We start from the raw sequence: 288358 nt of genomic DNA, 5'->3' as shown, positions 1-288358 counted from the left end.
AAAGTAACAAAATAAATTGTAGTATCTTAACATGGAGGATATAAAGCAGGGAGTTATCGATGATTATTTTTCTTCCTGCTATAATTGAGGGACAGACTAGTTTTCTAGGGATCTATATAGCAAAACTCTTATGTTCTCATCTACTAGATTTATGTGAATTATATTTCAGTGTACCTTCTTTGAAATCAGCAATACTATCTGAGCTCACTTTAATCTCTTCTTTCTACTTTTAGAGGAGGAGAAGCAGAATAACACTTCTATTGAATTTTAAGTCAGAAACATCTAAACTTAAATCCTGAATATTACCTACTTCAAAAAACTTATTTTAATCATATAAATTCATGGGTATTTGTGATAATTTGATACATGTATATAATGCACAGTGACCAAATCGGGATAGTTAACATTTCCATCTTCTTAAAGATGTACTAAATTTTTATTAATGGATAATAATTTTATATAATCAGGAGATACCCTGTCGTATGTATATATTATTACATGATGTTATAAATATATGTATGTAGTATGTACTAGTCAAATCAAGGTAATTAACATTTCCATCACTTTATCATTACTTTGTGCTTGGTATCTTTAATCTCCTCTGTTGTCTAGTTGCTATGTCAGTGGTTCTCAAAATAGAAGGGCAACTATAAGGCAGGATGGGAATGTTAATTTGCTTGATGACAGTTAACTATACCTAAGTATATGAAGTCATCAGTTGTACATTTTTAAATATGCACAATAAAATATTTTATCATGCATCTGAATTTCCTATAGGAAAGCACATATTACTAAGGCTCAACACAAAGAAATTTTACTCAAGCAGGTCTTGGATGCAGGGCAAGAACTTCCATTTCTTACAAGTGTCCAGTGATGTCAAGTTTGATACCTCCAAACAAATTACTCCTCCTTTGAATCTCAGATTTTATGGCTGAACTATTTGGGAAGTTTTTACCTATACCATAAATATTTTTAAATAATGCCTTTTCCACAATTATGGGGCCCAAAAAATTTTAAAATAGAACTTTGATTTTCTCTATCAAATTCTATGTGAGATAATGAATATGTTAATTTGTTCCACTATAGCTAAGCATATGTATCTTACGTTGTACACCTTAAATACATGCAACTAAAATCTATTAAAAATAATAGTAAGGAGGAATGGGGATACAGATCAGTGGTAGAGCACTTGTCTTTCCTATGCAAGATCCTGAGTTCCATCTCCCGCACCACAAATAAAATAATAACTAATAATAATAATAATAATAATAATAATAATAATGGGCTATAAGTAGCCCCTCCAAAATAAACCCAATCAAATTCATTTGGCAATAAATTTTTGTATTTAGTCTTAGTTTATTATACTATATAGTTTTATAGATATATATAGATAGATAGATAGATAGATAAATAGCCAGTTGTATCTACAGTTTAGTTATTGAGTTCTGTGACCCTAGCACAGTGAAGCTTTTTAATTTTGCAAAGCCTGTAAGACTTATCACCAGTCAAAAATGAGGAAAAAGTTTTTTGTACTGAATATTTTTAATAGGGAACTTGGGATCTGTCTTTAGCATTTCAAAATATTTTTTATATTTTTTATTGTTTTTCTGTATGTAAACTTGTCAACTTGATTATAAACCTTGCAAGCACAGAATCACTTCATAACATGGCAACTATGTACTACACATGAAGTATATGCTGAATTAATAACCATAGAATTGGATGTATTGACCCTAATAATATTGAGTAAAAGATTGACATGATTCCATAGTATGAGATTTAAGAAGGAAAAATGAATCAGAAACATTCCAAAGCTCTCAAAATTGCAATTTTGACTATAATCCCCATAATTCCAATTGATTCTGGTAAGAAGAAAATGACAATTACCTGCCTCCTCTCCTTTACACTTGTTACATACATACTAAAATATTGAAACTGGACCTCCTTTTTTCTCACCTTCTCATAGACCTGTGCTTCTCTTATTTCTATGCTGTTGACCTAACCTATTCAATAACTCATTTCCCTGAGCCTTTATATATGCTTACATTTCATGAGTTATAAAAAATTGACAGACTTTCCATAAATTGTCCTACAGCAATTATTCATAGACCAATTTTTTTTAACTTGACCTAAAATCTAACACTTTTTACATAGATTTAACTGTAAAACAAAAAACTCTAAAACTTTTAGAAAGTAATTTCAATAAAATTTTTGGTACTCAGAGCTAATTGAAGAGTTCTTAGAGTTGATGCCCACAGCATGATCTGTGAAAGGAGAAATTAATAAACTGTTTAAAACTCATCAAAATTAAAAAAAAAAACTTTTGCTCCATAAAAGACTCTAAAAGACCAGCTGCATACGGAAGCAAAAAGGAAAAAAAAGTGGTTTTTTTCATCTATCGAGGAAACAACCCTCAAGACCCAACAGAAGAAAAACAAAAGATCCTGTTAGAAAATGGGCAAAACTTATGACCAGATATTTCACTGAAGATAGCAAATAAATAATTATATACAAAGATGTTCAGCACAATTAGTTTTTAGGAAATTAAAAACACAGTGAGATATCATTACACTCAATTATCAGAATGACCAAAATAAAACCAAACCAAGTGCTGGGGAAGAGAGAGAAAAATGAAGCACTTTTTAATTTCTGGTGGTAATGGAAAATGGTTTACATCTTCTGGAAAGCAGTTTGGCATCTTCTTACAAAACTAAACTGACAAATACTGTATGCCTGAGCAATTTCAGCCTTGAACATTTATCCCTTAGAAACAATAATCTGTGCTGTCATAAAAACTTGTGCACTAATGTTCATAGCAACTTTATGTATAATGACTCCAAACTGGAAATAACTTAGAGATCCTTACAGTTGTATTATGAATAAATACAACAACTTGGATGAATCTCTAAGAAATTTTGCATTTTAATGATTTTAATTTGAATGATAGAACTATAGAAATGCAAACAGATTAGAAGTGGCTAGAGATTAAAATTAAGGTGATAGAATTGAAGGAGGTAGAAATGCTTATAAAGGCAAGGTGAGAGATTCTTATGCATGATGAACCTTTCTGGCCTTGAATACAGTGATGGATACATATACTTACATATATAATAAAACTACATATAACTGAACCCAACCAAAACTGAAGAAATCTGAATAAGACTGGTAGATTGTATCAATTGTACTCATTGTAGTATAAATGTAATATTATATTATGGTTTTCCAAAAGTTTACCATCAGGGAACTGTGTAAAAAGTACCCTTGATCTCTCTGTATTGTTCTTTTATAACAAAAGAACAATAAATCTACATTTATCAAATTATTTTTAGCATGTAAATCTACAATTGTCAAGTTATTTTTAGACTTCCAGGAGAACATAGCAGATAGATAACAGCAGCTATGGAGGCTCTCTGAGACAGCCAGCTTAGAATCCAGGAAAGGTATGATGTGAGGAGTCCTAAGCAAGGGGTGATATACCCTGCTGACCCAGAAAAGAACTAAGCTGAGATAAAACAACTAGAAATGCAAACCCAATGCTATAAACCAAAACAGATAAAATCTCAGTGGGGAAGCTGGAACCCATGCCTCTGGAAACCGCAATTTGAATTTCCTGCAGCTGCTGTGTCTGAATCAGCACGTCAGGCACAGAACGCAAACGTGGAATCCAGGAATGGAGTTGAGAGCGGGACTGGCGGAGAGCCCTGCATCGACATGAGGTGAGTGAGAGGACCGGGGACCCTTCCATAGACTAGGAGGCTCCAACAGAGGACATTCTGGGACCAGGCAGACTAGCCAGAACAGGATGCTGCAGTGACTTTAGTCGAATATTCCCCTCTCAAGCGGGATTGGTGGGGAGTGCTTGGCCTGGGTGACGCCGCGGACTAAGACCCAGTAGGCTAGCCCAAACCAGGTCCCAGCACCTGGCGGTGTACCCTAGCAGTGAAGCCTTTAGTAGGTTGACCTGGAGGGGCAGGCCCAGCAGAGGCTGCCCAGGTCTGTGTCTCCCTAGTACACTGCAGTGTGCTGGAACACCTAGCTGGCGAATTCAAACAAACTGTAACGGACAGAGAAAGAAACTGGGCCTCCTATATACACTTGTATGGAAGGAACAAAAAGTATGGGAAGAGGGAGCAACAAGTAAGGGTCCTCAGTCCCCAATCCTGAGAACACTGATCCAGGAAAGGTAACTGCAAAGGAGAATGAGGGCAGAAAACATGCAATATCAGGCATAGCACCAATAGACATAAAGCGATATCTCTGGGACCTCATAGACAAGTTCAAAAGTGAAGTATTTAACAAAGTAAAGCAAGATATAAGTAGAATAGTTAGAGAAATGCTAAGCACCACCCAAGAAAAACAGATGGTGGAATGGAAGAACAAAAAAAAAAGGATGGATAAAATAGATGGATGTTTGATGGATAAAATAGAGAAAACATAGAATAAATGAAGCAGATTCAAAGAGATTACCAGGAAACTAAAAACTCCATTGAAAGCTGGCATAACAGCTTGAAAGAAACTAAGGATAGATTATCTGAACTGAAGGACAGATTTGTAATGTGGGAGCATGAAATGAAAAACTTCTTAGAAATAACAAGAAAACAAACAGCAATAATACAAAGGCTAGAAAATAATAAGAGGATCTATAACTTAAGAATTAAGAACAGAAAAGAAGAAGTAGGGACACAAACAAATGAACTACAAAGGCTATTCACAGAAATAATCCAGGAGAATATCCCTAATTTAGCAAAAGATGCATGAGGCATATAGGACCCCAGTCACCTACAACCCAAACAGAGCTACACCCAGGCATATAATAATCAAAATTCCAAAAAACCAATATAAGAACAGAACATTAAAAGCCACCAGAGACAAGAAACAGATCACTTACAAGGGAACACCCATCAGAATTACAGCAGACTTCTTGGCACAAACCATCAAATCATGAAGAGCGTGGGGGGAAATAATTCAAGCTTTGAAATATAACAACCTCCAGCCAAGATTGACATATCCTGCACAACTGTCCCTAGAAATTGATGGAAAAACAAGGTGCTTCCAGGATAAAGAGGAACTAGGGGAATTTGCAACCACCAATTCGACTCTACAGAGAATACTGCAGGACATTCTAAAAAATAAAAATTCCAAGATTCCAGAAACAGTGGCAGAGAGGCCACAATGAATGGATCAGAAAGCAAAATGAAGACGACAAACTGACAACTAATGACAGAAAAAGAGCTCAACAGAAATGAGGCAGAGAAGGTTGGATGGTAGGAACAGCTATTTTAGAGAAAATAAGACATCATAATAGCTAGTGCTGATTTAATATCATCTTGTTTTGAAGTCCCATCAAGCCTTTGTTCTTCTGTCTCCATCGGTCTTAACAGGTTGTATCTTATTGGATTTTATTATATGTGATAATATAAACAAGAACTTTTATAGACAAGGAGATTATACAGAAATCATTGTTCATTTTCTGTTAGTTGATTCTAAATACCCTGTAATATTGTCATTCTCTTGAATGGTTTTACATTGTCTTGATATGTTTGATGCTACAGTATATGAAGTTATAGTCAAATATTTTAAGGAAAGAGACACTACAGTAACTACTTTTATGTCGAGATATCTTGTGGCGAAATACTATTTTGCTTAAATGGGTATGCTTTGACATGTGCTGTTTTGTTGTTATGCCCTCTTTTATCTCAATCTCCTTTTTTATTATTTACTTTTTTATTTTTATCTTTTTAATTAAGGAAAAAATAAATAAATAATAGAGGATATATTATAATAACCCACTTTGATTTTCTATTAACTTGATTGGAAACCCTGCATTGCTCTCAACATCTTGTTTTGACTGATTTTCCCCTATTCTGCTTTGCTTGATAGTACCAAGTTCGAAAGTATAGGCAACAACTGTGAAAACAATAAGATTCATTATGACGCCCATTCTGGTTGACTATTATCTTCTTTTGAAGTCCTGTAATGTCTCCAATGTTTTGGTTTTATTCTTTACTGTTTTGTTCAATTTTATTATAACTGATGATATAGGCAATTCTCTTTAAAATAGCAAGAGGCATTATGGTAACCATTGTTGATCACCTTGTATTTTGTTTTTACATTATGTGTTATGTCCATCCTTTTGATTTGACTGACTCTGTCCTGTTATGTCACGTTTGGTTTTACTCTCTTCAAAAAAAAAAAAAGTAATAATAACAATGGGAGTAATAAAACCCAAAATGTATAATTGTCATTGTACAAAAGAGAGGAAAAGAAAATGCTCTAAAGGACATAACTTCATGTATATTTAAGTGTATAAGATAGATAACCATATTACTGAGTTTTGTTGGGTCATTGAACAGAACTGTTTGCAGTCTCACTGCTTGAATGTCCACTTTATATGCTTTAATTTTGTAACTTGAACAACTATTTCTAAGGTGACAATATGTAATCTATTAACTAGTGATTTCCTACTGTTTATTTTTCTGAAATTCTGTATAACTTGTACCCTTTTTCTTTTTTTTTCTTTTTCTCCTTAAATAAAATTTAAAAAACAGAAAAAAATTATTTTTAAAAATTGAAAATAAACTTCCTCTCAACCCCATTTTGGCTATCTACCTCCCTTCTGTCTCTTTCCTTTCTCAGCAACACTTTAAGTGTTTCTGTTCTCTGCCTTTGCTTTTTGACTTCCTAGTCATCACTTGATCAACTTTAGTGGGGTTCCCAACCCTAATGCTCAACTGAAACAGCTATTGTGCAAGTAACTGAGAACAATTTTCTGGTCACTAATTTCAGTGGATATTCTTTAGTTTTTATCTTAATTGACTTTGAGACTCTGCTACTTCTAAGTATTTTGTGTCAATCTCCATGACACTAGACTCTTCTGCTTTTCTTCCATATCTTTCGGATAACTTGTAAGTTCCTCAACTCTAAACTCTTCTTCTTTCTTACATGTTGATAGACCTCAAGTTCTTTCTTCCTGTTAATCGTTCTCCTGGTACTTGTCTGTATGTCAGCGACACTAACGTCTGAATCTCCAGACAAGTACTTTGAAGCTCCAACTATTACACCCTCTCCATATTTGTCCAAAATTTCATTTTGATCACTGTTTCCCTCAGCACTGAAATCTGCTCTACTCCCTATATTCCATTATAGGGTTACTAAAGCTCAAATTCTACAAATCACTCTTGACTAACTGAGTAGTCTCCATTCATGGGAAATTTTGACAGTGTTTCAAGACATTTTGTTTGTCACACTCGGGAAAAAAGATGCTATTTAAATTAGTGAGTGGAGGCTAAGGGTACTGTTAAACATCCTACAATACACAGGACATTCATGCACACTAAGAATTATTCAGTCCCAAACATCAATTGTGCTGCAACCAAGAAACCCTAGACTAGTTCCTCATTCTGCCTGCCTATGTTCTGAAAATTATCCATTATTTCACCTCCTAAATATCCTCTGAATCATCTACTTTTCTTTGCTTCCATGACCATTACTCTAGGGAAAGTCACCATCATCCCTTATCCAGATTTATAGTGAGAGTTTCCTACCTCAGTTCCCTGTTTGTAGTTATATCCATTCTTCTATTATCAGGAAGAGCCTTTGAAAATATGTCACATTTTGTTCTTCCTCCAGTTAAAAATATTCAGCTTGTTCTCAATACCATCAGAATAAAGTCCAGATATAGACATAGACAATTCACAAAGGAAATACTAATAGTGAGTAACTATATGAAAGCATTCAGTTCTGGAAATCAAAAGTGTAATTTTAAATAAGATATTTCTCCCAATTTAAATTCAAATTGGGGAAGATACAGAAAAAATGGGTATCTCTTAATACTGCTGTTGAAAAAAAAATGACCTGATACACATTTACTAGGATGCAATTTGGAAATACATGTTGTGTTAGCATCATTACTATAATAAAACGACTAAGATAATCAAACTTAAATAATGGAAAGGTTTGTTTTGGCTCACAGCTTGAATGTCTTGGTCTATTATCAGTTGGCGCTATGGCTTTTAGGCCAGTGTTACGGCAGTGCATCATGGCAAAAGAGCAAGTTCTTTACTTCATGACAGCTGGGAAGCAAAGAGAAAGAATAGAAGAGGCTGAAGTCCCACAACTCTTTCAAGAGTAAATCTTCAGTGACCTAAAATCTCTCATTAGACCCTACCCAATACTGACATACCTAAGGGCCAATCCTTTAACACATAAGGTTTCAAGGCACATTTAAAGTCTAAGTTATAGCATTTGTCAAGTGCTTTGACAAATGTCATACCTTCTGACTCAATAGTAAAAAATGCCATGAATTTTTTTCTAACAAAATAATAAGTATAATAAAAATGATGTGTAGAAAAAAGATCAGTACTGCAACATTTATAATTTGCAAACTATTAGTAAGTAACACAAGATACCTTAATAGTACAAGAATAGATAAGCCATATACATATATATAATATACAAATATACATATATGTAATATACACATATTTTAAGATGCTTTCATATAATATTAAATGATGATAAAATGCTCTAAAGTGCTTTTATTTATTTAGTATAAAAGTACTTTATTATTTTATTTAGTATTATTTAGTATTTAGTATTATTTAGTATTTAGTATTAGGATTGAACCCAGAATCTTTGCTCCATGCATCTCCAGCCCCTTTATTTATTTATTTTTTTTTTTGACATAAGTTTTTGCCACTTTTCCCAGTAGGACCTGAAATTGTGATTCCCCTGTTAGCTTCTAAAAATGCTTGGATGTAAGAGGCACACTACTTCACCTGGCTATGAATGACTTTAAGTGAATAGATATTGAACTGTGGTATATACAGTATGACCCCAATGCAACAAATACACATTAAAATATTATAAGAACATGAACCAAAATGTTAATAGTGCTTACTTTAAAGTGGTAATGATTGCTATTTTCTTCTCTCTGCTTTCTTATGTTGTCCAAACTATGACAAAGGGAAGATATAATATTTGAGATATAAAGTACTAAAATTATTGCTATATGAACCATGTTCATATGTACACATTCATGTATGCAAGCAAAAATAATATGAAAAGAGAAAAATCAAGAATGTTACGCACAGAAGAACGAAGGTGTTGTGACTTACAGACTAATACCCAGATGGTGACCCCTTCTCCATTTGGGATCCAGGAAGTGGAAGCAGAGTAGGAAGCAAAGTAAGGGTAGCCAACAAGGTCTACTTACAGAAGCTCAGAAACACGGGGTGAATAAGGGCCTTCTCTCTAACCCAGAAGGCAAGCTTCAGTGGGAAACTGGATACCAGGCTCCCAGGTCACCAGTGGGGCAAAACAGCAGGGCTTGCTCATCCAGGTTTGGTTTATTGATCAGTATACATGTAAAGATTTGATTGAACCCTCCTTCCCCCCAGTGGGTTAAGGTTCCTGCATTACTGACAATCCTTTAATACTTCTAATACTATGTATTCAACTGAGGGAAATTTCTTTTGCATCTGAGTGTCTATGTAAAGAACAAAAGCAATGCTAAGCAAATGCAAGAGTGGTACACAATTGGCATTCTCAGAATTGTTCATTAGATAGAATCAGCAATTTCACGTGTCATTGGTTATATTGGACGACAGCCCCCCTTCTCCAGATACATACAGTACATCAGTTGGTTTTCAAATTAACAGTTATTAAAATTTGAAACACTCTTGATTTTCTTAATTTTTCCCAGTAACATCTGTTGACCTTTACAGCTAGTATTCTAGGTAGTACATATGTGCTTGGAAGAGCAAGAAAATAGAGAACAGAATCATGAGGGAGGAGACAGAGCGAGAGGGAAGGAGAAAGAGCAAGAAAGGGTCAGGGGCAATAAGGAATTATAGGAAAGAATAGGATTAGCTATGTGGACTTGTCAATATTTTATGATTTTTAATGTGCTAAATGGCAATTTTTGTATACTGCAACCCAAACATAAATATCACCCACATTTTATAAGAAAAAGCAAGAAGGCTGAAAGGAAGGAAGAGAAGAGAAGGCAACGAAAGAAAAAGGGAAGAGAGTAGGAAAGGGTATAGAACGGGAAAAGGAAGCCAAAATGTAAGGGAAAGGAGTGGAAGTGAAATAAAGACAGCCAATATACCCAAGGAAGAGTTAGATATATGAGGGCTCCATGTCTTCAAAATGTTCTCTGATCGTCTAAATTGACCATCAAAAATAAGTGGCCATTATGTGCCACATCACAATTTAGAGACTCAAGAGAATGGGGAAAAAAAGGCCTTAAAATAACCACATCAAAATAAATGGCTAAGAGGTCAAATGTAAGATCATATCTTCTGACTTGCATTTCTCCTTTTCCGGTTTTAACTCAGTGGATTGTTGACTTCCTTCTTTACCAAGATTGTTCTAACCCATCACTATGACACTGAGTGAAACCTCCAATATCCCCCATGGTATCAGTCAGGGTTTCCAAGTGTCCACAGAATGATAAAGCCCATGTTGCCTTTTCTATTCAATTCTTCCTTTCATGAGTGAGTCTAAGCTGCTTCCAATTTTGTCATTTGACAGTCTAGTTTTGAGTCAGAGTCGGTGTCTCTCACCTCAGGGGGAAGGAAAAAAGGAAGGGAAATGGCAATAACTTATTTTCTATCTGAAAATGTATTTTTGTGACAATCTACTTTCAGGTAGTTGAAAAGTGGATCCTTGCCAGGATCTCAGAAGGAAGAACTTGTTGTCATCACCAGGGAGACTAAATTGAGCAGTATTTCTCATCTCTGACTGATTAGCACACTTACCCAGAGGGAGCCATTTTAAAGCATATATTTCCAGGCCGATCGCAAGCCTACAGACTCATAACCACTGAGAGCCTGTCTTTTTGGCTTAACTTGGTGGTTCCCAACAGGGAATGCTGACCCCCAGATGACAGCAGACAACGCCAAAGACAATTTTAGTTGTCATACCTGAATGGAGAGTGATAGAAATTCCTATTGGGTAGAGGCTAAAGACGCTATGAAATATCTCACAATGTATAGGACAACCCCTACAACAAAGAATAATATGTCCCTGAATTTCAGATATGTTTTTATGTATTATAAACAATTGTTCTCTAGTTTGTGTGCAGGGGAAAGTGGCATTATTGAAAACAGGGTATGTATATATGGCATGTAACATATTGTTAAGAAAATAATGGAGGTTTAGAACACCTACATTTGTTTTATTTGTGGCCCAGTTATCCTGGTTTTGTTATGACTACAAGTGTTGATCCAGAAGGCAGACAAAATCTTTCTGCCACACTTACCTGATACTACATTTTCTACTAATGAAAATGAAAGGCTTTTATCACTTATTTTTCACTAGCAGTTGCTAGTGAAGACAAACCAGTCTTGGAAGTATGTTGGAGGTCTAGATTTTTCCAGATTCCTATAGCTCATGACTTCTCTGCTTATATGCACACTTACTTGAGGGGAAATTCATACACAAAAATGATATGTGTCCCTTCGACATCCAGTCATTCACATATTTAGTATTGCTTGGGAATCTACAGTATACGAATCTACACTTTATCGAGCACTGTCAAAGGTGCTAAAGCTCCAGAAATAAACACAAGATCCTGCGATTCCAACAACTGAAGCGTATCCATGGTTAGCCTTCCTCTTGGAGATTAAAATAAATTATGGCTTTTCCATGCAGAGGGGTAATACAAGAAATGGAGCCATGCATATCTAACAGAAGTTGACTGGGAAGAACCAGGTCATCAGAAGACAAGGCAGAGTGCGATCTGGAGAAGGAAGTAGAAAAATGCCTAAACCAGAGTTTCTCAAACTCGGCACTACTGATATTTTGCCTCTGATAAACTTTTATTGTGGGAGACAGTCCTGCTCACTTGCAGAATGTTTAACAATGGCCCTCATCTCAACCCAGCAGATGCTCTTCTGCTCCCAGACCCCAGTTGCGACAATGGAAGATGTCCCAAGAGATTGCCATATGTCCTATTGGCAGCAAAATTGTTTCTGTTTAAGAACTATTAGTTTAAATCAAGTAGAATGATTCTTCCAGCTAACCCTCTTAATAATTATCCCTGACACTGAAATAAATATATGCAATTTCTACTATTATGCCCATGAAACTATTTTTGCTTGGGTATTTCACATGTTAGGAATGTAAATTAAAAGTTCAAGATTATTTCTCCACAATTCCAGCCTCAAGCAAATTAAGAAATATGTGAATGAAGGGAAATTGACAAAGGGGGAGGAGATAAAACTGATCAAAGGCATAGAACTAGAGAACAAGAAAATGCAGAAAACAGAACAAACCCTGAGATCAATGAGAATCTGTGTGGATAGGAAGAATGAGACTTTCAGGGTGAGGGGAAAACGTGAGGGGAGGAAAAAAAGAATTTGGAATCTACAAAATAAGGACATATGTCTTGTACACACACTAAGTGGATTTCTCAGAGTGGAGGCAAAGAAATATTTTGTGTAGCACAGAGGCTGATGGAAAGAACCAATGTCTGAACACAGGAATGCAGATGAAGCGAGGATGGAACCAGAGGAAGTAGAAGCACATGCTGAAGTGATACTTGAGCACATAGCATCAAAAAATAAGACAACAGCAATGCTTTCTATGGAAATAGAATAACACAGCTTCCACAATCAGCCCAGATGACCAACCAGCCATCTGGTACCCATCAAGTATATGCTATGTGTCTGCTAAGAGCCAGACACTGTGTTATCTTCTGGAGGTATAAAGATAAAAATCCGTAGCCTTGCCCTCAAGAAGATTAAGTCTATCTGGTCAAGTTCATGAAGAGTAAAACAGTTCATGATTGCAGCCCTGGGAGGAAATGCATTGAGATTCTCAGCTCATGTTGCTTAGACGATGAAACAGCATAATGAGGGAAGAAAACAGCTCCCAGCATGCTCCCTACCATCTTCAGTTAGCTTTAAAATACCATTTGGGTAAGTCTTATATAAGGTTATATAACGAGGTTCCAGAAAACCTCTAGCTACTGTTCCCCCAAAGAACGAAGCCCTAATTTATAGCACTGATTTTCAAGGAGACCCTCTTACTGTCCAGTCAGCTGAATTTCTGTAAATTTTAGATGACCAAGGGCTGGGTTGCTGTTTTGAATTAGTTCCTCTTGCCAAGGGATATAAGAAAAGGCTCCCGAAGGAAGCCTGCAAAAACAGCTCATTACTGTGCAATCCATTCCCCCGCCACCTCGCAGAAGATTCAGGCAGAAAAGCTTTGTTGCCACCGTCTGATAACAGAGGTGATGGCCTGAATACTAACCAGAAAGCCACAGAGAAGGAAATGTTTTCTGAGAAAATGTGTCTCTTCTGCAGGTAGAAAAACAGCAAGACAAAAAACACAGATCTCCGTTCACAAATCTCAAGTGGGTAAAGCTGAAAGTGTCTTGAGAAAGACGGGGAAGGTTAGGTCTGGGGGTCTGGTTTTGTGTAAGCTGTTTTCAATGCCTCCCTTTTTGAGAGCTCACACAGTGCAGTCAGTTTGCTCAAATGAGCTCAAACAAAGGAATGAATTTGTTTGAAAGGGCAGGCTTCATTATACTCTAATTAATGTAAATCTCACCCACAGAGAGGAACCAAAATAAATAGCTACAGTAATTAAAGTTTAGAGGTGTTTTGTTTTGTTTTGTTTTGTTTGTTAGGGGGTCAATTCAGGAGTACCTAAAAATGATTCAGATTTGATGGGGTTTCAGGAATGAATTTTTCTGTAATAATTTTTCAGAGCAAACTACCTAAAACAATCAAGTGGTTGTCCCTAATCCAGGTCAGCAAAATCCTTCCTTTTTCGGAAAAGAATGCACCATGTTCCCACAAAACAGTTTGGGAAACCAAAGAGACGAAGTACCAAAATTCCTTTAAAAGTTTGTAAGCCTAAAACAATAAAGGGGAAGAAAATGAAATCATTAAGGCACTGTCATATTGAAATAACCAGACAAACAGAGCTGCAAAATCAAAGCTGAGTTTATTGCTCGCCAGGCAAAGGAAAATTGTGTCATGCCAAAACGAGTTCACTGAGCCTTCTCAAGGTTCCCCAGGCAGAAGGCCTGGAGAGGGTCAAAAAAGGAATTGTTGTCAAATAAGGCAGGATTCTGAAAGGCATTATTTGATTGGTTACAGATGGAATTATTAAGTCTCTTTAGGGATTGGTCATTGGTTGATTTGCATCACAAAGACACAAAGTACTCAAAGTGGCCCAAGATGTGCTGCATTGAGACTGCCAGGTCACATAGAATAATAAATTCCTGGTGAGAAATAGCAATTTCCAACTTGTGTTTTTCAAGTTCTGTGTTAGACGACCTAACACAGAATATCAGTAAGGCAAATTAGAAGAGCACAAACATTCATAAGACTGGCAAGCCAGCGAATCCCATGCTTGCTTCCATCAGTGACATAACTGCACTGCCCGGTGAGGGAGCCAAACACGCAAAGATCAGCAAGCACAAAGACCAATGAGCTAAAATGAGCCTGATAAGCAGCAAATGAGCCAGTGTATCTGGAGTTAAAGAGGGAGGAGAAGAATGATTAAGAGATTAGGTGATGTGTTAGGGTTCTCCATAGAAACAGAACCAAGAGATCAATGGCTAGATCTCTATCTATAAGGATACTCAGTCAAATTGATACACAAAATGAAACATAATAGGTAGGGTCCAGATAAGTTCAAAACATGGGAGGACATGAAATTTTGTTCTAAATGTGATAGAAATCTTCTGAAGAATTTCAAGTGGGGAAGTGATAAAGTCTGATTGGTAATTTTCAAAATCTCTCTCTGTGTGGAGAAGATTCTCTAAGTGAGTAAAAGTGAAAGTAGAAAAATTAGTTAGGAGGCTTATTATGGCAGCCCAGGAAATGACAAGGACTGAGACTAGGGGGTACAGTGGCTAAAGGTCAGATTTCTAATCTGATTTGAAGATAGAGCTGCTAAGACTTAATAACAGATGTAGAATGGGAAGAAAAAAATCAGCATGACTACAAGATTTTTTAGCCTGAATCCATTGTTAAAGTTAAAGCAAAGGTGAACACCAGAAAAGTAAAGGCTTTCAGAGGATGTTTGGACTAGGACATGTCAGGTTGAAGATGTTGAAACATCTAATATATGGCAGGTGGGTATACGAATTTGGAACTCAAATGAAAGATCAATGTAAAGATTGCAAGCACTAGCATTCAGAAGTTATAAAAATCATAAGACTGATTCAGCTCACTTAAAGAGTAAATATTAACAAAAAAGGAGAGAAAAGAAGGGGAGAGGAAAAGAGAAAAGAGGAAACAATGTAAGACAAAGAGATGGTAACAGGCAAAGATGATATTACGGTTTTTCAGATGAAACATATAGCATGTTTGCATATTGATGAGAGTGAAGGAAGAATGGGGGGTTCACAAGCAAAAGGAATAAGTGAAGAATTAAAGCTTTTGGGTTACTGAAAAGGGATGGAGCAGGAAAATGGATGAAACTGTAGACCATGATGCTAAGTGAAATAATTTGAGACTCAGAAAGGTAAACACTGTGTGGTTTCACTTGTATGAGAAATCAATCAACCCATCAGTCTCTGACAGGATGACAGGAAACTAGAGGACTTCAGAGAAGAGAAAGGGATTGGAAGAAAGGGAAAAGAGGATAATGGGATTGAAAAAGGATCAAGATATGTTAAGCGCATACAGTTTCCCACGATAAGCCTTGCCTTTGTGTGTTCCTAATATGCTGTCATAAAAAAGAAAAATAGAGAGAGATAGAGGACATGCATGTGGGTACAGGCTGACCTTAGAGGGGAGTGCTACGATAGGAAGGGAAGAGAAAATGCAAGGGTACAGCTGCCTGCAAAATAAGTGAGTAGAACTAATGGTTGGAGGCAGTCCTTTTCTAATTTTACTTTTTAAATGAATTAAGAAGTAAAGCCATTAAGAAAGTGATCAGGGAAAGGCAGTGCTGAAGTTTTTGAGGGAAAAGGAAGTACAAAATAGTCTGAAGGCCTGGGAGAGCAAACTAGTGAAGGAAGTACAGTAATGGTAAAGTATTGCAAAATTGAGAGTCATCAGTCTGAAGTGAGACCAGAAGCAGGCAGTACATTTTTACTCAGATGTAAACTAGGCAAAGACTTGGGGTTAACATGGCTAAGTTCGATCAGACAACTTAAAGGCCAGAGGTTTAAGCAGAAGATTCTCTTGGATGTGAGTGTTGCAGGAGAGCAGGCCTCACAGTAGGTGTACAAAAGTAGGAAAATAGGAAACAGCAAAGCCTTAAGGTTTCCTCAAAATCAAGAGGTGATATAGCAGTCAGTAGATACAGAGAAACATCACTAGTGGAAACAGGCTCAGAAGTAAGATGGGTCAGGGAGGAGAAATAATAGGAGAAGAGTTAGACCACTGGTTTGCTCAGCCCCGAGGGATCTTTGGCAAGGTCGGGAGACAGTTTTGATTGGCACAGCTCTGTGCAGACACTAGTGATTTTTAGAGAGTAGAGGCCAGTGGTATTGCTAAACACCCCACAAAGCACATAACATCCCACTACACAATGATGTAGCCTAAATGTCAACGCTGCTGAAGCTCAGAAGCTCCAAGTTACATCAAGAAGGTAAATGGATAAAGAGGCTCATCCAGCAAACCTCCCACCAGGCAAAGGGGGAGGGGTTGAATAGTAAAGGTATGGGAAGCTGACTCAAAACTGGAGACAAACAACTCCTTAAAGGGAAATGGATCTGAACAGTAAGAAGGAACTTGGAATATTAGCTATTTGGGGGTGACTGAGAGATGTCAGATATTATGGGTTTAATGCTGAGGAAAGAAATGGAAGAGAAGTTTTGTTTATAGTTTTCTTCTTTGGATTAGTCTCCTTGGTGAGCTATGGAGGTCAAGGTGAGCAGGATGAAGGAGAAAGAAAGCATGTGTACACGCACAAGTGCAAACATACAGTGTACTTACCAAGAAGGGAGTACCAAATGGTACTCTCTTCTAGGATATAAAAGAGATAGAATTTTGTATATTATCAAGATAGATGACCATAAATGGGGAAAAGCTCAAAGTCATAAAATTCTATATTAAAATGTCACATTTTAAAAATGATGGAAGCTGAATATGTGCAATGGGAGAAAAAAAATTGTAGTTTTACTGTGCCGGGTGAATGTACCTTACATGTGTCATCTACATCCTGACAGTTTCAAATGCTTCCTTTTGATTCCTTCTGTGCCAGAACACTGCAAATTCAGGAAAATCTGGAGTTCTTGGTGTTAAGACTTTTACTGTTTGTTTCCATGGGCAGAGTTATCAAGTTGAGAAAGAAGCTACACACTTCTTAGAAATATTTTCCCAAAGTAAACCAGCAATTTCACTGATTTTTAAAAAAAAAAATAATGGACTGTATTTTTTAAAGCAGTTTAAGTTTACAGAAAAATTGAGTGTTGTGGACAGTTACAATATAACCCCCCATTTTCAATATCCTGTATGCTACATTTGTTATAATTGATGAGCCAACATCAATACAATGTCAGTCCACAGGGTTTTTTTCTTTTCCAGTAACACTAAAGTGAGGCTTTGTTTTAATAGGGCCTGCACTGTAGCACAGGGGCTTAGAACCCAGGAGGGAGCTCTCCTAGAGCAGAACTGGGGAGTGCTGCTTGTGTAGTAGCTTCAATTCTCCTTCAGTGAGGGTCAGGGTTGAATCTTGCTAAGAAAGTTGGGTGTGCAAATGCTGAGCTCAGCTATCTCCCTTCTTGATCGTAGCTACTCCAGGGGGCCCTTCCACTGCTGCTTCTTCTCCTCCTCCTCCTCCTCCTCCTCCTCCTCCTCCTCCTCCTCCTCCTCCTCCTCCTCCTTCTCCTCCTCCTCCTCCTCCTTCTTTTTCTTCTTCTCCTTCTTCTTAACAAAAAGCCCAATGATAGCCTCTGAATTAGTGGGAGTGGGGGAAGGTGGCCTGTTGGGTTGTACTTATGTTGGAGTGGAATTTGATAGCCAAAGCAGTCATTGCTAGAAAGCCAGGGAAGACACTGAAGCAGACAGTCTCAGTCCATTGTGAGAAAGGAGGCTAGGGAAAAGGATACACTGCCACAGGCCAAGCTTCATCCCTGCCCCTCCTAGCCTGCACAGGGAAAAATGAGAGTCTAGTGCTGTCTCATCTTCTAACTCCATCAAGAGATTTCATCACCCTTAATCTTCAGGGGAGATAAACGTCAAAGGCCCATCTTCTGTAATTGCTTCAAAGCTGACCTGGAGCAGCAGACTCTGCCTACCCAAGGAATAGAGCTCTATTGCTGACTACACTAGTGATGTGTGGGATCCTGTCTCCTCCTCTGGAGACGCTGGTAGAAAGTCCTGCATCATCATCAACTTGAAGTGGAATTTCTTTTTTCTAGAAAATACAAACTTTACAGCAGTTTAAAGACACAAATAGAGTAATTACTCCTAAAGGATAGATAATGTAGCCATTCCATCCAAACCTCCCTTCTGAAACAGCAAATATCTCTTTGTCCAAGTGCTTCTGTTTTAGAAACTGCCTCCAAGACAGTTTCTGGCCTTCTTCAGAAGGACAAGCTATTGGTTATACCTCCCACACATTGAGATGCTCCACTACCAGGCTCTCCAGATCGGTCATATTTTGCTGGACTAGAAACTCATCCTCCATGTTAATGTTTTTGTAAGTGGTCATTTTAGCTTCTTTGTCTAGCAGCTTGTCTCAAAGGAGTCCTTGGTTTCAAGGGAATCTGGGTAACACCTTGTGGACTGATGAACACAAATTCAACAATACTGCCAGGAAAATACGCTAACACTGATGATGAGTGCAAGACAAATAGTTGCAATATTGCTTTGAAATATTGTTTAAGGGTCAGTAAGGTCTTTTTCTTTCTGTGAATGATAATGAGTCTTTTAAAAAACTGCTTCTGAATAACTTATTGAACTTGTAAATATGTGTATAGGTGACTTCTTGCTAAGACTACCAAGAGAATTATTTATGATTAGTAAAGGTATAGCCAGCTCTAGCACTTTCATCCCAATAGGCAACTCAATACAAAAAAGAGTGAGATGGGTGACTTAAAAAGAAAAAAAAAAAAGGCTTTTATTTATTTACAGAGGGGAAAAAAAGATGTGGGCAGGAATGAGAGAAAGTGCTCTATCCTTTTAAATATCTCATTTGAGATATTTTTCCTCTTCTTTTTAGTTTTCTGCCTAGTGGTAAAATAAACAAGGAAGGAAGAAAGAGAGGAGGAAGGGGGGAGAGGGAGAGGGAAAAATAGATGCAAGGAAAGGAAGCAGAGAGGAGATGCTGTGTCATTCCTTCCCCTGCCAGTCCCATAGGACTCTGCCTCTGGCAGCTGATGGAGGCAGAGACTGAGAGAAGCAACAATCCTGTTGTGAATGAACAAGCTAAAGGACTCTACATCAAAGCAAAATCACAGAGCAGTAAAACCAGGAGGAGCTAGCTCGGGGAGTTCAGCACCACAGCAAGCAGATGAAAAAAAACAGCCAAAGATTTCCCTCTCAAAAGGTACAAAAGTTAACAGGCGACCAGCATTGCCATAGTTATTAAATGGGGGAAAAGAAAAAAAATTTATTTTAGGCTAGTTTAGTTCACAAGTTAAATTTAAGTAGCTTTTTAAATACCTGTTTTATCATGCAAGTTTAAAGAGATTTACATTTGATAATATTAGCATAGAAAATGCAGCTATTCATCTTTGGAAGGAAATTTAGGCAGAAAATAATAAGCTCCAGAAAAACTACTGGCCAAGCCAAAGTGAAGCATGACCAATGGATTGGCACTAAATTGGCATTCAGTAAGTATTTGATGCAAAACAAGTCAATACACAAATGATTGTCTGCATAAGCTAATGAATGAATGCAAGCAAGCTAGACACACAACCCTTAAATATGCAGGAAAACTGTGTTAAGGTTGAAAAAACAAACTCCAGAAGTTGAAAACCCAAGTTATAAATAGAAAATGCTGCCTCTTCCAGCAGTCTTGAGAATAACTCTTTTAAATGATACAATATATGCATATTGACATTAAACTAAGTACATGGACTTGACAGAATAATTTATAGTATTTTCTCCTTACCGTTTTCTTTCTTGTGAAATCCCCTAAACAAGAACTAAATGCCCAAATGCATGCACTGTGGCATTTCTGATATTGAATGGCAAAGAACAACCTCTGTGGCATAGTGTGACAAGCATTTTCTCCCAAGAAACCTTTCCAGTATGTAAAACTTGCATCCCAATCATGTTTCTTGAGACAGAGTGATTTGCCCTCCCTTAAACATGCTTTGCAGTTAATTCTCTCAAAAATGTGTTCATAAGCCAACCAAAGAGCTCTGTGCATTAAGGGATTTGGTCAATGACCATGTTTTAATGACCATCAGATCACCAAGCAGTGGAGTTCTTTTACCTGAAATCTCCCTCCTGACAGGAACTGCTTTAAATATGCAGGCACTGGGAGACAAGCTAGAAAGTGAAGCCAAGAGGAGAGGGTGTGAATTATCAGCACATCAGAGCCTTGCAAACTAACTGGCATGCCTCCTTCCTAGGCAGAAATGTCTCTTTGCAGAGGCAGTCTCTCTCCCATTACATTTTGAGTCTTTTATCTGTTTTTTAAATTACAAAATATGGTAAAGTAGGAACTTGTCACCCAAAGGACACATCCTCAAGTATAAATAGTGACTCCACCTAAACGCCCTGGAAACCAAATAAGGCTGGCTTTGCCATGCCCCTCCAGCCTGACAGACAGCATTTCCCTCACCACCACACATGTCCTCACAGCAATGGTATTTCTAATCTTATCTTTGTCTCCTCTGGAGATTAATTTGGTAACTTTTACACAGATCAGTCAAAGAACTTGAATCAGATAGTTGTCTTTCAGATTTGAACTCAACACCTTTACTTTTTGGCTAACTCATCTTGAAAAAAATTAACCACTCTGGGATGCAATTTTGTCACTTGAAAATGAAATAGGGCTGATACTTCTGTTATGAGGTGTTTGTGAGAAATGGGTTAATGCAAGTGAAATGTTTAACAGACTGGCATTACAGGACACGTTCACTGAAAGTTCACCAGTAATAGTAACAGCTGTTTATTATAATTAGCATTGTCCGTTGGGTTTATCAAATCTTAAATGTATTAGAGGCTTTACAGCATATTAAAAATAGGGTCCTTCATTAAAATGTGCTTATATCATTCTAGCAATTTTACAGTCTCAGTGATTGTGACTAAATCTATCTGAGTGGAACTTGGTTGTTGAGATGTTGTTAATCTCTCCAGGTAATTCTAATGAGTATCCAGTGCTGAAAACTTCAACTCACTCATTTTACAGATGGGGGACTGAGTTTTTCTGAGCTGAATTGACTTCCTGAAACTCATGTGCTTATTTGGTACGTTTAAGACTCAACCTCAGCATCAATATTTGGAATGTGTATAACTCACCTCCAAACCCTATAGAGCACTTTTATCCTTGGCTTATAATCCTGAGGCATATCCTCAGGTGAGTTCTAACTGATGAGACACTTTTTTTTTGCCTTCCAAAGTATATATTTTTACCTGTAATGAGATTTAGGAAAAGAAGATTTCCTTGGGTGTCCCTAACAGGCATCATGATCTTCACTGCGAAGAAACCAAGAGATAGGGATATAGGGCCTAAGATGATTTCTGAGTCTGAGACAGTGAAGACTTATGGACAGTGAAACAGTGCAGTGGCTCTGAGGCTTTATGGGAATAAGCATTATTGTTATTAAATGGCTCCAATATTGTCACCAGAGGCATGTGTGACTGAAGGCTGTCACGGTATAGGCTTCCCTGGCTAGTGATCAGCATACTAGCAGTTAAAAAATGAACAATGAAATCATAGACATTAGCACCTATTCAGTGCCCAAACCAAGTCTTTGTTTACTGCTATTTCTCTTTCTTTTGGATTTTGGATTTCTAGATATGAAATCTAAAATCCCAAATAGCATAGATATGGCTATCCAGCAGCATTACTCCACTCCAGGCCCATTCCTGCGTTGGAGTCTGAATCTGATTATGCTGCCCCTTACTTCAGGAGTGACCTTCCTGCTCCTATTATCCTGCTGTGCAGTTTTCTGATTCATTAAGGTCCACCTTTGTCTTAACTATCTCTACCCCGAAAAATTCCTCTTGCCTGTCATTGAGTCAGTATCAGAGAGTTCAATGTGTAATTCAGTTTAGAAACTCAATTATGAGCTCCCCAGAGGAAGAACTTGCAGGAACATTTCTTGAATACCACACTACACTGTGGCTGAGCATATCAAATTCTTGATAAACAACTCTAGTTGCTGTATTCTTTTCTCTCTCCTTAAAACAGCAGTAATGAGTGGGAGAGTGAAGAAAAATATTATGGATAAGGTAGGAATAAAAAAGGTTATTTGGCAGGTAAACATTGATAAGAATAGATTGCAAAGGACTTAATCTGATGAGAATACATGAGTCAGTGTGCACAGGAACAGGACCTCTGCTCTAGGGTATAAACATGGGTCTGCTGGATATCCATGCGGAATAGAAGATGGTTCCATAAAACACCTAGCTCTCAATTCACAGACAAAATTTACAAGGACGATGGAGTGATTTCTTCCTTTTTAAATCCAGAGGATAGTTGCTGTAACTTCTGTGAAAATTCAAATTATTGTTCAAATATCCGTTCTCCCCTCCCCACATTTACACTGTGGGTACAGTTTACTTACCTCCTGATATTGAACATCACTATGTGACTTGCTTTGAACAATGGCACATTAAAATATACAATGCAAAAGGTCTGAAAATGTGCTTGTGAAATTAAACTTGGCTCTTTCCTGCCCAGAGTTTATGCATGCGAAAAGTATGTCCCACCAGTCCCTGCTTCTTCATCTGAGACCCTTAATAAAATATGTTAAGCACATCTGTATCCAGCCCTCAATTTGAAGCCACATCCAGCCAATCTGAGGCTTGAGGGACAGTCACCCAGCCTTACCCAACTGAACTGCAATCAATTTACAGACCTGTGAGCAGGCTAGATGGTTGCTGTTGTAAGCCACTGTATTTAGGGGTTGTTTATTATGCAGTATTATTGTGGTAACAGCTGATTAATACACCTTATGTAGCCTGAAGGAGTACACTGAGTTGAATGTTTTGAAAAGTAATCACCTAGATAAATTCATTATCTGAGTCTAACACACCTGGGCTTATAGCTTCTGTGAGTCATTGCCCTCTAAATGAGAGCCAACTAGAAACAAAAGGTCTGTAAGAGAAAAATATCACACTGCCCGTGGGAGCATTTACTTCAGCGGTAGCTCCAGACTCCAGACCTTCTACATGAAAGGAATTCTGAGTACATATTAAACAGGGGTGAGTGTGAGCTGCAGAGAGCATTAAACTTAAGTAAAAACATCAGCTCTCCTCCACATCAACCATGAGATATAGACAATGAAAATTTTTCTAAAAACAAAATTTTCACGTTACCCTTTGGTGTCACATTTTCTTTTCATATCTATGATCTCATGGAAGTAAGGAAAGTAAACATTTGTAGGTTTAAACAACTAATCTAACCATAGAACAAGATAATACAATGACAATATTCCAGCTAAGCATGGTGGCCCACTCCCGTAATCCCAGTACCCTGGGGACTGAGGCGAGAAGAACAGACGTTTGAGTCCAGTTAGGGCAACTTACTGTCTTTTCTTATTTTTTTAAATAAAAGGCTGGGTACGTAGCTCAGTGTGGAGGTCCTGAATTCAGTCCACACTGCTTCTACTTCTACTACTAATACTACTACTACTACTATATCACACAAAAAAACACTATTTGGGGGCTTAAAAATAACTAAAACTCCTAGAGTCATCAACTAGCATCAAAGCAAAAGAGAAAGTTAAATAAAAAACTTGGAGTCATCTCTGCTCAATAATATATCACTGTGCCTTTAAATTGGGAATTTGCACATTTACACACATATGCAGATACAAATATACTTACTTTGCACAAGGTAATGCATTTGACTAAGGTGGGATCAATTCAAAGTATGCAAAGCTGATTCAACATTTGAAAATTAATGCTATCAATCCATCATACCCACAGATTTAAAAAATAAAAATCCCATGATTGCATCAATACAGCCAGAAAACACTTTGACAAAAATCCAATACCAATGCATGATTAAAACTCTCAGGAAACCAATAGAAGGGAACATCTTCAATTGGATAAAGAACATCTATGCAAACCCTATGGTTAACATCATATTATTAATGATGAGAAACTAGAGGCTCTCTTAATACATCATGGTTGATGTGGAGGGGAGTTGGTGGCTCTTAATTAAGATCAGGAATGAGGCAGGATGTCACTTCTCACTATTAATTTTTTTTTGTCTTTTTAAGACAAGGTTTCATTTGCAGTTCAAGCTGGCTTGAGTTCACTTTGTAGCCCAGGATGGTCTTGAACTTGCAACGATCCTGCTGTTTCAGCCTCCCAAGTGCTGGGATTACAGGCATGTGCCATCACACCCACTATTCCTATTAAACATTTTACTGGAAATCCTAGCTAGCTCACTAAGACTCCCTCCCCCTAAAAAGAAAAAAATGTTATACAGATGGGGCACAAAGAAATGAAAAATTCTGTATAAAGTTCAAAAGTTTTCACAAAATTTCTCCCTAAACCAAGGGACAATTATTGTATAACAATACTGCATGACATAAGGTTGACATAAACATCAATCACTTTCCTATATAGCAGCAATGAACAATACAATTTGAAATTTAAAATATAATATTATTTATATCAGCAAAAAGGAAATATGAGATAGGATTGAAAAATATGATGAATGTTTAGATTTTAAAATTTATTACAGTAAAAGACACATTGCCATTAATCCCCCTGCAAATACTCCCCGCTACTTCAAACTCACTTTGCCCTTTAATTTTGCCAGCTTCTTAAGTGGTTTTGGAAATCCTCTTTCCTGAGTGTCTATGAGGTCTGATTCAAAATACAGTGACTATTGTTGCTAATTGCCATTCCACAGGTAGGCAGGCTCATAAAAATATTATGTTGTGCCCTCATTTACCTTATTCACCAGATCTGGTACCGTGCAACTTCTTGCTCTTCTCCAAAGTCAAAATGAACATGAAGAGTGAACGGTTTTATTCAATACAGGACATGGAGATGCCATGACAGTGCAACTAAAAAGAGCTCCCAGAACTGTTTCAGAAAGTGGCAAGAATGATGGAATAAGTACGTTCAAAGTGAGGAGGAGTGTCAAGAGTATGGCAATGTGCCCTGTAGTGTACTAATTTTTCTTTATTTAAGCACATTGTATTCTTGATCATTTTTCCACTTAGGTATAAATCTATCAAAATATGTATAATATCTATATGAGAAAACTGATAAAAACAAAAACCAAATAAATGAAGAGATAGTTCATATTTGTTGTCAAAATGTCAGTTCTTTCCAACTCGATCTGTAGATTCAGTGTAACCCCAATCAAAATCCATGTAAGTTGTTTTGTAGAAATCAGTAAACTGAGTCTAAATTCTATATAGAGTGGCAAAAAAAAAAAACCAGAATAGACAGCATAATAGTTAAGAAAAACAAAATTGGAGAAATGGCATTACCTGGCTTGAAGGCATACTAAAATCTACAATAATTGACAGTGCGATGTTGGTGAAAGGCTAGACAGATACATCAATGGAATGGAAGAGAACCAGAAATAGATCCACATAAATATAGTCAATTGATCTTTGACAAAGGAGCAAAAGTGATACACTGGAGCAAAGATCATCTTTTCAAAAGATGAGGTAAAAAAATGATCTAGGCAGATTTTATACTTTTCATAAAATTAATGCAAAATAGATCATAGACCTGAATATAAAATGCAAAATTATAAAACTCCAAGAAGAGGAGAAAACTTAGATAACCTTGGGCATGTCAGTGACTTAAGATATAACACCAAAGTCACAATTCATGAAAGAAATAATTTAAAAGCTGTATTTCATTAAACTTGTAAACTTCTTCTCTGTGAAAGATAGTTTCAAAAGAATGAGAAGATTAGCCACAGATTTGGAAAAAAATATTTTCCAAAGATATAGCTAATAAACGACTGCTGTTCAAAATATATGAAAATATGTCAAACTCATTGAAAATGACAGTCTCATTAAAAATATAACCAAGTACTTAGCAGATATCTCACCAAAGATATGCAAGTGGCAAAAAATGCACATAAGGAGATGCATTGCATCAAATATCACCCAGAAAATTCAAAGTAAAACAATAAGATATCACTATGTACTCATCAGAATGACAGCAGCTAATGCGGGCAAAGATGCAAAGTTACAAAAATTCTATTCATTCCTGGCTGAAATACAAAATGGTACAGAAACTTTGGAAGATAGTTTGATGGTTTCTTTTAAAAATATATAAACTTTCATCATAAAATCCAGCAATTTCACTCTTCAGTGTTTGCCCAAGTAAATTCAAGATGCATGTCCACATAGATATTTGTATTAGCTTTATTTACAAATGCCCAAACTTGGAAGCAACCGAGAAGTCCTTCTATAGGTAAATGGATAAATAAACTGTGATATCTCCAGACTATGGAATATTATTCAGTGCTAGAAAAGAGCTACAAGGCCATGAAAAGAAACGGGAAAAAATTAAATGCATAGTAGTAAGGGTCCTAGTTGCTTTCTTGTTTCTGGGACAAAATAAATGACACCCACAAGCTAAAGGAGGAAAGGTTCACTTTGGCTCACAGTTTGTAGGGGTGCAGCAGGCTTCAAGGCAGGATGGCATGGTGGAGCAGAAACAGTTCATTGCATGGCAGGAAGCAACAGCCATCAAAGGAGGAGAAAGGGTGTACATATGCACCATTCCAGGCCACGCCCACAGTGGCGCACCTGTCCCTACCAGCCTTCATCTCCCATCACTGGGCTATTTCAATATCATACAGCTGTGATCCAGTCACATGAGGCTTTGGGGGAATATCTAGATAGAAACCATAATATTAAGTGTAACCAATTTGAGAAGGTTACTTACTCTATGATCCCTACTGTACGTTCTAAAAAAAACCAAAACTATTGGAGGCAGTATTAAAAGATCAGCTGTTGCCTGCTGTTGTGGTGGGGTAGGAAGAAATGCGCTGTCAGTGCACAGAGAGGATTTTTAAGAGTGGTGAAAATACACCACGTGATGTATTATGATAGGTAAATGTCATTATACATCTGTCCAAATGCATAGAATGTGAATCATTGAGTGGGCCCTAATGTAAGCTACTGATTTTATGTCATTTAAAAAGAGATAATGCAGTCACACATGTATATATTTTCTCTCCATGTGCACTTCACGTGTATGAGCTTTATCTCTTTCTTCACATATATGTATGTGTATGAAGTAGAATGTCTCTCTCCCACACTCTCTCATATCAGCTTAGTTCCCGCTCCTTAAAACTTACAAGTAACTGCTTTCCTTACATTTCCTGAATGTAATTTCAGAATCTGGGAAGAAAGAACCGAACTATGGCTGTATATTTTCTCATTTTTACACAAAAGATAGCGTATATCCATTGTTCTGTACTTTTTAAAACAGAAACTGCACAATTTATCCTAGAGAGTTTTCCATGTGAGGAAAGCAAATATTTTCATGTTTTTAACTACCAGCATAATATTCCTTTCTGTGATTGTCATTATGGCCTTTTAAACTTCCCATAAAAGTGTATTATTGCTTGAATTGTTTCAAGTTTTATATTTCTGACATACAAATGGTTTATCACCACATGTATTATAAATGGGAAAATAATGATTCAAAGTGGAAATGCAGTAATTACAGGATAAGTTTTATGGTGTCTGAAAACAATTTCAGAGATGCCAGAGACCTTAATGTAATAATTTCAAGAATCCTGAAGTCTTCTTGGGAGAAAATATAAATTCAAAATTGAGAAACTATAGGGGAAACCATACTACAAAACAGGAGGAGAATGGGCCTATAGTAATGAAATGCCCGTGAAACATAAACAGTAATGTCTTGTCTTTATGTCTTCAAACATTTATTTACTTACTCATTTTCTTAACATACTTATTTTTGTAGTATTGAAGATTGAATCCAGGTCCTTTGCAATGAACTACATCTCAGGTCCTTTTATTTTTTAATGAGACAGCATCTCATTAAGTTGGTCAAACCGCACTCAAAGTTATGATCTTGCTGTCTCAGCCTCCTAGAGTGCTTGGGATTGCTGTTCTGTGTCATCATGCTCAACTATTTCCAAGATTTAAGTGTTTTCTAGGGAGCAAATTAAATTGGGCAAAGCACAGTCCTACCTGTTTACTGTTAGAATTCCAGGGATATGGCTTGTGTTTCTACAGGTCGTAGGAATCGTGCTTTCTTTTGTTTCTGTTCCTTCCCAGAGCACATCTTGACTGAATTCATCAGTGTTCAAATTGTCACTTTCATAAAATCAAGTTCTTCTTCAAATTCGTTATTTTTTTAGTGCATGGCCAACAGAAGGAGGATAATATGGCAGAGACAAAGAAGTTGTAACCATTAATGTAGATGACCTCAATTCAGCAATAAAAAAAAACACAGAGTGGATCAAGAAACAAGATCCATCAATATACTGTATACAAGAAACACATTTAACTGGAAAGGAAAGTCATAGACTGAGAATCAAAGAAGAGAAAACAATTTCTCCATGCAACAGGAGACCATAAAAAAGGGAAGAGAGGGGCTGGGGATTTAGCTCAGCGGCATAAATGCCTGCCTTGCAAGCAGACAGTCGTGAGTTCGATCCCTGGTACCGGTAAAAACGAAAAAGACAAAAAAAAGGGAAGAGTAACTTGCACATCAACCACTAAATGGCTTAGAAAGATAAGAGTATTTTCGTACAATGGAAAGCTACTCAGCTATAAAGTAGAATAATCTCTAGGCTCTTTTAGGTAAATGGATACAATTGGAGATCATGCTCATGGGCAAAACAGTTTGAACTTATACGGTTGCACCCTAGCATAAAAAGCAGAAGGAATTAATGGGGTTCAAAAAGCACAACGGATATTATAAAAGTGACAGAGGAAGAAACACCTAGGAGGGAAAGGTGGCAACCACTTTTAATGTCTTATTATCCTGTCTTGAACTCTTGCATTGTTCTCACAATTTTGTTAGGTTTGGTTTTGTTCTGTCTTGTTAGATTTTACTGTGTCTGATGATATGAGCAGCTGCTTTTAACATAATGGGATTTATTATGGTTATCATGTTTGGTTTCCTATTATTTTGTTATGAAGTCCTATAATGCTTTCATTTGTTTGTTTAATTCATTTTATTCTGTTTTGTTTTGTTTGATTTTATTATGTGTTATGGTATGGCCAGCTATTTTGAAGAAAAAAAAAGACATTATGGTAGACAGTGCTGACTTCCTATCAACTTTTTAAGTCCTATAATGCTTTTATTCTTTTGTTTTGATTGGTTTTATTCTGTTGTGTTTTATTTGGTTTTATTATGTGTGACACTGTTTTGAAGAGAAAAGAGACACAGTGACCATCGTTCATTTGCTGTTATCTGGTTTTGAATTCCTGTAATGCTTTCATTCTTTTGACTGGTTTTATACTATTGTTTTGTTTGATATTATTGTGTGTGAAGATATGGACAACTATTTGAAGAAAATGAGAGACATTATGGTAGCAACTGTTGATTTCCTGTTGTCTTGTTTTGAAGTCCTGTGTTACTTGCATTGTTCTCTTTTGATTAGCTTTGTTCTGTTTTGTTCTTTTTAAAATAATATATATATATATAACAAATTCATTATTAAAAACATTAGCAAATAAAACTGTTCTGCCTTTTGTTGATTAAATCCTATTTTTAGTGCATTCTTAGGTAAATTATAGGTATTATTAAGGGTTGTGTCAATTGCTATGTAGTGCATTTAAAATATAGCAGTTCAAATATTTTATTTCTTCAGTTTTATGGGTCAAGAATTCAGAGAAGGCTCAGAAGAGGAGTTTTACCTGTGATCCAGAGCATCTCACCAAAAGAGAGGGCTTGGGAGTATAGCTCAGTGATATAACACACGCTGCCCACATGTGTAGTCCTAGATTCAATCTGCAGCACTGAAAATAACAAAGAGAAATACTAGTAGGTGGGCTATTTTTTTCTTATGTCACTGGGGATTGAATCTAGGGTCTCATCCATGCTAGGCAAGCTCTCCTCTGCTGAGATACATCCCTAGCCAATGGGCTTTTAAGAAAACTTGATTGCTCACATGTCTGCAGCTATATGGTCTCTGTCTCTCTGGCAATTTCTCTTTCTTTCTCTCTATACAGCAGATTATTTTCCAAGGTTTCCCATGTTGCTTATGCTTATCCCCAGGATAGAGGCTAAGGGTGACCAGACCTCTTATGTGACAACTTAAGGCACTTAGAATGAATGCCACAAGGGAAAGAATGTGGAACTTGCTAGACTCTTCTATCCCAATCCCCCCAAAATGTCACAGTGGCATTTCCACCATATTCTTTTGGTATTGGGTTGTTGAACATTATTGGAGGGTGTTATTTTGAGACATTGAAGCAGAACATACTGACACGTTTATTACACCTCCACAAAACTATGCAGGTTTGTGTTTTGTAGTACATACAGACACAAATTAATAAGACTGTCTCCCAATACAAATAAATACAAAAGTTTCTAATTTCTGTGTTTTAACTTAAAGGAGAAATCTTACAACAGAAGAACTTTGGCACTATGTAAATCTCTCACCAAGTAGGTTCACAATTTCAAAAGTTTTCTCCTTTACCCTTGTAGCCAATCCAGCAGAAGGGCTGGTATATTCCATCCTCTGATTTTAGTTCCCTCAGAAAGCAGAGCTTGAGACAATGGCCTTATGACGTGGTATACACACAAGGCAGCCTACTTTGGAAAGTGACCTCAATAAATAGAAATGGAAGTGCTAAGAAAAGTGAAAGAAAGAGTTTAAAAATTTAAAGGCACACTAGTAAGCTGCCACTTCTGTAGGCAACTGAGACTCAGCTTGCTGGAAATCCTCCAAGGGAACTTGTAAATATGCCTCAGAATTATCTGCCGCAGGGACCAATATGTATCTACAGATTGTCATTCCCCAGTGGTCAAGGTTTTTTCCCTTGGGAGTTACTCTCTTCAGGTTTGTGCCCATCCTCAGAACACAGAAGCTGCAGAGAAGCCTTGCATCTGACAGTTAGTGTTGCTAAGGTAAGATGGTACTTGTTTCTATCTACACATAACTGGTTTCCACCCATAGAAAGATAGGTGAGCCAAGAGACCATGACATGGGACCCAAGGATATAGTCAATATGCTCAGTATAGCTATTTATTTCATAGTAAGGGTCCCTACAAGAAACTATTCTTACTATTCACTATTCAGATTAGCACATAGAGATGAATAATAAAGCTTTTGGCAATTTACCTACCAGGAGTGATATACTGGGCTACAGGGAGGCTGATTACTTCTCCTGCTAATGTTCTGTTCTATTCGTACTGAATTTTTTCCAAACAACACTTAGGTGATATTTAGAATGACATAGCTTCCCAGACTTCATACTAGAGTAAAACCTTCCTCTCTACCCTCTATTCTTGGAGCTCAGGGAATTCAAGTCCTTGAGGATGAAGGACCTGATTTCTCCAGTATTAGTAATCTGATGGACAATGAAGCTACTGAGGGACCTGGAAATTCCTAGGTTGAGGGGCTTGGATGTTCTTCCAGTGGCTGTGGTAGACAACATCATCATGGTTATCTAGTTATTTCTTCTTATCCCAAATAACCCTGCTGGCCAGCCCTGCACTTTACACATTCAATCTTAGAAAAAATATGAGTGAAAGTGGCCACAAACACACTGAAATACACCAAATTGTCTAGACTTTGGTCCCATCTGTTTGCAGGAATTACTCAAGGCTACCAACTGGCTAGGATCTTGAGGTCCAAGGGAAGCTGAGCTTGGGTACCTCACTGCCACTGGAGGAAACAGCATTGACTAAGCTAAGTCAGTTATTATACTTAGTAAGACGATAGTCTATCAAAAGTTTTCCCATTTTCTTTCAATTTTGGGGAAATACAAAGATTTATTATGTTACACAGCCTGTCTCCATATTTATGTAAACCATACTGCTGAGAGAGAAGTAAGTTACTTTTTATTTAGTTGTCATTAATTTACCTTCATTATTTGGGGTAGCTAATTTGCTTTTTAGTAAGTGAGGTGATATGATTGGACTTAATGACTCCACAAATAACTTCATGAGCAAGAAAAAAGAATGGATTATACAGTAAAGATTGTGTATTCAGATACTCCTACTGAGAAAAAGCAGATGCCCTAGTCCAGCCGGTTCAATGACCAAGTCACCCAGAATGAGCCTGCCGAGTCACTGTTGTATAGACCGGTTCCTTGTATCACAGAACCATTTTAAAATACAAAGTTTTATCAGTGTCTTGGTGGACAATTTCAGCAAGCAGTTGGGATTTTACTGCTAGAAATACATGCACGCTAATGTGCACCACTCACGTCTCCTTATATTTTCTTTGCTCTGTGACATATACCAGCTAAAACCCTTAGCTAACTGCATTGATTACAGAAAGAAACGTAACTCTTAAGTGGACAGATTTCCTTGGCACCTAGCCATATGACCAACCCCATAAAAATCATTAAACATCAAAATCAATAAATAAGAGAGATTTATCCTATTATTGCATTAATATTCCAATGAGGTAAATGTCCTCGATTACTAAAATACAACCTAGAAGAATTGAAAAGGGTTAATGTTGACCTTGGATTCTGAGCTAGGAAACAAGACTGACAAGAAAACATTTCCTCTGTCCAGATCCTCCGACCACTACTGCATCCATTAATTTTCTGCCCAGATGACAGCATGCCTCCTAATGTTTGCCTTGCCATTTCTATTTTTCCCAATCAGTATCAGTCATCCCCTTGCAAAGGGAACTAAAAAACAAGTGCCTGGCCAGAAAAACACAAACAAAGCTTCATTGGTCTAGATAGACATGTGCCATCATCAGCTCTGACAGCAGCTTTACACAAGGAGCAACTGAAAAGCTTTGAGAGAGAGGGAGAGAGAGAGAGAGAGAGAGAGAGAGAGAGAGAGAGAGAATAAAATGATGCTGCATACTGAGGAGATTTCCTCAAATGAAAGAATGAAGGAGGCAGTAAAAAAATATTACTATTGTGTTTGAATACAATTGATTTCCAGCATGTTCATTGCACACACAAAATAAACACGAAGAACCGCAGGTAAACAACACTGCAGATGTAATTTAGTCCGGTGGATGCTGCACCAAACAGCACAAGGAGAGAATCAGTAATCACATTTTCTTTCAGTCTGTGGTTAACAAATCAGATAGACACACAGGGCTCTCTAGGTATAATGGTGTGCTAAAAATAACCTCCTCGCCTCCTTATGTAAGCCAGAGGCAATCTCATTCACTTTCTAAATTTAGAGCCTGCAGCAAAGGCCAGTCTGGTGGGGAGGAGGTTGGTGATGCCAGTTAGCAGAATGACTCATAGAACTCAGCTAATAAAAATTAAATTTATCTCTCTCTGGAATAATATATGAAGGGATACAGGTATGGGAAACATTTTTAAGAGCCCCAAATAAGATAAAGCAAGCTTTGTTACTGCAATCAGGGCAGGAGAGGATGAAAGGGGGCCATTAGACTCAAATTATCTTGTAACAGAAACAAAAATTATCTTATGTTTATCTAGTAATCTTATGAAGAGGAATTCTAAATGCATCAACAAAGCCAGAGCTTGAAGGCTGTTTATATGTGTGGGTCAGTAACTCAATATGAGGTGACAATTTCTGAAGCAAAACCAAGATTTACTGACTTTGAAGTTTCCATTAAACAGACACGTGCTTTTCCTGTCTGATCCATTCTACTGTTCATCTCTTGTATAAGTTCTAATGGTGAATTTAGGAACGGATCTTAACACACACACACGCACACACAAACACACATATGCGCAGTTATTACCCCCTCATAATTTACTAGAACACTTAAATATAAAATCAGCTGTGTTTCTAATCTCTGATCACAAATTATAATTTATCCTGGTAACATTTCCATTTATCCATCATGTATGCTATCAGAAAATTGTAATTGCCAGAACTGTTGCTCAATAATTTTGCATGATGGTAAGTTGTCACACTAGTGTTTGAAATCACTTCCTGAATTATCTTTAAATTGTAATAGAAAAATTCTTGCCTTTCATAAAATATATTACGATTTTTTGAAAACTGTTCATCTGTAGATGGATGGCAGAAAGATTTCATGGGCTTCAGGAACCATAAACTTGGGTCTGAGTCCAAATTGGATAACTCATTTCAATATTCTGAGCCTCAAAATCCTCACCTGTGAAATGGGGCTAATAACAATATCTTAGCAAAGTGCCAAAAGTTTCAAAAGAAATAATATATGTAAGAGTAGTACTTTGCAAATTATAAGCTCTTTAAAATTGTTGTTTTGATTTTTTATTATATAAAATCTTTGTAGAATATAAAAATCTATCAACATAACTTTCTTTTTTTGAGCGATGACATATATTTAGCATAAATGTATTGTAACAAAGACCCTGGGTAGTCCTGCATTTTAAGAAACACCATGTTTGTTTCTAAATGAGAATGTTCTGGTATCATTTGCACATATATAATCTAGTATGGGTTTAACATAGAGAAACTCCAGACTAGATAGCTGCATTTTATCTTTGTAATATTATTTCCTATAGAACATTGTACTTGTACCTCATATGAATTGACTTGTACCTCATATGAATATGTATAACAACCATATGTTTTTACTTTCTGGGGATGTGAAGTCCCATTTTCAAATAGTCTGACTTATTTCCACAAAAATTTAGTTCAGATAATTTTTATTTTAAAAGCCAAATTGACCAATGCTGACATTGTGCAGATATTCGATGAGTAGTCCATTCAAACATACTTTCACAAAAGAGAACATATTCTTAGATGATGTGCATTAAAATATAGATTTGCAATCAGACTGCACTGCTTTTCTGTATTGTTCATTCATCCAAAGTCTATCAAGGAGATCCTAACAATATCTCTTCTCTTTACTACTCACTTCTTACCCTGGTAAGAGCACTTAATATACAACCTACCTTTTTAAATTCTTAAGGGCACAAAATAACAGAGTTAACTATAGGCACTATACTGTGCAGCAGATCTCTAGAACTTACTTACCTAGCATAATTGAAATTTTATATCCATTAAACAGCAATTCCCAATTTCCCTTTCCTCTAGTCCCCTGGTAGCCATCATTCTATTCTCTGTTTCTGTGAATTGAACTACTTTCAATATCACATACAATGGAATAGAGGAACATAAGTTTATTATATTTCATTTATGTACTGGTACAGAAAGTAAACTGGAACTATATCCACCATGGAAGAAAACACTAATCAAGTTCATAACCTGAACTTTTATTTCCACGTCCATGCCCAAAGCTAATTATTTATTCTAATATGAGCACCTTCTGTAGGTAGGGCCCATAGGGAAATGAAATACAGGAAAAGAAGAAAGCACAAAGCAACAGCTAACACTTATATTGCCCTTTTTTATGCTAAGTGTCATCCTGCACTGTTCTAAGTACTTTACAAATAACAATGCATTTAATCCTCCTAACAGCCCTCTGAGTAAGCACTAGTACTATTACCATTTTATAGGTAGGAAAACTGAGCTGCTGAATGGTTAAAAATGACTTTCCTGAGGTGTCTTCATATCCAAGTAGCAGAGGAGATGGTCAGATTTACAGCATTCAGCCCAATGAATCTATGTCCTTAACCATCATGCTAGGTGGCCTGTTCTCTGATTTTTTTTCTAGAGTGATATGTTGCCTGTTGACCCTGAATTTGATTCAAGATAATTGTTTCCTATCAAAGGTGCACATGGCCTGTGGGAATTCTCCTTGTATGGTCACATTAGTCAATTACAAAATACTCAGCTGCAATACAAAATTAAGCTGCTCCAGGAAGGCAAAAACAATCCTTCTTTCAGGATCACAAGTACCAATGAAAATACTAGATTCTCTGCATCTGCTTTTCTATCTGTATTGAGGAGATTCAGCTTGTGAGTGAACACAGGGGGCTATGTGTGCCATGCCATAGGTTCACCTCCACTGATATAGAAGTTAAGACTTCTGGATCGTTTAACTTCATCATCACTACCTGCAAATCACACTCACTAGGGAAGAATGCAAAGCCCTTTACGTAAAATTCCACAGTTCTAAAGATACAAACTTGTCTAAAACAAACAAACTTAAGTGTAGAAATACATAAAAGCAAGTATGAAGTTTTTATTTTGTTCTATTCAGTAAAGGCATAGGTCTAATCATCACCTGAAGACTTTCTGAAAGTCTTAGGCCGGAGGCACATGGTGATCTAGATGTCAAGCATAAAATCCATTGCAATTTTCTCTAACGTTTTAAGTTGGTCTGCCCATGCAACAAAGAACTTCTACAAGTATCTGCCTGACCTGTTATACAATCATCTCTCAGCTATATTGAGTGGTAAACACAGAAGCCCGCCAGTTAGTTAGCCACAGTTGGCGGGCCCAATGAATATCAATGCTTCAGAGAGTAAGGAGTGAGTAGAGATCCAACTATAGAAGCACCAGAAAGAAATGACACTACAGTGTCTAAATTCCAAGTAAATAATCTATGAAGAAAGTCTGAGGGGAAAAAACACACAAAGAATACTATCACAGTGTTCTGATGTGTAATTACTTATCTAGCTAATTCAACTACAGAGAAATTTTTTATGCCAATACAGTGATAAAAAGAAAAAAAAAAAACCTCTGGTAAATAGATAATGTCAAATCCATACACAACGTAAGTACCCTTTATTTATAGGAAGGGGACTAAGGTTCTTATTCAGACTTTGTATGTTCTCACTTAACCTGCTGTTCCTACAAGTTTGGTTATTTGGTTGCCACACTGAGAAAAAGAAGAGCAAAAATTAAGGGCTGTAAATTCTAAGTGGGTTAGGAGAGGAAATAACTGGCAGAAACAGCCTGTATTGACTGGGGTCAGAGACAAGGAGAGAAACACAGAAACTTTAAAAGGGAAACTCAAGTAGTATATACAAGATAAGTAATGGCAAGGCATTAAAGAAATCAAAGGCCCTTGATTACAATAGAATGTGAAAATTTAGCATGACCATTGTTGTTCATGGTGATGCTAAATCACACAAAACACTTAGATCTCATTCAGCATTCAGAATTGAAGGAATCCAAGAGGAAAACAATATATTATTAAAAATTCCCATCAAATAAAGCAAATGTTGACATGCATACAGTTTTTCTCTAAATAGAAAATTTCTATAACTGATTAAATCATGTCTTTATAATTCAAGCAAGCATATTTGTTGGTCATTATCCTGAAGAATCCTTGCTATATATCACACTAAAAATGGGCAGTGATGACTTGCAAATTAAGACATTTGGAGAAAATGCAAAAAATGTTTTAGGTTTGGCTCTCTAGGTTGCGAGTGATGAGACAGTTGGGGGAAGGACATTATTTACATATGGAAAGACACTATCATTTAAAATACAAGTAACAAAAGTGATGATAACATTATCTAAGCTCAAAAATTCTTATCAAAGCCCTTATCATCTGTGTAGAGATGCTATCTCTGAAATTTAAATCCCCAGATTTCTTAACTCATGATTTCTTGAGGCTGCAGCATCAACATTTACATTTTTGATGGATGTCTAAAAGTCTCTGGCAGAGAGAGCAGTCTTCCACAAACTTCGGTTGCAGCATGTATTTCTGCGAAGGAATCCCACGTGGGGTGCATGCTGTTGTACAAGCACCTTTAAAGGTAGGTGAGCAAGTGGCACAGCTGGAAGATTTTGTGGGTATGGAACCTAGCTGAACAAATCTTACTTCACGCTTCAAGCTAGCTGTGAAGCACTAAGCAATGCAGTGCTCGTTTTGTGCCACCAGGGCCAGGAACCTCAACAAATCCTAATACATGTACACATTTAGCTGAATCCACAGCAAAAATGCTCTTTACTTCCTCCTATAGGTGTGGAATTTTGATTCAACTGCTATCCTTGGGCAGGGAGTTAGAATTAAGATTTTTGTCTATTTGTCTTAGTATAGAAATCCTTTTCATCCAATAGAGCATTGGAAGAATGGCATAAATGAACAAGCACAGGTGTATATGTGTGTCTCCCTCCCTTCCTCTCTCCTTTGCTCTTTCTTTTTTTCTGTCTTTCTTTATTACTGCCTTCCTCTCTCCCTCCCTTCCTTCCTCTGTCCTTTATCTCCCTTCTCAGACACGGTATTGTTTTCCCTGCATATGTGTGTATATCCTGCATAGCTTTCCTCTCAACCATACTGAACTAGAAGTTGGAATAAGGCAATGGAAAATCCCCTTACAGAAATCCCTACTGTCAAACAGCGTCTCTTACTGAGTCATTTGCTCCTCTAACTGCCTAGAAAATGGCCTCTTCTAGTGCACTAAGTGGCATCTCAAGTTGCTTGAGAAATCTAATGCACCTCCTTCTACCAGGCAATCTGTTCTCTTTTCATGTGTAGCATTAAGCTTTATTATCCTTAATTCCACACCCACACATGCTGTTACCTAGGCAACACATCCCCAGATCACACATTGGTCAAACCAAAATTTTCATCCATCTTTGTGAGTCAAATGGGTGGCTAATATAATCAAATGTACCACAAATGATTTTCAAAACAGTTATAAAAGAAAATTTGTAAAAATATCTAGAACTTCAAGGGTCAAAAGGGTGGTTGGTGCATGCAGGGACGTGTGTAGTCAGTTGTCAAAGCATGAGGATAAGATCTCTACAGACCAGTTTGGTCCCTCCAATTCACAGAGCAACTTAGAAGAATTTGGTGGATGTTTGGTAGTTTTTTTTTTTTTTTTTCTGTTCCATAGAGGAAAAATTTAAAATGTACAATATTGCATTCATTTGGGATCTCCCAGAAGCAGTATTTAGTCAAGGACTTTGGTACAAATCATTTCTTTAGGCAGTGATGTCAAACAGCTTTCTAAAATGGGAAAGTGGAATGAGACCCAAAAAAGTGAAGAAAAAGGCTAACAATGCATTAATGAGCTTATTACTACTGTGGTCAAATGACACAAAACTCTACTGGAGATCCTCTGAAAACAGTGTGGAACACATATCAAAATTGCCTGATGATGATGCAGGGACATTTATTCTCTTAGTTCCAGGGGAGTTTATTCTCTTAGTTCCGTGTCTGATAGGTTGAAGGTTGCTCCATGCATTAAACCCCAGGCATTTGCAGCCTTCTCAGAACAGAAGCTGAACAAGCAGCTGCAGCCAGAGTGCCTCCGGCAAAGAGAGGCACAAAAACCTGAGAGTGAGCAGTGGAACCATCAGCAGTGACCTCCACAGCCTGTACCGCAGTACTGAGAGGAACTGGAAATAATGCAATTCCAAACCAGTTTCAAAAGTTGATCAGTAAAATTTTGGGGAGCTTTAACCATGCAGAGAAAACTCTGTGATTTGAAATGAAGCAAAAAAAAGTAAATTAAAAAAAAAAAGCTGTGGGTTTTAAGCAGGGACAGTACTAATTATATTGTCATTATATTTCTTACATATTCATTATTTTTCTGATCAATCACACAATTTAGAAAGAAGCTGGACCTAGAATGTGACATCAACAGAATTGTGTACACACATTCGAGGTCCTTTATATGGCACAAAAAGGAGCTGGTGTGTTAAAGAGAAGTAAAAGCCACCCCAAAGACAAAGTTCAAAGGAGAGTTTTCTCTTGTCCGATTCCTACACCAAAAAGCAAGAAACTTCTGTTTTGCCCCTTGGGGCCAGCTCTGAAAACTAGATGCTTGATTGTGCCTGAAAAATCAAGAAGTCAACATGTCATAGGTTGGAAAGTCATGTCTGAGGCATTGCAAACTGTGCCTCAAAACATGGGATATCATGGCAGCAAGCATCTCAGAGCATAATAAGAGTTCAGCAGCACTGTCTGATCTACCAGGTCAGTTAATAACTCTCCTCTCTCCCTCTTTACCCACTCACATGATTGGCTCACATTCGAGAGACCCTGGACAGTGGAGTGAATAGAAAGGAGGATTGTCCTATATTCTAGTGATAGAGACCACAAGAGGAACACACAAAACACATGCATCTGGGGTTGACAAAGTAGAGGCCAGAATGAGAAAATGGCAGTGTAGAGTGATTGAGAGCACAGACTTTGAAGTGACAAAATCTTGCTTTTAGCAAGTGTTCTAAATTTTTTTCTGCATCTGTAAAATGTAGATAACACTAATACTTACCTGGAATTCCTCTGAGTTAAATAAGATAATCTTTGTAACATTTTTAAGTAATACTATAATGTTTACTATTATATTTTGGGAGGATTGGCTGAACTTGAGTGGGTCCATAGACAGAGGCTGTGGAGAGTTAAGAGAGTTGAAACATTTAAAGATAAAGATGAAAAACACTCTAGAGAAAGAAGAAGGAGGAACAAGACAGACTCAAGACTCAAAAGAATTGCTAGGGAATTCTGTGCAAAACTTTCTAATAATCATGCAACCCAGTGTATTATAATTAAAGGTTCTGGGTGCTTTCATTACTTTCTTGTTGCTGAGACAAAATACCCAACACCCAAAGTTAAAGGAAGAAAGATTTATTTTGGCTTACAATTCTAGAGGTTTCAGCCCATAGTTCTAAAGCAGGGTGTCATGGCAGAGGAGCCTCACAGAGGAGAAACAGTTCATGGTGTGCAGAAGTCAGGAAAGGAATGAAGTATGGAAGCAGCAGCCATCCTGCCTTTTTCTGTCCTTTTATATCCATCCAAGCTACCTACTGACACCCACAGTGGGCCTTTCAATTGTCCACAACAAGAGCAATGCCAAACCAGTCAGTGGACTAATCTAATAATCACATAACCTTAATTCCAGCATCAAACATCTTAGATCCAGCCATCTCTACAAAGCTCCACCTATGACTACATGAAGCTTTGGGGGGACATCAAGACATAAGCCATAGCAATAGGTCTAAATTCCTTGGTCATCTCTGAACTCCTTCATGAACCTATGGGTCAGGCTCTGAGCCAGGCACTGAAGTACTGAACTTAGTATCTTTTTTTTTCCTCAGTACCGGGGATCAAACTCATGACCTTGCACTTGCCAGGCTGGCACTTATGCTGCTGAGCTAAATCCACAGCCCTAAATTAGTGATCTTAGTAAAATGGCTTGTCTCCACAAGGTTTACATTGGGCGAAAAGGAGCCAGGCAAAAAGTTACAAACATATATCACAGGAAAAGTACTCATGAGAGCTATGAGAAATCATTAAGCTTAAAAAAAAGAGGATCTGTGGTGCTCCTCTGCCATGCCACCCTGCATGGAGAATGAGAATAAGCTGAGGTCTGCAGATAAAGTGATAATTTGGACACAGCCCCCATGAAAGTGGGGGAAGGGGCCATATGGTTATCCTGAAAGGAGTATTCCTCATATTCATCACTGATGAATATGAGGAAGAGCACGGTGGCCAGGGTGGTTGGAGAGCCAGGAGATGACAGGGGAGGGGAAGTGATATAAAAAAATTCTGGTGCAAAACAGAATCACCTGGGAAGCTTTGAAAAACCTGAATTCCAGGCTGGAACATGAGCAAATCTAAGCACTATCTGAGAGTAGGATTCAGGCATGGAAATTTTTAACAGATTCCCTAGGTGATATGATCAATGTGCAGCAAAATATGAAAACCACGACACAGGTCTTTGAAGGCCATTTTAAGAACTTGGCTCTTACTAGTAGACAGGAAGCCACTGAGGATTTTCAGCAGAGAACGAGCATGATTTGTATTTTCAAAGACTCACTCTGGCTGAATGGACTAGAGGGGAGAGCGGAGTGACACAGCAAGATTGCTTAGGAGGCAAAACACTGTCATTGATTTTCTGTATCCTCAGTGCCTAGCACTTTGCAGACATAAAATTAATATCCCAATGACATTCCCTCAGTCTGAAACCTGCAGATCTATGAATGGCTTATCACCACAGTTCCTTCTGAGAGTTGCCAGGAAAAATGCAGGATGGCTAGTCAAATTCAAAGTGCAGATTTAAAAACTGAATAACTTTTTAGTATTGCATGAAACGTATGTGTACTAAACAGTATTGGTTGCTTGTCTGACATTCAAATTGATCTAGACTTTTTATTGTTATTTTTTTTAAATTTAACTAGATCCTGTTGCATTATTTGCTAAAACTTGCAGCTCTGCTTTCAAAGCTACTTGGTGGCTTTCCCTGACTATCAAACAGAGTTGAAATGCTCACCCTTGGATTTCTCTGTCACCTCTATGTTATATCATTTATTTTCAGAGCTCTGATCTTCAACTGCCACAATCTACATTGACTTACTTTTCAGTCATCTCCTTGACTAGCTGACCAACAGGAGGACGTAAATTCTATTATATTTACCGTGGCATCTGCAGAACGAGAACAGGGCCTGGCATACATGAGATACTTGACATATCTATGGCAGAAAGAGAAGGAAAATGAAAAGGAGCAAACATGAGCCAGAGAGCGAAAATAATATATATTGTATAGAAGAAAAGAAGATGTTTTCTGGAAGAGAAAACAGCATTTACAAAGCGTGATTTTGACTTTCTTCCCTCAGGGCACAGGAGTTGAGGTTATCTGCTATGACTGTGGGAAGCAGAACCAGGCAGAAAATTCAAAGAAAGGAAAAAATCTTTAGAGGGGCCACTGTTGTATGAAAATAGTGAAGTGAATAAACAGTGGAAAATAAAGAATTGTCAGAATAAAGTGGCCTTACAGAGGATTGATAAGCATGATTTATAAGAAAGCTGGCTTTGGTATCTTTGAAATTATCTCCAAGGGTCTCAGGACCAGGAGAAAATGCACATAAAGTTAGTTCGGGGAAATAGCTGAGGTCTGGAAGGGCTCGATGATCATGGAATCCAGAAAATTAATTCCTAATTTAAGATAACCGAAAATTTAGGCTAGGTTACGAGACAAGAGGATATTGGAGGAAATTACTAAATTTACACATGAAGAAAGGCCAGAAAACTGACTGTGGGTAAAAAAAGAGTATAGAATTAGTACACTGTATTTAGAAAGAATTTCCCAGTATTAATCAGTGGGAGGGCTGAGGCAATTTCACAGCAGTTAAGTGCTCAGCCTCTGAGAGTTTGAATCTGCCAAACCAGCAGAGTTTGAATCCCTAACCTGCCACTGCAACTTTGGATAAGTTATGTAATATTTCTGTTCTTCAGCTGCCCATCTGTAAAAAAAAATGGATTAATAATCACACTTACCTCATAAGTTGTGCTATGGTGATTACGTGAGTTAATGTATGCAAAGTACTTAGACTATTTCATAGCATGGCAGAATAGCATTAGCTATTATAACACAGGCTGTGATTTATCATTTAAGAGAAATGAAATTGATTATAATACAGGAGATGCACAGTAAGTCTTTTTTTTTTTTTAAATCAAATGTGCCAGATAAGTTTCATCATAAGAAAATAACAACAATACCTTCAAGGAAAACTAAAGCAAAGAAAATTTCAAAATGAAGCAGACATATAGAAAAGAAACCTAAAAACATGTTAATAACAGAACCAATTGATTCAAGATAGTTTTTGGGAAATTAGCAACTCTTATTTTTAAAGAAAAATTTAAAATAATTCAGACCATACAGCACCAGATACTTATATTTTAATCATTATAATCACAGATGCAATATGTATCATTGTATTGATTGTATATTTTGATAATATCTCATCAAATATTTCTTGGAGTAATGAATAAAAATAAATAAAACTTTTGTCCAAAAAATATTAGGTAGTTGGAGAAAGAAGACGGAGAGAGAGAGAGAGAGAGAGAGACAGAGACAGAGAGACAGAGAGACAGAGAGACAGAGAGAGAGAAGGAGCAGAAAAAAGCAAAATAGAGCAGAGGAGAGAGAAGGGACAGGCAGACAGGCAGGCAATAAAGGAGGAAGTAAGGTCTATTTGAAAGCATCAGAGCAGCTAAGACAAGCCAAATACTGAAGGAAGAAACTGTGGGGGAGTGGGATGGCATTGCACATCTGTTATTTCCTGAAGGCAGCTGGCAAGTCTAGCCAGATGGCAATAGGCTGAGAATATCAGCTTCACCCAGTGAGAAGCATGCCAATAAGAGGCCGGGAAACACTGAGAGATTTGGAGATGTAAGAACCCAATAAGAAGGGACAAAGATAGGAGGAGTCTTGTACTTGACCAGTTTTTCCTTCAAATCATTTGCTGAATTTTATAGCTGTACAAGACAAGAAAATAAGAAAATAACAATAGAGCGTATAAGAGGCAGAGGGCTGTACTTGGTAAACTTTCCATGTCAAAACTCTAAAAGTTTGGGATTGACCACTGAGACATAAAGCTGGTAATATCAAGCAAACAACAGAGAGATACATAGGAAAGCACAGCCTAAATTTAAAACATTTATCTCCCTTCACCTCCCCAGTAGAGGGAAAAGCAAAACGCTGGGAAAAATGGTATCATCCAGACTTCTTATCTATCTATCTAAAATTTAATCAAATACTACCAGACGTTCAAAGAGTTCCAAACCAAAATTTAGCAAGTGAAACTTTAAAATACCTAAGAATAATATGTTCAAGACAAATAGATTATTTTCAAGACAAATAGCATTAGCATAAGATTAATATGTTCACGACAAACATAAACACAAGAGAACAATTTAAGATGGAAAATATCAGAAATAGTATCATTAAAAAGGAAGGAAATGGGAACCCTACAACTGAAAATTATAATATTGGAAGTTAAAAACTAAATACATATACCTAATAAGCATTAAGACAGAAAGAAGATTCGTGAATTGGAAGACAAGCTAATGGGAAATACACACACTGAAACACTTGAGACAACAAGGATGGAAATACTAAAAGAAAAATAAAAGTCATGTAGGAAGTGAGTAAAATAATAACATACATGTACTTGGGGTCAGAGAATAAAGGAAAGATGGAATAATAGGGTGGAAGCCATATTTAAACAGATAAAGTCTAAGAATTTTCCCTATAAATGAAAAGCAACAACCTCTGAATTCAAGGGCCTTATTATAGTACAAGAAAGCTAAAGATGAACAAAATCAAAGATAGGCATATAATACTATAATTTATTAAACCAAAGAGAAAAACTTTAAAGTCAGAGGTGGAAAAGATAGGTGAAGGTTAAACATTAATCCCTTTGTTAATTTTTCTAAAGAAGTGACAGAATCCAGAAGGCAATAAAATTACACTATTAAAATACTGTAAGAAAGTAACTGCTAGCTTAGAATTCAATATTCAATAAAACAGTCTTCAAAAATGTAGGTTAAATAAAGATATCTTTTGGCAAAAATTGAAAGAATCCATCACCTAAGGCCTGTGATACAAGAAATACTAAAAATAATTTTTCTGGAAAGAAAAAAATAATCTCAGAGAGAAATGTGGAAATACAGGAAGAAAAGAACAAAAAGATAAATCTAAATGAATTCTAAATACATAAAAGTAAATACTTTCTTGTAGAAGTAAAATACATGTATAGTTAGATTTATGATGACATCACAAATACAAAATGAGAGGCAATAAAGTTCGACTCTTCTCCAATCCTATCACTGTCAGAGAAGTAAAAGGGTAAAAGCTCATATTAAAATAATAAGGAAGTATGACATCGTCTCTAGAGAGGAACACTGGGTAAAAAGATGCACAACTATTTTAGGGAAGGAATCCAATCATAAAAATATCATTATCCACAAGAAAGGACAGAGATCAATTAGAAAACAGAAAATTGTGTAAAAAAGACATACAAACATTAACCAACAGAAAGCTATCATTACTCTATTAATATTAAAGTCGATGTTAAAGTAAAAACAATATTTGACATTAAGAAAATATTTTGTGATAATAAAATTTTAATATGTCAGGAAGATATTAAAAGATGCCTATAATACAGCTTCAAAATATGCAAAGTAAAAATATGTAGACCTAGGGCAGGGGCTGTGGCTTAGCAGAGGAGAGCACATGCAAGGCTGTGGTTTTCATTCTCAGCATCACAGAGACAGATGAAATTTGGCAAAACTAGAAGGAGAAATGCACAAATCTATGAGTATACTACAAGGATGACATTTCATTGGTCATTTGTGGAGTATAAAATTAGAATACCAAAAGTAATATTTTACTTTAAAATAGTTTTCTAGTCTATTAATTTTTAGCTACTCTGTATATGTATTACTTATATTCTGTTCTTTTTTTAAAAAAAAACTATAGTCAAAGCCACTTCTGTCTTTTTTGGTTTTTGTGGTTGTTTGTTTGTTTGTTTGTTTGTTTTTGAGCAACTACTGCCCTAATGAATACCATAGCACACAGTGAGTACTGGGGGAGTGGTGAAAGATCTGAATGTTTCCAACAGGTAAAAGGTGCAGTACAATGACTTTATCGATAAGTAATTATATTTAACAAGTTCTTTCTCCCAGCACCAATAATCCACATGTCAAGTCTAAAACTATGTGTAGTTGTTGTAGCATTGCTATGTGAAGTTATTGATTCATTTGCTTAATAGGTATATATTGAGCTAGTTTTCTGTATAAGCCAGTTAGTATCCGAGAGAGAGAGGAAAAGAAAAAGAAAATGATGGTATTCTGCTGTCACAGACTTTATAGTTTATAGTCATTTTTATTTTAGTCCCCAAAGCACTAATTGACAATGCCCCAAGATACTCCTAAAGTTAGTTATTTTTTAAGGTGAAGAAGACAGAGTAAGTTTTGATGTTTAAATGGTCAATCTTAACTATATTTTTAGGGAAGTTGCCATCCTTACTGGTTGATATATATAAGAGCTGCTTGCCTTGGGCCAAGGTTATAACTCAGTGGTAGAGCGCATGCCTGAGTTCAATCCCCTATACCAAAAAGTTAGTTGCCTTAATCTGGAATGGCAAGAGCCACAGTCATTCATACTCTGGAGCAAATGCCTCCAGCCTAAGTACTATGATCACACAGAACTTCAGGTCACCACCATTCCTCAGAAGGGGCATAAGAATTTTGGTCCCATACATATATCTGAGACTGTATTGTTTTAGGGGCTGTTGAAAGCAGTATATTTCTTTTCAATTTCTTCAAAACAGGAAACTCCTGGGACCTCTTGGAGAAAATAACCTATTCTCAATATTAGGAAGACAGTTGAATTAAAGCACAAACTCCTTAACTTCCCAGATAAATAACCCGTAGAGCAAATACAGCTTCGAAAAGTTTCCTTTCAGAACCTGGAAGGAACAAAGTTGTTTCTTAGAAGCATGAACTTCTCTGAGACAGATTCATGAACAAAGGGGATACCAACTGGTCTGTTAAAGAACACATGTTCTGCCATGGGTCGTGGTGTATGCCTGTAATCCCAGTACTCTGGGAGGCTGATGCAAGATGATTTCAAGTTTGAGCTCAGCAAGACAGGGTCTCAAAACTTTAAAAAATTTCTGCAATGTAGCTCAATGGGAAGATATGGATTCAATTCCCGGGGCGGGGGGAATTAAAAGGGAATGGAGAGAGAGAGAAAGAGAGAGACAGACAGAGAGAGAGAGAGAGAGAGAAACAACTTGGCCACCTGGGCTGACACTAAACTGAGTCACACCTAAATCCCAAGTTTTAAAGACCCACAAGATTTTGGGGGTGTGCCGGGATCTATGCCCTAAGGCTCTGTGCTGTGGACTCTGAGCTTTACATGGGGCCTTCAGTATCTGCAGTGTGCTATGTCTCACTTCAAGGCCCTGGCACTGGGCTCCCACACCAGCTTTCATGCCTCGCTCCCCAGCAGGTAGAGTGCTGCTCCATGGTATACTGCCCAAGCCTGGAGAAGGGTGGTGGCTGCAGTTAACTGCCTGGGCTCAGGGTCCCAGAAGCTCAGCCATTCTCCAAATGTATTCTCCTGTATAGCAGGGCAATCCAAAGGTTGACCTCAAGGTAATATTTCTTGATTCTTTGTAAGTAGTTACATGGAATAATACAGAGTCATTATACTTCCAAAGTGAATCTACAACTCGAATGTCTCCAAACTTTGGAAGTTACCATGATCTGTATGATCAAATTTGGCTCTAACAGTACATAAAAAGGAAAGCCAAACTGTGAGCCTCAGGATCAGAACAAAATGATATATTATCCTGTCAGAAAAGACATAGACGGCAAAGAACTTGAAATTTTTATGATTGCCAAGCAATTTTCTTACAGATTTTCTTCCGTAACTTAAAATATTATTATCTTCAGCCTCCTTTAAGAGAAGGAAATTTGTTCTGGCTAACTTCGATGGCTAAAGGTGCTATTTGCTAGACATTTGCATTTTTCATGTGAGATAATAACTAGAAATGCCAGATAGCTCCTACCTCACACATTGTTCTCCTTAACAATATGTGAGGAAAATTTCAATTTAGGATAAACTACTTGGAAAAATTAAGTACTGAACTTACAGTACCAAATACCCTCAACTTGATTAACAGCTAATTTCACATGAGGAAATGGAAAAAAACATTGCATAAGGATAAAGATACACTGTTCTGATTACAATTCCATTTTCTCTTTTCATCTGATATATTATTCACAAATAATTTCTGTACTGCTCACTACAGAGCCACATTCATCCAATTGAATTGGTCTTTACCTTATAGCAGAGGTGGCTTGTAGATATAGATATAAAATTCAAACAGTTTTCTATATCCCCAAATGGTAACTTATTAAAGTTCAATACTTAAAATTCGCAGATGCGTTTCTATTGCTATTTCTAACTCTATTTGCTGGTACACAGAAATCTACAAATAAAAAACATGAGCAAGACAGCTTCTGCAGTATGAAGGAATGTACGGTTGTAGAAAAATTCTGCTAAGTTTCTGAAAGGCAATCCTCCTACAGTGTGGCTCCAGGGGTTTTGTAGATCTCTCTGTCTTCCCACAGGAAACAAAATGTATGGATTGATAGTTGTCATAAGATTTTCCCCATTACTCAGAGTTATCTGTGAGTATTTCCTGTGTCCACAATCAGGTGATTTCCTAAACACAGCTGAGCTGTTAAAATATAGCTGTTTAAGGTGGGTATGCTTGAATCCCAGAACTCTGGGAGACTGAGGCAGGAAGACTGAAAATTCGAGTCTAGTCTGGGAAACTTAATGAAAACTTTTAAGAAAGGACTGGGGATGTAGTCTGTGACAAAAACTCCAAGTTCTATCTCCAGTGGGGGGAAAATGATAGAGCTTCTGAAATAGTTCTTGTCCCTTACACTAACTTCAAATGACTAATAAGGCAAACGCCCCTCTTTGGAAACTGAGAGACCCAAACTTCTGCTATGAATGGAATATTGATCATCATAACTGTGCACAAAAAAATATGATAGAATAGATTTATTCTCCATTGGGAAGTGTGGAACTGGAGCTGTCTCACAAATGCCAATCACAGTTCAACAGAGCCACCAAACCAAGCCATGTCTTATGCAGAGATGGAATCAAACTTGCTAATCAGTTAATCTTAAAGAGCTTTACTTTGGATTATACAGATAGCTCATATATAATAAGAAAGGTTTTAAAATTGAAAAGGTATGACAGAAGAGTCAGAAATGTAGAAATGGCACTGTGTGAAACATTCAACCAGCCACTGTTGTCTTTGAGGATGGACAACAAGGCCATGAGTTAAGATGTGTTCACTCTCTAGTAGCTGAATGTACAAAACTGATTCTCCCCTAGAGTTTCCAGGAAGAACTTGGCTCTGCCAACATCTTGGTTTTCTTTTTTCTTTTTTGTTTACACTTATTTGTAACTACACTGCCTTGTTTTTAGCCTAATCATACCCACTTCAGACTGTCAAAACGTGAGAAATATCGTTCCGTTATATTAAGCTAATAAATTTATGGTAATTTGCTACAGCGACAAATTAATACAATCATTGAAATGCTTTGGGGTGTTTTTTGATTTCTTTAGTGTTACCAGTTTATTTATGCAAAGCTGACATGGAAGACAGCATTCAAAGAGTATTCATGCTCCTTTCAAATCATTCCCAACAATGGCTACCCAGTCTCCTCTGATCTCAGTATGACCCCCACACAAATTGCTAAATTGCTGTAGCTACTCCCAGAGTTCACATCTGAGGTGGAATTAAGAATTGCTATTTCAGAAAAACTCCCAGATGATGCTGATGCTTCTCATCAGGAGACCAAACTTCAAGTCGCTCTGATGTGGTGGAAGAGAAAAACATGTAAACAAACAATTAAGATATAGCATACTAACTAGCGTGCCAGAAATGCATAAAGAGCATAGCAACCAGTGGAAGGCATCAAGATTATGCACTTAGTTGGAGAAAGGTTTCAGAAAGAAGCATATTAGCAAACAAAAGGACAGCAAAGACACAGGAAAATTTGGGATGGGGAAATTTGGGAAAGGAGTATGTGTACCTGGCAGAGGGTGATCCATATGGAAAGACATAAAGTAGGAAGCTCCCTTTACTTTCAAGACACTGAAAATACGCAACAAGAGAAAAGGATGCCTGTTGGAAAATGGCGGGAAATGAACTCACAAAGGAAACAGGCCTGATTTGAGGGTCGTTCTGCACCAAACACAGCAGTTTTATATTATCCTAAATAATAGAGTCAACTATTGGTGTCTATAAAAAGGCTTTCACATTAGGGGGAGTATTTACAGCTGTGTTGAATGAGTAGGCCTGGTGGTGAGACCAGAAGTAGGGAAAGCAGTATGAAGGCTCCTCTAGGAGTCTTAGCAGAGAAGCAGTGAGTGGTTGAACTATGGTAGAGTCAGTGGCTTGGAGGGCATAGCTAAAAAAGAAGCATTAAAGTTACCAATTAACTTTTATGACTTTGGTTACCAAATAAATATGGAAACTGATGGAGGACTGTGAAGAACTAAAGGATGACTGCCTGGGTTTAAATGTACACATTGGATTGGCTAATGGGACAGTTTGATAAGAACAAATATCTTGAGGAGTCTACCACCAGAAGAGGTTACATATTCAGTGACAGATTCACTGAATTATATTCAAGGGAAAATGGTCAGATGATACTTTTAAATAACTAAGAGTGGCCAGGACATCAAAGCACAAAATGAAATCTAATGTTTATATCAAACAAAAATGTTTAGTTACAGACTTTAAAAACAAAAGTAGTTCTGTTGTCTTCAGATAATTTTCATCACAGTATATAATGTCTTCCCACTCTTCTCGGACCAATCAATGGTTTAGCCAATCTCTATCAGACTCAGTAGGATTGGGAATGAAACGAGGGACTAGGAAAAGATTTGGTAATGACTGACATAATAGAATACACTTGATGCTAAGTATTTTGCCTGAGGTAAGTACTTTTTTTAAAGCACATATTTTAGGGCTGGATACCACTTTGCTCTTTCTTCCAAAATGGGCACGTGTATATATTCTATCTTTACCCTAAAGATAGAACCAGGCATGCTGATTGCAATAAAACATAAGCAAGATATGGACTAAATTAGTTAATGCTGTTAAGAGACAATATAGTTTATAAATAAGAATTTAAATAATTCAGCTCTAACTAAAACATACCAAATGGCATATTAAAATGCATATTAATGACATATTAAAGTGCAAATTAGTTGTGTGATTTAAAAAGTTAAAAATTAGAAGTTGACCATATACCTTAATTTAAATGACTATTTATAAAAAAGAGGTTATAAAAATGTATTCTGGAAGCATTTTCTATAGAGCATGATATAAATTCATATAAATTACATACAGAAAATTATCATCCAAAGATAGATAATTATAATTGTTATTTAGCCTTTCCTATATTGTATAAGAACTCAATAAGAAGCAAGTTTGCTTTTATAAAATAAAACATGAGAAGTATTTAAAGCTGTTTTCATTAACATAAAAGCATTTTAAAGTATGCTATAAACTGAAAACCTGAGATTATGCAGACATCTGTCCCTAACACAGATGTTGGGCCAACTGCCTTTTATTGCCTAAAATGCAGCCAAGTAACATCCAAAGTGATGTCAGTCTTGGTGACAGACATTTAGGCTTAAGCAGAGCTAGGGGGCTAATAGCTTGCTCAGATACGATCAAAACATAAGAGATAGGTGGTAAGTTTGGACTGAACCAAGGAAAAAATGCTTTAGCCCATCAATTTAGAAAGCTGTTTCAGATTATTGAGGCTAATGAAAGGGTGAGGTTAAAAGGATTATTTCTTCCAAGGAAGTCAATGCTAACTTGACTCTCCCTCCGTACATGCAAAAACAATATGATATATACTATAGTGACTATGGTTGTATACATTTCCTGAACACAGTCAGTCATAAAGCATAGGAGTAAATCTTCAAGGTAAGAGCAGTTTGCCATAGTTCAACTACTGCACAAATGGTTCCCACAAATATAGGAAATTCTGATACCAATTCAGAGGAGAAATTCAGGAATGAGGGTTTATGCAGATAAGCATAGGACTGTGCATAGATACTAAAAATCTAGTAACAGCAGCCACAAATATAATGTCTGCTGAAGCTAAATTCTCCTCAATTTGCTAAAGTTTCTATTTTAGTGAAGTTTATTGAAGGTTAATTATCCTTATAATTTTAGCATTAATGAGAAAACTGTGAAATGAGTATTTTAAGGTGATAAAATCTGAAGACAAAGTTTAGTATTTTAACCCATTTCAAAGGTGAATTCTCCTTAGATAATAGACATCAAATATTTATAGCTTATTTTGAAAACATCTCATTCGATGCTACAGTATACGAAGTTATACTCAAAGATCTCAAGGAAAGAGACAATATGGTAACTACTTTTTATGTTGGGATTATCTTGTGGTGAAACACTAATTTGCTTAAATGGTTATGTTTTGATCTGCACTGTTTAGTTGTTATGCCCTCTTTTATCTCAATCTCCATTTTATTATTTACTTTTTTATTTTTACCCTTTTAATTAAAGGAAAAATAAATTTTAAAAAAGCAAGATATATTATAGTAACCCACTTTGATTTTCTTTTAACTTGATTTGAAGCCCTGTATTGCTCTCACCATCTTATTTTGACTGATGTTCCTCTATTCTGCTTTGCTTGATAGTACCAGGTTCGAAAGTTTGGGCAACAGCTGTGAAGATAGTGGGATTCATTATGATGCCCATACTGGTTGACTATTATCTACTTTTGAAGACCTGTAATATCTCCAATGTTTTGGTTTTGTTGGTTTCGTTCTTTACTGTTTTGTTCAATTTTATTATAACTGATGACATAGGCAATTCTATTAGAGATAGCGGGAGGCATTATGGTAATCATTGTTGATCATCTTGTATTATGTTTTTACATTATCTATTATGTCCACTCTTTTGATTTAACCGACTCTGTTCTGTTAAGTCACATTTGGTTTTAATCTCTTCCAAAAAAAGTAATAAAAACTGTGGGAGCAATAAAACCCAAAATGTATAAGAGTCATTGTACAAAAGAGAGGAAAAGAAAGTGCTCTAAATGGTATAACTGCATGTAAATTTAAGTGTATAAGATAGACAATATTACTGAGTTTTGTTGGATCATTGAACAGAACTGTTTGCAGTCTCACTGTTTGAATGTCCACTTTATATGCTTTAATCTTGTAACTTGAACAAATATTTCTAAGATGACAATATGTAATCCATTAACTAGTGATTTCCTACTGTTTATTTTTTTTCTGAAATTCTGTATAACTTGTACCCTTTTTCTGCTTTTTTTTCCTTTTTCTTCTTAAATAAAAAAAAAAGAAAAGAAAAAAAAAAACATCTCATGTTAGAATAAATTTTAACCATACAACTGAACAGTTCATAATTATCTGACTACAGGTGAAAAAGCGAGCAAAATACTTTTATTAGTTGGCTATTGTTATATAATACATCATTTCAGAATTCAGGATTTAAAATCTAAAAATTTGTATTATTTGTCATTGAATTACTGTGTAGTTTTTCTGGCCTCAGCTAGGTCCCTCCTGGGTCTGCAGTTAGTTTTGTGTTGTAGCTCAACTAATCTTGGCTGGGCACTTTCATGCTTTGTGATTGACTAACTATATGTTGGTCTAGAATGGCTTTGAAAGGCCCAAAACTGAGTTCTCCTCAGTGTTCTCTGTATTCCTGTAAGCGGGCCAAATCTGTTCTCATGACGGCAGGGCTCTCAGAGATGAAGGACAGACACAAGGTCTCTAGGTCCAGACACTTCCACCATATTCTTTTGGCCAAAAGCAAGTCATAAAACTGGTCCATATTCAACGGAGTGAGACAATAGGCTCCACCTCTTGGCAAGAGGACCTGTGATGAAGAATTGAGACCAATTTTGCAGTTAATCAACCATGTGCATAAACCTGACATTGTATCCAAGTCAGATACTAGGGAAAATGTTTAAACATAAATGAGTGAGGGCCCATAAACAAAATAGGCCATCTCTTTTCTATTGTGAAATATATTCTAAGAAAAAAAAAACACTAATTTCATTCAGCAGAGGAAGATTTTCTGTATCCCCACTTCATCCTGGCCAATAGAAACTCTATCAATATCACATTTTTACCTAGGTCTGACCTTGAAAGACACTTAAAATATGTTTATATTCTCTTATTGGAAATATATATATGAAGAGCAACAGAGAGAGGGCACTTTGTCAAATAAAAAATATATTTTTTACGCAGCATAATGTTGGTGAAACTGTATGTGCCAAATTCCAACATTTTTCAGAGTCATTCAGATCCTTAAACTTTGGAAAGAAAATTCCAATACTTGAAGCATTTTTTTCTGAATGACTTATTTAATAGCCTATTTCTTCCACTTGCTTTGTTTTTGTAGACACAATCTAAACAGATTGCAATTCCCCATTTGGGGGTCCCTGAACCGTCTGAAAATCAAGAGCAGTTAGATTCAGAGTAGTAACAAAAATAATTTTAAACAATATGGCATGAGCACTGACCAATCAGAACACCATCTGACTTAAGATTTTGCTGTGCGCCAGGAGAAATTGCTTTAACGAGAACCCGCCAATGGTCTCTGGAGCACTTGGGGACACTGCTGTTGTCTGAAAAATCTAAGGTACAGGAGACAGGCTAATTTCTTTGACAGCTGACGAAAAGAGAACTGGCAACATTCACATCATAATTTCCAGAGTTTATTAGGGAAAAAGAGTGTTTTTCTCAAGGTTAGATTTTGGCCCTCGCTAGAGGGAGCCTGTGTGAGGTTATTTGAGGTCTTGTCCCAGAGGTACCACTCAGAGGAATGAACACAACTCAACAGACAGAAACTGTAGATACTGCCAAACTCTCAGGGGCTGAAGAAAAAGTAAAAATTAATTGGAAGAGTTACACATTTATCTTCATCAGTGTAACCACAGGGAGAGATCAGGATCAATAAGAACAATTCTTACTAATCACAAAAGTGTTGACCAACAAATAAATTCTGAAAACCTGCAGTCAATTTCATAAAGTACAGTTTTATATAATATCAATCAAGTAATACCTTTTCTACTTTCTTCACTTGTCCTCTTTTAATTCCTTGCACTCCAAAGCTGGAGGACTAAGACCTCCAGTTAATTAAATAAGAGAGTAAGTTAAAGAAATGGTGGGTGAGGTAAGAACAAGTTGATCCCAGAATTCTCCCTAACTGCTGGCCTTCTACCAGCCATAGCTAGGGAAGTGGAGAGAGGCATTACCCATCCACTGATTTCATACTTTGATCGTCACATTTGACTGGATATTTTAAGTAACTGGCTGGAGGATTTTCTACTTACCTAAGAACACAGAGAAAAGTCATGAGATGGCCCCACTTTCCACCTAGGACAGAATAAAATACAAAAGAAGGAGAAGAAAACAACAGGAAACAAACTTAATTTACAATTACACAGCACTCTTCATCCTCCTTTGATGAACTAGTACAAAGACTCACCTCTTGTAGAGATAGTTTCAAGTAGAAACAAAAATAACAAAGAAGTTAGTTGCATGATAACAGGTAGCAGACATCAAAAAAAAAAAACAAAGCAGGTTCAGGAGATACAGTGGCAGGGAGTAGGGTTAGTATGGTCATATTTTCCACATGTTAGTTAAGGACAGCATTTGAGCAGAGACCTGAAGTGACAGTCAGCCTTCAGAAGATCTGTGGGGAGATGTGCCAAGTAGAAAATCAGCAAGCGCAAAATACAGAGGCAAGAATGTGCTTGATGGCCCCAGGGTTTTGTTTTGTTTTGTTTTGAATGCTTCCCAGATGAGATAGAAGGAATGGGGAGAGAAAGGTCGGCCATGAGTTTGGGAAATTCACCAGAAGTCTATAATCATACATACTCATGAAAAAGGCATCGGACCTAAAATGAAATTCAGAACTGTGTGAGGGCAAATTACCGTTCTGAAGTGATTACCTTGGTTACCGTGGGCAGAATGAATGATAGCCCACTGAGAATGGAAAGTGACCAGTGACTAAAATCGTGAGGCAGCTGCTTCTAAATCACCTTACAGAAAGGGCAGATTGTTAAACCCCATCCATCTCCCAGACCTACTGATTCAGAATCTTCTGGGAACAGGCAGAGGATGCTATTTTTAGCTGACTCTCTAGGACATTCTCCCATGTTGTCAGAATCAGGAATCACCACCCTACATAACAGTGATCCTGTGTGAGTGCTCACAGGAAGCTTAATGCTCAGTATCAGACTTACACTTTCCATGAAATGTGCATGCTTTCAACTTGCCTCTTTAATTTAACCACATTTCATCCATCATCACCAACAGTCACTGCAGGATTTAATACTGGGCAAGGTTCAAATACTTTTTGATTTCAGCTTTAACTTGAGCTCAATTTTACTATTTTTCTTACCTCCATCTTTCCTTTCCTGATATTTATTTTTGTTATTTACACATCCATTTTATTATTCTAAAAAGATTAAGCTGAAGCCTCAGTAGTCTTCAAAGCAATAGAATGTACAATGTAAAATTTATCTTACACTTATACCCATTTAATCTTCATGTGTTCCCTGATATGTCAGGAATTCACATTATTTTTACATTAAAGAAACAATAAATGTATTTTTATTTTTATACATGCGACATCAATCAAACAATAATTGAATGATTTCACACTTAATTCCATTTAAAACTTTGGTCTGTAATCCTAGCACTCTGATAAGCTGAGGCAGGAGGATCACAAATTTGAGTCAACTTGGGCAGTTTAATGATTTAGCAAGACCCTACCTCAAAAATAAAAAATGAAAAAAGAATGAAAATGTAACTAAGTATGAAGGCCCTGAGTTCACTCAGCTCTCCCCCCCAAAAATAAGGAAAATAGAAAGAAACAAACAAACAGAGAGAGAGAGAGAGAGAGAGAGAGAGACAGAAGAGATCATCTCCTCTACTTTGCTTACTAAGGTAACATATATTTCCTAAACCTAACCAAATGTATCATTTTAAGTCTTTTTTAAACATGTGAAAGTTTATTATGATACTGATTTTTTTCTAATATATCATCTAAGTAGTTTCATACCACATTCAACCCTAGTGAATGTCATTTAAAAAGGGAAAATTTTTCATAGATCGTTGGTAAATACTTAAAGTGAATTTGGCTATTACATGAAATAATGAATGGTATTGTATTTTAATAGTAATATTTGAATATCTTCCAAACAGAGCAAAAACAAACAAACAAAATGCAAGAAATCAAATATGCACCAGTCCAAATACTACCATAATATAATAGAAACATTTATCACCAACATTTCACACTACCATACTTCATGCTCCTACTAACAAAACATTCTCACTAGAAATACTGGATTAACACCAGAATTTCAAATTACTAGGTGTGAAAAACTGCTTATTTTTGTAAAAAAGTATATTAGTTAGTTTAGGATGGACAAATTTAAAGTAATCATTTATATTATTGAGGTCTAAGCTTAGAGATGCATTTACATCTGATTGACTAATACAAGAATTTGATTTGTCTACATTTGACAACAAAATGATAAATTAGCAACCAGTTCATCCTTTGCAAAATGAATATCCTCTAAACTTATATAGTACATCTAGTAAGGAATCTCTGCATACTGACTTTTCATGTTTGTATTATGCATCATTTAGCAAGAAAGAAAAACTTCGAGTATTTATTAAAATGATATTTCATAATATCCTAATAATGTCAACTCATACATACGAATTTTGTATAAATTATAAGTGGTCACCTTAGCTGTAGTGTAATAAGCCCCTACAATGCAAAAAAGTGATTCTAAAAGACTTTCTAAATAGTGATATTCATGTAATTTTGTCATTAATTTTTACCAATAGAAAGTAATCTTATAGAACTCAATGTTAACTTCATGCTAAAGTGTTGCAAATGTAGAATGCTTTACCACTAAAAGAAACAGGAAAGAACTGATAGTTTTTACCTTCATGTTCGAACAAAAACCTTTATTGTGCAATAATAAAACCCAAATAAGTATGAGTTTGTGAATGTAACAATGTAACTCATTAATACATTATTCAGATTTCTCCATGACATTCAAATTGTACTTTAAAACACAATAAACAAGACATCACAAACTTCACCATGAAATAAAAAGACATAATACAGTTTATTCCATCTTAAATATTTAGTTTAGGACAATAAGCAAAATAGAACACACTTTATTTGAATGAGACCATTATACAGTGCTATAGAATAATATTACTTAACACTAATAAATGCATTGAATTATATACAATTCCAAGCTTTCTGTTAAAAAGAATTAACAAACAACAGACTTCCCACCAGTGTGGAGCATACAGAATGCATCAGTTTGGGAACATCATTCCAAATGATTTAGTAATGCTTGTTAACATTACAAACATAAATCTGTCATAATATTGGAATTCCAATGCATTTTAGTGTTTCTGGGCTGTCTAAAAATGAAATAACACCCAAGTGAAATGCATTATATCTCAAAATTTTAGTTTTCAGAATGTGAAATAATTCTCTACCATTTAGTTGTCTGCCTTCTGGCACATTCTAGATTTTTTTACTTCTAGAATTTTTATTGTATAATACTTTGGTAAATTAGTGATAAACCATGATTTTTTAAAAAAACAGCATGTGACTGTGCTTAAATTCACATACAATCGCGGTTCTTACAACTATATTGAAATTGAATGCTTTTACAAAGGTTTTGAAGGCGGAACAATGCAAATTTATTTTTAAAAATCTTACCACAGAAGAACACCTCTGAGTCAATTTACAAACTATGAGGAAAATGTTAGAAACATAATTGCACTCAACTGAAACATTCATCTACTCTGTAATATAGAACTTGAAATATATCCTAAAGTCAATATTTAAAACAATTTTGGCAGACAAGACCTTAGTACGTTTTAGTAGGGGTCTCTGTGAGAAGTGATTTTCTTTCCTCACACTATCAAAGTTTAATTAAAGTGTTGACTGTATTGAAAGTTTCCCCTTATCAGCCTTTTAGTTCTAGATACTATTATGATTGGTAATAAAGTCTGCCTCTCACTCAATCTGTATAGTGTGATCCAAAAAGTAGGGTTAAAGAAAGTGGAAAAGGTGGCAATTACGCGATACAAGCCTTATACCAGGACTTTATTCCATCTGCTTGTATAAATGAGGCCTTATAGTTCCCTGACATTCACTGATCTGAGGTAAAAAATTAAGGTTATAATGGTAGTTATATATGGGTCCCTATTTTGAGATAAGGAAGGTGTCTTGGTTTCTGTCTGAGGCCTCCAGGCCTCATGCATTTGCATTGTGCATTTGTGATTAGTTCATTGTCTAGCTTGAATTAGGGATGTGAGTGCTACACGGGCCTAGGGGTGGAGCCAGCATACAATGTAATGGCTAGAAAAAGGCTTCTCTCTCTCTCTCTCTCTGTCTCTCTCTCTCTGTCTCTCTCTCTCTCTCTCTCTCTCTCTCTCTCTCTCTCTCTCTCTCTCTCTCTCTCTCTTGTCTGTTTCTAACTTGCTGTTTGTAGCCCCCATGAACTGCGGCCCTGCCATACCACCCTGCCTTGGAGCCAACTGAGTATGGACTGAAACCTCCAAAAACTGTAAGAAATAAACCTTTCATTTTCCAACTTTGGCATCAGGTATTTTGTCTCAGTGACGAGTAAAAAGTAACTAAGACAGAATTCTATGCATCAAGTGGCTACACATCAAGTGACAAGTATCTTCATCCTAAAAAGAATATGGCATTGGATTCTTTACTGGTGGAAAAGATAACAGTGTTGCATAATGTTGTTCTGGAGGCATAATACAATAAGTATGTGACAGCATGGTTGATGTTGATATTTGGAATAATGGAGAGCATGTCCTGGGGCATAAAGAGATGGTTTTTTACCATCAGAATGATAAAGTCGTCCTGAATAAAGGCAAATACTAAATTGCTGGATTCTACTGATAAATGCAACTGGATTCCAGATTTACCAAAGGAGGTGGAGATGTCGGCAATTCTGCTGAGGAGTGCCAATCTCTTCATGAGAGTAGTCATGGCTTGTGTGGAGCGTAGTGCACAGGAGGCAATGACATCATGGTGTGCTGTTTTGGTGGAATGCGACTTATATGGTCCCTGTATAGCAGCACATCAGGGATTTCAGAGATTTTACTTAGTAGCAAAATCATTCAAAGATGAAGTTTTATATAGGTAACATGGCTTTCTAGCTATTGTATGACTGACAGTGGTTGATATGAGCCTGTCACTCTCTTTGAGACAAATACATTCTCTTGAATCCTCAGTCTGCATATGAAGATTGAACCTCACGTATAATTTCTAGTTCTCAACACATGGACAGATCTCAATTTTTGTTATATAAATCAGCATAGCCACATAAAAATGCATAATCATACAGAATTATTTACCCCTATACAGAGCCTGCCAAAAATGCAAACACACTTCAGCAGTTCACTGTACTAATAAATGTCTGATGGCCACCACTTTGAGCACCTTGTATAACTGTAGAGGCCAAAAGTAACTTGTGTTAATCTCATGATGTCTCAATAAATTACTATTAAAATATTTATGTTTTTCTTTTCCTGATGTATCCATTTTTGGCAGACTCTGTATTTTAATAGGTAAATCACATTTGTTACAGAAATGAAAAGGTAAACCATTATTTATACCTACAATGGTTATCTTAAAATCCTCCTAAAAACATATAGAATTTTTTTCTTTTTTCCCCAACAATTCATTTCTTTTTCAGTCATTTTTGTCCTTTGTTATGGTTACATTTACTTTTACAGTTACATATTTCTTTACCAGCAAGCGTCTCAAATTCATAGTTCGTGGACTTTGAGACATGAGCTTTTTCTCTTCCTCAGAAATGAGCATTAAAGGATTTCATCTTTAGACCTCAAGTCCATTGAACAGTTCCGAACTATGAGTGCCTGATAACCATTGTCAGCATCAGTTCAAGGGCCAGCAGTGCACGTTCAAAAAACTGTAGGGTCCCAGGAGGCTGAAGTGAGATCAATTCCCACCCTGTAAGGCCACTTGAAAGGCTTCCTTCTCTTTTCACCTGCCCTATTCCACTACTCTGGTGAGGCAATTTGGACAGAGAAACAGAACATTTCAGAGTTTAGATTGCTATGGCTTCTCTTCAGGACTAACTGAGAAAGTGGTCTTTAATCATGAAAATAGAAACCGATTAGAAGAGAGAATAAGCTCCTTGAAATCATGACAAAGTATTGCCTTGTACAACTGACATTTATTTTATCCCATTGCATTTTTGTAAACGGCCTCAAGTCCTTCAATGGAAAAAGGTGGGATAATGGATAGTGTGTGTGTATGTGTACATATCATATATACACATAGAAATACATACACTTTTAAGATTTTATGATTGCAAAATACAATGAATTTAAAATCATCTTTGTCTGAATGAAAAGAGAATTAAATTTATTTCATTATCTCAGCTAAAAAGTAGTGACTGTTGTATCTTCATTGGGCTAGATATTTACTATTCTTACTTAATTTAAAGAATGTTTATGGGTATTTAGGCCAAAATTTCCTGGGTCTCACCCACCTCTAAGTTCAAAGCAGATCCCAAAAATGGAAACATATGATTTTTTTTATGGCTTAATCTCCACCCATAATTGTGGCATTCTGTGCCTCCGGAGAAGAGAGCTTCTCCTGAATGCACAGATGCTTGTTCTCTTGGCTGTGTTGGAGGTCAAGTCTCTCTCTCTCTCTAAAAAAAAAGACATTGATTATTCTGAGCAGCATTTTTGACTTATTGAGACATAAAAGAATACTACTCTAAAGGTTTAAATAGTGTCTCAGAAGGAGGCTGCTATAGTATGGTAAGATATTACACACTGGGTTGAGTGACTACAAGGCATGATTTGCAAGGTCAACATCTGGTTTGGATCGGGCAGATTTTGTGACGTGGTATCTATGGATTCGTGGGCTCAGGGAGGTAACAATATTGAATTAAGTATTGATGCAGAAAGATGTTCTTGTTAAATAAACACCTTTAATTGGCTCCCATTTTTATTTTTCAGGAAAAAGTTTTTTTGTGAAACAAAATTCACTTACCTTCAGAACTGATTAACATAGGAGCAGAGAACTATTCTCAGTCTTCTTGCTTCACATAGTAACAGAAGTATGTTGGTTTCAGTTCTTAATTACCACCTAGAAGTGAACATTTTCCTTTCCTCTGGCTCTAGCTTTTTGAGTTATTGATTTTGGATAATATGGTAAAAGCACAACAATGCACAAATAACCACCAAAAACATCAGTGCTCAAACTCACTGGTGCCCCAGCAAAGACACAGTACCCACTGAAGGTACTACTGAGTCCTCTAATAACCATTATTCTGATCTTTTTTGAAACTTCTACATATGTTATAATCATGCACTTCTTTCTGTACCTGGCTAACTTCACTTAATGTTAGGCTATCCAGAAAGACAGGCATCTATGTTATTTCAAATGGTGTGATTTGTCCTTCTTATGACTGAATAACACTTCATTTTTCATACATACTATATATGATAAGCCAAAGTTGTCCTTACAAAAGTGTGGATTTGCCCATTATAAAGAGGAAACCAGAATTCTGAGCAAAAACAAATTTATAGCATTAAAACGTGCATAAATATTCTTGTTTTGCAATTACAATGAGATTTAGGTTTGGTTTTGTTTTTTAGTGATATAATTCAAATACCACTTAAAGCAGACAAATCTACCAAAGAAAGTGTCCATAACTTATCTTCTTTCCTTGAAACAGTATTTGTCTGTTGAAACTGAGACATTTTTATACCAGAATGTTGTCCTTAGGTATGACCCTGAAGAGTTAGCTTGCTTTCCTAATTGGCTAGATGTGACTTTGTTGCTCACTGAGTACACTTCAAATTATTTTATACATAAATAATAACTTCAGTGTTTGAGTAACAAACGTATGCTTTACTAGAGACAAAAATGTCAATTTCTAGTACAGACTGTCCATACCCAGGAACTGCTCTCATTTAGCACTTTCAATATATTGCATGATGCACTTGCTTGTTTATAACTAAGCATAACCTGAAAGACCTTAATAAATATTATTTGGTAAGATCATTGATAAGATAAAGGTATTGGCTTTTTCATCAGATTTAAGAAGCTATCTTGCTACACTTGAAAAGCAGCCTTTACAGATTGATCTTTATTTAGTAACTTTAAACAAAAAAAAAATTAAATGGATTTCCACTCAGTTACCCTTTGGGGCATAGAGAGTCTGTCCTTCAGTCTCATTGCTCTTAAAAGTTGCTAGATTTGCATTCAATTGACAGAAGAGATTCAGTGACTGTCAACCTGCAACAGTGATTGGATATAAAAAGGTTTTGGTTTGGAGGTTTAAAAAAGATAGACCTTTTGAAATTGCTTGGATTCATGGAGGCTTGTTAGAATTTGACTGCCTCTTAAATAAATCTAAATGAGATTGACAATGAAGAATTATGGACTGCACAATGATGGAGTTTCAACACAGAGAATTAATACCAGGAAACAGGTTGAAACATCTCCATTTAAGCCACGTGCCATCTGGCCCAGAAGCAGTCATTCTACCAGAGTGACACCAAAGGTCGTGAGAGCAAGAGCCGTATGTCCCCCTGCCAGGCTCCTGGATTTTATTTCTCATTTAGGGGAATCTGATCTGTCATTCCTCTGGCGCCTGTGGGCTTTAAATTCACATAATCAACACATCACTGCCAGAGACTTAGTAATAGCTGACGCAGTAAAAAGGTGAGTGGAGAATAGTTGTATTCCCATGCCAGATGCCTTCGGTTCTGCAAAGAAATAAAACGTCCATCTCAGGCGCCAAAAGTAAGGCAAATGGCCCTGTGTGTGAAGGAGACCTCACCTCTTCTCCCAGATGTGCTTGTAGCTATACCTCACATCCTGAGAGGGCTGGCCCTTTGCAAAAGTTTAGTGCAATGGTTCTCAAAATGTGGTCCACCGACCACTGGGGATTCCCAAGCCTCTTTCTGAGCATCCTAGAGATCAAAACCCTTTCCCTAATAATACTAAAATATTACATGCCTTTTTCACAATTTGACATTTGCAATGTTGGTATAAAAGCAATGGTGGCCGAAACCACTGGCAACTTAGCACAAGTCAAGCCAAATTATACTAGCAGTTGCAGTACTTTTTACTAGCACACAATACAAAGAAAATGACGGTTTTACCTGTAATGTCTTTGATGAGGCCCTAAAAGGTAGTAATTAAATCCCAAACTTTTCATATATGACTTTTGCATTTTGTGTGGCAAATTAAAAAGTACACATAAAGCAGTTCTGCCTCATATTGACTTACAGTGGCTGTCTTAAGGGAAAGAAAAGCTTTTCTTTGCTATCTTTTGAGCTGGAAAGTGTGCTATCTGCTTTTATTGTGGAATGTTATTTTTATCTGAAGGAACAACTGACAGACTATCGCTATTCAAATTTGGGTTCTTGGCAGACATTTTCACAAAAATGAACCAAGTTAGCCAGTTATTTCAAAGAAAATAATCAACAGTATTTGTTGCCAATGCTAAAATCGAAGCTTCCAAATGAAAATTGAAATCTTGATAAACTTCTATCTGGAACAATAAGTGTGACAACTTCCCTGTACTAAAGGTTTATCTGATCAGTGATGAGTCATAATTAGTGTGATGTTTGAAATTGCATGATGAAATGTGTTAACATTTGGAAGATCAGCATAAATCAGTCAATCAATATTTTCTAAATGCCTAATGGTTGATGTAACAAAATCATGAATGATTAAATGACCCATCTAAGGTCAAGATGACAGGGGATTTTAGTGTAACAATATTTGAAAATTTTATGGCTATGTTTCAAATTCCATATTGCAACCAATCTTTCAGAAATTACCACTAAGTGAATTTTTGTTTAGTTTCAAAGAAGAATGCTCACAATTATCTAAAAAGCTATTCAAATACCCCTCCCCTTTCCAGCAATATATCTGTATGAACTGAGATTTTCTTCCAATATTTCACCAAAACCAAATATTATAAGAGATTGAATTCAGAAGCAGGTATGAGAATCCTGATGTCAGATATGAAACCAGATATGAAAAGATTTGAAAAAAGTTAAAACAATGTCACTCTTCTATTTTTCTCTTTAGGAAGATATATATTTTTATAATAATATTTTATGTGTGTTAATATATAATGGATTTACTTTTTAAAATCAATTAATTTTTTTTTGCTTGATACACTTCACATAAACAAAAGCTATTTGGGGTCCCCAGTAATAGGTAGGACAAATTATCCCTGAAAATAAAACTTTGATAAATGCTGTTCTGTGTGACGTTAGTGTCCTTTCAGATCCCCTATCAGAGACAATGCCTTCTCACATATACTACACTGAACTTGTCCCCATTCAATCCAAATGACCCAGAAGGTCCTATAACTTCCCCCATCTTTGAAATTAACTGATTGTGGCATGGGGAAGGAATGACAGATCGAAGTCAGTAATATGTCAAGCTCTCTGCCATACACATAGAACAGGATATCCCCTCTAATTCTCATAATAGCTCTATGAAGTAATAATGATGATATGGCCGAATAACAAGGCAGCAGGATATGTGGGGAGCCAATTTTATTATAAGGGCTGGCAAAAACACATGCCAGCTAGGAATTATCTGTAAGCCAAATAAATAAAAACATCTTACCAATATAACACTACCAATTTTCTAATGCATGTGAGTGGTGTTATACATAAACAATTGCAAAGCATTGGAAAGTTCATAAATCTCTTGGAGATTGCTATTTTTTCTATCATTTCAATCACAGTGCACCTATGAGAGATATAAAAATTTTTGACAGGGAAAAGGGAACAAAGAGATCCTCATCTTGGACAATGTTGAGAACCATTGCACCGCAGCATTGTAACTACACTGACATCACCGTAAAGAAACTTGGTGCCTTCAAGACGATGCTAGGCTGCTTGGACCAATACTCTTAACCCTAAAAGTCCAGCTTTGCCATCAAATATTTAAAACTTTAGTCAGGGACATCCACACATACAGATGAAAGTCAACTAACAGCCTGATACACTCTAAAGTTGGATGAGGATGCATGATAGAAAGTGCTGTAAGATTTCTGGAGATGGCATCGAGCACACTAAGTGTTCTGCTTCTATGCTATATTCCATACCCCAGTCCCTAGATCTGCATCTTGAAAGATACACAGAATTAATATGGACAAAGAAGAAAGCAACCTACATTACAAGTTAAGGGAACAACATGGCCAGAGACATTTGGAGAAGGCAAAATGCTTGACTTAACAGAGGGCTCAAAGGAAGCAGTGGGGGGTGTAATTGGTGAAGGCATTTTATGGCCAAATGTGGGAGGGCTGGACAGACTAATGAAGAGTATAAATTTATCCCTACAGGCAATTCAAATCCACCAAGTAAAGAGAAGAAAGGAAGCAGAGTGTGGGGTACATTGGCAAACTGGGACAGGAACTGGAAATTGCTATCAGGAAGCAATTTACAGTTTAGGACTGAGATTGTTCAATTCTGACTGGAGAAAATAGAAACCAAGAGGAACGATCACTGAGGGAGACATTGAAAGGTCACAGTTGGTGACCAAGGCAATGGAGAGGCAGCAAACAGACAAGACTCCAAGATTTCAGGCCCAAGAGACTAGGACATGTCACAGAGGCAGCATTCGGCCTGGGGCATGTGTGTTTACTCTAAATCCTCGTAAATTTGGTGCTTGCTCCCTTGGAAGGAAAGAAGCCTGTATTTACTGACATGGAGGAATTGTGAGTTGCTCTAGTAAAGTGATTGACACCGTGTATTGAATTTGCATTGGTCATTTCTTCAGCTGTTTGCAAATCCCTGCTCCTTCATGCAACAGGACAGAAGGGTCTGGACCACATTGGCACACTCACTACCCAGCCCACATTTAGACTGCTCTCCTCTCCTCACCGCTGGATCTTCCTGGGCTTTTGGACTGACAAGATATATGGACTTGGCTTTATTTTTAAAGCTGCTACCTTAGACTGGAAGCCTTGGTTTGATGTGTACACCTTGACCTCTGACCATGGTACTCAGCTTTACACCACAGCTGTAGGCAGGCAACACCTGCCTCCAAGCTCCCTGTTGCTTCTCCAGGCCTTTTGAACTCTATGTTGTTCCTCTCAGTTGAAGAGCAACATGAGATAGTCTTTTTGCATAGTACTGGGCCCAATTCTGAAAAGTGTTTAGCAATAGTTAAAAGGGATTGTCCAAATGACAAAAAGAGAAAAGCTGAAGATGGAAATTTTTCAGCCTGGAGAATGGAAAGTAGGGGCCACAGTGATGAGCTAATTGTCTTTGGTTACAAAAAAGGCTCTGCTGGAAAGAGGAAGCCTGGCTGTCCTCCCATCTGTAAGGGCAGACCAAGGGCTTAGGTGCAGCATGGGGGATTTACGTAACATAAAGAATTTCTTGAACAAATACAGAAATGGATTTCCGAGGGGTTTGGTATAATTGCCTTCATGGGAGATGGCTAAGAATAACCTAGCTCCTTCAGAAGAATGGAAGGAAAAGAGGTATTTTGTGGCCAAACCGGAGGGAGCTGGTCACCCCTTCCATAGCCCTCAACCTTTTCGTTTACTGTAGCAGTAGAAATTTCCATACTCTGTTAGGCCCCCATGGAAGAAGTCTAAACCCATTTCCAGAGCAAGGGCTCTCAGCCAATTCCTGATATTTTTAGAATAAAATCAGCTAGTAAAGTCATTGTCCCAGTGGTCACCAGAGCACTGTAGTAATGATAATTCCAAAAGCCATAGAGACAATTTCTGATGAAATGATATCCTAGGCAGACTCCAAATTGTTTCTTTAACTGAAGGGTTGCATGGCTGGTTTTTAATTAGAATGGATTAATACAGTGTTCTCACTTATAAAAACCAAAATTGAAAGGAAGGAAAGGCAATGAGGTAATTTAAGTGAGGAAATTACCCTCTGGAACCTCTTACTCCCAGATATAATCCTTAAAAAGATAGGGAAAATTAATAAATTTTGTTATTCATTATACATTCTGATAATCACTATATATAAAACCTCAAGGGTATTTCATATTTCTGTAAGTTTCTAGTGTGTGTACATATGTTTTCATATGTTTACATATTTTGTATCTGTGTAATCATATTAACCCATGCACAGATTGTATATGAAAGTACATATACATATAATTTTTCCTTCTATGTCATTAACACAAAGCTCATAAGAGGGCTTTTGTCTTTTCAACTGATTTGGCAAAATCAAAAAGTTTGCATGCTAGCACGTAAGATGACTTACATGATCTCTCACTGCAGAGCTATGACATGTGTTACTGGTTTCCATTCCAAGAACCACCAAGAAGTTGATAAGCTTTCTTTTTTTTTTCTATCAGAGCACCATTCCCTGATGTATACAAATTGTAGAAAGGTATCAAAGGGAGAAACAAAAAGAAGTCTAGAAATGTTTCATCATATATCAGCATGAAGATTCTACCATTTTTTATTTTAAAGAGAATAAAAACAAGCAAAATAAAACAAAGCAAAGCAAAACAAACCAATATAAGTGACACAGAATTTCAAAATAATTTTACCACTTTTTTTTTTAACTAGGAAGAGTACAGTGCCTACATATTAGTTCCAAAGCCATCCATTACCAAATCTTGTCAGAACAATTCTGTCTTGATAGGTCTCAAGTCTATCTCCGCCTCTCCCTCTCATCCAGCAGCGTATCATATTTGCTATGGATTACTGCAATGACCTCCTAACTGGTCCCCCCCAAGCTTTGGTCTTATCTCTGTCCAAGTATTCGGCACACCAACACCAGCTAACTCTTCATTAAATAGGAACATAATCATATAATCAATTCAACTTCAGTTGTTCAGTGGTTCCCACGTGCCTGCAGGATGGAAACCAAACTCAGCATCCTGACCCTGAGAGACCCCTCTCTATCTGGCCTCTGACAAACTCTCTTACTTTTCAATCCCTCCTCCTTGGATACTCTTCAAGCTGTAGCTTCAGCAAGCTATGTCCAATGCCTTGTACTGGATTTTTCTTCCCATTACACCATTGTGCTTTCCAGGAACCTGGTCTTCCTGTAAGGAACTTTCTGCCCTGTACTTGTTTTTCTGGCTGTTTCCACCATGTAGCAAAACTCTGGTCCAGGCTGGTAATGTAGCTCTGTTACATAGTGCTTACCTAGCATGCAAAAGGCTCTGAATTTGAGCCTCAGCACTATGCAAAATACAAACAGAAAAATTCACAGTGGAATCCAGCTTCCCTTACATTTCAGTAACAAATACAGGATTACATACAAGTATCAAAAAAGTATAGGCTCAAAGAATGAGGGGAGAAAATATTTTTGAAAGAATTTAATGTTCAGGGGCTGGGGATTTAGCTTAGAGCCATAAGTACCTGCCTTGCAAGCAGGCGGTTGTGAGTTCAATCCCCGGTACCGATTAAAAAAAAAAAAAAAAAAAAGAAAGAAGAATTTAATATTCCATATTTCCCTCAAAAAGTAGAAAGTAGATATCGCAAGGGGAATAAACCAACTTATTTGGACTTTCTTATACTTAATTTACTTACTTTAGTTAGTTTTTAAAAGCTTTATTGTGAGATACACACAAATAAAAATAAAAATCATCTTCTAGATCAAGCAATCTAATATTATCAGTACTATATCTCAAAAGCCCTCTTTGTAGGCCCTTCCAGTTACTAACCCCTAAATGTCACTAGAAATTCCATGACTTTTAATATCATTAGACTAGTTTTGCATATTTTTGTTTTATTTAAGTGGGATCATAAATTAAGCTCTCTTTTTTGGCTTCGTTTACTCAATATCATGTTTGTGAGAAGCACTTGTTATTGTAGAAAGTTGTGGTTTGCACACTCTTGTTTTTTATAGACTAATATCCAATTATTTGTTTAGTGTTGATAGTCAACTGCATACATCAGGATTTTGGGTCTTACCATAGTGCTTCTGTGAATGTCCTTCCATGCATTTGTTGATAAGCATTCTCTCAATTACACATAAAGTTAAACAATATGAAATTGCCAATATTCAACCATTTTTACCTACTAAGATAACAACTCAATGTCTAGGAAGGAAATTGCTGAGTCATAGAATGCAACTATAGTCTTCTTTAGAAAATAATACCAATTTCTTTCCCAAACTAGCCTTACCACTTGATACTACCACCAGCAGTATGTAAACATTGTGCTTATCTATGTGGGTTTTTTTTTACATTTTAGTTATTTTGGGGAGGGGAGGGATAAATAAATGAATCACATGGTAATTTTAACTTGCACTTTCTCTAATGACTAGTGAGTTAAATACTTGCTGTTAATTTGGATATCTGTGGGGGGTGTTTTCTGGGGATTGAATTCAGGACCTTTGCACTGAGCTACATCCCTGCCCCTTTTTACTTTGCAGTTTGAAACAGGGATCACTAGGTCCCTAAGTGATCCTCCTTGTGATCTTCCTGCTTCAGCCTCCCATGCTGATGGAATTACAAGGACCAGCAGAGAAGATCAGAATTTTTCCTAGGGAAAGAAGTGATTACAAATAATAAAAATCTCATGTGATTGATATGAAAAAAACCAATAGCTCAAAGGCAAAGGATTTTGATATATAATTCATATCAAGAAAGGTAAAAACTAAAAAGTTAATTAATAAAATTAACCAAGCACACTCCTGCATATTTGGTAAAAATTATTGGTAAAAATGAAATTGATAATATCTAAAACTGATCAGGTTATATAAATGTGGTACCTTCTTGTGTTGTTTTTTATTGTGCTGTAATGGTTGTTGGTTCACCCATCAATTTCTCCAAATGTACTGTCACTTAACCTATTTCTGATTAAATTATATTGTAAAACAGGCCCCTTCACTCCTTCATACGTATAAACTCCATTTTTGTAGTGGGGGGGGTAGAACCTAGGGCCTTGTATATTCTAGACAACTACTCTAACTCTGAGATACAGTCCCAGATTCATACTATCTTGTTAGAATACTATTTTTCTCAGCACTCAAGAGGCTGAGGCAGGAAAATCGTTGCAAGTTCAAGACCAGCCTGGGCTACAAAGTTAGCTCAAGGCCAGCCTGAATTGTGTAGAGTGAGACTCTGTCTCAAAAGAAAAAAAAATACAATTTTGGCATGTCTCACAGAATGCAAAAGTGTGTACACGCTTCCTTTGATCAAACAGTTTCACTATTTAAATAATTATTTTAAGGAAACAACCAAGAGGACAGAAAACCTCTACATGTTGAGATATCTGTCTCTATTTTGTTTACAATAGCAAAAAACTGAAAGCAAGAATTTCTAACTATAAATGACTGACTAAATGATGTTGTAGCAACTCTAAAGAATATTATGAGGCCAATACAAATGGAAGATTATGAAGCACCTCTGGATGTAAACCAAAGCTATAAAATGAAATCGTCTATGCAAAATCGTACTATACTCTCTAAAACGGTACCATACTGGCATGGGGCCAGAAAGAAGCATGGAAAAAGACAAATGCAAAATTCTTAGAAATTTTAAGGTAACAGGATTATAGAAGATCTTTTTAATGTTTTTGTCATTCATTCATTCATTCATTTCCTCCCCTAGTGTATCATATTTCTCATATTTAGTTTCTTATCTCCTAGAGCATATGTTCTGTGAGGGCAGGAATCTTTGTCTTTTTTGTATACTGCAATACCCTCAAGAAATCCCCTAAACAATGGGAAGCACATAGTAACAGGTTAATATTTATTGTTTGTAATAAAGAATGAATGTACCCAGCATCTACTTTAGGACCTATAATGTGCCTGTATTTTTCTAAGAGCTAAAAATATGATAGCGAGTAAGACAAAGAATTCACATCAGAAAACTCACATGACAGTGGACAAAGACTCTAGGAAAGAGGGGGTGGAGGGAAGGAAGGGGGAGAGGAAGGAAGGGAAGAAAAAAGGAAGGAAAAGAGGGAGGGACGGAGGAAGAAGAAATACTAGCAACTGCTGTTATAGTTGAAATAGTACTAGCAGCTGCGTGGGAAGTTGTAAGTCAGACATGATGGACTTATAGTTTAAAGACCTGCTTTCAATAGAATTATATATAAGGCACCAAAGAGCATTTCAAACAAAGCACCAAAGGCCCTGAGACAGAAAAAATAAACAGAGGAAAGCTTAGGAAAGATAAACAAAAGGCAATGGACAAGTGACAGCAGAAGTTGACATGGAGAGTGTTTGAATCAAGGTCAGTTGTTTGGATTTTACTGTAAATGCAATGAAAATATTACTGAAGAGCTTTCTGCCAGAGGGATGACTATGCTGTTATTATAATATTTTTTAATGTTTGGGATTAATCAAAATGCAATAATGCAGCTAGCATCCTGCTTCATGTATTATAACCAGATATTAAGTGACAGGTTTTTCCCCCATATTCTGTGGTAAATATCACCAGTGGACTTGAGTGAGAATCTTTATTATTATGTTTTTAGAGTAATTTTAATATATTGGATGCTTTAAAATGGTTTTTATACCATGCTTATAATAAAATTGAGGCCCTGAACTTTAGTTCCTAAAGAACCATTTATGTTTAAAACAGCGTTTGATTGATTTCTTCCCAACAAGCAATGTGCATTAACTCAGACTCAATCTGTACTGGAACCTCTGTGTGTCTGCAAAGCAGAGTTGAAATGCAGATCTCCAAGGACTGAGTTTGGCTCTTGTTGACAAGCTAAAATTTCCTCTGGAGCATTCATGACAAATCCACTGTAGTATTCTTCTACATGTATTCCCAGGCAACTTTGCAAGGTGGACAGAGATACATTCCCCTCATCTCAAGTAAATTCACCAAGGGCTAGGTTATGTCTTTAGGAAAAATGAAAAATACCAAATGCTCATGCACACTGTTACATTAAAATAATGAAGAAAAATAGGATTGGTTTCTGCATGAAATATAACCTCCTTATATTCATCAGTTTAAAAGGAACTTTTAGATTATTTTAGTTGCAAGCATTGCTGGGCAAAGGCAATAATTCACTGTAGGATTTTATCTAGAGCAGTGATTCTTTCAAACTAAAGTGTATTTCATATTAAAAAATAAAATGTAAACTTTAGTTAAATATAGAGGACTCAGATATAGATGTCCTCTCCCCATCACAAAAATCATATGAAAATATATATTTTTTAAACTTCTAAGTCCACATGGACAAAACTAATAAACACTCCAGTAGAAATAAGGTATAATACCCTGGAAAACACAGGAGGAACTCAGGATTCAGATATTCTAAGAAACAATTACTGTCAGAATTATGATAAGGTTAAAAAACAAGGTGACCATCTGGACATGGTGGAACATGCCTGTAATCCCACCACTCTGAGAAGCTGAGGCAGAAAGACCACAAGTTGGAGCCCAGCATGGGCAATTTTGCAAGATCCTTTTTAAAACAAAACATAATTTTTAAATTCTGTACCACTACATGAAGAATAGTGACAAACAAAGAAAAAGCAATTGTCCCTCAACTATGTATAGGCAGTGTTGCAAAGGTTTTGTTCTCTGGAGAAAGTGGCCTGGAGACTGGGGGCGCACAGTGCAATACAAGGTAATTTCAGGGAAGTCTGCCAACCATACTGAAGGGATAGCCTGCCAGGAAATCTTATAGAGTCACCAAAGCTATATATTTGCCTAAGGAAGCACTTGGACTATGCTGAATTCAAACGCAACATTGCTGCTTAGTAGTTAAGCAAACATGGGCAAGTAATTAATCTTTCCAGGCCTTGGTTCCCTTACCTACAAAATGGGGATAGTAATTGGTATCTAAATTGTTGTAATAATTATATAACGTAAGTAATGCATTTAGTGCTTATCAGGAACAGGGTGTGTGAGTGATAAACAGTAGCAAGCATTATCCTTGAAGAGCAGGTTTTGCAGCCCTTTCTGAAACTCAACAACCATCAAGTACACTGAATCCTTTTGGCAGGAACATTATTTTCTAATGGATTACTATAGAAGCATAACTTGAAATCAGCAGGAAGTCAGAGGGCAAAATTGTGTTTGTGAACATTGTCCAATGCCTGGTAGTATTAGAGAATTGATTCCAAAGTCAGACAAAACTAACTTGATTTTTGACTCCTCCACTTAGTGATGTGGTCTTGGCAATTATCAGAAGTACTCCTTATCTGTGCAGTGGAAATAGCAACAATGATCTGCATGATTGCTGTAATGTTTGGATATAACACAGGGCAGAATGCCTAGGTAAATGCCTAGGACATATATTATGTCAATTAACAGAAAATATTTTCAACATGATTTCAGGCCAAATACAATTAATTAAATCATAAATACCAGTTGAAAATCTGTTCAATTTTAGAATAAAGATAATCTGGGCTATTTTTGCCCATTCATCAAATGTTATTAGGGCATGAGAGTTATTTGAATATTATCTAGATACAGATTCTACTGACTTCTAAATCATCTTGGAAATTAACACAATGTACCTCTAGGTGGTAAAGTACACTTCTCTTTTTGTCTATGACATTTGAAGGCATTTCAACCAAACTGGAAATGAACATAATACTCAATATATTTAAGGAAGCTTGAATTTGGGAATTTTAACTTTCTTGTCAAATGGAGTCTTACCCCAGAATTAATGAGAGTGGTATTTTGTGGCTTATACATAGACTCTTATCTTTATTTCTTAGATTCAGAGCCTCAATTTCTCACTTAAATATGGAAAGCATAAAACAAGAACAGGATAGTACTTTTATCTCATAACCAATGGAGAAATGAAAACATTTAATATAAATCATTTAATATATTAGAAAATATTGTACTTTCTCTCAATAATATCTTATGTCATGGTATATTTTATTTACTTTCTCAATAGCATATATTTTCGAAGCTTAGAACATATTGTAAATCCATGGCTTAGCCGCAGATTCTTATATTTAGTTACCTACTTAATTGAGCCAATTAACAAAACAAAATACACATTCAAATGAAACATGTATCTAAATCATTTAGGAATAATTAAAATTATAGATCAGGTTTTCTTTCACTGATCACAAATTATCGCACTGCCTTTGTGGTGCTCATTTCCGGGCTCACTTTGGTGTGTTTATTAAAGCATGGTATTGTCAGATCACAGGGAGTATCTCATTTTCATTTTCATATCTCCAATTCTAAAGGGGATTAAATTATCCAATTAAGCTGTTAATTAAAAAGACTCCTACAGAATAAACTGCAGGCTTCCAATGGCATTTTCAGTGTTCATTGTGCTGTGCTGAAAAGTAATTTTCCAAATTCAGAAGAGCACAAAGTTATTGCCCTGGATTTCACTTTAGAAGGGGCAATTTGCAGTATTATCTGATATCCTAATCCATTTCCTCGTTCTAGGAACACAGCTGGACTACAACCTTCCCTACAGTTAGGTTTGGTCTCATGACTGAGTTCTGGCCAATGGAAAAAGAGCAAAAGTAGCTCAGCCTATATCCAGGACTAGCCAAAATCCTCCATTCTACCTCTTTCATGCATTTTCTCCTCCAGCAGCTCTTCACTGATGGACACATATTCAGTCATGTAAAAAAAAAAAGGCAGAATCACAATATGGAAAGACTCTGAGTCCCCAGGTCACTAGTTGGAGGAGAGAAGCTAACTGATCATAAATACCTATTATGTATGTAATGAAAACCAAGTGCAAACTTAAGCTGGGTAAGCCATTGATACTACCTGTTTCTGTTGATAATACGATCTTCATTACTAAAGAAAGCAAATTAACTTGAGGGGCATGTAAATAATTTAAATCTAATTGGAAACGTTAGCCCCTTCCAAATTTTTATCAGGCCCAACTATGTATATTCCTGAAATTCTAAGCAAATTCATTATCCCTTAAATCTTCTAAAATCTATATTACATACATGGAGAGTACTTCCATTTCCCCCAAAGCCCCTCGTTTCTGTCCACATACCAAAGATTACTTATAAGCTCTCTTATTTATATGCGTCTTCTCTTTACACACAAAAATTCTTATTTCATAAACCCAGAAACAAAACTAAAAAGTAGAGCGAATTCTCCAAGAGTTTTGTCACCTGACAATAGCCACCACTAATTACCCACTAATTTTACATCACTTGATGTCTGTTTCCCATAGATGAGCTAGCCTAACTTCCTACAAGCCAGCACTTTTCCAGGTCTTCAAAACATCCAGTGCCATAAAGATCATTTAAAATAATAAACAAAAGTCTGTATTTATGGGCTGAAGGTGTAGCTCATTTGGCAGAATGTTTGCCTTGCACACACAAAGCCCTGGGTTCTATCTCCAGGATCACAAAAAGTAGATTCTTATGAATTCATCTGGACTCAGGCAAGATACTGAAGTTTTTCAGAGCTCTGAATTTACCCAGCCTTTGTCTCAGATTCACCAAGCCTTTCTAATTTTCTGAAATACACTGGACAAAGAAGCTTTATAGTATGAAGACAATGAATCCAGAGTCAAGCCAATCAGAAACAAAAGCACAGAGAATGTGAGTCAGGGGCCTCAGTCCAAAGACTTTGCTGAGATCTAGGCAGAGTGAGCATCAACAGTTTCTACAAAGAAACAGTCAATTCATTCTCTGCATCCCAAACCATACTCTACAGTACTTATAGATCATCATGCACTACTTAATAGGATAATTATAATTGTTTACGTATTTATCTCCCATGTTAGACTAGACTGTTATCTGAAGCCAGAGATTGTATATTGTCCACCTCAATATAGCTGGTTTTGCTCATTTAAAGATAATGAGTTCTCAGCTATTATGTGCTGATTGAAAGACTATAAATCCAACTAGATTTTTAAAGGAATATGATAGCATATAGAGATTCTTTAATTTGATAAAATCTATAATGTTCACTGTCACTTTTATTAGACTGGCCCAATCACAGTTGATAATTTCCTTGGAAGTATCCTTTTTTCCTCAGTAGGAATTCTACGATAAAAGCATTAAACCACATCTGTTGACATACATTCTAGAAGAAAATATAAAGACCACCTTGAAAATCTCTCACTGACTATGGAGAAAGTTATTGCATTCAAATCCCACTTTCCTAAACTGAGAAAACTCACATATTACAGCACTTTCTATACCTTTTTAGCAAATATTGTATAAAACAGAACAGAATGTTCATAGATTTAGCAGATTTTTGTATCTTTTCTTTAAAAAGAAGAGAAACAGACTGTCTTCAATCAACTTTTATTGTCCTTAAAATGTTTGTTCTTATTGTTTTACAAGGGAAGAAAACATAACCAAACTAGTATCACAATGACCATTTAGATAAAAGGTGCATAATCCCAGAAAATCTATTTCAAACCTGGGGAGTACTGCCACTGGTGATACAGATGTTGTTGTATGAAACAATCATGTATTATTCCATAATTTAAAAATCAGTGAAGGCATTATGTTAAAAATATCAAGGGAATAGTCTATTAAATGCTATTTGATTATACTAATTAAGTAAATGTATTGAAAAATAGGATAATCTAAATGATGAAGGTTAATCTAAAGGTCAGTAGCCCAAAGCATAAAGACTGCATTTTCAGACTCAGATTCTTGACAAAAAGTCAAATTTCTCCGTTTCTTTGGCATGAATATAACGTGTCTGGCAAGGCACGGTTCCTAGTTCCTTCTTAGTAATGCTGCAGAGCTAAATAAGATAAAATTTATGTGCTATGCTTTAAGCTCCATTGAGGCAAGGCACTTAATAAACTGCAGGATAATTTATAAGTCCTGAGCTTGTGTTAGTCATGTCGCAGTCCATCTCATAAAAGGAAAAAAATAGAAATAGGAGGCCAATGCTGAACACCTGGTGAAAAGCTCAGCAAACTTTGGGCAATGATGATATGTCACTTCATGTAGAGAGAACCCTTGACTAATCCAGGAACTTTTCACGAAAAGGAAGTCCTTCCGTTGCCCAGATAATAGTTCACTGGCAGAATATCTGGTACATGAATCAGGGAAGTATGTTACTGCATCTCTAGACTGAGATCTAATATCTAATTTCCTTTTAATTTACCATAATTATTTTTGTAAAATTTCATGGCTCTCCTCCAGTGGATATGCTTAGCAAAGATTGTCAAATCCTTGTCTTCTCTTCAATGCCACATCCTTGGACCAGCTTCTCCCTCCCGTCCAGTTGCATTCATCTTCATCCCTTTACCATTTAATCAGTGACTATTTTATAGCAGTCTGTGTTGAAGAAAAGGACAAGCAGACTGTAATTTAAAGAGTTAAACATAAGCATTTGGAAACCCAATTCTTCTAGAAAATTGTTCTAGCTCATAGTTAATGATTCAATATTTCTACTTTTGGTTTGTTGTAATAATCACCAACCTATATGCAACTTACAGTAACAAAGTTACATCAAGTCAAGTTAATTAGGACAAGGTAACCCTGCCATGCAGAATCTATTTTCCTGGGCCACGTGAGTTAATGATTTTTACTTCCAAAGTCATAATTCTAAGTTTTTATCAAACACTTTCTCTGGCCTGCAGGAATGTGTTTATTTGGAGCTTTAAAAAGAAACCTAGCAGGAAAACACTATTCATGTAAGCGTGACAAACCTTAGCTAATATTAAGTGCCCACATGCGAGGGGGAAAAAGGAATATGTTTTATGTCTAAATCAAGTCAGATGCTTACTCCAGATAAAAGGCACATATATTTCCAGCATCTTTGACCTAATACTGTTTGTTTTTAGAAATATAAACTAAGGTCACATAAAGCCATGGCTAATAGGAGATAAAGGTAGCTGCCCTTCACAAGTTTCTCCATTTGGAGAGGAGGAAGTCAAGGGGAAAATCACTCTCCTCTGACTAATGTAGTGTAATTGTTTTCCTCATGATGGTGCCCCTCAATTTTTCTCTGCTCAGAAGTTCCCATGGTTACAAAAGGACAAGGCACATACTTATATTTGTTGAAATGACAAGTCACAGGGATGTAAAACAAACTCCTGTGGTTAGTATGAATTTGTCATTTTGCTTTGAGAGTTGCCTATTGGCCCACTTAACCCAGCACCATACACAATGAATAATGATTTGGGGGTGGAAATTAAGAAACAAAAAATGACAGATGAGCATTTTAATGCTATTAGAATTTTATCTAACAAACACACCCACATGCTAAGAGATAGAGGGTTTCACCTAAAAAGCTAATGCTGTAAAGAGCAAACACATAGTACTGTTCTTTCATACAGAATCTTTAAAAGACTTAAAAAGTAAAACTTATATTGCTTAGGTTTATGCATGTAATTTTATATTGACTCTAAGGTTTCTTCAATCAATAATTTTAAAAATAGTTTTCTTCTAATGTGATGCAATGTTAATAAAAGGCCATTTATTCCCTCCTCAATGCATTGTTTATCCCTTTGCACAAAAGGGAAACGAAAGCCACATGAGCCTAATGGGAAACCATAAAATCCTTTTCTCAGCATCTGCTCATTGCATAAGGAGCAGAATTCACACATGCAAGAGTAATGAACCTAAAAGGAAATGGACTAAAGAGCAGCGTTCAGCAGACAGATGATCACTGAGGTTCATAAGACTAGAAAAATCATTTGGACATTTCATCTCCTAGCTTCCCTGCTGCATGACTAGGAACGTTTACTTATTCTGAGACTTAATGATAGATCTCTTTGCTTCCATTCAAATCTCTTAACCTAAGACTTTCTGCCATCTTTTTCCATGCTGACTTGCACAGGGTGATCAGTGGCATCAGTTACAAGATGTAAGCCATGTTTTTACTCCAGTAGACTCCATAGCTGAAGGCAAGGACTTCCTTAAAAATTGTAAAATAGAAACCCAACACATTACTTATTTAACTTAGAGTTAAGACATAGTGTGCCATGACTATCCATGTAATAAATCTAGCACTGTGTTCCACAGAGAGCAAGGCCTTCCAAGTGTCCATACACATGTCGGCATCATTGAAAATTAGAAGTTTAATAGAATGAATATTTTTCTGGTCCTATTCTAAGTAGGCACCCTGAAAAGCTATTGACTGAATTTATATGTACCACCTAGCTGTGGCTAACATACTAAAATTGACAATAACAACAATTCAGCAGATCACCTTTTAACAAACGTAATCTAGGGATTTGTTTTATGTTGGTTTGGTTTTCTAAAGAAGCATACTTGGTTCATTTTATGTACTCCCTTTTTGAAACCCTATCACTCTGAACAGATACTGCTTAGATCCAAGCAAGTTATCTACCCAAATAATGAACACGCACTAAAAATGAAAGTTCTCAGAGAAATGCAGAGCTAAAATAGTGGGTGATGAGTACTCAGTGCTGCCTCTGCTGGCACCAGGCAGCTGTCTCAGGATGGCAGAAATCAAACCTTCAGCTACCACAGTCTGCAGGAGTCTGCACCTCTGTTCATTGTAGAATTAGGTGGACAATTAAAAGCTTTCTGAAATTCTTCAAAGTTACTAACGGCACCATTGACCCTGAAAAAGGACATGGCAACACATATGTTATTCAATTCATGCACATCAAAAGATGGAACTATGACAGAATAAAGCTAGAAAAGATCTTGGCATGCATTTAATCTGTTCTCAAACATAAAATCTCCAATCATTAATTTCCAAGGAAATTAATGGCATCTCCTGAATGCCAACCATATTCTTCTGTGACTCTTCCAACATTCTTTAAGCATATTTTAAAATTAACTTTTTGTAGAAAGTACAATTGATATAAACTACACAAGTCTTAAATGCAGAAATTATTCATTTTTCCATGTATAATTATGTCACTACCACTCAAATCAAGACATAGGATATTCCCAGCACCCTGAAGTCTCCCACATGTCCCCTACCAAGAGCTTTTCTGAAGATAACTACTATTGTGACCTCTATCACCATAACTTTGCTTGCTTTTGAAGTTCATATGAATAGAATAATACACAGTTCAGTCTTCGTCTTGGACTTCTTTCACTCAATGTAATGTCTGTAAGAGTCATTCATGTTGCTGCATTTCCAACTATATTTAAATAGTCCATTCAATCTATCTATAAAAAACACTCTCTAAATTCCCATTCGATTTAGAGGCTCATATTTACCTAGAATTTGGTTAACATAACAATCAACTAATGAATAATGTCCAGCTGTTACAAAAGAGTAATTCTCCACTGGAGTTTATTTCTAAACATAGGTTGTTCTTGAAAGTTCCACATTGCAGTAAAGACTGCAAATTCCTACTCAGCACGTTGATTGTAACTGCCTTTTGGGAATGGTATTTCCACTGTGTGATCTTTCACTGCCCTCAAAATCTGTAGTTAGTGCAGATATCAGTAACAACTCAGGCAAAAAAAAATCTCCCTCATGCATTTCTTACTCAACTGCATGTTGACTAGAAATTCAGTATTCTCAGTCACTGTTTCTTCTCTAATGACTTTGCTACCTACGGGCACTTGAATGAATGTAATGGCCTATATCCACCAAATCCTCATAACCTCTTGCATTTTAGCTAGGATATACGGCTAGCAATGCATATTTCATAATGCGATTCACCTTAGGCAAGTGTTAAAGATAGAATATAGCTGATAATTAGCAAGCATACTCTGTAAATTGTCAGCTAAAATCCAACATTATAAGCAACTAGTTAGTAAAAGGAAATTAGTTTCTAAAAACTTATCTGTTGAGTAATTAATCTACTGTGTGGTTTCCTGCACACCATTTGTCAGTGGGAGCATATTTTAGTCTATTAGAAACTGTCAGCTTTCATGACAGTTTAGCCCAGTGGGGGAGAATTTCCAACACACTGATTAGATTTTTATGCTAGTGGGTAATTTAGAGGCAGTTTTTGAAGCATTTCTAAGCCAAGGGTTTTAAAAATAAGATTTTAAAATATAAAAAAAAAGTTAGATGATGCTCTCACACTATGCTGATGAATTCATTTAAATATTAAATGTAAAGATATCCAGGTTAATATGTTCTAAGCAACTAATGAATAACAAATTATTATTTCTTATTATAATTATCTACCCCCTTTCATTGAAATTTTCTCTCAAGCTATATATTCTAGCACAGGGTAAGTAATATCAGCTTAAATTTTGTTTCTGCATAACATTTTATACATTCTGACCATTAAGACTGCAATTCATAATCCTTTTCCCTTCATGTGTAAACAATTATTTCAAAACTTGATGTAAAGAAAAACCAAAATGTAGTGTCCTTGACTCAGAGATATGAATTATAATTGCTAAGTATCATGATACATCTTCCATTGTGTTTACAGCTATTCAGAAAATACTCATTTTTATTTGTTGGTTGTGTAGAGGAAAAAATAAGTATTAAATAACATATTCTTTTATATTAAATAAACCAGAATTCTGGGAATTTTAAAGAGTACATCAGCTCACATACTCTGCTGAGACAATAAAATCTATTTGTTGGCCTAGACCCCCAAAAAAAAGTTGGGTAAATTGGGTATTCCAGTTTCCTGAGCACCCAGCATCTACAGATTACTACCTTTCAACAAGTAGAAGATGATAAATGAAATTTAATGCTAAAGTTATGATTTGGATTCCAAATTACTCTTGGGGACTCACATATCTCTTTATGTGAAATAAAACTAGAAGTGTTACTAGTGGCTATCAGACGAAATTTAATTAAAAAAGTATTAATTAAACCAGTTTACTTTTAATGAAAGAAAAGACACTAGTTTTTGTACAATCAGATTTTGTTGTCTGCAAAGCAAGATCTCATGGTTCACAATAAAGGCTTTTGTACTGCATTCAGTTGGGGCAGAGGAACGAGGGGGGATGCACAGTTAAAAACTGGTGTCACCCATGTAATTGTTTACCTAAACTGAGGGGGGCTGTGAGCACCAATTTGGACTTGTTCTCTGGCAGCTTCTGGTCTGTAGGAATTACACCTCACCTAGAAGACAAAGGCATTCCAGTAAATATGTTTCCACTCCAATCACACCTTTCATACTTTTGTAACTGTTCCAAATTATACTGAAATTTTGCAATCAGTGGATGACAAACAGTTTTAGCAGTTCAGAGAAAAACTTCATCAGTGGCAACATCTATTATTCTAATCCTCAGGTTAGATGATTTTATCAATGTGAGTAATTCCACAATTTGGGGAAATTAAGAAGGCTTTCAGACAAGTCCTCTAAATCAAGACAATCATATATGTGCCCAGGAATCGAACAATGTATGCATTAACTTAATTTAGTCCTTTTAATAGCTCTTATCACATTTACCCATACTCCTTTGAATCAAAGCCATCAGTAATTGTCAACAGTATGGTTATGAAAAGTTATAATTTTGCTCCCTGAGAACCCAGTTGCCTTGCCCTAGTCTGGGCTTGGGGAAGGAGTATACTTCTCTATTTCTTTTGATAATTAGGCATGCTTATCTGACTTGTTTTGAGCAAAGGAACGTGAGCAGAATTGATAAGTGTCACTTGAAACTCAAAGAAACTGACCGAAGTTTGAAGGGCCTTAGTACAATTTAAGATCCTACATTAAGGTTGATTGCACATTTCTTCATATTTCTTTCTTATTCCTATTGTAACCAGGGAAGCACCTGTTAATACAAAACACCCAAACACAGCAGGCCCTTGAATGAAAACTATGGGCAGAGCTCCACTGCTAATCTACATTGGGCTTGGAGTATGAACAAGAAACACATTTTCATTGTGTTATTTCTATAGCATAACCTGCTTAATCCTGACTTGATATGCTGCAAACTACGACGTGATCCTAAAATATGAATATAACTAGGACACGAGAATATGGAGGAATATTCTAAGTGGAAGGACAAATGAGAAAATGATTAAGGAATGAAAAGGCAAGACACTCAACTTTGCTGGAATACATGGGTATAATGGGCAGTGACCAGAGAAAGGATGGTACCAGATTTTTGAAGTCTTGAACAACAGGTCAAAATGCTTAAAATAAAGTACATATTTTTAAAAAACTTATCTGGCAAGGGTGTATGGTGTAGGAGGAGGAAATCTGACTCATTTGAAGATTACTAATGGGAAGTGAATGCCCACTAATTAAGTAGAAATGGAAATGGAAAGGAGAATGAGAAGAATACCTGAAAAAAAGGAATCTACAGATCATAGCAATTACAGGGATACAGGAAGCAGCTAACGTGGTACGATGCTACTGCCTTTGATGAAGATAGTAGTCACTGTGCTTTCAAATTTGATTTGGAAGATGTTTTTGTAAAGCAATTCCTTAATCTCCTCAGAAGTTAGCTAATGTGAACTTGTTTTCAGCATTTTCTTTTACTTCACTGTTCTTAAGTTATTTCTGCTTATATTTTTACATGATGGTATAGAATACTATACCATCTTTCCTATGTTAATTAATTAAGAGATTTTTCAAAACGTGTTGTTGCTGCTGCTATCTCCCTAGTAATTTCCCAGGAGGGAAATTAAGTTTCTTCCATATATGCAACCTTATTCCTATTTGCAAAAGATTGAAAATTTCACTCTGTCAATGGAAAAGTTCCAAGATACATTTATCATTAGTGATAAAAAATATTTCCAACTTTACCAAATATGTTTAGCTTAAAATATGTCAGATAATGTTTGGCATCATATAAAAACATTTTAAATTCATAACTATAACATCACTGTCAATTAGTTTATTTCATCTATGGACTAGGATGTAAATAGCAAGAAGATGCATAGTAAATACTTTAGGCTTTGAAGACCACCAAGTCCCTGTTGCAACTCAGCTCTGCCACTTTTAACCAAAAACTAGACAGACTATAGATAGGTGAAAGAATGTGGCTGCTCTCCATTGCAACATTATTTACAAAACAGACAACAGGCTATACTTGGCCTCAGTTTGACACCTCCAACCCTGGGAAGTTTTATTTTCCTGTGTATGCTTATTTTAATATCTGACCCAGTGCTAACTGAAAAGGAAGTTCCCTTCCTTAAAATTTTTTAGTCTTAGTCCTTTTCAAGCAATTGGTGGAAAAATATCAAGTGTATGCAATGTATCAACACCTTTGCTGGGTGCTTCAATGATACATAGAAGGTGTAAGGATTCAGATTAGCTGTGGAGAAAAAAACTAAAAATCTTGAACATTTTGAAAGCAATTAAGTACTCAATTGCATTGTAAGGAAGGGAAGTGTAAAAGGAGATAGAGATAAAAGAAAATAATGAAGACTGGAGTCCTTGGGGAAGTTGACGGAAAGATATGGAGGAGGTGAGCCTTGATGAGGTTGAAGCTAGAACTGAATATTATGAGGGGGCTAAGTAGGAAGGGGAACATATAATAACAGGCAAATCAGAAGCAAAACCACAGAGACAGTAATGAGCATAACATGGGTTGGAAGTGAGGAGAGCCGCCTGGTTAAGGTCATAATTTTCTCTTCCAACAGAAATTAAAGTGAATCAGCTAGAGATGGATCAGACTAGGAACACTGCAATCCCAGTGGAGGTGTTTGGCTTCAATATGACAGGAATTTGAGAATCTTCTGGAGGGTCAGTAATAAAATAGAAGTTGTATTTCAGTAGCGCCTCTGTGAGGTATTAGGTCAGGGAAGTGGAGTCCTCGGGAGTGAGATTAGTCCTGTATTTATAAGAGGCCAGAGAGCTACTTAGCTCTTTGTACCACACAAAGCCACAGTAAGAAGTCAGTAGTCTGCAGTCCAGAAGATAGCCTTCACCTAAACCCGACACTGCAGGAACCCTGAACTCAGACTTACAATCTCCAGAACTATGAGAAATACATTACTGTTTTTAAAAACCAGCCCTGTCTCTAGCCCTGTTACAGTGACCTAGGATGCTTCAAACACGGAAGGAGAGGCTGCATTTAAAAAACATGTAAAAGACTACAGGTCTAGCTTTAGGGACACAGATCATAAAATGAGGACAGTTAAATCAATTTTAAAATTGATTTTTAAATCGAGAGTCTAGGCTAACTCCAAAGACTGGAGCATATTGGTAGGAAAACTGAAAAGAAAAATCATTTTGTTTATAGCTATCATTGTTTTTGCCATCAGGTTGATCATTGATAGTTGGTTTGGTATTATCCTGTCAGTTTCAAGAAATAAGGGTACCCAGACAGATGGGAATCCCTTATCTAGAAATGATTATTCAAGATTTATGGATGAATAAGCTTGCTAATTAATGAACACAAAGACTTGAGAACAAAAGTTTGTACAAATGAAAACTTAGTTAGCTTTGACCATATACATATGCATTTGCCCACTGTGAGATCATGCGTTAGAACCTTTATCTACCCATTACTACTTATTTCTTTGGAAATGTTGCCTACATATTTGTGACATAAGCAATAATAAAGAATTGGTATTGGCCTCACTATCCAGAGACTCAAATTCAGAATTGTACTTTACTTAATTCACATGTTCCTTTCAATTTCTGCTCCAAGAACATATCAAACTCATAAAAGAATGGCATGACTCTCTTTTCCTCTGTTGTTCCCTTTTCTGCTCCAGTTAGAAATGTTCATTTGACATTTGGGAACTCAGCCATGGATTGAGTGATGGGATAAAGCAATAAAAAAAGGAAAAAAGAAACATAGGAAAAGGCATTGCCAGGAAAGCCAGAGTAAGTTACTAGAAATGGTTACAAATAGGATTGAATATGTTAAAAGCCAAGACATACTGTAGAACCATCAATTGAGTCAACAGAGCTGGTAACCTACTGGATTAAAAAGCACCAATAAATCTCCATTTAATTGGGGAATCATTTTATGTCCCATAGAACTTTAGAAGATTAAATTTATCTTGAAAACAATCATCCAGATAAAATTTTAGTTAAAATCAGTCATGGCATTGGGCTGGGGATTTGGCTCAGCAGCATAAGCTCCTGCTTTGCAAGCGCATGGTTTTGAGTTCGATCCCCGGTACCAATTTAAAAAAAAAAATCAATCATAACGTTAAACTTTTGTTTCAAATCTTTAACCAAGGATGTGAGTTGAAGTCCCACTTTCCATTTCTGATGTGTCTTCCTCATTCTACTCACATGAGCATAACTCAGGAAGAAGAGCTGGTTGTTGGTAAATGTGATTCCTGGTAAGAGAGGCTCTTCAACTCCTTGCCTTCTGTCATTAATCCACTTCCTATAAGCCTGGTGAAAAAAGCAGAATATTTGAGTCTCTATAATGATGGTTTCTCTGCTTTCTTACACAGCACAGCAATACTACATATACACTCCTGTCATGTACTAAATGAACTGGAAACAGCTGGAAATGCAAGTCGTTGTCTTTTCAGTTAACAGTGAGGCAGGTGCACATGCAAAAATGCTTTACATTCAGTAAGCATCAGAGAAGCTTGTCCAAAGGGTTTGTGCATTAAAAATCTTTTTTCCAAATGATTCCAATATGGGATAAATAAATCTAACACTATAGTAAGGCCCTTATGGCAATAAAGCTTGCGGTCAACGTATTATCAATTTTCTATTTTGCCAACTCACATGAAAAGCTACCATCTTCTATCACAATGATTTTATAAAACAAAATGTATTTGAACTAGAATGTAGAAAGGCTATAACCTTGAATAATAATTTAGACTTTAAAGTGAATGCACTTAGCTTTATGAAATATCTTTAGGTTTCATGCTTAACCACAGAGCAAGGGATGATGAAAACATTATTAAAGACTCTTACAGAACCAATATATGGAAACCACTAACCTCTGGCCATAATCTAGAAGCTTGGTATTTTAAGAGAACATTGTAAGGTGGGATATAGAGAGAATTGTATTCAAGGAAAACTCATTTGTACCTAGCCCCAAGGTTTCCATAGTATACTCTGATATGATTGTAAGAATGCTTTCTGAAAACGATCTCATAAATACATGATCCTTAATAACAAATATTATTTGGGGTGACTTTGTATCCCTAAAAGAAATAAATTTAACCCCATTAATATAATAGGGTATAATACAATTGATGGGATACTACAATTTCACTTATAGATATTCTAGAATAGTCAACTCTCAAGAGCATCTCTGTGATATTAAGGAGCACCCATGTAGAATTTTATACTTTAACCTTTTAAATTATAGCAAATGTAACCGTGCATACCCTAAAAGCTTCCCTCAGACCTCCATTATCAGCAATATTTTCTCCCAGAGTCCTCTTCCCTTTCACCTTTCAAAGGAAAAAAAAGAAGAAAAGAGTGTTTTGTGGTCAACTATCATTCGGCAAGAGACATAAATACTATAGCAAGCAAAAATATCATATTTTAAAGACAAAGTTACATTCAGTAAATCAGAGGTAGTCATAATACATCGTGAGACAGCAAACTAACCCCAGTAACGTGCTCCTGAATATAATAATTTCTATTTTATTATGTGGCACATTACCTTCTCTCCCTTCTCTTTATTCTCACTAATTTATTCTGCCCCAATTAAAAGTGATATTTTGAGTGACTGTGGTTCAATAGGGGGAATAGAAATGTCAATATATGTATTACTTTCTCTGATTAACTCACATAATTTGAGTATTCAACCCGTTGTGCCCATATGCCAAAAACGTGCCGTCCACACAGAAACTAGATTTCAAAACCAACCATTATCATTTTACCTTCAGCAATTTCCATGAAAAATTAAAAGAAAGATAACACTCTTGGGGGAAAAAATCAAACGGAAATAGTGTAGACTGCAAGGTCAAGTTTTGCAATATGTATGACACCCAGTCAAGCATGGAGAAGAAATTCTTCCCAATATTTGAAAATTACTTCTTAAAAGCTTAAAAGAGCTAGACAAAAATATTCCAGATCAATACAGCTCACAAGACAAAGCCAACCAACTATTTTTTCTTGTACCTCTACAAATTATGAATGGGTTTTAAAATTTTTTCAATGATTAGGGAAAAATAAAAAGAAGAGTAATGTTTTGTAGCTCATAAAATTATTAAATTCAAATTTTGTGGATACAAATCAATGGTCTGGGGTTTTTTTCTTTAACAAAGCCATGTTCATTCATAAACACACCAGCTGTGACGCTCATTTGCTACTGTGGCAGTGTTTACCAATTATGACTTAAACAATATATCTTATGAAGCCTAAATTATTTACAGAAAACTGCCAGCCTCCATATATTAGGCAGATAATGGTCTTCCAAAGGTGTCTACAACCAGACCACTGAAACATGTGAAAATATTACCTTAGAATTGCAAAGGAGACTTTTAAAATATGATTAAATAAAAGATCTTGAGAGAGAGAGTTGGACCAATGTGATTATAAGATGCCTTATAAGAGTAATAGAGAGGGCAAGAGAGTGAATGGCAGGATGATTCAATGTAAGGGGACTCCACCAGCCACTGCTAGCTTTGAAGAAGGAAGTAACCATGAACCAAAGAACGTGGGCAGCTACTAACTTTTCTACAATTTAAAAAAGGCAAGAAAACAAAATTTGCACTAGTATCCCTAGAAAGGAACAGAGTCCTGTGAACCTTTTAATTTTAGGCTACTGAGATTAGGATCAGATATCTGAGATACAGAAATGTATGATAATAAATTTATGTTGCTTTAAAGTCCTGAGTTTATAGTAATTTGTTATAGCAGCAACAAGAATATAATATCCCCTACTCTAAACTTTCAAGTCATGGCAACTATCAACTGTTTCCTTTCAAGCTAGATTAATGGTGCGGGTGTCAAAAATACAAACAAATAAAAATGAACCCTTGGAAAACATTTATTGTAATCACCAAGGACCCTCACAGCTTTAATTCCTCACAGTTACCATTCCTGTTTTATATTCTTTCTCTTTTACTACAGTCCTATGAAGGAAGTTTTATCGTCACCATCCTTGTTTAATCAGTGAGGCTTTAAAGCTCAGAGTATAGCCAGATGTTATTGATACTCAACTGGATCCCCCTTTGTACCAGGTCTTGCTTCCAATGCTGCAATGGCTAACGCTTTAAAAAGATTAACTTAGCTTACAGGAGTCATCATGGAGATTGTGGAACAGTCCAGCCCCTTAACCCAGGACTAAACAGTTTCTGGTTGCGTTTCATGTGGCAGAACCTTCTATGGGGTCAAGGTAAGGCTTAACTTTTGCTAAAACCAGCATGATTTCCTGAATTTTAGGTTTCTCATTAAACTACTTCCTCAATAAAGCACTGACTTAAGATACCATTTCTTAGGCTACGCTTCTAGTGATCCTATGACAGAGTGATCAAGTGAACTATTCACATTTTACAGGTATTCAAACTCAAGGTCAAGTCTCAAGGGACTTTATTTGATACTATGTACCTTCTCAAGTATCAATTACTACTGGTTTTTGATGTTTGTGTTTATATCCTCCAGTGCTTGAATCTCTCTCTTTCTTTTTTACTCTACGCATCATACCTAAATCAGAGATTTTGGGAGTATGCCTATTTCACCGATTCCTCACACCCTAGACCATCTCAGTAAAGCACAAAGCCCTGGACTTGTAGACTTATAGGCCTTATAGGACTCAACAGCTGCATTTGCAGCTGTTGGCATCTGCACTACACCATCCATGCTCCTCCTAATTTACCATGGAAAATGATCCACACGTAGAAAACTGGCTATTACAAAGCCAGAAAAATAAAACATGACCCTCGATGACCACTAAGGAAGCCACCCATGCTCCTGTAAGACTAAGACTGGAGCTGTTTTCTGATGGTTGAATGGATTTATGTTGAGAGAGGCATGCACTTTCTGTAATCCTTGTAACAAAGGTACATATTTGTCAGAATTAAGTTTTAATATGTGACACTTTGGGGAAAATGGACCCTGAGGGAGAGTCTACTTATACATCACCCAAATATGAAATGAATTCAGAATAAAGAGAACCAGAGCATAAGATAGGGGGGAGGGGAGTATGTACTCTGGAGCCACACAAATCTAAACTCTAATCTTGATTCTACCTTGACCATTAATCTCTGAGCCTCAATTTCTTCATATGTAGAATATATATACCTAGTGATACGTATACCTCTCAGGACCAGTGTAAAGGCTGTATTTATTTCAGTAAAGTGAAAAAAATCTAATTCTCATGTCTACAGATAATAATCACAAGGAAATATGGATTTTCTTCCTCTAAGAAAACTGCTCTTCTATTGTCAGTTTGGTCCCAGATTCTTTGGTTTCTCCTGGACGGTGATACCTATGAGTATGCCACAAAGGATCAGAAACATTAAAAATCTTTTACTGAGTACTTCCTGCATGCCAGGCATTTTGTTTGTTACCTCCTCATTTAATTCCTACAACAAACTAGAGTCTGGAAATACTTGCCTATTTCACAAATGTGTCACTTACCCATGTTCATAAATCCATATAATTTTTGTTTTTGCTTAACATTAGTACATATTTGTGGTGTAAAATGTGATGTTTAAGTACAATGTGTTGTGTTCAAATTAGCATATCTGTCACCTTAAACTTTATCATTTCTTCATAATGAATATATTCAAAATTCTCTCCTTTGGCTATTTTCAGACAATGCATTATTGTTAACCACAGTCACCCCACATGTAACAGAACATAAACACATACTCTTTTTATCTAACTACAATATTGTAGCCATTAATCAACTTTTCCTTCTTTCTCCCCAGCCTCTAATGACCACTATTCAACTTTCTGTTTTTTAAAATCCTAATTTCTGACAAATATTTTACTCAGAAGGAAGAAAGGTTTCTTTTAATAAATAGTGTTGGATCAACTGGTTATCCTTTTGGAAAAACATATAAATTATCCTTTGTTATCCTTTTGGAAAAACATATAAATTTCATAGAAAAGTAAATTTCACATTCATGAAAATTTAAATGTAAAATAACAAAAACAATTAAATCCTTCTCAGAAAAGATAGAGGACTTCATAAACAATATACAGAGCTTCTGGGGACATCTTGATGGCCCAAAATAGAAACAAAGAAGCTATTTCTTAAGAGATGGAAATATTTTGGATTTTATAAAAATGCTCAGATTTTGTAGGTTAAAAGATAGTCCAAAGGATGAGTTATATATTTGAGAAAAAATACATAGAAATGATAGACAACATTTTAACATCTATACTATTTTTTAAAAAGTTGTCCCAAATTGGCAATAAAATAACTCAATAGATAAATGTTTCATGTATCACTTGGGAAAATAGAAGACTTTGTATAACTTTTGGTGATAGAAAGGATGTATCCTGTAGGGAAAAAGAATATATGCATACAAAAGGTATTTACTGCAGCAATGTTTATAATTGGAAAGTGTGACCTCTTAAGAAATTAGTTAATTATGTGATAATACATTCACATCAAGGACTCTTAGGAAGTCATCTGAAACTATCCAGTAAAGTTCTCTGGGTGTCTATATGAGCATAGGGCAAATGCATCAGGGTTATTAACACTGATAACAGGCAGGGAAAGTACAATGATAGGAGGAATGGGGAAATGAGATGGAAATCAAAGCAAAAGAAGAAAGGAACAAAATTTCACACACCAAAAGGGTGTATAAAATTGCATTTGTGTCTTATATGAAATTATATATAATAGAAAATATACATTTAAAACGTACATTTATTTTGCTCAAATTTGTATAACTAAGAACTCCTAATCACCTCACATATCTGCTAGTTCAAATTAATGAGATTTAATGTCAATGAAGTAAACCTAAGGAGTAGTTTGGATTGAAATTTTTAAAAACGATATGTAGAATAAAGTATTTTACATGACTGTGACTCTTTACCTATGTTACAGCATTTCTGGCATCAATCTCAATCTTGGAAAACAACCTAATATGCAGATCTATGACTCTCAAACTTCAGCTTATCTCAGAATCATCTGAGGATTTGTAGAAAGACTTCCAGATTATCAAGCTTCACCCATAAAAAATCTGATTCAATAGGTCTAGGTAGAACTCAAGAACATACATCTATTTAAAATTCCCAGGGAAGGCTGGTGTTGTTGATCTCAGAAGCACATTTTGAGAACCAATGATCTAAGGCAAGCAAACATCCAAATGAGAAAAACATGTCCCACAAGATGCCCCTTTAACACATCATACTCACATTTAAGCCAGCTTTCTTCCAATAATAATTGCTATACTGACTAATCATGCACTTAGTTTTTTCCTTAAACTTTTCTTCTGAGTCCATAGACCACCAAGGATCCAGATTTCCATTTTTATCATATTTTCTACCTAGTAAAAAGGAAAGTTAAAAAACATTAGTGTCATTTATGGAAAAGGAATTCTTTATCTTTCCCTTCTCTTATCTACACAAACTTTCAAAATGAAGTCACAACAGCAGAGAACACTCTTCCCGAGAATAGTTCCTAAATTCTGTCCAATTTCACAGGTTAACTGTAGGAAAAGGGCAAAGTAAGAAAAGGATTGAGGAAGGCCTTCCCTGAGAAACAGAAGGCCAATGAGATTCATCAATTTAATACAAGCACCAGTCCTATCCAATTTTGAATTCTGTGTTTTCACCTGATCTGACCCGAAATAGCCTCTGGATCATAAAATCAAATGGATTCATTCAAGAAATCCATAGAGAAATCCAGAGTGTGACTGCCAGTGAAATTCCAAACAATCCATAGGAATAGACCCCGGTGAGTCATCCACACCGTAGGATCATACACCCTGACTCAGCCTTATAGGAATCTATTTCTTCCAAGTTGCCAGGAGCCAAGAGACACATAAAACTTCTGTTATGAATCATTCTATAGTCATCAGTGTGGATGGAAGACCCATCTGTCCTCCTTAGACAAGGATGGCTGCTCTAAAAACAAGAATGGAAATCTCCAAAACACAATGAGAAAAAAAAGATTAGTTATACATGATTTCTTGCTACATGCTCACTCACTTTTCATTTTCTCTACAATCTTAAAAACAGTGGTTTGGGTGTATCTAGACTATCTTCTATATTCAAAGTTACAATTGGAGTCATGGGCATGCATTGAATTTAATTACGCAGAGAATCCACAAGAATGTCCCCTATGTGTTCCCAGTAATACAAAAAAGAATGTCCATTAAGCAAGAGTCTCCTAAGAAGGAAACTGTACAAGAAGGAGCTTATAAGAAAGCTCCTTATTCAAAGGCATTGATTGGAACAACTCAAAGCTCCCCAGGAAGTCTGCATGTTACTGCCATCACTGCCTGGAATTCTGCAACATGGAGTTACCACCTGTCACCATTCGATTCTGTTATTTGGGAGAGATATCAGGAAGTCTTAGAAGGTTTTAGCAGAGAATTTTACTTAACTTTCCTAGGAAGAAAGGTTCAGAAACAATTGTACAGTGTTATGATTTAAGATCTAGATTATCCCCTCAAAGACTCATGTGTTCAGATGTAGAATATTAGGAAAGTGAGTGCATCATGGGAATGCTAGACCCAATTGTAGATTAATCCACCAATGCATTCATAGCTGATTTGCCATCAGGAAATAAGGCCTTGCTGGAGGTGAGTCACTGGAGAAATGATCTGGAAGGGTACATTTCCCTCCTCAGCTCCTCCCTTCTTTCTCTGCTTCCTGGATGCCATCATGTGATTGGCTTTCCTCCACCAGACCTCCTTACCATGTCCTTTCTGCCTTAAAAGCAGTCATAAGACCATATACCCTGAAATCATGAGCCAAAATAAATCTCTTCTCAGCCAAAATAAATCTCCTTGCAGTTGTGGGTGTTGGATGCTGTGTCCTAGTGATGAAAAAGTAACTAAGACAAGCACCATTTTCTTTTCTTTCTTAGTCAAGATAGTCCTCTCAGTAAACCAAACATCAAAAGGTAAGAGTATGTGGAGTCAGGTGATTGCAAGACAGCAACTTTTTATCAGGGAGGTGGTGGACAAGGGAGCAAAACACTAAGTGATTAAGGGCTGGTGGAAGGGTGCACGAAGAAATGACCAGAAGAAAAAGAACCCAAAGTGTCTCTAGCCCAGGAGTCAGTATCTGTATCATGTGAGATACTACACACATGATAGAAAGATATCTCCTTTTGGACAACATTTTCTTAGACCAGCTGGGCTCCTGAGACTGCCGATAAATCACTGTGTGAATGTAGATGCATAATAGTTCAATATTAATTCATAAGCTTCAGAGGTTTCTGTGGCTTTCCAATAATACTCCAAAGTTAAAGGAGCACTGATTAAAAATGAGGACACTCAAAGCAAGCATATTTTTAGTTGAGGCTGTATTATGCTCTTTCTTTTGTTTAAACATCATAAGAATACACAGTATATTATATATTGTGCAATATTAGGCAAACAAAGCCTTTTTAAAACAAATTCAGAATATATGCCAATACAAAGAAAAATAGAGGTTAAGCATTGCATAATCCTTGAAACTGAATAAAAGAACAAGTCAGCCAAGCTCCAGAGGCCTAACTTGGCAGTGCAGTGTGTACAGTCATTATTGGGGCAGAACTCACACATCCAGGGAGAACATCTCAAGACGGTGAATCAAAAAAATGACAAAAGAAAAAAGTTATAATGCAATTCCTGTAACTACTGTGGCAAGTGCAACAATCCTGATCTAAATGCAAACAATGTAATTGAAATTATAAAATCTTTTTTTAATTGTATTCGATCACTAACTGGAATTGTCTATTTACTACATTCTATCATAGGAAGAGATGGGGAAAAGCTTTTAATTGGCAATCATATTGCTTTGGACAATCTTCAATCTATAAGGATGCTGCTATGAAAGATAATAACAATTAACTCCATATAGTCAACATTGCTATAAAAGTAGCAACTTACAAAATGAACTAGTACTTACCATTATTATCAAAGCCATGTGTAAATTCATGTCCAACAATTACTCCTATAGCACCATAACTAAGAGATCTGTCATAAATACATAATTTGGAGAAAATTATAAACATTAATGTGAGAGCATAATCCTTTAATTTTTCAATGAAAATCCAAGATAGTCTGTTTCTAGTACCATAACAATACCAACAATGAAATAACCATACCCATAAAACTATAAAACAAGTTATCTAAACATACTCTTCTAACTGAAATAGACAAAGTATAAATTCTAAAATTGTCACCATAACCTTGTATGGTACTCAGTATCTTACCCTGTGAAATTAGGGTTGTGAAAGGGATTTTCTAAAGTCCTTTCCAATTCTTAAGTTTTCTATGATTCTATATACATTCTGGCAATATTTTATACTTATGAACACCTAAAATAGAGCTTGAAAAGATTCTGTCAGTGGATTCTATACTTTTTATCTGAAAACTTTGGACAGTCACTATAATCTTAGAAATTAAATTGTTTTCCAAATGTAGTCAGAAAAAGGACTAGAGTAGTGATTAAAAACAATCACTCTGTTTTCAAAGGTAATCCTATTTCTCTGTTACTATGGCAAACAAGCTGAGAACTGAATAACAAAGACTGTGAAGCCCTCGTCAGCCTTGGAAAAGGCATTGCAATATTTATTTATCTTTACCTATGATGAAACAGGCAGATTATATACAACTGTGGCCACCAATAATTCCACCTCCCATCAAGGGGTGATCCGTTTCTTTGCTCTCAAATCTGGAAAGGCCTTGGAACTTGTGATCAACAGGATACTATGGAAGGGGCCAGGTGTCACTCCTGGGCCAAGGCCTTAGGAACCTTTGCAGTTCACTTTTTGTGCACTTTTAGAAATTGGCACAATCTAAAGAATCATTGCTCTTGAATCTGGAAAGGCTTTGGAACTTGTGATCAGCAGAATACCATGGAAGCGGCCAGGTGTCACTCTTGGGCCCAGGCCTTAGGAACCTTTGCAGGTTGCATTTTTTGCAGTTTTAGAAGTTGGCACAAGGAAAAGAAATGTGACTACCCATTTGGAAGGAAAGAGGCAGGTGAAGCCAGGGAGAGATTTCAAAAGCTGAGAAACTCTGAAAGAAGAGAGGCCTTGCCAGACACAACTTAAAAAAGCCAACCCAATGTGTGAGTGAAGTCATTTTAGATCAGTTGTGGCAAACCTATGGCACACGTGTTATTATGTCTTTCTTTTAAGACAAAAGATGTTAATGTATGAGTTGTGTTTTCTAAACTAAAACTCAGTATTCAAACTTCATGTAAGTGTTGGCACTTTGTGATAAATAAGTGGGTTTTAGATTGCAGTCCAGACACTTGGTCTCTAAAAGGTTCACTGTCATTGCCGTAGATCTTTCAGTCCTATGGAATTACCCCAGTCAATACACACAAGCAGGAGAGACAAGCTATTTCAGCTTGCAGAATCATGAGCCCATAAATGGTTGCTTGATGGTGCTTTGTTCTGTAGCAATAGAGAACTGAGACAAAGTACACATATGTGAAGAAATCCACAGAAGGTTTCCATTCCTATGTGTCCAGAATATTCTTTCTCAAATATTGCTCCCAAGAAAACCAAAAACTTGTCAATTTCTTCACTGCTAAATTATTTGTACCTAATACATAGTAAGAAATTTAGTATTGATTTAACTGATGATTAATTTTATCGTGTCCTGAAAGTGGCAGATCTATAGGTAAGATATTTAAGTCATTTAACCTGGGGCTGAGAACCATAGACAATTAAAAATCTTTAATGTAAAGATTCTTCATGAGATTTGAAATTATGCTAAAAATATGCCACCATTGGTTCCTGACACGCAACATCAAAGTCACCCAGCAAATAAATAGGACCCAAAACTGGAAAGAACAGAAATTTTTTGAACCAACATGTTATTACAGGACATAATGATCCTTAACATGCTAATTGTTTGTCTCAACTATACCCAAGGAAGTGCTGTAAGATTTAATTTTTCCCCTTGGTGGCAATTTTTTTCCTTTGTTATTTCTTTCCTACAAGGTAATTTGCATTTGAAAAAAATACTTCTTACTGTTTTTCCATTATTGCGAACCTTCATTAAAGAAGTGAGAGTAAAATTATGCATTTCAATCATAAGGCTATCATAGCAGTGTGGAACAAACTTGTAATTTTACATAGTGCCAATTTTTGCAGCAGTAGCTATCACTGTGCAGCTTGCAACGTTAGGTTTTTCCAGATTCCTCATGCCTGAGAACAAATATTCAGTCCTCTACAACCCTCATTCAATGCCACTGACTGAATGAATTTACAGAAGGAACAATGAAGCTTATAGGAACTGCTCTGCAATAAATATCCCTTAAGAGGGAATGCTCCAACAAACTTCCTATTTTCAAATGGCAATAGAGAATTCAAAAGATGTTGAATTGCAGAGTATAAACAAGCAGGAAAACAGAGGACTGAGAACTGCTGCTCCTCTGCTGTGTGCCACCCTGCCTTGAAGCCAGCTGATATGAACTGAAACCTCTACAAACTGTGAGCTAAATAAAACTTTTATCCCTTAAAAAAAAAAAAAGAAGATAGATATCAGTAAGTAGGAAGACGTTTTTCAAATGAGAAGAGGAACAAGAGATTTGGAGGGGGTAGGGAAGGAAGTGAAAGGAGATTTCAAAGAAAAAAGAGTTGAAGGAAAAATAGAAATAGAGCTTTTGCAAGTTAGGAGAAGAAGAAGGGTAGAAGGGAGGGGAGAGAAAGGAGACAAAAAAGAATTAAAATTTATTATGTCTATGCACAAATTTCCCATGATGAATGTGATCATTATGCACTGCAAATATGTACTAATAAAAAAAGAAGATTGAATCATTTTAAGCTTCAATTCTGAGTAACAAAATTACATTCCTTTAGACAAGAGACAAAGAAAAAGTACTGTAATTATAAATGACTAAGCTTTAAACTGATAGCATTTCATAATATTAAATTCACATACTCCATTTTATCAATGGGCATTATTTAAATTAGCATGTCACATAAAAATAAACTCATGTGCCTCCTAAATTGCAGTTGGCTGGCCAGAAACTGGAAGGCTTCCTGCAATGATGATATAGCCTGGAGAACATAACGATTTTACTACCTATTCGATTTCTCTTTTGTTCCTACTATCTGATGTGTTACCTATGTCTTTATGCTCTCTGGGCTCACCATGGTCTCATGTTGGTGTCAAGTAAGGGCTACCTTTATGCCTACATCATAAAATCATGAAAATCTCCAACCTGGAAGTGGCTTTAAGGTCATGTAGCTCAACTCCTTCCTCAAGTCTTGAGATCCTCTGTAAAAACCCATTCAAATGGTCCTAAGACTTTGGCTTGGATATTTCCAATGACCAGGGCATGATTCTGATCTTAGACATCCCATTCCTTCTTTGGGTGGTTCTAAATAAAGCATCTCTCCCCAGTGTTGATCTTAATTTTCTTTCACATGTCTTTAATGCATTGTTCCAGTGCAATACACCTGTTGACTCTCTGGAATATAATAAATCATTCTGACACTTTAATATGAAATAAAATATGAAAATAATCATGAGGTTCCACCTTTAAATGTCCTCAAGTTCTTTCAATTCTTATTCTTAACTCTAACCTCTACACTAGTATTTCCAAAAATGTAGGGAAAAGAGTTTAGAAAACTCTAGGTTAAATACATTTAAATAAGTTTCTTTGTCATACAAGTGCTAATGTGTATTGGGATTCTCCAAAACAGAGGGAAAAGAAAGATGATCTACCTCTATTGCTATTTCATGAAACACAAACTTGAGAAATGTTGCCTCCATGCTATTTACAATCCTGATTCTTCTGGAATTAATTTGGCTTGTTCATGTCCTAATAATTAGGCCTAGTGCTCAAGTGAGAGCTAAACTGATCAATCTTAGCAAAAATGATACCCACTCCTTTGGTTCATAGTGGCCATTTATGAATTAATACAGAACAGAAGAATGAATGGTAGAAAGCCATTTGACTAGACTGAGGCACCCATGTTTCTAGCATCTCTTTATTCCCAATGCCAAGTACCAAAAATATAACAGCTATAATTGAATGCCTTCCTTACTAGAGGATAGCTGACTTTAGTAAACACACAGAACTCTTTAGGAAAAAAATACAAATCTCTTTCCCACTCAAGTATCAACTATAGGTCAGCCTAATGTAAAAATAGTAGACAGCCAACACTCATTCTTGACTTTCTATAATTTTGACAATTATTTCAGAAAGTTATGTTTATAAACTCAATAAACAACCCATTGAATCAATAACTTCTAAACCTATCCAAGCTATTTTTCAAGTCTCCAGCTATATAACCACAATAATATAAACTCAGTTTAATCATTAATGTAAGCAGAATAAAATAATCCTAAGGCTTTTTTTAGCTTGAAAGGACTTTTGAAAATACCCTAAATATTTAATTGTATGGAAATACATACATATGTACCTAGTCATAAATATAGGGAAAATTAATTGCAAATATCTAAATGCTAAAAAGAACTGCACCTGAGATCTGGGATGTTATTAATTAATTTGATTAAATACAAACCTAGAATTTGTATTTATTTTAACCATGATGATTTCTCACAGTAGGTTTTACTGGTGCTTGCCTATGTCACCGTAGCACTCAACATTTCTAAACACCCCAATTTGATAGTGTTCAACTCCCAGCTCCCAGCTCCTGAAAGTAGTTATCAAAGGATCTTCTCCAGTGAATAGAGGTTTCTTAGCACAGGCGGGGCACTGCCACAGAGTCAAAGCCCCTCCTAATAGGCCTTAATCAATGGTAGAGTGAGAGAGCTGGAGAATAAATAGCCCAGCTTCCTTGTCCTTGAAGTGGGATCACTGTAAAGCATGTTCTACAGTTCACTAGGAAGAATGCTCTCCAGTTGCCATGATGAAAACTGGCTTTTTGAAACACACATGTGCTGAGTACTGTAGAATAATTGCCCCCAAAGGATGTTCACATGCTTACTATTCTCTGCAACCTGTGAATATTATATTGCGTGACAAAGAAGAACTAAAATTGTTAAATAACCGACTTAATACATAGAGTATCCTGTATTATCTGAGTAGGTCCAATGAAACACTAAGGATTTTTAAAAGTAGAAGGAAGAGACAAAAGAAGCGATTCAAAAAGAGATGGGGCTATGGAGCTTTGAAAACAGAGAGAGAAGAGTGTGGGGCAAGAAATACAGGCTATCTCTAAAGACTACAAAAGATGAGGAAAGAGAATTTTCCTCTAGAGCTTTCACAAAGAAAACAGCCCTGAAGACACCTTGATTTTAGCCTAGTGAGAGCCAAGTTGGATCATAGAAACTTGACTCTAGGCAACACCTGTAATTTTAAGCCAAATTTGTGGTAATTCATTTTGGCAGCCACAAAAGATTCATAGGACAAAATCTATTGGCTTCCTTCCTTCTCTGTCTTACTTCCTCTCTCCTTTGCTTGTGTTTTCTGGTACCGCCTTCCAAAAGAACTGCTTGCACTTGAATCCTTATCACAGGGCCTGCTACCAGAGAATCCCAAATCAAAACACTGCTACTGTATTTATCTTATTTATATAATTATGCAATCCCATATTTTTTTAACATCAGTGATCATAAGGGGTTTGTTATATATCCAAGAAAAGCATAGAACACTCAACTTCTAAAATCAAGGCAAAATTGTTTACACATTAAGGTACCAGAGCACACAGGCATAGAATAAAAGTGGTGATGTTATTGGTAATGAATATTAGGAGAATCCCTACGATATATGGAAATTCTGGATTGTACAAATGTATAGTCTACTGTTATTAACAGCCTTTGAACTGGTAGTCCTATATCCAGGCACTATTTTGACCTACTCTATAACTACACAAGTAATATTTCAAAGGACATATTTAATTATGTTGTTTAAAAACTTCAAGATGTTCTATTGCTTGTTAGTATCCAAGATCTTCATCTAATATCAGATTTCAATCTTCTTTTCCAGACTATTTTCCTTCATATATCACTTGAGACAGCCCAACAGAATACTTTGTCTTTCTCTAAGCATATTTCTTACATTGTTCCTTCACCTGCAAAGGTTTTAGAATGTCATACCTACAATAATCTTTGAAGTGAATAAATGCATACAAATTAAAAAGATGTATGTATGAGTTAGCCTTCCAGTATAGTTATACACTACAGCAATGAAGAACCAGAAACAAAGACCTAATAGAAAAAAATACCCAAAATAGTTAAGAGTAGAGCCGTCCCACACTAGGTTCCACACCCCCGTCTGCTGAACTATTACTGATTTGACTTCTTTGACTTTATACACTGTCCTTTGCTAAAACAACATGGTCTTTCTCCTAATTTCTCAATAATTGGTTTCTTTATTAATTTACTCACCGAGGATACTCTGTTCCCCAAAAGAAAGGCTTCTGGAGCTCCCCTGCTGGAAATCCTAGGAGTAAAACAAACAAAAACTATTAAGGATATAGAGAGACTGATTTAATGATGAGTCCATGGTTCCTGCTGTAGCTGCAACCTTCTAGCCTCTCAGCTGAAAGACCTCTTCTTTTGAAACTGGAGGCCACCTAAGAGATCCAGTTGTCCAGGGTAATATTAATTCACTGGAAGCATTTCAAGGACACCATTTTGCACAGATATACTACTGAGAGTGACCCATCTGCTTTGAACTCAGTCCCTCCCTACTCTGCATGCACATGAGCCTTCAGGCTGTCAGCAGCTTCCTGTGATGCAGAAAGGGCCTAGCTTCATGGATGTGTAATCAGACAAGCCACACATGCAGAAGTACTCCACACTTGGTTTAATATTCTACTGTCACCCTCTTGAAATTCTTCTGAATTTAATCTGTGACCTTGTATTTTGTAAACGGAGTCTGCAGGCCCAATGGAATATGTGTGACAATAGAGGAAACACGTAAGTGCAGATCCTAGGTGCCCAGCTGGCACATACCACTAGTGATTCCTTCTAGGCACTCAGGATTCTGGCAGACCCACAATGCATGCGAGTTTGTTGAGTCACAGAGTATTGGATAAGCTTGTTCCTCAGAACTGAGTGAACTGGGGCTTGGACAGCTCCAAGAGGCTATGCTTTCCATACAAACCAAATTCTGTATTGCTGAAAGAAGGAAACGGTATTTTAAGAAGCTGAATGATCCCTGTCATATCCTATATTTGCTAACCTTTTTTGCTGAAAATAACAGAAGGAAGGAAAAGATAGGGCAGTCCATAATTTCTTTTCCTTTCAGTCTTCCTTTACTCATCAGTATGCTTAAAGTAGAGAGCATTGGTAGACTGTATATGTATTAAGAAGTACAATAAAAATGGTTGAGTTCCTTCTGTAGAGCCTTTCTACCTCATCGGTAAGAAAAAAAAATATAGTCATGCATAAGCTTGAAAATGCAAACTGTGTCATTTTGACAATTCCGTATGCCTGTTAAATGCTCCAGAATTTGCAGTAAAACGTGTATTATAGAATATAAAGATGAACAGAAAATTTCATGCTAATGATATAAAATTTCAGTTTTCTTGTAACAGTAAATAGCAAATAAAATACTGTAACAAATCAAAAGAGAGATATCATGAAAGACAGGACAAAGCTTTATATTTTATCACCTTCAGTGGCTAAAGTGGCACTCTTCTGCTTTCTGCACAAGAGGCTTTGCATTTTCATTTTGCACTAGTTCCTGCAAGTCATGTAGCCAACCCTGGTATAGAATAGTAAGAGAAATACTTGGTTTTGCCCTTGCAATTCACCACTAAATTTTGCACTCTAGGTTGATGAGTTATGACAGCTAGAGAGGGTAGGAAGGAAGACTGGGAGAGGGCAAGAAAGGGCGAGGAGGAGAGTGGGAGTGAGGTGGCCTCTTCAATGTCCTTGCCTGCTTCAGAGGAGCTTGTGTAGGTTTCTTGAAACTGAAAATCCTTTTCATGAGTTAAAGTACCCCAAGGAAGTGACTTTATTAGAAGCCAAATGTTGATTTCATAAAAGTCTTTTACATAAATGTAATTTTATATAATTTATTAATAATATAGTTTGAGATTCCAAGGTGTACAAAAACTAATTACAAGCAGACTGATTCAGCTAGTAATTCTCTTTACAGCTTTCAAATAAAAGAAAATGCATTTAAGTGACTGAATCTGAAAAGGTAATGTTACATTAATCTTTATAATTTCTACATTTCCTTAAATATCTTTGGTGTCTTCACATAAATATTCCATGCTAATTTTTGGTGATTACTTTTAGTAAGTCATTCTAATTTGAAGATAGGTAGATATTCAAGTATATATTGCATACAAATGCAAATCAGTATTTTTATGAAAATTCAGCTTCACTCAATAAATCATTCAAAAGCAGTGATATCACCTAATAAGAACAATGATCATAAACTAATATGATTTAATTATTAAATCATTATGTCTGCCCTGTGTGGTAATGTGCCCAGCTGGAAACAGTTTCATTCACTGCCAACCTCTTAATAGGAGAACATCTGACACCTTCATGAACCTCAATTTATATAGCTTTTGCATTCAGGGGCCCCAGACTCCAGTGTTAAAGCCATCACATTACCCTGATCAGCTGTGTCTTCTCCGCCTGTGGGGCCATGGAACCCTGATACTGATAAACAGAAGCATCTGATGCCCTTAGGCATGTTTTTGCTGCAGTGAATGGATTAACAATGTAAGCTGCATTTTTTGGAGATGTCAACTAGCTAGAGTGATAGATGGAATCCCAACGGGGTCAACTCAATATCTTATCTCATAAAGTAGATAAGCTGTGTTAGCAAAGGTAAAAAAAAAAGCAGAGAGTCAAATTCTTTAGGCTTCATTTTTAATAGGGTTTTATTTTTTTTCACATATCCACTTGATTTCATTTTTTCCCATTGCAGAACCTCTCATCTGTGTCACATTTTAAAGATTCTTTTTTTATCAGTATATTTATGGACAGCATACCTCTCAACGTGATTATGCATTGGGGGTGGGGAGAGAAATTTGAAGTTTAACTCCTGGTTTGGCAAAAAGTAAGTAATAAATTTGATAAAAGGCAATATTGGCCAGGAGTTAAGGGGTATGTTGGTAGTAGTATAAAGTCCTTTTCACACACAAAAAATTAGCATCTGTGATATAGGGAAAACCTCTAAGAGACACTAAGTGAAAAAATTAAGTGGAAAACCTTCAAAGTACACTCTATGGAGTTCTTTTTGCATAATATATATATATATATATATATATATATATATTAAGGTACATGTGTGGATACATAGTCAGTTCATTCTTAACAGAATGTATTCTTTTATATAAAAAAAGACCAATTTCTTCCAATATGATAGATAGACTGTAGAAAATTTCAGGCATAACTCCAATTTCACATTCCCTTATGTGCAATTCTATCAATGAGGAAAGCCAGGTAAAAGCAAAAACCTGCACACAACTGAGCTGTGTCACGAGAATACACAAAACACCCACATCTACACCTCAATGTAAGCCACTGCTCCAATTCACCACATGGGTTACAAGCCACACCCACCTCATCTGGTGCCAACATTTTCCTTCCCATATCAATCTTTTTTCCATCACCTATCCAATAGCTCATAAGAGGGAACTCTTCCACCCACAACTTCCATAGGCAAACATCAGGTCTTTTCAAGGGAAAGTACCATATTCATGATAGCATCTGTATTATTTACTCATCTAACATGTATCAAACTATGCTTTATTTTTATTAGGATGCCAGCTTTTGTTTATGTCATAAGGTATTTTTAATTGTTGTGTCTAGTCCCATTTTTCTTACAACCCCTGTGACTTTTATTAATGCAATTTTGTACAGTGTAAGGGATGTTTAGGAGTATGTCACAGTAAAAGATAACTGACTATACACAAATATGTGTGTAGTGTACACACACACTCACCAATGGTTCTCACATGTTATGCATAAGAATCACTGGAAAGGTCATTACGATACTACAGATCATCGAGCCTCAGTCTCAGTCAGTAGGTCTGGAGCATGGCTGGCAGTCGGCATCCCTAACAAGTTCCCAGGGGAGTTTGTTGTTGCTAGTCCAGGTACCACACTGTGAAAAGGACTGCCCAAGCACGTGCCTGAGGGCATTGTGGAATTCACTGCTGCACTGTTTGTAACTGAGAAAGGTATGGAACAAATTAAATGTCCAGCAGGAAGGAAATGGCTTAATCATGGTATAACCACGGGGTAGACTAGTTGGTATGCAGCAAAATAAAAAAAAATCAGTCTTAAAATTCTAGCATGTAAAAATATCTTTAAGATAATTGTTGGAATGAATCAAGACATAGGTGCAGATACATAAATATTATTTAAAAATAACCATGCTATCAGTGATATATATATATATATATATATATATATATATATACAAAAATATCAGTCAAATATGTATCAAAGTGATTGTATTGGTTATTTTTTGGAGAAAACTGGGATAATGATGGTCAACGGGCTTTGGACATAAACATAATATTTAAAATTTTGATTACTCAAAGGTAACTTGTATAATTAAAATTAACTCTTTTAGAAATAAGTTCATGCATTACAAAAAAAGTTCTTTTTTTTCTTTTTGGTTTATTTTGGATTTTTTTTATTTGTTTTTAGACTGGTGATCGAACTTACAACTTCACACTTGCCAGGCAAGCAAGTGTACCACTGAGCTGTATCCCCGGCCCTCAGAAGATTCTTCTAAAGGCTACCTAAAAACAAGTAACTGAGTTTACATAGTATTATTTTGCTCTTGTACTTGTTCACATAAGATAACAGTACTGTTGTTATATAATTCCAATGAGTACCTTCTAACAAAAGCAAATATTAGCATCATATGCAGCAATGATCTCACTATTAGTAATGATTCTTTTTAAAATTTGCACCTGAGACAACCACCGGGGCATGCTTTTCTTTTCTACTTGGGTCAATCTTTCATTTTTAGTGAACTTTCTCATTATAACTCTCCTGTCAGTGAGTACTGACTAACCTAATTGGAGCTTAGCAAAATGCTGACCATAGAACACACACAGAGCTTTTATTTTTAACATAATTGCCAAGGAACTGATCACATTTAGTGGGTGATTAGCTCAAGTTCAACTACTTGACTTTTATAGTCATTAAATCATATCCTGACTGTAGCTACAGCTTTCCAAGAGAAATTAAATGCTTCCATGTTTCAGGACCATTTTATCATTGTAAAATTGCGTTAGATTTTTTAGTACAGAAAAATATAGAGAGGAAAACAAAATTAGTCCACTGTCCCACCGCTCAGACCTTAAGAAAACAAATATACTCAGAAGTAGCAAATTCACCCTGCATAGAAAGAGATGAAAAAAATAATCATTTCCTTGTCTCCACTCCTCTCTCCCTTGCCTAGGACTTTCTTTCCACCACTCCTGGATGGCTTGCTTCAGGTATTTACCATGCTCAGCTCTCACCTTTTCTTTAGGGCTTTCCCTAGTACTTTTTAAAGGGATAGGGTATTATCTTCCCCATTTTTATGCTTTATAACTCATTATAATGCCACCATTATGATACTCCATATTTATTTATATAAATAATCTTTCTCAACTAAAATTTGAAAGTTCCACAATAAAAGGTATTTTTATTTATTTGTAGTATTCTTTCATTGAGACATTCTTAGAGCTAGAATTTCAGGCACATGGAGCACCGAATAAATATTCCTTGAATGAATGGATCACCTTGTGAAGGGGTGATCAGGACTGAAGCATTACCTACAATTGTGAGTACATTTTGTTAGCCAAAGTCTAGAACATTACACGACTCCTTGGTAGCACCCATGCATTATTTCTTAAACTTTCCATATTCAGAGCCAGATCTTTGATACGCTTCACTATTTAAGTTCTGCTTTTCCTTTTCTTTCTAGATGAGGGACTCTATTGGTTCCTCTCTCTTGCTCTCATGGCATAACAAGTGTAGTTTTGATTTTTCCTAATAAAGTGCCAATGGGAATGTAGACATGAAGCTGGGAATGTGGCTCAGTGACACATCTGCAAAGCCCTAGGTTTGATCCTTAGCAGCATGCACACATCTCCAAGAATGCAGAAATGAAAAAACTGAAAAGCTCTACCCAGTTTTTTACAAGGTCTATCACTCTATCCATTTAGCCTTCCCTGCTCTCCCACCTCAGGAACTCTCATTTTATGGTTGTGGCATACAGTAAAGAGAGAAAATTAGACCACATAATGACTGAGTTAAAGGCCCTTGGCCTCAAAAGTATTGAACTACTATAATGTATCATCTCTACAGTTTCTGCCGCTTTGTTTAACTGCAGCATCAAGCACCATAATCATAACAATATGTTTCAGGAACATCACCACATAGCAAATATTTTAGAAGCATCACTTTTCAAAGTTTATGTTATTTCAAAGTTTTTTTTTTTTTTACTTTCTTCATTGATGGTTACAAATGCTGACACTTTTACAACATCTGTGGGTCAGACTCACACATCCTTTCCTGTTATTTCCATGTTTGGTCAGATTTAACAACATGAGAGGCTCCAACTTTCAACGTCGGTCTTCAAAGCCCAGAGTACTTGATTTTCACTCTCTCTATAGAAAATTTTGGTAAATTTGCTAACACAATGCTAACACAATTCAAACTCATCTAAATTTAGGAGCATTTCATTCTTAAATTCAATATCTCCTTGACTCTTTTGAAAAAAGTATTAGCATTATTGAATTTCTTCACTTAGTGTTCCTCTGGCATCCTCTTCAAAACCATGTGTATGATATTCCATTAGTTTGCCACAACTGTTTTCAGATTATACTGTCAAAAATTAAACTTAATATCATCTATAAATTATGACTCTATAAAAGGACAAAAATAATTTTAATTGCAACTTCCTTGAAATAATAATGCTCGCTCTAAAGAGAGAATGAATGTTACATCTTAACTGAGGATTAGATTTTGCAATCAGATAAGCTAGATACCATTCTTCTAGAATCTAGGGGGCCATCAGTCAGGACATGAAAATTACTGCAATTACAAAGCACTTTTGGTTATATTTTTTGTTGTAAAAGGATTTCATTGTCACCACTGCTAAGATTAATAGGGGCTTTTTTTTCCAAGTTGGCATCTTGTAGTAGTTTGGTGAATGCCAACCTTTCCCTTTCCAGAAAGTATGAAGTTTTAACAGCTGTGACTCCTGTCAAGGGATTCAGCAAGATGCTTTAGCCATCTGCTGGCTTCCTGCAGGTAACCTCCTGCTACCACATCTATCAGCCTAGAGCTGACAAGCACAAAAGCAGCTTCTGCAATCTGCCCTCCATCTTGAAGCCTTCCTTTGCTGACCCTTCTTTTTCTAACATAATTACCTTTAAGCTAAAACAAAGAGAATCTTCCCCTCTTACCAGAGTGACCAACTGTCCCTGTTTGCCCAGCCCTGAAGAGACTCCTGCAATGCACGATTATCACTGTAAAACTGGAATAGTCCCAGGCAAGCCAGAAGAAATGAATAATTCCACATTTATCCAACAAATTTTGTCTCTTTTGCATTTTACAGCATTTGTATAGCTCGGTGGTTTGCAAACTTTGGCATCTTGCAGAGAGATTTGGTATCTAAAAATGTGTTAAAACATAAACTGTTGATCCCAATTGCCAGAGTTTCTGATTCCACAGAAGGGGCAGATAATGCCCATTTATTATAAGTGGGTTCTGTTGTTTCTGGCCCAGGCACCTCACTTTGAGAACCACTGCTATAGTTCAGTATCTGCCATAAGAAACACTAATTGCCTCTACTGTAAAGCTTTAATAGGTCCTTTCATATATATATATAATGGCTTTCCTAAGTATTAAAAAATGACACTAGTAGCAATAATATTAATCCAAGGTTTAGAGTATACTAGGTACGCAACAAGTGCTTGTTGTGAATCTACTGAGCCCCATGGGGGTATGAGATAATAATCTCAAGATGAAATATGAGGATAATTTCCCCCATATAAATTAGATCAAATAAACTAAGACTCTTTAGTAACCTCCAATAGCATCTTTAAAATGCAATACATTAACGTGCATCTATTGTAGTTGAGGTATAAATTGGTACCACTTTTCATACAATGTATTTTGAAACCCTTATATGGAGCATACTATTTGACATGGCAGCCCTTCCAAGTCTAGGAATTTGTCCTAAAGAAATAGTCTGAGATTTAGACAAAGATTTAGCTACAAAACTTACTATTTATGATTTTGTTTATTTTTTACAATAATTTAAAAAACCTAACTGTCCTTTGGAAAAAACTTAAACTAGGTGCTATTGTTCGGTGGAATTCATTTAGAAGGATATGTAATGCGTGGAAAAAACATTCATGATATAATGTTCACAGGCAGTACTACTGGATGAATCTATACTTAAATTTAAAAATTTGTATAGTAAACAATTTTTAGCAGTGTTCAGTATTACTAATTACGGCTACTTTTGAGTGATATCGAGTTTTTACAAATTTTAACCTATCTGAAAATTGTCTGAAATAAATATACACTGCTTTTGTAGTAAAGGTAAATAAGACAATTGATTTTTCTTAAGGAAGGACAGTGAGATTGGGAGCATCAAGATAAATTAGGGAGCTTCTTCCCTGACTTCCTGTCTCCCATTGCCATGGCTGTTTTCCAGGCTACTGATGCTCACCTCACTCTGGCTCACATCCAGGTATGTTCCATTCCCTATGATAGTGCCCCTCACACACCTTGTCACTTTAATCAGATTGACCCTGATAATCATTTCCTGCTTTTTACTACCAGCCCTGCAGTTAACTTGCCTAGTCCACTCTCTGAAGCAGCACTCACTAATGTGGGTGGCAAATTGTGTTCCTATAGACTTTGGTCCTGGGACTCAGTAGGACAATGGGCATTCCATGAGATTAAATGGATCCCAGTTGAAGGCACTTTTTTCCCATGACACTGCCCAGAATGTTATTCTTACTGCTTCTTTAATCAGGCCTTGAGATTTGGGGAGGGGGGCGGTCCTAGGGATGTCCAATTTCCTCAACTAAAACAGGAAAAGAACATCCTAAAACAATTGAAGCAGATGTGCCACAATCTTGATAAGAACTTAATCTGTCAATTTTGCAAATTATTTGAAGTTTGCTCCTGACTTAACTTCAGCTCACTTAATATAAAACTTTTAAAATCTCATTGTAAAATGTGTGAGGTAAGCCTTTCTAGAGAGTATGTCTAAACATTCCTTTAAGGTAGCTAATAGCACCTTTCAAATAATCTACCCTCCACCTCCCCACACAACCTAAAGATCCAAAGAGGGTGCAGATTTAGCCAAATGGCTTGCAGACAGCAGCACATTTAGATAATGCAATAATGAACTGTTTGATGCCACAGTCATTGGACATGGATTCAACAGAACCTGGCAACCCAATAGCATTCTGATTCTCAGCTGCCTCTTTGCTATCCCCAACAGTTGTTTCCATATCAAAACTGAAATGGTCCCTTTAGTAGTGAAATGGATGAGGGTATGCTACAATGACAATTCTACCATAATTACATCATGTCTTAATCTTCTCATTCACCTGCATTACCTCGTTTAATTCTCGCATTTTTTACCCAGTGTCAAATAGTGTGGCATGAAGATTTAACAGCATTTAATCAATAAGCTAGGTTGTACTTCCAGCTCTGTAACTTACTAGCTTTGCAGTCAAGTTATTTTATCACTCTGAGTGTCTGTTTTCTTTTCTCTAAAAAGAATCCATAATTTCAAGATTATAGAAATATTATGAAGATTAGAGACATTAAAGTACTTGGCAAATTATTGGTTTCCTAGCAAAGAGTAGCTGCACAGAACAATTATAATATGGATGTTATGGGAGTCTTTCAAAGCAGGAGTGGAAATGGAGACATTTAGAGCCTGAGTTATCATTATACAATTATTTAAGAATGATTTATTGGGATCTAACTTATTCACCCATTATTTCCCCTTACGATTGTCATCATCTAAGTTTAGATCCTCCCCACACTTCTCTTGAGCCATTTGTAAAACTCCTAACTTGTCTAAGAAGCTTTAATATGCCCTCTCCTTAAGCCATTATCTTTAAGAGTAAGACTAAGGAAACATAACTTGAGTTTCTCCCCTCACACACACACACAAACCTACACTATGTCCTTTTCCTCAACATGATCTACAAGGCCTTCATCTGCTTCTGCATATGTTCATTCCTTCTGCTCTCTAAACAACCATGCAATCTGCACCACAGTCACTGTGGCCATCTCATAGTCCATTCCTGCACCATGCTATGTCCTATCTGTTGTCTTTGAATCAGTCATTTATTCTTCTCAAATGCTCAAATCTCCCTCCTCTGCCTAGTGGATTTCTTTTTCCTTCTAAAGCCCACTCAAATATATCACTTTGACTGTGAATCTAATCTTGACCCTCCCAGATTTAACTACCTCTCTGCAGTGCCTCCCAGAAAGCACTGCACACCTTTGGATGCATATGTGGTATGGTATCATTTGAATATAGCTAAGATTTATTGAATACCACTACAAACAAGACTCTAGCCCAAGCATTATATATATTATCCATATAATCTTAACAATCCTATAGATAAGTCATTACATTCCATTTTAAAGATAGTTGAGCTGAGGTTTAAGAATATTAAGAAACTTGTCCAAAGCTGCATATTATTAGTGGCCAAACCAAGATTCAAAATCAAACTGTTGCATTTCAGAGCCAACACCTTTAACTGGTATACCATACCATGTTATGTACCCTCATAATAAATTGAATACCTGACTTGTTAAGAACTATATTAGTTATTTCTTGCTGAGTAACAAATCATCTGTTATGATTTACATGTAGATATCCTCTCAAAACCTATGCGCTCATAGTGGCTCTTTTGGGAGGTAACTGGATCATGAGGGTGTGATATTCATCAGTAAATTAATCCATTGATGGGTTTATAGCTAAATGTGATGTTGGGAGCTTAAGCCTGGTGGAAGGAGGTGGGTCACTGGAGGTGAGATCATCATGGCATGAAGTCTTTCTCCTCCAGAATAACCCTCTGCTATGCTGCCCTGCCTTGGAGCCAGCCAACTATGGACTTAAACCTCTACAAGCATTGAACTAAAATAAACCTTTCCTCTTTACAGTTGTGGATATCAGGTATTGTGTCTCAGCAATGAGAGAGAAACTAAGACATATCCCAAAATATAGTTACTTAAGACAAGAAACATTTACTATATCATGGTTTATCTGGGTCAGGAATTTATAAAGAGCTTATTTGGGTGGTTCGGTCTCAGGGTCTCTCAGGAGGTTGGAGTAAAAATGTTGCCCTGGACTTGACTGTAGAAGAGAATCTGCTTCCAGAATGGCACACTTTCAAGGTGCTGGAAATGGGCAGGGAGCCCAAATTTTTTCACCTATGGGCCCCTCCACTACCTGAACACCCTCCTGATAAGGCTCTTGGCTTCTCTCAGAATGACGGATCAAAGACATCAAGGTAGGAGCCATAATGTCACTTATGACCTAGCCTCAGAAATCATACTGTCATTTCCACAGTATTCTGTTGGTTACATAGGTAAGACTTATTTGGTATAGAAGTATACTACATGGGAGTGTGGATGCTAGCAATTGAAAGTCATTGGAGTCTCTTTAAATATTATCTTAATATCTGAACAAAAATTACTAGGAACTACTATGAGTATTGGGACATTTTCCAAATAATGAGAAATTTAGATTAAATGACTACTTAAGTTTCCAACTAGGTCTAAAATTATGACAGACTATCCCCAAATTCTAGATGTAGGCCTTGTTTCCTCATATCCCCAAATACAATAAATGAATTCAATGGCTTAATTTCATTCCAGTCCAGTAGAAGTATTTGCTAACTTGGCTTCTGCTTTATACTTTCAAGCAGAGCCAGTAGAGTTTGAGAAGTTCTTCCAGTCTGAAACAGTTATTTCTGTACCAGTAAAACAAATCTATGTGTGATTTCAGGCCTAATTATATAGTTTGATGCCAGCATAAGCCCAGCCTCTGGATAAAGGCTTATCTTCTCTATCACAATATGCATGATTTTACTGGGGCAATCAAACACTTTGTACAAAACAGCAAAGATAGTAAAATCATTGGTTTTAGTCCTTAGGCCATGTTTATTTTCAAACCAAATTTTACTTGCTTAAAATACTTCTTTAATATGTTTTGAGGTATACAAAGATTAAAAAACTCAATAATGAGACATTTCACAGATACAATGATGTTGAATATGTGAAATGAAGTTTACTCTAGAAACAAATCCATATTAGCAGAAGTGAAAATGAAATAGGAGCTGCTCAATCTTTCCACCAATGCCAGATCCAAAGAACTACAGAAGCCAGATCAGAACACACCTCTACAGTTCCCAGCAGCCTATCGTTTCATAGAGCTCTACTCCAAGACTCAGCAAATGACAGCCCACAGAATATTTCCCATCTTGATCTAGGAGACAACCTGCTGCCTGTTTTGTAATTAAAGTTGTGTTGGAGCACAGCCATGTTCATTCACTTATGAATTGCTGGTGACTGGAATGGCAGAGTCGAAAAGTTGTAACCATGACTATATGCCTAACAAAGCTGGAAATATTTACTCTCTGGCAATTTATAGAATAAGTTTCCAATTCCTGGTCTATGTCTCTGAAGACTTGACCTGAGACAACCCACTACAGTAAAAGCAAAAGATGTATCTGTGTCATCTGTTGTTCTAAACATTTCTGAGTGGAAAGGGGGAAGGGGTTTTGCTATTTATGTTGCAGCACTGCATACAGTGAAGGTATAAATCTTTTTGTTTTCCTATGCTGTGAACTAAACCCAGGTTTCATGCATGCCAGGCAAGCACTCCACCAAAAGGTGTACCTCTCGGCCCACGGCAAAAGTCTTAACAGGTATCGCCTGTGTAACCAACTCCTAGCTCAAGACAGAACTCAGAAGATAGTCTTCTATAGGATTTCAAACAAAGGTATGGATTTGAGGGAAAATAACAACATTATAGATTTGTCTATTTTCTACTCAAGTCTCTACTTGTAGAAGCAGACTTAGTGGCATAAATCAGAAAATTATAATGGGAACTGAATGAAATTCTCATAAATCACACTACTAAGTATAGTTACACCATAGATGTGGAACCCAATTAAACAGATGGCCACATGCTGTCAGAATCAGCCCCTAATCAATAAAGATGTTCATTTTAGAAAATCACCTCAATTTTTCACTTCTTCAGTGAAGCAAAAAGAAGGCAGTAAGGAGGAGCTACGGGGGCAGGGGGAGTCTCAGGAAACCTAGTGAGGAAATGTGTAAGAAGAAACTCCACCTGTCTTAATTTGTAGTCCAGAATATTAGAAAGGAAAGAGCGGGGAAAGACACCCAAAGGATTACTTGTCATCCTGCCTGGAAATATAATTTGCAACAAGAGCAAACACTGGTCATTAGGAAAATAGAAGCAGCTTAAATCTCTTAATTAAAATACTCTTTCAAATTGTTCATTTCCAAGCCCCTCTGCCCATGAGCTTTCAAGAACCTGTTAGGTTACCCTGAAATGGCTTCTTTCTGAGTAAACCTCTGAGAGGATCAGTTCTTACCAGACCAGAAAAAGGCATATCAGGGGTATACCCTGAAGACTGAACTATTATTAGACACACTAAAGTCCCTAAAGGAGCAGGGAACCTTCAGTGACATTTGAAAATAAGTGTGGAAATACTGAAGAGATGATTTCGTTGTCTTTGCTTCCTTAAGAGTTGATCTGTTGCACTGATTAAGTCTAACAATGCCAAGAACTAAAAAGAATGAGAAACAACAGAAATACTTCTGCAGTTTGGCATGCCACTTTGAAGAACACTTGTTGTTTTCTGGTAAAGTTGAGTATTTGCATACCTTACCAGCCAGTAATTGCACTTCTGGGTATATAACTGTATCTTCTTTCAGGAGACATACAAAAGAGCATTCAGACCAGTGATGTTCACAAGAATAAAATGCTGGGAGGGTGGAGGATACATAGATCTACCAATAGCAGAGCATATAATAATCTAGGGGTACAGCTACATGATGAAATACTATACAACAATGAAAAACCTACTGCTACATGTTTTGTGCATGAATCTAAAAAATAAATTATTAATTGAAAAACACAGTTGCTTAAGATTGTATATAGTATGATATTGTTTTTATCATGCTAAAAACTAACAATAAAAACTATGTGATTTGGGGATCCCTACATAAATTGTTAAAATTATATTTTTTTCAAAAAAGGAAAAGATAAACACAAAAATCAGTATAGTCATCACATGTATGGTGAGACAGAGAACGGGGTAGGGAGGGAGTTGGGTAGCTGCACTGGTAGGGGTGATGTTCTAATTCTTCACAGAGTGATAGCTTTGTAGGCACACAGTGATTCTATGTTTTCTTATGTACTTTATAACTTAACATGTACCGGGATGTTATACATATTCTTTTGCATGTACCAAGTTTTACACAAGAAAACAATCTTTCTTCCAAAATGAGTAAGCAACTTCCATTTCCCAAAAGAACATTTTAAATACTAGTATAATTACTATATCTAAATAATATTATAAACTTTAGTTATAATTAGCAACTCAAATATCATTAAATTTCCATATAACGTATGCAGCTTAGTTCCCAAATTGGAGCTTAGGACCTTAAGAAAGCAGCAGTATTTTCATGATAATGAATATTTATATTGTAAGGAAACATTCTCAAAATATTTTACAACTTATTTGGATATATAAATTAATGTAGAAATAAAAAATTAGTGCCATCTGCTTGTTTTCCCTCTGTTCATTATTAGTACATCCCACAGTCCTGCTAAGACTCACAGGGGCCACAGGAGGGTGACTCTGATGGTGAGCAGCCATGGCCCTCAGGCTGTGTCCTCTGACCAAAGAGTGCTATAGGGCGAGGAACAGCTCAGAAGACCTATGTGGGGCGGGGAGGGGGCCCTCTCTGTGCAGAAGGCCGGCCAAATGCCTCACGGAGAAAGAATCTTTTGAACAAAGGGAATGTGAACTATGATCACTTGGCCAGTTTTTTAAATGAAAGAGAACCCTAAATACAAATGCCCTAAGGGAACAGTATCATAAGCACTCTAAGAACATGAAGGAGACCAATGGGACTGGAAGTGAGGGAGAGATGGAAACACAGGAGGAGATAAATGCAGAATGATAACAGGCCCCTAGGGTCAAGGCCAGCGATGGCAACTTTTTAGAGTTTTTAGTGATTAAAAAAAAACAGCTAGATGTGGCATGTGTATGATAGGTTCACCACCACTGCTCTAAGCCATTGGAAGCATTTGCTTCTTGGGCTGAATAAGATGAGATGCTGGCAAAAGACTCCGGACAAAGGAGTAACACGATATTGTAAAATATTTTAAATGATTTCAAGGGGTGACCACAGATAAAAGGAGGCCAGTGTGAAAGCTATTTCCTTAATCCAGGTGGGAGATGATGGTACCCTATACAAGGATAGTAAATTCCATCCCCTGCATTCAACAGTGTAGACGTGTGATTGAAACCATGAGATTAGATGTATCACCAAGAAAGTCAGTAAGGATAGAGAACAGAGGCAAAGAGAAGAGGCACTGGGACTGAGTACTACGTAAACATGTCACTATGAAGAGGTAGCAGAAATGAGGAGAAGCCAGCAAGAATAGTCTTTCATCAACACACCTAGTCACTTTTGGGACAAAAATAAAGATTGTCCCGTCTTTCATCATAGACATCAAGAAATTCCTTCCAGTTGATACCAGGCTAACAAAAAACACAAAGCCAGTCAGTACTCACGGATCTGGTTGGTAGATGCGCTATAGAAGGCATTGACAGTTGTTGGGTTTGTAAACCACCTGTGGGAAGAGAAACAAGTGCCAGAGTCATGATCATTATGTAGGCCAGATGGTGGTAAAGACAAACATGATATGGCTGGTCTTACTAGCAGATAACCATAGAACAATGCGGATGCTGGGAACAGAGAGAAATTAGTATCTCAGTTAGGGCCACTGCTCTGCCCAATAAGCAATCTCACCCTAAATTGAACATAATTTAGTGATAATATATTAACATATCTGGTTATTCTGGTTACTCACTGTCAGTAACTTAACAGAAAAAGTCAGCACCAGTGTTTCCAAAAAAGTTTTAATAAGAAATTCTAGAATCTAAAGGGTTCTTCCTGTAGATGGAAATAGCAACAAGCTGATGTTTGCCAGATCCTGTTCAATAGGTCCTAGGGACATATACCTTTCTATGTTACATCACCTCTGATCTGTCTGTCTTTGTCACTTTCTCATCACTAGGACACAATATGCAACACATACAACTTAAAGGAAGACACGGTGATTTGGGCTCACAGTTTCAGTCCATCGTCTGCTGGGTCCAAAGCAAGGCAGCATGTCACAGCAACACAGAAGAAGAGAAGCTGCTTGTTGTGGCAACCAGGAAGCAGTGACTCAAGGGGTGGCTCTTCCACCCAGGCCTCATCTCCTGACTGCAAACCAGCTGTACTACTCCCATGATCCAATCACCTTCCACAAGCCCTACTTCTAAGCACATGAGGCTCTGGGGGCACATCCAGATATAAACCATAACACTGCTTATGGAAGAGTTTGAGATTGGTGACAACACACAGATCCATTTAAAGAGAAATGAATAAAGTATCATCAGGCTAACCAGAGGGTCTACTTGCTCCAGTGAAAAGTTTACTGTTTTAAGTGGCAAAAGGTTTAACAATAGTCCTATCCCTATCACTGATGACTTGAGTTGTGTTGAAACAGTCACCGACTTTCCTGGGGTGTGGTTTTATACATAAAGTTAGAGTACTGGATTAGGAGATCTTGGGAGTCACTTACAGATACAAACAGTCTATACCTTCATTTTAAACATGTATTAGTTCACTTCAAACAGAACTGGAAATTTTTTCTATGTAAAACTCATATTGCAAACAATTTAAGATTTGTGGGCAAAGAGGTAAAACCAAAGGAATCATATAGATATTTAAGAATAATAATTTTCCACAAATTTTTACAGTTTTTATAATACAGGAATATTAATGAGAAGAGTAGAATTCTTTGGGTTACGATAATGTTTTGCTTAACTGTAGTTCAAAGTTATCATTTTTCATCATCAATCAATTTCAAACACTTATCTATAGAAATGACCTCTGGTGCATGGGCTGAATGAAAATAAAAGCTAGTAAGACTCAGCCCATAAACTGAATCTTTCCAACCCTTGGTTTAGATCTTTGTAAGTTTCAGTTAATACCCTTTATGATTGAAACCAAGCAATTCATCATAAACTAAACTGCTCAAAAGTAAACTTGTACAGGTTTGGATTGTAGTTCAGTGTTACAAGGTCTGTTTAACATGCCTAAGGCCCCGGGTTCAATCATCAGCACCACAAAAAGAAAAATTTTTTAAAACCTAGTGTAAATACAATTTACAGAACAACCATTTTAGTCTAAGGAAGTAACTACTCTGTGTTAGACTAATAAAATAATTTACAATGAGCTAATATGAAACTGACAGAAAACCCAACTACCACTGCTAGTAGATCCACCCATGGCTTCTTCTAACCTCTAAAATGTTTATAAATACATTACACTTTTATTATCATCATTATTATTAGCTAACGTCCACTGATAAGGTTAGTGTCTAGATGTCCTTCCAAGCCTCATAGGGTCATAGGTGGGGATTTTTCAGAAGTGACTGAATCTAGAATGTATGGAGCTGGGATTGATTCATGGTGCAATGCTAGTATCAAGGGCACTAGGATTAAGAATGTGAGTGGTACCTGCCCTAAATAGCCTGGATAAAATATAGGGGATAGAAAGAGCTGTGGTCATCTCTTGTTGCTTTGTTATCTTCTATCCACCATGAACTGTTTTTTCCTCTGTGACAACCATCTGCCACAGCACCCTGGCTTAGAACCAGCTAATCATGAAGTGAAATCTTTATAAACTGTGAGATAAATAAACCTTTCCTCCTTTAACCTGTAGGTCTTGAGAGTGTTGTCTGAACAACAAGAAAATTAACTAAGACATCTACTAAGAACTTTGTCTATCCTAAGCACTTTATTCACAGATATTTTACCCATAGCAACTATAGGAATTATTATCTCATTTCACAGATGAGGGCAACAAGACGTATATATCATTATACACTTGTACAAAGTCTGGGCTTTCTGACTTCAATGCAGTTATCTTGTTAATTATATTAAAGACATTCCCAGAAATCCAGAAAGAGAATACCTTGTCAAAACTGAAACCTAGATTTATTTGTATAGAATGCATATTTCTCCTACATCTTTAAGGCAAGTATTTTGATAAAACCTCAGGTTTTTTTTTTTAATACAAACTCATTGGCTGGCCTACTTTCTCAAGAAACCAGGCAGAAAAGAAAGCAACTTGATTGAGCCAAACTTGCTACCTGTAGTAAATAAAATCACAGTCATATCCTAATCCCTAAGATTTTGTGAATACGTTCCATTACATAGTAAGTAGAATGTTACAGATTTACTTAAGTAAATTTACAAACCTTAAATTGAGGAGTTTATTTTGGATTATTCAGGTATATTTGATCTAATCACATGAACCCTTAAAGCAGACAACTTTTTTTAACTGCAATCTGAGGGATATAACAGAGGAGGAGGTCAGAAGAGATATTGTAGATGTAAAGTCAGGGAGAGTCCAAATGTGAATAGAATTTGATACACTTTTTCTGGCCTTAAGAGAAAGGTTTCTAAGAGAGCAAAGAGTTTCTCCCAGACAACAGCCAGAAAAATAAAGACCTCAAACTTACAACCACAAGGAACTGGATGCCACCAACATCAATGAGCCTGCAGAAGGGAGTCCTTGTGGAAACACTGGATAAATCCTAGCCAAGTTAACCCACTGAGTTCAGCCATCTAAACCTCAAAGCAGGGAAACCAACTATAAGATAAATATATGTTGTTTTAAATTACAGCAATACTCTAACACAGTCTACCCAAAGAACCCAAGGTTTGTAATTTAAAGTTTGTAAGTCATGTACCTCTGAACTTTGTTACTAAAGAGCATTGAGTTAAACCAAAATATACACAATAGATAGATAATGTGTATTCTGAAACTTGTCCCTTCTTCCCATCCTCCCTAATAGCCTTCCTTTTGGCAAAGAATAAACTTTCAAAATATTAGTAACATGCAGCAAACTAACTACTGATTGACAAAGGCGATAAATACAAAGTAATCAAACAATCAGTCCCTGAAATGAAGCATTGATAGGACTTTTCAAACTTCAGCAAGGAAGAATAAAACATTTTCCCTCAGATACAGAATGTTACCATTCCTGAATCCCCAGCTCTCCTAATGACTCAAGGGTACATTTGGAGCCTTGATTACCCTCTGAGCTCATATTAAACAGCTTCACCAGCAGATCCTACCAGGAGTTGATACTATTATCTCTTCTGTTTGTTCAGTGCCCATGCCAAAGCAGCTGTTCAACATTCTGTACAATTCCTTTATTTTATCCCAGTTCGCTCTATGTTCAATTTTACTATTCTCTAAAATAAACCTACCTGTGCTAGTATAAGTATCTGCAATTTTTTTACATTCGTTCCATTAAGAGATGGAGTCTACATTTCTCTTTTCTTGATTTTGGTCAAGTCTTAGCAACACACTTCTAAAGAATAAAATGTAGTGGAAATCACAATCTGTGACTTCCAAGGATAGGCAATTAAGGGTACTACAACCTTCCCCTGATGCATACAAGCATACTCTCCCCTTTCTTTCATCCCTCTCACTCAGGAAGCTTGCTCTTCAGAGTTTATCAAAGCCAAAGATACACACAGAGGTCACAGGTAGGGGCTCCAGCTACCAGCCAGAGTCAGCCACTAGGCATGTGAAAAAGGCAGCCTTCCATATGACTTCAACTCAAGACACCATCCAACTGAAACTACATGAAAGGTCATGAGCAAGAACCACACAAATGAGTACAGTGACCTCAAGAATCATGAAAGAGATTAAAAATAAATAAGTATTGAAGCTTTCACCCTTTAAGTTTTGAGGTGCTATGTCATGCAGCAATAGATAACTGGAACACTGATTCTTTGGCTGGATTCTTTGGCTATCCACAGACTAAGTCCTGTCTAATAGGTTGAATTTTCCCAGAAAACTGTTTCCTTTGCCTGACATAATGGTATAAGAAAGCTCTGAGTTGGAATTTGTTTAAGGAGAATGTGCAGTCACTCATTCTCCAAGGTTACCACCACTCCTTATTGTTTATGTTTGTCTAGATCAGCCATGTGTTAACTGACAGAGCATTGAAGGTGCCTGAGTTTGTTCAACTTATCTCCCAATAAGATCTTGAATTCCTTATGAGCTGAGACTATCATCACAGTGGTAGGTTCTGAGCAAAAGATCAACTCTATGAAAATGAATTTATTTTTATGTATATGTCTAATTTACTAAATAAAAAGTGTCATTCCAGGACTTTAAATTCTTCTTACTATATGTGACTATCCAGCTTAAGTGTTTACTTGCCAGGACTGAGCGACTCCTGGAAAGGTGGCTAGACAATTAGGTGCTATGATAATTAATGGATTGATTCACTGATGTTTGCATCTGATTGGCTGGATATGCTGTGAGGAGGTGGGGTCCGGTTGGTGGAAGTGGGTCACTGAGGTCTTGCCTTTGGAGTGTATGTCTTTTGCTAGTACTGATCCCCTGCTCTGCTTCCAAGCTGTCATAAAATGAGAAGCTTTGCTCTGCCATGGCCTTTGCCTTCAATCCAGTCAAACACAGACTGAAAACATAAGCTAAATTGGATTTTCCCTTCTTTAAGTTCCACCAACATCAAAGCTGACTGATACAGTCTATCTGTGAGATGTACCTGCATCTATGTTTAGAGGAGTTAATGGATAGTATAGGGAGGAGTTTCATATAAATTCCAACTCTCAAAATGGGAATAAAATCATACTGGACAATGAGAAAAATAAATAGAAGGTAATGGCCAGATACAATAATCTGAAGGAAAGAAATTGGTGTTTGATTTATTTTGGGCTATATAAAATAGATACATATCAAGCTAATGTTTTACATCTCACTCATCAATTCTTAAAAATGACCTATAAAATATGAAAAACCCATTGAGTATCTATTACTTCCTTAATAAAATCCTAAAGATTATATAACTCATCTTCCATGCTATAGATAATGTTTTCACAAACAAAAGTTATTGGTAGGACTGTAAGTTGGATAGACATTTGATATATTTTTACATATCTTTCAATACATAGAGAAAGAGAATCTAGACATGTTTGGTCACAGTACAGTGACAGTGAGTTAATAGGGAAGCTGACTTAAAATCATTTCTGTCAAAGAAGAGGATTCTGCAGGAAAGAAATTACTTTTGATTCAAGCCAAGCAGTAAAGTAAATCCTCTATTTTTAAGCAAACCGATGAAGTGACAATTCTGAGAACCAACTCCTAAATATGTACCTTCAGGGATGACCACCCAATTAATTTTATTCTTGCTGACATTTCCCATTGCCTTAGAAACTTCTTAATGCACATTAGTGAAGCTAAAATGGATTCCATGGGAATGAAAGATAAAGGGTATTTATCTCCTAGCCCCACAAAGCAGCAAAATGGTATTTCAGGACTGTGGAAATTTAATGATGATATTCTGTTCAAAGTAAACCAGCATAGAGCAGCTACTCCAGAATCATCCCCACTTGATTAGCTTATAAAATTTCAGACCTAAAAGATGTCAATTAAAGCCTATGTGCATCAGGAAGCTAAAATTCTTTTCAATGCTTGAAAAGAAATAACAGATATTTCCTTTAAAAAAGAAAGAAAGAAAATGGGTGTCTATAACTTTACCATGTAAGAAGGACCTAAATTTTCTTTATTTTTCCTCACACATAGTCTGTGGAAATAAGAATTATAAGCAAACACTGATTTTCATTCTTAGAGAACTATTCCCAAACATGAACCAGTTTAATATCCTTTTGAAAAACATATAGTCTGCTGTCTACATCTGTAGTTTTCATGTCAGAAAGTCAGGAAGAAAAACACATCTGTACTCAACAGGCAGATAGCTTTCCTTGTCATTAGTCCCTAAAAGTACACTACAACAAATATTTATACAGCATTTACACTTTATTAGGTATTACAAATAATCTAGAGATGACATAATTTATATAGGAAGATATGCATTATAACATGCAAATACTACATCATTTTGTACAAGAGATTTTTAGCAGCCTTTGATTTGGGTATCTGCAGGATATTCTGGAACCGACGACCTGCCGATACTGAGAAATGACTGGGCAATGGTTGATTGATAGTGTCACCTTGAGTAAGAGAAGCTCAACTAAACTAGTTCAACAATTTTACACCCTAGGGTATGCAAGACCCACCCTAAGGCAGCTTGTCCCCTGATGGTATAAAGGAAAGATGAAGAAAAAGGAAGGCCCATTTCTGTTTCTTCAGAGGAGCTCCAGTCTTCCCTTAACCTTGGTCATCATCTCCCGGCTTCCAGCACAGACCCTTCAGTTTCCAACATAGATCCTTGAGCCTTCCACATAGACTCTTCAGCTTCTACTCCAGACCCATCAGCTTCCAGATACAAACTCACATGGGACACTGTGGTGAGCTGTAGACCTTCTGTTGGATCCTTTGGATCTCCAGTGGGCAGACAGACTCTACACTCTTACACAATCCGACTATGTGGGCAGCCATTGTAAGCCAATCTTGCAAATTCTTATATATTTGTATACCTTGTACTATATCTGTTTCTCTAAGTAAACACTGACTGATGCAGACCGTATTTGTTTTCCATTGACAGATGAAAAATCTATACAAATCAAACATTTTTCCTAACCCTACAAAGTCGCCAAATATTTTTCCAAGATATAAATAAATATTAGCAACTGTCAAGACCATTAGAATCTGACAGTCCATCATTATGTTAGGATAATGTTAAAGATGACACACTTAGGAGTTTTTTAGTTAGCAACTCAGGCCCTGCTACATACCCAAATGAATAACGATATTTTGAAACTAAATAATTAACCTGGCACCATCTTCAAAAAGAAAGAATTCCTAAGAAGACCATAAAAATTCACAAAAACATGTGAAAGTCTTGAATTTCCTACTTTTTTTTCAAAATGTGAAGTGATCAGAATTAGTTTATGAATGTGTGGGATGACTTACACAGATCTGTGGAAATCCTATTGTATTTAGACTGTCAGATATATGGGAATCATTTGGTAAAGTCATTAGATTTGTGTCATCAAATTTTAGAACCCTAAATGTAAAATATCTAGTAAATTATTTAGGTTAAGAATAAAACAGGATAGGCAGACTAAGAAAATATGATGAGAACCAAAGACAGTGAAGCAGATGGCCTTAGAACATTTTTGTTACTAACAAAGTAGTTCGAAGACTCTCTGCTTTTGCCTTTGTGCTTTTGATTGGAGTTAAAGATACAAGACTGATTCAGCTTTAGGGTTATTCCTTAGAGTCAATAACTTACAAGTAACTTTCTAGATGTGTGCATTGTAAAGTCTAAGGCAGATGGAGAGCTGATTGCAACAATGAAAGCACTCCCAATCTGCACACAGAGCGATTGGCAGAGGGTAGAAACCCTCTAGGTTCTCGAGATGTTCAAGCAGGAGCTCTGCCCTAACCACTGGCTGGACATTAAACTATTTAGACACAGGGTTAATCACCAAGATGTGAGGTTGAAAAATAAAATTAACAATTAATGAACTGAGCGTAGACATCCACAGTCATTTACTGTAGGAGAGACCATTTTGCAGTGTAATACCAAGAAAGTCATTCTTTTTAAAAAGTCTCAGAAAAAATACATGAGAATACAAAGTTGCTACATTATCTAAAATGTCATTTTCAACAAGGAAAAAATATATGGCATGCAAAGAGAAAATATAAAAGAATCCATCTATAGAAACCAACCCTCAATGAGCCCAGATATTGGATTTGGCAAAGATTCAAAAGTGGCCATTATAAACTGGTTCAAAGAATAAAACTATATTGAAATTATTAATGGTAAATATGGTGACAATGACTCAACAAATAATCATGGCCCAGAATCTTTATAAAAAATGAAAGCAAATAGAAATTCTAGAGATAAAAATAGATCAATAGAAAGTACCCAACCTGGAGAAGACAGAGAAAAAGAAAGCATTGAAGAAGTAGGCCATAGCAGCAGTCTGGTACCAAGAAGCCAAAGCACCAGCAGGCAGAAAGAAAAGTAATCAAAACCTGAGATGAGGAATTACCATCCTTTTAGCCACTCATAAAATAAGAATAATGGTATCCACACCTCCCAGATTAACATTAGGGCTAAATGAATTAAATATTATAAAGCATCTCCCTGCATATTGCAAACACATAATTGCTATTTGCAATCTTCATTAGTATCATATCATCATCATCACCACTATTTTGCTAGGATAGGAAATCATGGCTGGCTGACCTTGGGCCCAAAAGTTTGTAAGGAAACTCTTCCCTTAATAGAAAAAGTTGTTACAGGCAAATAGGAACAAACTAAATAATTCATAACTTCTATTCAATGAAAAGAACATAGCTATCAATTCTTTGACATGTATTGCCTCAATAATTTCTTGCTACACAAGTATACAATTTCTTTCACTATTTTAATCATATTTATTTCTAAAGTATTTATTCATTAATATCTTCAAAAGTTTCAACCAAAGTGTGAAAATCTAAATACACATTATATATATATATATATATATATATATATATATATATTTATAACTAGATCTAGAAATAACTTTAATGTTTGCATCCTAGTAAGCCTCATTCCAATATGTGTTGATGCTAGGAATGGGAAACCCATAATTAGACTGAAGATCTAAATCGTATCAGAAATAAGAGTTGGCAAAACATGACACAGATTTTGCTCAGACAAAATAACTGGCAAGCCAGCTACTCTGACTTGAGGGGAATTCAAAGTTTAATCTAAAGAGATTCCATTTCCCACCAACATATTTGTCTGTTTCCCTTTCTTTTTGTTTTAATACTCACTCTGTTTTTGGAACGGCTTTTCTTAGCCAGAAGAAATCAGACTGTGCTAAATACTTGCGGGTTTGCAGGACGTTGCCAAAGTAGTCCGATTCTGAAAATTTGATCTGAATGAAACAAAGCACAACATCATTGTTCTAAGTAAAGACAAGAGATGTCTCTAAAAACAGATGTCAGCCTATGAAGCAGCAACTAGCAGATAAAGTATGGCCTTTAGAGCATCTCTCGGCCATTACTGGTTAACCCACAATCAACACAGCCATGAAATTTAATCTCAATGATTTTGTTTTAATATAAAATCTCAAAAATTAGTATGGTTGTTTATGGACCATGGTTTAAAAGAGAGAGAGAATAACTTTAATGCATTGAATTTACTTTGTAATTGAAAAATCTACCTTAATCTTTACAGAATATATTATTTTAGGTTTTAAATTCCTTGGCTCACGAGTTCTTGATCTTTTCTAAGTGTGTACTTTATTTGTCACAAAAGATTCTCCTAATAACATTCCATTTAGTCAGCTGAAACCTCATTTAGCTTATAGATGACGATTTAGTCAAATGTTAAAATCCAATTTCCTATATAATCAGAATTTGTACATAAATGAAAAAGAAGAAAAGAACTCAGAGACCTATTTTCCACCCAAGGAACAAGGGAGTCTCCAGAATACTTTAATTATTAGCAGTTTATCTATTTACACAAAAAGGCTCTAGTTGCTAAAAATTAATGAAATTACAGGGTCAAATCAGAGATTCTAGCTTGCATGGAAATACAGGAAGCTGATAGCTCACAACACTATTGTTTTTATGATAAGGAAACATAATTAATTATTGAGTTCCTTTTCTTTTTCTTTTCACATTCCATCTATAAAAGTAGCAATAATGAAGCAAAATATTATAATAATACGTGTACTATATTGAAAGCATCAGTACATAATGATCTCAAATGCTTTTGTTCTAAAATATATTGCTGTCACAAAAAATGTGTATCTGTGGCAAATAAGAAAAATGCACATTTGAATAAGTGAGTAATCAAGAGCAATTACATTCATATTAGCTGTAATTTTTTGATCACTTTACACCGGGTCTTTTAAAAGTAAACATTGCAGTATAACAAATGCATGTATTCCATGAAACCCACAGATATTGCTGTACAGATATGAATGTATGCAATTTGACAGTTATAGACTTGACGGGTCCTCTATTTGTTGGCCTATGTCTAGCTTACATTTATTTCTACACTGAGACAGAATGGGTACTCATGCCTGTGGAGATGTTTTTGTTAATGAATCATCTTAACATCTTTCCAGAAGACCAGGCCAAAATATAAAGGAAGGTGTAAAATAACTGAAAGCACATGGAGAATGGTGGCAATTAAAATAACAGTTCCTGGCATCTTTGGTGTCCTTCTTGGCCAACAAATTATAAAGATATGACTTTAAATTGTCCTTTTCTTAAACTGCTTGGCCAAGAGAGAGAGGACTGATAAATAAATCATAGCTTATTCACATAGTGGAAAACAATGGAGTTTAAATGAATGCATGAACATGAAATAATCTCTAAAACAAGGTGAATAAGACAAGCTGTATGCATGAAAGGATTTAAGGTTTTAAGACACGCGGAACAGCACTATATATTGATTATGGATGCATACTTATGCATCCAAGGCACAAATAAATGCATAAGAATGATAGTCTGAATTCAAGATAGTATTTATATCCACGGAAGGAGATCGACATGGTGGGAAGAGATCAGATCAAGGAGGACTACATACTGAATTGAATAGATCTCTTTTATTGATTTAAAATGTGTGTATATTCTGGGCATGGTGGTCTGTCTCCATAGTCCCAGCTACTTGGGAAGCTGATAGTTAAAGATCACTGGAGCCTAGGAGTTTCAGACCAGCCTCAGCAACATAAAAAGAGCCCATCTCTAAAATAATAATCACAATAAAAATGTGTGTGTGTACAAAACTAATTCAATAACACTTTCTGAAAACAAAAGTGTAAGAAATGTCATTTTAAATACTGTTCCAATGTTATGGATGTTTCATAATTTGAAAATCTTACAGTGGATTATATTTTAAGATTAAGGATATCTCTTAGCCTTCAAAAAAAAAAGAGAGAGTGTTTTGCTTTAGACGGCAAACTTCACTATCATCCTAAAGCATTCTTGTATACTGTGGATAAAAGATGTGTCTGATGTTCAACTCTAAGATTCTTTCCAGCTTTTGTTTCCTAGATACTTTTGTTATGAACTTCAGGATATAACTGGAACTGATAGAAAATTCATATGTTCTTGAACTCAGCACACCGTCCCAAAGGAATTCCCTTCAAAAATATTTATTATTTTTATGTAATATCAATATAATCAGTTTTTAATTTTAGAAGGGTTTGATAATTGTGGTATTTTCATGTTTAATCTGAAAAAAATTAAAATCTTACAGTCAGATTGGTCCACAGACATTAAAACCTATCCCAAGACTTCTAAGATGAGAAGAGTCCCAAGTCTAAAAATACCATAAATAACAAAGTTCTACACTCATAAAAATAATCCTGAGGGTAAAACTCAAAAGAAGCAACTTACAATTTGCCGTAGCCTCTATGTTTTAAAGGACAGTTCTTACATTGTATTAATTATTAAGATGAGAAATTTATGTCTTAGACTGTTTTCATTGATTTATTCCATTTATTTAAAGGAAAGGACAAGTTATGAGGGCTAAATATTACTTTTTCCTCTAAGCTGGGTTAAGTGTTTGGAGGTAGAGAGGGGCCAACTATTGCTATTATGAGATGATAAGACTGATAAACAAGAATCCGGGCTAAAGAGGTTATACAACTGGGAAAAGATTCACGGTACCAATGAGTTGGCTCCTACCTCAATGTATTTTGGCCCAGTAAGAAAGAGATCTAACCGAAAGAGTACAAGAAAAGAAGGAGGAGAAGATAAGAACTGGGGACTGGAATAGAAGAAATGAGTACATAAATCATGATATGGCTTCCTTAATGAAGTACTATATAGTTGTTAAAAGAATGGTAACAAAGACTATGGAAGATGGTGACAAAACACTATATTAACTGTAAAGATTAGTATGAAATTATATATAAACATCTATTACAGCTATACAGAAATAGAGAAAAACAAAATACTCTTAGGAAAGTATATATTATTATATTCAAGTAATAATTTTATGGCTGATTTTTCATTCCTTTTCTCAGTTTTCCAAATTCTCTCTTATTTAATAACATGGATAATTTCAAAAGACCTTTATATGATTAAAAAAATACTAGAACCCCAACAACCAATAGAAGAGTTCTGGTTGTTGGAGAGATAGTAACCAAGGTGACTTGCATGAATATTTTAAAGTCACTTGTGATATAAAAAAATAGTAAGAGAAACTCTTCAAAGGGCAATAATTAGCTCAAAAGACTCTTATACTTTCAGTTACTGGAAAAAGTCTACGTTCAATTGATAATGGCTTTCAATCAATTCCGTATCTTGACCTTTCAGTTGAGTGACCTTTGGTGAAGTAATTGGGGCTATCATGTCATTTCATAGGAACAGCTATCCAGATTATAAAATTCACTGGACCTGGATTTCTCTTCTTGGAAATACTATCCTCAATGCTAAGCACCAAATGCCACAGAATAAATGGAAGAATAAAGTTTCACCTTCCCCACAATGGCAAGGCTCATATCATAAAGGCAGCACAAGGAAACCTGCTTACCTTCCTTCTCTGTAGAAAGAATAAGGATGTGTTTACAAGACACGACCTGTGCCAATGGAAGTATAGGTTCTAAATCATTTGTCATTTAATTCAAATCCATTTAAAGATACTCTGAGTATATCCAAATTTCTATAAGAAAGATTTTATGTTAGGCATCCAAAGAATTTTCTGAATGCTTGAGGGAATCCATATTATGCATTTTTTCCTTATTTAAACAAGAGAGAAATATGCAATATTTGTGTGTTTAAATGTCTTTGTTCCTAAGTAATGTTGTATATACACATGTGTGCACGCGCACACACACACACACACACACACACACACACACACACACACAAGCCCACCAATAATGTATACAAATTTCAGGAAAACAAAAATAAAAGAATTTTTTTCAGCAGATGGTGTTACCCTCATATGAGACCCTAGAGGATGTCATATATCACAGAAAATCTACTGCACTGCCAGCCCTGAGAGAAGAAATTGAAATGCATGTGCAGCAATCTCAGTGACTAAGGTTACCCAAACAGAAGTTCACCATACTAATAAATTTCTGGAAGTTGATGGCCGCCACTTCGAGCACCTATTGTAATTGTAGAGGCCAAAGATAACTTGTATGAGTCTCATAATATATCAATGAATTTATTCTCCCTTGTTCTTTTTTTTTTTTTTTTTTTTTGTTCCAGGGATCAAATTCATGACCTTGTACTTACCAGGCAAGCACTTGAGCCACTGAGCTAAATTCCCAGCCTTCAATGAATTTCGTATTAAAATATTTATACAAGATTTTCTTTTCCTGAAATGTGTGTACATTTTCAGGCATACTCTGAATATACAGGAGTGAATCCATATATATGGTATACCAGGAAGAAGAACTTTCTCAAGCAGCTACAAGAAGGTGACTGAGAGACCACCACCCAGCAATGTCCCCACTCCATGCTGGGGAAGAAGGTGGCCTCTGTACTCCAGCCACTGGAAAACTTCAAATGAAGACTAGCATGGGGGAGTAAGATCTGGCTCAAAGGTTGATGGGTACCAGGACACCCTATTTCCAATGCTTGCTCTTGGCTCTTCGATGCTATCTCAAGAGAGGTGAAAGAAATAGTTTTGGGTTTTTTCTTTTAATCAAAGAGTACAGAATGACTTTACTATTTTAACAACTTTCTTTTCTGGAACATTCCACCCAAATGCCAACACACCCTTACATAGTTGAACTTTCCATTACCTCTCTCTCTCTCTCTCTCTCTCTCTCTCTCACCATTCCACTAGCTGACCCATATTTATCCCAGAGAATAAAAATATGGTGATATATATATATATATATGTATCACCAGAAACACTAATAACTTTTAAAAAATTACTTCTTTCCAATCCTAAGTAAATGGGTGCAGCTATGATTGTGACTTTACTCCCTGCTGTAGTTCTTCACTGGCTTTCACACCAATACCTGAGGTACTAACGATGCAGTTATTTACCTACCATCACTGAGCTACATGCCTACCCCTTTGCTGTTAGTAATGCTGGGGTGTGACAGTCTGAAACGTCTTATTGCCTGGGTTCCTTTCTCGGTTGGCATCTGCCTACTGAAGGTGCTGGGGGAAATTAAGCATTACCAAGAGGGGAAAATGTGCTGTGTCGCTGCTCTGTCTACTCCCCATCTCTCCCTAGAAGACATCAGTTCTTCCCCAACAGCCCTGCTTTGGAGTGGCAGTCCCTCCTCTACTCTTCTAGATGACAATACTATTATGTCCTCCTTTCTGTGTCCCTAGACCCTGAGGTAGCATCTGCTTCATGAACGTATTAATCACTGATATACTTCACTTTCCTCTCTTTTGCCTTCCACCTTATTCCCTGTACTAAATTCTCTGTTCGAAATATCTACTGTGCTTTCTGCTCCCCTGGCTGACAGAGCAACTTGCCCAAAATTGGTATAGGCTCACTGTTGCATCTATTTCCATTATAGATCAATGAAACAGAATAATGCTTTATAAGGTGAATTTGAAAATGGACTGGTACTGACCATTTTAGGCTAATAGCCTTTACCAGATGCTGATGTGGGTTCAAATACTCAAAGGCACTGACTTTCTTTTTGCTTGGTGTGCAAGGTGGGGAGTACTAAAGATGTAATCTAGGGCCTTCACACTAAGCTACATCCCCAAAACTTTGTTTTTGAGACAAGGTCTTGATAAGTCACTAATTTGCCCCAGGCTGAGCTCAAACTTTTGGCTCTACTGCCTCAGCCCCTCAGAGTGCCTGGATTATAGGTGTATGCCACCTCCCACTCCTCTTGCCCTTTTCAATGACTAAGAGGATTATTGTTCAGAAATGCTTTGTGGAGTATCTCAATTTACCTTGTCATCCTTAGAGGAAAAAATCTGATTTTGTTCATATTTGCCTCTCAATTCTTTTCTTTTTTTTTTTTTTGTCTTTATAAGACAGAGTCTCACTATGCAGTTTGGCTTGCCTTGAGCTTACTTTGTAGCCCAAGTTGGTCTTGAACTTGCAATGATCCTCCTGCCTCAGCCTCCCGAGTGCAGCCACCACACCTGGCTCTTCAATTCTTTTTCACTTGCTTTCATCTCCATTCAAGCCCAACTGCAGTTTTCAACCTTTCTCCTGGACTTTAATCTGATGATCACCTAATCTCACACCTCTTTTGTACTTGTGCCTCATGAATCATACCTTCACCTGTGTCAAATGTAGCAAGTTGCTTTCAACAGGCTCTCATGCTCAAAATTTGTATTATCAGAATGTTTGCATAGGCCTTGCAGTAAGTAGTCCTTATCTGCGTGCTCCTACACAGTCCCATTTTGTCCCAGTAATACTTTGGTCCTCTTGCTATTAACCTTGGTGATGCTATTACAATCTGTTCCATCATCCTTTCCCCTATTTTCAAGTTAGGTCTCATTCATTTTCTCTATCTGAATACAAATGTCTTTTTATTTTATATATTTGGATTTCATTCACCACTGGTTTCATAAACTGTCAGAAACTCTTGAAAGTGACTGTGTCTGCTTTGGCAATGAGTCAGATGAAAGTCATTTCTTTGCAGAAGTACTTAAAAATCTTCGTGTCTAATGGCATCAGTTCAGGCCCTGTAGAAATGAAGAAGCATATCCAACAATGAATCCTGTTTGACACCTGGTTTCCTTTCATAAGAGATACTATTTTTGGTGAGTTCTTAAATCTGGGGCCCTCAACTCAGACATCCACAGGCCGCCAGCAAAAGGTTGATCAACTAGATAAGTGAGTGAGCCCCGAATGCTATATGAATTGATTAAAGCGTGGGAGTGTTGTATCTGTTGATTTAAGAAAATCAACTTGAGGATCCTGGAAACAGTATTGCTAATTCATGGTTACTTTTTCAAACCAAAATAATCCACTATGATAAATGCAAATTGAGGTTGTCATACCTAACGGTCATATTTGTGCTTGTGTGCCACTGTCAGCTCTAAACTCATTAAATATGCTGTTTGATCCTCATAACAATCTTATCTATATAGAGGGATCATTACCATCTCCATCTTCAGATGAGGAAGCTGAGGCACAGAGAAGATACACAACCTTTCCCAGATCCTACAGTTTGTAAGTGGCAGACTGGATACTTCACTCCTGGTATTCTGAGTCATAGGTTTACATTCATAACTATTACTCCAAACTCCCTCTCAAACTTCCTCTTCTCCATCTGGACTTGGATTATTGACCAATCACAAGGAATTATGCAGGTTCTCCTTCTAAGATAATTTGTGCCCTAGTTATGTTCTTAGTAGCAGCAGTTTTCATCTTTCTCCACAAGGCTTTCAATCATAGGGACCTACTGTGGACCAGACAGTGTGCTAGGTACTTGTATAGTTTTATAATCTCATCTCACTTTCCCAACAGTACTAAAGATTGGATATTATCTCCTGCAACCAGTTAACCGAAGGAAGGCTGATTGAAGTTAAGTAACCTGCACAGGATCAAAGACTAGGAAATGCAAGAGGCAGAATTCAAATCTAAGCTCATGATTCTAGAGCCTGTGCTCTTAACCACTTGACGACATGGGTCTCTTCTACAATAGGTCCTTCCTATTAGATTTAGAAAAGCAGCTCCCACAAAGTCTCACATGTACATCTTTATCCACCCAGTACAGCTGCCATCAAAGTCCCTTGAGAAATCCTTCCTAAATCTAATCAAGGCTGAGAATGTAGCTCAGTGGTGCAGCGTCCACCTGGCAAGCATGAGGCTCTGAGTTTGATTCCTGGTACAAAAAATGTAATCTCAGCTTATAAAGTTGAAATTTTATTCCTGACTAATATTCCATGTGGCACTCAGGAGATCAGTAAGCTTCTTTGAGTCTGTACCCTTCTCTATAAAATGGGCGTAAACACAACTACTTCCTGAGATCACTGTAGGAATTAGAAGATAATAAACATGAATACATCAACTATCTCAGTATTTTTAGTTATCATAATAATCACAGGAATCTCCGCATCATCAAACTAGTAAATAACACAGGCTGTATTTTCCAATACTCGGAAACATAATTACCTACTTCCAGACCAAACAGATCAGTACTTTGGAAGGTCGGATCTCAGATCTCAATAGAATATTTTTTTAATTTGTTTTATTTTAAAGAGGGTAAGATTAAACATAACACAACAGAACAAAACAGATCATAAGGAAACAATTTTAAGAAACACGGATTTCAAAGCAAGTCCACTGGAGATCTTCACTGTCTATCATATTGTCTCTAGTTTTCTTCCAAATAGTTGTCCCCCTCTTCACATATATTGAATACATACTGAACGTTGTAGAGCTAATCTAATCATAACAGGATGATGAAGGCTTTTTTAAGTCTTTAAGACCTGACATTGGGGAAGTCAACAATGGCTGCCATAATGTCTCTCATTCTCTTTGAAATAGCTGTCTATATCTTTACGTATGCTGAAATTAAACATAAGAGACTAGACTAATATCATTCTGAGCAGTGAATAATAGTATTGCTAGATCTTATATCATAATGCTACAGAATTAGCACTGGGTATCTTAGTGTCTCTTCTTCGGAGTATCAGGATTTAAAAGCCACATTAGTCTTATCGCTCTGTTTAGTTTGATTTTATTTTGTTCTGGTCTGTCTACTCATACTAGATTTGAGGGCATAGACAGCTATCCCAAAAATAGCAGGATATACTACAGTAACTATTCTTAATTTCCTATTAACTTAAACTTAAATTTCCTATTAACTTAAATTAACTTAAAACAATTTCCTATTAACTTAAACTGATATACTACAGTAACTATCCTTAATTTCCTATTAACTTAAATGAGCACTATTTCTCACTTTCAGATGGTCTGGTATACTTCTGATGCCCATCCATAAAGCCAGGACTGCTTAAAGATGGACCACTTGTTGAACAAGAACTTCAAAAAACAGCTATACCTCAAAATCAAAGTTGTTTAAAGAATCTCAAACGACTACTCTTTCAAGAAAGTTCAGTAAATGGTAAAAACAAGGTTTTCTTTTGAGTTAGAAAACTTCCATATCAGAACTATTTATAGGAAAGGAAATAACAGCGGGTATAGTAGAAAGGCTATAATGAATAAATCTACTATAAAATATGCATCCCCAAATATTTAAATAAAAAAGAATTATTACTGCTCCGCATTAGTAACTTACTGAAAATATATAGTCAACTCATAATGAATTGTTGAGTCATATGTATATGCACTTAATTGCCAGAACAGTCATAAAGTTTAATGAGATTAACTCCCAGGAGGTAGATTTATTACTATTCACTTAATGTGAATGAAGCAAATAAAAATATTTAACAACAAACATGATGCATTCACCATTAGAACATGCCTATTAACTGTAAAATACTCAATTTGCTTAATTCTTTCCTTTATAATCAAATTAGGCCAAATGTAAGTCCATTTGCTTTACAGTGTCCACTCAACTATGCATTCTTTATGCCACTTCCTTTATTTGGAATGTGCTCTAAATCTTGTGATATGCCTGGCACACTAAAGCTCAAATCTAGCCAAGGAATAAATCAAAAGTTGGTACTTTCTGGCACCACCAGGTTTAATTGCTTAGACCTGGGTTAGTTGAAAGGCACAAGGCCAGTAAAACTTGCCAGAGAAAAATACAATAAATTTAGCACTTACTGCCTTGAGGTCTTCATTAATATGAGTATCATTCATTATAAAATCAGGATAGCCAACTTTTGCCAAAACAGCTCTTGCCTATAAAAAGGAAAAAGATGATGTCAGAATTTTGGCACTTAAATCATTAATAATCACAAGATGTAGGAATGCAATATTCATCTGAAAGCTCCATTTACTGAGTATCTACTATATACCATCCCTTATGAAGGACAAAATCAAATGGGAACAATTAGCCCTGTACTCAATATATTTAAAAAGCAGTGAACATAACAATTACATGCTTCTAAAATAAAAAAAAAAATTCCCGGTATTATTATCAAAGTTTCCTTTGATAAAAAAGAGACCATTTCTTTAAGGGGAAACCGCAAGTATTAGAGAATACTCAGGATTTCAAACACCAGAGCTAAAAAGAACAACATTCTAGAAAAGAAAACAATAGAGAGGAAAAAAATTATGAACCATACATCTGATAGCTTAATTTCAAAATACATAAGAAACTTAAACAGCTCAATAGTGAAAAAAATAGGCAACTAGATTTAAAAATAAGAAATAAACCTGAAAAGTTATTTCTCACATTATGGACTATAAGTACAATATGTATAAGAAAAAACTTTTAATCTTATTAATCATCAGGGAAATGCAAGTAAAGACCGCAGTGTGATATCACTTCACTCCTGTAAGAATGATGATTAATCCAAAAGAGCTTGCAGGTATTGGTGAGGATAGGGAGACAAGAGAATGCTTGTACACTGGTGGTGGGAATTTAAATTGATGCAGTCACTGTGGGAAATAGTATGAGTGGTATTCAAAACATTAAAGAAAAAAACTACTATGCGATCCAGCAATTCCATTTCTAGGTATACACACAAAGAAGATGAAACCAGTATGTAGAAGAGATTTCTATTTGCCCTCCCATATTCATTGCAGCACTGTTAATAGTCAACACATGAATCAAATTAACTGTCCATTAACTGATAAACGTATAAAGAAAATGTGATGATATATAAAATGGAATACTATTCAGCCATAAAAAGAAAGAAATTCTGTTATTTGAGATAACAGAAGTACAGATCATTATGTTAAGTGACATAGGCAGGTATAGAAAGACACACTGCATGATCTCACTAATAGGTGAGATTTTTTAAAATTTTATTTAAAGGACAAAAAATAAAACAAAACAGTGTAAGGGTCCAAGTAATACAGAATTTCAAAAAAACAGTAAGAAATCAGTAGTTAATAGATTACAGATTGTCATCTTAGAAATAGTTGTTGTTCAAGTTACAAGATTAAAGCATACAAAGTGGACATTCAAACAGTGAGACTGCATCAGTTGTGTTCAATGATCCAACAAAAACTCAGTAATATGGTCATCTATCTTAACACACCTAAACACACTTGCAGTTATATCCTTTAGAGCACTTTTTTCCCCCTCTCTCTCTTTTTTGTTTGTCTTTTTTTGTTTTTATTGGTACCAGGGATCGAACTCAGGACTGCCTGCTTACAAGGCAGGTGCTTATGCCACTGAGCTAAACCCCCAGCCCCTTCCCTCTCTTTTTTATAACAACATTTACACATTTTGGGTTTTATTACTCTCACAGTTCTTATTACTTTTTTTGGAAGAGAATAAAACAAAATATGACAAAACAAAGCAGTCAGTCAAAACAAAGGATGGACACAGTACATGATGTAAAAACAGAATACAAAGTGATCAACAATGGTTGCCATAATGCCTCTTGCTGCCTTAAAACAAATTGCCTATATCATTAGGTATAATAAAATCGAACAAAACAGTACAGAACAAGATCAATAAAACCTAAACATTGGAGACATTACAGGACTTCAAAAAAAGATAATAGTCAAACCAGAATGGGTGTCATAGTGAATCTTTTTGCCTTCAAAGTAGTTGCCTATACCCTCAATATGTGAGATTTTTAAAAGTCCAATTCATAGAAGCAGAAAGGAGAATGAAAGTTACCAAGGACTGAGGACTAGACTTGAGATATTAGTTGAGAGACACATTACCTGAGACAGACAGAAGAATAAGTTCAGAATATCTGCTATATAGTATGGTCACTGTAAGTAATAGTAATGTATTATATACTTGGAAGCTGCTAATAGAGATTGTAAGTGTTCTTACCTCAAAAACTAATAAATATGTGAGGTAATGCACATACTATTTAGCTTGAGCTAGTCATTCTACAATTTACATATACATCAAAACATCTTAGTGTATACCATAAAAATATAAAAATTTATATCTGACAATTGAATGACTAAATATGAAAAAGACAGAAACAGGAAACACATGGATCACAGGGATGTCAAGAATTCCTGAATTCAGTGCAAATGAATCTCAATTTTATTTTATAGCTCAGAGAGAACTAAATATTTTTTAGCAGGAGAGTAAAAAGAGGTGAGTCAGACTTCAGAGAGATTATCCATGCAGCACTGAGAACAACAGCCAGAATGCCAGAAAGACTGAAGGCAGGGGGTCCAGAATAATTTAAGATAAATAGTAACAGCATAACCATCATTTTGATAGACAAAGATACTAATTCACCTCTGTATTTTGCACTATCCAGGAAATGGATAAAGGGAGAAAAATCACCTCGGGCCTATGTACAGAGCCTTTGCCATAGAGGGACAAATCCAAGCCCCTAGGTTAAAAGCAGTCCCCTATTTTTGTAGATAAAGTTTTACTGGAACATAACTTTCACACATCTTTATCCCTAACTGCTTTTGTGCTACAATTGCAGAACTGAGTAGGAGGAACAGAAACTCTGCTGCTCACAAGGCCTCCGATATTTTCCCTAGGCCTATATGAAGTGTGTCTTAGAAAGCATGATAAAAATACAGTGAATACTGCTGCCAAGTGCCATCCAATAGAAAGGCAGGCTTGTAGAAACATTATCTGTGTGTCTCCCTCCACCTTATTCACTGCATCTGGCACTGTGTGACTTCTGGCTCTTCCCCAAAAGCAAAATGATCATGAAAAGGAAATAATCGATTCGGGACATTGAGGTAGCCATGACAGTGCACTAAAGATGCTCATGAAAAAGGACTTCCAGAAGTGGCAAGATTGATGATATTAGAGTGCTCAAAGCAAGGGGCAGTATTTTGGGAGGGATTAGTGGCAATGTACCTTTTATTGTAGTAATTTTTTTAAACTTAAACATTGAGTATATTTTTCAATCCCATCTTGTACAATTTATACTTCTAGTCTTCCTTGCAGTATTAGACCTGTTCTAACATGTCCCCTGAGTTCACACACAATCCTACCACTTATTCCTCACTTTCCGGCTTTTCCTATTCCTTGCTGGATTTTCTTGGGAATATTTCATTAATAAATCACTTGCACATAAATCCTCACCCCCAGATTTGCCTCCAGATAGCCCAATATGAGGCCCAGGCAATCCCAAACCTATTTTATTCCAGCAAAGCAACAATACAAAATCAGCAACCTTTGTATGCTGCTCTTCGGAACGTTTTGTTCCCTTTAGTCCTTTTCAATTTTCCTCACTCAGAAATAAATAGAATAAGATAGTACATTTTCTTTATCTTCCTTGAGATAATTCAAATATTAAATATCAGCAGAAACCTGCAACTTAAGACTCAGAGAGGATTTTACAAGTGCCGTAGGACACAATCATAATGGATTTTGCTGTTCCAGAGACTCAAATATAGCACAGATCAAATTCTGCCTTTAAATCCTGTGAGTTGTACACACTAAAAGCCTGATGTGACCCAAATAGCAGACGACTAGAGGTTAAAATTCCCCCCAACACAAAACAGTATGTCATATAGCTGTAGGTTACCTTGTTCTGAAATTGTTACTTTCTTCATTGTATTTTATTTCTCACTGTATTTTAGTAGCTCACCATAAGTCATATGTATAACTGTAGCAAATAAAGAACTTCAGATAGTGCTCTCTACTCCATCCCCCAAAACCAAAAATAAATAAGCTGAGTCATCCACAATTGTTTCCTGAACACTGGCCTTTCCAGAGCATGTTGGTGAATTATGTATTATTTTACAAATCTCAAGCTCTGAGACCTCCACTACACTATGGAATCTCATACAATATATTACCCTCTGCACTCTATATACAGATTATCAATCCTTTCTTAATATTTATTTAGCATCACTGTGAGTTGAACAGAGTCACAAGAGATATGCAAATAATCCTGATTTGCTGCCCAAGAATACATAGTTAAAATAAGGTAATAATGGTACTAGCAACATTGCCAACATCTGAGTAGAGTGCTTGTCTTCCCAATTCTATACTTACACCTCTACTCAGACTCAAACAGTCCTTCTGCCAGAGTCTGCTGTCAACGCCACACTATCCCAGCTACCCTATTCTACATTTTCCCTGGTAAGCTTCAAAAGCATACCTCTCAAATTATATGGACCAGAGCTCAAGATGAGACTGCCAGTGAGAACCAGTCCCAGGCCACTGGAAATGTACAAGAGAACAAAGCATCATTTACTCATTGCTGGTAGCCATAGGCAGGTACATGAGCATACACAGGGAACAGAAACAACGCTTTGCCAGCAACTTCAGGGCATTCTTCTGGGAAAACCTTGCCAGTGTGAAGGCAGCAAACTTCATGAGCAACCTCTGCCTTTCACTCCCCAGCCCTGCAGTGGTTGCATAGCCCTCCAAATCACTGTGTTAAGCATCCTCCTGCTTGATATCCATAAAAGGACATCTGTTTTTCTGCAAGAACCCTAATGGAAATAGTGATCACATCACTTTAACTTTTTCAGCACAAGAGAGGTGAAGCACCTATAGCTAATGGCTTGCTGAAGGACAAAGTATTCATGAGATAAACCTGAAATCAATCACTCTAATGGTCACATGAGCAAGATCAAGAGGCAAGTCTCACTGCAAACCTGAGAAGACTGGTATGAATAGTTAACCAACTGCATTTTACAACCTGCAGTGAATATTTTGTAGAATATTTGAGAGATCACGGTTAGTCATACATTTCTACTCCTTTTTCCTACAGACCTCTAGAGAGGCGCTATACTTCACAACAGGACATCGTTTCTCGGTAGAGGAAGCTCAAATACCTCCTCATCCTCACTACCTAGGTGGCCCTTGGGCAAAGTAACTTTATGAAGGAAACACTGTCTGCCATCTACCTAACATCTATCCTCCCTGTCTTCTCTTACTATTGGAACCTCAATTCTGCTGAGAATGAAAACAAACCCATCAAGAAGTAGCCATATCGCCAGCTGCTTTTATAGCTGGGTTTGCCTATGGGATAAGACTTTGGCCAATGACATATATCTAAGTGTCCTCGTACTTCTAAGGTTCCAGTTTAAGAGGCTAGAACAAGCTGGCTGGTGCTGTCTGCATTTAGCCTCGGGTTCTCAGCCTCAGCACTATCGGCATTTTTGGTGGGATAATTCTTGTTGTGGGGAGCTGACCCGTGACTATAGGGAATTTAGCAAACCCTTAGGCTTCTACTCACTAGATTCCGCCCCCTCCCCTAAATACGTTATGACAACCAAAATGTGCCCTGAGGACAAAATCACCTCCAACTGAGAATCATTGCTTTAAGTTTTTTTCTCAAGCTCTCTGGAATGCTGACACAATGTCAGAAGTACAAACATGATGAAGAAATCTACATGGTAAACATGGCAGGATGAAAAGCTGATGGCATCTGACAGCTAATCCATTAGCTGTCGCTTCAGCCTCAAACAAATCTATAATAAAATGTGAGTGATTAATGGCAATATATTAACCATGATAAATATCTGTATTTCAAATGCCTCGATGTTTCTGGCATATCAGGCCTGAACTATATCTCTTTCCCCTCCATGACGTGAGAAAAATAAACTCCTAATTTGTTTAAGGCATTTTATGGTTTAGATCTAGAATGTCTCCCAAAAGTCTCATGTGCTCAGACATGGAGCTTGGGAAAATGACTGGACCATGGCACTATACCCAGCAGAGCCATCCTTGAAGGGGTCAGAGTTGAATGTGCTATTGTTAGGTAGGGTCTGATCACAAGAGGTGGGTCACTGTGGGGTCACTGTGGGACTGACCTAGAAGGGTGTACCTCCCTCCCTCCCTCCTGGCACTCTCTCTCTCTCTCTCTCTCTCTCTCTCTCTCTCTCTCTCTCTCTCTCTCTCCCCCGTTCTGCCTTAACATGAGCATTTTTTCCCTCAGAATCTTTACCATGCCATTTCAACCTTGGAGTCAGCCAAGTATGGACTAAATCCTCTAAAAAATGAATTAAAATAAAACTCTCCTCTTTTGAATTGTGAATATCAGCTACTGTGTCCCATTGACAAGAAAATGACTAATGCAAGCATTATGTGTTATGTTTTCTATCAGCTGTGGTCAAATGTAATTCTTACTCATGTTCCTTTACATCAGATACAGTTTGAGGGGAAAAAAGATATTAGTACCTATATATGGTATTGTCTGAAAGAGTTAAGGATGACACTGCACGTAAAGTACTTTTTATGCCTTGGTCCAGAGTACCAAGGTAATTGGTGAAAGACTTCCCTAGCAAAGCTAAACTCTAATCATGAGCCAGAGGAATTCAGGAAATTCTTGTCTCTCAAAACATCACAGGACTCCTTCGAGGGCCACTCTACACATTCTTTGAAGATAAACACAAAAAACACTAAGAAATCTAATTCTAGAAAGATTAATAATAATAATAATAATAATAATAATGATGATGATGATGATGATAAAGCTGGCTTGGGGTTAAGGATATGGTTGTTGGGCTTGATCCCTGACACTAAAATAAAGTTGTATATGTTTTCAGTGTGGCTAGAGAGACCTAACTATCTCAGCCCTAAGTTAAGAATGAACAAAAAGGAAGGAAGGAAGGAAGGAAGGAAGGAAGGAAGGAAGGAAGAAAGGAAGGAAGGAAAGAAGGAAGGATGAGAAAGAGAGAGAGAGAAAGAAAAGGAAGGAAGAAGAAGGAGGAAGGAAGGAAAAAAGAAAGAAAGGAAGAAAGACTCCAGCATTCACTATCTTGGTTTCTGTTTTCTCCTTTCTCTTCCCTGCATCTGTTCCTCCCAACACCTTGCTGGCCCTATGTATTCACACCACTTGCACTCCTGTCATACCCAAATTGACTTTTCTTTGGCAGTACCCTGTGCTCCAGAGTCATCTCCTTCTTTCCTCTTCATCCATCAAAACTATTATTACTTCAAGGCAGCTAATCTATTAACTGTCACTGGAACCTCAAACTAATTTATAATAAAATGTGAGTGACTAATAGCAATCTAATGCATTAACCCCAAGAAATAGCTGTATTTAAAAGAGTAGCTCATTGTCCAAAGGGGTAAATCCAACTGTAAAAGAGATTTCTATAGCTGAGAGAAATTTCCTTTTTGACGCTAATCAAATTAAGCCATTAGGCCATTTTACTTAATCACCATTGTCTTGTCCACATGCAATAAAATGCCAAGCCTAGAACAAACGATTAATGCTCAATAAATATTGATTCATACGATGAGTAATCTAGTTGGTAAATCCACTAAGACCAATGTCACTAACAATATCAGAAAACATAAAAGATTATACTTTATATTTAATGTGTGGCTAGAAAAGGGAAAACTTATAATTGAGAATTTCATTCAATGCTGCTCACATCAAGGCACATTCCCATATTAACTAATCTTCCTACAAAAGAAAAAAATTGAAGACTGGAGAAACTTTAGGAGAACCTAAAGAACCTTTTGGAAAATGGAGCAAGATATAAAATCCACTGCATTTGATTTCTTTTTTTTTTTTTTTTTTTGGTCTTTTTCATTTTTATCGGTACCGGGGATCGAACTCACGACCGCCTGCTTGCAAGGCAGGTGCTTATGCCACTGAGCTAAACCCCCAGCCCCTTGCATTTGATTTCTTGACAAATAAAATATATATTAACATACAATATTTTCCCCTTATCTGTGATTTCACTTTATGTGATTTCAGTTACAGATGGTCAGCTGTGGTCCAAAAATACTAAATGCAAAATTCTAGAAATAATTCATGTCTTAAGCTGCATATCATTCCAAGTAGTGCAGTGACATTTTTTAGTGTCATACTCTGTTCCGACAAGGATGTGACCATCCCTTTGTCCCTCATATCCATGCTGCATACGTAGTGGTACACTGGTTCACAAAGTTAATATTTTCCACAACTGTGGAATTCATGAACCAATGTACCACTGTACTACCCACCCCAGGAGAAGTTATGCACCCCAGTACAGAAGTTATTTTGATAAGCAGAGAGACCATAGCTTTTATGATAGTGTATTGTTATAATTTCTCTAGTTTATTAACAGTTATTTATGTCTTACTGTTCTAAGCTATAAAGCAAGGTTTATCAGACATAACTGCATAGAAAAATATACCATATATATAGAATCCAGTACTATTTGTCTTGTCAGGCTTCCATGAGGGTTGCTGGAACACATTCCTCACAGATACAAGAGAAACTATCACAAGTTGCCTCAACCAATCAACAAGTAGACCATGTACTGTAGGCTCAGGACTTTCCTTGATGCTAAGTGAACACACAAGCATTTAATATGGTCATGCTTCACTGCATTTTTATTTAAAGAAAAAAAACTACAGTAAGTCTTATGACAACATGCTGTTACTACTAATATAAGGTGTTAGCAGTGCCTTAATTTTCTGAATCTCTGTGTTCCTCAGTTTCTCTGTCTCTAAAATGTGGATGCATTTACTCTTAATATCATTAAAGTGAATTACAGAGTTGAAAGAAGTATTTGAGCCATAAAGGAATTAAGAAGGTAAAGTGAGGTTAGGAGCCAGCAAACTTTAAAAAGCAGGATAATAAATATTTTAGCGTTTATGGGCCATACAGTATTTCTCACAACTACTCAACTTTTTGTTGTTGTACCTGGCAACACAGAGACAATCTAGGATAACATAAGAATAAATGGCTATGGTTATGGTCCAATAAAAATACATTTACAGACATTGGAATTTCAATGTCAAACACCTTTCATGTATTATGATATATTCTTTTGATATTTTAAAGCCATTTAAACTCTAAAATCCATTCGTAACTCATGTACCACAGGAAAACAGGAAGTAAGCCAGACAGGGCCAAGGGCCAGGGTTTACTAGGCCTGGCTAGACGAGTTAAAGAGAGAAATGGCTCACTGAATTGCCTTGGTGTACAAGAAGTACTTAACAACACTTGGCAATTAGATTCTTGCTCAGCAGTGGGCTTTGTGTTCATGTGTGCACACGTGAATGCATGGCTTAGCTCCTAAATATGTCATTTGGTTTAGTTTTACTCTACCATGTTCATGCAACAAATTTTAATTGCTTGAGAGTTTATTTGTTGCGCTAAAGTCTTATGTCTAGGGTATTAGAAATTATAGGTAGCACCTGCCTGGCAAGTGCAGGGTTCTGAGTTTGATTCCCAATACTAAAAAGATTTTTTAATTTAAAAAATTTTAATTAACAGTAATTTCTGTGGAGGCATCAGAGAGTTCATAAAGTGAAGATTATTATTTTAAGAGAGAGATGATGGCTGCAAATGAACTCCGAAAACCAATGAACATTGAAAACTTAATACACAGCATGACTTAAACTCTCAAGTCACCTCTTCCTCCCCAGAATTTTCCACAAGGTACACTACAACTTGATAATGCCAGGGAAGAGCAGAACCAAATACAGCTCTGCTTTATTTGGCTGCAAGCTCAGAAACAGCATATTATTTTTACACAGATGACCCAACTGATTTAAAGATTGGTTAGGTTGACTTTCTTACTCCTGAATTTTTAAAGCCACTTAGTACTAAGCTGATCTACAGAATGCAAGATGGAAAGCTCATTTGTTTTAATCCCCACTGACTTGGCTATTTAGGAAAGTCAGGTGAATTCTCACATGTCTCACATGCATTATACCAAAGGGATCACTTTAATCACTTAATTAAGCATCTTTGAGTTTAGTCTACATGGTTAAGTCTCCCAGCATACTTTTTTATTTTTTATTAATTTAACCTATATAAGAAAAAAATGGGACAACTGATCACTGCCTTTTCACAAACAATTTATTGAGCGGCATTCTTAAGTTTTCAGTGGCTTTGACAGCTTCAGTCAGGTTTAATCATCCCAAGGCCTCATTTTCTCTGATGAGTTTTGTAATAACTACCAAACATCAATCAAAATCTTGAGCTTCAAAGTGCCCAGAAGTTCAGGAGACTGTCCATGAATTACATTATCCTTCAAAACAATGGCGCTTTCCATAATGTCAAACAAATGATTGACTAGAGATCCTAGCATAAGCTGAGCTAATGGTATTGATGAAAATTAGCCTAGGGAACAGGCTTTAATATCCTTTGGGGCTATCAGGATCCCACAAACAATAACAATGCAGTTATCTAACAAATCAAATTTTACCCTCTTGATAAGAATGGCACTGATTTATTATGAAACCTCAGGAACTCTAATTCTGTAAATTGCTTTTGGGTGTGGTTCACAAACTGATGTATCATGTCAGGGTGATGAATAGATAAGTATCCATGAATCAGAGGCTTTGTAAGTGCAAATCACAGTTATAATTCTGTAAGAACTAGCAGACAGGAATGCTTAGATTTCAAATCTGCCATTCTTAACCCTATGTGGGTAATGCTCCAGTATAGTGCATAATTCCCATTAGTCTCTGATATGGATGATATTCTAAGAAGGTGGGTCTCAAATTAAAACCCAGCATCATTAACCCACTCTCTCTCTCTATGTATTTTGGAGATAAGCATGTTTTCCAACCTATGAAAGGATACTACTTGGCACAGGTAAATCACAATTTAGCCAAAGTAGCACTAAACATTTCCCTGATGTCTTTGTGATGTTCCTCTCCCTTGTGAGCTCTGTACCCTAACAGAGGCAAAGAAAGAAACTAATGTTTTCAATTTTTTTAGTAAATGTGTGGGGTAATAGAAACCAGAACTCAAAACCTTCCCAGCCTTAATCCATAAAACAATGTACCTATCCTCCTAAAAGTTAGGGCAATCACACCTTAAAAATGCAAGCCACTTTTATTTCCTTTAAAATTGAACAAGAGAGAGGCCACATCACATAATTTTTAAATCAATGCATTTTATTAGCTTTAATTTCATGTAGCAAACTGTCCACATTTTTGCAAGCTGAACAGCTGCTAAACTTGCTCAAGTGAATATCCTAAGCCTCAGTGAGTTAAACACTTTTGTCCAGATGTAGCCAAAATGATAAAAGACCAAAGGCCAAAACAAACCTATATCATAGTTAGGATTTTATATAAGCCGAGGTAATTATTTTTCTGTGTGTCTTATGCATGGGCCTCCACATCAGGGGTCAGAAAACTACAGTCCTCAGGCCCAAACCAGCTGACCACCTGTCTTCATAAACAAAATTGTTTCAATCCAGGCTATGCTACTGTGGAAGAGAATTATTTTGTGCAGAAGGCATCTGAGAATTAACAGAATCAGGAAGAGGCTTTGTGAATTCCCTTATCTACCTAAAAGCAGAGCTTTCTAAAAGAATTTATCTGTCATAAATCCCCCTTCACGGAAGGCTTCCTGCACCTGGGGCAAGAGCTCATGCATTATACAGTCATCTCCCACCATTTACCACCCCCACTGCATTCTGTGCATATGTGTGCACTGCTGGCAGGAAACCTTGCTCCTTCCACGTACTGAGCGCTCTGTCACTGACACACACCCCTACCTAGCCTTCCTCTTCTCATTCATAACATGGAAGCCCCAGTTTCTAACTACTCTTTTGGGCTGCATATCCTGAAATTTCTCTTTTTCTTGAAAATTCATCTTTTGATAGCATGACTCACAGATTCCCATATACTAAACCTAAGGGGAGGTAGAGGTAAAGTTTTTCCTACTTGACAATCGCCATGTTCATTTATGTATTGTCAGTAGTCACTTGCACTCAGAGTTGGGTGGTTGCAACTGTGACCCCGTGACTCACACAAAGCCTCAAATGTTTACTGTTTTGCTATTTATAGAAAAAGTTTACCAAGTCATCTTCCACATAAATATCATCAAATATTTCAAACACAGCAGTAAAGACAGACAGAAATAAGGGACAAGGTTTGATTTTCTTTTGGTAAGTCTTGTATCTAAACATGTGATTAAATAATAATTAAGCAATTGTATAATTCATTGTAATAAGTGTTTGTTTTGTTGAAATAGATATCTAACTTTTGAAAAACACATGCTATTCAAATACCAACCAAAAATGGAAATAAATACCATGGGAAATCAATGCACTTTGGGGGATGAAGGAAAAACAAATTATTAAAATTTATTTTCAAATGTCAGAATACAATGGGCTGAGAAATGCACCTGCAATATCTAGATCCTAGGACCTCATGTTTCTCAGAAAAATACAATCACCTACTTAATCCTCCTCCATTGCTAAATTACTTATTTAAACAGAAGGCCAACTGAGGATTAATTTAAATAAACATATATTCTTTCATCAGCAGTTCAGCTGAGATGATATTGTTGTCATTCTTTTCCTTCTAGATTTAACTCTGTTGGGTCAACTCTTTAACACCTAAAGAAACACTAATCTCCCTCACAAGGTGGGAGAACTAATCAAAAGAGATAATTTTGGTGAAGAATTAAATTACACCAGTGTAAAATAGCATGCAACTTTACAAAAATAGGGGATGCACTGGGGAATATTAGCTTTCCCAATGCTGAGAAAGCAAAGCTCCCAAGTATCTGACACCCACAACTTAAGAAAATGGTTTATTTGGCTCACAATTCCAGAAGATTCAGTCCATGCTCAGCTGACTTCGAGGCAAAAGCATCGTGGCAGAAGGGCCTGGCAGAGCAAAGACCTTCAGTTCCTGGTGGTCAGGCAACACAGCAGAAGAACAGCACCAGAGAAGAAGAGGCCAGCAACCAAATATAGACCCCCAAATCACACTTTCATGACCCACCCAGATATACACAGAACGTGCTTTATTAATCCACTAGTTGGCTCCCAAGCCAGTCAAAGCGACTATCACATAGGGCCAATGCCCATATGCATTGTTTATTCGTTTGGCATTAGCAGCCTCTACTTTAGTTTAATATTTGTACTGGAAGCATTAGTAGCACTTGGAAACTTTTTAAAAATACAAATTCAGGGGGAAAAGCCAAGCATTCAATGCATTCACTGCTAAATTTCATAAAAACTTCAGGAAAGAATGTCGACTCCTCAGTTTCTTCCATGAAATTGAAAGAAAAGGGACATTGCTAGATCCACTCCATGAAACTAGTATAACTTTGATACCAAAGCAAGACAAATGTTCAACAAAAAAGAAACCACAGGCCAATATCCTAATGTGTAAAAGTTCTCAATGAGACACTTGCAAACAGAATAGAGTAAATCATTGAAAAGATCATATGTGATGACCAACTTGGTATCTCTTAATTCGAGGGACACAAAGATGGTTCAACATGCATAAATCAATAAATGTGATATATATTCTGATTATATAAAGAGAATTAAAGATAAATCATATGATCGTCTCAATAGATGCAAAGACAGTGCCTGCAATCAAATCTAACATCCATTCTATATAATTCCCACCATGAAAATAGGTATAGAAGGACATAGCAGAATACATACAAAAGACAATAGCATTCCTGTACAACAACAGGAAACAAACAGAAAAAGAAATCAGGAAAAAAATCCCACTCACAATAGTTTCAAAAAATTAAATATCTAAGAATTAGTAAAGGAAGTGAAAGACCTCTAAAACAAATCTATACTGCTCTGGAAAAAGAGATTAAAGATAACATTAGAAAATGGAAAAAGAGAAGAAGCAAGTCCTCTGTGAACCAGCACCATGCATGGGCCACCACCATCAGGGAAACAGCCAGACTCCAACCCCTTCTCACAGGCTGGGAAACAAGAAAAACCAACTCCCCCACCCAAGCAACGTTATTGAAAACTATTTGAGGTAAAAATGCAATTTAATGCTTGTGTGTTTGGTGTTTCACTGACTGCAGGTCTAGGGCTGGTGGATTGAACATCTATTCAGAGAGTAACGGTACACAGTGTGGCATCTGTAGGGGATCTCCATCTGGAGGTGGTAGCCTTCTCTATTATCACTGTCAATTCCCTGTTATCTTGTTTTGAAGTTTTGTATCATTTTCATTGTTCTGTTAAGTTGGGGTTTATTCTGTTTTGTTTTGATTCTGTTATATCCGATGGCATTGGCAGCCATTTCAAAGATAGCAAGCTATATTATGGTAGCCATTTTGGATGTACTATTGTTAAGTTTTGAAGTCCTTTATTGCATTCATTGTTTTTTTAATGGTTCTATTATGTTCCATTTTGTTTGAGTTTGAGTTTGAGTTTTACTCAAACAAAATATATCTGAAGGTATCTGCAGCTCTTGGAAGACAAGAGGCATTATGGTAATCATTGTTGATTTTGTATTGTTTTGAAGTCCTGTGTCACTTACACTGGTTTGTTTTGATTGGCTTTGTTCTGTTTTATTTTGCTTGGTTTTATCTCTTCAAAAGAAAAAAAGATCAAGAAAATGGTAAAAGATCCCATTCTTGGACAGAAGAAACAACATTGTCAAACTAGCCATACTACCAAAATATATAAATTTAATGCAGCTCTAATCAAAATACAATCAGCATTTTTATAGGACTAGCAAAAAAACAAGTCTAAAATTTATATGGAACCAGAGCTGAATTAAAATAGTCAAGTCAATCCTGAGCAAAAATGGCAAAGGAGGAAGCATTACAAACACAGACTTGAAGTTATACTAGAAAGATACACCAATAAAAACAGCATGGAACTGACACAAAAAGAGACATATTGAAGAACAGAATGGAATACAGGATGCAGAAATAACCCCACACACCCTTCAACCATCTGGTATTTAACAAAGGAGCCAATAACATGCTGGAGAAAATACAGCTTCTCTAAGCAATGATGCTGGGGAAAGTGGCTATCCATATACAGAAAAATGAATCTAGATCAATGTCTTTCACTTTGCACTCAAATTAAATCAAAGTGGATCAAATACCTAGATATAGAAACAGAAACACTGAATCTGCTGGAATAAAACAATCAGTAAAATGCTTAAAGACCTAGACACAAGCAAGGACTTCCTGAACAGAACGTCAATGGCACAAGATATCTTATGAAGAATCAACACATGGATATCAAATTGCAAAGCCTGTACACAGCAAGCAAAACAACCAATGGAGGGATGATGCAGCCTACAGAATTATAAAATGTTTTGCAAGCTACTCCTTAAATAGAAGACTAATATTTAGAATATATAAAAACTCAAAAGAACTTAGACTCCCGAAAATAAAATTCTCAACCAAAAATAGAAAATTTAAACAGAAACTTCTCAAAAATGGCCAATAAGTACCAGAAAAAATGTTCAGCATTTCTCAACATCAAAGAAATGCAAATTAAACCAAGTTTCCAGCTTACTCCAGTGTGAATGGTTATTACCCAATGACTCAAAATAACAAATGCTAAAGAAGTTTTGAGAGAAAAGGAACCCTTTATTCCGTGTTAGTAGGAATCTAAACAAGTACAACCACAATGTAAATTCATGAATTTGGAGATTCCTCAATAAAGTGAAAACAGGAATTCCATTTGACCCAATTATAACTCTTCTGAAGCATATGCACACAAATCATAACATACAATGGAGTACTACTCAGCCACAAAGAAGGTAACCTTGAGTCCTTTCTAGAAAATGGATAAATTTTGAGACCATAATTCTAAATGAAATAAATATATCACAAAAAATTAAATATTGCATGATTTTTGTAATGTGAGAGACTCAAAATATTTTTTTTATTTTTTATTGGAACATATTTGTAGGATATTATCTATTTCTTGTGTGGAGTTGGTACATAAACGTAACACATTTTAATTCTTTCCATCCTTTTTTCCTCCCTCTCTCTGCTCCCTCCATCTTTTGATCCCCTTCCCATTTAAGAAAGATGTATCTGATTCTTCCTATTATCTTTTATTTTGGTCTTTATAATTTGAGTTTTTCATATAAAACAAATAATGTGATATTTAAGCTTATGGGTCTGATTTGTTTCACTTAACATAATGGTCTCAAGGAACAACCATTTTCCTGAAAATGATTCAAGTCTATCTTGTGCTATGGCAGAGTAACTACTCCACTGTGTAAAAATACCACATTTTATTTACCCATTGCTTTAGTTACTTTTTTTCTGAGGCAAATTACCTGACACCCACAAGTTAAAGGAAAAAAGTTTTATTTTAGCTCACACTTTGTAGATATTTCAGCCTATAGTTTGTTGGTTCCAAGGCAGAGTGGCACAGCAAAGGAGAAGCATGGCAGGCAAAAAGCAGTGAAAGAGCAGCGTGGAGCCATCCTTACCCTTTTATTCTATTCAAGCTACAGGCCTATTGGTTGGTGTCACCTATTATACCCAGGGTGAGTCTTCTCATTATTCATATCCAAAATGGTGTTCAAAATATCTGTGAAGTAATTTAGTTACCATCTACTCTTAACCCATATTCAAACACCCTAGATCCACAACCTCCAAGAAGCCCCATCTATGAGCAGATAAGGCTTTGTAGGGACATCTAGATATGAGCCATAACACCCATTCATCTATTGATTGACGTATAGACTGCTTTCAACATTTAGCTATCATGAATTGTGCCACTATAAGCATGAGTATGCATGTATCACTATAATATGATGTCTAACTCTTTTGAGACGATCTATAGAAAGGGAATAACTATGTCAAATATAATTTCTAGTTTTAGTTTGAGAAATCTCTGAACTGAATTCCACAGAGGTTGCACTAGTGCAACCTTTTCTCCTGCATTCTCACCGACATTTTTTATTTGATTTCTTGATGATGGCCATTCTTACTAGGGTAAGATAGAATCTCAGTGTTTTAATTTGTACTTCTCTAATGGCTGGCAATCTTGAGCATTTCTTCATGCATGTAATGCCCATGTATTGTAGGCTTTGTGGAGCTAGGAAGGAAACATGGAGGAAAAGGAATATGTTAAGCAGGAGTACAAATGACAAAGATGTAATGTTTATGTGCACACATTCCTCAAGATGATTGCAATTGCTACATATCACAAATGCATGCTAATAAAAAAACACATGTTCAGGGTATTGCTCTAGACCTGCTGAGTCAAAATATCTATGGATTGGGACCCAGAAGCCTGTATTGTTTCAAACAGGGTTTCTTCACCTTACCGACATTTATGGGTTAATCATTCTTATTTGTGAAAGATTGTCCTATATACTATAGGATGTTTAGTAGCATTCGTGGCCAGTATCCACTAAATACTTCTAACACTGCTCTCCTGGTTGTGACCAGAAATATCTCTAGACATTCTCAAAATCCTCTAGGGATATAAGAGCATGTTATGGTGAAAACCATGCTACATGCATAGTCAAGTCTCAGAAACTTTGTGTTCTAGACTGTGGTACTTGGAAAAGCTTCTGGGCCCACTGCTGAAAATCTCTGACACCAGATCATCCAATCATGAGAAGGCTCATCAGTTCCATCAGTGTTCAATAGAAACTTCACTGATAGTCACTACTATTATGCCATTGGGAATACTTTACGGAGAAAGAAAATGTCACTATCTTTCCTCCTACCAACTTTTGAGGGTGTCACAGATACTTGCAATCCAATCTTACCTCTGGCTATTACCACCTAAATTCCAGGATCATAAGGGACCCATAATTTTAAAACAATTAGAAAGTCATGATATAAACATGGTTCAAGATCTCAGAGTCCTTGGATTAAAAGTTCTAACAACTTTTTTCTTTCAATAACTTTGCAAAATCTATTTTGAAGTACTCTCGGCCATCTAAAAAGCCACATTAATACAATTATAGATCATTGAAAAATTAGCATGCAATCTAGTATGAAAGCTTAAATCAGTCATATCAGGGTAATATTCTATTTAATTATAAAGATTAATTCAACCTTCATTTATTTGTGCATGTGTTTGGTCTTTCCATTTTTCATAGAACACCCAAGATTCGAACACCATCTGGTAAAATTGCTGCACAAGTGTCAGAAGCATCTATTAGAGCTGTAGATTTTGTTTCAAAGCAGAATTGATCAAAGGACAAAGGGAAGGTGGGAAACAAAGGATGGAGGCAACAGAAACAATAAAAAATGAGATTTTCTGCCAATCAGATGCCTCTCTCTCTCTCTCTCTCTCTCTCTCTCTCTCTCTCTCTCTCTCTCTCTCTCTCTTTCTGCCCCACTTTTCCCCTTCCTCCCTCTCTTCCGTGCCCTTTGCTAGCTGTCTACACAAACGCAAAGAACAAGTCCTCCCATTCCCATTTACTCTCTCTCCTGAAACTGGCAAATATCCAAGCAGTGTTGTGAATAACAGAATAAATTCTAACCATGAATTATACCCACAGTGCATCTTCCTTAAAATTTGGCCTTACTCATATGTTGATGAGGACTGATCAGTTTCTTCACCATCGCAATCAATATTCAACATTCAATTCACTACTGAATGACTATTAATGGCCACATAAGCCCTGGATACTTGGAAATATCTTTTAAAATTTTTATTCAGCCATATAAAAGTGCATAAACATGTATACTAATCAAAGATTTTTTAAATGTACACATGCACCTGTGTTAGTACTTCTGAGATAAGATTTAAAAACTTTATAGAAGTCAGAAGCTTCCCTTAGGGAACTTCCCAAGCAATAACTACATGGCCACTTCATCCCCCAGAGAATCACTAATCTGGCCCCTATTCCCATAGATTAATCTTGCTTGCCTCAATCCAGCACTGGGGATCGAACTCAGGGTCTTATACGTGCAAAGCACATGTTCTACCACTAAACTACATCCCCAGCCCAGCTGTGCCTGTTCTTCAATTTCAAAATGGTCTGCAGTCCTTTTTATTTGACTTCTTTTACTTAATATCACATCTGTGCAATTCACCTACATTGTATGTAGCAGGAATGGAGACACAGTTTAATAAACCGTATGCCTGTCTTTAACAAGTTCATGGTTGCACACACGTGAGAACAGAATTCGAAAGAAATACAGAAGAACGAAGAAGATGAGATGAACTTCAAAAGATCCTCTTCACAGAGAAGAACTTGGTGAAAAACAGAAAAGGTAAAAATAGAAGAAATATGTTTAATAATAAAAAGTAATGCTCTTCACTGATACCCCGCTGTGTACCACATAAAGTAGGGAGAGCTTCACTTAATCATCCGATTTAAATCTTACCTCAATTTTGCAAGACGCGAACAGATCAACCTCATTTCACAGCTGATAAGCTGAGACTCAGAAAGCAGAAATAATTCACCCAATCAACACAGGCAACAGGGCCAAACCAGCTTCTCAGTCAGAGATTTATTTGGCCTTAATCTGACTTCAAAGTCCATGTTTTCCCTAACATTCCCTATTTTTGAGGGATAAAGAATTAAATTATATCTTATAAATATTCATTTTTATAAATCTCAAATGAACTGAAGCATGTATAAGTTGCAGACCACCTCTAGATCACTTACCATATTTACCATGCCAAGACAACAATGCTTCAGTTGTAAGGACAAAAGTAAACAGAGTTATAGGATACTTCTAAGAAGTTCTCCAGCTCTCACCCCAAAATATATCAGTAAACTTGTGCTTTTAGACACCAATGAGAATAAACTTCAAAAGACCCTTACAAATCAAGACGGACAGAAGAAGAAATCAAAACAGAGAAGGCAAGAAATTATCAGCATAATAAAGTGGCAAAGAAGAGAGAACAGGACTATTTCTAGTCTAGAAATATCAGTTCCTTTATTTTGCAGGTCACACAACACAATGAAACAAACTCTCTTTTGGCAGCATAGCAAAGGCTATGGTCCATGGAATGGGGTCCCAGGGAGAGAACGGTGTCAATCTCAGGGAGCATACCCACTGGCAAATGCCACACTGAGAAACAGTCTCACATGAACACCCTTGGCCCAAGGATCCTTGGCCCTCATCCTCAAATTTCAAAAGAGAAATAAACACCTGTCACTTAGAAATCTTAGCACAGTCACAAAGAAAGATGAGACTTAGCTTCAATAATTGAGCAATAAAACTCATTTGCTGTCTGCAATGGAGGTCTGAGTTTGAGGTTGGGAATGCAGGAACGTATCAGTAGCAGCAAACCAAGATCCTCATGCTTTACCTCAGAAGCCCATGAGATGGAATATAAACCTTCCTCAGTTTTGAGTCCTCAGTTCCAAATGTGGGTCCTTTGCAATACTGGCTCATAAGAATACAAACGTTTCACGCTCTGTTACTCTAACATCCACATCGATAGTATAACACAGTTCTATGTGCATTACATGTGACCAGGTGCCTCACTGCTCTCTACCTCTCCGATGACCAGGCCACCAGCATTTATCATCTCAGACCCCACTCCTGAGGTAAGTGGTGGAACACAGATCAAGGAAATGGATCCTGCAGACACACTGCCCCACAGTTCAAATCTGATTATTTATCCTGAGATACCCAGAGGCCACATTTTGAAACAAATCCTAATTCTGTTTTGGTCCACCTCTCAAAAGGCAGTCTAGGGAGAGAAATCAAAAGGCCACCTATACTCAGGGCAAAACAATGAGCCACAGCCAAGGGACACATGGACTGTTTGTAAACAGAAGCCTAAATGTCAACATCAATTATTCATCATTCACAAAGTCACTGAATAAACTCTTACAGAAACACTTAATTCTTACCTGAAATTTAACCCAACAAGAAAAGAAAGCATCAAGTTGTGAATCAAATACTTGAAACAAGAAAGGATCTACCTAAGGTTTGCAAGTCAGGGCCCGCAGGTCAAATTCAGGCCGGCCGCCTTGTTTGGTAAATAGAGTATTATTAGTGCACAGCCATATATTATCTATAGTTGCTTTCATGCTATATGACAGATCCGAGTAGCTGCTGCTGAAACCACATGGCCTGCAAAGCCTAGAATATTTTCTACCCATCTATCCCTGTACATTACAAGTTTTAAGACCCTGCTCTATGTATATTCTTCCTACTCAAAGTATAGTGGTCAGCTGTCTAGTGGGGTCAGCTTTACTTGGGAGCTTTCTAGAAATGTAGACTCTCAGGTTCCATTTTATTCAGGTTCCTGAAAGACTGGTGTGGACCTTCAAGTTGGAGGAACTCTGATCCAAAAGGCCTGTGCTTCTCCAACTTGACTGCTCAGTTGAATCATCTAAGGAGACTTTTTGAGGGATCAGTGGTTGTTGTTGATGTTGTTTTTAAAAATACTGTTGGCCAAGGTCTAAGGTCACAACAGGCTGGAAACTTAACAGAAGCTTCCAGCTCCTCCTCATCAGATCATGGGCAGCCCATATTGTCTAATTCAAATTAATTTTGAGAAAAGACACTCTAATCAGTAACAAATGGTTAGCAAAGAAGAAGATATTCTCTTCTGTCAAGTCCTACTTTATCAAGTTTTCTCACTTCAAAAGTACTCACTCTGATGGGCTTTACTCTGTATGAATAATTTTTAGTAGAACTTTAAAAAGACTTAGAACAACTCACAGCACCTCACTAGAATATGACTATATTATAGAATATGATCTATACAAATCACTTTGCCAAAACTTAACTTTCACTTTCAAGATCTGGGAGTAATTTGGTTTCAACCAAATTATTTCCTAAATTTATAAATTAGCTTTATAATCTAACATCAAGCTCTGTTCTGTGACGCTATAGCACACAGCCTCGCTGCTGTCCTTGGCTCCACTCTGCCCTAAGACAAGTTCATTCAGCTTATTAGTTATAATCCCTACAAATCCCTGTAAGGAGGATCTCATTAGCCTGCACTGTGACTGCCAGTGCTGGGAACACCACAATGTACCGAAGCCAGTAGGCCTACTCCCCCTTACTTTGGCTCAGCAAGGACACAGAGTGAAGCTTTGCCCTTTTCAAGGCTGAGAGTCTTGGAGTACAGAGTAAAGAATGCCCTAAATCAGTGGAAAGGGTGCCTATGTTGAAAAGTAAATTTGTTTAGTAAAGAACTCAAATGTAAAATTGAAAAAAATGACTTGCTTACTAGATGGGGTTGGGTCCCTTATGGGTCCCTTATGGGTTGGGTCCCTCCAGGTCTGGACTCTTAAAACCCAGCAAGAATTTCTTATATTTGTGTGTGAATGACATATGGACTGAGGCAGAATAATTTCTGTATCACAGTTTGACAATAATTAGATTTGCTCAAACAGTTCTGAGCGTCAGTGTTTCTACTGGTCTTGAACATAAAATAAATAATCAATCAATAATAAAATATGATCTAACCAACCAGATAAGAAAATAGAAGAAAAAATAACATTATTCTAGATAAAATAAGCCAGGCACAGCAAGCCATTTACTTTATGAACTCACTTACATGTAGAATCCCAAAAAGTTGATCTCATATAAACAAAAAGTAGAAAGGTGGTTACATGAAGATAGAGGAAGGGGAAAAGAAAAATAGAGAAAATGAAAGTGTTGCTCAAAGAGTATAAAGTTTCTACTAGTGAAGAGGAGTCAGTTTTAGTAGTCTGGTACACTGAATGGTGGCAAAACTTAATCATGTTTCCAAATTGTTAAGCTAATAGATTTATAAGATTCTCACCATAAAAAAATAGTTGGTGAGGTGATGGATAGTTTGTTAGCTTGACTGAATCTTTTATACTACATTTGTAAATCAGAATACCACATTATAGCCCAAAAAATATATACAATTAATATTTGTCAATTAAAATTTGTGAAAAATTTTAATGCCATTCAGTGGTAAGTGCCAATGGGAGAAGACAAAGATAGTTCAAAATTCTCTGTTGTAATCAAAGAAAAACTGATGTAGATTATGGGTAGGAAGTTCCCAAAGATGGGCCCACAATTCTTCCCCTTCCTGTGTCTCCTCTTGATGTTCCTCACACCAGGATATGAAGCTTATTTCTTTTTAAATTTTTTAAAATTTTATTTTTAAAGAGGATAAAACAGAATAAAACCAATTAAAACAAATCAATGTAAGTGACACAACTTCAAAACATTACGAAATCAACAATTGCTAACGCAATGCCTCTTGATGTCTTCAAAATAGCTGCAGATAACTCTGGCATAGTAAAAATCAAACACAACAGAATAAAATAGAAACAATAAAAACAAGACAATGAATGCAACAAAGGACTTCAAAACAAGCCAATAGTAAATCCAAAATTGCTACCATAATATATCTTGTTGTCTTTGAAATAGCTGCTCCTGCAATCAGATTTAACACAAACAAAACAAGAGAATAAAACCCAACCCAACAAAACAATGAAAATAATACAGGACACAAGACCATAGGGAATAAACAATGGCTACAACCCTCAGCAGGAGATCCCCCCTAGATGTCACACTGCATACCATTATCCTCTGAACCTGTGATCAGACCTCTGACCCTAGACTGCAATGTCAGCGAAGCACCAAAGCATCACAGGCATCCAACTGCACTTCACCTCCATAGCTATCATCACAGCCTGTGTTTCTCAGGATAAGTCTGTCTTTTATGGTGGCCGCGGGGGATGGGGGGATTAGTATTTCTTGTATGCCAGACCATGTGCTGGAAGAGGCCGGGGTCCAGCTGTTCCCACTCTGGTGGTGGCCTGCACATTGTTCTGGTTTCCAGACTGGACTTGCTTCCTGGTGTGGCCTTGTTCTCTCTCCCCACAGTCCAGGAATATTCTGGAGCCTATGTCTTACTCTCTTAAATAATTGTTGTTTTCCTTCCCCTTTCTGATTAAGAGAAAATAGCACAAGAAATATCCTGAGACATTTGATCTAAGACCTTAAGGAAAATGGGAGCTTCTGCTTACTCCTTCTGCACACCATTAGATTCCTGTGGAGAAAGTCACATGAGGGACATTGAAGTCTCTGATCTATGTGGAGTAGCCAACTTAATGCCTGGCCACAGTTACCATCTGACTGCAGCTATCCAAATGTCTTCGAGTAAGACCAGCAGAAGAGCCACCCAGCTGAGCTCAGCCAACCCACAGAATAATAGTATTTGTTTTAAACCCAGAAGTTTTGGGGTTATTGTTTACATAGCAACAGATGACCGAAACAGACTGCTACAGTAGTTGATTTATTCTACCTGCCTAAAAAAAAAAAAAAAAAAATGTCTGCTCTCTTCTCTGGCCAACATCTGATCCAGAACCAAAACAAACATAGCACAAAACTCCAAAATCCTCTATGATGAATCAATTCTTCTATAAAATCAATTTTTATAAAAAGAAATATCCATTGGAAATACTAAGGATGATAACACTTAAAGTTAAAATGAAGTCAATTTTACAGTATCATTAGTGCCACTTTGATCATCAGTATCAGAATACTTCAGTCATATCATCCCATTTTAGAACCACTTTTTTGAGCTTTCTAACTCCAAATCTTGACCTTTGCTCCAGGTTCTTTGACTCTTTCCTTTCTTAGTATCAGGCTGTTTCTCTAGTTCACATATGAATTCTGTTCGAAATAGATTCACTGTCATGCTTTCAGCCTGCCTTTACTCCGCTATGCTAGAGACTAGAAAATGACAACTCAGAACACTGGGTTAAAAACAATTTCTCTCTCTTCACCCATTTTCCACTATCTGGCTGTCCAGCCCTCGGGTTATTAATGGAACTGACATTCCTGTACAACTGACTGAGCAGGACCAGCAGCCAGATAACAAGAGAGCAGCTGACAGCAGCAGACGCAGCCCCAGAGATAGCAGATAAGCAGACACATCGTGGCTATTAGTTTCATCCTGGGCTGAAGGGCTGGAGCATCACAAAATCTACAGAGAGAACGCGAATATTCCTAATGGGCTCCTTCCAGTAAAATTAAAACTCAAAGCACCAAAATCGATTCTATTTGTAAACCAAACTAAACATGCATTTGTAAATGAATTCCTAACATACTTAGTCATGATGTGGAAAAGGAAAATAAAAGACAGGCATTAAACCACCCCTGCCTATCCCACAGATAAAAATAATAAATATTCTCCACAATTCTTAAAAAGTATCACTCTCCTTTGATCTTCTGAGATTTTCCCAGCCAGTTAAACAAAGTCCTACAAACAACGAATTTCCCAATCTAAGTACACACTTAAAAAACTAAACACTTTCATGATACACGTTCAAGCTATTACTTTCTTATCTGATATTGTTAAAAATTTACTATTCTATGTTTCATCTTTTAATACAATCTCATTGTTCCTCATATTTCAAATTAAATCTATTTCTTCACAAAAACATTACTTTTTAAAAATTTTCATGTTATATCTTTATATGTATTCTTGACTACCAATGTTAAGATTGGAGCATCAGATAAAGAAAAAAATGCAACATTTCAGGAGTTTAAAAAAAAAACTGTATAACAGGTATGTCCACTGATAGGAGAAATGCCTTTTTAAGAAGATAATTCACATTAACCTCAAACAAATATTTTCATAAATTTGTTTATTACTGAAGCTTTGTACTTAAAATTAGTAAGGTCCTTCCCTGCTCCACTTAAAAAATTAATAAATTAATCATTGGTGAAAGAATTAATTAAGACAATGATTTACAAACTGTTCAAAACAGTTTTGGATTAAATTGAGATGAAACATTAGAGAGGCTATATTGCCATGTTAGAAAGCAAAGACACTGTCAAAAACAACTGAGATCACGGCAAAATTCCCTAAAGGAAAAGTCACAAGTTGGACAAGATGAAACAATTTTAGCTTCAAAAAGAATAATAATTGTAATGAATTGAAACATATCAAATACATAAAAAACCTCTGAGTTTATAATGACACTGAAAAAATTGCTTTGATACCTCTGAAGGATCCAGGGTATCAACTTGTGAAAATTAATACAGAGAATGATAGATACTTTGCTGCCTTTCCTGTAAAGCTGTGTCAATGCGATCCAGTGGCTAATGAGGGAAAATATTTTTGTAGAAAGATTCTAGCTAATAAATGTAAAAAGAATGACAGAATTTAAAAATCACCAATTTAAACTGAACCATGCATGTATGTATATAGTAACTAAAATAAATCAGTGGTTTTCAACTCTGCTGCACTTCTGTATCTCCCAACTAACTTTACAAAATGTTGATACCTCTGTCCCATTCTCATAAATCCTGATGCATTTGATTTGGGATGCGGTCTGAGCACCAGGAAACGTTTAAACTCCTCAGATGATTGTAACACACATCAAAAATGAGGATCATAATTTAAGATGAAGGGCTGGTGGGGGAGTTAAAATAAAAGGATCAGGATGGTAATACATGAACTCATGGACAACTTGGCATCCTGGGCCTGTTAATAGGACACAACAGGAAGTATATGGCATCACCTAAGCAGTCTTTCTGCCAAAAAATTGAGCCTCAATCCAATCAAAACTCTAGATTTAACTGCCCATTTACAGAAAATGTAAAGGAGAAAAGAAAGTGTTAAAACATTAGGATATGTTCAGCCAAAACAAGACTGTTGAAAATTCCACCAAATAACTCAATGTCTTTAACAAATTTAATTTGTAAGAATTTGGGGGAGTACTCTTAAAAATTTTAAAGTCTTAAAAGATGCGTCTATCAACTCATATAGATTTTGGACACTGACTTGAACAAACTTGTTTAAAAAAGATACTTAAATATAATTACAGAAAATTGCACAAAACTGATCATTAGGTGTTATTACTAATAATATTGAGTGTATTGATAGAATTGTGGTTAATTTTCAAAAGTTGGAGATACATACTGAAATATTTATAGTACAATAATGCCTGTACTGTCACAGAAGGAATTAACTTTAACATTTTTGCTATGGATTGTACCCAAATGTTCCCCCAAAAACATCATGCAGTCATAGGTGGGGTTTTTCAGAGGTGGCTGGACCTAGGGTGTGTGATGCTGGGATTAAGCATGTGCGATGACTGAGTCTACTAATTGGTTTGTCACAGATCTAGCTATGGATAATGGGAAGGTCTGCCCTGGGTGTGGAAGGCACCGCGCAAAGGGCAAGTAGCCAGGAAGTGATGACAGGGAGAGGCAGGTTGCTGTGCCTAATCCTTGTTGCTTTGCTGTGTCCTGCCTGCTTGCCGTGTACTATTTTTCTTTGTGATTCCCCCCACCATGCCACCCCACCGTGGAGACAGCTGTCTGTGGATTGAAGCCTCCACAAACTGTGGGCTGAAATAAACCTTTTCTCTTTCAACTTTGGGTGTTGGGTATTTTGGCTCAACAAATAGAAAGGTAACTAAGATAGCCCGCCAGCATGCAAACTGGTGAGGGTAGGGGTACACAAAATCCGAATGGCATAATATTCCTGTTAAGTCTAGGTGTTGGGGATATGTGGGTTTATCATGGACACTTTTGTGTACATCTTTGAAACTTTTATTAAAATGTTTTTTTAAAAAAAGCGGAAACAAACTTCATAAAATTCTTATTTTGTACTTCCTCATCAAGGAAAATTGTTTGAAATAGCAGTTTTAGTTCCAATTTTAGGAGACTGCAGTGGAGCATTCATTGCATTATTTGGTGAGAAGGAAATAAGAGAAAACTTGGAAAACATAAACATGCCACCTTACTAATATCAAGAATTTAGTCTCTACTAGTTATTGTGCATACTTGTTTAATCCTCTAGAACAACTCAGTAAAAATGGTACTATATTCATCCTCATTTTATGGATGAGGAAACTGAGGTACATCTTTGAAGCCCCATAGCTAGTGTTTACTGGAGCCATGGTTCTTACTAAGGCCTGCCCAGTGGCCAAACAACAGGATGCCAGGTCCATTTTAGACTCTGAGAAAGAGAAGAAGAAGGAGGAGGAGGAGAAAGAGAATGAGAAGAAGAAGAAGAAGAAGAAGAAGAAGAAGAAGAAGAAGAAGAAGAAGAAGAAGAAGAGGAGGAGGAGGAGGAGGAGGAGGAGGAGGAGGAGGAGGAGGAGGAGAGAGGAAGAAGAAGAAGAGGAAGGAGAAGAACAGGAAGGAAAAGAGGAAGAAGAAAAAGAATAAACAACCAGAGTGTAACTGGATAATATCAAAGCGTCGTTAGATATCTCAAGATCTCCATCCAGGAAAAATGGAGTAATTGGGCAATAGTTCCACAGAGTTTGTGCAAAACAGAACAACTGAACTTAAAATCTATTGATTAATGAACTGGTTATTGCCCGAGAGGATACCTGCCACAGAGCAGTTTCTCTAGTAATATTTTTGTTCCGTGACTGAATCTGGAGGAGAGTCTCCAAACCCTGGGCAAATGGGATGATTCCAGGCCTATTTTGTGAGTGTGCCCATTAATGACCCAGAAAAGCAATAAAACCAAAAGGCAAATGTATCCAATTGTGAATGATATACAAATGCAAAGAGTATTTGATACACTGAGTGACAGATGTGATTTTAAAAGGTCATCTGAGTTGTCAGTCTAAGGAATTATTTCTCAAATTTGGGTAAAAGCATTGTGCAAACATGCTTATCATAGCAATATCTATAACAGATACCCAAATATGGAGAAATGTTTAAGTGATTTTCTGGCCAATTATTAAAAGAATATGCAATAATAGTGACTATTATTTTACAAAAAGAATTAAATAGGAGAAGCACAATATAAATGGTATGACCAAAACGAAAGATTCAAATTTACATACACAGCAATATTCAAGAATGCCCTTTAAAGCCTATGTATAGGAAAAAATCAAAGCAATACATCAAAATGTTAGCCGTGGTTATGTTTGCGTGATAGAATTAGCAACGATTTTTTCTTTCTACTTTTGTACTTTATTTTCCAGATTTCCTGTAATGAGCAAACATTTTTATTAAAAAAATGATAGGCATGAAGAAGATTCAGCAATATTTTTCTTAAAGCTGGAGCCATGAACAAAAACAACTAAGTGGATTCTACTAAGAATAAATGTAACATTCTGGGATGAGGATTTTTTTCTTAAATATCAATTTTAGGACTGGAGCAACAGGGCTTAACAACAGTTCCTGTGAGATTAAAGGAAGAAAAAGGACCTAGAAATTAACTGACTCTAAACTCGTTATGAGCCAATAACGACATGCATGGCTGAGGGGAAAGATAGCCATAATATCAACTTCGGATTTTTTAATATAATTTGCATGCAAAACAAAGGCAACAATAATATTCCCATTGTGCTGCATGGGCTGGACTATATCTAGAACATTGTGTTCAGCCTTGAACTTGAGCTTTAAAAAATATGTTGAAAAGTAGAAAGCAGCCAGCAAAATGAGGCATCAGAATCCAGCACAGAGCACTGGCTCTCACCTTTTCCCTGTGCCATAGATGGCCAACTTAAATGCAGATTCCTAGGTACGTTCCAAGAGTTTTTATAGATGTGGGATGGAGCCAAGGTTGTGCATTTCTGGCTAGCTTCTAGATGATACCAATTCCATTGATCTGTGGGCCACAATTGGAGACCCACTGACATTATGGATAAAAGACTATGAAACCAGACTGCCAGGGATGGAGTCCCAGCTCTTCCACCTACTTAGATGCACAAACCTAGGCAAGTTTGCCTGCCTCTTCTATTCTTCAGTTTTTCCATCTATGTGAAGAAGTAAGTATACCTGCCTCATGGGGATTATGGCATTGAAGTGGCTAATATTTGTGAAGTGTTTAGAACATCTAGCCTGGCATATTATGTGTGCTCATTTAACATGAGGAACATTCAAGAAGTTTCATCCAAACTTTAAAAAAAAAAGTATTGAAATATCTTCACAAGGAGCCGGGGATTTCGTTCAGTAGCATAAAAGTGCCTTTCTTGCAAGCACACGGTCATGAATTCGATCCCCAATACCAATAGAAAGAAAGGAAGAAAGAAAGACAGAGAGAGAGAGAGAGAGAGAGAGAGAGAGAGAGAGAGAGAGAGAGAAAGAAAGAAAGAAAGAAAGAAAGAAAGAAAAAGAAAAGAAAGAGATAAATATCTTCACAAAGGAAGTGTAAGGGCCTTTATGTGGAAATCTTATTCTGCCTGGTTCCTGAAGACTGATGAGTCAGGGGCAGAAGTCACCAAGAAAGAGCCTTCAGCTCTCTATCAGGATGAGCTTTTTGGCAAATGGAGCAATGGTGGATTAGGTGGCCTGGTTGGATTCTGAATGTTCCATACTCACTCAGGGCCCTCATGTGTGAGAGATGGTAAATGAGGATGCCTAGAAGTAGGATAAAGCAATCACTGGATAGACGCCAGCCAGTTCCTTTAACACAGCTTTGGAATCATGGATTTTTCACCTGTAATCACCTTAGTATTCTCATGGTGTCAGCTCCAACAAGCAGCATCAGCACCATCTGAAGCCTTGTCAGAAAAACAAACACCCAGGCTGTGGCATAGCTCAGTGGGAAGCCATTTGCCTAGCAAGCTCAAGGCCCCTGCTGTTTCTATCCCCCAGCTACACACACACACACACACACACACACACACACACACACACACACAGAAAAGAAATGCAAACTACAGGCCACACCTCAGACCCACTATGTCAGTACACCAAACCAAGGGGAGGCCAGCAATTTGTGTTTCAAGAAGCCTTATTGCTGCCTACCTGCACGCAAGTATGAAAATGAATGACCTAAAGCATCACCCATAGCTACATTTACCTGAGGCACTGAAACATGGAAACTTGATTAAACTCATGCCAATAAGATATCAGATGGAATATACGTTTGATAAATATAAGCATCAAAATCCTACTTACATCAGATATTTGCTTTTGTGTTTAAAATACATTTTTCACCAAGGCAATAGTGAATTTGTTCAAAACCAGAAAATCTAAACTCCACTGGAGGAAAGCAATCACCTCTCTGCAGGGGATGCTCACTATTATGCCCCCGGCAAGGGGGAGGGAAAAGGGAGAGCAGTATTGGGAAGTGGAGCATCTGAGAAGTGAGGGATACCCTGGGACTCTGAACTTAGGGTAGTCACCTTGCTAACCAACAGGACAGCTCAATGGCCCAGTTGCCCAAAGTGAAATCACATCCCTCCTTCCGCCAGCCAGTGCACCCAAAGTCCTCTTGCTGCCATGGGACAGCACTTTGGTAGAAGCCACCGACAGTGCTGAGAGCCTTTCTCATGCACCCAGCATTCTTCTAAGTACTTTAGGATGACAAACCACTAAGAAGGTAATGATCTCTCCATTTTACCAATATGAAAACTGAAGGTGAACCAGAACCTTCACATCTCCCCAATTTAAAACAAAAATTTACCACTTGGGAGACTGAGGCAAGAGGAATGCCATGAGTTTGAAGCCATCCTCAACTATGGAACAAGACCCTGTCTCAAAAAAAAAAACAAAGAAAAATAATAATAAAAATTTTAAAAGAAACACTGAAGGTGAGAGAGGTGAAGTAACTTCCAAAGGGTCATTGTGGCTGGTAAGGTATAAATCCTGGCATCAGATCTCGGCTATCTTTCTGCAGTCTGTGCTCCTCGCCTCTATTCTGTACTTTCTGTAGAAGCCGATGAAAGAAAAGAGAAACAAATATGGAGGCCACTGCCTTGGCCTGCGTGTACATGAGACAGAGACAGTGAGAGACATGCAGCCAGAGAGTAAGCACAAGCTCAGCATGATGGTGCACAGAAGCCTCTTAGAGAGGAGAAGGGAGCTGGAACGGGCAAGCAGTTTAGAGGCTGCTTTGGCCCTCAGTGTCTCTGGTGCACATTGGAGTAGATTCACGAAGCAGGGTGTTCTGCAAACCTTCTGGAAGCTGTAACCTACATGGACAGGAGACACTTTGACAAAAGCCAGTTTAAAATGAATCCCTGCATGTGACACCACTGGAATGAAAGTACCAAGGGAAAAAGGGCTGCTGGATGTGCAGTGGCAAAGCTGTTGGATTACCAAGTTAAGGAAATCCCAGAGGAAGTATAACCTACAAGCTGCAAGGACATGAGCCATGACGGGAGCTGGGGACAGGACAGAGGAAGAGAGGAAAGGACAGGGTGGTCACTCCCCAAGCAAGGTACTCCCAGGCAGCATATTCGGCTCCTCAGAAGCCTCATCCCCCTGGACTCTCTGGACTATTTTGCAGCATTAACCCTTTTCCCATCCACCCTGCAAGCATGGCACTCCACCACAGGCACTCCTCTGCCACACTAAGAGTGTGAAGGACCTGCAGAAAAGGGACGTACTGATCATCCCCAGTCAATCTGCAGCTCCTGGCCCGCAGCCTGGCATGCTGTCAGTGTGCTGGAAATGTTTGTGGAATTGAGTTTGCTTCCGAAGGTGTACTAACATCCAGATACAATGAAATGTAGTGTCTGTCACCTTAAAAGGAAAGGAAGCATGGAAAGAGAGCATAACCCAGGGGCTGTGTGCTGGTGGGGACCCCGTTAGAAGCAAACCCCGAGACAAGTATTCCAGTACATGCAGTTCCTTTGGGAGGGGTTTGGAGAAGTTCAAAGAAAAAGGAAAGGAGTCAATAAAAGGCATCCTGCCAAGCAGCTCCAGCCCACTGGGGAAGCCTCAGGGACATGTAAGAGGGATGAGGGAGCTGAGACATCTGTGTACTAACTCTCATCAGCTGTTGGCTGAGGGCTGCTGAGCAGGGTGTGGTAACCCCACCTTCCCTGGAACAGCAGCACAGCAGGAAGAAAAGCCCCTGACACAAAATGCAGGAGCCTGCAGTCTGAAGTCAGACAGGTGTGAAGTGATATGGTGAGGACCAGAACAGTGGTCCCCAAGCTTTACAGTGCATCAGAACTACCAGGAGCGTTTCAAGGTGGGCAAGTGGGTGGTGGCGAGGACCTGCACTTCAGCACTTCCCGAGGTGCTGCTGTGGCTGATCGTGGAGCCATCCTTCGGGGATCATCTGACTCAACTCTGGATGTAGGCAGGGCGCTGACAGGTGGGTACAGACTGCATGCCTGAGGGAAATTCAAGCCTAAAACTGACAGAACTTAGAGACAAAGGCAAAGAGGTGGGCTACACTTCTGTTTTGCCCTCTGCAAGAGAACTTCTCCCGTTTGCCTCAAAGCTGGTGTGTGGGAGTTGGCTGGCTGTGGGGCTGGGAACATACAGCTCACTTCTCTGCATCCACGGCGGCCAGGGATAAGGGTACTACTCCCTCACAGCCATCCCTGAGGCTTCCTTCCTCCCGACAAGTTCCATCCTGGTACTTTTCTCTGTGTGTAGCCTGACAAGCTCAGGTTCCAAGAGCAAAGACCACAGATAGGTATTTCAGAAGGGCTCCAGCTTTGGACTATATAACTGAGTTCATCGGGAGAAAAAAAACTGCTCCTGATCTCAACCCGAGCTGGCCAAGGTGGCCAAAGGCAACACTCTCCCTCTCTGCCTTGCCTCAGTCATTATGCAGTGACCTTGAGAGCCTTTTCTTCTGTTCTGGAAAGGGTGATTCCTCCAGGAAACCCCCCAGATCCTTCACTTTTCAATCGATGGCTATGACAACCAGAAAAATAACAAGCCTCCCATCCTTTGCTGTTTGCTTACTGGGAGAGCACATGCTTGCAGGGGACACAGAATCCTAAACAAAAATTGGTAGTCATTTCATAATACTAAATTTTCACTTGAAACCCACACCATAGGTTTCACAACACAAAAACACTCGTGACCTCTTAAGAGACAAGTGGGAAAAGGCAGGGAGACAGAAATAACAGATTTACCCTTCACAGAAGCAGAGACGTCCTCGTTTATCTTTTACAGTGATCACTCCTAACAAAGAGCACAACAAAGCCACATCCACACATTTCCATTTGGAGAACAGGTCACTGCCATGAAGTCAAGGGGTTAGGCCTCAGACCAGAACCCATGAGTATCCAGACCACTGGGTTCAGGGGGTCGATCACTACAGAAAGCTGAGGTCAACACCTTTCATTTAAGAAGTGCTTTAATTAGCTTCAGTCCTGGGCTTCCTGGTGAAGGAGAGAAAAGCTTCAGCCCCTCGCAAATCAGGAACATTTTTTCAGTTTTCCCAATGGGTTGCCAAGTGACTCAGCATTGGCCCAGTGTGGGCACTATTATTGATGAGAAATCTTCCGCCTGGGTGATATACTGCATACAACACATGCCCAAAGAACAGTGCCAAGTCATACCAGGAAGAAAAGGCAAATTATTCACCTCCACTTTGAATGCAAGCAAATCCTTTCTTAATGCAGGGGCTACTTCATATCAGAAAGACAAAGCCCTAAGATAGTCAGAGATTTCTATCTCAGATTCAAGGAATTATTAAGCAGAGACTCTACTTTATTTTTGACTATTAAAAGGCAATCAAACTGAGGACAGCAGAGAAAAAGGGCAAGAAAGAAATATAATTTTGCAAAAACAGCCCGAGTAGAAAACTGCATAAAAGCAGTCAGTTCATTGTGCTCTTTGTGAGTACTATGAGCTCCACCCAGAGGTCATTCTTAGAACTGCAAGTTCATTTAATTTGGAAAAGAGAATCATCTTCTTGGGTCCCAAGAGGGACCCGCCTCCAAGAACTGCTAAAATTCTTGGACATTTCTCTGTCTCGCCTTTCATTAAAAGAACTGCTATGAACTCTTAAGGACAAGATATACTTGGGGAGCCTAGTGAGCTCCAGTAGGACAATTGCCTTTGATATCTGTACCTGTCAAGGAACTGGTGGAGTTCCTAGCAGATTGAACTCAGCTCAAAGAAAGCAGAGTGTTCAAAGAGTACTTTTAGAAGAACACCTGACAGCTCTCATTGAAATTAAATACAAGACTGTAGATCAACTCAGAGGACAACAGAAACAGGTCTAATAATAGAAGAGTTGAGAATAGTTCTTCAAGAAGGACGCATGGGCCTTGTATCTAGAAGGCCCAACTGTGAGATATTCCCTCCCGAGTGAAACATGGAATCTCTGAGGCAGTCTCAATCCTTACTTCAAAGAGAAATGATCATGCTTCCCAGAACATCCCTCTAGAATCCATCCATTCACAACATACACACAAGCCCTCACAATCCACCCACCCTCCACTCCAGTGGCCTGGCACTAATTCATAAATACACCCTTCAGTCAAGCTAAGATAAACTGCTTCTAACATGCTGAGGGCTCAATTGCCCAATGCAAGCCACGTTCTGTTCCATATACTACAAATCAGCTCAGCAAATAAATGATGCCTTCAAAAAACAGTGCCATATTCTGGTAAAGAAAGTTTCATCTACTGTCAGGAGAGATTCCTATCCACACAGCCAGCGTGCCTCTGTCTTTATCAGCTTCTGCCTTACATGACTTATGACAGCTGACAGATCTTGGAGGAGGGAAAAGAAAGCCAATATACCCTTTGTCTTCTTCCAACATTCCCTGTCTCCTCCCCAGCCCAAGTTCTTTCTTCACTACGAACACCGAGTAGCCTTTTCAGATTGACAAAAATTTCTATGACAAGGTTTATCCATCTCTGGAGTAGTAAGGCTCTAGAAAACACCCTTGTTAAACTTTTTCACGTTAATGTTTCAGCAAGGCATTCCCAGAGTGTTGCCTGCTCTTTGCTTCTTGACCATAAAGCTTAAATGTCGTGCTCAGGGCTGGGGATGTGGCTCAGTGGTAGAGTACTTGCCTAGCATATATGAGACCCTGGATTCCATCTGTATAAGAAAGAAGGAAAGGAAGAAAGAAAGAAAGAAAGAAAGAAAGAAAATTTGGCAAATATTTGTGCTGAGGTTGAGTCAGTATGACTACATAGACTACATAGAGTTCCCTGGGCCCTCTAATGGTAACAATCACCCGGAAGACTAAAATCACAAAAAATGATCACTAAAGCAGACCTCTAGGGAGGGGCCCAGAAGTCTATGGGATGGCCAAGCAAGCCAGGTACCACCTGTCTAAAGCAGAAATGCTCTTCATTTCAGAATCTCCCAGCTGCAGAATGGCATCCACGGAGAGGGAAGAGGATGTACCCTACCCACTTTGGCTCCAGCTCTTTAGGAGTACCTAGAATTCAAGATAGTCCACATTCTAAATAACACAGCTAATAAGAATTTATTAATAATAAGAAATTATTCATAATTTCATTTGCTCCCTTATCTTGTTGCGTAGTGTCTGAAAATCTTACAAGGCCAACGACATGTCCACTTTTATCAAGAAATATTTTTGATTCCTACACAATTGACCTCCACTGATCTGCAGTTTACAAGCATGCTCTTTGGATCATTGACACAAAATAATGGGTTAGGAGCAGATCTACTTGGTTATAGGAAAGGATTTGCCTCAAGACATCACGCCCAGGGAAGGAGAACATGTAGTCAATATGAGTTTTTCTTCTTCATTGCATCTTGAGGGCTCTCCTACCAGATGCTCCCCATGGCTCCCTACAGCTCTTCATTCTGCCATAGCCAATGACGGTTCATGGCAGAATTCAGTAGCTCTTAAAGATAGAAATTAGGAGAGAAGGGAAGTCTGAATTGCAGAGCATTTGAAAATGCAGTCAGAGAAACAGAGTCCACTTTTATTCTCTCCTACTTCCTACTGATGAAATCTATGTATTCATTCAAAACATACACCTAACTTTAGGGGCATTCAAAGCCAATAGCTCAGTCAATATAAAAATCAGTCACATAGTCAGTGTCAAGCAAAACCATGAAATCAAAATTTGTATTTTTTGTCAAAAGGAATCCTTACCTTTTCTTTGGCTTTCCTTTTTGTCCCTGCATCCATCCACTCATTTTCTTTCTCTAGCATGTCAATAAAGGCCCAGCGAACACCTTCAATCAATTCCTCCATCTACAAGAAAATGCCCAAAGAGACAGCATCAGAGTCAAAAACCTCAGACAAGGGTTTTCTGGACCACTTTCTATACCATGAAATAACTAACCATTTTTTCCATGAGAATAATTTGAGGGCCTACTTTTAAAAGGATTATATGGGGACAGGAATTCACTATAAGTCACGACTAATGAATAATTCAGCTGTCCATGACTACTAAATTAACATATCTTTATCAAAGTAGTAACCAAATTCATTACTCTAACAAAGACTTGGGTGGAACAAGCAAATGCATGGGCTGTGTATTTCAAATAAGTACTGCAGTAGAATGCTAAGGAATCAGTGAGAGAGACACTGTTAGCACAGAAACAGGCAGGAAGAGCCAGTATCCCAAAGGGCACTTTGCCAAAATTAATCAGACTTATGTCAAGATCCCAAATCTGTCCCAAGTTAGTGGCAGTGATTACACCAAATGTTTGGCTATTCTCTATCATCTTCCTCCATGCCTCTCTACTGCCTTGCAGCTCAGCAAAGTCTTGTTGCTTCTAATCTAGAAGGATAGGTTCAAAAGGAGCTGTACAGAAAGGATGTCTTCTAAAAGTTTCGTTCATACTCTAGCGTTTAAAGAGTGAGGTCATCTCCACTGTAAGGACAGGTTTACCCTGGCTTTGCTGCCAGTAAAAAGAATTGGAGAAAAGAGATAATGATTTTTAACTTCAAAAGCCACTCTAGGCAGTGAGGAGGCCCCAGTGTCTATGGGTACAGCCCCTGGAAATCCTACCCCTCTGCAGAGACCCTTTGGCTTCCTTAAAGAAATACCCAAGAAAAAATACAAGCTGGGGTCTGGCTACAGAATTAAATTTAAATTTGCAATTATGAGATTATAAATCAATTTTAAATGTTACTTTTAGAAAGATAAATATCTCAGTGTTTCCTTTGTCCTATAAGGAACTGTCAGCACAAAGCTCAAAATAATTTTTTTCTGTTTAATAAATTTGCTGCTATGTTTTCAGTTCAATAACAGTTGTAAGGGAACCAGAGTTGTAAATCAGTGGGCTAGGTTCCATCGTATGTAAATAAGAACAAACAGCAGATGGAAGGGGGTGGGGGGAGCTTCACAACTATTTCTTCCCAACCTAGTAAAAACATTAAAAGAAAAGAAACCTCCATGTGGGATTAGGGCATGATAAAAACAGGAAATGCCAGAACAAAGGTCCTTCAAAAATTGTTAAATCAGTGGTACTCAACCTTGCTTGCACACTAGCATCTTTGTGGCAGCTTTCAAAAATCTTGACCGGGAGAAAAAAAATACTAAAAATTAAAACCTGTGGCATAGGCATGGGGAATCTATGTCGCTGTGCTAAAGCCCAGCATGAGCCCTGGGAGTTTTAATCACTCTTCAGGTGATTCTGATGTGCAACTGGAACTGAGGACTACTGGTCTAGGGAAGACAACCTATTTTACAAAAAAGAACATTAAGAGTTTTCGATCTCTCCAACCCACAGAGCTAGTCTAGGTCAGAGCCAGGCCCTAACCACAGAGTTAAAACAACAACTCTGAGTTCAGAGCTTCTAGAAGTAACAGAGGCGCTCCGCATACATCAGAGGAAAATGCCATGGAAGTGGAAGGGAACCAGTGGAAAGATTCAGAATCACCATTTTAAACAGAAGAGCTACTAAAGGAGGCTGTGAATGTACTGAGAAAGTCTCCAGGGACTAGATCTTTTCCCTATCTAGGCAGCAGCATCCCTAAGTCTCTATGAGCTCATTCCATAGCAGCACGCATCCACCAACCACACTTGGCGTGAACATAGAGAAAGAACAGCCTCCCCAATTAGGGAGGGGCAATGAGAAAGGAAAATAGGTAGACTGATTTGAGAGATTTAGCGACCGAATGAATGGAGCCAGGTGATTGTGTGTGGGAAATGAGAAAAGCAGAGAGAGTCAGATGGATTCCTGGGCTCCAGGTGTGGACTCCTGGGTGGAACTGTTACTGCCCTTCTCTAAGACCTAGAATGCCGGAAGAGAAAGAGGCCAGGGGCAGAAGCCGGACCATTGCGAGACAGGTAGCACATGGGCAGTAGACAACAAATGTCTGCAACCTAATTGAGGAATTTGTCTATGAATGATATCAAAGATAGGAGATGGGTGAACACAGAGTTAAAGGAGATTTTGTAGAAGGTCTGGAGTTTGTGCATGTGTTTGCTGCCGCTGCTGTTTCTATTGTTGTCACTGTGGCTGCTGAACAGGTGAGGCATTTGTGTTTGTGTTAAATACCAATGGGAAGAATCCTTGTGTAATGACAAGGAAGTAGCTGAAGATATGGGAGAAAGAAAGCCATACGTAAGTGGTCCCTGAGAGGACAATGGGGAAGATGCCATCCAGAGACCATATGGAAGGATTCACCCCAGATGTCAGACAGGATTATGAGTAGAAAAGCTAGGACTTGTTGTTGTCAGTTGACTTGTGACTTTGCTATCCTTTGTCATTTTTGATACTTGTCCTGCCTCTTGGAACCAATTAAGAATGAGTATCAAGGTACTGCTATATGTTGAAACACAAGTAAATCCATTTGCTTTTTGCTGTTTGATTTTTGCTTTTGCTTTCCCATGAGACTTCAGTTGGTCCTTTTGGTCTTTGACCTTGTGAACAACTCCATGACCTAACTCCTATTTTAGGGTTAGGTCTGGGGATCTCTCTCTCTCTCTCTCTGTCTCTCTCTCTCTCTCTCTGTCTCTCTGTCTCTCCTCCTCCTCCTCCTCCTCCTCCTCCTTCTCCCCTTCTCCCCCTCCCCTTTCCACTCTTACTCCCTCTCCTCAGACTTTACAAATTCTTTATATAAGAGTTTCTGTGAAATGGCACTAAACTACCCCAGCAGACTTCAAGAGCAAGGGAAATCTTTGAAGATGATTAATGTCATTTGTTCCCATGTCAATGCAAATAAAAGAAATGATGATATTAGCATGCTGAAACTAGGAAGATAAATCACTAAATACTTTTGATTTTTATCTTTAGACTACTCTACAGCATCATATAACAACATTGCCTTCAGTCAAGTCGTGTTCCCTGAGGCAGCAAAAGCCTGACATAATTCTAAAAAGATAAAAAGCAAAAATCCTATTCTTTCACCTTGATCTAACATCCCAACCAAATATGGCATTAATGGTTGTCCGTAAAAATGTGTAGAGTCAAAGATTAAAATATAACATTAAAAAATAGCTGAAGTGTTACTGTGGTAAAATCTGCCACATTTAGGGTAAGGTCCTTCCAGACAAAATAACATTTTCTTAACCATCTACTTATTTCAGATTTTTATGGGTCAGTACTGTGAAAATACAGTTCATTTGGTTAGTGTATGGTAGTTGTTATTTCATTTCTTCAACCTGAGTTATGTAAAAGTAAGTTCTCCCTTTTCTTTCTATATACCCCAGAGTTTTAGCCATAGTGTTCTATGCTGACACTAAATATTAGTGAGTCACACACACACACACACACACACACACACACACACATACACACACACACACACACACACACACACACATATATATATATATGCGCATTACCTTCCATCCAGGGATTGTTTAAAACAATGAGATCCTCTTGTCTTAGTACATTATAAATTGGCTTTCTCACTCTTCTTTTCTTTCCTTGCCCTTTTTCCATTACACAGACAGAAGAAATTTTTGTTTTGTATAAATGACTTGAAGGTCTAATGTATGTGAAGGTCACTAGGCCAACAGTGCTTTGAGGGAGGTCAGTTCATTCGATGGTCAACTGTACTTTCTTTCATACTTTTGTCTTTGACAATAAATAAGTCCTACATAGACAACTCAAATCCTACTCACACCCATGAATCCCAAAACTTAAACCCATACTTCTGGTGTCTTATTAGAGTTCTTATCAGACCTACAATCAGAACAGAGCAGACATATTGAATTGCTTTCCCATTTGTATATTTTTGCTCTTCCCAACAAGCTCTATAAGAGAACAGAAAGCATAATTGAGGTCAAACGGGATCATGGATATGTAAAACAAACCAAAAGAGATCCTGAAAACTTTTAATTTTTTAATTTCATAATTCATATTTTATACCATTAGTTTTATTATTTTATATCTCACATAATTTTTCACTTGATATTATTTCATATTTCATGTTCAGTATCTAATACTGACTTCCAGCAATGCTCAGTGAATACAAGTTGATGGCTTAGTGCTTTTCAAAACCTCCAATGAAATTTTTGCCAGAGTAAATAAGCAAGAGAAAGAAATCAAGGAATATAAAAAGGGAGGAATTCAAATTATGCATTTTCAGTTGATATGATTCTATATAGAGAAATATCTAAAAATTCTGCTGAAAGACTATTAGAACATTATTAACAAATTCAGTTATGTTACAGGATGTAAAATGAATGCACAAAAATCAGTAGCATTTTATATAACAATAAAATTGCTGAGAAATAAATCAAGAAAACAATTCCATTCACAAACAGCTATTAAAATTAGAATACTAAAGAATAAATTTAACCAAGAAGTAAAAGATCTCTACCTTGAAAAGTATAAAACACTGATGAAAGAAATTGAAGAGAACACCAAAAAATTGAAAGGTCTCCAATGTTCATGATTTGGAATAATTAATATTGTTAAAATGTCCATACTACCCAAAGTGATTTATAGGTCTGATGCAATTCTTGTGAAAATAACAGTGACATTCCACAGAATTAGAAATCAATCCTAAAATTCTTGTGAAAGCACAAAAGAGTACAAATAACCAAAACAATCTTGAACAAAATGAACAAAGTTGAAGGTGTAACAATACCTGAGTATAAAATATACTACAGGGTCATACTGACCAAAACAGCATAGGACTGCTATAAAAGCAGGCACACAGATCAGTAAAGATACCCAAAATAAACTCACACATCTACAGCCAACTGATTCTTCACAAAGATGCCAAAAAAACTGTGGAAAAGATAATCTCTTGGAGAAATGGTGCAGGGAAACTGGATATCCCTATGCATAAGACAAAATTGACCCCTCTCATTCTGTACAAAAATCAGCTCAAAATGTATCAAATACCTAAATGTCAGACCTGCAACTGTGAATTTACTAAAAGAAAACATAGGGGAAACACTTCAACACATTGATATAGTATATCACTTCTTGATATGACTCCCAAAGCACAGGAAATAAAAGCAAAAGTAGACAAATGGGATTATATCAAGTTAAAAACTCTTCTGCAGAGCAAGCGAACTATCAACAAGGTGAAGAGACACCTACAGAATGAGGAGATATTTACCAACTATCCTGATGGAAGGTTAATATCCAGAATCTATAAGGAATTCAGAAAGCTTAAGAAAAATTTAATCAGACTTTAAAATAGCAAATAATCTGAATAGGCACTTCTCAAAACAATAATTCAAATGACTAACAGATATATGAGAATGCTCAATGTGTCATTAGCCATCAGGGAAATCAAAATCAAAATTGGAATGAGATAACTCCTTACCCTAGACAGAATGATCATAATAAAAGCAAATAATAGTGGCAAAGATGTGGAATACCATGAGTTCAGCCTTACATGTGGAGATTAAAAAGAAAAGTCAACCTGAATGTAGAATAGTAATTGTTACAGGTTGCAAAGGGTGGACAGATAAGGAGAAGCTGGATTTGATTAGTGTATACTGTATGTATGTATCACACTGAACCCTATTAGTAAGTGCAATTAAGATGTGCTAATAAAATTTTTTTAAAAATTTAAATGAGGGAGACCCCAGTAAATACCTGGCAAAGAACTGAAGTTGAAGTGAATGTCTTTCATATGAATTAACTTTAATGGCTGCATCAGGAGTACTGAGAGTAAATATTATCAACATCCCTCCCTGAGAGTGATTGTTGTAAACAGGAGATTTAATAACATGGAAGTTGACAAGAGAGAACTCTACATGGTATCCTTTTCACATAATCATTCCTTAAAAGAGGGAGCTATCCTGATTTAGTGATTCAAGGCCTAAATCGACGTGTGGAACTCATAGATGAGTAGCAAATTCATCCTTAGGAGCCAAAGTTCACACCAAATGCCCCTGAAATAGCTGCAACCAAAAACCAAATATAAACTTCAGTGGAAATAAAATGACTCAGAAAGTAAGCCCTATCCATTCTGATATTGGTGATGTCCACATGGCACAGAACAAATAGCTAAGAAAATTTTATAATTATAGATTGATAGGATTCTGAAAAAAATCAAAGTTAACTGTATACATCAATCTTAATGTAATATTAATAATATTCTTCACTAAAGGTTTAATAATAAATACACTTTCTTCTTTAATATACTTAATGCCATCTTAATAATATATGAGATTAAAGTCTCCAGTCTTCTCATTGGTCTAGAGTCAGTAAAAGTTCCTTGACTTGTAATCACTTGATTAGTGAAAGTAAAGAAAGGAACTTATTATTAGCAATGTTTGTGGTTAGCCCTGAAGAAACAGACTACAAACTCAATGTGGGGGAACCCTAAAACCTTTCTTTCTGGCAATTATTTCACTATCAACAAAGCCATTAAATGAGTGCATTAAAATATTAAATATTTGTTCATCTTGGTGTGGTAGCACACTCCTATAAGCCCAGCATTCAGGAGGCTGAGGCAGGAGGATCGTCGCAAGTTCCAGACAAGCCTTGGCTACAAAGCAAGGCCAAGGCCAGGCTGAACCAAATAGCGAGACACTGTCTCAAAAAAGACAAAAAACAATATTTGTTCATTCATTGTCTATACTGTAACTATATTTTTTTTAATTTAAGAGGAAAAAGAGAAAAACACAAAACAAACCAAAGCGGCGTAAGGGTACACGCAATACAGAACTACAAAACAAAACAAAACAGAACAAAACAAAACAAAAAACCATAACAGTAAGAAATTACCTGCTAGTAGATTACACACTATTTTCTTGAAAATAGTTCCTCAAATCACAGTATCAAAGAACACAAGGTGGACATTCAAACAGGGAGACTGCAAACAGCTGTGTTCAATGTTCCAAAAACATTGATAAAGTCAGCTATTTAACACCCCCAAACACACTTGCTGTTATATCCGTTAGAGCTCTTTTTCTTTTTTTTTTTTCCCTCTCTTTTTTACAACAAAATTTACACATCTTGGATTTTATTACTCCTTAGTGCTTATTACTTTCTTTGGGGGGGGGGAAGAATACAGTCAAATATGGCAAAACAAAGCTGTCAGTCAATACCAAGGATAGACATAGCACATGGTGTAGAACAGAGTACAAGTTTATCAACAATGGTTATCAACGTTGTCCCTTGTTTCCTTAAAAAGAATTGTCTATCTTATTAGATATTATAAAGTTGGACAAAACAGTAGAGAACAAGACCAATAAAACTTAGGCATTGTAAACATTACAGGACTTCCAAAGAAGACAATAGTCAAACCAGAATGGGCATCATAGTGAATCTTATTGTCTTCAAAGTAGTTGCCTATGTCTTCAAACTTGATACTATCATATAGAATGGAACAGAGTCTAATCAGTCAAAACAAGATCGTGGGAGTACTACAGGACTTCAAAACAAGTTAATAGGAAATCGAAAAGAGTTGCTATTTATATATCCTAATTCTTTTGAATTTTTTCTTTAATTAAGACAAACATAAGAAATGACTAAATAATTTTTTTTGAAACAATAAGGGGGAGATTGAGATAAAACAGGACATAACAATATAACAATAGAGGTCACAGCATGACTGTTTCAATAACCTAGTACTTCACCACCTTATAACCTGACTTAATAGTAGTTACCATAGTGTCTTTTTCCTTGAAATATTTGGGTAAAACTTCATATACTCTAGCTTCAAATATTTTCATATCAAGAAGCCCAGAATAAAGCCTTTCTAATTAATGAGTGAAAACTTTATAGGGCTTCAAGGCCACCTAATGGGGAATCATGATTACCACATATTTTTATATATTTGAATCATTACTTACATTAGGGAAACTATTCGGTATTCACACATGCGAGATTGATTTATTTCACTTATGAGTATGGTCTCAAGCTGTGCCCATTTATTGATAAATATCTCAATGTGATCCTTCTTTATAGCTGAATAATACTCCATTGTATAGAAATACCACAACTTTTTTATCCATTCCTCAGTTGATGGGCACTTGGATTGTTTCCAAGATCTGGCGATTACAAATTGTGCTGCTATAAACATAGGTGCACATATATCACTGTGGTATGATGCTTTCAGTTCTTCTGGGAATATGCCTAGAAGTGGAATAGCTGGAATAAATGGGATTTCCAGTCCCAACTTTTTGAGAAATCTCCAGACAGATCTCCACAAAGGCTGTACCAGTCTACACTCCCACCAGCAGTGCAGGAGAGTTCCTTTTTCCCCACAGCCTCTCCAGCATTTGTTGTCGGTTTTCTTGATCCTGGCCATTCTTTCAGGAGTGAGATGGTATCTCAGTGTGCTTTTAATTTGCATTTCTCTAATGACCAATGATGATGAGCATTTTTTCATGTATTTATTTGCCATTTGCATTTCTTCATCTGAGAATTGCATATTCATCTCAGATGCCCATTTTTGGATTGGATCTTTGAATTTCGGAGGTCTGAGTTTCTTTAATTCTTTGTATGTTTTAGACAAGAGGCCCTTGTCTGAGAGAGAGTTCACTAAAATCTTTTCCCAGTTTGTGGGTTTTCTTTTCACTATGCTGGAGATTTCTTTTGACATGCAGAAACTTTTTAATAAGAAGTGGTCCCAGTTATTGATTCTGGGAAGTATTTCCCGTGCGGTTTGAGTCCTGTTCATGAATTCTTTACCTACTCCTATGTCTCCAAGGTTTCTACCTATTTTGTCTTCCAATAGATTTAGTGTTTCTGTTTTAATATTCAGATCTTTGACCCATTTAGATTTTAATTTAGTACATGGTGATAGACATGGGTCTAGCTTTAGTTTTCGGCAAATGGAGAGCCAGTTTTTCCAGCACCATTTATTAAAGAGACTGTCGTTCTTCCAGTGAACCTGCTTGGCTCCTTTATCAAAAATAAGGTGGTTGAGTGTGTTCGTAGTTGTGGTTGTATCTTCTAATCTATTCCACTGATCTTCGGCTCTGTTTTGATTCCAATACCATGTTGATTTTACTACTGTTGCTTTGTAGTATAACTTCAAGTCAGGGATTGTGATGCCTCCTGCTTTGTCTTTGCTGCTTAGAATTGCCTTTGCGATTCTAGGTCTCTTCTGGTTCCAGATGAAATTTAGGAGTGATTTCTCTAGATCTATAAGGTATGTTGATAGTATTTCTATTGGGATTGCATTGAATCTGTATAACAGTTTTGGGAGAATGGCCATTTTCACAATGTTTGTTCTTCCTATCCATGAGCAAGGGATGTCTTTCCATTTTCTGAGATCATCTTCAATTTCCTTTTTCAGTGTATTATAATTTTCACTGTATAAGTCTTTCACTTCTTTCGTAAGAGTAATTCCTAAATATTTCATTTTTTTGCTTGCTAATGTGAATAGTCCAGTTTCTCTTATTTCCCTCTCTGTAATTTTGTTGTTCGTGTATAGGAATGCTATTGATTTCTGAGTATTGATTTTGTATCCAGCCACATTACTGAATTTATTTATTGTATCTAAGAGTATTTCAATGGAGTTTAGGGGGTCTTCTATGTAGAGTATCATGTCATCTGCAAACAATGATAATTTAACTTCTTCTTTTCCTATCTTTACCCCTTTTATTTCTCTTTCTTGCCTAATTGCTCTGGCTAGTACTTCCAGTACTATATTAAATAGGAGTGGTGATAAAGGACATCCTTGTCTTGTACCCGATTTTAAAGTAAAGGCTTTCAATTTTTGGCCATTTAGTATGATGCTGGCTGTTGGTTTGTCATAAATGGCCTTTATTATATTGAGGTAAAGACCATTTATTCCAATTTTCTGTAAAGTTCTTATCATGAATAAGTGTTGGACCTTATCGAAGGCTTTTTCTGCATCTATAGAGATGATCATGTGATTCTTATTTTTGGCTTTATTGATATGGTGGATTACATTTATTGATTTGCGTATGTTGAACCATCCTTGCATTCCTGGGATGAATCCCACCTGGTCATGGTGTATAATCTTCTTGATGATTTGCTGGATCCTATTTGCCAATATTTTATTGAGGATTTTTGCATCTGTGTTCATTAGGGAGATCGGTCTATAGTTCTCTTTTATAGTTGGGTCTTTCTCAGGTTTTGGTACTAGAGTAATATTTGCTTCCAGGAATGACTTAGGAAGGATTGCTTCCCTTTCAATTTCATTGAATAGTTTGAGGAGTGTCGGCATTAGGTCTTCTTTATATTTCTTGTAGAATTCTGCAGTGAATCCATCTGGGCCTGGGCTCTTCTTGGTGGGCAAGGACCCAATTACATTCTCAATTTCATTAGCAGAGATTGGGTTATTCAACAGTTTTATATCCTCTTGATCTAGCTTTGGTACTTCATATGCTTCTAAGAATCTGTCTATTTCTTCTGTGTTATCAAACTTTTGAGAGTAGAGGTTTTCGAAGTAGGTGTTGATGATCCTCTGTATTTCTATTGGGTCTGTAGTGATTTCTCCTTTTTCATTTCTTATTGCATGAATTTGAGCTTTTTCTTTCCTTTTTTTAATAAGGTTGGCTAGGGGCTTATCGATTTTATTTATTCTTTCAAAGAACCAACTCTTTGATTCGTTGATTCTTTGGATTGTTTTCTTAGTCTCTATTGCATTGATTTCTGCTCTGATTTTTATAATTTCCTCTCTTCTTTTGGCTTTGGGCTTGACTTGCTCTTCTTTTTCTAGCTGTTTGAGGTGTAGCATCAAGTTATTTATTTGTATTCGTTCTGTTTTCCTGATGTGGGTACTCAGTGCAATAAATTTTCCTCTCAGAACGGCTTTCATTGCATCCCACAGATTCCGGTAAGTTGTATCTGCATTTTCATTTTCTTTTAGGTATTGTTTAATTTCTTCTTTAATTTCTTCTGTGACCCACTGATTACTCAAGAATGTGTTATTTAGTTTCCATGTGTTTGCGGAATTTTTGCAATATCTTTTGTCATTAATTTCTAATTTCAGAGCGCTATGATCCGATAATATGCAAGGGATGATTTCAACTCTTTTGCATTTGCTTAAATATGTTCTGTGAGCTAATATATGGTCTATTTTAGAAAATGATCCATGTACTGCTGAGAAGAATGTGTATTCTGATGTTGTTGGGTGGAACATTCTGTATATGTCTATCAAACCCATTTGTTCACAGGTGTGATTCAGTTCTGTTATTTCTTTGCTCATTTTCTGTCTGGTTGATCTGTCCCTTGGTGTCAGTGGTGTATTAAGGTCTCCTGTTACAATTGTGTTACTGATAATTTGAGTTTTCATTTCTGTTAATAATTGTTTTATATAACTGGGTGCTCTGGAGTTTGGTGCGTATATATTTAAGATAGTTATCTCTTCCTCTTGGAGTTTTCCCCTTACGAGTATGTAGTGACCTTCTTTGTCCTTTATGGTCATTGTTGGTTTAAAGTTCACGTTGTCTGCAAACAGAATGGCTACTCCTGCCTTTTTTTGGATTCCTGCTGCATGAAGAATTGTTTTCCATCCTTTGACTTTCAGTCTGTGAGTATCTTTCTGGGTTAGATGGGTTTCCTGTAAACAGCATATGGTTGGATTTTGTTTCTTGATCCATTCTGCTAGTCTGTTTCTTTTGACTGGTGCATTGAGACCATTTACATTAATGGTTATTACTGTTAAATGCTGGTTAATTGTAGGAATGTTATCTCTCTGCTGTTGCATCTTTATCTTTCGGTTCTGTTTAATTATTTGCTTTGCTTAGTGGTTTTATCCTTTGTGTATCTAAGCTGTCTTTCAATATTTTTTGCAGGGTTGGTTTGGTGTTCATGAAGTTCTTCAGCTGTTCTTTGTCATGGAAGTATCGTATTGCACCATCTATTTTGAATGATAGTTTTGCAGGATATATCAGTCTTGGTTGGAAATCATTTTGCTTTAGGATCTGAAATACTTCACTCCATGCTCTTCTTGACTTTATCGTTTGTGCTGAGAAGTCTGCTGTGATTCTGATAGGTTTTCCTTTATAAGTGATTTGTCTTTTCTCTCTGACAGCTTTTAATAATCTATTCTTGTGTTGGATTTCTGGGATGGTGACTATTATATGTCTGGGTGTAGTTTTATTTTGGTTATGACTGTTTGGAGTTCTATATGCTTCACTGATCCTGATGTCAGTTTCTGATCTCATGCTTGGGAAATTTTCAGCTATTACTTCTCTAAATATCCTCCTGACATCCTTCATGTTGTCTCCCTCTCTTTCATTAATCCCTATCATTCTTATGTTATTCTTCTTTGCATCGTCTTGCAGTTGTTGAATTATTGTTTCCTGGTTCCTTGTTATTTTCAAAAGATCTTTCCTTTCCTGTTCACTAGCTGCAATCCTGTCTTCAAAGTCTGAAATTCTATCTTCACTTTCATTAAGGCGGTTTTTACAACTTTCAGTGGAGTTTTTTATTTCCTGTATATCTCTGTGCATCTGCATTATGTATTCTGTTTGTTTCTTATATTGCTCGTCTAGGGATTCTATCTTTTTGTTTAGTTCCTCCAATTTTTTATCTGTGTTTTCTTTAGATATATTTAGAATCTCTTTCATTTCTTTTATCATTTCTTCTTTTATCTGGGAGATTATTTCGAGTTTGAATTTCTTTAAAGCTTCCTGGAGTTGCTTGTCAATTTCAGTGGCTATTGTGTCCGATATATGAGGTGGATGGGATATATTTTCTTCTATATACATCGCTCCTAGGGTTTCTTGAGATGGGCTGGAGGTTTGAGGTTGTAATTTGGTCTTTCGTTTTGTCATTTTCCTATATTTCTGTGTTTCAAGTGTTATTTGAAAGCTTCCTCAGGATCTGTTGAAAATCCCCTTCTATGTTTGGAGCTACTGGGACTCTGGCGCCGCGCTACTCCAAGCCATTAGGCCTACAGAACCAGTGGCCCTCCTCTGCCTGCTCAGAACTCCGCAGTTCCAGACAAGCTGGGCCTCAGGGAAACTGTGCGCCCACCTGCCCCTTGGAAGCTCCACAGTTCTTCAATCGCAGCCGGGTTAGGGTACTCACCACAGGCTGCAGTGCTTCAGGAACCTGTGGACCCTCCCTGGTTGCAGAGATATCCACAGTCCTCCAGACATGCAGAGAGGCCAGTGAGGGCACCCCAGATCTGCCCAGCTCCTCCTCTGCAGACCTATGGCCAGGCACGGCAGCTAAACAGGCTGGGCTAGGCTGGTAGTGTGGGCCAGCCCACCTATCGGGAGCTCAGCAGGTCTCCAAATGAAGCCGGGAATGGGGAGGCTGATGTGGAAGCCTCAAACCCACCTCTCCCTTTCACTGCACCTGGAAGCCTGAGGGAACTCCAGCAGTCTGGGCGCAGAAATCCAGAGTCCTCCAGACACGCAGAGAGGCCAGTGAGGGCACCCCAGATCTGCCCAGCTCCTCCTCTGCAGACCTATGGCCAGGCACGGCAGCTAAACAGGCTGGGCTAGGCTGGTAGTGTGGGCCAGCCCACCTATCGGGAGCTCAGCAGGTCTCCAAATGAAGCCGGGAATGGGGAGGCTGATGTGGAAGCCTCAAGCCCACCTCTCCCCTTCACTGCACCTGGAAGCCTGAGGGAACTCCAGCAGTCTGGGCGCAGAAATCCAGAGTCCTCCAGACACGCAGAGAGGCCAGTGAGGGCACCCCAGATCTGCCCAGCTCCTCCTCTGCAGACCTGTGGCCAGGCGCGGCAGCTAAACAGGCTGGGCTAGGCTGGTAGTGTGGGCCAGCCCACCTATCGGGAGCTCAGCAGGTCTCCAAATGAAGCCGGCAATGGGGAGGCTGATGTGGGAGCCTCAAACCCACCTCTCTCCTTCACTGCACCTGGAAGCCTGAGGGAACTCCAGCAGTCTGGGCGCAGAAATCCAGAGTCCTCCAGACACGCAGAGAGGCCAGTGAGGGCACCCCAGATCTGCCCAGCTCCTCCTCTGCAGACCTGTGGCCAGGCGCGGCAGCTAAACAGGCTGGGCTAGGCTGGTGGTGTGGGCCAGCCCACCTATCGGGAGCTCAGCAGGTCTCCAAATGAAGCCGGGAATGGGGAGGCTGATGTGGAAGCCTCAAACCCACCTCTCCCCTTCACTGCACCTGGAAGCCTGAGGGAACTCCAGCAGTCTGGGCGCAGAAATCCAGAGTCCTCCAGACACGCAGAGAGGCCAGTGAGGGCACCCCAGATCTGCCCAGCTCCTCCTCTGCAGACCTATGGCCAGGCGTGGCTGCTAAACAGGCTGGGCTAGGCTGGTAGTGTGGGCCAGCCCACCTATCGAGAGCTCAGCAGGTCTCCAAATGAAGCCGGCAATGGGGAGGCTGATGTGGGAGCCTCAAACCCACCTCTCTCCTTCACTGCACCTGGAAGCCTGAGGGAACTCCAGCAGTCTGGGCGCAGAAATCCAGAGTCCTCCAGACACGCAGAGAGGCCAGTGAGGGCACCCCAGATCTGCCCAGCTCCTCCTCTGCAGACCTATGGCCAGGCGCGGCTGCTAAACAGGCTGGGCTAGGCTGGTAGTGTGGGCCAGCCCACCTATCGAGAGCTCAGCAGGTCTCCAAATGAAGCCGGCAATGGGGAGGCTGATGTGGGAGCCTCAAACCCACCTCTCTCCTTCACTGCACCTGGAAGCCTGAGGGAACTCCAGCAGTCTGGGCGCAGAAATCCAGAGTCCTCCAGACACGCAGAGAGGCCAGTGAGGGCACCCCAGATCTGCCCAGCTCCTCCTCTGCCGACCTGTGGCCAGGCGCGGCAGCTAAACAGCTATACTGTAACTATAAAAATGAGTTCGGATTGGCTCCCATGAAAAAGATAATAATGGTATTAAAATAAGAAAATAAGAGACCCATATGGAGGTGAGAGAAATGATTAAGAAAAGTAATTTTTCCTGGTCATTTCCAAATTCAGCTCTGACTGAAGGCATAAAGGCTTTCTGTTACTAAATGAATCTCCATATGGAGTCTTTGTAGTCACAAGTTTGACCCAGTCTGCTTGACAAGACCCTGCCTGATGATACATGGTGAAGGCAACAATAGCCAAGTCTATCCAGAACTATCAATGACAAACAAGAATGACAGGGGAATATGTGCCATTGTGACACCACACTCGAGGATAAGGGCACAATTAGTGTCCATACTTATTTCAAAAGTGTTCCCAATGAGCTATCTAGCTTCTTTGGCTTTTTGTCATTTTACCAAAGATTGCAAATGAGCTGTCAGGATTGGTGTTTGACGGTATTTGTTGTAACAAGATTTAGCCTACAGAGAGTTGTGAAACCTGGATCTGTTATAGAAATTATATTTGGCAACTTAAGTAGTTTCATGAGGCTCTCCTAAAAGCCAAACTTGGTGTTAAATAATAGGGCAGGTTCTGGAATGTGGCCAGGATGCTAGCATTGAAAGGATCTTTATCCCAACCTAAAGCTATTACCCTAGGCATGTGTGGAAGACTAGCTACAGCAAAGCCCGCAGACACCTTCCTCACACTTTTTCTAAGATAAATAAGAAGGAGGCTGTCTTCATGCAGAAGTTGTCACAGCCCATGCCAAAAATTTGATGTTATGCATTCTACTTTTATTATTAGTTTTAGGCATGACACACAGCAATAACTATAGCTAACATTTACTGGACATTTACACACCAAGTATTGTGCTGAGCCTTCTATAAAAAGTACCTTATTTAATCTTTGCACAAAATAAAGGAGTAGGTACTACTTTTATTCCTATTTGCGATACTTTAATGATGGCTTTAGTTCTACATCCCTTCCTTCGCCCTCACCCTCTGTGTGACTACAGATCCTCTCACTAAAATTGCAAAGCCTATTTCTCAACTATGAAATTCTGGACTGGCCTTGTGGCTTGCTCGGGAGGCAGATATGACAGTATGCAATTTCTAATCCTGAGCCACCAGAGGCCTCGCATGTCTCTGCTTGCTCACTTGTACTTCGGCCAGCACCGTGAGAACATGCCCAGGCTAGCCAACTGAAGGAACTAAGACTCATGGAGCAGAGCCTGGTTGTCCCAGTCACATCTGCCAATGCCATCTTAGATTGGCCAACCTCTAGACATCAGGCAAGTCGAGCCAAAATCAGCAGAGCAGAGTAAGGGACCGCCTCTGACTCCAAATGCATCAGGAACAACTGCTTACTGTTCAATGCCAGTCAGGTCTCGTGACTGATTGATAGACAGCATCCCTGCAGCAACAGAAACTCAGGCACTATTTATAAACAGAAAAAAGGTCTCAAAGACATTAATTCATGTGTCCAAGTGGGTAAGCATAGATCTGGACCATGAGATGCCAATGCAGCTTTGCAGAAAAATCAGATATGGTTTGTTTTGTTTTGTTTTTTGTGATATCAGGAATTGAACTTGGGGCTTTTTCACTGAGATATATCCCTATCCATTTTATTTTTTGTTTTGAGACAGGGTCTTGCCAAGTTCCTTAGGCTGAAATCAAACTTGTAATCCTTCTGCTTCAGCTCCCCAGAGTTCGTGGATTACAGGCATACACCACTACACCTGGCTTAATGTAATTTTTTATATAAGGTCAGTAACTTATATTTAAAAATCCCTTTCTGGATCAAATCATTTTGGTTTGGCTTAATTCAAGACAGGTATCTGGCCAAGTTTCTCTGGAAAATAATCTTCATAAATAATAGCTGATACCACTTACTAGACAAACGGAAACAAATACACTTCATACCCAGCCTAAGGGATCTTTATCTGTACAATGGTCTTACTGAAAGCAGCCCTCATCAGTAAGTACATGCATAGTGAAGGAAGAATGTCCCAGAATAAGAGCAATGTTATAATGCCTGAGACTGACTTTCATATGCCTTCTGTTAGCAACATTATAGTTACACCTCATTTACTCAACCACCAAGAGGAACGGTGAACAGGGAATAGGGAAACTTAAAGAATATTAATGGCAGGATATCAGTTCAATTATCTTAGTCCATTAATGAGGTGAATTCCTGGTATATAGAGGTTGCAGTTCACACTACCACTGCAGTTGGACCCATGTGGGTATTTAAATCTTTGACACTGGCTGTAGGAGTATGGGGCAGGAGGAAAACACTATTCTTAGGTAACAATTACAATGGAATTGTTCATGCAGAGAGAAGTTCAAAAAAATGGAAGCTGCTGTAGGTAGGTCATGGATGGCATTACTGGAGACATGAACAATGTCCACCTAAAGGAGGAAAAATTAAGCTAGTAGAGTATTAAAAATCACTGGATTCTTTTTATACAATAAGTAAGGTTTTAATTATTCATTTAATAAAGTCTAAATCTGAAGGGTAGTAAAAATTAGTCTCCCTTAACTAGGTTAACATTCAGCGTATAGAATATATAGCAAGAGGCCCATGTCTTAAGCTTTGATGTGAGAACTGATAAAGATTTTCTCCTTCACCAAAGTCTAGTTAGACTCCTCTGAGTCTTTTCGCAACTAGACCTTGACCTTGTCCTTCTTTCCACCTTCCAGACCGATCCATGCCTGCTACCCAAGCTCTAGCAAGAATGTTGTTAACACAATCTGGAAAGAATTTCCAGACCATAGTATCTAGTCACTCTCAATACCAGGCCAAATTTCTTATTTTCTCCCTTAATCTCTGATTACTCTGGCCTGCATATAGCAAGAATCTTGTTACACTGGTTTAGCAATAGTCTCCCTAATCTTGATGTCTCCTCTTCACAATTTTCCATTCACTGACCCTCCTCATTCTGTGTGCTGGCTAAAAATCCCCAGCTATCTTTGCTATATTTGGAGTTGATCTCAATCTCACTCTTATTGCAGGAGACTTGACACCTATTGCAATAACACTGAATAAAGTCTTTTTAAAAAATATTTTAACAAGCATCAAAGTATTATTTTTCTATAACAGGGTCCATCCATAACAAAACATGGAACATTTGCAACAAGAGCAAAAAATGCCTACCTACTAGCATAGTTTAAATATATGAATAATGTTCAGGTGACTACAATGAAGTAAAAAAGGATTTAATTTAATACAGAAGGATGTAGCTTAGCCAAAATATTTGGATGGAAATTCCAACAGTAGTAAAACTTCTTGAAACTATAGTTAAAGCAAAGAGACCTTTTGTGCATCTATATGGTAGGAAAATTGTTATTTGCTACATGTGTTCACATTTTTTCCTTAATAATTTGTGAATGGTAATCATATTTTTAAAAGCTTTAAGCTTTTTGAATTCCTTGGCTTTCCACTCTAAAATTCAGAGATCACACATTAAAATGGTGTATGTAGAAAAAGGTTGAACGATGAGCTCAGTAGGTAGACTGGGTCAAAGTTATACCTAAAAAGTTGTTCTTTGATCAAATCTCTGATAATCATCATATTTTTTATGGATTCCATCCTTTTATGCAAATTATATAAGCACAAAAATGCAATGTCAACTGGTTGGATTTAAATTAAATATTATCACTTATATTTATCTTTAAAACACTGAAATGCTAGAAACAAAACCTAGATGGTCTTTATATCAATCTGATAAAAGCCATATACGATAAACCAATAGCCAACACAAAAACTCAAAGGTTTCAACCTAAAATCAGGAACAAGACAAGGCTGTCTACTATCACCACTCTTATTCCATATAGTTCTGGAAACATTATCTGGAGCAATTAGACAAGAGAGAGAAATAAGAGAAATAAGGATAGGAAAGAAACAAGTTAAAGTATCATTCTTTGCAGATGACATGATACTTTACATAGAAGACCCCAAAAACTCCATTAAAAGACTACTACAGTTAATAAACAAATTCAGTAGTGTAGCTGGATACAAAGTCAAAACTCAGAAGTCAATAGCATTCCTGTACACAAACAACAAACTCACTGAGAGAAAAATAAAGGAAATCACATCCTTCATAATAGCATCCAAAAAGGAAATACTTAGGAATCAATCTTACAAAGGAAGTAACAGATCTATACATCAAAAATTACATTACTCTGAAAAAAGAAATCAAAAAAGATATCAGAATATGGAAAGACATTCTTTTTTTAATTTTTTTTGTCTTTTTCTTTTTTATTGGTACAGGGGATTGAACTCACGACCATACACTTGCAAGGTAGGTGCTTATGCGGCTGAGCTAAATCCCCAGCCCCCAGAATATGGAAAGACATTCTTCATTCATGGATAGGAGGAACAAACATTGTGAAAATGGCCATTCAACCAAAATTGTTGTACAGATTTAATGCAGTTCTAATCAAAATACCATTATCATACTTCACAGATCTAGAGGAATCATTCCTAAAATTCATCCAGAAAAGACTTAGAATAATAAAAGGCAATTCTGAGCAACAAAGACAAGGCAGGGAGCATCACAACCTCCTGACTTGAAATTATACTATAATGCTAGTGTGATAAAATCAGCATTGCACTGGCAAAAAAACAGACCTGAAGATCAATGCAAGAGATTTGAAGATACAGCCACAACTACAAACACTTTCAGCCACTTTATCTTTGACAAAGGGGCCAAACATAGTCACTGGAAGAAAGATAGCCTCTCCAATAAATGGTGCTGGAAAAACCGGTTTTCCATATGCCGAAAACTAAAACTAGACCCACGTCGATCACCATGCAGTAAAGTCAAAATGGATCAAAGAGCTAAATATTAAAACAGAACCACTAAACCTGCTGGAAGGCAAAGTAGGTACAAACCTTGAAGACATAGGGGTAGGTAGAGAGTTCATGAACAAAAATCAAACTGCATAAGAAATACTTTGCAGAATCAACAACAACAGTTGATTCTACTTTGCAGAATCAACAACTGGGATCTTGTCTTATTAAAAAGTTTTTACACATCAAGAGAAACCTCCAACAGAGTGAAAAGAAAATTCAGGAAATGGGAAAAAGTCTTAGCCAACTCTCCCTCAGGCAAAAGACTTCTATCTAGAACGTATAAAGAATTTAAAAAGATCAGGCTCCCAAATTCAAAGACCCAATCCAAAAATGGGCATCTGAGATGAATACACACTTCTTAGATGAAGAAATACAAATGGCGAAGAAATACAAATGGCATATAAATATATGAAAAAATGTCCAGCATCATTGGTCATTAGAAAAATGCAAATTAAAACCACACTGAGATTCCATCTCACTTCAGAAATAATGAATGGCCAGGATCAAGAAAATTACCAACAACAAATGCTGGAGAGGCTGTGGGGAAAAAGGAACTCTCCTGCACTGTTGGTAGGATTGTAGGTTGGTGCAACCACTGTGGAAATCAGTGTGGTTACTCCTCAAAAAGCTAGGATTAAAGGTCCCATTTGACTGAGCTATCCCTTTTCTGAGCATTTTCCCAGAAACATTGAAAACATCATACCACAGTGCTATACGTGCACCCATGTTTATAGCAGCACAATTTGTAATAGCCAGATACTGGAGACAACCAAAATGCCCATCAACCAAGGAATGGATAAAAAAGATGTGGTATTTTTATACAATGGAGTACCACTCAGCTATAAAGAAGGATCACATCAAAGCTTTTATACTTAAATTGATGACACTTGAGACCATACTCACAAGTGAAATAAACCAGATTAACATGTGTAAATTCCATATTATCTTCCAAGTATAAGTAACTGGAAGAGTAACTTAAAGATCCAAAATCTACAATAGATACTATGAAACAGTAAGAAACTGCTCAAAAGGGAAAAATAACTAGAATGGGGGAAAGGAGAAAAGAAGAAAAAGAAAAGGAAAAATATAAATTTGTTTATATATACATAAAATAGCTAAATGATTATGCTAATAATTCTATTAGTTATTGGAAAACAACAGTCAATACTCATTATCAATTTTGCATGTCTATACTTGGTAATCTAAGCAACTCTTTTGGTGATAACAATATGCAATATTACAATCATTGTTAAATTTCTATCATCTTGTTTTGAAAGCCTATATTGTCATTGTTTGGGGATTTTGTTTTCCTTGTAGTTGTTGTTTATATGTCTCTTGCTTTTTATTTTCCTTTGTGTGTCTTTTCTCTTTAAAATAAAATAATTAAATTTAAGCTTGCATACCTAAACAAAATAAGAATCCTAATATAGGTATTCCTTGTCTCTAAAATTCCAAGAAATATAAAATGTGTGTATTTTATTTTTATAAGATCTTAATGTTAGAATAATATCCTAACAACGATGAATTAATTACAGGAAGAACCATTGCAACATCTTCTCACTCCTCACTCCAGTCATACAATGAGTGATGATTCAATGTTTCGCAGAGAGAAGGGAATGTGCTACATTTTGTATTTTGTGTGTTCCCCCAAAAGCCCATTTGTTAAAGGCTTGCTCTTCAGTGTGGCATTATTGGGAGGTAGGAGAGTCTTTAGAATGCGGGAATCCTACTGGAAGGTTTTTAAGATATTGAAGACATGCCCTTAAAAGGGCTACAGAGACTCAGCCCCTTCTTCCTCCTCTTCTTTTATTCCATGCTCATAAAATGAGTAGTTTCACTCTATCACATGCTCCATTTTGGCATAGTATGATGTCTTGCTATCGTCCTAAAAGCAACAGGGCCAATCCACCACAATGGACAAAATCCTGCCAAACAGTGAGCCACGGTAAATCTTTTCTGTTTACAGATTCAGTCGTTTGGTATAGTACCTGAAAGCTGATTAACACAGAACAGAAAATGAGCTTGAAATAGACTGCATGGACTTGAACTCCATCTAAGCCATTGTCATACTGTATGAACTCAGGGAACTTACATAAACTCTCTGAGCCTCAATTGTGTCATCAGGAAAATGGAAAGCACTAATAGTAATTGCAAGGTCATTGTGAGAATTTAATGAGCTTGTACACTGAAAGCACTTAGAAGAGCACTAAACACCTAGTCAAGCTTCAGTAATAGCTTGCTGTCACTATTATCATCTCTAAATTTAAAAACCATTGTATACTGACTATCACAATGACACCAGGTTCACAGTAATAATATCGTTTCTTGTTTTTATTAGAATCTTCACCTGCCCCCCGCCCCCCATGGACCTGGATATCTGTCTGGGACATTGCACATTAAATACATAAATTTACAAAAATAAAAATTAAATGGAAGAAAAATAGCAAATGATAGCTTTAGCTATCCACTTGACGCTAATCATCTCTCTCATCATTTAGGTGATGAGTACTCAGATAAGGGCTTCCTCTCAGGATGACAACATTCATAGTAATAACATATCTCAGTTCTCTGGGAGACTCTCACTTTCTGCCCTATACTTAATTTTCCCTAAAGCAACTTGCTAAATGCATAGCTAATGTAATATTTTAAAAATTATATGTGATCTTTTTCTACATAAAATACAAAATTTAAAAAGCCCTCAGACAGGTGAATTATAAGTTTTGTTTCTGAAAACTAGAGAAAATAGGAGGAGGAAAAGGGGAGAATGTTATATAAAAATCATAAAATGATTTCCTCAATATAGATTTACTTTGATCTCCAGGGTACTAAGATTTAAAATGTGGGAAACCTCCATAAAAATCCATATTTCCAACCTCTTTGAAAAACTGAAAAATGCATAATAAAACCTGAAAATCTAGTACCCACAGACCAACATTCTTGCATGAAAACGGTTGTCTGGCGACTACCTCAACTGAATCCTGCATAGTATATGCACTCCTGTTCACCACTACTCTGTTTCAGACACCAAGGTCAAGAGCACCTACCCTGGCTTTTGCCTACACTTAGTCAGCTTCACTCCTGTATGCTATCTAATTTTCTTCTTTGGATGTCAGAGTAGTAGAGTTTGGAATACTTGACTTTGGCTTGACTGAGGCTTTGTGTCCCCAAGGCACTGAATATCTTTCACCTCAAAGCTTTACCTCCACATAGTCCCTGAGCCAATGACACCTAAACCTGAGGGTGAGATCAGAAATGTGTTTCCTCCTCCTGAACTACTATCCCAGAAAACCTAAAATCGCCTCACCAAGTAGCACTTTGTTTCCAACTCCCACTCTTATTCCAGGCCATGAATTCTGGTATTTCTTGAGCCTTTCTCCTCTAATGTTAGAGCACTCCTGGAGATGCCACTAGCCAGGGACCAAAAATGCCATCCTCCCAGTCCTGGCTACCAGCAGTCTTTCACCTAAGGACCAAACCCTGCCATGCTGAGCTCAGGAGATCTTTTTTTCTAATCTGTAGACCAGCCATTTAGAAACATGCAGTGAATGAACTCTTGAAATGTAGCTAGTTCAAACTGAGATATTCTCTAAGTATAAAACATACATGGGAGTTCCAATATTTAGTATGAATGAAGCATTCCAACTATTGTATTAGTGATTTTATATTACTCTTGTATTAAAATGACAGTATCACTTGATATATCATGTTGAACAAAATATATCATTCAGTTTAATTTCACCTATTTCCCTTTCTTTCTTTAATACGGATACTAGAAAATTTAAAGTCATATATGTGGTTCGTATTCTAGTTCTGTTGGATAGTGCTACTTTAAAACCACAAAGACAACAACTGCCCAAAGAGTTATGCATCTCCTTATTGTCACTCTATTGACCTGTCCCTTACATGCAAGCAAAGCTTGCAGCCAACAGCTCTGTCTCACTATCTAAAAAGCAAGAGATTGTTCTATCTAAGCTCTTCAGGTAGCTTTTCATTTAAAAACTCTCCTTTGCTATGTGTGGTCCCTCCCATATGTAATTATATTTACTGAGTTCCCATACTTATGTGAATGAGTACAGGGTGTGTTGGTGTACATGTATGTGCACATGCATGCTTACACATGGACAGCCAGATGTGTATGACAGTGCAATGGTGTGGGAAAGAAGATGCTCGCTCTCTGCAAAGGAAACCTTGAAGCAAATTACTGTCTTGCACTCACCACGGATAACAGAGGGTGCCAATCAGAGGCAGTGAGCCACCCCTGCCATCAAGAGGCTCTGAAAACAGTGATAGTAAGGAGTGAGGTCCCCTAGCAAAACCTAAGTACCAGATTTCAAAGGAAAGCTAACTATTTGTAGGGATGATGGGGGTAGGACATAAGTGTAGCGGGTCGGTCCTTTCACAGTTTTGGTACAGTCCATTTAAACCAATCTGAATCACAGAAACTTTGAATGATCTAAAAATTGAAGCTGTTACTTGCACTAACACAACAGGTTTTGGTTAATGAAGCGTTGCTGTCTGTCACCTGGCCTTTTCCCTCCATCACCAGGGTTTCTGGTTTTGGTGGTAATTCTGCAAACAAATGAATGAGGTGAAAGGCTTGCTACTCAAATGTGGCCCCTAGAACAGAAGCAGCAGCAGCACCCCCAGGAGCTTGTTAGAGAAATTCTCCAGCCCTACCTGAACTCAAGTCAAAAAGACCAATGAATTTCTGCTTTGTTACAAGAAAATCCTTATGTAATTTGTGTAACCATTAAAGTCTGAGAAGTTAATGAAGTTTAACCTGATTATATTATTTATTTGCCTAATAAACTCCTTTGATAAATAAACAATGGCAGCATTTCATCTGAGTTAGAGTCTCTGAAATTTATCCCATTGGGGATCTGTTTTTCTTTTTCTTTGAACTGTAGCTAATAATACAGAATGTTTTGCAAGTAAATCAGTGGCTCCAGGTGGTTCTTGGATGGGTGCCTTGTAACAAGGCTATAAAAAGCTAGATTTTTCTCTTATAAGTTTCCAACTTAACTATTCCCTGAGGCAAATGGTTTTGGCTTAAGGGAGGCAAATAATTTTATGTAAGAGATGAATATCTACATAAACAATGTATGACCCCTGTGTAAGTCAAAATAAGATGGGAAATTGCCAAAATCAACTTTATTTCAGAATATCACAAGCTGACAAATGAATACAGGCCTTTTGCACCAAAACTGAGAAAAGCAAATTTAATCCACATACTTTTCATATTGGTTAAAACTTTTCTATTCTCAATAAAAGCTTCTCTGTCTTTCTCCCTATTACTCATTTTATGTCTTTTCCAGAGCTTATAAGGGTGCTGATTGATTTCCTGATAATTTTCCCACTTATTTACTCCAGTCATGGTGCAAAATAAAATACAGGAGAAGTGTATTTAGTGTTTTGAAATAAAGTACTAATTCCTCTGTGAAATTCACTGCAAAACAACTTTGTGTTTCAAATATAAAGTCTCGAACTTAACAGAAATTCCCCAGACAGTAAAAACAATCCAGGAAAATATATTTATATTTATAGTATTATAAACCAATCAATTTGTATTATGTATCATAACATAATATCAATCATTTGAATGATCACAGATTAATATACTATGTCTTTGAATTCAGTGTTTATTGACCACCTGCAGTCAAGATGCTTATATATTTGTATCTGATTGATTACATAGATTTTTATGAAGTAATTATACTTGATATTTGGTTTCATGATATTTGGAAAATACAACTCATAAAGAGAAGATACACATAAAAACCTGTCTAAATCCACATTTATAATTCAAAATACATATTTTTGATAGCAAAAACTAACAATTAAAAAGTAGACAAAAGACCTGAATATACATTTTTTTCAAAGACATACAAATCCACCAGGTGTAAAAACATCTCAACTTCAGTAAATCTCAGAGAGGCACAAATCAAAACCACAGTGAGATATCACCTCACACCTGTTAGGATAGCTATTGTTAAAAAGTCAAGAAACAGAGCTATTGTGGTGGTTCATGCCTACTGGGAGGCTGAGACAGGGAGATCGTAAACTTGTACCCTGCCTGAGCAGTTTAGCGACTTAGCAGAACCCTATCTCAAATGGGGAGGGGAGATATAGTTCATTGGGAAGGCCCTGGGTTCAACCCCGAGTAGTACTAATAAATCTTTTAAAAGATAGGGGATTCAGGTGTTGGCTAGGATATGGGAAAACGAATATGCTTGTATACTGTTGGTGGGAATATAAACTGCTATAGTCATGATGAAAAACAAAATATAGCCATCCCACTCCTGGGCACAGATCCAAAGGAAATGAAATCAGTATCTTGAAGAGACATCTGGACGTGGTATTGCAGCGGTATTAGTAATAGCCAAGAATATTAACCTAAATTTACATCAGTACATGAAAATGTACACATACACCAAATGGAATATTATTGAGCCATAAAGTAGAAGGAAATATTGTGTTTTACAACAATGTAGATAAACCTGGAGAGCACTGTACTAAATGATACAATCCAGACACACAAAAATAAACTCAGTATACTCTCACTTACATATTTAATCCCTTTTAAAATGTTGAAGTCATAGAATCTCAGAGGTGAGAGTGGAGAAATAAGGAAATGTTGGTTAAAAGGTATAACTTTTCAGTTGTAAGATGAAATTACAGACATCTAATGTACCACATGGTGACTAGATACTAATAGTATATCACATACCTGAAATTTTTAAAGAATAGGCTGAGTTCTTACTACATACAAACTCATAATGGTGTGGTGATAGATGTGTCGGTTTGATTGTGATAATCATCTTACAATACACATCAAATCACCACATTGCATATCTTGAATATATATAATTTTTATTTGTCAAATGCACCTCAATGAGGCTGGAAGAAAAAAAAAATATCACCCTCCCTTCCAATGCAACTGAAACACATGGAAAAGGACATGTTGCCATAGTGACAAGTGTCCTTAACTCCTGACCTTGAACTTCACCTGGACCTAGACCTGTCCTGCCTTCAAGAAGCCATATTGTATTTCCTCAGATGAATTATTCCTTCTCTCCTCTGGACAACTATATCACACCTTTTCCTCTCTTCTCTAACCTTCATTATCTCCTCACCCATCTCACTCATTTGATGACCTTTCTTCCCGTTTCTCTGAGAAGTGGAAAGAACTGGAAGAGAAAATCTAAAGGTCTCTACCACCCAGAAGACTGAGGGTGGCCTGCTTATTACTTGCTTGTCAGAGCTGGCTAGATTGCCATGCTTTGTTATTGCCGTTATTTGTTTTGTTTTTGTTTGTCTTACCACCTGGGGGCACCACTTACCATCTCCTTCTTATCTTCCTGGAAGTGTACATCCACGAACATTTTCCCAGCAACGTAAGGGAGTGCACTTTCAATAAAGTTGACACATTTGTCCCACTGAGGCAGCAAAGTTGTGGTCCCCTGAATTACCTGTGGGAGATAATCAATCTGGTTGAGCTTCATTTCGATAAAACGTATGATCAACAAAACCTTCAATTCACCTAAATAAAAGAGTCTACAAACCTTGCACAACCCAACTCATATGCATGTGTTAGACAACAGGGTAAAGGTGAAATCAGATAAGGAAAAAAATTCTGCCTCTCCCTAGGTATATCTAAAACTAAATGAAAATGTTTCGACAGAGGGAAAATAACGTATTTCACCTTTCCTTCTGAATTTTTCCACTAGTTTAAGGATCTGGAAAATGGAATCCCTTTTCTGTGATCAGAAGATATAGGAGGGGATCATGCTCATGTCCAAATCGTATTTAGTGTCCATTAAGAACTGAAGTTCCAACAAGAAAGTTCAAGGATCAATAGTGATTAAAATTCCTGCCATCTAGCATTTCTTTGCTCTGTGTGGTATACTCAATGAGGCAGATCAGGAGAGTGTGGCCACCAACAACCAATCTAGGGAGCATATTTACACTGTGTCACAGCAGAGGACGCACTGATAAACAAGAAAATACAGATGGAAACGCTTTTCCCATCTGTCCTGATTATACCATTATAGGAAAACATTTACAAACAAGTAAGGAACTTCCAGAGCAAGATTTGGAGGGTTCAAAAGTTTACTCGTAGGGATGAAAACAGAGGGAAAATGTCATTTAAATTGTCCCTGGAGGCTGAGGATGTAGCAGGCAGGCGGGGGAAAAGGGGAAGCTCTGAGGATGGTGAGTACAAATGTCCCTTGCACAATATAAGCCCCAGGTAGTTGGAGGAGGGCAAAAGTGATTAATGCTTAAACTCACCTTTCTTCCTCTACTTTCTGATAACATGACCCCTGACAAAGGTGATGGATGAATCTATTTTTAAAACCTCTAGAGAAAGAGATCCTACAACCTTCTTTGGCAACTTAAGATTATATTTAGCACTTCACACTCAAAAAACCTTCCCTCATATCTAACCTCAAATTCTTACACACTACTTCTTACACCTTCCTCTCTCCCTCTCTCAGTCTCTTCACAGTGGGGGTGCAGAGCAGCTGGGTACTGTCTTTTATGTAATCCATAAAAGATAAAAATATACTCACACCAAAAAAGTCTACTGGTTTTGTGTCTTAACAATTTGATATGACCTAAATATATGTAGTTATTTTATGGTATCCTCTATAAAGTGACTGTTTATTTTCAGTTTTTATTAGTGCACGTTTGCAAAATGTAATGATTACATTCCTTGTGGGCAGTTGGCACAGGTATCTGACATACCTCAATTCTCTTTTCATCCAGTTGTCCTCCCTTCTCTCCCACCTCCATCCCTTGGTCCCATTCCTGTTTGCATACAAATACATCTCTCTATTTCCTATTATCTATCTTTTATTTTGCTTTTATATTTTTCAATATAAATATCACATAATTTCTCTTATATGAGAAGTCCAAATATAAATAAAGTGACTTTCTATCCTAGTGACGTTAAAGGGTCAAGATATAGCCAAACAATTGCACTACTTTTTAACTGCAATGGCCCACTAAGAATTTCTTTACCTAAGCAGTTGTTTTAATAACTAAAATTACTATTAAAAGAAATCAAAGCTTATGACATTTGCTATTCAAAACTTTAACTAGATAGAAAAATGAAATACTTTTCAAAGTCACAAAATTTAGTAAGTCCTCAAGTAGTAGCAGAATTGTTAAAATGCAAGCCTCAGAAACATGGATAAGAATAACATCTGTGTCAGTCAGGAGGCAGCAAGAACAGCCAAGGAGCAAAGACTCAAGAGCCGGGTGAGTGGGGAAAAAGAAATCAATTGTTGGCACTTAAGTGAGGTCTCTCAGGAGATGCAACTGGGGTAGGTCTCATGGGCCCAGGAAACTTAGTATAGACTCAAGGTTGAAGATTTAAATTATTTAAAAACAAAATTATGTCAGGTATGGTGGCACATGCCTGTAATCCCAGCACTCAAGAGCCTGAGGCAGGAGGATTGCTGTGAGTTCAAGGTCAGCCTGGGCTACACAGTGAGTTCTAGACCAGCCTGCATTACAAGGCAAGACCCTGTCTCAAAAACAAGGCATAAAAACAAAATTATAGCCCCAAATTAAAAATGAAATTTGCAATCTAATATATACTTCTTGTGCATTTTGAATATTCAGGACACTGAAAATAAAAAGTAGCTCGATGCAATAGATTAAAAAAACTTATCCCTTCAGTCTAACTCAAACCTTGTCCTCCTTGATCAATATATCCCCTGTCCCCCTGTCCCCTTCCCTTCCTCAGCCTTCGGTCATCACCATTGAGCTGTTTCTAAGAGATAAATTTTTAGATCTCATGTATAAATGAGATCATATAGGACTTGCCTGTCTCTATTTGAAAGCTATTTTAGATCCCACATGTAAGTGAGAACATACTGAATGTGTCTTTCTGTGCATCGTCATAATATACATAGTAATAATAATTGTATATTTCAAATTTTCTAAAATATATTTTAATGTTCTCAACACAAAAATATACCTTAGTAAAAAGATAAATGTGTTATCTTGATCAAATCTTTCCATAATGTATACATAGCTCAAAATATCACCACATATTACCCCCAAAGTATATGTACGTATCCCTATTACAATTTGTCAGTGAAAATTAAAAACTAAATAGAAATATAAATCCTTTAAAATGTAGTTACAAACATACCACTAATGAATTTTAAAACTATAATTAAAGTTTCCCAGTTTAAACTACTGGGAAAATGAGAAGTCAATGGATAAGTGGAGAAGAGTTTGGAAACAATACAATGGTTTTGTCATTGTAAATATACTGTATTCAAAACTGTCAAGGTAAAGTTTGAATGTACTTTTTGGGTAGGTAAGTTACATCTGAATGAAAAGAATTTTAAAAAGTAGAGTTTGAGCTACAAATTCCCTGTTTCACCCCCAAAGATGATTTTTATATAATGCACAGACTGTTTCGGCATGTAAAGTTATCTAGTGAGGTAACACTACAATTTTCTTAAACTCACCCGTGAGAATTCCAGCCACCTATATTGAAAGCGCCTGCTAAGGTTTGGAATTCTGGAATAAACCATTCTCCACACCAAATAGTTGGCAATGGTCCTGTTAAGAAAGAAAAGTTCACATTTATTGTATTTTGGGTCAATATCTGATGCTCTGCAGAGCACCTTCAGAAAAATGATTGGCAGTGTTCCACGGAGACACCTCTGGTTCATAGCAAAATGCAGCATTTTCTCTTGAGAAATGACATGAGATGATACAATGTCAATGAGCACAACCAAAATTGGTTTGCCTCTCACCACCTACTACAGCTAGATGAAATAAAGATTCCAGCCCCAGGCCTACGAGTGTACATTTTGCTTTTCCTCTCAGGGCAGAGAATCCACTGTTACCCAGCTTTTCATGTCAGGAAATTGTGAATACCTCTGAATTACAGGTGGCTTGATACAATTCACACCTATTCTTTGCCTTCAGAAACTAACAACAAAATATTGACTAATATCAATCATCTAAATTTGCACCCTGGTTTTATACCCTGTAATCTCAGGCAAGTCACTTAAGCTCTCTGATTTATCTTTCTTTATGGTACAATTATGATGTTCCCTGCCTCACAAGGTTATCGTGAGGTTAAAATATATTTAAAAAATGCTTCTCAAGGAGTAATTTCCTAAGCTTTTTGTTGTTGTTCATTTCTAAATATATGAATAATCTCATATATTTCTGTAATGCACATAAAACACATTTTTAAAACTCTGTTGCATTTTAGGTGTTGCCTTTTTCTACAAGCAAAAGATGCCCTGACCTCAGAAAGATGTCTGATCTGAGTTAATTTCTAACTTAATAGTGATGATGGATTTTTAATGACCCATCCCCTCTCAGCTGCGCCATTACCATGGTGAATAATAACACAACGTCCTGAAATGGCTCTTGGGTCCATCTGAAACTTGACAGCAGTACAGCATAATGATGCTAACCAGCTCATCAAAACCACCCACACTCTTATTTGCATGGAGCTCTAACTGGGGGACCTGCACTCTTATCAGAAACAAATTTTGCAGCATACATTCCAGTAAATAGATGTTTGCTTTAATTTATATAACAAAGTAACTACTATATTAGGGATATTTAGACAAATACAGAAATAAACCTTTTAAAAGATAAAATCAAATTATTTTTCAAAAGTCAGTAATCTTTCAGACATTATTGTCATTCTTCAAGATGTATTATCCATTTAGGATTAGGTTAATACAACAGTGGATATAGATTCACATTTTATATAGTCTTAACTATTTAAAAACTTCTGATGTAACCATGTCAGGTTAGCATTTTCCATCCTGTAGTCTAGATAACTAAGATGACATACTAGCATAGGATAAGGGTCTTTTCTAACATTTTCTTGTTCTGCTTACATTATTCTTGCTTCTGCTTACATTATTAATAATAGCTTTGACTTCTGTTGCCCTGTAGTAATTTTTAAGCCACTTGTCTATGTCGGGAAGATTAAATTAGATAATAAAACTGATAAATCTACATGTGTATACAAAGCAACTCAAAATTATTTTCGATCAATTCAATGGAAACTAAACTGAGAGAGAGCTCCTGCTATGGGTGCCATCAGGATCAAGTGATCAAGTCATTGCCAATTATGTAGCATTTTTGTAAAGCCTCAATATTTTTTCAATTGAAAAAGAAGGATCTAAAAGTACTAAATTTTTCTTCAGTTATGGCTTAGATCAGGAATGATCCACATAAAACTCTGGTGTACTCAGAGACAAAGCTTTTGGAAAGTGATTGGATTTTGGGGTTGCTATAGTTGAATGTGATATCAAGAGGCAGAGCCTGACCACAAGAGGCAGGTCACTGTCCCCTGCTTCTCCCTTCTCTGCTTCCTGGCCTTTGGAACATGAGTGGCTTTCCTCTGTGGCACGTTTTCAATGTCCTTTCTGTACTTAAGCCTGACAACCATGTACTGAACTCCTAAAAATGCAAGCCAAAATAAATCTCTCCTTTAAGTTGTTGGTGTCAAGTATTTTGTCCCAGCTATGAGAAAGTAGCTAAGATATAATCTTTCTTTCATTGACTCACTTAACACATTCTGAGCACCCATATATGCACTAACAGTTCTAGGTGCTGGGGAGATGGAGAGATGATAAAGATGTATTCCCTGATCTCCTAGAGTTACAGCTGAACAGGAGAGATGAGGTAAGTGCATAAATAATTATTTGGGAGACCGTAGTACTTCTGGGTAAAAGTGCATGTCAGACACTTTGCTAGAAGAACGGCAGACCTCACCTTGAAAGACAAAGTTAGGCTTCATGAAAGGGACAGGATCTGAGCCTTTCCTAAAGGCTGGAAGGCTTTGGCGTATGTAGCAGAGTATGAACAGGCTAACAACAGAGGGATAGGCTATGTACTGGAGGCAATAATGAGCACATTCATTGCTCAAGAAAGTAGGTAGAAAGACCAATCATGCTGGAGAGATACAGGCAGCAATCATAGTCTAGAGCAGTGGTGACGAACCTATGGCACACATGCCATAGTGGCCTGTTTATAACACTGAAAGCCCTGAAAGGTTTTCCATCATTGGCCTAGAGTCTAGGATGTCAGTAAAGTAGGATCTTGGCCCTATGTAAGATCTGTGGTTCCTTTGTCTTTAAAATACTGCTTGCTGCATTATGAGCTATCCTGTTTCTGTAGGCATAGAGTAAAAGGTCAGTGCTAGCAGCTGTCCTTCCATGAATTCAAAAGGGGTGGTGATGAGCCAGATCAAGTGAGGAAGTTGTAGAGTAGAGCACAAATCTTGGTGATGGAAGAGGCAGTGTGGCAGAGGTAGAACTGGTCTTCAGAAGGAGGGGACTTTCCAGCCTGCAGCATCTCTCCACATAGGCTTCTCACACTATCTATAATCCTTACATCACAACTAGAAGAGGCATTTATCATACACATTTTACATTTTATGTATTAAGAAATTTGAGGCTTAGGACCACTAAATAAACTCCTCATTACAGAATGTGTGTCTCAAATTAGTAGAATTGCCTTGGGACTTTTTTAAAGGTTAGGCTACACCAGGCCAATTAAACGACAATCTGTAGTGCAGGAACCAGCATACATATTGTTTTTAAATCTTCCTACCAAGTCCATTGTGCAGCCAAGTTGCAGAACCACTGTAATACCTCTTGGAAGCCAGACCAGAGACAGACGTGTCCAACTCTAAAGCCTGTGTATTGTTCCCTACACCATTTAGCAGTGAATGAAAACCTAAATTTTCCTGGCCAGACACTGAGACCCCAAAAGATTGAAAAAAAATGTTCTTTGCAGAAATCTGTGAACACAAATAAGAATAGTCTGGACTTCCTGGCCAATGCATTACTAGGATGATGGCCGAACAATGAGACCTCTGAGAGCAGGAAGATGGAATTCTGAGAAGCTCATACAGCAAGACAATGGTGTTGGTGACTTGCTGTGGTGTGTTATAAATATGCTGACAGGATGCTATGGAGCACAGCTCAGGAGTGCTAATACTACTACCTCTGGAACAGATATGATCATAATGACTGAAGCACTGCCACCTAATGCTCAGATACATCAAAAAAATCAAACTCAGAAATAGTCCTTGAAAATAATACACAATGTCTTTTTTTCTCAAAAAGCATTTTCAGCAGTATGGTAATTTCCCCAAATGGCAATAAATAAAGTAGAGGAAAACAAAGCATCCCCAAAGAGAAACCACCACTAAGAAAGCAACCTAAAATCCCTCCCCAAAAGCCTCTGACTCAGATTTGGTTTTTTTAAGAAGTTTTTGCTATCTCATGTTCTCAATTAACAACAGCTTACATTTATATTACATTAAGAGACGAGAAATACTTTCTTTGATGCTTATGACAGAACTTTGGAGTCGTTGTTATCATTATTCCTATTTTCAGATGAAGAAAACATAAGTAAAAGGCTAAAGAAATGCCCAATCCAAGACCAACATTAATGTCTTTCGCACTCAAGCTTACATGTGCTCCTCCCCATCACACAACCTGAGGTGAACTAAGAGTCCTCAAAGATTGCAAAAGCCAAAGAGATCTTCCTAAATCTCATAGGTCACTTATGCATATGCCTAAGACAGTAGTTCTCAAAGTGTGTAGAGCCAGCAGACTCAGTGGCTCCTGAATACTTAATAGAAAATTCCTGTGCTCCCCCCATAAGCCCTAGTAAATCAGAAACTGTGGGAACCAGGACAAGTGCTCTGTTTCAGCAAGCCCCCAGGGGGATTCTAATACACATCAGGTACTAGTATAGGAAAACTCCATCTTCTCATCTTGCTGCACATTCTGCTCAACCAGAACTTCCTAATCCCTAGATGGATGCATCTGAAACTTCAATGTGTATATAAGTCATCTGGGGGATAGTATTAAATTGCAGATTCTGATTCAGTAGGTCAGTGTCAAAGCCTGACATTCTGCATTTCTGACAAGCTCTCAGGTCATGCCCATACTGCCCTTCTGAGGAGCAGACTCTGAGGTCCAAAAAATAGCATATTTTCCAGATAAGATACTGGGGTCACTTGGCCAGCCAGAGTTAGCTTACTTAATGTACAGTGTGCTTGATTTATATGAAAATAATGCTGAAGACAAGCAAGCTCACAAGGGCTTGGCAAGACTCCCAAAGGTCTTTATATCTCACTCCCAGCAAGAAAAGTATTGGATAGGAAGAATGTGGAGGTAGGTAGTATTGGCTGGGAAGAATCAGAAATGGAGAGATGTGATGAGGAGGACAGAAAGAGGGAAGTCCATAGTGGCCTTCTCAGCAGGTGATATACTAATAAATGTTCACCAACTGCCTTGCCAAAATAAAAATGATTTACAGCATTTGCTAATTTCCATGATGTAAAACTTCAAACTATTGATGAGAGATAACTGAACAGAGAGGTAGGAAGAGATGCAAGAAACTTTGAGAAATCCATCACACCCCTGTCTCCTCGCCCTCTTTTCACCCCAATAACTACCTGCTTATCTCCATGGTGGCTTCCAGTTCATGTCTCCAATGGTCCTTCCCTGGCCAGCTACTTATTTGAACTGCAAGGGCAGTGTCTGGAATCACCCCTCTAGCAAAGCTCATTGCTCTGGTTTGTGGAATATATCACTGACTAAAGAGCAAGTGCCGCCAGTAACAGTAAATAATAATAGTAGCTAGCATCATTATGACCTCTACTTAATTTTCATAGACAGGGGCTGGGGATTTAGCTCAGCGCCATAAGCACCTGCCTTGCAAGTGTGTGGTTGTGAGTTCGATCCCCGGTACCGATAAAAAAAAATTTCATAGACAGATTCTTAGAAAGAGACACAGCAGAGACACCTGTCAGTGAGAAGGCATGGATGGCTGTTTCTTCAGTGGAGCCTCTGGAGCAGAGAGGCGAGGACACTGGGAATAATGAGGTAAAGCCTATTTTGTACATATCCTAAACCTGAAGCAGCCCCATGGCTTCCTAGCCGCGTGACTGGAAGTTGAAATCTGATTTCATGCTAGTCCAAACATCCTAGAAGCTCAATATCATCTTTATCCACTCTCCTGGAGTTCCTTATCTTTTGAGATTGTGCTCATATGTCATCTCCCTGGTGGTGGTGATGAGGCACCCGACATCTGGTTGGCCTCTAGAGATTTGAAAGAAGTTTCCACTCCGTGGGAAGTACCATGCTATGTCTCAAAGCTCCAAAAGGAATTACAAGAATACTTATCATGAGGCGCCCACTATGTCATGGCAGGGGAAGAGAAAGTGGCACTAAAGAGAAGTGATCATTTCAAGAAAATGAGATGAGTTCTCTGATAGAAGTATGCTTTGGAAAATTCCAAATCTTTTTCCTCCAGCCACACAACTATTTTCTGGCTTCCCTCCCAGTTAGATGAGTCACATGACTCAGTAATGGCTTATGGAATATGGCTTAAATGACACATCCTACTGTTAGGCCTTCCTACAAATACCTATGAAATTTCTACTTTCTCCCTTTTGCTATCTAGCAGCTGAGTAGAGAGGCTGCCAAAACACCAGAAGAGGAGAGAGCTGAAAGACTGGAGGATATCGAGCTCCTAAGTCACTACTTAGAAGAAACTTGATCTACAGGGACACTCACATTGGACTTTTCCATGAGCAGAGGGTACAATTTTATTGCACAAGCCAATAAGAGTTTTAGAGCTACTTGTTACAACAACTAGCTTATCATGGCTTGTATAGTAACTTTGGGGACCCAAAGGGAACTTCTCTCAACTAGCCTTGTAGGGTTACATGAGAGAGGATCAAACACGATCAGCAGGTTCTATTCCCAGAACCAAAAAAAAAAAAAAAAAAAAAAGTAAATGTGATCAGCAACATAAAATCTCACTGTGATATACAAGGAAGGTGTTGCTGATCCTCACAAGACAAATATAGCACCTTTAAATCTCACAAGAATACACAGAATTCAACTTTTTTGATGAATTACTTGTTCAGGGATAAACTGTATGAAATATTTGAATTTGGTGTAAAATGAAAATTGAATCATGTCCTGATTTTAAAAGAAGTTTTATATGTACACAATGTCTAGTTATTTTCTGTCTATATTTTCTTCTACTGTTATTCACTATATTTACATCTTCCAATGTTATCCTCCTGACAGGAACTAAATATCCCTCCTTTCATACATTTTCTTGCTCCCTGTTTTATAAAGAGTCCTGAAACATGTCTGTACTAGATATGTGGTGTTCCCAGACACATTGAAGGGCACAACCATCCACCAATTCCAAACTGGTTATACACTTTGCTACTGCTTGGCAAGGAGTAACCGAAGCACAGACTAACCAATTAACTTAATCCTGGATGAGGAAAACACCTGGGGAGTGAAGTTAAGCCCAGAAAGACGGCAGACTCAAAGAGAAAGTACAACTTCACGACTCTAGTGTTATCCTCCCAAAATGATTAAGTAAAATCCAACTACAAGAGACCAGTGTAGACAGAGAGTAGGCCAGAAATAAAACCCTCTGAGAAATGGAACCCAAGGTTTGGAAGGTCATTGGTTCTACCTTCCATAGAGAGCAGATACCACAATTGTCCACAATAAATCCAAGAATCCACTTCAATCCTTATCCTGTTGCCTACACCCAGCAGAGACCAGAAGGCTGATCACATTTCCCATCTGCCAACTGTTCCAAGGACATGCCTTTGCTTGGATTATTAACCACAGTCTTGGTTGAATGGGCAGAAGGGCCTCTGGTGCAAATAGGGCAGTTGAAAAACCCATAGACCCTAAAGATAGGTTGAAAAAACGTGACTGGTTGGATCCCAGGACTGCAAATTTTTTCTTTGACTCAATCCTTTTCTTTCATTTTTCTATTTGTTATTATTTTCTCTTTCTTTCATTAGTTTTTGAAAAGTTTGAAATTGTTTTCTCCCTTTTTGACATTTTTCTCTCCTTTTTTCCCCTTTCAACTTCCTTATCTTTCACTTCCTGTACTTTGTTGTCTTTCTTTTTTTCTTCTTTGCCTTAATTATTCTTTCCTGTGACTGTTCTCTGGTTATTAATTTCTTTTTATTGCTCAACAAGACCCACATCTCACCTTTCTCTTTTCTCATGCCCCTCTGATTATCTTTTTTTTAATTTTGCTTTTTTTCATTATCTAGCTCCTGGACAGGACTCTGGCTATACAGGATAAGTATCAAGAATCAACAAACTGAATCATATCAAATTAAAGTTTCTGCATAGGAAAAAAAATCAATATAGTGAAAGACAGTGTACATAATGGGGAAAAAATTTCCAGCTATTCCTCAGAGAGAATTAATATCTAGAATATATAATGACCATTCTGCAACTGGGAGGATCCCCCAAGAAGCCAACTAACTAGACTTTCTGGTAAGTTGTGCAAGCTGCATGGGTTTCAGGAAGAGAAAAGTCAGCAGCTCCTGAGAATCGGCCATGCTGGGACTGGGAGGACCCAACAAGAAGCCAGTTAGCCAGCCTTTCCAGTAAGCTGCCTGAGCCACACAGGTTCTTGGAAGAAAAAATGCAGATAGTGCCTCCCATGAGCATACTGGTGTGCAGGCTGAGAATCAACACCTCCCCCCCCCAATAAGCAAGCAGCAGGTTCAGAGGATAGGCTGAGTTGATAGCAACTAAAGCACATAAAGCAACTAAATGCTTGTATTGTTTGGTTGATTTTGCAGGCCTGGGGCCAGAAGTCTAGGCATCTCTTGGGAGAATGATAGTGTACATATAGCAAATATGGGGGATTTCCTTCTAGCTTGTCTTTGAAATCCAATATTGTTCTCACTGTTTTGCTTTGTTCTGGTTGTTTTTGCTTTATTCAATATTCTGTTTGATTGGTTTTATTCTGTTTTATTTTTGGCTTGATTTTGCTATACTGGATGGAATGGACGACTATCGTGAAGATAACAAGATGTGTTGTAGTAGCTATTGTTGTTTTCCTAGTATCCTGCTTTGAAGTTCTGTAACAATTTTGCTGCTTTGTTTTGATTGGCTTTGCTCTGTTTTGTTTTGTTGGTTTTACTATCTTTAAAATAATAAGTAAATAAAATAGAATAAATAATGAACTCAAAAAAATTTTTGTCCCACCTCAAAACAAAGGATCCCAGGGGAAAAATGGGCAAGTGAAATAAATAGACACTTCATGGGAAAAATAAATAAAAAGGGCCACTAAGCATGTGAAGAAATGCTCAATATCAATGGCCATTAAAGAAATACAACACAAAACAACACTGAGATTGCATCTTAGCCACAAAAGAATGATGATCATTAAGAAGTTAAATAACAAATGCTGGCAAGGCTGCAGGGGGGGAAAGGCAACACCCCTTTATTGTTGGGAGTGTAAAATAGAATAACCACCATGGAAATCAGTATGGAGATTCCTCTAAAACCTAAAAATAGAAATTTTATTTGACTCGGCTATTCCTTTTCTAGGTAACTTCTCAAAAGAGTGAAGACATCATATTACAGTGATACATACTCATGTTTATAGCAATTCACAATAGCTAAATCCTGGAAGCACCCTATATGTGTATCAACAGATGAATGGATAAAGAAATTGTGGTATTTACAAACAATGGAGTATTACCTGGCATAAAAAAAGATAAACTTGAGTCACTGTAGGAAAATGGACGTGTCTTGAGATTATAAGGGTAAATAAAATAAATCAGATGCACAAACATAAGTATCACATGGTTTTTCTTATATAAGAAACACAAATTATAAACAAAGAGCAAAATAAAAGATAGATAATAAAAAATAGTTAGATATGTATCTTAGATGCATTTCTCATTGCTGAGACAGAATGCCCAACAAAGAAATTTAAAAGTTTATTTAGCTCACAGTTTGTAGAGGTTCTAGTCCATAATCTGCTGGCTCCAAGGCAGGGTGGCACGGCAGACAGGCATCACAGAGGAGAAAAAGTTCATGGTGATCAGAAGGTAGTAAAGCAAGCAAGGGAAAAGACAAGTTTTTCTGTCCCTTATATTATATCCAGGTTACCAGGATTAGGGCAGTGATAAACCAATCAATGGACCATGAATCAATCACACACTCAATTCAGCCAGCTCAAAAAGCCCCACCTGTGCCTGCATGAGGCTTTGGGAGGACACGTAGACACAAGTGATAACATTAGGTGTTTCTCAAATGGGAAGGGGATCAAGAGATGCAGGGACGGGGGAGGTGGGGAGAGAAGGGGGATGAAAAAAGGAATTAAGATGAGTTATGTATGTGCACCAACTCTCCACAAGGGATGTAAACACTATATACTGCAAACATATACTAATAAGTATTAAATTAAATAAGAGGAAGGAATGGAGGAAGGGAGGAAGAGGCAAAAGAAGGAAGGGTGAGAGAAGGGAAGACAGGGAGAGGAGGAGAGAGTGAGAAGGGGAAGGAGGGAGAGACAGACAAGTCCTAGAATTCTGAAGTACAACCATCACCAAGACCCAATTTATCCTGGTTGCAAATTAGTTTTTTTTTTAACAAAATTAATACAACTTCCAAAAGTACCCCCAATTTTACATGTGAAAGCAATGGAGGCAAGTGGAAGAAACTGACTCCAGGTGCTTAACATGACTATATAGTGCACCATACCTCACAGTTTAATGGGAATTATCAACAAAATTTAAAATAGGGTCAGAAGCTCACAGGCATATAAGCAGAAAAGCAATTGTGCTATACTTTATAGTACAGGTTAATCAACCCTAATTTGAAAATCCAAAACCTGAAATGCTCCGAAGTCCAGAGATTTTTGAATGCCAACTTGGCACCAAGAGAGAAAAATTCTCCACCCAACCTCATATGAAGAGGCACAGACAAAATGTAGCATAAAATTGATATAAACAATACATCATAAAGTTATCATCAGGTGGGCCGGAAATATAACTCAGTGGCACAGTGCCTGCCTGGGAAATGCAGGGTCCTTAGTTCAATTCCCAGTACCAAAATAAGTAAATAAATATTAAAAACAAAAATGATCATCAGGCAATGTACATAAAGTATATATAAAACAAATGAATTTTTGTTTAGAGCTGGATCCCATTTCCAAGATATACTATATATATGATATGGATAGATAGATAGATAGATAGATACAGATATATGCAAATATTCCAAAATCTGAAACCTAAAGTCTTTCTATCCCTAAACTTTTCAGATAGGGAATATTAATCTTGAATTTCAAAGCTTGCAATTGCTTACAAAGAAAGTGTATAATGCAATGATTTCTCCACTACTCTTAAAGAAGCTAATCACAACACTTCAGGACTGCTTGCTTAAAATACAGATTCCTTTTTATCCTTTCAGGAAGACATCCAAAAAATTAATAGCATCATACCACAGCACTACATGTGCACCCATGCTTATAGAAGCACACCTTTTAATAGCTAAATCTTGAAAACAACCCAAATGTCCAACAACAGTTCAATGGATAAAAAAAACCAGTGATTTTTGAACCCAATGGAGTACTACTCAGCCATAAAGAAGGATAAACTGAAGATGTGTATAGCTAAATGGATGGATCTTGAGACCATACTCTTAAGTGAAATAAATTGGAAACATGCAAATATTGCATTGTTTCTCAGGTATGAAAAACTGAAAGTACAAATAAGGACTACAATGTTTAATAAATATAAAGAAATCTGAAGACATTATTCAAGAGGAAAGGGAAACAAGGGAGGAGAAAAAGGAAGGGAAAAGAAAAAATGAAGGGCATAAAAGGATAAAATGGATACAAAGCTTTGTAAATAAGGAGAGGAAGAGGGGTTGGAGTAAAGGTAAGGGAATAGGAAAAAAGGAGAAAGTTAGCTATGTATCATGTACAGGAACAAGTTTCCTATGATGGATGTAGTCATTATGTATATCTAAACTGCACCAATAAACTTAATTTTGAAAATATCCGTATTCCTGGGCCTCCCCTAGAACTACTCTGTCAGACTCTGGAGAGCCTTGGAAATGTGTATTTTCAACAAAGGGTCATGGAAACACTCCTGGCATTACTGCCCTATTGAGCACTCTTGGAATAGCCAAGGTTCTGTCCCACAAGTGCACTTAACTGTAAATTCAATTTTCATTTAGAAAATTTTCAAAGAATCACTGCCTATCTCTGAATGGGAAACTTAAAAGCAAATGTATTATTTCTTTTCTCTCTTGACTGTTTATTTCCCTCGATGAACATGGATTATTTGTATCCTCAGATGGGATCTTAAAAAGAACAGCAATTCTATAGCGGGTCTAAATGCTTCCAAGTGTGGGGACCCATGCTGCATTTCATTACTGGGACTTTTTCAGGGGTCTTTTTTAAACATAACTCCCGGCAACATAGCCTTGTCTGAATCCACAGGAAAAAGTATGAATTTTAATCATGGCCCGGCAATTAGGTGTAGTGGGTGGTTTTTGTAAATGTGTTGACCTTTTTGTGATCACTTTTCTGTAGTCAAAGTTGAATGGCTTAATGAACATGGAAATTTGTCTTGTGGGCATTTTAGGACTTTTCTTGGTAGTACTGAACTAGCCAATCTAAAAGGTTCTTTACAGTGAGAAACACCTGGCAGTTCCTAAATTTGTTTCATCAGTGCAATTTTTCCACAGCTCTCGAAAATGGCTTTATGTCTCTTCAATATTGGTACTTTGGTTTAGTGCCAGAAAGTGACGAACTAAAAATGAAATGAGAAGAAGAAAGGCAGTAAAAGGCCAAGAATGAACTGGAAAAGTTCAATATGCTCACACAGAAATTTCAGGAAATAGCATCATTCCATAACTCATTCCCAAAACTAATAAACAATTTAGGCTCTCAGAGAGAACGGTATGGAGAAAAACCAGCAAGAAGGAGCAAAAACGTTTTGCATTTGTTGTCATCATAGCTAGTAAATTACACCAGACGACGGTTTGGACCAATTTTTCACAAAGGGCACCATAATTGTCCCCGTGACTCTTTTGTTGTAACTTTCCTTTAAAGCACCTTTCTTTCAAAGAACCGCAAAAAGAAGGCCTTTCTGGTTTACAGAGAAAACAAAAGCCACAGTAAAATGCACATGAAAGTTCTTACTTCTTTCTCTCAGAGCCCAATATCCTAAACAAATCTTTAAAGTACTGCGGGACACGGACCACCACATTTTCAGAGGGACCAATGTCTTTCAGGTGGGGATACAGTCTGGTGTCAATGACCTTCTTGATGTAGCCCAGCCAGTCAAACTGAGGAGAGAGTGAGAGGGGAAAAAAAAAGAGAGAGAAACTTCGTTAGGCAGCGAGTAAGAAGAAAGGCCAACAGAGTAGGCTGAGCAATTATAGACATAATTGCTTTTCCTTTACTTACGTAGAAGCTAATGTCTTGATTATTACCGTTCCTCCCTATGGACAAATGGAGTCTGTGTATATGTAATGTGCGCTCAGTGGCAACATGCTCTTGCCTGCAGTAATCTGCGCGGTGCCCTGGACTCCTGCAGCCAGGAGCTTCCTGCTGAACACCCTCCTGTTCCCCATTCTAGTCTCAGGCCCTGGCCTACTCCTCTGGTCTGTGCCCCCTTCCTCCCACACTCTCCCCTTGTCTCCTGCACTTCCCTCTCTCCAGGCTACACACCCCTTCTCTCCTTAAGTTCTCACTGCCGTCTCCTTGCTCCCATATGCACAGGTACAGACTCCTCAGGACCTTACTTTCTTCTCCCTGAAACAGCCTTTTTTAATCATGGGAAGAAAGAAACATCAACGGAATATAGAGGACTCCTCCATTCTTCCCTAAATCACTGCTTGGGGTAGTAGATTGACTCCTCTAAAAGGCATTTACCAACCTTTCTTCCTTGTCTTTCTCTACTACTAAAATGGAAAAACAATTATTCACTTGCCCAGAATCCATCCACTCCCCACTTCAGAGTTAGGGGTGAGCACATGACCCAAACTAAGAAACATATTTGGGGCTATTCTGGAAATGCTGTTTTGTGTTCCTTAGGAAAAAGAATCAGATGTGGCCAACACTGGTCCTTCTCCCTTCTTTTTGCCTGGATGGCAGGTGCTATAACATATAGAGCTAGGGTAGCCACTTTCAAACTAGGAGTCATCATCAAACATGAAGTCAAAAATCAAATACACTGTCAGGCATGGTGGTGCAGGCCTGTAATCCCAGCACTCAGGAAGCTGAGACAGGAGGATTACTGTGAGTTTGAGGCCAGCCTCAGCTACAAAGTGAATTCAAGGCCACCCTGAATTAGAGAGAGACCATCTCTCAAAAAAAAAAAAAAATACACTGAGCACAGTAGAATGCAAAGAGAAAAAGAACTTGGATCTTTCAAAATATTATTTAACAGCTAAACCAATACCAACTACCATCTGTGTCTAGATTTTTGTCATATAAGAAAATGGGCTTTACTGTTGTAAGGCACGGTCAGAGGTATTTTCTGTTCTCTACAAGAAAAGGCAGCCTGATATCCACACAAGGGATGTTTTATGTGATAGCAGACAAAGATGATGATAACCAAAAAGATCTCCAGTAGGTTTTTACAAGGCAAAAATGTGTACATAGATGAAATACAATCACTTGCAAAATGACCAGTTAAGAGGAAACTTCCTGGATAGTTTTCACTAACCTGGGGAATCATAGCACTCAGTTCAGAAATGTTCATTTTGTTGTACATAGCCTCACTGGTTCGGTTTTCATGTGGAATCATTATCTGTTGGGAAAAGACTTTAGTTATTTTTTCAAATGAGCCATTTCTTACTGCATGACTACTTTCTACATTTGCCAAACATCTGCACAGCACTAAAAAGTTTTTCAAGGCTTTGGTGTGGTGCCAAGCTGAGGAGAGAGACAAAAAACCACAACATTTTAGGTAGGATTAAGAAAAATATTTTTTCAATTTACATGCCCTCTGGAGTGTACAATATTGTCCCCAGTACAAGAACTTCCAAGAATTCTGTTTTCCTTCATAATGTGGAAGAGCAAAGTCCATTCCAGCCTCAGTATTGCTAGCCAAAGTAAGGTTGGATCCCAATCTAAACATTTTATGAACCACAGACCATCCCTTCACCTCTCAGGACCAATCTTTACCAAGGAACATGAGGCTATCTAGATACCACTGCTGCCCATAATCATTCTGTCAACAGCTCATTCTCTCAAGAATCCTTCTTGTTTCTTTGGCAGTGAGATTCTCCTAGCCCTACTGCTGGGGGTGTGCACTCATTATCACCTGGCCACATACTTCAAAAGCTGCGTCTCCAGCCCTGAGTCTTCACACTCTTCGCACTCCAAACATTCACGCTCTACGCCATTTGGCCAATACTAAATTGAAGCTTCTAGCTTCCACCATGTTTAGCCTAATCTAAGAATGGCCAAAGTGATTATCTTCCCAGAGCCTATATTAATCACTTCTATTGATAGACAGTGGCTTCCACATCACCCCAAATCAACACAATTAAACACATTGCCTACACCATCAAGATCTGTCCTTATGGACAGTCTCAGTAGCTTGGACTGGTGCAATGCACACCTCCATCACTGTCTTTACCAAGATTTCTTTGGGCTTCAGTGGGCTATCCTGCCTCCTCAGCCTCAGAAGGTTCTCTAAGACTACACATCCCACTAATTACAGGAGGAGCAGAGCATTCGTATCAGGCCAAACATCTACATACCATGGATCGTTCAAGACAAAATCACAGAGGGCTGAGTGGCAGGTACTTGCCTCCTCTTTCCTAAATGCTTCAGTATCCTTAGCATCTCCTTGCTCGTATGTGTCTCAGAGTTCCCTGGCTGGATGTGAATCATTGTGTCAGAGAATTTCCACACGCCTTTCCTCACAGCCCCAGGTCGGAGCTCTTTGGCTCCAGAGCTGTTTTCACCTCTCTGCCAGCTACTCTCCTGCACACAATGGATTTGTCACTTCATTTAGCCTGGTGAAAATTCCCAGTCTTGCCTTAGCCCAGCTGTCTTTAGTCCCCTTTTTGGTTCAACTTACTGGCTCAGGGTAAGGCCTTCTCTGCTATATCAGACCTTTAGTCCAAATTAGATTTCTAGGCCTCTTATTTCCCAAGCAAGGGAATTGGAACAGCTTAGAGGCACAATCTGCAGCAGCTTCATGGTTTTCCAAGGTGACACACAGGAATGAACCTTTTGCATCACAATGAGGAGTGTGAAGAGAGATGTATGTGAACGTCATCGCCTCAGGCGAGGCTAGTTTCCCCTGACCCTGACCCTTCAGCCTTGCTGAATGCCTCAGCACACCTCTAACTCACAGAACTTGGCCTCCCAATCACCCCAGTTTTACCAACTTCTATTATAGAAGATCACCAAACCACATGGAAAAGTTTCTCTGTACAAGTGTTTTTTGTTGTTCACTGCGAAGTTTCCCAAGAAGAAAATGTCACCATATTTTGTTCTCTGTGGACCTGGGTACATAAAGGACTGCTATACTTTGGTTCCTCTAGGAAAAGTTATTGTATAAACAAGGCTAATCATTTACCATTTTTCATTATTCTAGCACAAGTTGGTTTTGCTATCTTTCGGTCCCTACCATAGACCTCAAAGAATTAAAGGTGACTTACTGAGGACCCGACACATGACACAATGGCATTCATTAAATTGTGGCAAGAGAGAAATAAAAAGGGTAGACACAAAATAGCACCTGAAAGTCAGCTTTAAAATACTTTCCAGTATTCTATGTATCATTCTACATCAAGTTTTATGTCCAGTATTGGTACACATAAGCCCAGATCTGACATCAGGCTTAACCCGAATGGGAAAGTATAAAAATCAGTCTGAAGTGAAATTAACCTGCCAGAGATGGGAGTGTAGCTCAGGGATAGAGCACATGCCTAGCATGGGTGGAGTCCTGGGATCAGTCCCTGGCATCACACACAAAATAAGAACCTTCCATTCAATTAAATAAAGAAAGATTCATTAAACGTCTATCTCCCATTTGAACGATACAGCAATTTCTGTAGGAAAACAGATCTCTCTGTTGCTATTCTTGAGCCACAGCTGAGTAGCATGTAGACAGGGAATGTGCTTAAAACTAAGTAGACCGCATGAAAAACTCTTCATCCTGTCATGGTTCTTGTTGTTTTCATTTTCCGTGAGGGTGCCACTTAGTCCTACCTGACCCAAAGGGCAATGACACAAAAGGCTGCTATTTGGTGCCAATTGATGATTTCATTCAGGATATACTGCCTTGAAAACAAAGAAAGGAAAAAGGAAAGGGAAAAATCATTTTTGATTGAGACTTACCTCAGCTATCTTAATTTCCAGCCTAAGCACTGACTTCATGTCATGCTCTGCTCGGGAGCTGTTAGCTCCCAAAAGCACGGCAGTGTCCACCATGAACTTATAAAGGGCTTCACGATACTGTAAGAGATAAAGAAGCCAGTGACCATGACAACAGCCTGGTAGGAAGTATGTTAAACAGACACAGAAGAACAGCAACAGCAGGTGGAAATAAATGTCCTTCATCTTCACTCTGTACTCAACGCATGGTGCGGCCATCATGAAATACCAGCTACTCGCCTACCACTTTTGGAGGAAAAAAAGAGTTATGAGGATGTGGGCACTGTTTTCATGGCACACAGAGAGATCAGGTCATCAAATAGCAAGAGAACTAGTCTTCCAGTAACAGGAGATATTATGAGTACACAAAATATCTCCAAATGAGTCTAGGATAAAATGTTAAAGGTCAGGAGTCCTTTTTCCAAGTGAATGAGCCTTTAATAAAATAATGAGAAAAGCCTGTTTCTAAAAGTAGGATGACTGATCATGAACACTGGCAGAAACTGTGATTTGTTCTCATCCAGTTCAATTTACCCGTCATCACACTAAGAAATAAAAGATTGCAGCCCTGTGTATTTTTAGTTGTGTATAGTTTTCATAAAGTTCTCCTCCACAGCTCAGGGGGAAAAAAGGGGAGAGAGGAAAGAAATGATGACAAGAAACATAGAAAATAACAAATACAGAATTTCCTCCCTAGTGTACACATTGGCTCTAGAAGTTATTCTTACCATGTTTCTGACTTCAGAACACATACAGTCCTTGGCATATGTCAAGCACTTAATGAAAAGTGGTTGACTCAGTAAGCAAGTCACAAAATAGTCTTAATTAGAAAGAATGTTCTGCCATTCCCATTTCAATTCAGGAAAACACTCAACTTACTCAATATACATGCAAGGTAGCTTGCGAGGAGCCCTGTGCATATGTTGGGGGAAGTGGTGCAGAAAAAAATAATGCTCTAATCTGGTTCTCAAGTAGTGTGTGATTCAGTGAGGAAGGTAAACATTTCATTATTAGATGTAACATTACAGAGATCAAAATAAGTTCCTTGATAAAGTCACTTTGTGCTTAGACACCGAGAGCTACAGAAGTCCAGCCTAAGAACGAAGTGGAAGGCATAGCATTTGAAGGATTCAGTTTGGTAGCAGTAGGGAGCATGAACTGTTTTTGTTGAGGGAAGAAGGAAAGGAGATGAACTGGGAAAGATGGCTTGGAATCAAGCTATTAAGAAGCTTTGAGTTGACTTCAAGGAATTTAGACCCTATCTGGAGAGCATAGCATGCTGGAACTTTGAGAACAGAACTTGTCGAGCGATCCTTTAGGAGAGGTAGTACCAGGTTACAGGTTACTTGCTGTGTCCAGGTAAGAATAGAAAAGAACCTGACTGTGGATGGTTGGAAGAGATGTTTTCAAGGTAGGATTAATTAGACTTAACTAACTGCTGAAAGGGGGTGAGATGATTTTGAGAATGGTTGCTGAGACCACAACAGAAACAGAGGCACCCTGAGGCTGAAAAAGTTTCATTCTACTTTTAAAAAGGAAAACTTGCCAACTCCTTTGTTGAGCTTCCTCATGAAGGAAGCTGCCTAGGATACTGAGTAGTTTCCTGTCCTCTTGAGCATTCTGCAAATAGAGATAAGTATCAACATAGACCCAGGACACTGAGGTAGGAGACTCTTTTGAAAGTTCAGGAGTTTCCAAAGTCACTAAAAAGTGTCAGAAACAAACGAGTTCTTTCCATTCTCAGGAAACAACTGGGTTTCCATACCAAGCCAAGCAGTCTAGGCTGACTGATCTTTTCCAGTTCTCTTTAACCTCCTTTAACCTGGGGTAACTGTCAGACTCCAAGATCCCACCTCCAGTCTGTCTACTAAGTCAGATTCTCCAGGGCTTGGCACACAGTGCCAGGTTCCCACGCAACTCTTCAGCAGACTCAGAGCCACTGGTCTCTTGGGTGTCCCTCTTCATGCTTCACTTCTACACTGCTCAGGAATGAGTGCAAGGTCATTTTTCAGTTATTTCATTTGGGTATGCTGTCTACCCAGCTATATCACAAGGGATACCTTGGTACCCAGACTTCTAGTAGACAGAGAGTAGAATGAATCACCTAAATAGAAGGCCTTTGCTTCCTGTGTTAGGGATATGGTCAGTGAGCAAGCACACTGCTCATTTATAGTAAAGAAGCAGGAATTTTAGAACGACTGATGTATCTGGTGGCAGCCTGACTGTCACACAGTGGACTATGAGCAGAACTTACAGACTTGGCTTCTGTGCTGTTGTCAAGGTAGTCTTCCCTCACAGCTAAGGAGAGTGTTGCTTGGTCCAGCTGTAAAAACAGAACCAGACTTTGTGTTAACAAATGTCATGAGATCACCTGTGTCCCAACCATATTTTGCACTTACTGTTACAAAAAGAGTTCACTCAATTCATGTAAAGAGGCACTTGGGTAATAACAGATCTTTAGCATCAACAACCTGATCCTGCTTTGATGATTCACAGCTTGTAAATTCTTTTGAGTTTCTGTCAACCCTGCATAGCACCAAGGCTAATGAGTTGCAACAGATCTTAGAAATTATTCACTTCCCTCCCCTATTTGATGGGGAGGGATAAACAAAAGTCAGACACTGATTGATTTTCTCAAGTTAATATGATTGGGCAGAGCTCAGAATAAAATCATCTTCCGGTACCAGATCCAGTTTCCTCAACACTGGTATTTGGTAAATGGTGATCAGGGTAAAATTTATTAATCTACCTCTCTACTTCTAAAATAATGCATCATATTTTCTGTTGGAAAGGAACCAAATAATGGTTTTGTTTTAAGAAAACACACTCTCTCTCTCTCTCTCTCTCTCTCTCTCTCTCTCTCTCACACACACACACACACACAGTAGTCTTCCTAAATTTGAAAATTTTCTCTGTTAAGGTGCTAAAAATACAATTAATCAGACAATTATATGAGTAGAATTATTATGATGGAGAATCAAAGCATAAATTCTTGAAATAAAACTTTCAGCAGCAGAAAAGCAAAGGAAACAAGATACTCTTGTCAATGTACATGTTAGAAAAACTGGACATCCACATGCAAAACAAGTAATCCTTGACCCATACCTTATACTTCATACAAAAAATAATTGAAAATACATCATAGACATAAATGTAAAACCTAAAAATACAAAACTTATAGAAGAAAATACAGTGGAAATCTTTGTGTTCTGGGGTTAGACAAAGAATTTTTAGACCTGACACTGAAATTATGGTACATAAAAGAAAAAGTGAACAAATTGGACTTCACTTACATTAAAAAATTTTGTGCTGTGAAAAACATTGTTAAGAATGAAAAATCAAGCCACAGAATGGGGGAAATATCTGAAAATAATATGTGCATCAAAAGATGTGTATCCAGAATAATACAGTCCTCAAAAATCAACAATAAGAAAATTCAATTTAAAAATGAGCAAAAGATACATATAGACATTTCACCAAAGAGGATATGCAGTTGGGAAATGAGCACATATTAAATATGCCCAATATCACTAGTCATTAGGAAAATATAAACTTCACAACATGATACTACTATGTATCTATTAAAATGTCAAAAAATATAAGTTTTCATGAAAATCTCTTTTACATAAAACAAATTCTACAACTGGCAAGTTAACAGCTAGTGATGCAATAAATATTTCCAGCGAAAACATTGCTGTTGTTTTTGGAGAAATAAGACGCTTTCAAAATATCCATTTTTCCTATGTGTATTGGTAAAATGTCCTCAAATTGTTTTGTTGGAGCTTCTTCTCTAATTGGCCTGAAACAATGAAGTCACAAGCTAGTCTGGCTTCTTCCTACTGCAATTCCCAATCTACCACTGTTTCTTCCAAAAGCTTAGTAAGCCAGTATCATGAAACAAAATATTTTGATTAAGATGCTTTGGCTTTCAATTAAATTTGGACCACTTGGAGACTCTTGTGAGCTTTAGTCTCACAGGAAAGGAAACTGCAGATAATATCAAGAAAGCCAAAATTTGCTCTCATGAAATGAAGCTAAACTCACTTGTCATAAAAGTTTAGATAATTCAAGTGAGGTTACCAGACCTTTTCTAAATCTCCAGATTGTTATGGTTTCCAGTGAACATTTTGAATATACCAACAGATTGAATAAGGTGACTCAAGTAAATCTTTTTGGAAACATACAAACTTTTTGAGGCAAGAAACTCTCAAAAAGCCAACACTGGTGCACTGTTCCTTGAGGATTTTTTGAATCTTTACATTTACAATTGATTTTGAATATTGCCCAGTGGAAAACAAAATTAATTTAGGAAATCTGATAACTCTAATTATATTTCTCCAATTATAGTTGATACTCTAATTACAATCAACCCTGTTAGGAGACAAAGTAGTAATACAAAAACACCTGACAAGTTATGGTGTAGAAAAACAAAAAACAGGGGGCTGGGGATTTAGCTCAGCGACATAAGCGTCTGCCTTGCAAGCAGGCAGTCGTGAGTTCGATCCCTGGTACCGATAAAAAGGAAAAAGACCAAAAAAAACAAAAAAAAAAAAAAAAAAAAAAAAAAAAAAGAAAAACAAAAAGCAAAGAAATTAGAAAACCTTTCCTTCCAACAGAGACTTTTCTTACCATCATGAATTTTGCTGAGAACCAGAAAATGGCAGGCTCCTCAGTGAGGATGCCTTTAAGATGTGGTTTTATACTAGGTGTCCTTAGCCAACCAAGAACTCTTTCAGGATGACATAACATGTATTCAAATCTTTTATTATCCCTAAAGTCTTTGTACTTGCTATCTCCTGGCATAAAATACACCCAAATACATATAGTAAGACAGTGTTTCAGGAACACTCATTTTTTGATTTTTTTTCTTCCATTTAAGTCTGTAGCAAATCCTGTACCATCTTGTAACAAGGGAGATCTGCTGAGGACCACTGTATGACCAAACTGCACATCCTTGGGATGAGGGCATATCTGCCTTTCTCTTTACCCATAGGTACCATATGTCCACCCAGTGAGTATGGTGATAGCTCTGTCTCCTACCCAGAAGGAGGGCATTTTTAAGAAACTATAGCTTTGTGGCATCAGGGAAGGTAAAGACACTTGGAGAAATATAATTTGATGTGAAAAGAAAGGCTAAATGCCTTGAGATAAGAGAGTTGGATGTGAAAGAGCTTCTCCCAGAGTAGAAAGAGGCTCTTCCAGGCAGCAAAAGTTCATGGCTCTCATGCACAAAGCAACTCTAAAATATTGCAGTATCTGAGAGTGAGAAGAACCCCAGAGCCTCATGATCTGAGAAGCACACCTGAAGAAGCCATACAGGATCCAGAGTGGCATTCTTCTCAAACACTGAATGTTTGATGATTTGATGATGAATATTTGATGTTTATCCCAGGAAAAGGTTGAGAAATGGGCAGCCAGGAGAGGGTGTGCAGTGTTTAGATCCAAGATCAGGTTCTCATTAAAAGGTGGAGTGGAAGCTCAGGGACAAGTTAGCTAAAGAAAATGCCTACTTTGGCACAACCAAATTTGAGGTCTGAGGATGCGTATCCAAATTAAGAAGTATGTTTCAAGTGGTGCTGACCTGATGTTGGGCCATACTTCAGTAGACATCTTTTGACATGTTCTACTGTATACTGATATCTACTATGGAAACTCACAAATTCAAGTCATTTATATCTCACAGTAATGACGAAAAGTAAATCTGACCTTACCTGTCCTTACACATGGAGAAAGTAAGACTCAGAGAGGTAAAGGAACTTGGACAAAAGTGTTTAGTGAGTAAATCACAAAACTAACTTGAGAACCTCAATGTATCAGATGTGGAGAGTCACTTAAATGACTCTCTCCTTGAATAAAGAGCATTTCTCTCCATTTTGGCTAAACCTGGCCTTATCTCCATGTACTAACATGTATATAGATGGCTAGGCCATTTTTTTATCACTTCAATTGGCTTTAAGCAATGTAAAAAGATCTAGCTGAGGTGTTGATGTGTAATCTTTGAAGCTAGGCAACAGTCAGTTTTTCCCCACACTGAGACCCAAAAAACATGGTTGAGCTGGGCAGAATGAAGACCCACCACTCCATGGCTGTCAACTAGGATCAAGCTTCAAGGTAAGAGGCTATGATTTTGCAGGGCAGAAACGTTTACAAATCATAGCTGAAGTTCTGACCCCAAAACATTAGATGCTACCTCAGTTGTTAATGCACATTAGTCTTGCTGCATATCCTTTTCTCTGCATATTGAAGAGGTGATTCCAGCCCCCTTACCTAGCCTAGCTCACAGTACTCATCAGGTATTTCCCACCATTCTCACAGTCACTCATGCGCAAGCCACTCATTTCTTCAGGAATTAATAAAATTCGCATTGGACCCTGGGTCAAGGCCTTTGTTCCAATGAACCTTCAGCCTGTCCAGACTTAGGACCCTTTGCCCACTTTATAACTACAAATACGCCCTAGTGTTTTTATTCTTGCCATGGGTTGCACTGGAAGTGGTAGATTGGAATTAATTTATTGAAATTCCAATAATGTTTCCATGGGATTACAAATATAAACTTCCCAGACCGAGATGAGGACTGAGTAGGGCTCTCTATAATCAAAGCCTACTCTTGACACCACACCAGTGGTTTTCAAACTATATTCCACAAGATATAAAAGTTGTTCAGGGGATCCAAATGTTCATTGAATTAAATTTTATGTAGCTTTTGTTTTTGAAACTGTTTTGTAAAAAGCCACACATACAAATTCGACAGTTTTCACAGTCACCAATATACTGGTTTTTATTGTCCAGTTCATTGGGTGTTAAGTAGGTCTCACAGTAAAGCTTCTCCTACCAACTGTGGTCGCATGTTAGAACTTCTTATAACTGTATCATGACTAGTTATGTGTCTGATTAGTTGCCATGAATGTAACTGTCTGGGGAAAAGTGGGGAATTCAAATGTGTAAATATTCGACCATTTAAAATGGCACAAACAGAGACAGCACTAAAACAAGCCTGTGTTACACTCAAATGCCAAGCAATCTTCAAACAATTTAGATTGGAACACGTTTCCATCTTGGCAAATGAGAGCAATAGTAAGTATGTAAGTGCCTTCTTACATTTGGAAAGTTCCTATTATTGACTGTTCAGTATTTCTAGGATGTGTAATTAAATACTACGTGTGATAAGCAAGCTGTTACCACAGCCCTCTATCCCTCCATGTTTTCTAGAAGCAAACATTAGTACTAAAGCCGTGATTAGATTCAAGTTCGGTTTTCCTTTTCTTTTCTTTTCTTTTTTTTTTTGGCACATCATTGGTGAGGGTATGTACTTCCTACTGGTATTAGGAAGCACAAAATATACAGTTGTCTCACTTTTAGCAACACTACTGTGGATATTTGGGTTAGGGTAGTATCAACCTGATCTCTCTTATTAAGAATTTCCTAGAGCTTCACCTAATGATTTTAGTAGCTACTGATGGTAGTTACCTAGACCTCTCACTTTATCAGGATTTTTTAAAATGGTAACTTTCCATCAGTTTTCCTGTTTTTAAGCTATTTCCCCTATATGCAAGAAGTTTATCTCATCAGCTTTAAGGTTACCTTGAAGTCAGTCAAATCGAGAATGTGGAAAGGTCCTAAAGACCTTCAGTAAACAAATGTGGTGGTAAAAACACTAAGATGGGGAACTTGCAGATTAGAATATTGGAACCCAAATCAATGATCAACAGTTTTAGATTTCGGGTGCCTTTAAGCTGATGTTTGAAAGATAGGGGTGTAGCTCAATGGTTGAGCATTTGCTTGGCATGCTCAAGACTCTGATTCCACTCCCAGCACCACAAAGAATTAAATTAAATTAAATTAAATTAAATTTTCAACTTAAAAGGATATGTCTGAGTCAATCAGGATAACTAAAAATTAACTTATGTATTAGACATTAATTGTGAAATTAAGATTACTCTTGTGGTTCTGATGAGTGCCCTCTCAAATAGATCAGCACTGAAGCAGTCCCAATACAGCAGTATTATACTTTCAATTTTCTATAAAATGCTATAGCCACCTTGCTCAAAAAGGAGGCATTTGTAAAAGATAAGAAAAAATTGAGAGTAATGTAGTTAGATTAATGGGCCAATGAAGTTTGATGTTCTGTTCTTTTAACTTTTATTTGTATTATTTGCCATAGTAATATGCTTATGGAAGTTTGACTATATCTAAAAATGGTGAAAAATGGTTATCACTTTCATTATTTATCTATAATTCAAGATCTCCTATTGACCAAAAACAGCATGCATAAACTTAAGTTTGAAACACTTACTTCCAGCTTACTGCAAAACACCATTTAAAGTGTTTGGAAGAATATCCTAACAGGTCTGGAATTGATAATGATGGTCTTGAAATCCACTTTTAGAAAATGAGTAATCTATCAACATGGGAGAGAGGTACAGTGGATTCATTACATCTTACATACCACATTTTATCCTGATAGCATCAGAAGTTGGATCAATAAGATATGATCATTCCATCTCCCAACATGGAAACACATTCTGAAAGTCAGAATTTCCTTCTAGGTAGGTGGGAATTCATTCAATAACTAAGGATTTTTACTGATACTTTCACTGTCTAGAAGTCAGATAACTATAGCCCTTGGGTCAGCCATCACATAGCCACCAACTCTCATCTAAGATTGTTTATATAAGTCAAATAGCAAAGTCAAGTTGTTGCAACGAAGGCCAGACTGCCTGAAAAACTTAAAATAGGCACTAGCTGGCCCTTTACAGAAAATAATTGCCACTCTGTAGTCTAATCCAAGATCAACTCCAGGGTTTGGATTTCAAAAAGTTGAGTTATATCAAGTAAGGATGATATACATTAATGGTTTCATAACTTCTACTATTTGAATATCAATGCACCATAAATATTTTCTAGCTTGACAAAGAACAAAATGGGGGGTCAATTGTTCAATAAACATTATTAGTCAAAGTAAGTTTGAAAGTAAAAAACAGCAAGATCAAAGCACAGAGTGATTTCAAAAGTGTTATTTGAATTCTCACAAAGCTCTTTCATTGGTGAATCTGCTGTTGCTAGCTTCCTGGCAGTCTTCTGATTTTAACAGTGTGATCTTCCTCAGGGTATGTCCACATGACCCAATCTTTCATGGAAGAGATGCTTACTCTTTCAACAGAAAATGTAGTCAGCTACTTAGAACAAGTTCTGCTTGATGTTTTGAAAGGAAGGAAAAGAAATTCAGATTGAACTTGACAATGAGAATGTAGGCGTGTATGCAAAAAGATGTTCATGAAAGAAGAACAAGAAATCATCCACGAATTCTATTCTCTCTCAGGGTAGCGAGGAGGTGAGGAAAAGAGCAGAGTTCAGAAAGTTTTTGATAATAGCTGGAGAATCATAGCTGTCTTTTTGCTGGAATTTAGGGGCCCCCTAAATAGACATTGGAGGACCAGATCACATGTCATTTTGAAACTTACTCACCTGCCTCCCAAAAGGCTGACAAAATTTGTCTACTACTAATCTAAATATTCATATCTTAGAGAGGGTAATATTCTGAATTAAAAGTTCAACAAAAGTTTTATTTGATCATTCATGGGGACAGAATAAATTTCTTTCCCTAGGAAGGCACCCCAAAAGACCAATCTTGGGCTGAACAGAGCTCTTTCTGGCTATACCTTCAAGATGTGTTCATTGGACGTTTTGTCATCAGGGGACACATACAAACGGATGAATACAGAATTGCTGTATTGACCACGGAATGTTGCAAGTGTATGCAGCAGGCTGAATTTTCTCTCTGACCAAATTCCTTCAGGACCAATATTAGCTTCAAGCACGGGCCAGCGGAAAGGTGAATGTCGCAGGATATGGAGCAGTGGTTTGGCATCAGCTTTTTCAATCGCTTCTGAATGGGAGTAGATATGAAGGGAGAGTTAGAATTGCAAACCAGGTCACCAAACAAGAATGTAACTGCATCTTCTGGAGAGAAAGTTCTGTAAGGCCTCAACTTGACATTTCAGCTGTTAGGAAAAAGACAGCTGATGTGGGGTGAATTGTGCATAATCACAGACAAATCCAGTCACACTTCAATATGATTATCTAAATCTTGCAGTTTTTCTAGAAAAGCTGACAGAGAGCTCTGCTAGGTTTTCCCTACAATAGAAGATGGACTCACTATACTGACCCCAATGAATGAAGTTAGACTAATCATACGTGGTGGTACCTACGGACAACCTGAACTGAAGGAAATGGCTCAGTAAAGCCAGTCACTCCCTAGTGAAGTAAAGTAACGCTTCAGATTCTGTTCTTTTACTGCCCTCTTCCAGCTTACTAAGTGATACCACAAATCCTAGCCCAGCACATAATACTTCCCCGAACCACCATCTTCTTCCTGTGGTAGATTTGAGAAAGCAGATCAGGTAAAATGGCAACTACCTCTTTCAACTCTGGTGAGACCCAAGATGTCAAGAGACAGGCGGGAGGCTCTCCATCTCCTTCTCAGACATGAAGTGGCTTGGCCTCTGGATTTTTGTTTTTATATCAGGTACAGTGAGGCTTGCTCTACTGCCCTGTCCAAGTGTCTTATAGAGGAACTGATCCCCAAAATAGTCCACATCATAGAAATAAGACAATTTTCTCCACCAAGTCAATCACAAAATGGTAACTAAGGAAGATTAATCAAAATTCTGTCACTGACCATGTTGCTTTCTTCAACGAAAACCTTCAAACAGTAAGAGAATTTTCAGTTCTCTTTTTCAAACAGTGTCTTTTTCTTCAAAGAGAATTCTGAAGGCTAAAGGGGGTAAACATTTACTTATTACTCACTTTCATTCATACAAGATGAATAAAGAATTTTGGCCTTCTGTATGGCTTCAGAGTCCCGCCTTCTACTGATTGATTTTTCCAAAAGTGCTGGGAAGGTTAAAAACAAAATGGATTCATTAGTATCCATCCCCATGTGATGCAAAGTTGCAGGTCATTAGGTAATCATAGTCTCAGCCTAGAGAAAATTAAACATAAAGACAGATAGCCCTGGAAAATACATATCTATAAAATACAGAGGGATAGCAGAACCAATTCCAAGTTCTTTAATGTTCAAATAAAAACAATTTAACATTCTCTTATCCAGGGTGCTCCTAACTCAAAAGAAATTCAGAGTTCAATTTCCAACTGAGACTGGGCCTTCTGCAGGGGTTAATTTCTTCTGCCACCTACACAAAAGGAAACAGAATTCATTTATTCAAGAAACAAAAATAACTGAATTCCGTCTCTTGTTTCTGCACCAAGTGATATTCTCAAGGGAGGCAATTTCATTAGGGTCAGGTTTCTTAAGATTTCTTCACAGCACAGCCTCTCAGGGAGGTCACCTGGAAGAAATCTCCCATTAGAAGTTTTATTCAGTGTTGCATAAACATGCTGTGGACATGGAAGAAGTTGTTTAGACAGGAAATGGAGAGATGAGATTGGAAAGCCTACCCAAATTGCCTGAAAACTTGCCCGTTTATACATGCAAAGTCTTGGCTATTTAAATAAGGCCATGTGTACAAAATGGTTTCCAGGCCCACCTGGAAAGTGATTTTCTATTTTTAAGAGCACTAATAATACTGTTCGAAGGTGGAAAATGGCAGTTGTCACTATTTCACTAAATAAGGAAAGAGAAAAGCTAGGACTCAATGAAAACAAACCCCTAAAAAAAAAGAGCACCTCGAATGCACTTGAGAGTATCAATTTACCAACATGAAACCAAGCTCAAAAATGCCTACGGTGACGGCAGCACTGTGGCACTGCCTATTCCAAGTACGTCAAACTGTTATTGTCAAGGTCTTTGGGGAAACAACCCAGCAAGCCTCCAAAATCACAGTAGAACAGATGTTCCTACAGTTCTCGGGGTAGCTTCAAGACACAATGTACAGTGCTAATCTAATTAATAAATAATTACATAGTCCCTGAAGTGGAATCTACTTCTAAACTAGTTCTATATCTCACATAATGCAAACCAGAGCTCCTGTCCAGTTTTTTTAAAATAAGCACCTGTACCTAAAACAAGCTCATATAACTGGATAGATTCTAGCACAATGAATTTAATTGTGTTATACGTGGGCATTTTCAATTATCTCAGCTTGGTTAGTGCTTCTTTTGTATGTATTATTATAGCAATAAAAGCCAGAAAATTAGCCTTAAGGATTTAAAAAAAAAAAGAGGTTTTTTTTAATAAATAGAAAGCTCTAAAACCATATCCACATATATTTCCATTTAAATCAGAGCATGTGCCTTTTTGTCATATGGCTTACATAGTCATTATGGTCATTAGACTGTTGGGAAGACACATTTGGAAGTAAATAATTCAAATTTAATTTAGCATTGTGACAATATTCTGATGCTATAAACACTTCACAGGCTGCAAACAGGACTGCTCCAAGGACCAAAAACAAGCCATGGAAGCAAAAAAAAAAAAAAAACCTAAAAATATGAAATATCTACCCATGCACATTCTCAAGGCAGCCAATATAACACAACAAGGGAAAAAGAACACACGTGTGCTAAGCAGAGCAATCCCAAAATCCCAGCCACACACAAATATCAATAATTTCTGTCAAAATTCTGACTTCTACACAAGAATTTGGCTTTTAGAACAGATTCAGTTTCCCAGGTTCCTTGTCACACCCTTTTCCTGCCTTTCTCCTTTCTGTCTCTGCATCCAAGCCAGCAGACAGCATTGATATTCAGAGAGCAATGTGGCAATCAGTAGACAGTAACCATTTTATATATATCTGCCTGTGAATTAAAGTCTAGCTTGAAGCAGTGATTAATAAATAGAAAACAAAGCCTTATGCTTATGATGGACATTCCAATCTCTGCAGTGTCCATCATAAGCAATTATCTGGTTGTTAAAATGTCCTAAAGCTTTGATAAGGGCCCCTGGGTCACCTTTATGTAGCATTCCCAACACAGACTGTAGTGCTTCACAGGGGATTTCTCAGCCACCACCACCACCACTTCTTTACCAGAAAACAAAAATGTCAATCCACAAAAGCTTACAGTACAGCAAACCTCACACTCTAAAATTGATTCGAGTTCTTTTGATTATCGAATTTGAATACTGTATCTATTATGTTAAGTATTTTCTTCTCCTCATTATGCACAATCAAATAAAATTGGTGCAAGAAATATCAGGCAGCCAGGCATGGTGGCACAGGCCTGTAATCTCAGCATTTGGAGGCTGAGGCAAGAGGATTGCTGCAAATTCTAGGCCAGCCTGGGCTATATAATGAGTTCAAGACCAGCCTGAACTACATAGCAGACTGTCTCAAAAAAAAAAATGGAAAGACAGAGAGAGAGAGAGAGAAAGACAGAAAGAAAGACAGTCAGACAGACAGACAGAAAGAAAGAAAGAAAGAAAGAAAGAAAGAAAGAAAGAAAGAAAGGGAAAAAGAAGCAGCATAATAGTTATATCAAAAAGCAGAACTTTCAAATTACACACACCTAAATTCCAGCTGAAGCTCACTACTACATCCGAGCTGGAATGTGAGCAGGTGATGCAATCTCAGTAAATCTCAGTTTCTTCATTTGTAAATTCAGGTAATAATAATATATTTCTTGAGATTTTGGTGAGAGTTTTGCTTTTCTAATGAACAGAAAGCCTCTTTCTCGGTGTCTGGGCACATGAAAATAGGGATCAAATAAGGGGTGGTTTAAACACTGTTATCGGCCAAGTTAACCATCCAAATAATTGGAAAGTAATCAACCTTGTTTCTAATTCTTTCTCCACAATTATTTTTGTTTTCTTCCCCACCCCCATCTCAGAATACCGGTAGGCAAAGTCTTACCGACTCAAGATACTATCACCCCATGTGCAGGACTGTTTCACACAACAGACCTGCCCTAGCTACCTTGCAAAGCCCTACATTCTCAATGATTTTTCTGCTTCCCTACAGGGAAAATTCTAAATGAAGAGATGTAGACAACGGTTAACCTCTGAAAATATTTTGTTTACATCCTTTATCCTAGACAAGACATTGCCTTTTTTAGTGTAAACATTTTCAGTGACAGTATAACATATATGAAACAGAAAAATGTGCAGACTGAAATTTGAAGGTTTTTCACAAAGTAAACATGTCCAAGTAACCAAAATTATTACCAGAACCCCAGAAGTCCCTTCCTTTCCAATTGCTACCTCCAACCAAGACAACAAGCCTCTTTTGTGAGGGCTTACTCGTCTAGCTAACCCACATAATTCTAGTGGGTAGCCTACCTTTTCCTTTGTATTGACAGAAGTTCTTTGTATAGTGAATACACAAATATCTTTTGAATATTCTTATTGCAACTTTTTCTTCCATTACTTGGGCTTTTTATTCTCAATGTTATCTTGTGATGCACTACAATCATTTTAATGTAGTCCAATTCATCCATTTTAATTTTCTCTACAGTTAGTATATTTTTGTATCCCATTTAAAGAACTGTGCCTACCCCAAAATCATGACATTACCCTGCATTTTCATCTAGAATCTTTATTGATTCACATTTAGATCTACAATCTAAAATTTCTTTTTGCCCACAATGCAGACACCCCTGCCTTCATAACGAAAGACTGTGTCACAGGAGACAAATCATGAGTATTCTAATAAATATTTTTTGGTCATTGTGGATCAAATAATATCATCCAAAATGTTTTCATGAAAAAAAAACGGTATTAACAATGGCTTTTCTCTATTAGTTTGAGTTTACTTTTGAGTAAGAACTAGGTCACATTCATCTTTGAAAAACCAAGCTCTAAAGCTCGGAATGACTGGTGCTTAGTGAATATTTGCTGAGTTGAATTCCTGGCAAGCAAAGTCTGAAAGAAAAAATTTCACCCAACTAAAAAGGAACTGTTTGGTGCTACTGACTAATTTTAGTATTTTTCACAATCACCAGTGTCATGATCATGCTAACATCATAGTCCCCTTTTTCACATTCCAATCTCTGCATCATGCAATTACACCTAAGATTTCATCTTTTTTTGAGTAGCAGAATACCAAAGTTAAATTTTAGCAATTGTCTCATCTGAGTTACCCATTCCCAACACATTGCTCTTCCACACTGAGAGTCTTGGGAGTGGGGAAGGAAGGAATACATCCTTTATCCTTAAAAGTCAAGTGACAAGTATCAATCTTACTCTCTCAGTTCACTCTTCCTACTCAGACAAAAAAACGTATTGTGCACTCTAGAGATGAAAAGAAAATTCCAAAGGAAGGATAAGACTCCTATGGACTTCACAGTACCCTAATTAGTCAAGGGCTCATGACAATTTTGTACAATTCAGGCCAGGCATTTGAAGTTTCTGCAATATAAAAAACAAGCTCAGCTAATACTGTTTTTTTTTAATCCACATGCATAAAAGGTTAGACATAGAGCCAAATCCTACCAAAAGCCTTGATGCTGAGCTGACAATACGTGAAATGGTTCAGGAGCACAGGAACTCATACTGTGAGTTCTTTTTCCTGGTCCTGCAATATTTCTATGTGCCTGCTCTAAAGAGAATCCTGCAGTTATTTGCTAAGAGCCTAGTTGATGTCGAAGCTGTTCGTCTGAATAGAACAACTTGCTTAATAGAAGAATCGGTTGCATTTTAAAACCTTTACATTAATTTCATCACAGCAAACTCTCAATCTTGTGTAGATTATGCCAACGCTTCTTTGATATCAAAAAGGGTACCCTCTTAAGTCAAGTAAAAGAACATAAAATCCAAACCCTGGAAAACAAAATCTGTATTGTATGCTTCCACAGCTACATAATGAACAGAATGTTCTCTAGACCTATATATTTTTTAAACCGATCATACCATGGCCTAGTTTCTCCTTTGGTAGTACTTAAAAACCACCTTTGGACAGTCCATGGTTGAATGTCATCTCTAATCTTACTATTTTTAGTCTTTGTTGATTTTCTAGGCTACAGACTTCAATTTGGTTTCCAAGCTCTCAGTTTACTTACTGTGCCAAAAAATTTCATTTTTCTAAATCACATTGCATGGGTATTAAACCCTTATACAGTTAAACCAGGAGACTCTAAATCAGCTTGCAAAGCCCATTGTTATTCCCATTAAAAATAAAATTCAAGTTAACTAAGTCATGGTCTGTGGAGCCTATAACCCTCATATTTTTACATGAATTGTGTGACACTGGGCTTTACAGTTTCTCAGTGCCATAGCCAGTCAGGCATGGGATTAACTGAGTCTTTCTGACATACTGAAAAGACAATAAAAGCTGATATTTCTCATTCTTTGAGTAAACTCCCACCTAAATATAGGGAGAAAAACTGTTGGAATTATGTTCTCTGTTCATTTTTATTATCATCTGATAAATGATAATTATGGGTTAGCATCAGCTTAAGAGAAAAGGGCAGAGATGATTTCAGGGGGGGTTAAAAACTCTAACTCATTCATTTAAATCATGGGTTACCAAACATCACAAAACACCTCCCTTTTAACACAAAAGACCTCTGTCCATAATAAAATCAATTTCTAAAATTGCCAGATACTATGAAAGTCTAATGGAAAGTAACTTTTATTATATTCACTTATAAGTGAATTAATTTATAAGCATTATTAAGTATAACCTTATCAAGGTTATACTTCAAAATAATTTAAATTTGAGCACTGCTTTTTGATAGCACAGCATTACAATGACTTTGCCAATATATTTTAACTCAGAAAAATAGATTTCCTATTTAATGTGTATTTTAGCACATTATTCAATATAAAGCCTATAACAAACTTGAAGTCATTAAAAACCATCTTAACTTTTTATAGTACAATTTCTAATTATCTGTTCTTTCTCTCTGCTATTTCAACCATCTGAATACTATAAGGCAAAGGACACGTGTGATTATATTCTTCCTGCTATGGCCTTTCCTGAGCAACACTGTGATAGCCAAGGAACAAATAATATTAGTGCTCATTTTTAAGCATCTGTTCTGTGCCAGGTATACTATTCATGACCTTAGTTAACTCATAACACCCAAAAAGGCATGTATAATAAATCCCATTCTCCAAGAGTTAAAAAACTATAAGGATTTCTCTAAGGAGACTGCACAAGTTAAAATTTGGATCTAGACCTAGGTCTCTACCTCCCACACATTTGACCATCAGATGCCCAGTAAAATCCCACAAGTTGCTTTCCTAAGAGATAACAAGGTCCTAGTGGCCAAACCAGACGCAACAGTAATTCTCTGATAGATCTCTGGACCCTAACTGGAATTTTTAAAAATGCCTTGTTCTTATAAGGTTGGGATGATTTTACACTGAGCCATTTTTCCTTGTGCCCTGTCATCCGATTTGGGATCAGGGACACAGATTTCTGAGGCACCTGGTCAGAGGTGGGACGCATGGTGATGACAGAGTAGAACAATTAGATGGTCCTCAAGCAGTGACCTCCCATTATGCTGTAGTCTTGGTCAGTAATTTCCAAACTTGAGCATGCATCCAAACCACCAGGAGAACTGGTTAAAAGACAGATGGCTGAGTCGTCTCTGCAAAGTATCTGATTCAGTAGGTCTGGAGCACCAGTATTTCCTGGGCATTTTGTTAGAAATGCGCACTCTGTGGCAGTTCCAGGAATACACTTCGAGAAATGTTACCTTAAAGCAACAGTGCTCGTCAGTCTTTTTTGATGTTTGTAATTCTGAAAAACATCACCAAGCCCTGATTTCCTCTTCCGCCTTTCCCACTCCTCTCAAACTCACATAGGAGCTCTAAAGTGAGAAAATGAGCAAAAGACTCCATTTTAATTCAGTGTCAACATTCTTTGAGAGGGTACTAAATAGTTTGCTTTTTTGTAGAAACATTCTCCTTCTATTGGCCCATTTGGATCTAAGTTAGTTCCTCAGTTTCGCCAACCTAGCTTCAGATATTTTCTTTCTGAAAAGGGGAATGAATACAGTAGCGTTTTGAGGTAAGGGTCAATCCCAGACTGGTTCAAGAGAGGGAAGAAAAATCTGCACTGTGCCAGGAATACTTTCAAAATGGAAAAAAAAGGGGGGGGCATCTATTTTCAATTCCAGGTTATACTACACCCTAAGGGGAGGAAGAGTGGGATAAACATTGCATTCCTGAAATTCTAAAAACTCTAAACTCCAGACTTCATGATTCCTCCCTCATCTGTGAAAGTAGCATCAAAACACTACAAATACAGGTTTAGAAAGCCACTTCCCAACCATCCCATTTTCACTCCCACCTGCCCTGAAGAGGTAAGAGACAGAGGGGTTCTATTCCTGGCCATCCAAACCACAATGTGTGGTCAGAGGAGCTGGCTTCTCTCTAGAACTGGGTAAGGCTCCCTTTGCTTCTCTCTCCAGAGTGCTCTTCCCCGAAGAGAAAAAACCGTAGCACCTCTAGCCCAAGAAATAGACCCAAGGAGGCAAAAAAATTAAAAATGCGGAGCTGGCAGGATGAGTGCTAACTCCTGGACCCATCACGGGTCTCCTCAGGCAGATTCTGTCCCATGAGTGATGATTGTTGGAAATTCCTAAATGTAAAGAAACCAGGGGCACCAGGGGAGCTACAATGACCCTTCCAGGTGACAAAAGAGAAAAGAAAGAACAAGCAGTAGTGCTTCAGTATTTTCTGCAACAAAGAAGATAATCTCTACCTTTATCTCAATGCCAAGCTAGGAAACAGATGGGCACAATGACACCTGTTGAACTGGTCTCTGATACTTCAACCACCACCTCCAAACCATTCCCCACAGGTGGCCAGCATGCTCTAGCAAAACACATCGCTTATCATATCCCTGGACACGACAATCACAAATGGCTTCCCTTTGCCTGAAGTTAGACCCTAAAATCTTTATACAGCCTACAAGGTCTGCATGACCTGGCCCCAGCCCTTCCTTCCAGTTTTGTGTTTTGTCCCTCTTCCCTTTCAACTGAGAATTCCAATCACACAGGGCTTCTTGGGTTTCCTAAAAGGCACCAGGTGGACAGAGCCTCTGCTCCAGCATCCCTTTCCGCCTGGGTTAAAATTGGAGACATTTGAAATGGTAGACCATAATCTGTGGGGGACAAATTATATAGCTAGATTGGTTTGGGCAAGTCACATAATTTCCTTGACCTTCGTTTCCTCAGATGTAGGGCAAAGACAGAAATAAACAACACTGGCTGCCGACATCACAGAATTAGACTGAAGAATGATAGCAAAAACAAATGATTCCCAAAGGAAGTAAAATTAGAACCAAGAGATGCATGGGCCCTGGGGGAGTGAATTTATGAATTTAGAATAGATCAGCAGGTAGTAGAGTTCATTTTGGAGCTCAATCTGAGCATTCTCTATAGGAAGTCTCTGGTTAGGAACACAGCTAAACTTGTGAGTAGATCAGCATATATTTGTGTGTCCATGTTGTTTTCTTTGTCACAAATATCAGTATCTACACTTAACTGTTCTTAAAAATAAAATTCTTCATTTTGTCTGTTAAAAGGTCCGCGAGTGTTTAAAAGTATCTCTCGCTGTGCAAATCTCAACACCAATGAGGCTTTCCAAACATACATATCTTATTTGTGACATGCTATTATCCAACCAGCATATAATTAATTTTCTTGATATGGGTAGTGCCTTTTTACAGTGTTCTCTCGACACTTGAAAGCAAATAGTCCATCATTAGTAATTCATTAAGCATTCACATAGATGCTATTAATCATGATGAACTAATGTGGTATTAATGGGTAGATTATTAATCTGCAATTACATGCAGATTTCCTAATAAGTTCACATTCTTTAAGTTTTCTAAAGAGGAAAGCAGTGGAAAATGAAATGAACAAATCTTTCAGAAAACAAATTAAGTGGGAGAAATCTCTCTCCCTGTACCACAGATCAAAATTCTTTTCTTTTTTAACCTGAGAAATCTTTGTCTTTACCTAGTAGAATGACATTTGCTAAACAGAGGTTTTCATCAGAACAGATACGATCCATGGAACATGAAAACATCCCTGCACCATGAAGATATACCCAATTTCTTCTGTGACAGTCTGTGCCCTTAGTTGTACTAAAAGCCCAGCTACTCAACATTTGGCCCTCAAATTGGCAGTGTAGGCAGCACCTGAGAACCTGCCAGAACTTTAGATTCTCAGTCCCTCCCCAGACATGCAGAATCAGGATCTACAAACAGCAAGGTTCCCAGGTAGCCCACGTGCAAGTTCAAGGTTGAGATGAACAGTACAAAAGCATAGCTGCAAGTTAGAGTGTGTGGGAAGTGGGGAGCAATGCTTCCTCACTTTATACACTGCTGAGATATGCTGAAGTGGAAGACCAGGTAGATCTCGGTGAAACTTTTTAAACGCAGCATGATGAAGATGACAAGTAGTTGGGGACCATCAGAAATATAATTTGTATGCCCTAGTTCATCAACTCTAAGGTGAAAATGTTCACATTTCAATGTCTCTGAAATTGAAACCCATGTTGAAATCATTTGCCAGGCATAGTAACAACATAGGTGCCACTGCCTGCCCATATGCAGGTCTGGCAAACCATTGTATTCAAAGTCTTCAGAAAGATTTCAACTAGACTTAATAAGGAAGTGAAAAGTTATTGCATATCCTAAAAGGCCATCTTGGACGAAAATTCCAGAAGTAACCAGGGAAGATTTTTCAAAAAATGTTGAAACACTGCCATTCTTGATGAGAAGGACAGTATTTTGTGGGAAAACTGAAACACTGATGATTCAAACTTTACAAGCCATCAGAAATGGCTGGATGTGGTGGCACATACCTATAATTCCAGCACTATGGGAGGCTGAGGCAAGAGGATGGCAAGCTCAATTCCATCCAGGGAAATTCAGCAATAAAGCAAGACCCTGCCTCAAAAATAAAAAGGTAACAAATGGCCAAGGATTCACCTCAATCTGAAGGTCCTAGGTTCAATTCCTAGGGCCTTCCTGGGAAGAATCTTAAGCAATCTCTAGTTTACTTACAGTCTTTTTCTTAATGGATGTAAAAATCATATATACTAAAACATTAATTTCTAAAGACTACTAAAAGAACTACTTCAACGAACACAAAATAAAAATTCCAAATTATAGGAACCCATTCTATAATAGCTTACTCTTTCTTAGCATGCATTAAAATAATGGTGCATTTTGACAATTAACATTTTTTCACTGTGAATGATGATTCATTTTTATCTTTCCTATTTGACCTGTCACCCTTAAACATGGTTTGACACTTATTTTGCTAGGGCTGTGGAAGACCATAGTGCTTATGTATTCTCTGGCTTAATGTTAAGTCAAATAATAACAAGCAGCTTTGCACATAACTAGAGAGTTACCACTTCAGAAGGCCCAATATTTTCATTCTGAGAAATAATAACTACATCAGGAATATTGAAGTTGTATTTGAATTTAAAAGACACCAATATAAAATTATTCCAAATGATTCCAAAGGCACTTTAAGGACAACTGAACCTCCGGGTGAGATGAGATGTTTGAATTCCCAAGTACTGGGTTTGTATCCAGGTCTCAAGGGCAGAATTACAAGTCGGGCCAAGTGAGGCTCTGGGTGTGAGGCTGCTGGCAAGAGTGTAGTTTCACAAGCATTGTGGGACCCAGCGGGCTGCGTAACCTTCAGACCTCAGCGCGAACCACAATTGCCCCCTTTCCTCGCCCAGCACCTCCCATGAATTCCCCACAAAACTTCTTTCATTCTGGCACCAGCCCGCAGCTTTCAAACTCCAGCTTCTCCACAGCTCAGAGGGTTCGAACCGACAACACCACCTTTAACCTCAATTGAAAGAGTGGTTTATGTCTTAATTTATTTCCTTTGCTGTACATCCAGACCAATGTGTAGATCAGAAGGGGAAGATAGCTTTTTTCCTTACATTACTCTGAAGATAATGGCCAAAATGGTAGGAAATGTAAATGAGAGAAATGAAACAAATTAGCTAGGACATGCCTCGGCATTCTTTAATGTCAACTACTAAAGCGTCCTGCCAGAGTGGTTATTTTGAATTGTGTTCTTGTCTCAAATCTCACTGAACCATCTCCAGTGGAAAATGGAGAGAGTTCCCTACTCAGTTTGGGCAATGCCTGGCAGGGGAGAAGAGTAGCTAGAAATCGTCGAGTCCAGGCTCCAGAGCCACAACAGCAGAATCTCTGAGGATGAGTCCCTGGCACCTGTGTTTTAGCTCCCCAGTGGTTCCATTATGAAGCTGGGATTTACGACTGCTGCTCTAGAACTGCTCAGTCCAGTACGGAAGCCAGCGGTCATGCAGGGGTATTAAATGTGGCTTTTCCACACGGAGGTGTGAGGCCAGGGTAAGACATGAATCATATTTCAAAGGCTAATAGTAGAAAAATGGAAAATGTGACATGAGTAAGTTTTCACACTTATTATACGTTAATTATACATCAAAATGACAATTTTGGGCTAGATGAAATATATCAGTTGTTACTCTTTAAATTTAACAAAATCACCTTTGTGACTCATATTATATTTTTGTTGAACAATGCTAAAATTATCAGGCACTCGTGGTACAAATATGGATGAATTACATCTCTAAGACTCAGTTTATACAACTGTAAAATGGGGATAATCACTCCCAGTTTTCAAAAACTTTACTAATCTTCAGAGTAATGTAAGGAAAGAAGCTATTTTCCCCTTCTGATTTACACATTGGTCTGGATGCACAGCAAAGGAAATAAATTAAGACATAAACCACTCTTTCAACTAGTACTAAGGGTCTAACACCCAAATTCCAATTCTGGCTCCTTTTTCTGTTAACTGTGAGATCTTGTACTGTACTGTATTGTACTGTACTTGCAACTGTACTTTTCGGTGGCTCTGCTTTCTCATCTTCAAATTGCTGATGAATCTCCTAATCTTACAGGCATTTTGGGAACTCAGTTTAGAGATTTCAACGGATAGTGAATAAGATTATTATTAACTAAGGTCACCTCTATAAAGTGCCTGTCACTGTTAGGCCTTCCTAAAATTTTAGAAACTTTTTTGAAAGTCAATTAAAGGCTCATTTCACAGAAATGAGCAGAAATATCCTCCACCAGCAATCAGTCAGGTGAGAAACAGAGATTTTGCCACATGGTGAAGATGCCCAAACCATACACATCTTCAGGCACAGTTCTCGGAAAGAAAGGTGAGACCACAGCTAGAGCTACCTCATCAGGGAGTTTGGAAATGGAAGTATGATATTTTCAACTCATTTCTTCCATGAATGTCAGCATACAACCAACTTTTTAATTTTTTCAGAGCCTTCAGTTTGTCCCTGGCCAGTTAGGAGATGGTAAATGGAAGGGATTCACCCATGTCTCTAAGGCACAAAAATATGAGTCATATGCTTCTGCAATGAAATAGGATGTCCTTGCAAGTTCTCACAAAAAATTCACATTCTCAGCTCTTTATTTTTCTGTCTTCTGGCAACCAATAGCAGGAACACGTGGATGCTTGGAAAACCTTCAGGAATCATAACCACCTGTTTCAGGAATCGTAACCACCAACGCTCACATGAATATGCCTCCGAAGTGTTACCACCAAAGCCAGCTAGGGTTTTTCTTCCCTTTCAAAACAGCCATCCTCCTTCAGGAAGTGGTTTTTCAAAAATACACAACCCACTTGAACAACTGTAAAGGAAAATCCACTTCCATATACCAACATGTACAATGGGACCTGGTGTGGGCAGGTAGAGACGTGTCATTGTGGGTGTACACGTATTTCTCAGGATGCACATATCCTGTATCATTAGTTGTGCCAAAGAACTTATATTTAGTCAAAAGAAGCTAAATTTAGTTGACAGTGTTCGAAAGTAAAATGGTTCTTTCCTCCTACAACATTCAAGTGAACTTACAGGAAACTTTTCATAATGTGTTGCAATATTTATGGTTAAAAAATTCCCCCGCATCTACTTTCTCACTCTTATTTTTCTGTCAGTATTCACAAGCAGAGCATTTTCAGGCTGTTGTTCCACTTCTCAAAATCCTCAGCAGTCCCTTCCACAAGTTAAAAATCTCCCAAATGGATTTCGACATCCTTCATCTGACCATCTCACTCTTGTTATCTCTCTCCAGTGGCCCTGTTCTTTCATTCCTTCCAACAAAGCTAAGATAGAGGTATTTTAAGTCTTATCCTTGGAACTTCATTCCCAGCACCTCCAGATTTACAATTCCCCCAAGTCTGCTACAGTCCACCCCTCCAAATTCAACCAACAGTCCCTGTCTTTCAAGATTGAACAACAAGATAGCTCTTTCACACACCATGTAATATATACTCATGAGTAAATACATAATACATTATCATTTTCAATCATTATACAATTTTCAAGTATTTTTAACTACATCATGGCAAAAGCTATATCATCTCTAGCTGGGAATTGGTCTTTAAATCCCTGCATTCATGATAAACACATGCTAACACTTGGTAATTTCCCCTAAAAATATATTTATTCCTTGACACAAGCAATCCTTCATAAAGCCTACACTTAACCAGTTGAAGAGTTGTTATTGGCCCAAACTTCTGAACTCAAATCTCTGGTTTCATCAAATGTCCTTAGAAATTCATATTAACTGCTAGTAATGTGCTCATTACCCACTGAGTCTAGACAGTGGACTTATTCAGAGATTTGGGGTTTTAGAAATGTAAACTTACAAAACAAACCAGGTATTCTGATATATTGAAAAAAAACCAGTTTTTTGTTTACAGTTATGAGTCATATATGTGCTACTTCATTAACTCACTAAATGACAAGACCTAAAATTGAGTCTAACAACTACTATAGTTCTGAAGTGGTGATGCAAGTAGAGGCATTCAAAGATACCGGTAACAACTGCAAAATAAGTTAGAAAAATAACCAGTATTCCTGTTGAGAATAAAGTACGTTGGTACCTCGGTTCATGAATGGTTTTGTTCATGAATAATTTGGTTCAAAGATGAAGTACTTGGCAAAGTTTTGTTTTTGTTTGTGAACTATGCATCAGACAATGAACACAACCACAGCCATCTCTTCTGCATGAACATGAATGTGGCCATCTTTCCAGAATTGTGAAACAAATTAAGTTTTTGAACTAAGGTACCACTGTACAAGAACTGCAAATAACACTAGGATTTCTTGGCTTTGTTCATGATCAAATAAAATACTAAAGTTCCATAAGAGATAAGAGGAAATAAAGGCTATTTTATTTTTCAGTCAAGGGTTTGAATTCTATCAACAGCTCTCTTGGGAGTCTGTGGACCCAAATTAAAGATCTCTTAGGAATGAGGGAAAGAAAAGAGAAAAGGGAAATTAGTGGAAATTATCTGAACATAGAAACTATAGCAGCCTGAGATGTCACTGATTTCCTTCCACTCTTCTCTCCATCCATGTTGGAGTGATATAAAAGTCACATGACACCCAATGAACGTGTCCAACCAAATGACTGTCAAAGCCTTCTAGGGTTTATGGTCATAACTGAAGTCCGGCCAATAGAAGTTGAGGGTACAAATAAGTATTTTGCTATGGTTTGAATTTCTCTTCTAAAACTTGTGTTGCAATTTAATTGCCCTCATGATGACACTAACAGAGTGAATCTTTGAGAAGTAAGTATGCCGAGAGTTCTTCCTTTCTGAATTAATGGCATTATCTTGGGACTGGGTCAGTTATTACAAGAGTTTAGCCGTCAAGTCTCTGTTCCACGTGCTTGCTTACCTGTGCTTCTGCCATGTTATGGTGCAGTACAAAGCTCCTCACCAGATATTAGTGCCACCCTCTTGGATTCCAGCTTCCAGAACCAGGAGCCAAGTAAATTACCATTGTTTAAAAATCCCCCAGTCTAAAATATTTCATTCCAGAAGCAGAAAACTAAGATATAGTTGGATGAGTTTCCTCTGGGCTTGCCTCTTTCGCGATCAGATTCTTCATTTACAGGTATGTGGCAACTCTGGAGGAAAACTACATCAGAGTGTTTAATAGTTCTGTTAAAGTGTTCATATCAACTAAAGTTATCATTTTTAGTTGAACAGAGAGCTAACTTTTTTTTTTTGGTTTTTTGAGACAGGATCTCACTATTTAGTTCATTATGTTGCCCAGGCTGACCTCAAACTTTGCAATGATCCTCCTCCCTCAGCCTCCTGAGTGCTAGGATAACATGCCAGGCGAAAACTAACATTCTTAAGTGTCACGTGTACTGAGTGCTTTTAAAAATGTTTTTGAAATCCTTATGACATAGCCAATAATAGTTACTATTTATTGAATCCTATGAGAAAGAATGTCCACATTTATCATTAAATTTGTCCAATGGTATCATCAACTCAGAAACTGAGGCTCAGTGAGAAGCAGCTCAGCCTTGGTCACACAGCCAGTAAGTCACAGAGTTTCAATTTTCTTTCAGAACCTAAACCTAAACCTCATCCTACAAGTTCCTATTTTTCTCATCTGCAAATTTCACAAGACCTCACAATGAGGAATCTAGGAAGGGCTCTAGAAAGTGCCCGTGATGCTGTTCTGCCTCCAACACAGATGGAGAGCAGACAGAAAATTGCTCTTCCCCTCCGATATGGGGCAAGCTCCAATTGCACGTGGGTCTCTCCTGGGACAGCATACAGAGTCTCAGGCACAAGATGCACAGAAGAAAAGAAAAGAAGTAACTCCTCCCTCTCAGCCAGCACCCCCTCCCAAACACATCACGTCCTTTGCCTGATGAGTGTCTAATGAGCATGGCCTGTGTGCCTGCCTCTATGCTCTGTACTCCAGTCACACCCAAAGTGGACGACGTTCTGGCTGTCTGCAGGGGTGAGGGTTGGGACAGGTGGCAAGAACAAGTATGCAAGCACACAAATAAAACAATTCAGGTGGCTGAAAGTTTCACGAAGGACACAAATACAGAGAGCCTGGACAGGTCACCAGGGCCTACTTCTGTTTTCTTTTTAGTGCTGGGGATTAAACCCAGGGCCTCAAACATACTAAGTGCGTGCCCTACCACTAAGCTACATCCTCAGCCCTATTTCTAATAAAATACATTGTCTGAAGGTTTTTCTGATACTGAAATCCATTGGTCGTATTTCCAGATAACTAATCTTTCAATAGCTGATTTAGCATTCTAGAGCAGCATTGTCTGGTAGAAATATTACCCAAATCATATATATAATGTTTAATTTTCTGGCAGCTGCACTTAAATAAGTAAAAAGAAACAGATGATTTTGTGTTTAATAACATCTCATTTATGCCGACATATCTTAAAGTATTATCACTTCAACATGAAATCACTAGTTATGAAGAGAATTATCAATTTATTGATAGAGCTTATATTGTTTTTAAAAACAGTCTTAGAAATTTGTGTATATTTTATACTTATAACCCATCTCAGTTTCAGATAACCACATTTCAATTACTCAAAAACCACCTGTGAGCTGTGTATGGTGGTCACATCTATTATGCCAGCATTCAGGAGTCTGAAGCAAGAGGACTGTCGGGAATTAGCCTGGGCTACATAGTGAGACCTTGTCTCAAAGGAAAAATCAAATGCCACGTGTGGCTGGTGGCTACAGTTCTAGAGCCTTGATTTCAATACCTACTGGAACGCTTTGTGATATACATATTGTAATTTCCTTGAGAATGATACCTTGCTTCACCAACTGCTTTCCACAACTCTGGTTGCAAATCAAATTGGACTAGAACCAAATTAAATTCAATGTTGACCTCATGGGGAAATTTGAGTTGATTCTCGATCAATTCAGTTTGTGACCAGAATCAAGGAAAGAAGTAAGTTCATGGGCCAAGGTACCACTGTAAATGCTCAGTAAGCAATCTTGAATTCACAGAGCAGTTAGTACAATCAAAATATTGTGTATTTCAATCTATTTGAAATTAATGTATTTTCCCCACATTCGATATTATACAAGTCAAAATGAAAATCATAAATAGAACTGGCATTATTGAGCATATCCAACATATTCATATGAACTATTAATGATAGGAAAGCTACATTAAAGCTATGGGAGAGATACCAAATCTTAAAATCAAGTGCTTAAAGCAGGTAAGAGTCAAAAAGTAAAGCAAGAACATGCACAGGGTGTGGAAAGAAACATACAGAGACAACCAAAGGGCTCACTGTCAGAACTAGTGGAACACAAGCACAGAAGTTTCCACACACGGTCATTCTCATATCCTCTAGTATATTTAGCAGTTATGAAAGAGAACACATCCTAGAAACACAGTCACTCTTTCCATGGGATCCTCAGAAAGAAATTAATTTCCTTATTTGAAGTGAATGTTTCCTAGCTGGCAATTATTAAAATATTTTGACAATTTCTCCCCCTTTGCACACAATACATACTGTATCCAAATGGTATAAGAGAGGAAAGTGACTAAAAACAATGAAAATAAACTTTTCAAGTAAAACTAGTTCATTTTAGATTCCAAAATCTTCAATTAAAATCCAAATCCTCTTGCAGAACCTTTTTACACGTACAAGAAAGATGGTGACATACATGTGATTTACAAATTCATCATGTCCTGTACGGCCACATGAAAAAGAGCCAGTATGGTTTGAGAAATTTGGAATCTTCTCTGAACAAGTATACCTGGCTTCTACAGTCAATATAATAGTGGCTGGGTTTTAATAGGAATAAAAATCCCACCGTAATGGATTCATGGTTCTTGGAACTTCCTCCCCTCATCCCTGCTTTTGCCATGACTCCAACAATCTGAACTTTTCAATTATCAAACGATTTTATAGGAGCTGAAGTTCTGGGGTTTTTATGAACTACAAAAGATGCTTTAGCTAGAATCATTTGTAGGAAAACAAAATTATACAGGAGAAAGGGAAAGGTATTTAATTATGAGAGCCATTTGAATTTCAGCCAGTAGGCATTTACAAATAAATAATTGATGTATGAATAGCAATCATCTTTATTACATATCAGTGCACAGTCCCTACTCCACCTCATAGTTCTGCTGGAGCTATGTTTGAAAACAATAGACTGCATTTCTTTACAAATTATTGGCAAAGATAGCTACTCCATAAAGAGAGGAACTGGCCCTAGTTTAAGTCGTCTGTCTGCTGTTTGACACGAGTGGTCTATCTCTTTCACTGTCTCATGTTTCAGAAGTGCTCATTTGCTCACTTTCCGTCTGCTCATTTGTAAGCAACACAGGCTGCTGCGCCATCTTCACAATCACATGGAGTCAAATGGGGGGGGCATGGGATGGAAATTTTAGGACAAACACACTATGTTCAGCCTTTAAAAAAAATAACTTGCATCTCAAGAAAACAAGAGATAATTTTATTTTCCAAGTAGAAATCTGAGTCTTATATGCCATTTAAAAGAAAATTTCCCAGAGCCCACTTGCTGACTTCAATAGAGAGCAATTTTTCATCAGTCTGATCTGTCAAATCCGTTTTATTTCACAAATTGGACAGCCAAATCCGTGTGTTCTCTATCAGCCATAAGAAAATATTATTCTTTTGGTTAGTGGTATTGGGTTTTATTTTTGGATGTTCTCTCTTTTTATCAAGGTGAGGAAAAACATCTTGACAGTATTCAATATTTTTGAAAGCACATGATATTTACAAAGGATAACACCAGAATAAAACTTAAAAGGATTTGATGGACACCACTTTAAGAACCTCAGAATTATCTTTGAGACAAAACATAGAGGGAAAGTACAAATATTTACTGAGGGTCTGCTATGTTCCAGAACTAAACTGGATAATTTATATAGGTCATCTCCTTTAGTTGTCAAAAAAAACACTTTAATATGGATAATCTTAGCTACGTTTTAAGGATGGAAATTTTAAGTTAAAAGAGATGAGTAATTGGCCCTAATTGACACAGACATGAAGGAAATGGAACAAGGATTCAAGTCTAGCACTTGAGGCTTCAAATCTCATGTTATGAGTGGCTTAGGATGAAGAAACATTGGAAATAACCTAAATGACAACACGGGCATTAACTGGATACATTATATCTGCACAAAGCCATCATGGCAAATGATGGTATAGATCTACTTTTTTGACAGGAAAAAACTTACATAGCAAGTTGACTAAAAAGAGAAGATCACAAAAATAAAATACATGAACCCTGTTAAGATATATAATTGATATGTATAACTTATAGGTATAATTTATAAACATATTTGCTTTTTAAAATTGTCATTAAGTTTTAGGACTTTTCTTCTTTTTGCATATTTACTGTTGGTCCATAATGAGTTTCTATTACTTGGACAGAATGATAGACAGTTGAATAGGTAGAATGATATGCACATGGATAAATACCAACTATACAAAGGGATATAAATAGAATTTAAAGATAAAAAAAGTTTATCAAACTGGGCCTGGTGGTGCACACCTGCAATCCCAGCACTTGGGAGGCTGAAGCAGGAGGATCACTGCAAGTTTGAGGCCAGACTTTGGCTACATAGTGAGTTTAAGACCAGCCTAAATTGCACAGTAAGATCCTGTCTCAAAAAACAAACAAAAAAGGTTATCAGTACATTTGATATATGAAAAGCTATATTTACATACTTTAGTAAAATCCAACCATTTGTAACATACTTGCAGTTTCAAATACATATATATATACATACATATATATATATATATATTCATCAATATATACTTGCATTATTTTCTATTGTACCATCTATAAACAAATGTAAAGATATATAAAGAAGGAGACATCCATACATATATAGATAGAGCATGGAAATGATAAAGCAACCCAGTAAAATGGTATCAATCAGGGAAACTATGTAAAAAAGAATATATGGGGGTTCCTTGTGCTATATGTTCACTTATGCTAAGTTTAAATTATCTCAAAACAAAATGTTTCAAGAACAAATACATATTTTAGATTTCAAATACGTATGTCTGGTACAAGATGATACCAATCAAAAAAAGACCCTACTTTCTGTCCCTCCTCCCCCAGTACTTAGGATTAAAACTAGGGTGACTAAATAAATACATGAAAAAATGTTCATCATCATTACTCATTATAGAATGGCAAATTAAAACCACCCTGAGATTCCATCTCACTCCAGAAAGAATGGCCAAGATCAAGAAAACCACCAACAACATATGCTGGAGAGGCTGTGGGGAAAAAGGAACTCCCCTCACTGCTGGTGGAAGTGTAGACTGGTGCAACCATTGTGGAGGTAAGTCTCGAGATTTCTCAGAAAGCTGGGATTGGAAGTCCCATTTGTTTCAGCTATTCCACTTCTAGGCATATTCCCAGAAGAACTGAAAGCATCATACCACAGTGATATATGTGAACCTATGTTTATAGCAGCACAATTTGTAATAGCCAGATCTTGGAAACAACCTAAGTGTCCATCAACTGAGGAATGGATAAAAAAAGTTGTGGTATTTTTATACAATGGAATATGACTCAGCTATAAAGAATGGTCACATTGAGATATTTATAAATAAATGGGTGCAGCTTGAGACCATACTCATAAGTGAAATAAATCAAACTCACATGTATAAATACCGAATAGTTTCCCTAGTGTAAGAAATGCTAAGGATACATAAAAGTATGTGGTAATCATGATTCCCTGTAATATTGCTTTGAAGCCTTATAATGTTTTCATTCATTAATTGCGATGGTTTTATTCTGTGTTGTTTGATTTTATTGTCTGTGAGGGTATGAACAGCTATTTTGAAGAAAACAAGACATTATAATAACTAGTAACGATTTAATATCATCTTGTTTTGAAGTCCTACCAAGCTTTTGTTCTTCTGTCTCCATCGGTTTTATCATGTTGTATCTTATTGGATTTTATTATATGTGATAGTATAAACAATTTTTTATAGACAAGGAGATAATATAGTAACCTTTGTTCCATTTTCTGTTAGTTGGTTCTGAATACCCAGTAGTACTTTCATTCTCTTGAATGGTTTTACATTGTCTTGTTATGTTTGATACTATAATGTATGAAGGTATACTCAAATATTTCAAGGGAAGGGACACTATGGTAGCTACTGTTATGTCATATTGTCTTGTGGTGAAACACTATGTTGCTTAAATTGTTCTGTTCTGGCCTGTGTTGTTATGTCCTCTTTTAATCTTTCAATCTTTAAAAAAAAAAAAAAACTAGGGCCACTACACTGAACTATACTCTAGCCCTTTTATCTTTATTATTTTGAGTCTAGGTGTCACTGATTCACTAAGTTGCCCAGGCTGAGTTTGAACTTGCAGTTCTCCTGCCCCAGCTTCTTAGAACACTAAAACTTCAGGTTTGTGTCACTGCTCTCCATAACACTTAAAGCAAGAGCCTTAGGATTACTTTGTGAATCTGTCCTTTACAGTGCTTGTCACAAAACAACTTGAGATTTCTTGAGTTGTGTCTGTCTCAGAGAACAGAAATATACAGGAAACATGCGAGTCTTGATAAGAGAATCTGACAACCTGGCACACAAAAAGTCATAAACCAATGAGAATCATAAACATAGACATAAACATCTGAAACAAAATACTAGCTTATTTAATTCCAGCAGTGTCTTAAAATAAACCATTGTTGGGTAGGATTTGCTTCAAAATTTGAAGCTTAGTTCACAAAGGGAAATCTAAAGAAGTTAAGAAATATTCCATCTGAATCTCTGATAAATGGTGAAGAAAAGTTTTTGTTGCATACAATTTGTAAACTAGAAACAAGAAACAGGAAACAATGGCTATCAGACAAAATCAAAATGGTGAATGTTTAATTTTCTTAAATGCTACAGCAAAAAACACATTGCCATTAATCCCCTCAAAATACTCCCTCTTGCTTCAAACACACTTATTCTGTTGTTCTTCCCACTTCCTGAAGCAGCTCTGGAAGTCTTTAGTGAGTATGTTTATAAAACGCACTCAAAACTCTGGTGTGCCAGGCATGGTGGTGCACGCCTGTAATTCCAGCACCTGGGAGGCTGAAATAAGAGGATAATTGCAAGTTTGAGACCAGCTTGGGCTACAAAGTGAGTTCAAGACTAGACTGAACTTCATAGTGAGCTCCTGTCTCAAAATAAAAAGCCCTCTGATGAATGGTGTTACCACACAACATCCAATGGAAAAGGGGGCTCCTAGAAACATCAAAATGTGTCCTCACCCACCTTATTCACCAGATCCAGCACCATAAAACTCTTGGCTCTTTCCCAGTGTCAGAATGACCATTAAAGGGAAATGTTTTGAATCAATTCAGGACATAGAAGCACCCACCAGAGTACAACTAAAGTTACTCATAAAAGAAACCTTCCAACCCAGGCACAGTGGTGCACACCGATAGTCCCAGCACTTGGGAGGCTGAGGCACAAGGATGGCTATGAGTTTGATGCCAGCCTGAGTTACATAGCAAAACCTTATCTGAAAAAAATAGCAGCAGCCTTCCAGAACTGCTTCAAGATGTGGCAAGAAAGATGGGTAAGTGTGTCTAAAAAGAAGGGGAGTACTTTGACTAAATTAATAGCAGTGTCATAGTTACTTTCCTAGTTGCTGGGACACAATACCTGACACTCACAAATTAGAGGAGGAGACATTTATTTTGGTTCACAGTGTGTAGAGGTTTCAATCCACAGTCCGCTGACTCCAAGGCAGGGTGGCATGGTGGATTGTTGCTCATGACATCTCACATAGGAAGAAGAGAGATAAAGTAGGAGACTGGGAGGGAGATAAATCCCTCCAGGCCATGTCCCCAGCACTGCACTTCTGTATACCAGACCCCAACTCCTTCTAGAATCCTCATCCAAGATCGCATGCAGCTTTAGGAGGATATCTTAATATAAAGCAGAACAGGTAATGTCTTTTATGGTAATAATTTTTAAAATTTAAATATTCAGCATGTTTTTATCAAGTCTTGTATATGGGTGAGCATATGAGTTTTTGCACATGAACTCACACATGGAATAAAACCTGGAAAGATGATGCTATTTCCAAATGTGGATTTTTCTCTCTTTTTTTGGTTTTTTTGAGACAAGGTCTCATTATATAGTACAGGCATGTGCCACCACCCCCAGCCAAATGTGTATTTATGGGGACTTTTCCTTCTACATTTTGCTCTTTTTTATTTTCTCAACTGAGCTTGAAAATAACTTTTTTCATTTTTAAAATAAAGCCAGAACACAAACAAAAGAAACCCTTTACTGCTCTGAACAATTTACTCTCATTTCTATGAATTTCAGAGCCCAGATACAGTATCCTCCTCAAACAAAGCATGTCAACAATTAATTTTTAAATTAAGTTATCCCCAGAAAGTTCTTTAAATTATTGTAATCACTTCATGTCCTAATATTAAAAATCCTTCTGTTATAGCTATTGTGAAAGGGAGCATTTATCTGGAAATCTTGTATTTTTCCTATCTTTCAGTGACGTGCTATTCTTGTTCACATGGTTCTGTGTGAACAATTGTCTATCAAGGAAGAAGAGCCAGAGAAGAAAAATATAAGATGGACAAGAATGGTAAATGAAGGACCAACATGAATCAATGTCCTAGAGGGAAATAAATATTAGTCTATAAATTCACTGTTCAAGGCCTTATTATGGTTCTATAGCATAGGAATCTCTGTTAAGTGAGAGCAATACCTTTAAATTCTCATAGATCCTCATTTATAAGTTATCAAGACTAACTCTGAGCCTTCTAATAGAAAAATATATGCCATGTAAATCATTCCCAGTTGTGAAATTTAATTATATTTTCCCTTACAATTGATGATGGGTATCTATTTTGCAAATGGCTTCACGTGTTATTAAGTACTGTATGGATACATATTTAACTTTCATGCACTTTAAATCTTGGAAAAATGGAGAGGCGAAAGAAAGAAATTTTGTAACTCTCAGAAATTCTGTAACTTCTCAGAAATTCTTGTAGGTGTTACTGAATGCAAGTTACACACCATAATTCACTGTTGTCAAAAAGAGGGGGGAAAGCCATGCTATTTTCACCCTCAAAACAGTGACCTTACCTGGCTTTCAAATCTTCCTACTTCCCTCCTCAGATGGCTTTCTCCAACAGCTTAGCATTAAAAAGAAATCCAGTGCAAACATGATATGTTCCAGTAATAGGTGTTTCCAACTTCTTTGGGAAAGACCACAAGCACATGTGAGCATATAAGTAAGCACGCACATGTGAGTATGTGAGTGTGAGCTTGTCACTGCTAGAGGAGGCCATGGGAGAAAAGTGAGTCTCCCTAGAGCCAGCTTAGAAGCTAACGGGAACAACATGACAACCACAGGTCATCCAGAGTTCTCCAAAGTGATGTCAAAAGACAATGAGGTGTTAAGGACATTTTTTTAAGCCGTGAAAATCCAGGACACAATAAGCAAGGTATGAAGCTGACCCCTGAAAACAACAGACAAATCTGATGATGTAACATAATTTTCATTAACTGTTCCTTTGCTCCCAATCTCAATCAAATGCTATTTAACCTTTGACAGTAGAACTTAACTATTGTGTAATCAAACATGAACATAACCCACTTTGGTTGAGATCTGGGAGAATGGAATTCTACCCTTTCAATCTTCCGTTTCCAAACAATTCTTGGATTTAGGATAGTGAAAAATTGAGTAGTCGCACATTAAATCCCAAACTATATTTTTCATGTCAAATACTAGTGTCTATGAAGTGTGTCACCAACCTCCTGTAGAAACTTACCCTTCAACTTGAGGTCAACATTGTGTCTCAGCCAAGGATAAACCCCGTAGCTTGGCATATCTTCAGGAATTGGATTACTGTTTATCCAGCCATCACAAGCGAACCGGAAGAAATTATCACAAGGATCCACAGACAGATTTACTTTACTCAATATGGCAGCAGCTATTTAAAAAGAAAATCACAGGATTAATGACAAGCACTGAACATTTTTCCTGTTCTTTTCCAAATTAAACAACCATTTCATATCAACCAGTTCCCAAAGCTTGGCTTCTACATTTCCCCTCAAATAACTCTTTGAATCAACTTTGCTGTATGAAATAAGTGTGTTCAGCATGAGTGGGTAGAAGTTTGGTGGTGCTGCTGTTATTGGTTTTTCAAGATTCCTAACATTTGTGTGTTATGAGACAAGAATACAAATGAAGTAATATGGGAGATATTTTTGCAAAGATACATGTGACTCTTTTATCCCACATGCCTTTCTGCAAAGTGACTTTTCTACTAGGGTCCATTTCTTCTACCTCAAACATGGCCTGGCCTTTGTCACTTGCTTTGACCAACAAAATTAGCAGAACTGATTATTTGTGAGTTCCAAAGCTAGGTCCTTGTACCTTCCAAGTTAACTCCCTTCGAATGGAACCCCAAAACCACCCTTTGAAGAAGCCTCTTGGAGAACAAGAGGCCACATGGAAAAGAACAAAGCCAACACTAACTGCCAGACATGTGACTGAGGCCATTACAGACCTTCCAGCCCAAGTAACCATCCAGAGGAAGGCAGCTGCACACAGCCTAGAGAGCCATCCATAAAACCCATGGAACCAGGAGAAATAGTACATCATTCCTGTTTCACCTCCAGGGGGTGGTTTGTTTCACAGCAAAGGGTAGCCAAGAAAAAGGCCCACATGTCATCTGTCTACATATTTTAAAGATCTATTTACAATGTGTCTTTATAACAACCTGGAAGGCCAGTATGGCTTCCTGAGGCCCTGGACATCTAGTGCAGCTCTCAGAGGATCAGAGCCCTAAAAGGCACTCACAAAGGCCATGATTGGTGAGTTAGGACCATTTGGCAAGGAACTCTGGGATACAAGAGAGTGCTTCAGACTTGGCCCCACAGACACCTTGACTGTAGGAGAGGCATAGCCAGAGGAGGACTAAAGTAGGGTTTTCTAATTGAGGGTCTCAGGTATAGCAGCAGAACTGAGTATACAAATTAAGAAAAAGATACAGTACACTGATCTACCGTTTTCCTTCTTTCACAAATCCATATGCAAATATATAAGGAAGATAGGCTGAAGATGAGAAAACTGTACATAAATCTGTATCCATGAGCTTTACAAGAAAACATTTCATTACAAAATGAGAATGTTCCAAAATCCCTAATATTGGACTCCAACTGCATACAATTACTGGCCACCTCTCTGGCACAAAGATCTACACCAACTTATTACAAGAAAGCAGCCGATATTCTAATAACATTGGAAGGGTAACATTCTGGGCAATTTTCATACTTTAATTAATGCCAGAATATATTGCTGTGTGAAGTAATGAAAGCCTGATGAGTTTTCAGCAAAATAAGAATTAATTGCCCTTCAAAAGATAAAATCTACATAAATTTAGAAATACGTTTTATAGTTTTGTTCCATGAGTGGCTCTTCCAGACACAAAAACAAGGCTACTTCTCTAGCCTAGATTTTCTATGAAAATTTCCAAGAGCTTTTTATCCTGATTGAGGTGATTAATACACAAACATTTGAATTTCTAGAAGACTTCAGAATCTCAACTATTTGCAACCTCCCTGCCCCAAAATAAATAGCTATCAAAAACTTGGTTGACAAGTCTGATAAATTTCAAACTGACAATGTTTTTGGTTTTCATAACTAATTCAGTTATCTCTAATTACATTTGTGCTCACTGCTATGATTTCATCATTACTATTTAATATGCAGACCTGCCAAGACACACAAAATCTTCCTTGGAGTTTATATTTATAGTTAGTCTGTGCAGCCACAGGATGAATCTGCTATGTGACACCTTCGGGACATGGATCACATAAGTCTCAGTCTCACACAATATTTACAGTCACACAGGGGAGCCCTCATGCACGTTGTTACTCACATAAACTCGCTGCTTCCTGGCTTCCTTCCCAAACTTCCCCTGCTCCCTCCCCTCAGATGCACCCTCTCCATCTCCTTGCTTTTCTTGCAGCTACCTAGCAAAACTGCAAGGTCAGCTCTGACCTCTCAGCTCTAATACGAAAGTGGGGGCTGCATCACTCACACGGAATTTGGAAAGGAGCCCACTGAGTGAGAAAACTCTTTCCCTTGCCTCACAATTCATCATTCATGATTCACAGCTGGGCACAGGGCTGCACTTTCTGCAGGGGAACTCTGACTCCAAGTTGCAAGGGACCATAGTTGTCAAGGTACAAAAACTCCTTTCCCCCTTCTCCACTCCATGGAGAAAACCAAGCAAGTCTCACTTTAATAAAAGAAATGTGATCACGAAGGAGACCTGTGAAAGCTCAGGCTGTGGGCTTTCTCAAGCCACTGCACATGAGGGCAGTTGCTAGCTAGTCTTCAGCTCATATATGTGGAGTAGCTGGAGGCATTCTCCATATACCAATCTGAGTTTTTAGGCTTAATCAGGGCTCAAGGGAAAACCTTATTAGGACTTAAGCCTTATTAGTTACATAAAAATAAAATCACTTAACACTAAGCATCTCTGTGAAAGCAACTTTTATGCAAAGACCTCTTCATGCAGTATAGCATGGTAACAAACTTTAGAACTAGATGACTTGGTTTGAAATGGGAGCAACAGCATTCACTAACTACATAACTTTAAGCAGGTTGCTTAACTGCTATGTGTCCTGTTTTCCTCATCTGTAAATTGAGGATAATAATAATAATGCCATATAGTATTGCCATGAAAATGAAATGAGTAAATCTATGTAAAGTGCTTATAACAATGTCAGGTGCATTGCTGTAGAAATATAGGTAAAATACAGGCTGCACAGTGAAATTTGAATTTAAGGTAAACTACTTTCTAAATAAGTGTGTATGAAATATTTCAGGAAACATATTTATACCAAAAGAGGTAGCCATCCCTGTATATAATTCAAACTTAACTGAATATCCTATATGCATGTATTTAGCTATATCTGGGAACTTAAAAACTTGCTACTTGCTATTTCAATTCCATAAACATATCTGAAACCCTGAGGCTAGATTTTCAGAGTTACAGATCTTTAGATTTTAGAAAACAAACAGTATACAATCACAGATGCTATACTATCTCAACAATGTCTGGAGTGGACCCCTGCAGCAAGCACATTCATAGTTTTATGGGAAGAGAAATGCATATCCTGAGATCAATAAAGTCTAAAACAGCCTCACACAAGATTTGGTTTTGTTATCAAATTAACTGAGATCAGATTTGGTCTTGCCAAACGGGAGTTGCCATATTTTCTGGTATTGGGCATTATGCACTTGGGTTACTACTATCATTATTTTCTTTTATCCTCATGACTAATAAGTTTTAAAAACTGTTATTCCCATTTTTTCAGACAGTGAAGCTGCAATTTAGGATGATTATGTATTTAGCCCAGGATCACATGGCATATAAGCGGCCATTGGTGCTTCAAACTCATTTGCCCATTTACCCTTATCCACTGTCATCACTGTGCCACTTCCTTGTTTCTTTGTATTCTTCCTACAGCTTGCATTTCAAAAGCAAGATTAGTATGAGAGGACTTGGAGGAAAGCAACACATCTCCTGAACTTTCCAAAAGTTCAACTGTGCCTATGAACCCCACACATAGACACATACACTTCAGCTTTTGTGTAAGGCCCTGGTTTGGCCACAATTCTCCCACCATGTGTATTCAACAGCTGTTTCGCAGACTCCTGGGACACAGAGGCTTATATTGCATTAAAGAGGACTGGGTCCTTGGTGAGCCTTAATGGAAACAGCGCAAGCAAGGGAAAAGCACAGTTGGTATGTATTAACGGTACAATCAATATATGTATATATATATATATAAATCAGAAAGCCATTCACCAATGTGAGTATTAGAAATGAAGCATAAAGGCAAAACATGTTAGCTGGCAGAAAGTGACATCATCAAACATCAGTCTACAGACTTACAAGTGTGATTATGGCATTGTTATGATATCTAACATACAAAATTTATGAAATAAGTAACCTTCCTTACAAAAAGTTGTCTAAACACAACTGAAGATTTATGAGTTCAAAAATTTCAGTGTCTTATATCTGCAAGAATCCTAAGACAGCCAAGGTACTAGATGACATGAAATTTAAAACTTGGTCTCTGATGGTGCCTCCTGGTTCCTCACCTTCTCCATCACATCCTCTCTTCACTAGAAAAGGCTCCAGGTCAACTACTCAAACCAGGGAAAAGACTATTCCTTGGAATTTTCACATCACTCCAGAACAAAAAACAATCATTCCAGATATCACACAGTTGAAATAGTCACTGGATTCTAGTTAGTCTAGTGTTATGGAAAAAGAACAAAGGGCTTAACGTGGTACTATATTACCAAGAGAAGCATGGTAAGGAGCCAATGATGGACTTGAATCTCAGCTCTGCCGCTAACTCAGAATGTGACCGTGGACAAGTTATTTAGCCTATAGTAGCCTACATTCCCTTATCTGTATGGCTGGTGAGAATACAGACTTATGGAGGTTTTAAGAGATAGTATGTGTAAGTCACTCAACACATTGCCTCATTAAAAATATATATTGATCGCTTATGAGTGGAAAATATAACCTAAGAGTCTAACACATTATCACTGTCTAAGTCCTGAGAATTTACAAGCTCTTTCACCGAGGTCTCTGCATCTCGATAATTGTACCACCCAACATCAAAGCATCAATTTTGAGTCTCTGCTTTTTTTCTCATGGCCCATATTAAATCTTTCAGCAACTTCAGCAATGCCCTAGCTCCTAAACTTTCTGCATCCTCCACCTTTTGAATTCAAGGCAGCATCTGCTCTCTCTTATCTGCTCTACTGCAATAACCTCCTCTCTGAGCAGCCCTCTTCCACTCTCGCTCCCTTTGTTCCTTCTCCACACAGAAAGATTCCCATAGTCTAGTCCTCCACTGAAAGAGCTTTTAAGTATTCATAAGATGTACTCTTTAAAAAATCCCTGCAGGGATTCTTGGACACAGTAAAAACTGAACTTTCCAGCATGTGTGCCACCCATTGTCCTTTATCACCTTCCATCACCTTTACTGTGTCCTTTACCCAACAAGCTCCACCCATCCCTCAAGCTGGCTCCACTATGGGACCTTTACACAATCTGGAAAGCCTTTGCCTCAATCTTTGCACAGCAGTTTGCTTCTCATCATTCAGGGTCCTTTTCAAGGTCATGTCTTCACATTTTTCAATCTAGCCACCCTGTCACTTGCTATCCCATTATTATGTTTTAATATTTTATTTTGCTGCATAACACATACCATTAGCTGAATTCTTCTTATGAACTGATTGCTCATGTGGCATTTGATTGTTTTTCCTTCCCCTATCTTTGATACACTGATATATCCGCAAAATCTAACATAGTGTCCAGTATGCATAAATATTTGATAAATTCACTCATTGTTCTCTTAAGGCCATGTGTATAACTTGTCCTACGATCTTCCTTTTGGAAAATTTGCCAAGATGCTTGACCAGTTGAATAAGAATGGATGGTAGAATCCAGCTCTGCAAATATAGCTCCTAACACTGATTTATGGGTGAGGGCAGGATCTAATAGCTGTAAGAAACCTGAGGCAACTTCAATTGTTAAACTTCACTTTGTTGCACCCACTAATACATGGCCTGGTCACCTCAAGAGAAGTTGGACTTTAAAAATAGAATAGAAAGAAAATGATGAGGATGAGGATGACGAAGAGGAGGAGGGCACAGGAATTCCGAGAGGCCTTGGAATCATAAATTTACAAAGCATCTCTGCTTACAGGCAAGCAGATCAGACCAACTAACCAGAAGATACATGAAGACTGTGTAAGATAAATAGGCCACTGAGCCATAGGAGGCTGAATAGTCTCTGCCTGTGGCTCTTAAGAGAGGCATCCAATCTTTCAAGCCTCTTCCCAAGTTCCTTATCATGAGGCTTAGAATATCGCACAGCTGTTTTTTTTGCAATGAAAAAACCATACAGGAAACCTAAACTCCATTATTTCACATTGAAACTTGAAAGTAGACTTAAAATTTCTTCAAAATTGCATTTTGTACTTGGTAAACCTCAAGCAAACAGAATACTAAAAATACCACCTGTTTTCTCTTCCACTCGCCAAGGTACCACAATTATAACTTGACACAGGATGGAAAATGAACTTACCGGCTTCAATGCATTCTGGTTTCAGGCAATACTCCTGTTTAGCTTGGAAACTTAAGAAACCTTGCGTCACTGAAAAAAAACATAAGAATAAATGACCAGCTTATAGCATACCACTATCAGGTAAACTATCATCAGACAAATATGCAAGACATTTCATATTAGTTTATCTTCATCAGAACTGATGCAGTCCTCAGAACCCAGTTGGCTAATAGGCTTGGTAAAACTCTTGGTTGTTGTGAAACTCAGTTCTCTCAGAAGACAAATGGGTACAGCTAGACCAGGGCTCTTGGGAGTCTGATCCCATAGCTACAGCAGCAGTACCTGGGGACTGGCTAGAGATGCACATTTTCAGCCTTACTCCAGGCTGGACTCAGAACTGTGGGTGGAGAGGCAGCCATCTGTGTTTTTTTGTTTTGGTGGTGATGGTGGTGGTGTGCTGCAGATTGAATCCAGAGCCTCACAATGCTAAACAGGGTCTGCCAGTGAGTTACACCCCGTGATGGTCATCTGTGTTTTATCATCCTGCGGTTGACACCAACTGCTGGGTTAGATGATCTGTCATGTGTCTCCCATCCCTGATTGTCTGAGGTGTAAGTCTCATGTCTCCACTCTTTGTAACTATGTCACCCTCGTAGAGATGGAAGAATTGAAGCTTTTAAACTGTGTCATTTGGAGAAAATCCAGAGTGGAAGTAGAAACTTAGTATGTGTAGTATTTAGAGTTCTGGATCTTATCTAAACTCCATACAGATGTGACCAAAAGAGGAAGGAAAGGGTAAAAATATTCTGCGTGTAACTCAATCATCTGGCAAAAGTTACTGCCTGCCTGCATAGGGTCCCAGACATCCTCCTTCTGTGAAGCCAGCCTAGCTGTGAGATATCTGTAGATTTGGGGACCAAAAGTTCACCTATTTTCCCCCCTCAACACACACACACACACACACACACACCAGGGCTTGCCCTGGGTTTGATCCCCTGCACCACAAACAAACCAACCCCCACACAATCAAAACAGCGTTTTTTATTTTCACCAATGCCTTGATTTCCTCATCTGCCTAAATGAATTTTAGGAAAAAGTATCCAAATGGATTTCTGTAAAAGTGCAGAAGAATGCCCTATTTGTGAGCTCCAGGCAGCACCTGGGCATTAGCAGATGTCAGTTAAAGATTTCAAAAAATATTAGAAATAGTTTCTTCTCTGTGAGCAGAAACAAGAAGTAATTTCAAGATGTGGCCGTGGCCTTGAGATGAACCACGGAGGATGTGTGGGCACTGAGGCCTTTACTGCCATACTCGACAGAGAAATACAGTCAGAAACCTTGGCAGCATTTATGTTTCTGCGTGTTTTATTATTTATCACTCCACATTCTAAGAGGAGTCTGATTTTGCTTTGTTCTTTTCTCTGCTGCCATCTGCCAAAAACTCTTTACACCTGCGTTGCCTCATAGATTCAAGAAAATTGCCTACAGACTATCTCGAGCCTATTTTTAAGAAGTTTCTTAGCATAAAAGTGTGTTTTGATTTCTTTAGAAAGTTAGATAAAATATACATATGAACATAATAAAGATTATCCTGGAGGATAAAGGGTATCCTGATACTGTTCTTTTGTATGTTTACCAAATGTTTTTTATTTATTTATTTATTTATTTATTTTATTTTGGTACCTGGGATTGAACTCATGACCTTGCACTTGCCAGGCAGGTACTTATGCCGCTGAGCTAAATCCCCAGTCCTACAAAATGTTTTTAAATAAGCATGTGTTATTTTTATAATAGAAAAATATGTACTATACCTTATTACACATAATACTTGTATTTTTATTATTCTGGAAGTGACTTTCTTGGCACTAATCTTACTTTTTAGAGAAAGGTTAATAAATCAGTTAAACACTCCTCATAAAAAGATAACTCTTGACACAAAACTTCTAAGGAATCAAAGCTAAAGCCAGTTATCTTTGTCTGACAAGTTGTAGAAGAATGATTTTTAATTTAATTTGACTGGGACAGAGGCAAATTTGACTCTGGAATGTTATATCCATAGGTGGGATGTATTTTAAGATCTTGAAAATAAATAAGGCTCCAATAAGTCCCAATAAGGTAAAAGTATAAATAAATAGAACAGACACAACAAAAATACATTAAATAAAAATTTTAAATGTTACTTTTTACTGATTTGGAGCTCTTAAAAATTTTAACAATTTGATTTTTCCCTTTTATTTCTCTATAACAAATATGAATGCCCTCACAATACAGTGAAGTCATCCAAGATCAAGAGTATGACAGTGACCTGAATAAGAGGTCACAGGCCAGATCATTCCACTATTTGTTCCTATGAACAGCCTTGCCTTGACATTTTTATATAAAAATACATAAAAGTTAAATTTCAATGTCCAGAATCAAATCCTCCTGGAACCCAGCCATGCCCATTTGCATAAACCACAGAGTTGAGTACTGCAATAGAGATCACATTGCCCACCATGGAGTCAAGAGTACTCACTGTCTAATCCTGCCAGAAATAGTCCACTGACCCCCGTATCTGAGAAACAGATTGTGAGGAAGAGAGGAAGGAACAGAGGAGAAAAGACACCTGCAAATAAACTGGTTATAGGCATATAGTCATATCTGACCTTTTTCAATTCCAGTGCTTTACATTCTTTGAAAGCACTCCAAAGCCACTGGCAATCATTCTTACTATAGAACCACTAAGGTTTAGAAGAGAAATTATCTCAGAGCCTCAGAGACAAAGAAGAAGTAAAGAAGGATGCTAGAAAGTACAGACATGTGATTGAACTTGAACAGGCAGAAAACTATGTCACAAAAATGAACCAGAAAGCACCTTGAAGAGATGACCCTAACTCAAATACTGCCCTGAAAAACATTGCCTGGCAGAGTCCCAGAGATTTTCAGACAAGCACATTGCTAGCTGCAGAGTTCAGGTTGGGGACAGGTAATGGAAAAAGGGCAGGGAAGGAGATTAGTGTGAAGTAGTACTCAAAAAATTGACCAAAATTAAGGGTCCCAGTGCATCCAAAGGGAGGTGGTCTCCTGAAGCAATGCCCAGTTAAACTGTAATACAGGAGAGAGACGTAGCTCGGTGGTATAAGACTTGCCTAGCAAATAAAGTTTAGCACTGTTGCCAAAGAATGATTTTCTCTCAAAGAACAAAGGTTTGCTGCCATGGAGAATCTTTCAGCTAATATGCCATGACTTGGAATGCAATGATCGTAAGCTTGCAATTTGGAAAAAGTATCAAGCAGAGGTAACATCATTTAAAAGAGTGAATACTTTCATATGCATGATAATTATTTGGGTTTTTAGGTCTGCAAGTGTTTGCAAGACCTAACATTGTAGTCACTTCCCAGGTAATGTGGAGTCCCTTGGTATGCCCACAGAATTTCTCCTCCAGTACGGGGAAGATACGTATCTCTAAAGCCCAAGCTTTGAAAAAAAAAATATCACGACAGCTTTCAAGGGCCACAAATTCAGTTGCACCAGTAGGAGGTTTAGCTTCACCAGAAAGTAATAAACTCATCTAATTTCCTAAATCTTCAGCCACAGAAAACATGGAAAGATGGTCTGCTCGTTTTAGCAGAGTTCTCAACCACACAATCCTAACTCTTTTAAAGTTTAATTTTTGGTTTGTCCCTGCCAAAATAAACATGGCCTCCTCCATCCTGCATAAGCCAGAGATTTTTTTTCTAGGGCTGCTGTGCTTCAAAAGTGCACCTACAATCTCCTAAGCAAAAGGCTTGCTCCTAAGAAGCTTTCAAACTAATGAAATACTATGGTTTGTATGAGGAAAGGGCTAATAACCAAGGGTTCCAAAAGCTTAAAATTTAAGGTCATCCTTCACGCCCTTCAAGATACTTGATTCTTTTTCATAGGAATACACTTTAATCATCACATTGACTCTCTGGGCACATCATTCTCACCATGAGTCATTATAATAATTGAATCACAACACCTTTCAAGTCTTTGGAGAAAAACTCCTGTTTTCCTCCATATTAAATTTTAAATCTATTAGGAAGGCAGAGTTAGCATAGAACCCCATCAGAGTCACTGGATTAGAAAGGACTTGAAGAAAACCATCAAAAGTGCATTTTAAAGGACAGATTTGTACTTCATGAATTAAATTTTGTGATTCATTCAGGCAAACATCAACAAAAGCCAAACGAAAAGAAATTCCGGCGTGTAAAGCTTTTCCTCATAAAACAAATAAAATCTCTCACTATGAATTCATAAGCACTCAATTTGTGAAAGGTAATACATGAAATTTTTCTACTCAGGTACAATGGGATCCAGGAGCCACTCAAAACTTCTTCATACCTACTTTGCCATCTGGACTATGCATCTGGTAGTAAAGAAAAGCTGCTTTTGTCATTTGCATAGTTTGTCATTGCATATTCAGAAACTGAGGATGTACCACCTACAAACACAAGCAAACAACCATACACACACCTGCCTTACTACACAGTTTTCCGGAATAAAACACAAGGAAACATCCTAGCACATGCCCAGTCCCCCTGGTCTCCAATGCCCGACTTACCTAGAAAGAGGATTGTGCCCAGCACCAAGGTGCCACCGATGAACACAGCCAGGGCAATTTGAGTGCCTCTGTTGGTCCCCTTTCTGGTCTCCATGCTGCTCCCTGATTCTGCTTCCATCAGAAGGGCTGGAAAGAGCGCTCAGAAAGAAAGTCACTTTTCGTGGTTTGGTAGCTGGTCCCAAGAGTTTGGTAGGTATTAACATCCAAGGCTCTCTTGCTCTTCTACCAATGGACAGCTTAAGAAATTCCTGTCAGGAAACCTCCCCTCGTCACCCTTTCTCAAATAATCGTTTACAAATGAAATAAAAGAAATTCAAAATATTGGTTGTCTTGGCTTTTCCCCTGACTAGACAAAACAAACAGCGGTTGCTTTATCTTGGTGCTCTCCCTCAGCAAAGTCCCTCTCAACCGATCCTTTGGCAGGCTCTTCTCTCAAGCGTTCCGAGTATACATGTTTTACTATGTTGCTGAACAGATGTTTTAGCTATTTAAATGTATAGTCACTTGGGGAGGAGAACACAATTGTCTTTATCAAAACTGGATTCTCATCAACCTCCCCGCAACCATGATAAGTTAGGTGGCAGGGACTCGCCCAACCCACTTCAAGATCTCAATTATGTAATTCTGCTGCAATAATCATGTTGCTTGTGCCTGAATTGTCCTCATCAAAGATATTCTTTCAGTGTGTGAGTCCCTTTTTAAAGCCTTCTAACAGCTCCTAGGATATCCTGGAGCATTTTATTTTAGGAACTTTGTGTATGATTGCATGTGCCAAAAATCAGAGTCACAGTCCGGTGCAGTGCAAAGTAGCAATTAAGACAACCTACAGAGGCTGATGGTTTGGACTGAACTTTTTTAAGGAAGAAAAAGCACTTCCTCTTTGTGGTGCTAAAAATTGTACAAAAGACAGTTAAGTATACGAATTAAGCTTATTAGTAACCACAAAAGAGATGGTAAAGTCTTCTTCCCTGCGTGTTTTGATGAAAACTGCCCCCGTGTTGTTTGTGCTCTGGTTCCCCTGAGGCTGCCACCAGATAGTAGGTTTTTGCATCTCTATAAAGTGGTTATTTCAACAAATTCCCCAAGATGAATTCAAAGGCATTTAGTTGCATAAGGAAGACTGGATCTTTGATTTCTTCGATTATAACAATTTCAGTTATAAAAATCTGCTTTCTCTATGGGGAAGGGCAACTGACACTCCAAGGCTACTGAAATGGTAAAGGTCATATTTAATGATGTAGATGCCATGAATTCACAATTGCTCCCTCCATGTTCCTATTTTTCTGGAGTGCATAAGGTCATGGGAAGGTGGGCAGTTCAGCTGTGTCGACAAAGCAGAAGAACAAAACTTGTGCACAAGACTCAGGGAGCCGCAGCAAGGCTCCCAGTTGCTGATGAACTCAGTGTAACATGACCACACATCTTTTCTAGCAGGCTGTGGTCATCCTGAAGCCCATGGTATGAGAGTCTGCCAGTGCTGCTAGATTCTTCCACAACATACTTTATCCTATTTTCTGCTTATTTTATGTCTTCCCAGTCAAAAAAACATAAGGCTTTGTTTAAATTATGACATCATAACACACTGTAGTTCTTCTGTGCTCACTGGCAGGCGCTGTTTTGTGGCTGCTATTCAGTAACACATCGTAGCATGCCTCGGCCCCTAGCATGGGATTGCCCCAGGGGTGTTGAGCCTTGACTCAGTGATACATCTTAGATTGTGAGCTCCACGACATCAAGGAGCGTATTTGTCACATTCAGTACCACAGCCCCAATAACAACAGTTTCCAGCACATCCCAGTTAAGAGGGAAGTAAGAGCAATGAAATCATCCAATTAAGTCCTAGCCAGTTGCTCTTACAAAGCAGGTTAGGGAGAAACCTGGCATAGTTGCATACCTGCAATCCTAGTCCTTGGGAAGCTAAGGCAGGAAGGACTGCCATCAGTTCAAGGTGAGCCTTGGCTCCATAGTGAGTTCAAGGCCAGCTTGGACTACGTAGCAAGACCCTGTCTAGAAATAAAAATGCTTCTTTAAAAAGCAGTTTAGAAACCTCAGACACCAGTGCCTGCCAGATGTGGTGGCACATGCCTGTAATCCAGCACTCAGAGCCTGAGCCAGGAGCAGCGCTGCAAGTTTAAGGCCAAAATGGGCTGCAATAGTGAGTTCAAGGCCAGCCAAATTGCATGGCAAGACTATCTCAAAAACCCAATAAATAGATAAATAAATCAATCATGAAATAATAGAAAACAGAAAAAGACAACAGTGCCCATGGAGTCACAGTTCTCAACTGATAATGACACTCCACATGAGCGTAACACTTTATTTTAACTTCACGGTAAACCTAAATACTTAGTATCTAAAGCACTTTTAACTGTTTTACAAACAAGGACACTCAGACCAAAGAATGGCCTCAGGCGGCATGGGAAAACCAGACACAGAAAGATGAGGAAGTGAGACCACTGCCATAACAATGCATGTCAGCAGCTTGATAAAGCTTCCTGTACACAGGAGGGGGACAGCCACCCACACACAGAATAGGGGCCTACTCCTTCCCTATTTCCTTCTCCAAATCTCCTGATACCTTTCACAGTCCTGACTGACATGGAGTGAGTTGCTAATTAAAGTAAGCTTCACCCGCCTTGGACCCGCCTTGGACTGCCCACTTCCCCAAAAGAAAAGACAGTTTGGGGCTTGCCCTGAATTAGTTGTACCTATCCATCACTGACAGGCAGGAATTCAGCCCTGAACATTCCACTGATGAGTGAACCATTATTCAACCAAAAGAGATTTCCAGTAATTATAATAGGAAAACTCTTAGGTATTCCTTTTCAAACTAAAATATACATAGAAAAATGTATTACTTCAACCTTGAAAACAAATTCATAGAAATAAACATTTCTAAGGTGTTAAAAATAGGTTGTTTATGTAATGTAATGAAGGTTTCTTTTACTCACCAGAGAAATAAAGGAAGACTTGGGAGGATTGCTAGAAGAAAGGGTGTGGATATATCATTCATAATGTGCATTCTTCATTCTGAGCCATTTTCTGCATTAATTTTTCAACCTTTTGGGAAACGGTGATTATCTTGCACTCAAAATAAACTGCACTTAAAAATAAGTAGCACAGGAAAAAAAAAAACCTTTAGGGCAAAATAAGGAGTTTCAAGGCTTAGAGAAATGAGTGCTTACAAAAGACTAAAGCAGAGAATTGCAAAAAAGGACACGTGTGTGGACCGAATGTGACCCACTGCCTGTTTCTATAATAAACAATGTGTGTTTTGTTTTGGTTTTTGTGAGATGGGGTCGTGAGCTCATGATCCTCACGGTTTAGCTTCCTCAGTAGCTGAGATTACAAACATGCACCACCATGCCCAGCTTTTGTAAATAGTTTTATGTTGTTTTTGTTTCTGTTTTGTTTTTACATTTCAGCACTGGGGATGAACCCAGGACCTTTACAATGCTGGGCTATATCCCCATTCCTTTTCTGTATTTTGAGACAGTCTATACCTAAGTTTCCTGGGCTAGGTTCAAACTTGTAATCCTCCTGCCTCAGCTTCCCAGAGTGCTGGAATTATAGGTGTATACCTCTGTACCCATCTGCAAATCAAGTTTTACTGGGAAAAATCATACTTGCTCAATTTAAAATTTGTCTTTAATTGCATTCATGCTACAAGGGCAAAGTTAAATAGTTTTGCAACACAGATACTTTGGTCTGCAAAGGTTAGAATATTTATCCTGTGGTCCTTTACAGAAAAAGTTTACTGACCCTTGGTGAGAAATAAAAGATACTACCTCTTCACTCCGACTACATGGCACATAGACACTAAGCAAAATGTATGCCCACACTGAACTGCAACTCAAAATTTTTTTGCTATTCTTGGAATAAAAACCATTATATCAGAGAAATTGTTGAATGCGTCTTTCCCTGAACTATAAATATTAAGACTGCAGCATATTATTTAGAGTTTGAGAGTAAAAATGTCATTATTCTCGGGAAAAAATCGGAAAGGAGTTGTCAAAAAATATTTTACAACTTCTCCAGAACTGTGAAAATAACATAACTGAAAAAATAACGTAAATGAAAATAACATAACTGAAAAGTAAATCTGTTGATAGTCTGACCTGCATCCACTTACTTGCTTCCATTAAGAACAACCAGACCCATCTTGAGTCTTAACAAGAATCAATCAGTGAATGAACAGAAATTTCTTCTGAGCTTCTCAGGTGACTGGCCCTGTGTGAAGTCTTGTAAGGAGAAACTAGGACACCATGGTAAGATTCTGGCTTGGTCAGCTGGACTCCAGCGTGAAAATCTTAAAAAAATGGGCTATGTAGCCCACCTAAGTGTACACATCTGACCAGAAAGGCAGTAGGCATCCAGAGAAACAGAAACCTGAGTGGCAAATTTGGGATATGATGTCCAGCAGAAAGACCTGCAAGAATGGGCAGAAGTTCAAAGGCAGAAAGGCAGGCTTCTAAAAAGCACAAACTACCTCAAGATGGGACTTTTTGGATACCCATCACTCTTTCTGGAGGACTCACAGGTAAGGTTATTTGTCCTGACATAGCTGAATCCAGCAACTTCAGCTCAAGCTGCCAACTGGCAGGCGACAGCTGAAGCTGAGTCATTGTGCCAGATATGACTACATCTGGTCATTATTTGGATGCACAGGATCTTCTGTTTCAAGCAGTAAAACCTCATGTGGGCCGTAATTTCAGTGTGAAAAAAGGAAATGATTCAAATCCTGAAAAATGTTTTCATCCAGCCACTGGAAAGAGAAGGATGAAAGGTAGAAGACTCAGGGAAAAGCTCCCGTGGAAGTCCCGAGCTAGGGGCTGTGGCAGGACTTTTTATTTGTTGGTCAGGCCTTTCAGGGGTTCAAATCCCAGGACTTCCTCTAAGGAAACACATTACTTACAATGTATCTGATCTTTTCAAAACATCTTTCGTAAGTACATCTTATCTTCTTTTACAGATAAGGAAACTGAAGTTTGGAACTATTAATTGATTTGCTGAAGATCACAGAGCTGCTTCTCTTAAAGCAAGAATGGTTTCAAATTCTAAACTCTTGTCTCTTTCCTATGTTACTTGGTAAGTCCGCTTATCAGTAATTAACGAAGGTAGGTGTAGCATGTCAAAATGTCACTTGAGCAGAGGAAAAGTGATAAACTATGCTTCCTTTAATTCTCTTGTTTACAAGACTAATTATCAGGTTTTATTTCCTTAACAGGGATAGAAGCCATCATTTAATTTGGAGACAAAAGGTTTTACAGTTCAACAAAATAGCTATGTGTGAAATACTTCCTGATTTGTTGCTGCTGGCCATTGGACATTAAGAAGGAATAATAAATCTGAAAGGCCATCAATCCATGTATTGTAATTATTCATTTTTAATCAAAGGAGGATTTTTATTCCTTGATCTTCCCACTTGGCCATAAAGCTCTTTCTATAGTATTTGCTCACTTTGTGTGTATCATCATCAGCACTTATGGTAGGCTACAATACAGACACATTTTGCCCTGTTCTACAGATAAGGATGCTAAAGCTGGCTGAGAATAAGTAAAAGTCCCAAGGTCATAAAATAGGTAAATGTGGAAGCCCTGTTGAGACTTGACTCTGTTTCCTGGTTTGAAATGTACTTGGGATTTAATATGGTGTGGTAAGATGACACACATGGAGAGATTCTTTCAAAGAAGAATTTATTATAGTTTCTAAGAAGAGGGAGCACATCGTATGACACACGGCAAGGCACTGAGTTGGCCAGTGAGCAGAAGAGGTGAGCGTAAATCATAGGCACAACCCTTGATTATAGTTTTCAAGGAAAGGAATGGGCAACCAAGCCACTCTAGGATTGGATAGTCTGAATAATTTCAGTGGGCTTTACTCTATAGGGAAGGTCTACTGGGTTCTGGTACCTTGCCTTTGGGTGATTGAAAAAAAGGACACTGTCCTGGAGTGATAGATCCTGGTAAAAAGGAGGCAGGGACAGCTGGACTGGGAATGGGAGTACATGCCTGTATTTTCAGTATTTGGGAGGCTGAGGCAGGTGGATCACTGAGAGTTCTAGACCAACCTAAAAAAAGGAGGATAGAGGTGTACTTGGATTAGTCTGTTTGTACAGCAAAGTATCAAAGTCATTTTCTATGTCTAAGAATTAGCTAAACTGGGATTATCCCTCCCTGGATCTGCAAGGCCCCAAGATATCCAACATTATAAAATATTTTTAAAAAATTAAAACACAAGACAGTTCTAAAACAATGTGCTTCCAAAGCATTCTACTACATAACTTTTTAAACTATAATAAATATAATTACTATTCATCCAAATAGTGCTTATTTGCTGATCCTGACTTATCAGATCTACTCTGATCCCTCAGCTAGACTACTAACAACCTATAGAAAAACTTATGCTTTGCATTAATAGCCAATTTTTCAAGAAGGAGTACTCAGATGTGTATGGAAGCAAGAGGCTCGAAGAAGTAGTTCTCAAACTTGAATGGATAGCAGAATGTCCCAGCGTGCTGGTTAAAACACAGATTGCTGGGCTTCAGTCTTAATTTCTGATGATACTGACACTGCTGGTTTGGAGACTACATTTTGGGAGCCACAGGCTTAGAGCAGACAAGCTATTAAATCTCTATACAGTGTGGTAAAATGAACTGAAAAATCCAAAAACTGAACAAAAACAGTGCTAAAACAGCTAACAAACAGTCCACATGGCACTGATCGGGAGCTCTGGTTTAAGTGTACCCCAAAGGCCATGTGTTAAAGGCTTGGTTTCAGCCCATAGCACTATTGGGAGGTGGTGGGACCTTAAAGATGTGGGGCCTATTGGGAGGTCTCCAGGTCACTGAGGGCATGACTTGAAGGAGACTGTGAGACCCTAGTTTCTTCTTGTCTTTTTTTGCGTCCCAATTATAAGGTGAATAGTTTCACAATGTTTTCCCCACCACGACATACTACTACTTTACTACGGGCACAAAGTGACAGGGCAAATTGATCATAGACTGAAAACTCTGAAACTGTGAGCTATGATAAAGTCTCCTCCTTTTTAATTTGATTATCTTAAGCATTTTGTTATAGTAATGGAAAGCTGACATCAGGGGCCTAGGGCCACTTCAGTGCTCTTACTGTGCTGGGTAGTACTTCTTAGTAGTTGCATCTGGAAGGTTCCAGGAGGAAGGCCGGGATGAATAAGAGAGAAAGGTGCCAAGAGATGCAGCTAGTTGCAGCTAGTAAGTATCTAACAGCAGCAGGAACCAGCTGAACTTTAGTTGTGAGTCAAATTTCAAATAAACTTTTGATGGTGCTTTAAATCCTTTAATGGCTGCTGTCAGCTTCTAGGGAAAATGTCAAAATGCTTCACACGGAACTAATGAATGACTCAACCCCTGCAGTCCTCCAGACTCACCCTGTACCACCAGGCATTCTAAATTCCTTCACATGTCCAGATTCACTAGGCTTCATCCAGCCTTTGTGCCAATAGAAATGATTACTCCTTTGTTCTGGAAAGCCATTTCCTCAGGAAACTCAGGTTCACCTTTAAAGATTCAAATTTTGCCTCTTTGGAAAATCTTCGCAGGACCTTCTTCTTACCAAGGTAACAAGATAAACTATCACACACTATAATAGGCTCCTTTGTAGAAAATTGTCCCCATTAGACTACATATAAATTGAGGGCATTTACCCTCAACCCATCATTTTAATATCTCACCAATTTTAAGACTTTCCCTCAAGCTTTGACATATATAAAATTAGGGTATATCTCATAACTAGTGGTAAGGCATTTGACAGGATTTTGCTTTATGGTATACAGCACTCTGATATATCTTAAATTCATTTTTTGTTGTTGTTGTTTGTTTTTGAGACAGGGTCTTGCTATGCAGTTTACGCTGGCAATGAGCTCACTTTGTAGTTCAGGCTGACATGAAACCCACAAGGATCCTGTTGCCTCAGCCTCCCGAGTACTGAGATTACAGGTGTGCTTTTAATTAAGTCAGCTTTTAAATTCATTTGTAATCAATGAAATAAGCTTTTTCTTTCCTGTAGCCTATTTCCTTGGGCAACACTGAGCATATAGGATATGCTTTGACTCTCAACTCTATGCTGTCTAGTGTTAGCGGTAAGTGGTAGGCAGTGTGGAAGCCCAAAAAACTACATTTCCCAGGATCCCTTTGCTAGCCACATTCTTGTTAGATTCTGTCAAGGGGAAGCACTGATGCGAGATTAAACAACAGTAGGGGTATAGAAGCCTGGTTTCGCTTTTCTTTACTTCTCCTGGGTCTATGGAGGTCTTCAGCAGGCAAGTGGGGGCTCTTAAGATAGGGGCAGCAAATCCAACATCAGTAGACACATAAAGCTGCAAGTGACCAGAGACCACAATAGCATGGGCAAGACCATGACTCCTGGAGCCCTGCTGAGCAGGAGCACCCTCAGCATTGAAAGCCCTGGGCTTTAGGTCACCTTCTTTCTTTCCTCCATTCGGCTGTGCCAGCCTTTTCTGTAGTAGCAGCCTTCTGTAATTACTAAGCTCTGAGTGTCTGCATCTCCTTTGCGCCTTCTGCTTGTCTCTACTTTGGAACCAACGGCCTGCATTAAATGCACTGCGTTTGAATTAACTACAATAGTTTCTATGTTGTTCACTGAACACTAACAGCCGTAGTTCCCTTTTCCCTGCTATAACTCTTAGCTGTTCAATTTTCATTGATGCATGTTGCCATGTTGCTAGGTAGGAGAGCTCAATGGTGACAGCAGTTAAAGACATAGCAGTTAAAAACTCCTGGGGTTGGGTTTCTGGCACTGCTACTTACTGTGTGACCTTAAGAAAATTGCCTATTCTCTCATAATGTATCTTTGTCATCTTTTTCATTTTCATTTTTCATTTTCATTTTTTCATTTTTATCGGTACCAGGGATCGAACTCACGACTGCCTGCTTGCAAGGCAGGCGCTTATGCCGCTGAGCTAAATCCCCAGCCCTGTATCTTTGTCATCTTACAAAGGGAGACAGTTAAGAGTCTCTACGTGATAAAGGATTAGGACATAAAGAGCTTAAAATGATGCTTGAAGAAATGGTATAGATTATTGCTGTGCATAACATTTCATGTTTTATCACCCATATACTTGTGTTTACCATTTGTTTATATTTAGGGCTAACTTTGTCTGTGGAAGTATTCAGTGCAGGTAAAGGAGGGAAGGAATGAGGGAAGAAAAAAGCATGGAAAGGAAAAGGAGAGAGGAAATCAGGGAGAAAATCTGGGTTTACTACAACTGTTTAAAAATAGCACCTTGATCCCTTTTCCCACTCTTTACTGTAGACAGTGATCAGCCTCCAAGCCTCGTTGGTTGTGTTCCATTGGTAGTAAGGACAGCCGGGTATGAGCATACACTTGTCTGCCTCATCGAATCTTTGAGCCATTTGAAGGTTGGGACCAAAATTGGAACAACTGTGTACATTGGGATCTGACAGAGAACACACTTATTGCTGGAGGATGAATGCAACTAAAGTCCCAATGAGATTACAGAAGTCAAACTGAAAAGGCTAGCTTCAGGATGTGATTTTTGTAGCCAGGAGGAAGAGAAAAGAACACAGAGGAGCAGTAACAGACCTTTTTTTTATTACAGTCATGGCCAAGGACAAGAAGGAAATAATTTGCTTCAAGATAGTCGTAACAGAGTGTTGTTCACAGCTCTAGTGGATTGTCATAATCACTTACCTTTAGATTGTTTTATGCCAAGTGCTCTCTTGTGTGTCAACGTTGGTTTTTATCAAACCAAAACACGTCCATCTTCTGTAGAACTTTTTGGGGGGCTTTTTTGGTTTTTTTAACTTTTTATTTTTAAATTTTATTTCAGATACCTGGACAATATAGCTACACTGTAGCACTTCTCCTTAATAGTCACTAAACACATGAAAGGCTACTTACATATATAAAAAGAGAAAACATCATGATTGTCTACTAGGGAATATGAATTCCCAAATAAGATACACAAAACTTTCAACTTTCTATCCCAATTATCTACCACTGACAAGACAAATAAAACACACACACCTGGGAAGAAAAGTATTTTAAAAACTTAAAATTAAAAAATCACATCACAAATCTTTAGGCTGGTATAACACATTAAGACCAAAAATTTTTTATTTAAAGAAAAAAAATCAAAACAGAAAAAGGATAGAAATAATACAGAATTTCAAAAGAAATTAACACTAAGAAATCACTAGTGGATAAATTACTTATTGTCATCTTAGAAATAGTTGTTCAAGTCACAAAGTTAAAGCATACAAAGTGGGCAATCAAACAATGAGAGTGCAGATCATTCTGTTCAATGATCCAACAAAAACTTAGTAATGCGGTTATCTATCTCACACACTTAAACACACATGCAGCTATATCCATTAGAACACTTTCCTTCTGTTCTTTAAAATAGCTGTTACACATTACAGTTTTCACTGCTTTTTACACCAGAGAGACAATGTGATATTTATAAATATGATTCTTATTTATTTCACTTATAAGGATAGTCTCCAGTTGTCTCCATTTGCCTATGAAGGCCTCAAGATCACCCTTTTTATAGCTGAGTAATAGTCCATTGAATAAAAATACCTCATCTTTTTCATCCCCTCTGCGGTTGATGGGCATTTTGGTTATTTCCAAGATTTAGCTTTTACAAATTGTGCTGCTATAAACATGGGGGCACATATATCACTGTGACATGTCGTTTTCAGTTTTTCTGGGAAAATATCCAGGAGGAGAATAGCTGGATTGAATGGAGCTTCCAATTCTAGTTTTCTGAGGAATCTCCATACTGATTTCCATAGTGGCTGTACCAAGACCAAAATTTTGTTTACATATTAAGTCCTTCAAATAAATTTGACACAAATTTAAGTTTAAAAAATAGTTCAAGTTTTATTCTATATTTATTTGACCCACTAAAAGGTCATCTATCAAACTGGACTACAGTTCATGCCCATAAATAGAAAAACACATAGATCACTGAGACCCATGTAGACGTGTACAGACACACACGTGCAAAGGCCAACATTGTGTACATGCAACCTGTAGAAGAACTTGCTGCCAACAGAACACTCGGGGCAGGGAGATGAACATAAAATAACCCATCTTCTACAAATAGGGGAAAGAAACGATGGTAAGATTTTCAATTTTTTAACAACTATTTTCAATTCTGTAAAGCATTTGAAAGGTTCCAATTCTAAAAGACTTTGTTTGACATAATATTTGCATTATTCTTCCAAGCACATCTTAATAAGTACTCACTTTCCCACATTTTTTAAGTGTTGGCAATAGAGCCCAGTACTTTCTATATTTTTTAAAAAGCTGTCATGCAGTTGCTTAATCTCACTCCTCCTACATTGTAGGGCGTGAGACAACAGTACAAATGGAAGTCCGGTCACATACCATTTGAAGCTGTAAATCAGGCCCCAGTCTATTTTATTCTCCTATCTTGAAAATATACTTCATGTCTGCCTGGAAAGCCAAGTCTAAATTCAAAATTCTAACTACAAGGAGTTTCAGGCAAAAATGTCTTTAAGATCCAGCTCTGGCTCTCAGCCCCACCTTTCCCTGCTCATTGGCCACCATCACCACCGCCACTGCCTCCAGCCTCCCAGGTAGTCTTCCCTCAGAACAGTAAAATGACCAAGTGAGAAACAGGAACTCATGTGTCCTGGAACTGGGCTCTGAACAAATTCGGAAAGGAAGTTTTGAGTCCTGGGGATACCAACTATGTTTCAGAGGTAGGCACAAGTACAACCCCTCGGCCATGAAGATGTTTCACCCTTGGTAAGGGCCCTTTATCACTGTGGCATCTTCTTGAAGCCACCACCCAAGATAGGGCTTCTCTTGCCCAGGGCTAAGAACAAAACCATAGCTCCTTACATAAAACTTGCAATATTAAGTCCTTTCCATTCAACCTCCCAAAATAGATTTAAACTACAAGAATGTTTTGGTAAGCAAAGAAAAAGATCTCAGGTGTTGTAAATGAGCTACTTACGGCAACTGAGGGCCTTGACAGTTAATGCAAAAAGAAGAAACCTCTTTTATGGGTTTTTTGTTTTGTTTCTTTCCTTTTTTATTTTTTTTAAATTGTTTTTTTTTTTTACTTTTTAAATTTTTTTTATTTAAAGAGAAAAAAAGAAAGGACATTAAAAAACAAAGCAGTAAAAGGGTACAAATAATACAGTATTTCAAGAAAAAAATATACAGTAAGAAATCACCAGTTAATAGGTTACATATGATCACCTGGTATTCTATTTTTGCATCGTGTGCTATGCCCATCCTTCTGTTCTGACTGACTCTGTTTTGCTTAGTCACATTTGGTTTTATTCTCTTCAAAAAAAGTAGTAAGTACCGTGGGAGTAATAAAACCCAAAAAGTCTAATTGTTATTGTAAAAAAGAGAGGAAAGGAAGGTGGACTAAGGGATATAACCGCAGGTACGTTCGAGTGTGTAGGATGGAAAGCCATATTACTGAGCTTTTGTTGGATCATTGAACGGAACTGTCTCAAATTTCACTGTATGAATGTCCACTTTATATGCTTTAATTTTGTAATTTGGACAACTGTTCTTGGGAAGATAATATGTAACCTTTTATGGGTTCTTAAAGTAATTTATGCAAGTTTATTTCTCTAAGAAGATAATATGTTTCAATATGTTGACTTACAAGAACATTTCATTGGGTTATTGTTACATAAAATACACTTGAAAATATATTTTTTTTTATTTTATGGAAAAAGGGTAAAACAAAATTTCATAAGAAAACAATAGTTGAACAACACTAGTTGACAACAACATGTTATCATTAAAGTGCTCAGGGTACAAGACATAGGCATAAAAATTTCTCCTGTCAATATTGGCATAAACATTCCTTTTTAATGAATTAAGAGACACTAATAGTACAGCTGACTTGCATTTTTTCCCTTTTCCCTACTGTCATTTGCCCTTTCATCTATCCTAGTTCCTTTTCCTTCTGAACAATTTATTCCCATCTCACAATTTCTATTGTACATTTTAGACCTTACTGTTTCAATTTCTCACATAAAGGAGACAATATGTTGAGTCTGATTTATTTCATGTATGAGTATGGTCTAAACTTGCATGTTTACCTATGACAGTCTCAAGTTTATCATTCTTTATAGCTGAGTACACTCCATTGTATAAAAAAATCACATCTTTTTAATTCATTTCTCAGTTGATGGGCATTTGAGTTGTTTCCAAGGTTCAGCTATTACAAATCATACTGCTATAAAGATGGGTGCACATTTATCACTCTAGTATGTTATTTTTCATTCTTCTGGGAAGATATCCAGAAGGGAAATAGCTGAGTCAAATGGGTCATCTAATCCTAGTTTTTTGAAGAATCTCCACCCTGATTGCCACAGTGGTTGTACCAGTCTACAGTCTCACCAAGTTGATTTCTTGATGGTAGCCGTTCTTTCTGGAGATGGAATCTAAGTTGTTTTTAATTTGCTTTTCGCAGTTGACCAGTGATGTTGAACATTTTTTCATATATTTATTTGCCATTTGTATTTCTTCATCTGAAAAGGTTGTATTTATCTCAGATGTCCAATTTTGGATTGAGTCTCTGAAATGGGGGGAGGTGTCTGATTCTTTTCAATTGTTCTTATGTTCTAGATAGAAGTCTTTTGAGGGACAATTGGTTGAAAATTTTTCCCACTCTGTGGGCTGTCTTTTCATTTTGTTGATAATTTCTTTTGCTGTGCAAAAGCTTTTTAATAAGATGAGATCCCAGTTGTTGATTCTTTGAAGTATTTCCTGTGCAGTCTAGGTTTTGTTCATGAACTCTACCCACACATATGCCTTCAATATTTCTATGTACTTTCTCTTCCAGATAATTTAGTATTTGTTTTAATACTTAGATCTTTGGTCCATTTTTGACTTTAGTTTAGTGCATGATGATAGACATGGGTCTAGTTTTAGTCTTCGGCATGGAGAGAGCCAATTTTTCCAGCACCACTTATTAAAGAGGCTACCTTTCTTCTAGTGAACACGTTTGGCTCCTTTATCAAAGATACGTAGCTAAGTGTGTTTGTAGTTGTATCTACATATTCTAATTTGTTCCACTGGTCCTCAGGTCTGGCTTCTTGTTGTTGTTTATTTCTGGTTTGTTGTTTTGTTTTTGTTTTTTGCCAGTACCGTGCTGATCTCACAACAGTAGCTTTATAGTACAATTTCAAGTCAGAGGTTATGATGCTGCCTGCCTTACCTTTGTGCTCAGCATTGCCTTTGCTATTCTAGGTCTCTTCTGGTTCCAGATGATACACCAGAAGATAGATACATTTCAAAAATTTAATACTTTATACAAACAGACAAGATCATTTGCCTTACTAAGGAAGTGATAAATACTACATACACAATAGACTGCATCCCTGGTATTATTAGCTATAAATTCCATTTAGAGTTTACTGCTCATTTCAAAAGTTTAGCATTTTTAACTGTAATAACTCCTAATCATAACCATTCAGATAATTGATTCTGTTTAACCACCAATGTTCCTGCAATGGTGGAAAGGCTGTATTACTTCTGTTTGAAGTTTACACAACAAGTCCTATGGTATGATATAATTAAGGAAAACTGTTTACTTTTTCTTAAATTCAACACCCTTCACCCCCACCTCAAAAGCTAGACATTAAAGTACTAAATATAATGATCTTGGTAAACCAAATTGCTATGTTCCTGGAAGCCCTTCCCTGCTGTTTCCCTTAAACATTTCTATCTGAAATGATGATGAATAAAAAAAGAAAAGAAAGGAACTTGGAAAATATACAGCTATCCTTTGACTGTATCTTCCACCTAACCATCAGTTTCCGTTTGAGTGCTTAAAAAACTTTCACTCACTTCCTCCTCCTCTGTCCTTTTTTGGCCATTTTAGATTCTTACTGGTACATTTTAAAATACTCAGGATACAATATGCAGGCTCATGCCACACTAGCTCACAGTTTTCTGAGTTACACTCCCCAAGTGTCACTGGGGGATGTGTATAAGGGTCTTCAGTCAGCTTGGTTCCTGCAGTATGAGGGCCCGACATATGGGAAATAACCAGGATGTCACTGAAATGATCACCATATTGTATTCACAAACTAGGAAATACAGGCTGTTCCCCTTTAATTGTGCCCCAAAATTTGAAATCCAAAATGCTCCAAAATTGAAAACACTGGGTTGACACTGGCTTGACACCTCAGGGAAAATTCCACACCTGAAATCATGTGACAGGGTGCAGTCAAAATGTAAGTATGCTAAAAAATATTCTATAAAATTACTTTTGGGGGGCTGGGGATTTAGCTCAGCGGCATAAGCACCTGCCTTGCAAGCAGGCGATTATGAGTTTGATCTTTGGTACCAAAAAAATGAAAAAGACAAAAAAAAAGAAAAAGAAAAAAATTACTTTTGGACTGTTTGTACAAGTTGTGTATGTGATAGATAAATTTCATTTTTAGACTCAGGTCCCATCCACAAGACATCTCTTTATATAAATGCAAAATTAAAGCATCCAAAACCTGAAACATGACTAATTCCAAGTATTTTGGATAAGGCATTCCTGTATGGAGTTACTTGAGCATAAAGAGTATCAGAGTCTATTGCCCATAGTAGTGAATTAACCCAATGTATCCTCTTTATAAATTTCGGTATCTAAGAACCACAAGAACTACAAAGTTCAAATAGAAGATATTAGATGAACTGTGTGTGGCACATGCCTGTAATCTCAGCACTCTGGCAGGTTAAGCCAGGCAATTCAAAAATTTGAGCCCAATTTAGACAACTAAGTAACTTAGCAAGTGTCTGTCTTATAATTAAAATTAAAAATGAACTAGAGATGTAGCTCTGAATTCAACCCCCAGTACTGCAAGAAAAAGAAAATCTCAGATGATTCTATCCAAATGCAACTGAGTGGGAAATGGCATAGCAAGAACTTGCTGAATTTAGGGGCAAAGACAAGATTGACAAAGAATGCCCTTGTGAAATCATTTTAAGATACACTTTGCTATAATTACATTTTATAATCATCAGGAGACCAGGAGACCAGCCCTGGGTATATTTTGAGAAACACTACGTTCAAGGTTATTTTTCAAGGTTATTTTTAAAAGGTGAAATTAGAAAGACACTGAATTCTGGAAATGCTTACAAGGGAAATAGTCAGAATGGTGTTAGACTAAGTAATCAACACAAAATGGCTGTTACTGGTCTTTTCTTTTTCTATTTCAGCTACTGCTTCTCAAATGTGCTTTAGTACTGTGGGCTGACTCCAATCACATTTGGGAATAGATGGGTTATAAAATATGAATTAAGGCAGATAACCACATGCATTTAATTGCTTGGCCATTAAAAATTCAGTATTTCTTTATTAAGGTGGTGCATGGGGCCTGGCTTAATACATTGTATTAGGCTATTTTCAATTTCTGTAACAACTTTCTAGAGACTGGTACTTTATAAAGAAAAAAAGCTTATTTAGCTTACAGTGTGGGAGTACCAGTGGTGCTGGCTTCTGCTTCACTCAGGTGAGTACCTTCTGGCTAAATCACATCATGGTGACAGCACCAAAAGTGAGAGATCAAAAGGCAAGACAAGAAGCCAGAGCAAGTCAAGGGTCAATATGACACTTCTGTAACAAACTATTTGCTCAGAATTTCACTTACCTCAGGAGATGAGCATTAATCCCCTCTAAGGGCAGCACCCATAATGATCTGACTGCTACCCTCCGCCAAGCTTCCAATATACAACGAGCCTTTGGGGGCCACCCACACCCAAATCATAGCACACATTTACTAATATTTGAGTCATTCCTAGGATATGCTTTTTGTTTGTTTGTTTGTTTAGGTATGTGTGTATGTTTGGAGGATTTCACATCCTATAATGTTCTGTCCACAAATTTAATAGTCAGGTAAAACTATCACTTTTGGGAGGTGGGGAGGTACCAGGAATCAAACTCAAAACCTTACACTTGAGAGGCAGATGCCGTGCCACTGAGCCATATCCCTGGCCCAGAAATATCACGTTTGATAAAATACGTTATTCAGTGTCTTTAGTGCTGTTCAGCCTACAGTAACTCGTTCCATAAAACTTAGCTGCTAATTTAAATGTCTAAAGGCAATTTTTGAAAGCATACCACTATAGGAGATAATTTCAGCTAGACTGTGATCAACATTATTTTTGTGACATTCTAAGATAAAATATTATCCATTAGCATTCTGTAGCCATCTGAATATCTTTATCCTTTGTAAAGCACATTTTAAGCACAGCCCCATCAACTATCACTTTCTCAAAGTTCTAAGAAGCTATTGACCCATGAATAAATGAATGATTTGATATAGGACAGAAAATGCACTTCAACCACTGGAGGGTTAATGAACAATTTAATCAAAGGTACTGAGGCAAGTATTAATCACAAGGGAGAAATATTCTTATAACTCATAGCATAGTGTATAGTGTCACCAACCACTTACATCATGAGCAAGGAAGCAGAGGACTAGTGGGGTCTTGCGATTCCTTTGTGGGACCCCCCTCAGAAGTCCTCCACACTTCCTAACAGTGCACCCTGAGGACCACCCCCTTTAATATGTGGACCTTTAATCCAAACCACAGCAGGCTAATTATTCTGAAGATCATCTCTATTAGGTCCTGAGGATGCTGCAGCAACAGTGCCATCAACTACATGGCTTAAACAGAAATTTCTTGTCTCACGGCTCTAGATGCTACAGGTCCAAAATCAAGGTAAGGACAAATTTATGGGTTTTCGTTTTGTTTTTTTTTTCCTCACGGCTGTGAGGGAGAAATGGCTCTATGCCTAGCTCTATTAGCTTCTGGTAACTTCAGGTGTTCCTTGGCTTATAGATGGTATTCTTCCAGTGTCTTCAGAGTCTCTCTCTCTCTCTCATATATATATATATATATATATATATATATATATATATATATATATCCAGGTTCTTGTTATGTAGTTCAAGTTGGCTTTGAACTATGTAGCCGAAGCTGGCCTTGAATGTGCGGTGATCCTCACGGGTTCTGGAATTACAGGTGGGAGCCACCATGCCTAGCTTCAAATATCACCTTCTAAGGACACTACCCATATCAAATAAAGGTCATACTATTCCTAAAGTCACATTCACATATTCCAGGGGTAGGCATTCAACACATTTTTATGGGCAACACAATTCAAGCCATTTTAAATACAATCTCAGATGTCCTTCTAGGGGTAGAGAAAAATGAGACTGTAAGAGTTTTTTGTTACTGGAAAATCAGAGTTCATTTCCTTATATAGCTGTAGCATGGCTGAATAGGATTAAATTTTGTGGTCTTCTACATGCTAAGTGATTTATAAGGCAACTGTTATCAGTTATATCCCCTCCTGCACATCCCTTAAGTAAAACATGGATGCTTCTTTACAGCCTTCAGCTTATTAAGACGACGCTTCCCTTTCAGGCTTATATTTCCTGCAGCCCTTAGTGCCCTGTTGCTTTGGGCTGGTGTTTTACGCTTATTTTTCTCAGCTGGTAAAGAGGCCGCCCACATGTTCCCGCTTCTACACATTTCCCTGAATATATTCCAAGCTTGTCTCCCCTGACCTCCCCACATAGAAGCTGTAGCACAAGTGGCCTATAAATGCTGAAAGCTTTTGTAGCACACCAGAATGTAATCGTGTAATCTCTAATCCTCCCTCTTATTATTCTTTGTTCTTTCAATAAACCAGCAAAAGACCCAAGGACAAAATTTGTTCCAGTTTTTCTCTCCACAGAAATAAACTTACCTAAACCCATGAAATCAAAGCACAATCCAGGTTTCAGTTAAACTTCATGTTGAGAAAAGAGAATAATCCCCGATCCTGTGTGTACAATCAAGGTGGAAAGTCAGCACACAGAACATGGTCTCCACAGGATTTCAGAATCGCAAGTACTTGGGAATGCATGTACGGTTTATTGCTTTGTTTCAGTCTTCACTCGTGGGCCTCTATCCACCACTGCTGTAACTTTTTCAAATGCTGGGACTTATCAGTGTTTTTAGGGGAGTAATAATGTGCGTAAAGTGCTGGAGATGAACGTAGGGCCTTGTGCATGATGCATGGAACACAAGTGTTCTACCACTAAGGGCCACCTCCAGCGTGGGATTCACATTAGCAATTGCTATGGCAATACCTCTTGATTTCAAGGCCAATTACAACACTTCGATTGTGAAAACACTTAAATGCAACAGTGGTTCGTGCAACAGCTTTTTGCATTCTTCTGCAATGTGACCCATGCAATACTCCACTGACCAGTATTCAAGGTGTGGTCCACAGACTGGTGGCATCAACATCTACCAGTAAGATGGTAAGAAATACAGACTGTGCCCTATCTCTGAAATACGAAACCTATTTTAAGGAAATCTTCAAATATTTCTCATGTCCAATCAAGTTGTAGAACTGCTCTAGTTTCTCTCTTTCTGTCTCTAGATGACAACACAACTTGCCTTCCAATAGAGCCTGTCAAAAAAAGTCCTCAGGACCTTCTTGTAAGATTTACTTCATAGCCCACTAATGGAATCCCATTTTCAGACTTGAAATATTACAATTTGGATTTTTTTTATCTTAAATCAAGCTTCAGAACCCTTCTTGGTCTCCAGCCCTCTCATCTGCCACCTCTAAGAAAGAAAGAAAAAAAGTGCCTTAGTAGCAGCTCAAATTCAACCACATTTAACAGGAAAGACAAAGTAGAAAGCCAGGTGTGGTGATGCATGCCTATAATCCCAGCACTTGGGAGACTGAGGCAGGAGGATCATCGGGAGTTCAAGACCAGCCTGGGCAACAAAGTGAGCTCAAGGCCAACCTGAACTGCATGAAACCCTGTCTCAAAAATACGTTAAAAAAAAAAAAAAAAAAAAGACACTGTGGAGTGTACAACACAAGGTAATTCCCTTGGGCCTTTTGGTCTTTAAGCATGGAGGGCCTGAAAGCCCAAAAAGCAAATTTTCACACTCCTCCTATTCCTCTTGCTGGGTCTCCCTTATTTTATTTCTCCCACCACAGACATCCTGGATAGAGCCTTGCTCCTCTGACCTTTAGTAACCTTCAGTGGGAACCCTTGCACTTATGGTTTCTTATTTTGTATAGCCAACAGTTAGAAAGCCTCAAAGACGTAATTTAGCCATGAGGACTTCTGTGGCCTCAGGAACATGCTCTTACACTCACATCTTTTTTTTAACAGCTGTCCTGTATTAGATCCTAAAGCTGAAGCATGCTTTAGGTACCACACAGATTCCTTAAACTTTATTCCTGTTATTTTTGTTTGTTTGTTTGTTATTGTGTTCAAAAAACTTGCAAATCCTTCCAGCAGACAGGAATCTAACCATGCCATGTGTATTTGTTTTTTTTTAATGTTTAACATTTTATTTGGAATCACTTCAGTATATTCAGCACGAATGCAACTTAAATTACTTTCTGTATTCTAAATTTTCAATTGACAAATGTCCTTTGCAGCAGTCTCCCCTGCCCCGAAGGAATTAGTTTATTGTCAGATACTATTCAGTCATAATGCTTCTTTAGTCTTCTTTATCTGACTTAAGAACCTTTTCACCGATGGTCTTTTTGGACGTCAATACTTTTTAAAGACCTGGGGATGCTGCTCACTTACTGCCACACTTGCCTAGCCCAAAGAAGGCCCTGGGTTCAAACACCAGCATCACCAAAAACAAAAGCAAAAAACTTTTGAAGAATGCACTAGGGCTGTTCTTAATGTATACTGTTTCTCATTTGAGGTTGAAATTCCTTATGGCTAGATGAAAGAAAGGCATTTATAGTCAAACACTGTATAGGAGGTGACGGATTCTTGATTCTGGTCATCTGGTCAAGATGCTGCTCAATTTATTTACTGTAAAGTTACTTTTCCCTTGCAATGCATGGTAAGATGAATAAATGCTCCCTTAGCCCTTGAGAATGCCCATACCTTAATCTCCAGAACCTTGTTTGAATGCTAACTTATATGGTAAAAGGGATTTTGCAGTTAGGGTGAGTAGAGGTAATATCCTGGATCATCAATGCAATTACAATGACTTTCCAAAGGGACACAGGAGTCAGAGAGAGGCACCGTGACAATCGGAAGCAGAGAGAAGTGAAGCTGCTATGCTAATGGCTTTGAGACTGAAGCAAGGAGCTAACAGTTAAAGAATGTGACTAGTCTCTAGGAACTTAAAAGGGCAAAACTGGATTCTTCTGTACAATTTCCAGAA

At 37.4% G+C, this 288358-nt stretch overlaps 1 protein-coding gene across 1 annotated transcript; it reads right to left on the bottom strand.

Annotated features, from left to right (window-relative positions):
- Positions 1 to 77608: 77608 nt before the first annotated feature.
- Phex (phosphate regulating endopeptidase X-linked) lies at positions 77609 to 267724 on the bottom strand. The gene is made up of 22 exons (XM_003466402.4): positions 267129 to 267724; positions 262586 to 262654; positions 256229 to 256390; positions 231487 to 231573; positions 230340 to 230566; positions 222935 to 223003; positions 220645 to 220761; positions 218012 to 218095; positions 216481 to 216626; positions 203943 to 204036; positions 200796 to 200924; positions 173632 to 173733; positions 137050 to 137127; positions 127182 to 127285; positions 117923 to 117981; positions 102507 to 102561; positions 96094 to 96161; positions 93388 to 93518; positions 88449 to 88514; positions 87388 to 87492; positions 83227 to 83303; positions 77609 to 80870 (listed from the first exon to the last, which is right to left on the bottom strand). The coding sequence occupies exons 1-22, from the start codon at positions 267244 to 267246 to the stop codon at positions 80768 to 80770; spliced, it is 2250 nt and encodes a 749-aa protein (XP_003466450.1). The 5' UTR covers positions 267247 to 267724; the 3' UTR covers positions 77609 to 80767.
- Between the last annotated feature and the right edge of the window lie 20634 nt (positions 267725 to 288358).

The sequence above is a fragment of the Cavia porcellus genome, unplaced genomic scaffold (assembly GCF_034190915.1).
Source record: "Cavia porcellus strain 051 isolate PalLab524CR breed Dunkin Hartley unplaced genomic scaffold, mCavPor4.1 scaffold_33, whole genome shotgun sequence".
Classification (NCBI taxonomy): domain Eukaryota; kingdom Metazoa; phylum Chordata; class Mammalia; order Rodentia; family Caviidae; genus Cavia; species Cavia porcellus.
This window is presented reverse-complemented; position numbering and strand designations above follow the sequence as displayed.

Excerpts from the sequence above, each read along its gene's own strand:
- Phex (XM_003466402.4), bottom strand. The coding sequence starts at position 267,246 with ATGGAAGCAGAATCAGGGAGCAGCATGGAGACCAGAAAGGGGACCAAC. Across the intron at positions 117,982-127,181 it reads AAAGCCGTTCCAAAAACAGA|GTGGTTTACAAACCCAACAA; the intron begins GTGAGTATTAAA and ends CTCTTCCCACAG. Across the intron at positions 83,304-87,387 it reads TCTTCCTGAGTTATGCTCAT|GTGAGGTGTAATTCCTACAG; the intron begins GTGAGTAGAATG and ends TTTGTCTTCTAG.